Genomic DNA, 288,358 nt, shown 5'->3' on the forward strand with positions numbered 1-288,358 from the left:
GTATCAGTCAGGATCTAATCAGGAGATAGATACAATAATTTAAACAGAGAAAGTTCAAAGAGTTATCCATTGTAATGGAACTAGACTAATAGGGATTAATAGCCAGAAGGTAACTAGGGAAGAAAGAACTCTAAGGAATAAAGGAATTATGAATATAGGGAATCACCACAATCCCCAGGGCTGAGGAGGACAGGAGGGAGAGGGAGAGAGAGGGGTTTGGGTGAGTGGGGAGTACATGTGAGTGCAAGCACACAAGCACACAGCTGTGGTCCACTGGATTGTGGGAAGCTCGTTGCTGGGATGCCACACTTGCAGGACTAGCTAGAAATCTGGTTTCTGGAGAGCAAGGAGCGTCTTTCCACAGAAGATGGACAAAGAAAAGCAACTGAGAAAGTTGACTGAAACCAATAGCTGTCTCTTCAAAAATAAATAAGTAGAATTAGTAACTTTCTATCCACACTGATCAAGAAATACATGGCAAAGTCACAAGTTACCAATATCAAGAATGAAAAAGGGGATATTACTATAGATCCTCAGGACATTAAAAGAACAGAGAACATTATAAAAAAAAATCACATCATTCAACAATTTATATGAAATAATGCCTTAAAATATACAAGCTACAAAAATTTACTGAAGAAGTAGATAACCTGAACAGTCCTATAAGTATTAAAGAAACAACTTATAGTTTACAAGTTCCCTATTAAGAAAACTTATTGGTTTCATTGGCAATTCTCCCAAAATGTAAGTCAGAAATAACCCCAATTCTGTACATTCTTTTCCAGAAAATACAAGTATTCATTCCTCTTCTACTCACTTCATTTTATGAAGTTAGACTTACCCTGATTATCAAAACTAGACAAAAACATTACAAGACTACAAACCAATTTATATTCATACAAAAGTTTGCAGTTTGTTATAAAGTTAAATATAAACCAACCATACGACCCAGAATTCCACTCCTAGGTATTTCCCCAAGAAAAGTGCAAACCTTGTATGTTTCACATACAAGACTATACATCAATAGTAGCTTTGTAATTGCCCCAAACTGGAAATAAGCTTGTTTTATATTGCCTGATGGATAGTAAATTCCCCTTCCACAGAAGAGGAAACCTAAATCATGTATAAATGGTTTTAATCATGACCCTTAATTTGCTTATGGCTCCTTGTATGTACAGCCCTTTGCTTTATAACATTGTCACTTGTTGATTTGGGGTTTGGCCCTGTGATCTGCTTTGGTCAACAAGAAAAATAGCAAATGTGGCACTGCATTATGTAAAAACATGTTTTTGTACTGGGACTTTTGATGTAGTTGAAAACCCTCTATCACCATGTGAAGAAGCCTATTATAGGTAATGGGAGAGTGAGAGATCCTTTAGCCAACACCAAACCATCTCAGTTGAGTGGAGTCTCAACTGAGTTGACCCTTAATCCTCAGTCAACCCATAGATTCTTAAGAATATGTTTGCCATTTCAAGCAACTACTAATGGACACATTTGATATTAAGTTCATTCAAGTCTCTGATCTGGTGAACACAAAAGTAAATGCCTTGGGTCTCCTCTCTTCCAAAGAAGTCGTTCTCAAGTTTGGCTGCGTGATAGAATTACCTGGGAAACATTAAAAAATAACAATGTCTAGAACTTACCAGGAGTATTAGGTTTGGGGTGCAAATGGGGCCACTAGGATTTTTAAGACACACCAAAAATCTAAGGAACACAATCTAATATTATCCTACTCTGTAATGAATCTGGAATGATAAAATTTTCACTTTTCTGCTAGGTGTTTGTAATATATCTCCCTTTGAGAAGTAGCAAAAATACCCTACATAAAGCTAATCCCAAGATTTTCTATGAAATTCTGAGAAATTACAGTTTCACTGGTAGAGTCACCATTTATGACCCTTTTTAGATGTTAGTGTTGATCTACTCTTCACGGTCCTAACAATAAAAAATCCAAAATGTGACCTTCAGAGTCACCGAAACTACCCTCATTTGTTCACTGAATTGTTACATTGGCAATGTTTAATCCTGACTTTTACCACCAGCAATAATTTGAGAACTTGATAATTTGAGAATTTTTGGTGTAGAATGTTTATTTAGCAGAGTGAGGTACCTGATAAAACTGTTCTCATTTTTTCCCTACCTAAAATATATTAACTCTTTGAGAAAATATATATAACTTACATGTACAACTTATCCATAATAATTATGTACCTGAATAGCAAAATGAGATTTTATAATTAAATGTAGTGACTTAAAAACAAAGTGTTCAAAAATGAAAATCCACACCAAACCAAACCACCAAAAGACTCAGTTTCACAGGAACCTTAAAATCAAACTGAGTAATAATCCCTACCTTATAATTAAATAGTTTAAAGGGAACAAAACTTCTTCCTTAAAAAGAATGAAATAAGAATTATTGAACTGTTTACAGACTATACTCATAAATATATTAAGATTCATGGCTGCTCAGTGACGAGTAAAGACTGGAAAGTTCAGATATGTATCAAAAGGAATGTTTTTATTTGGCTGAATAACCTAACAATGCTTTATAATGAATACACAATTCTGTTCAGATGCTCTGCATTTTCCTTCCTGTTAGAATGAATAATTTAAATGTCTTCTTTTTCTCTTCCCTTTTAGAAACCATTTAAATTCTCTCATTACTTTGATATTGTTCCAATTTTTGCATCCTCTCACTCTTTAAAACATATGCTATATTAGTTAGTTTGAATTTTTATACCAAAAATGTTAAGACCATTAACCACATACCTGACCAAACTCCTACTGCCTTTTAGAAGGCACCATATTTATAATTTGCTCCAAGTGACTATTTTGGTTTTATTTCCACATACTTATATATAGCACATCTAATTTTCCTGTTCAAGTGGTCAGTTAATAATTTATAAAATTTAGCTCAGATGAGATCCAAGATTATTAAGGCCTTGAAGGTATGTTTTATTTTAATTTTAAAAAGAATTAGGGTTTCCTTAAACTCTATAGCAGCATATCCACCCTTATAAAGCATTCCAAAAATCTGAAGGACAGACAGAAGAATTTTCTACTGCTACAAATAGAAAAACCACCATAGACCTCATGAACATTTCAAAAGCAATTATAAGCAAGAAAACTTGGAACTGCCTTTTCATAGGAGTTGTCCTCTTAAAGAGTTAAAGCCACATTTTTAGATATTTTTCCAGAAAGCGGTTTACTTGAGGTATACAAAGTGAATCAGTTCTAACCAAAATGATAAAAATATTTTGTGCTTTTATTTATAAATTAATTCCATAAACAAATTACTAAGCATGACAAACAACAAAGTTAGTTCTTGACCTCCATCCTTTATAGCTATAAAAATAAATAATTTTAATAGCTATCTAAATTTGTCTCCTGCTTTCAGAAAAATAAATGTATTATTATATATCCTTATTTTTAATTTGTCACTAACCTTTACATGGACTTAAGAGTAGGTACCCTTCTATTTTTACATAGAATTGTAAATCTTTTAAAAGAAGCTAACTAACTTAGAGAAACTTTCTATTGGTAGCAACTGAACTTCATAAAATATAAAAATATTATAACTCCTATAATTAAAGTAATTTAAATCAGATTAATCTGTGGGAATATATGGTACAAATCTGTCTACCATCCACAATTAAGAAAACTTTTAGTATGGTCAGAAAAAGTTTTCATATTTTTGAAAGGCAGCTTTCTCAATATTCATTCTGTTTCTGTATACAGTCTCCATCCAAAAAGAAACAAGATCCAGTTATTTGACTTTTTGTTTTTTCTTGCTTGAAACTGTTCTGTTTTGTTTTTTACAGATTTAATCAGCATTGATAAGGCAGGATCAATGGACTTCTTCTGTGATGCCTGTTCAAACTCACTCTCTTTTTCCTTTATTGTCTGAGTGAGTTCTTGTTCTTTTTGTTCTCTTTGCCGGGCTTTCTCCTCAAGAATTTTTTCCATAGCTTTTGTTTTCTTGAAGTTAGGATCTGAAGGATCCAAATTGAACAAGTGGGAAGTATACATTGCCTGAAACCGTGTATCACTAACATTTACCTGCAAATTCAAAAGGAGTAAGAAAATAAGTAAAAATTAAAATCAGTAAAACAAAAGGTCCAGAAATGGGGCCAAATGTTAGAAAGGTGGTAAGCTTTGATCATATAAAATATAAATCTGAGTATTTTGCACTGATTCATTACAAGAATTTCAATGGAGTTTTAAAGCCTAACTCTGGGCCACAAGGTGATGGGCATACCTTTCTTATTGCATAATGATAATCTACTTAAAAGGGAACTACAGTGGTCCGTATATTGGCCTGTAACTACAATGACTACTTTGACTAAAGGAATAATACTTTAGGCAGGGAATTCCCCTTGCTTACAGAATGAAATAGATTTCTGGCCAGTATCAATTCGCCAATCAGGACAACTGCTGAGTTTTATACAAAGTCATTACACTCTGAGTACCTTTGAAGAAATTTTAAAACTTGGTGCCAAGATAAAGTAGCTACTAAAGGTGACTCATAAAACAAAACATTAAACAACCTTGCTTGGAAGGAATTCACCCGGGAGACAAAGATCTGGTCAGATATTAGTCCCAAAATTATCTTCTAACTTTCCATAAAAACATTGCAGTTCCACATGTAAGAGTGTATTCTTCACTCCAGTCAGGCTTTTGAATGTTGCCAGGAATAGGGGTGACCAGAAAGAGAAACATGAATCTGCTTAGAGGTGGATCATTGTGAGGTCAGATGTGATACCAAAAATAAAAAAGAAAATTTCATGAAAAATAATTTTTATGCATGATTATTAATGTGTAAAGGCAACACTTATTATAGGAGATATGACTACAAATCATTATTATTATTTTTTCATTAGAAAACCAATTCGCCAAAAACTTCAGTGAAACAGAAACGTGTGAAACTGACTCATACAAACTGGAGCCTGAAGAGGCCTCCAAGTACTTCTTCATGCTAATCAAAAATTATCTCTATACTACCTTCTAATCTTTGAACATTTAAAATTTCTCTATCTTCTGGGTCTTTTCTTCTATGTTAATTGTTGGAATAAGTAGTTAATCTTATTTGCTGTTTGTAAATTTTCTGTAGAGGACACAAACTCATGCATAGGGATTCTGTGGCCATTAGGATTATGTACTCAGCAAAGAAGGAAAAAGGAGTGATGGAAACAAAAGACACAATAATTTAAAAAGCATGGCCTGCTGTGTTGGTCACTATACACAGCCAGAGTGTAACCCAGTGTGACACAAACTTGTTATTCCTCTGCTGGGCTTAATAAAGCATGCCTTTCCTAGCACAAGCATCACTAAATGTGGATCTAACAATAAAAGCTACATATTTTATAGGTACAACATGGCTACCAAGACTAAATCAACTATTTCACCTAGTGCTTATTAACCAAAGAGTGATTTGATCTACCTTGGAGATGGCCTGTTTAGACCAAAAGATGGTAGCTTTGGCTCTATCATGAGCTCGTCTCAAGGTATTTTCAAGGGTAAATTTGACTACACTTAATTTCTACCTCCATGGCTGACTTTAGATTCAATTCCACCTTTAAGAAGCTAATAACTTGTATTCTTGGTTACCTCAAAGTCATCCTCTACTAATTCCTTCTTTTTCATAAGTTGCTTTTTCTTCTTTTTGCTCAGATTCTGGTGCTCCACAATCTTGTTATAATTGAAGTGTTTCTTGCTGTCCTCCTCCTCATCCATCATGAGCAAAGCCATTTCAGCCTATGGAGAGAAGAAAAAGTTCAAATGTAAAAACAGTGGCTTTCTTTTGCCGCTGTTATTTTAAGAGTATTATTTATATACTATAAATATAGAATACAAAAACTCATCAAGATGCATCATTTAAGTAACCAGTAAGACTTACAGTGATGTGAGTTATCAGTCACAGGGGTGGGAAAGATGTGATAGCTTACATTTAAAAATAAGACCTCAATTCACTTAAGAGTAACTGGTCAGCAGGCTACAGGAACAAGAATCCCCAAGTACCTCAAATAAAAATTTCCTTTTCACCTTGCCCTTTTTCTTCTGGTCCTGTGGGTTGAACCCACAGTTTTATACATGCTAAGCAAGTACTCTACCACTGAGTTATATTCCCAGCCTTCATCTTGCTCTTTTTAAGCAATAACACTAAATCTACCAAATGACACTAAATCTATTTTGTGATGCAAACTGTATTTTCCAGATGTGTACTTTAACAAGAAGAATTTCTTTTGCTTCTATTGCATTTACTTTTCCAACACTGACACTTTTGAGGGTAGAATCTTAACATTTGCTTCTGAAATCTAGTATGCCTTTTTTACTAAACAGATTTTATATACATATACACATATACCAACCATGGGATTAAAATGCAAAAGAATCAAGTAAACAAGCCAGACATGGGGACTGGACACCTATAATCCCTGAGGCAGGAGGATTGCAAATTTGAGGCTAGCCTCAGCAACTTAGTGAGATCCCATCTCAAAAAGTAAAAAGGGGTGAAGATGTGGCTCAGTGATAAAGAACCTATGGGTTCAATCCTCAGAGTCACCCCCACCAAAAATCAAGGAAACAACTACTAGAGAAAATAGAGTATGCTCCCTGACCTTTGCAAATCTTACATTTCCACTTTAGAGTGCTTTGATTTCCTTCATTTCTGTCACTGGCACTTACAGGTGAATTCTTTTTACAGCCATTTTCCACAAAGATTTTCTTTGTTTCTTTTTATTCTTTTAAATTTTTATTTATTTATTTTTTAGTTGTTGATGAACCTTAATCTTATTTATATGTGGTACTGAGAATTGAACCCAGTGCCTCACACATGCTAGGCAAATGCTCTACCACTGAGCTACAACCCCAGCCTACTTTGTTTCTCTTTAAATAACCTTGTGAGTACTACTTATAAACAATGGATGGAGAAGAGAAAAATGCATTCAGATGCAGGGTTTTGGTGGCTGGTGACTCACTTATAGACAATGATGTGAACACCAGCCATAGGGGCATACTGACTCCAATTCCTGCCTCAGCAAAGAATAAACTCTGGATCTTTGTAATCACTGAAGCATAAGATTCACTGCATTTCTAATGAAGCCCTATATAAAGAGAAATTAGCATTCCACAAGTCATAATACCAAAGTCTGTGTTACAGGGCAGATTCACACTGAATTAAAGCTAACGGTAATATTATTTTTAGGTTTCAATAGTAGAATTTTCTTTCTCAGTTATAGTAAAAATTTTTAATAGTGAGAAAATTTCCTCTTAATCATAAAGGTATATAACCTGGGCTGTAGCCATTATACTAGTTGAAATAGGTTTGATAAAGGTTTTATTTATTTATCAGGGATTAAACCACTGAGCAATATCCCCAGCCCTTTTTAATTTTTATTTTGAGACTAAGGTGCTGAGGCTGGCTTTGAACTTGCAATCTTTGTGATTTAGCCTCCCAAGAGGTTGGGATTAAAGGTGTGTGACACTGCTCTTGGCTAAAAGGTGATATTTAAAACTATGCTGCTAAAATATAATTACATGTAATTTATTTATAAATTTCATTACTAAAATCATTTATTTTTAAAATTAGGAACAATGAAAACTCACAGGGACAACTTCAATTAAATTGCACATTTCAATTTATCTACTAAATATGTAACAATGACCACTACTTTACCTTTTGTCTTTCTATTTCAGTTTCTTCCTCCAGAGATGTACCATCTTTTGTAGATTTCACTGATTTTTTCTTTATATCTGGCATAACAAACCAACATAAGAGGATTAAAAACTACAGAAATACCTACAACAATTTATTTATGCTATGAACAAAAATGCAAAACATCTAGGATTAATTTTAAAAACAAACATGTCACCTTCTCAAAAGAAGAAATGCAAATGACCAAAAATATATATGAAAAATGTTCAATAGCTCTAGCAATCAGGAAACGCAAACCAAAACTACACTAAGATTTCATCTCACTCCTGTCAGAATGGCAATTATCAAGAACACAAATGAATGCTGGCAATGAGGTGGGAAAAAGGTACAATTATCCATTGTTGGTGGGACTCAAATTAGTACAACCATTTTCAAAAGCAGTATGGTGATTCCTCAAAAAACACTAGGAATGGAACGACCACATGACCCAGCTATCCCAAACATCTAAAATCAGCATAATAAAGGGATGCAGCCACATCAATGATTATAGTAGCTCAATTCACAAAAGCCAACCTATGGAACCAGCCCAGGTGACTATCAACAGATGAATGAATAAAGAAAATATGAAAATATGATATATACGTACGCAATGTAGTTTTACTTATCCATAAATAAGAAGGAAGAAAAAAAAAAGGACTGGGGCCATAGCATGGTGTCAAGAGCGCTTGCCTAGCATGCATGAGGCACCAGGTTCAATTCTCAGCACCACATATAAATAAATATCCATTGACAACTAAAAAAAATCAAAAAAATTAAATTATGGCATTTGCTGGTAAGTGGATGGAATGGGAGAACATCACATGCTAAGTGAAATAAACAAGACCTAGAAAGTCAAGGGTCTATCTAATGGTTTTTCTTACACGTAGAAAGAAGCTAGACCAAAATAAAGAGGGGGCAGGGAGGAATTCCAAGCAAACACAAGAGAGATCAGTGGAGTAGAAGGGGACTGAGGGGGATGGAGGAGGGACAGGAAAAGGGAAGAATGGTGGAATGAAACTGACCAAACTATTCTATGTACATATATGAATATTACAGTGAATTTCACCTACAAGTATATCTATAATATACTAAATTTTAAAAACTATAAATAAATAGAATGCTTGCCTAGCAAGAGCAAGGCCCTGGGTTCAATCCCCACCACCACCACCAATAAATAAACAAATAAACAAAAAAGAACAGTGAAATAACCAAAACATTCCTATTCTACATAAGGAAGGTAATAGAACAATACTCTTTGTACTTTTCAGTGGAAAAAGAAGAGATTATTCAACAACTGGTGCTGGGCAATTTGTTTTATTTGTGAAAGAATCAGGTTATAGTCTTACCTCATGATATACAGGAAAATAAAATGCAGGTGTTTTTAGAAGTTAGACAATAAACACACACACACATCTACGGAAAAAACCCTATGGAACAGGGAATAGCTACTTGATTGTAAATAGAAGAAATATTTTCTTAGCATAAACATACTGAAGAGATCACAAAGCGGGGGGAAAAAACTCCAAGCAAACTGAATATACAAGCTCTTTAATACCACACATAAAAACTCACCTGCAAAATGAAAAGAACTTTATGATAACAACTTGACAGTTTCTACCTGTTAAGTAAAGTTTAACAAAACCCCTTTTTCTTTCTCTAAAGACAAATTTGCTCTTCAATTAGTTTTCTGGCTGTATTACATATGTTAAAAGTGGCTCTTGATTGAGCCAATGCTCAATGTTCATAGCTTTTGGCTTTCCTGGATACAGTGACTCTTTAAACTGGTATAAAGTCTGGTATGCAAAGATCTGGAAGTCATGTGTAAAGCCTGTTGAAAAGATATCACTTCCTTTTTTGAACATGGCAGAGGTGACTACTGAATATTGCATCTCCTTTTCCTATATCTGAGCTATTCTACTGAGTAGACTGCTGTGAAGACTGCACTGGAGAGAAACATGCAACACTGCCCTGATGTGCCTTCTGGTCTGAATTCCTGTGGGTGCCAAGTGTGACCCACTTGAGTCTTTTGAGTTTGTCTAGCAGAACCTAAGATACCCTGGTAGGTACTGTGCTACTTTCATCAAGTGGTCTATGGAACATCTGACATTTAATGCCTGCAGATGTGATATAAATTAAAGACAAAGCATTGCCTAAGATACATTCCTGCCAAAAATATTAAATATAAATCTAACCAAACAACTAGTCTAACTTCCAGTTTACTGCAGATACAGAGGACAGAGGGACAAGGAACTATTAGATAAACTTGAATTGAGACCTTCCAAAAGATCATTAGCCTGGGCTCTTGAAAAAGCAAATGTTATAAAGGAAAAATGCACATGGGTCTTTGACACTATAACCAACTAAAGAGATAAAACTAAATGCAATGTGTGAACCTTGACTGAGTCGGAGTATGAAAAAAAAAAAACTATGAAAGTCACCAGTATAACTGGAAATTCAAAAATTAGAGGCTAATAGTGTCTTTTTTTAATGTGATGAATGGTTCTGAAGAATATTTTTATTCTTAAGAAATATATGCAGAAATATTTTAAAATGTGCTGTCAAAATGTCTTCATTTTACTTAAAAAATTCAGTGAAAATCTTTTATTAAATAGGTCTGTTATATAGTAATATCTTTTTATTATATATCTTTATGATATATCATAAAAATATAGATAAAGCAAAAGGCAAAATATTAACAATTGCCAGTAAATGATATTCACTGTTAACTTTCAAATTTTCTGTTTATAAATTTTCATATTAAAAATAAATGGTTGCACAGATCCAAGATGGCGGACTAGAGGGAGGCTCTGTTCCTTGTCTCTCCGTAACTCCGGTTTCAAGCAGAGGATATCTGTTTCTCGGCAAGGCAGTTTTTGCTGCTTATCGACTCCCTGGTGTTTACCCCATTTGGCTGCTGTGATGACCTGCAGTCTGCCAGCATATTGACGCCTTTTTTGAGTGCAGATTGCTCACTGTCAGGCGCCTATTATCCGCCATTTGCCTGCCTCTGGCCAGTCCAACGCCTGCCTTACACCTATTCATCACCCAACGCACGAGGTTCACCGCCCGATCGTCCCACAACAGTCAGCAAACTGGTAGATCGCCCACCGCCAGTGGAGCACCAGCTGCCTGCTGTTGCCTGGAAGTTCTCTGCTATAGTACCTGCAGGTTTGATTACACGTGGCTGCCGCCATTTTGAGACAACAGCCAGGCCCCGTAGGACCCCTGGCCGGACTGACTGAGCCCTGCCTCCAGGAGCCCTCAGCCTGACCGATCACTCCCTGCCTCTGGGGCCCTTACATCGACTGACTGCTCCCTGCCGCCAGGACCCCCAGACCAACTGACTGTGCCCTATCACCGGGACCCCAGACGGACTGATTGCAACCGGCCTCCAGGATCCCACAATCACACCAAACACACCTGACCTCCAGGACCCCTGCCTGACCAACTGCACCCCACCTCCAGGACCTCCAGCCGACCATGTCCACACCCTGAGCTGCAGCTCCCCACTTGCCAACACATTTGAAGCCAGAGCGGCCATCTTGGATAATCCTGGAAGCCTTAGCTCCAATCTTTAGGATGGGCAAAACCCATCCTGCGATGCCTGCTGGAGGATAGAAGCTCATTGTCAGGTACCTCTCATGCATCAGGCTACTGAACTCTGGGAGGTTTCATTACTATATGACTGTTATACTGTAGATTTTCTTTTTTCTCCTTATTGAGAAAATTTAAATTTTTATTCTTTACTTTTCTTTCTCTCTTTTCCTTTTGTTTACCTGTTCCCTCAGAATCTCTCTCTCCCTTTTTTGCATGCTAACATCCAATTTCTTTTGATTACACTCTCACCCTTTCTATTATCTAGAACTTCTCTATATTCTTTTCTTATCCCATTTACAGCCATATTCTACATCCCTCTGCATCCTCTTTGACCTCCATTTGAAACTGCAGACATTATTGCAAATTTGTTTCTTTTACTGAAGATAATATTTGAACTCATTCTGTTTATTATGACAATTTTGTTATTGTCCCCATAGGGGCTATTTGGTCTAGGATTGCATAGTGTCTGAACTGGGCATTGCTAATATTGATCTTCCCTTAAAGAAAGGGTTTTGGAAACCTATAGGGCCACTCTAAGCCTATAGGGGGAAATCTGCAATACCCCAGATCTGCACTGCTAGAGGGGAAGATACATGAACAACATGAAAAAACAAGGGAAGAAAATGATCCAAACAAATCTAGATTCTATATTAATAGAATCCAGTAACAGTATGTTAGAAGAAATGTCAGAAAAGGACTTCAGATTATACATGATTAAGATGATTCGTGAAGCAAAGGATGAGATAAGAGAGCAAATGCAGGCAATGAATGATAATACCAATAAGCTGAAAGAGCAAGTGCAGGAAGCAAAAGATCATTTCAACAAAGAGATAGAGATTCTCAAAAAAACCCAAATGGAAACCCTTGAAATGAAGGAAACAATAAACCAAATAAAAAGCTCAATGGAAAGCATCACCAAAAGACTAGACCACTTGGAAGACAGTACCTCAGACAATGAAGACAAAATATTTAATCTTGAAAATAAAGTTGCCCAAACGGAGAACATGGTAAAGAAATCATGAACGGAATCTCCAAGAACTATGGGACATCATGAAAAGACCAAATTTAAGAATTATTGGGATTGAGGAAGGCACAGAGAAACAAACCAAAGGAATGAACAACCTATTCAATGAAATAATATCAGAAAATTTCCCAAACCCAAAGAATGAAATGGAAAATCAAATATGAGAGGGCTTACAGAACACCAAATGCACAAAATCACAACAGATCCACACCAAGGCACATTATAATGAAAATGCCTAACATTCAAAATAAAGATAGGATTTTGAAGGCTGCAAGAGAAAAGCATCAGATTACATATAGGGGGAGACCAATACAGATAGCAGCTGACTTCTCAACCCAGACTCTAAAAGCTAGAAGGGCCTGGAACAACATATTTCAAGCTCTGAAAGAACATGGTTGCCAACCAAGAATCCTATACCCAGCAAAACTAACCTTCAGATTTGAAGATGAAATAAAATCCTTCCATGATAAACAACAGTTAAAAGAATTTACAAATAGAAAACCTGCACTACAGAATGTTCTCAACAAAATATTCCATGAGGAGGAAATGAAAAACAACAATGTAGGTCAGCAAAGGGAGGAACTACCTTAGAGAAAAAACACTCAAAGGAGAAACCAAGCCAACTTAAAAACCAAAATAAGTCAAATGACTGGGAATACAAATCATATCTCAATAATAACCCCGAACGTTAATGGCCTAAACGCATCAATCAAAAGACATAGACTGGCAGAATGGATTAAAAAGAGAGACCCAACAATATGCTGCCTGCAAGAGACTCATCTCATACAAAAAGACATTCACAGACTAAAGGTGAAAGGATGGGAAAAAACCTACCACGCACATGGACTCAGTAAAAAAGCGGGGGTTTCCATCCTTATATCAGATAAAGTGGACTTCTAGCCAAAGTTAGTCAGAAGGGATAAAGAAGGACATTTCATACTGCTTAAGGGAACCATAAATCAGGAAGACATAATGATAGTAAATATTTATGCCCCAAACAATGGTGCATCCCTGTACATCAAACAAATCCTTCTCAATTTCAGGAATCACATAGACAACAACACAATAATTCTGGGTGACTTTAACGCACCGCTGTCACCACTAGATAGATCTTCCAAACAAAATCCAACCAAAGAAACCATAGAACTCAATAACACAATCAATAACCTAGACTTAATAGACTTATATAGAATATTCCATCCATCAACAAGCGGATTCACTTTCTTCTCAGCAGCACATGGAACCTTCTCGAATACAGACCATATGTTATGCCACAAAGCAGCCCTTAGAAAATGCAAAAAAATAGAGATACTGCCTTGTGTTCTATCACATCACAATGGACTGAGAATAGAAATCAATGACAAAATAAAAAACAGACATTACTCCAACACCTGGAGACTGAATAATATGCTATTGAATGAAACATGGATAACAAAAAACATCAGGGAGGAGATAAAAAAATTCTTAGAGGTCAATGAGAATGACGATACAACATATCAAAATCTCTGGGACACTATGAAAGCAGTACTAAGAGGAAAATTCATTGCATGGAGCGCCTTCCAGAAAAGAATGAAAAGTCAACAACTAAATGACCTACCATTACAGCTCAAAGCCCTAGAAAAAGAAGAACAGAATAACAGCAAAAGTAGTAGAAGACAGGAAATCATTAAAATCAGAGCTGAAATCAATGAAATTGAAACAAAAGAAACAATTCAAAAAATTGACAAAACAAAAAGTTGGTTCTTTGAGAAAGTAAACAAAATAGACAAACCCTTAGCCACACTAACAAAGAGAAAGAGAGAAAACTCAAATTACTAAAATTCGTGATGAAAAAGGAAATATCATGAGAGACACTACTGAGATACAGAACATAATGAGAAGCTCCTTTGAAAATCAGTATTCCAACAAAATAGAAACTACCAAAAACATTGACAAATTTCTAGAGACATATGCTCCTCCCAAACTGAACCAGGAGGACATACACAATTTAAACAGATCAATATCAAGCAATGAAATAGAAGAAGCCATTAAAAATCTACCATCCAAGAAAAGCCCAGGACCAGATGGATTCTCAGCCGAGTTCTATAAGACCTTCAAAGAAGAACTCATTCCAATACATCTCAAAGTATTCCAGGAAATAGAAAAGGAGGGTACCCTACCGAACTCCTTCTATGAAGCTAATATCACCCTCATACCCATGCCCAAACCAGGCAAAGACACATCAAGGAAAGAAAATTTTAGACCAATATCCTTGATGAACATAGATGCAAAGATCCTTAACAAAATATTGACAAACCGTATCCAAAAACATATTAAGAAAATTTTGCACCACAATCAAGTGGGGTTCATCCCTCGAATGCAAGTATGGTTTAACATCCGTAAATCAATAAACGTAATCCATCATGTCAATAGACTTAAGGATAAGAATCATATGGTTATTTCAATTGATGCAGAAAAAGCGTTCGACAAAATACAACACCCCTTCATGCTCAAAACACTAGAAAAAATAGGGATAGTAGGAACATACCTGAACATTGTAAAGGCTATTTACGCTAAGCCCATGGCCAACATCATTCTTAATGGAGAAAAACTGAAACCATTCCCTTTAAAAACGGGAACAAGACAGGGATGTCCTCTTTCACCACTTCTATTCAACACTGTCCTCGAAACTCTAGCCAGAGCAATTAGGCAGACCAAAGAAATTAAAGGGCTACGAATAGGAAAAGAGGAACTTAATCTGTCACTATTTGCGGATGACATGATTCTATATTTAGAGGATCCAAAAACCTCCTCCAGAATACTTCTAGACCTCTTCAATGAATTCAGCAAAATAGCAGGCTATAAAATCAACACGCATAAATCAAAAGCATTTTTATACGCAAGCGATGAAATAGCTGAAAGGGAAATGAGGAAAACAACACCATTTGCAATAGCCTCAAAAAAAAAAAAAATACTTGGGAATCAATCTCACAAAAGAGGTAAAAGATCTCTACAATGAAAACTACAAAACATTGAAGAAAGAAATTGAGGAGAACCTTAGAAGATGGAAAGATCTCTCATGTTCTTGGATAGGCAGAATTAATATTGTCAAAATGGCCATACTACCAAAAGTGCTATACAGATTCAATGCAATTCCAATTAAAATCCCAATAAAGTACCTTACAGAAATAGAGCAAGCAATCATGAAATTCATCTGGAAGAATAAGAACCCAGAATAGCTAAAGCAATCCTTAGCAGGAAGAATGAAACAGGGGGTATCACAATACCAGAACTTCAATTATACTACAAAGCAATAGTAACAAAAACGGCATGGTATTGCCACAAAAATAGACAGGTAGATCAATGGTACAGAATAGAGGACACGGACACAAACCCAAATAAATACCATTTTCTCATACTAGACAAAGTAGTCAAAATATGCAATGGAGAAAAGATAGCCTCTTCAACAAATGGTGCTGGGAAAACTGGAAATGCACATGCAACAGAATGAAACTAAACCCCTATCTCTCACCCTGCACAAAAATCAACTCACAATGGATCAAGGACCTTGAAATCAGACCAGAGACCCTGTATCTTATAGAAGAAAAAGTAGGTCCAAATCTTCAAGCTTCTTGGCTTATGATCAGACTTCCTTAACAGTACTCCCATAGCACAAGAAATAAAAGCAAGAATCAATAAGTGGGATAGATTCAAACTAAATAGCTTTCTCTCAGCAAAAGAAACTATCAGCAATGCGAAGAGAGAGCCTACAGAGTGGGAGAATATCTTTGCCACTCATACTTCAGATAGAGCACTCATTTCCAGAATATATAAAGAACTCAAAAAACTCTACACCAAGAATACAAATAACCCAAAATGGGTTAAGGATATGAACAGACACTTCATAGAAGAAGATCTACAAGCAATCGACAAACATATGAAAAAATGTTCACCATCTTTAGTTATAAGAGAAATGCAAATCAAAACCACCCTAAGATTCCATCTCACCCCAATTAGAATGGCGATTATCAAGAATACAAGCAACAATAGGTGTTGGAGAGGATGTGGGGAAAAAGGTACACTCATACACTGCTGGTGGGGCTGCAAATTAGTGCAGCCACTCTGGAAAGCAGTATGGAGATTCCTTAGAAAACATGGAATGGAACCACCATTTGACCCAGCTATCCCACTCCTTGGCCTATACCCAAAGGACTTAAAATCAGCATACTACAGAGATACAGCCACATCAATGTTCACAGCTGCTCAGTTCACAATAGCCAGACTGTGGAACCAACCTAGATGTCCTTCATTTGATGAATGGATAAAGAAACTGTGATATATATATATATATATATATTTATATATATATATATATATATATACACACACACACAATGGAATATTACTCAGCTATAAAGAATGATAAAATTATGGCATTTGCAGGCAAATGGATGAAATTGGAGAATATCATGTTAAGTGAGATAAGCTGATCTCAAAAAACCAAAGGACGAATGATCTCGCTGATAAGCGGATGATGATACATAATAGGGGGTGGGAGGGGGCAAGAATGGAGGAAGGAGGTACTGGATAGAGGGAAAAGAGAGGTGGGAGGGGTTGGGGTAATGAAAAAATAATGGAATGAATCAAACATCATTACCCTATGTATATGTATGATTACGCAAATGGTATGCTGTTACTCCATGTACAAACAGAGAAACAACATGTATCCCATTTGTTTACAATAAAAATAAATTAAAAAAATAAAAAAATAAATGGTTGCTATTACTATGACACTACTTGTCTTTCCAATATAAAGATGTCATGTAAACCATTAAGAATATTAACACTTAAAGGCTGACAAAAGAAAAATAAAAATGACTTTATGGCATTTGCTGGTAAATGGATGGAACTGGAGACTATCATGCTAAGTAAAATGAGGTAGACTTAGAAAGTCAAAGGTTGAATATTTTCTGATATGTGGAAGCCAAAATGGGGGGAGGGCATAAAAAAGAATAAAACTATAAGTAAACAGCAGAAAGATCAGTAGAGTAGAGGGAAGGAAATGGGGAGAGAGGAGGAGAGGGATAGAGGAAGTACTGGGGACTGACTCAGAACAAATTATATCCATGCTTTTGTAATTATGAATCCTATTGTTACATATAACTAAAAAGAACCAGTAAAAAAAGAATAACAACACTTAAAAACAGACCAGAAAATTGATGGACAAAAGGAAACTGTCAAAACACAGAAGAAATTTATTTTTTCCATCTCACAAATATTAACTAAATACCTATTATGTTATAAGCACTGCTCCAGGTGCTGGTGCTATAAGCAGAAAACAAGATGGTTAAACCTTCTATCTCACTGAGTTTACTTTCTAGTGTGGAGGATGTGGGTAAAGAAGAAGCAGTTTGGGGACCAAATGGGGAGGCTGGTTTTGTTAGGGTGATTAAAGGAAGCCCTCTCCAAAAGGATGACATATTAACAACGACCTGGATAAAATGAGGAGATAAGACATGACAATACTTGAAGAGTATTCAAGAGAAGGGAATGACCAAGATGTATTAGGAAGGCTACAGGGAGACGGGGGGGGGGGGGGGGGGGGGGGGGGGGGGGGATAGAAGGTGAGATCAGAGAGATAGGAAGTTGACACCCAAAACTCACACCACTCCTACCCTGATTTCACTCATGATCTTACTCCTATTTTTGCTGAGAAAAGAGAAGCAATAAAAAGTGAACTTTCAGAGGCTGCCACAACAAAACTCGTGAAGGATCATGGTGTTGGAGCTAAAGTGCCAGCATATGAAACCTAGTATTACTATTCAACTTCTCTGTAGTTCAATATAGTCATCTGAAACATGAAGATAACTGTTACCTACCACACAAGACTATTAGGAGCATTAAATGAATTAAAACAGGTAGAGAGCTTAGAACAGAGTCTGGTTCACAGTAATCACTCTGTAAGCATGGCTTGTTTTGATTATTATTATTTGCATGGATGAACTGTATTGCTCTAATATAAGTCAGTCACCTGCTTATATAATGGATCTTATCTCTTCTTGCCACTTCACAGACACCATTCTGGTAATTACTCGCCTTTTCTCTTCCCTTCTCTACTAGATTATTCATACTGTCACACAAACCTTTCAATATAAAAACCAACCACTATTTCTTGACACTTTTTTTCACCTGGCCTCTGGGTCACTTCCCTCTCCTTCCTCCTCCTCCACCATATTCTTGGAGTTCCTTTACTGGTTCTTCCATAACTTCTTGACCTGTAAATATTGTAAGACCTTAGAGCTTAGTCTAAGATTCCTAGTTTATTTATGTAACTCTTTTATGCAACCGTGTTAAAAGAAATAAAATAAAGGTACTGTGTCCATCTACAACTAAAAAAAAATTTTTTTTAAAGTTTTGTAAGGATTTAATGAATTAGTAAATTGGAAGAATGTACTTAATGCCTGCCTGGCTCATGGTGCTATATAGGTTCTTGCTATTATTTTCATTATATTCTGACTATACATAAATGTCTTGGATTCCCTGGTGATCATGCTGATGTTATGATTTTCTTCTTTTCACTTCTGTGTTTGTGTGAGAGGTAGGGGTTCAAAGGGAGTTGGAGCCAGGGTGCTAAAGTATGAAAGATTAGTCTGAAGAGCTGGAAGGCTCAGAAACGACAAAGCCATGCTCTACTACTCTTGAATGGTACAGTCCTGTCTAAACTGTTGGACACTGTCTTCTTTGGATAAACTGTGTTCTGCCTTCCATTGCAGAGAAACCAACAATCTCTACAAGTAGTAAATCACTTACATTGCGTTTACTGTATACCAGGTTGTCAACTTAATTTTCAGAATACTATGATATTTTATTATTCATTACAATCCTTATTTTGTGGATGAAGAAACTGAGGCACAGAGAGGTTAAGTGATTTGTCTCAGGTTTAGTAAGTGAAGGAATCTTTCTTTTTTTTCTTTTTTTGACCAGGATCTTGCTAAATTGCTGAGGTTAGCCTCAAATTTGCCATTCTCCTGCCTCAGCCTCTTGAATCATTGGAATTAGAGGCATAGGCCATTATGCCCATCAAGAGAAGGAATCTTGATTCAAACCCAATCACTGTGGCTCAGGCTCTCTACTGATAATCACAATATTACTTGGCTATCAAATGTCATTCTCCCTGTAACAGTCCTTTCAATTTAGATTGTGTTTTGATATTAAAGTAACAACATATAATGGTGGCTGAATAACTACAGCTAAGGGAGGATAGTAAGATAAAGAAAGCCTGAAGTCAAAATCACTTTAGAAACTGCTTCATGTGTATTAAGTGCCTCCTGTACTCATGCAGATCTGTCTGGTGGATATGCCCAGATGAGAGAACATTCCAGCATAAAAGTGCTGCCAGGCTCATCTTAGGGCTATTAAGGGATTCGTTTTGTACTTCTAAGAAAAAATATTTATTGTATGTATCCCTTCTCCCTAGAGTAAAAATCTTAATTAGTCCCATCTGAAATGTTTTTCTAGGAATGATTATAACATTTTCTCTTTGTGTATATATTTTTATATGTAAGAATCAAGTTTCTACTTTCTTAGGGTCTGAACTCCATCCCTTTTGCTCCTGTGCTCTTAAGAGTCCCTTCTAAAATGAATGGACACATGCCATATGCAGAAAATCACTGTGTGGCAGGGTAGAAAATCAGGCTGCATATGATTAATGCATAAAGGAGATAAAGATCTTCACATACAGCTGTGGAATATAATTTCAAAGAGCCCACAATGAACTGTTTTGGATTTTATAACAACCTGGTGAAAAGATATAAAAATAACATAAAAGGAAGATTGCAGCAAGGGAGGGGGAAAAAAAGAATTTAAGATTGTCAAGGCTAAGAATGATATCCAATTTTAGTGTGATGAAAATTTCTTTGCTCACAAAAATTTACTGTGTGCTAGACTGAACTGTTTAGTTGAAATAACGTGTAGAGATCCTTTCTGCACTTCTAACAAGGTCATATTAAAAGGGCATATCTTAATTTTTAAAAGTCTTTTGTCTCTCTGGAAAGTTCTCAGACTTAAATTAGATAGGAAGTACCAGGGAAATGAAAGTTCCTGTTCTAAAATATTATCTTTATCAGGGAATCTTTGGGAAATTAAGAAGTCATAACTCCTAGGACTGCTGCAAAAAATGCATATGGATCAATTATAATACCAACAGAGACTCCAAATCAGATTTTGAGTTTTATAATTAAATGGATGATTCTATCCCTTTACACATGAAAAAGAAAAAAAAGTCTATCAGAATACATTTATAGAAAGAGATATGTTGCAAACAAATCATCTGTGAAAAAAAATCTATAGAGGAAATTCCATCTTCAGTTACAGTGTCAGAGAACTTTTCCATAAAAAAACTCCAGAGCTTTTAGTTGAGCGTTTTGTGTGATAGGAAGTTAAAAGAGTTTACTAGAGGTGAGACACAGTATCAATACTGACCAGACCGGTCAGTGGTAAGCACCCAGTGATTCACTTTTTTGTATCAAGTTCTTACATTCAAGAATACTTGTCCTGTAGAAGAAGATGCAGTCTATTTATCTTCTAGGGTGATACATTCTGGCTTTGCTTGAAAATCAAGCAACTTCTCATGACTAGCTCTTCTTCATTGGGTCCTGGCTCTAGAACTGGCCCTCAGGCAATTCAACTGTGTTTTTGTTTTTGAGCTTCAGTTTATTCATCTATAAAGCAGGACTGAAATATGAACAGGATGAAAGAATGCAGAATAAAAGCATTTGTAAACTGCAGAACAACGTACAAGCAGTAAACTGAGAGCAGTCAAAATATTGATTAAATTAATTAAATGCATGTAAAATATTATTATATTCTTTTTTTGGGAGGGTACTGGGTACTAAACTTAGGGGCACTAACCGCTGAATAACATCCCCAGCCCTATTTTGTATTTTATTTAGAGACAGGGTCTTACTGAGTTCCTTAGCACCTCGCTTTTGCTGAGTTCGGCTTTGAACTCTCGATCCTCCTGCCTTAGATTCCCAAGAGTAAAGTGAGATTACAGGCATGCGCCACTGCACCCAGCTATAATTATATTCTTATGATGACTTATCAAATATCTTAAAATGTCAAGAGAAAAGATATATTTTAATAGTGATATATTTTATTTCAGCTCTACTTTTCAAAAACTAAATGTTGGGGCTGGGGATACAGCTCAGTTGGTAGAGCACTTGCCTTGCAAGGCCCTGGGTTCAATCCCCAGCAGAGCAAAAAAAAAAAAAAAGCAAAAAACAAAGGAGGGTTGGGTGTAGTTTATGAGTTCAATTCTGGGGGACACCAAAAAAAAAAAAAAAAGAAAGAAAGGAAGAATTTAAGTAATTAGATAGAAAACAAGCAACTTCCCTCAGTGTTTCATTTCAAAATGAAAAAAAAAAAAAAAACTTTTAACTTGCCATAGGAGTACATTATATTTTCAAAACTCTGATTTGATATCCAGTTTGAAGTTCAGGGGAAAAAAAATGAAGAAAAATTTATAGAAGATCTCTAGTATGCTGGCTCCAAACATCAGATCTGGCATCAATCAATGAACTCACTTCACTATCTCCATAGCTGAAAGGTGTGTTAAGTTTTGCTCTATGGGATTGCCTAGAGCAAGTGTGTTATAAATATACCCAACTCCACCTAGTTTACAACATCTTGTCCTGTTCAACTGTGGAATTTGAACTATATACCCTTCCAAACACTACTGAGCCAAACTCATTACATCTCAAATATTTTTGGAAAATAGCTCTGTATCCTCTGATATTTCATTTCTAAGGTGTCCACAACATGTCTTGATAAATTAATAATGAAGGCAATACTGCTGTGATAAATTAATACACATTTAGGTCATTTGAGTTATTTTATATCTATATATTTTTTAAAAAATCACAAAGTAGTGAATTTTGAACCAAAATCCAACTCTTCTACAACCTACTATAAAGGTTCTCTTAAGAAGGGCACTAGAGGACACCAAAGGAAAAACACAAGTTCTTTTTTACTTCTTTATAGGAATCTACTTCCCTAAAACGAAAAGTAAGTTTCTATCCATCCTCTACTCCCTCTTGGATCATGAATATAAAATGTAAACAACATTTATTCTCCTTATATCTTCCAGATACTGTGAAGAACAAATTTAGTTTATCCTGGGCAGAAAAAGATTAGAACTGGGCTGGGGAGATAGCTCAGCTGGTAGAGTGCTTGCCTTGCAAGCACAAGGCCCTGAGTTTGATCCCCAGTACCGCAAAAAAAAAAAAAAAAAAAAAAAAAAGATTAGAACTGAGTAAAAATTTCTCATAAAAATCCATCTCTTTGTGCATATACATGATATATATCTAACACAATTTCTTTTAAAGCCCACTTTTACCTTAGTCAGATTAAAATATAAAGAATGAGAAAAGATGACATAATTTTCCTATACAGACATAAGTTGCTTAATGACAAAGATTATGGTTACGTTGTTAGCCAATGACTTCTTTGTATGAACATCACAGAATGTACTTAACCAAACCAAGATGGTTACTATGTCATTAGGTTATATAATCTTATGACACCACCACCCTATATGCAGTCTGTTGTTGACTAAAACATCACTATGTGATGCATAACTTTCTGTAAATAAGTTCTAACAAATACTGAAAGTAATGTGGGAAGACTGGGTAATTCTGACAATAATTATTGGTTTACTGAATGGATACATAAATGAATAAGGGCATACAGCTTCGTGCCTATGAAAATGATATATGGCATTATTTACAAGGGACACCTTCTGTTGGATGTGGTGGCACACACTGGTAATCCCAGCTACTCAGGATGCTGAGGAAGAAGGATTTCAAGTTTGAGGCCAGTCTGAGTAACTTAGTAAGACCCTGTCAAAAAAGAAAAAAGAAAAAAGAAGAAGAAAAGAAGAAAGAAAGAAGGAGGGGCTAGGGTATAGTTCAGTAGTAAAGTATACACCTAGCATGAATGAGGTCCTGAGTTCAATTCCCAGTACCAACAACAACAACAACAAAAGGGACACATTCCTTTTGTGAACCACTCTGTGTGGCTCAGCTGGTTTTCTTCTTTGGTTAGGCTTTTCCAATAGCTGCCCTTGTTGCACATTCTATGGTTTTGTATTTGGATTGACCTTCAGATTTATATGACCCATCTTTGTCCATTTTCAGCCATCCTGACCAGAACATATCCTTTAAGTGTTATTTATTTAATGATAGTTCATTTAATCAACAGTCTCAGGCAGTAACCCTTCCTAGAATGGTCAGTTTCTAGGCCCCACCCACATTGTCTGTACTTCTGCAAATGAATGAACAAATAGGATAAATTCACAAACCAACCATGAAAATTTCTCATCTTCCTGTCCCCATATATATGTATATATCTGCATTAGTACTTACTTGTCTTCTCTCCTGTGAGAAAGAATGCATTCTGGCTCCTTCAAAGTCAAATCCCTTCAATTTTACTCTAGATTCTACACTTGTCTTCTCAAGGACTTCATCTGTGCATTTATCTCCCCAAGTTTCTGTATATTACCTACTAGAACAACCCCAAAGGAATTAAAGCAAGTCCTCAAAGCTTGTATCTTAAAAACAAACAAACAATAAACACCAAACCAAACCAAATAAAAACTCAATTTTTATTTACCCATAATTCAGCTCTGGAAAATGTTCTTCACTTTCAAAACTCCTGGAAAATGCCCTTCGCCCTCGATCTCTACTTCCTCAACTCTCACTTGTACTTTAATCCACATTTACCTATTGAAACTACATGTAAGGTGACCCAATGTTCTCTACACTTCACTAGGTTTCTGTAGAACACTTCTCTGTATGCATACTGGCATTTGACACATCAACCACATCTTTCCTTTTATGCACTTTTTCTACTCTCTTGGTTCACAAGAGGCTTGTGATAGTTTTTTCCTATTTCACAGATGTTCCTTCTCAGATTCTTAAGCTTTTCCCTACCTTCCAGGTAACACTTCCTCCAGAATGACTGAATAATCATACTTTTTGTAGGTTTCACCTGACCTTTGGTGAATCCTTTTATCAATGCTTTCTGTTTCAAGTCCCAATGGTTCAAGTGCTATTTATATGCTACTGGTTCACAAATAAATATTTGTACTCTGATCGCTCTGATTTCTCATACTTATATCTAAAGGTTAACCTCACACCGATGTTTGGATATCTACTTCACATCTCAAAGTGATTTTGCCCAAAATGAACCTATTTACTTTACTTCCCATCCAAACCTACTGTTCCTACATTCCTTTCTAACTCAGTAATTCTATGGCACTCTTCCAGAGACTCAAATTTAAACCCCAGGAGTTATGCTAAATTTCTTCTTAATTCAAATATATTAGCAAATCTATTTTCAAAATATATCTAGAGTTCCATTCTCTTTTTTTCCTTCCAGTTCTATTAATGTAATCCAATCTAAACCATCATCACTTTTTGTTTAGACCTCTCTACAAAACCCTGGTCTTCAAGTTCTCACCAATGCCTTTCTTTAACCTGTTCTCTTTGCAGGAACCAGAAAATATGTTTAAAAGTAACACCAGATCAGTCACTTTCTTGCTTAAAGACTGTTGGTGGCTTTCCATTGTCAGTAATAAAATTCAAATTTGTTGTCACAACAACAAAGGCCTTCAGGGTCAGTTCCTACTAGATCTCTATCCTGGTCCCATACTGAACTATCTCTCTGACCACAGTCTAACCCATCCATTTTTTTCAAATTCTCCAACACTATACAACACATTCTTTTTCACCTCCACCTTTATGCCCACTTTTCCCTCCTTTGCAATGCTCCTTCTCTAGTATTTATGCCTTACTCCTCATTCTACAAGTCTCAGCTCAAATATCATCACCTCAAAGAGGCTATCTTCACCTACCTAAGTAAACTCCTCTTTCCCTTTTTCCTCCTATGTATATCTCTATATTACTCTATTTCTTTTAAAACATTTACCATATTTTCACAATATGAGAATTTACTTAATTACAGACTCCTTGAGAGATTGCAATCTTGTTTGTATTATTTTTACTGCTATTTCTCACTAGCAGAGTACCCAGCACCTAGTGGGTAACCAAAATATTTCCTGATATAATGAATAAACATAGAAAGACACCTTTTTTTTTAATTTTTATTTTTTGGTGGAAATGGAATTTAAACCAGGAGTGCATCACAAGAATCATTTTCTAGATATAAATTTTGTGTAAAAGATTCTGTTTGTTTTTCCTTGGAAAAAACAAAAAACAAAAAACAAAAAAAACCCAACAACTTAAGCCCACAGAGGAAACAATTATTCCTTGGAAGCATTTTGAAATCAAAAGTTCACTGAAAGTGAAGCCAGAATTAAGGACAGGTAGTGTTGAGAACAAGGTGACATCTGTGCAGCCATGTTGTATGAACAAGCCATTTCGGGAACTGGTCCGTAAAACCTCCCCCCAGGAAAGGGTGCACAGGTACTACCCTCAAGAGCCAATACAGGACATACTGGGCCCCCCGAGTTTATCAAGGCTGTTAAGAGATATCTGTCTGAGAAATGGGCAGTGGCCGAAAACCTTATCTATCAAGGACAGGGGAGGGGGGCCTAGCCCTGACTCATCTCCTGCATAGTTCACCCCCTCCCTCCTCCCTTTTTCCTCCAGGACCATTCAGTTTTGGCAGGACCCAATGAGATTCAAATAAATTGGCAGGACCCAACCAAAAGAGAACAAATGTTTAGCTGTTCCAATGTTAACCAATAATGTACAGGTCTGTGTATGTGAATGATTGGAAATTTCTTAAGTAGAGTGCTTTCTCATCCCTCGGGGCCACTCCCCACTCAGCCTCTCAGTGGTCTGAGAGGCTGGTTCCGGTCCAGGCTCAAGCTTGCAATAAAACCTCATTGTGTGATTTGCATTGCCTTGTGTGCACTTTGACTTTCTGGGGATCGGTTGATATTGAACCCCAATAGTAGTTAGTGTAGAAATAGGGGACTGGGTCAAATGGAGGAAATGAAGCCCTGAAGCCATCTGCCTCTGGAAGTTGGAGACTGCCCCTGGAAGAATGGAATGTCAAGGATCTCCAGAGCTCATTGATTACCAAATTTACCTGCCTGTATCAAGGACTGCAAGCATGGAGCTGCTAATTAATGCCCCCTGGGCCCTTACCTGCTTGAATCACCTTGGACCTCCCCCTGCCCATGGCTTTTCACTTAATGCAAAACCAGGCCTAGTCAGTAGGCAGGAAGGAGAGATAAGGGGGGAGAGAACTGGAGAACAAAAGAGACTTTAACCTATAAAAGTTGTAGGGTGCTCTCACTTCTTTGGACTTTAGAACAACAGCCATGGCCCCCTTCTTCCTGCAGGGAGAAGTCTGTATTATTACCTTTAAATAAAACCTGCTTAATATGCTTGCCTTGGCGTGCTTCTCTAGTGTTCAATCTTCAACAAGAGAAGGAACAGAACTTGTCACCATTAAACGGTGGTATCAAAAGCAGCAAATTTTATCTATACTTTTCACTTGGAACTTTTGATACTGACTTTAGAGAAAGCTTATATACAATTTAAATGTGCTGATTCCAAAAATCTGGCTACTCCAAGAAATCAAACCATTTAACTTAACTTACTCTTTGAATTCTATTCTGACTTCTGCAATCTGACCAGATTTCACATGCCAAATGAAGCATTTTGGACAGAGAACAAGGAAACTAAATGCTTCACATTTCTCCATTATAAACTTTGTTTTAGCCACAGGATAAGGCTAAAATCCATCATCTTCTAGAAATGACTGTACAGGTATGATAAAAAGCAGAATATGCTAGGTTTCCACTTCCCTTTCCAATTCCCAAGAATCTCACATCCTATAACAGATTTTATTTATCTTGATCTCTTTTTCATCAATAAAATGTCAGTGCTAAAAGGCTATAACAACCAGGAAATAATTTTGAGCAATTTTGACTTTCCTGTTGAGAACCATTCTGGCCTACTTGTCAGGAGGATAAGAAACGGGAAACTTCATAAAATCTTTCTCTTACAATGCCAGCTTGGAGTTGCTCCAAAAGCGAGCTTTTTGGGGTTCATGTGTGTGGTATAAAAATTAGGGGAAGGTAAAATGCATGAGAGCAAATGGAAAATGTTTATTTCCAGTGTCTCTGTACTGACTTGTCCAAGTATGGTCTAAACCCTAACAAACACATTTACATATACCCAAAAGGTAAGAATGAAAGAATGAGTGGTACTTTTGGGATGGAAACAAGGCTCTTTGGATATAGGAAATGAGATACCAGTAGTTTCAGGATTCAAAGAAAAGGGGGAGTAAGAGAAAAGCTGTCTTTTATCTATAATCAAGCAGGATAAATGGAAAAGGTATAAAAAGGTATAAAACATAGATGTTTATTGCACAGAAAAAACTGTTATACCATTATTACATATATAAATTTAAAAACGCATACACAGATCAACACATACTTATTTCATACCTTTAATTCTTCATAGCCTTTGCAATGAGAGAACTAGAGTGAATATATTATAAAAATGCAGCAAAAACACACAAGATGATATAGAGTCCAACTGACTAGCTATAAGGATAATTTCTAGAAAGGAATACCCATTTTTGTGTTTAAATTAACCACATTACCAAAAGTCTCCTATAATGTAGTCATTCCTTATGTATAAGCGGGGCACGCGGACCCTTCACAATATGATCAATCGTTGGATCTCAAGGATGGAATTGCTTATAAGCCACTAAGAGAGTCATCCAAATTCTAGCAATTTAAATAGAAAGATCAGTTTATTGTTTCCATCCATGTCATTCTTTTTTTTCGATTCCAAATGAAAACTACAAATACAGCCTGGCTTACCTAATTTTTTACCTTCTTCAGTGAAGTATGGGTCACTCAAATCAACATCAGGGGGGAGTTCATCTTCACTGGTTTCTTCAGCAAGAGTCTTAAAGTTCAATATAAAAATATACAATTATATTTTTATAAGGACTATATATATGGAGAAAAATTATATACATTTCTTTTAAATGAAGTAGTTCAATCTAAAATTAAGTTTTTAGTTGGGTGTGGTGGCACATGCCTGTAATCCTAGCTACTCCAGAAGCCGAGGCAGGAGGATTGCAAGTTTGAGGCCAGCCTGAGCAATACAGTGAGATTCTGCCTCAAAAATAAAAAAACAACAAGGACTAGGGATATATCTTAGTGGTAGAGTGTTCCTGGATTCAATAAATCTCCTTGCTACATACATTTTTAAAAAATATTTTTAGTTGTATGTGGACATAATAACTTTATTTTCCATTCTTTTTTTTTTTTTTTTAATATGGTGGTGAGCAATGCCTTACACATGCTAGGTAAGTGCTAAATTTGTTTATAAAATAACTAAGTTAATTTTTTGTTTTCTCTTTTTTTCTTAAATTTTTTTTTTTTAGTTGTCAATGGACCTTTATTTATTTTAATTTATATGTGGTGCTGAGAATCAAACCCAGTGCCTCACATATGCTAGGCAAGTGCTCTACCACTGTGCTATGACCCCAACCCCTTTTGTTTTCTTAACACAAAATTAGGGAATACTTGATAAATATAGGAAGCTATATATGGATTTTGGAAGATATAAAAGTTCTTAAAAATGTTATAATCTATTAAAGGAAATAAGACATATAAGCAAGAAATAATAATTTAAGCTAGAAAGCACTGGAAGAGACATAAGGATACACACATTTAAAGACTTATCTGTAAAGAGAGGTAGGCTGATGTCCAATAATATTGAGAAATGGCAGTGACTATCAATGCTTAAAGTCATGCACTGTATTACCTCTTAGATAACTATTCAAAACAATGTATTTGCTGGTTAATTGAAGAAAATTATTTCTATTATGAAAAATTTAAATATATTAAAAAGGTAACAAGGACAGTGTAATGAAACCTTTGTTCTCACTACCCAATTTCAACAATTATCTTGTTTATCTACCCCTGTAAACTACTGGACTATTTTAAATTAAATCTGTGGGCCAAATTTTCCCTAATCAAATTTGAACAGACTACCTACTACATTAGTAAATTTAAATTAGGAAATCAAGACAAACCAGATTGCATTTATCTCCAGTAATCTTAAAAAAAAAACAATAAATAATTTTAATAAAAATGTTTAGAATGCATTGCTGCTAGGCATCATCCTGCATGCTAGAAGATTCACTAAGTAATAAAGAACATTCATTTGACATTAATAACCTTTTAAGAACAAGTGCTTGTAAGAAATTTTTTGCCAAACTATTATATAACAGGGCTGGGGAGATAGCTCAGTCGGTAGAGTGCTTGCCTTGCAAACACAAGGCCCTGGGTTCGATCCCCAGCACACAAAAAAAAACTATTATATAACAGATTCAGCAGTAATATGCTTTTAACTAAGATTAATTATGTAACACATATATCTACCAACATATATACTCATATATTTCTTTACTTATAGATCTGAACTACAGCTAGATCAAAATACTAATTACCATGGCACACAGCCTTGTATTGGTTTCTTTTTTTTTTTTTTTAATAACTTTATTTATTTTTATTTTTACGTGGTGCTGAGGATCAAACCCAGTGCCTCACATGTGCTAGGCAAGCATTGTACCACTGAGCCACAACCCTAGGACCCATTGGTTTCTTAAGAAATAATTTCTCAATAACAAAACTGAGATCACTGATGGAAAAATACTTTTAACTTTAAGAAAAATTCTATAAACTCTTCTATATACAGAGAACCTGCACAGTTGGAAGGGATCTGCTGTAGTCATAAATTTTAATAGAGAGCACTGAGTCTAGAATCCACAGGATACACAATAAATGTATTTTGAATTGTGGATGAAGCGAATCCAGACTTAGTCCAATAAAGGGAAAAAGCAAAAGTACAAGATAACCTCAAAGTTCTCACTAAATGAAACAGAATAGCTACTTACAGTCTTGTGTAACTACTTTACTGACCACATAAAGACCCAATTGGAAAACATTCCCATAAACTGAAAGCTTAATCGCTTGAAAAGCTATTCCATTTAAAAGAAATTTTAATGCCTAACTAATTTTAAAGGAAGTTCTAGGAAAGAGAGGTACCATATCAATGGGGTCAGGGCTTCAACCCCATTTCTTCATTTACTACCCATTCCACAAACACTGACACCAATAAAAGTATAAAAATTACTCCAGTACAACATTCAATTGGGTAGCTCTCTACCTTTGTGGCACTAGAAGTCACGGTATACCAAAAAAATCACAAGCTTACAAAGTACAGAGAACTAATTCAGTACAGTAGTAAGAGTACTTGGCTGAAAGATCATGAGTTTGGGGCTCGGCTTGGGCACTGGCAAACTGTGGAATAATCTTGGACAAATCACTTAATTTTCTATAATTTTAAAATAACAGGATTGGACCAGAACTAATCATTTAAAATTTCCCAAGTTTAAAATTTTGTGATTATCAGTGGTAACAGTGTAAAGCAATGACACAGCATTTCACTGACAAAACAATGTTTTTAGTGGCAAAAACCTAAGTGGGCTCTGCTATTAATCAGGACTCAAACTCTGGAAAATTATCTCTTGAATGATGGGAGTCAAATCACATTTTCTGTAGATACCACATTAGCACACAGAGAATTCTTTGATCAAGGGATTTATTGTCAATAACACTAAAGAAGTCATATAATATAGAAAAGAGAAAAATGCAGTTGAGAAATAGAAATGAATAGAATAATTTCATTTTGTTTAAAACTTCCATACCCACATATACTTAAGCAAGTAAGTCTATATACATCTCAGTTCTTCAAAAACACAGAATGGGCTGGGTGTGGTGGTTTACACCTGTAATCTTGTGACTCTGGGAGCCAAGGCAGCAGGACTGCAAGTTTGAGGCCAGACTGGGTAATTTAGCTAAAAAATAAAAAAGTGCTGGGATACATCTAGAGATGTCCGATCCTTGGCAAAGGTGCCAAAAACGTACCAATGGAGAAAAGACAGCTTCTTTTAACAAATGGTGCTGGGAAAACTGGTTATCCATATGTAGAAAAATGAAATTAGACCCTTATTGTACATTCTGCACAAAAGACAACTCAAAATGGATCAGACCTACGAATCAGACCAGAAGTTATGCAACTCCTAGAAGAAAACATAGGGTCAACACTTTAGCAAATCAGCACAGGCAACAACTTTCTCCATAGGACCCCCTAAAGCTCAGAAAAATAATACTTAAGAGTTAAAAAATGGGATAGCATCAAATGAAAAAGCTTCTGAATAGCAAAAGAAATGATTAGGAAGGTGAAAAGAGAACCTATGGAAAGGGAAAAAGTATCTGCTAGCTACTCTTCTGACAGAGGATCAGTATATAGAACACATAAAGAACTCAAAAAAACTTAACACCAAAAAACAAAACAACCCTCTTAATAAATAGTGAAATGAACTAAATACACTTCTCAACAGAAGAAACAGAAATGGCCAACAATACATGAAAAAATGTTCAGCATCATTAGCAATTAGGGAAATGCAAATCAAAACCACACTGAGATTTCATCTCATACGAGGATGGCCGTCATCAAGAACACAAAGAATAATAAATGCTGGAAAGGATATGGAGAAAAAGGAACACTTTTACACTCGTGGTGGAACTATAATTTAGTGCAGTCACTACGGAAATCAGTAAGGAGGTTCCTCAAGAGATAAGGCATGGAACCACCATATAGATAGATACCACTCCTCAGTATTTATCCTAAAGAACTAAAGTCATTATACTATAGTGATATATGTATACCCATGTTTAAAGAAGCACAAATCACAATAGCTAAACTATGGAACCAGCCTCGGTGTCCATCAACTGACAAATGGATAAAGAAAATGTGGTATCTATATATAATAGGGTTGTTATTCAGCCAAAAAGAAAAATGAAATTCTGTCATTTGTAGGAAAGGGGATGGAACTAGAGACCATTATGTTAAGTGAAATAAGCCAAACTCAGAAGGTCAAGGGTCATATGTTTCTCTCGTATATGGAAGCTAGAAAGGAAAAGGGCAAAGAAAATAGGGAGTGGAAATCTCATGAAAATCAAAAGGAGATCAGTAGAGGAAAGGGGCCAGGGAGTGTGAGAAGGGGAAGGAGAGATATTGTCAAAATTATATTGTTAGGTTGTGTGCATGTGTGAATATGTAACAACAAATATAATCATTATGTATAACTATAATGCACCAATAAAAAAAGGTAGAAGAGAAAAAAAATAATTTTTCAACTAATGCAAACTCAAAAATTAAAAATAAAAATGTGTTGGGGGATGTAGCTCAAAAAATCACCTCTGGGTTCAATTCCAACCAAACAAAACAGACCCACTGAATGGAATCTTACTGCTTTACATCTAGATATCAACTAAACAATGTGTTTGATTCAGGTAACATATAAATGTGAACTATTAAGAGTGCAGTATTTACAGGGGCTCTGCATTGTACAACATTGAGGCCTTGCAGAAAACACTTAACCTAGTGCAATCTTGCCTCTTCTTTCTTAAAAATGGAATGACAACAGGTCTACTCCAGTGGGTAGAGATAATGGATAACAAGCACTGGTTGACTTCTGGCACAGAGTTGGTATTCAATAAATATTTGGTCATAATTATTGCTAATACCTTCTGTTTCTTTTTCAGTCTTTTCTTCTCTTTCTTCTTCTCTAAAAATTGTTCCCAAGGAGTCAATTTATCCTTTCCTTCCAATTTGTTCTTGACCATCTCTTCTGCACTTTCTTTAAGACCTAAGGAAATTTCCAAACAGATTAGTTTAAAATGTTATCTTCAATTATTTCAAAGTTTACAAAAGCAAAGCAAATTAGGTTAAGCATATTTAATAAAGTAACAAGATAATATGGAACAGTGAACATTTGTAATACCTGAAGATCACAAATGACAGGGAACCAACAAACTATTTCCTCATAACAAACTTTTAATAAATCTAATAAGATTTGGAAACAAAACAAATCAATAAACTCAATAAAAAGTCAAACCAATAAGGAAAACCCCCTTTTTTTTAGGTTCAACCTTTATTTCTCGAAGTTGTTTTGTATCTCTAAGAAAAAATTTGGAGCAAAATCTCAGGAATTGACTACTAATTAATTGAACAAAATTATCTCTACTTGCTTCCATCACTCAAATGTGATCCTGTATTCCTGGGAACTACATGTGACTAATTAAAATACCCCAGGAGCAAAGAATTCTGACAATTTCTCTTCAAGTACTCTAGAAAGTCACATGGTTAAGATCAAAAGGATCATTAACTTCATACTCCACTTTGTATGATTCAGTTCTTTCAATGCTATAATTTGTTCTTGTTTTTAACAATCTTTTTCCTATATTTTATTGTTCTTGGTTCATGTTTCTAGGCATTTTATAAACTGCTTTATTCTGTAGGTCAAATTCATATTTTGGTATTATCTGGTAATCAATCATACAGAGGATAATCATGAGATGAAATTCTAGTTGTGCAATTTCCTAGCTGTGTGTTGGTAGGGAAGTGATTAAACGTTTTTAGGCTCTTTAGACTCATCAGTAAAAAAAGAGAATTATAATACTCTGGGTTGTTTTATTTTCACAGCATTTAGAATGTACCCAGAAGATGATCTGTATTAACCATATCTCAAATGAAATAATTTCAAATCATTTCATTTATTTAAAAAATGGATTTTATCATTTAAATATCTGAAGTCCCACTTTATCCCAACTAACCATGTCCTCCAAAAATTCTACCAAAAAAAAAAAAATCTATTATAAAAGGGGACAGCAGAGGAGTTAGATTTATTTTACTCTGGCAGTACTGAGGTCTTCCAGGATTGGTCAGTCCTGAGGCTGTCCCAACCCTTCTCACCCTACTCTAGTTTGGGCCTCAAGTTCCTGGTATGTAAATTTGAAGCTCAGAAGTATGCAATACCTCCCTCCCACATGCACCTTTTTTCTCCCTCAAAATATGTGGTAAAAGTCCAAATATACTTAAAAACTCACATCAGTACTTCTGGGCCTTCAGCCCCAACGAAGTTTGAAACAGCTGGAATAGATGATCTCTAAGGTCCCTTCCTTGGCTTCTAAGCCAAGATTTAATCTCTAAATTTCTATGACTTAGAAAAGTATTAAATTATATGCACACTCAAGGTTATGAAGATTTGTTCTTATGACATATTGTTGGTAGAATCTATGATTTATCGGGTGCCAAATCAGAAACACAACTTTCAATTCAAAAATATCTCTTATAAGGAAAAACAACTCATGTTATTAAATAGTTTTCAGGAGAAATGTGAAAGATACAAAACCAATGTCCAGATCTATGAAAGATTCAATAAACAGCACCTAGGAAATGTAAATTGAGAGCCTCATTTTAAAGAAAGTAGCAAATTCTGATAAAACAAGTTGATTTCAAATAACAAAATAATTTACTAAATTTAACACGAGAATCAGCACATAATCATCTTGATCTCAAATTTAAATGCACAGTACTGTATTGATATATGACATTTAAATAATAATCTATATTTTATTATTCCTCATATATTTAGATTTTATTACTTTAAAATATTAGAGATTTTTCTCTTTTTAAAATTTTGTTCTTTTTAGATACATAAGACAGAACACTGTATTTTGACCAGAGAGTTTTTTTTTCAACAAGAAAGCATTTCTTGATTAATTTTGATAACCAAAACTTAAACTACTTCTAGCTCAGAACAATGGTAGTTCTGTATCTTTTAGGTAATTACAGCACTGGAGCTATGGATACCTTGAGAATTTGATGAAAGCTACAGATCCTCTCCCTGGAAGACTGTGCTGGAAAAACTTGCATACTAAGTTTAACTTGTTTGCGGATATTCAGTGACCAACTCCGTGTAAGGATCCAAGGGCCTCGGCAAAAAAATATTTACAGGAGCAAAAGAGGTCTAGGGAAAGATGAAAATCCTTCAACTTCTAACCTAATTAGCAATGACTTTTGTAGGTTCTGCATCGGGGTTTGTCAATTTTAGCCCATTAGCCCATGGCTAATGTCATTAGCCATGACATTTTAAATTATCTGATGTGAAGGGCCAATCTGTCCACTCTAAGATATTTAGCAGTATATCTGGTGATGCAAGTAGCCCTAGTTACAACTATCAAAAATATCTTCAGATGTTGCCAATGTCTTCTAGAGGAACAAAAATCACCCATAGTTGAGAACCACTATTCTAGACAATGTTTAGAGACAATTCTAGACAATATTTAACATAGTGCCAGACACATAATAAGTACTTAATAAACAGATCAATTAAGATCTGTCTGGAAAGAAGGATTCTTATTTCAAGCCAAGTGTTTGATCTTTCATGTTTGAAAAATATGCCAATAAAAAATGAATCTCAAAACTTCAGGGGCAAAATAAATGGTCTTTATCCTTAAGTAGTTTGTTTGGAAAATATTCACTCCAACAAAAAAAAATGAATCTCAAAACTTTAGGGTCAAAAATAAATAGCCTTTGTCTTTAAGTGGGTTATGTGGTTTTTTTTTTTTTTTTAACCACTAGCTCTAGAATAATTTATGAAATATTTATTCCTAGGAAATAATATTTTCTGGTACTTAGTTTTTTTTATAACAATAAAGAAATAGTATCTCAAGTTAACTACAATCTGTAATTTTTTGCCTGGCTCTCACTTAACATACCCAAATATAGGAGAGAACGACAAACACATTGCAATGAATTAACACACCACCATGATAACTTAAAAATGCTTTGTTCTCATTGTCATCATGAGGTCATTTAAATCTTTTGCCACAGATCACAGTTGTTTATGTTCAAAGTCTTAAAAATATGCCTATCCCAGAAGCCTGTTGGCAAATGCACAAGAACATTCTTCAGGGTTTTAGTCTCATTTGAGAGAAGCCACTTTGTGACTGAAAAACAACTTCATAACTTCATTATAACTGTTTTTAGCTTGCACACATTTGTTCTAAAAAATTTAAAGGGGATATCCAAAGCTGTCAAATTAGTTAAAAATAACAATAATACTCTTACAAATAAAGGGCAAAAGTCCCTTTCAAAGTCAATCATGAATGTGGATGACTCAATTATGACAATAATAATTTCAGCATAATCCATTCTGAATTTGTTTGGCAGTTTGCATACATATTAAAAATACTTGTAAATATCCTTACAAATTCCACTAAAACAAAAGTATACACTTACTGACCTTACTTATATGAATGTTTGAAAAGTCTTCAAAGGACAGGGCATGAATAATTTAAAATAACTCAACTAGGTACTGTAACTGATTTTGCTTATAATAAGAACAAAGCTAAGGAGAGAGAAAATGGCAAAAGCAAGCTAGGTAACATGTCCACATCTCCTCACAACACAGAAAGGAGGCAGTGAAAAAAAGCAGATCCGAGAGGTAGGTAACAAAATAAATGCTCTAAGACTTGATATTACATAGTCTGAGACCTGGAGAGACTGGAAGATAGGTTACCATAGTAGAAAACAAACTCAGGAGTGCCCTAACCCCAAACCAGAACCTGTGGATGAGAAGCCAGGAGGAGCAACAAAGAAACAAAGAGAGGGGGTGGGGGAGTGAACATTCTCTTAAGCTCACCCACTTAAAAAGAGTTGAGAAGACTTAAAAGTACAATAGTAACAGAAGGATCCTTAAAACAGCGCAAACAGCTTAAAACCAAATCATGAAAAGAAAGCTGAGCTGGGGTCTACAGCCATCCTGTGTAGCCCTTGACTGACCACTCATGCCCTTAAATCTGCATGGTGTGTTCCCACTCCCAGAGAGCTGCAAATTAAAAGAGGGAAGTTCCCTGCAGTAGCACCTCTTAAAGAATCTGGTAAGAATGAACTTCTAGAAGGACTACTACTAGCCAAATCTACTTAAATCCCTTCTTCCTACCTCTCACCAAAAACAGGGGCAACAGGCTGGTGGGGACCTGTGTCAGAAAGTGTGCCTACCCCTGCTCAGCTTGACATAGGCAAGGGAAGAAAGGTCTGTACAGCATCTGATCACTTGACTCAGACAGAGACAGGAATGAAGCAGCTTTGTCCTGGAACAAAGGAACAAAATGGATTCATCAGGCTCTGATCACTGACATTTGGAGGGAAGACACCAAGGGAAGCCTATGGTATGGTCCCCAGAATTGTGGGGCCATACCAGAGGGAAGCTGCCCAAATATCCAGGGACAAAGAGATCTGGCAGAAAATTCCCAGAGTCTATGAAGCAGGTACAAACTGATCCCAACCTTAACTGGCTTACAGCCTAACCCATGATCACAAATGGCCAAGTGACAGGGCATTGTTCAGATGCTTGTGGGACCTTTTATCAGACTTAGTAAACAGAGGGAATCTACACTTGTCATTCAAACCTGGGGCAGTGGAAACTAGAGTCCAGGTGAACTCCCTAAGATCCTTTACTATAGCACCTCAGAGAGTAGTGTCAGCCAGGGACTACTGCACCACAGAACACCCATGGAAAACCTACAACCAGAGTTCCTGCACTCACAGATAGGTACCAGGATCTTCACTACCACAAAAAGGATCCAGTAGAGGGGAGCAGGTACACGGAAATCCATGGCAATCACATGGGCACCTCAGAGCATGTATCCTGAACTTTGCATACAATATAAACAGCCAAGTCACATGTCCAAACCCCAATAAAATCCAAACCAAGATTGAACAACAATTTTCTTCATCAAGACAGGGTTTACTATAAAGAACTCTAATGTCAACTTTGATCATATTAATAACTCTAACCTGAAAGACAATTGTTAACCCAATAGCCAGCATTGATCAACCCATTAGAACATATTTCATCTAATGGTGTAAAGTATTAATTGGGATAGATCTTCACATGGCTGTTTTCCTAGCTGTAGTTTATACTTGTTCCTCTTATGCCTTACTCATCCTTTTGCATTATCTACTACCACCTCAAATACCCACCATTCATCTATTTCTCTTTTCTAGCCTGGTGTAAATTATTCTTGTATATTTTTTCTCTCTCTCACTCTCAATTTTTTTTTCTGTTTTTTTTTTTTCCTCTCCTTTTTGCCCAATGTTTCTTTCTCCCTCCTTTTTGCCCTCACTTAAGGTTATATGTTTATTAAATTTGACATTTCATTTTTTTTACCTGTTCCAGAACCTTATTTTGGCTTTATACCTGAATTTGAGGAATCACAGAGAACAAATGCTGTAAGTTTTTGTTTCTTATAAGGTTGAATAGAAGAAAACTTGGCTCAGAAGTCATTATAATAAATAGGGCTCAGTGGCATCTCTTAAAGCGGTGCTGATATTAGAATCAGCAAAGGTCACACACTGAATTAAAATATCATTATTTGAATATTCACCCAGCCCAGGGCTCTTAAGAAAAAGAAATTCACAAAGATGGGTCAATGGGTAGACATATAAACAATACGAAAAAGCAAGGCAATGAACCACCCAAAATAACCCATAATGCTTCAACAACAGACTTCACTGACACCACAGTGGAGGAAATGTCAGTCAGAGAAGAAATTTAGAAAGTTCATAGTTAAACTGGTCTATGAACTAAAAGACGATGTAAGGAGTGAACTCAGAGAGAAAATGCAGGAAGTGAAAGACAACTTCAATAAAGAGATTTCTGAAAAAGAACCAAAGAGAAATTCTGGAAATGAAAGACTCAAGAAACTAAATTAGAAATTCAGTGGAAAGCATCACCAATAGATTCGATGACTTTGAAGACAGATTTTTCAGGCCTTGAATACAAAGTATATAATTTTCAAAATAAAGTCAACCACAAAGACTTTATTTTTAAGAGACCATGAACACAATATTCAAGAAATCTGGGATAACATTAAAGAGTCAAATTTAAGATTCACTGGGATAGAGGAAGGCTCTGAAATACAACCTAAAGGAATGCACAATCTTTTCAATAAAATAATATCAGAAAAATTTCCAAATCTTAAGAATGAGATGGAAATTCAAATACAGGAGGTACACAGGACTGCAAATGTACAAAATTATTATAGATCCATTCCAAGACATATTATAATGAAAATGCCTAACATATAGAATAAGGATAGAATTTTCACCTCTCTTAGCACTGGCTAGATCATCAAAACAAAAACTAAGAAAAGATTCTACAAAACTAAACAATGAAATTAATAAGATGGACCTAATAGACATCTACAAATACTTCATCCATCAATGACTGAATTCATTTTCTTCTCAGCAGCACATGGAACATTTTTCTAAAATAGAACACATTTTAGGTGACAAAGCAAGTATTAGCAAATATAAAAAACAGAGGTAATACCTTGTGTTCTATCAGATCATAATGAAAGAAAATTAGAAATCAACGACAAGATAAAAACATAAACCACACTTACACCTGAAGGTTAAATAATTTATTTTCAAATGATGAATGGATAGCAGAAGAAAACAGGGGAGAAATAAAAAAAAAATTCTTAGAAGTAAATGAAAATAGTGATACAACATATTTTGATATTAGGGACAGTATGAAGGCAATTCTAAGAGGAAAGTTCATAGCATTGAGCGCATATATTAAAAGAATAGACAGACACCAAATAAATAATCTATCATTACATCTCAAGGTCTTAGAAAAAGAAGAAATCAATACCAAAATAAGTAGAAGACAGGAAATAATTAAAATCAGTGCTGAAATCTATGAAACTGAGATAAAAAAAAAAAAAGATCAACAAAACAGAGTTGGTTTTTTGAATGGATAAACAAAATTGATAAACCCTCAGCAAAACTAACAAAGAGGGGAAAAAAACTCAAATTTTCAAAACCCAAGATGAAAAAGATCATATTGCAACACACTACTGAAATCCCAAAGATCATCAGAAACTATTTTGAAAATTTATACTCCAATAAGCTAGAAGATCTAGAAGATATGGACAAATTCCTAGAGACATAGGACCTACCCAAATTGAACCAGAAGGATATAGAAAACTTAGATCAATTTCAAGTAGTGAAATTGAAGCAACCATCAAAAGTGTTCCAACAAAGAAAAGCCCAGGACCAGATCGATTCTCAGCTGAGTTCTACCAGACCTTAAAGAACTAAAACCAATACTCAAATGATTCCATGCAATAGAAAAGGAGGGAACACTGCCAAACTCATTCTACGAACCCAGTATCACCCTGATACCAAAATCAGACAAAGACACATCAAAGAAAGAAAACTTCAGACTATTTATGTCATTACATAAATAGACTTAAAACACAAGAAACACATAATCAATACATGCAGAAAAAGCATTTGACTATGAACAGCTACCCATTCATGTTTAAAACACCAGAAATACTAGGGACAAAAGAAACATACCTCAACACTGTAAAGGCTGTGTATGACAAACCCAAGGCCAACATTATTATGAATAAAGAAAAACTGAAAGCATTTCCTCTAAAACTAGGAACAAGACAAGGATGGCCATTTTTACCACTCTTGTTCAACAGTTCTTGAAACTAGCCAGAGCAATCAGGCAAGAGAAAGAAATTAAAGGGATACGAGTAGGAAAAAAAGAGTTCAAATTATCTGTCAGTGGACAACAAGATCTTATATTTAGAAAATCCCAAAATTCCACCATAAATAAGTCTTCTAGAGCTCATAAATGAATTCAGCAGAGTATCAAGATAAAAAGTCAACATCCATAAATCAACTGCATTCCTATACCTCAAAGATGACTCTGCCAAAAATGAAATTAGGAAACTGTCCCATTCACAATAGCCTAAAAACAAAAACAAAACCAATAAACAAACAAACAAACTCCAACAACTTGGGAATCAGTTTAACAAAAAAGGTGAAGGACTTCTACAATGAAAACCATAGAACACTAAAGAAAGAAACTGAGGAAGATGGAAAGACCTCCCATGTTTCTTGGATAAGCAGAATTAATATTGTCAAATATAGATTTAATGTAATTCCCATAAAAATTCCAATGATGTTCTTCACAGTACTAGAAAACTGTTATGAAATTCATTTGGAAAAGTAAGAGAACCAGAGTAGCCAAAGCAATCTTTAGCATACTACAGAACTATATAACAAAATCAGCATGGTACTGATACCAAAACAAGCATGAAGACCAATGGAACAGAATAGAAGACACAGACAAATTCACATACAGTTATCTGATGCTAGACAAAGATGCCAAAAATGTTGGAGAAAAGATAGCCTTTTTAACGAATGGTGCTGGGAAAACTGGAAATTCATATGTAGAAGAGTGAAATTTAATCCCTATCTCCATTCCGCACAAAACTCAACTCAAAGGTGATAAAACCAGGAATTAGACCAGAAACCCGGCAAATGCTAGAAGAAAATATAGGCTCAGGAACTGACTTCCTTAACAAGACTCCTAAAGCACAAGAAGTAAAATAAAATTTAAAAAAATTAATGAGTGGGAGGGCATCAAGTTAAAAAGCTTCTTCACAGCAAAGGAAACAATCAATAGTGTGACTAAAGGGTCAACAGAATGGGATAAAATCTTTGCCGCCTGCTCCTCTGAGAGGGCATTAATATCTAGAATCTACAAAGAACTTAAACTAAACACCAAAAAATAATAATCATAATAGTAACCCAATTAATTAACATGCAAAGGAACTAAACAGACACTTCTCAAAAGAAAAAATACAAATGGTTAACAAATATATGAAAAAATGTTCAATATCTCTAGCCAATAGGAAAATGCAAATTAAAACTACATTGAGATTTCATCTCCCTACGGTCAGAACGGTAATTTTTCAAGAATACAAGTAATAAATGTTGGCAAAGATGTGGGGAAAAGGATATATTAATACATTGTTGTTGGGACTGCAAACTAGTGCATACAGTCCTCAAAAACCACCACATGACCCAGCTATCTCACTCCTTTGTATATATCCAAATGATTTAAAATCAGCATACATAGTGACACAGCCACATCAATGTTTACAGCAGCACAATCCACAACAGTCAAGCTATGGAGCCAACCTAGACACCCTTCAACAAATGAATGGATAAAGAAAATACAGTATATTTACACAATTGAGTATCCCCAATTTATACAAGGAAATTGAGGCGCATAAAAGTGAAGTGAGAGGTTTCAAGATGGCGGACTAGAGGGCGGCTGCATTTCATGTTGCTCCAGGACGCAGGACTCAAAAGAGGAGATAGTGAGAGACTTGGGACCAACTCAAAGCCGCCGGGTGAGTCTCTCCTGTTGGGGAGGCATCCCGGATGGGGCGGTAGTCCCGGAACACAGGGAACTTTGTGAAGTAGAGTTGCTCTGCAAGATGCCCCTCCCCCCACAGGAGCAGTAAACACGGACAACTGGGATCATCGTAGAGGAGGCAGCTCAGCACAGCGCTTGGACTCGGAGCAACCACTGGGGCTCCAGGCGGCTGCCTGAGGAGGAGCTGCGTGGTGAGCTGTTTGGACTCAGAACGACCGCTTCTGAACACCAGGATGTTGTCCGGATGAACAGGAGAAGCGCAACTGGTCACTTGGTCTAGGAGTGACTGCATCAGAGCTACAGGCAGTTGCCAGAGGAGGAGCTGCGTGGTGAGCTGTTTGGACTCAGAACGACCACTTCCGAACACCGGGGGGTTGCCCGAAGGAAGAGGAGGAATATGGTGGGTTGCTTAGTCTAGGAGTGACTGCATCGGAGCTACAGGCGACTGCCTGAGGAGGAGCTGCGTGGTGAGCTGATTGAACTCAGAACGACCGCTTCTGAACACCGGGGGGTTGCCCGGAGGAAGAGGAGAAGCGTGACAGATCGCTTGGTCTGGGAGTGACTGCATCAGAGCCACAGGTGGTTGCCAGAGGAGGAGGCGAGTGGTGAGTCGCTTGGACTGAAAGTGACCACTCCTGAACACCCGGGGGGCTACCCTGAGGAGGAGGAGGAACAGGGTGGGTCACTTGGACTTGGAGTGACTGCCTAGGGCTACGGGTGGTTGGCGGGAGGAGGAGACGCAAAGTGAGTTGCTTGAACTCCCAGTGACTGCGTCGGAAACCGGGCGGCTGTCTGGAGGAGGAGGTGTGTGGTGGGTCTCTGGGTCTCGGAGCTATTGTACGGGACTCTAGGTGGCGGCTCAGAGGATGGGCCGCATAGCCAGGTGATTAGGTGCAGAGCAGGGTCCCAGGACCAGCTTCTTGCTGGAAGAGCCGCACAGAGACACGCCTAGGGGCAGAGCGAAGTTTCCAGGACTGCGGGCAGATTCTCTTGAGGAGAAGCAGCCTAAGGAGACTCGTCTGCGAAGGGTGAGGCTCCCAGGCCCAGGAGGTAGGTCCGGGCCCATGGGAACATTGCAGAGGAAGACAGACCAGCCCAGGCGGTAGTTGTAGATTGAGGGGAACCTCCAGGAGGGGAACTGACCAGCGAGACCTCCCCACTAGGTGAGTCTTCCCTGCTGGGTGAGGTTTTCTCACAAGGACGGTAAAACCAGAGACACAGGCATAAACAGGCCTTGCTTCAGCCTGCAGCCTAGTTCCCCTTTGGATGACCATTGGTCAACAAGTGGAGGCACCTCTGCCCACTATTAGGGAATATACCCCACCTGAGGGTCACCATCCCTAGAGAGGCAGCTTTCTTGTGGAGCACCGCATTATCAACTTCCTCCAAGTCTGCAGGCTACTGAAGGATAAGAGGGGATATACTAGCAATCTTCAGGGACATTATAAGTCAATAGAGGAAATCTGCAATATCTTAAGGACCCACTGATTCCTGAACAATATGAGAAAACAAGGGAAGAAAATGCCCCAAACAAATCTAGATGTTACATCAATAAAATCCAACGACAGCATGGCAGAAGAAATGACAGAAAGGGAGTTCAGAATGTACATAATTAAAATGATCAGGGAAGCACACGATGAGATGAAAGAGCAAATGCAGGCATTGAAAGATGAGATGAAAGAGCAAATGCAGGCAATGAATGATCGCACCAATCGACAGTTAAAAGAGCAAATACAGGAAGCAAAAGATCATTTCAATAAAGAGTTAGAGATCTTGAAAAAAAACCAAACAGAAATCCTTGAAATGAAGGAAACAATAAACCAAATTAAGAACTCCATAGAAAGCACAACCAATAGGATAGAACACCTGGAAGACAGAACCTCAGATATTGAAGACAAAATATTTAACCTTGAAAACAAAGTTGAACAAACAGAGAAGATGGTAAGAAATCATGAACAGAATCTCCAAGAACTATGGGATATCATGAAAAGGCCAAATTTAAGAATTATTGGGATTGAGGAAGGCTTAGAGAAACAAACCAAAGGAATGAACAATCTAGTCAATGAAATAATATCAGAAAATTTCCCAAATCTGAAGAATGAAATGGAAAATCAAGTTCAAGAGGCTTATAGGACTCCAAATACACAAAATTACAACAGACTCACACCAAGGCACATTATAATGAAAATACCGAACATACAAAATAAAGACAGAATTTTAAAGGCTGTGAGAGAAAAGAACCAAATTACATTCAGGGGGAAACCAATACGGATATCAGCAGATTTTTCAATCCAGACCCTAAAAGCTAGAAGGGCCTGGAACAACATTTTTCAAGCTCTGAAAGAAAATGGATGCCAACCAAGAATCTTATACCCAGCAAAACTTACCTTCAAATTTGACGATGAAATAAAATCATTCCATGATAAACAAAAGCTAAAAGAATTTACAAAAAGAAAGCCAGCATTACAAAACATTCTCAGCAAAATATTCCATGAGGAAGAGATAAAACACAAAGAAGCAAATCAGCTAAGGGAGGAAATATCCTAAAGGAACAGTCAAATAAAGGAGGAACCAAGTTGTGTCAAAAAAATGAATAAATAAATAAAATTTAAAAAATGAACCAAATGACCGGGAATACAAATCATATCTCAATAATAACCCTGAATGTTAATGGCCTGAATTTATCAATCAAAAGATATAGACTGGCAGATTGGATTAAAAAGAAAGATCCAACAATATGTTGCCTGCAAGAGACTCACCTCATAGAAAGAGATACCCATAGACTAAAGGCGAAAGGATGGGGAAAAACATACCATGCACATGGACTCAGCAAAAAAGCTGGGGTATCCATCCTCATTTCAGATAATGTGAACTTCAAGCCAAAGTTAGTCAGAAGGGATAAAGAAGGACATTTCATAATGCTTAAGGGAAGCATAAATCAGCAAGATATAACAATCATAAACATCTATGCCCCAAACAGTGGCTCATCTATGTATGTCAAACAAATCCTTCTCAATTTTAGAAACCAAATAGACTGTAACACAATAATACTAGGTGATTTTAACATGCCTCTCTCACCACTGGACAGATCTTCCAAACAAAAATTGAACAAAGAAACCATAGATCTCAATAACACAATCAATAATTTAGACTTAACAGACATTTATAGAATATACCATCCAACCAAGAGTGAATACACTTTCTTCTCAGCAGCACATGGATCCTTCTCTAAAATAGACCATATTTTATGCCACAAAGCTAATGTTAGCAAATACAAGAAGATAGAGACACTACCTTGTATTCTATCAGATCATGATGGATTGAAGTTAGAAATAAATGAAAGAGTAAAAAACAGAAACTACTCCAACACATTGAGATTAAACAATATGCTATTATATGATGAATGGATAACAGAAGATATTAGGAAGGAAATTAAAAAATTCTTAGAGGTAAATGAGAACAAAGAAACATCATATCAAAATCTCTGGGACACTATGGAAGCAGTACTTAGAGGAAAATTTATTTCATGGAGCGCATTTAATAAAAGAAGTAAAACTCAACAAATAAGATTGGATGGAAACACCATTTGACCCAGCTATCCCACTCCTTGGCCTATACCCAAAGGACTAAAAAGCAGCATATTACAGAGATACAGCCACATCAATGTTCATAGCTGCTCAGTTCACAATAGCCAGACTGTGGAACCAACCTAGATGTCCTTCAATTGATGAATGGATAAAGAAACTGTGGTATATATATACAATGAAATATTACTCAGCCATAAAGAATGATAAATTATGGCATTTGCAGGAAAATGGATGAAACTGGAAAATATCATGCTAAGTGAGATAAGCCAATCTCAAAAAAACAAAGGACGAATGATATCGCTAATAAGTGGATGATGACACATAATGGAGGGTGGGAGGGGTTAGTGTTAGGGTTAGAGTTAGGGTTAGGGAGGGGGGCAAGAATGGAGGAAGCAAGGACTGTATAGAGGGAAAAGAGGGGTGGGAGGGGTGGGGGGAAGGGAAAAATAACTAAATGAATCAAACAGCATTACTCTATGTAAATTTATGATTACACAAATGGTATGCCTTTACGCCATGTACAAACAGAGAAACAACATGTATCCCATTTGTTTACAATTAAAAAAAAAAAAAAAAAAGTGAAGTGATCTGCTTAACACTATATACTCGGTTTTTAGAGCTGAGATTCAGATCCAGGTTTCAGTTTTAAATTGTTACTGGGCCAGGTTGCCTCTTCCTAGCAAAAGGGGTTTTTAAAAATATATACTGCTATTTGAGGAATGTTTCACAAATTAGGTGACCTTTTAAAGGGCCTCTTATTGATCATTACATGTTGAGAAGAATATCTACATTATCCCACCATAATTCTAGAAGTGGGTGCTACCCAGTCCTAATTTTCCAGGCTGGAAAACTGAATAACAGGGGAGGAAAACAGACATCTAATCCAGGGTCCTAGTCATCATCCCACTTATCAGGTTCAACCAGTGCCGTAGACACTTCTCAGTCTCATTTCCGGGTTTGAGGTTATGAGGATGGATGACTTAGCATTTCCTAAGATCTAAAACTGGGAGAGACAGTTCCTGGCATTGGGGGCACAGAGCTCTCCTAAACTCTCACTCTTCTATTCTCAATTTGTTACCTAGTCCTGTTGTTGTACTGCCTGCATGACCTTGCTGAATTTCTACTGTACCTTAATCTTGGTGGTTTCTGAGGACGGGATGCCTGCAGGCCAGAAGTTTCTCTTTAGGTGGTCTGGCTGAAACTGGTTGGATCCAAGATGACTGCCAGAGTGACTGCCGAACATGAATATTCTTCCCTTTTAGCCTATCTCTCACCCTCATTTTTTGTAACCTATTATTTATAAATTCCTGACTCCAAAGGGGTGAGAAGTTGTTTTGAAAGTTTATCTTCCACTACACCTGGCCAAGAATAAGTTTCCTTCACTACTTGGTTGGTGCTCAATCTTACTGCTCATTTCATAATTTCAAGAGGAAAAATGACCTCACCTTTTGGGCTCAAAATTGGTAACAAATTTATCACAGTTGCAATTTCATATTTATTTGAAGTTATTATTATTAGTGACTTTATTAGGTCAAAAGCCCCACCAGAGCAGAGGCCATAGTCTCTTATTTTCCTGTCATATAGCACATGTAGGCTGAATAAAAGAGCAAATGAAAGGAAAAACAAATCAAATTTGTTTCCAGCCAATGGATTGTGAGCAATAGTATGTGAAATTCTAAAGTAAAATAAAAACTAGCCTTAGGAGCAATAATAAACAACAAAAATCACCACTTGGTCATAGCCAAAAAATGCTCTTTAGCTGTACTTACTGAACTTACCATTCTAAGAATACTTTTATATCTATTATATGGAAACAACCCAGACAGCTAAAATTAGGACAATAAGAAGTTGTAGGTAAGATGCTCAGATTGGAAATTGCTTTCCGCAAATTCTGTGTCTCCCAAAATATTCAATGAAGTATCCACAGAAGACATCCCCAAAGTGCTCATTGAATGAATAAATATTAATACTTTTTGTTGTTGACTGTCTAAAAGCTATTTCTTTGGATAGAAACTGTTTTACATTTGTCTTGAATTTGAGTTTTCTTCACTCCAACCTCTTCCAAACCTCCTTTTACTCTTCCTTTAAAATAATACCTTCTGAACTGAAGACATGACTTAGTCATAATGTACTTGTCTAGTATGTGTGAGGCCCTGAGTTTAATCCCTATTGGTGGGGGGTATCTTCCACTGGCACATATATTCAGTTTTCTGTAAATCAAACTGTCCCTGCTTCTTAAAATCAAATGTTCAAATACAAGACAACATTTGGGTCTCATTAAGCAGCTATTATTTCCTGCACTGGCCTGCAGTTTATCTGTGTTTTCTTTGCCTTCCAAGTAGTTTGTAATTTAATAATGTATTTAAGTTTTCCTACTAACAGACTAAAATTCTGACCTCATTTGTCTGGTGAAGCCATTCTGCTAATTAATTTATGGCAAGGAGGAATGAAGAACTACTTGCTTATTCTACTGTTATTTTTACACATGCTTATGAACAAGGTAGCAAACAAATGAGAACTTTTTTAAATGAATGGTTAAACCATAAAGAAACAAATGGAATTTCTCAGACCCTATTCAAAACAAGAAGGCTCAGATACAACTACTGAACTAACTCAGAAGCAGGGAGTTTTCACTGGGGACACACACTAATCCACTATGGTCTAGTATGAATCTTGGGTTGTTCTGGGCTGCTGGCCAAGGAAGGAGACAAAGTTCAAAGTATGATGATCATGGTGGGAGGTCCCATCAGAGTCCACTAGAGCCAGGATCCTCAAGCTTGCCCTCAGTGAATGATGTACCTCCTTCTCCTACAATTCAGATGGGATACATGCCTGTTTGGGATTTGAATTGAGGCAGATCAAGGGAAGTAAAAATACATTTCCCTCCCAGAGACTTTATAACCACAAGCCCACAAATCCATGGGTTTGGAATTCACACTACTTGTGTGGGGCTCCAGATACTCCAATATAGTTCAGTTTGAATAGGTTTTAGATGAGAAATGCCCTAAGGAACCTGGCAAATATTCTCTAAAAGAAGCATTTTTGACCCAGCCCCTGAAATTCCTACAAGAGAGATCCAAGACAATGAAATACAATCAAAATTCACCGTGAACCAGAGTAAGGAGAAACAAAAAAATATAAGGAAGAACAATTAAGACTATGAATTTGGAATTATAGACACAGAATAAAAAAAATCAGCACTTAAAAATCACAAGAGGAAATCAAAAGATCATATTATGAAAAGAATGAGACAGGTTTTGGGGAAAATAACTGAAATGATAAAGTTAATGACTAAGTTCAATAGCACACTAGACAGCAGAAAAGAGAGAATTAATGGAGAGAACTGAAGAAATTACACAGCATGCTATATAGATTCAAAGGGAAAATATGACTTATCAGACAGATCAGATAACTGAGAAAATATCACAGATATCAAACAATTTCTAGAAAGAGAAAATAAATAAGATGAAGAAAACACAATACTTTCAGAAAAAAATGGTGGGAAAGTTTTCAGAATTGATGAAAGATACTAAATTCAGAATTCTGGGTATCCAACTAATGACAAGCAAGCATTAAAGCAAAAGAAACAAATCAAACTCAAAAAACCTAGATAAACCATATTTTACTCTGAAATCCCACACATAATAACTGTATTTTAAGAGCCAGGGACCCAAGACAGTACAATTGAATAAGTTCATGCCTTTTCTGACAGATTTCAAAAGTGGAAACTGGGGGATAAGATGTATGTTTAAGTTGAGTGCACTGGCATACACCTGTAATCCCAGACTTGGGAGGCTAAGGCAGGAAGATTGCAAGCTCAAGGTCAGCCTCAGTAATGCAGTGAAGCCCTAAGTAACTTAGTGAAACCCTGTCTCAAAATAAATAAATAAATAAATAATAAAAAATTAAAATTAAAATTAAAAAAAGGCTAGGGATGTGGTTTAGTGGTTAAGTGCCCCTGGTTAAGAGATAGTATGTTCATTAGTCACACTGGCTTCCTCACTTGCATCTCTTGGGAGCTCAAAGTAAATGTGTCCTTACCCAAAAAGAGGTTATCAGGGGGAACTGGCTCAGAGGATCCATAACAACAGATACTTTTCCATTTCTAATTGTCAACATTTGCAGCCTCATCGCCCCATCTAACTCCAGGAATAATTCCACACGAAATAATCTCATTTCTTATTTCTATTCATTTTGCCACCATAAAAAAACCTCTAATCATCAGTTTTCCCATAATATCCCATATCCATTCAAATCCCTATAAAGTTAACTATACATCTACACTATCCCTGTTTGCCCCACCAGCTCTCCCACTAAGTTCTATGGAATTTGCAATGTATCACCAACAGGAGTGCATTACATTTCTAAACACTATCTTCATCTTGCTCTAACTGAAACCTACAGCAAGGGACTGGAGGAGGAGAAGGGTAGGTATGGGGACATGTTCAACCAAGAGTACAAACTCAGTTATGTTGAACAAGTTCTGAGGATCTAATGAACAAACAGCATGAATGGTGGCAGATATGCTAATTAGGCCGTGGTAATCATTATATCACATCCATATGCTATATACCTTGAACATATTCAATCTTTAAGTTTCAATTAAATATTTTTAAAAACTATATACAAAGGAAAGCAAAGGAATGAACAGTGAAACATGGATGATGTTGGGAATGGAGAAACAGGGGAGGATCAAACAGGTTATTCTACAAGTCACTGCAAAGATCTACCTTTTGTGGTGGGCTCATTTATTAATTATTAGAACAAATAAATAAAAGAGGGTCACAATGAGTCAATGGGAAGAGTCTTAATCCAAGGATTGTGATTAACTTAATTATATATACCAGAGACCTAAGAATAAAAGGACGAGTTTAGTAAATTTGCCTATATCATTTTTGTTCTTTAAAAGATATAGACAGTAAAAAGAAAAACCAAAAACTAGCAAAAGATTATCTGCAAAATACATGACTGATAAAATATCAGCTCAGAATATATAAAGAACTCCTGTGCATCATTAAGATAAACTTAAGAAGACTATACAAAAGTGGTCAAAATACATAAAGACATTTTACAGAAAACACAAAGTGATGATCATCCTCATTAGTAGTGTAAGTAAATGTGTGAATAATTCTTTAAATACTAAAGGCAGGTCATGTGACTTCCATTTCCCATCTCACTTAAGAATAAAAGCCCAAGTCCATTCAGAGGTCTATAAAATCCTTCACTATTTGACTGTCTCTCTGACCTCATGTTCCATTCTCCACATCACGGTTCATTCTGGTTCTGGCCACATTTGTCTCCCCATTATTTCAAGACGTATCAAAAATGTTTCTCCTGGGAGAACTGTTGTATTTGTTGCTTCTTTGGCCAAAAATATTCTTTCCCAGGATAACAACCCAGTGAGCACATTATTTCAATTAGGTCTGTGTTCAAGTGTCACTTTCTTAATTAAGACTTTCCAGACTATCCTGTTTAAATGGATACCCACTCCTACCCCTCAACTCTTTAGTGCCCATTTAGGTTTTATGTTTTTGTTTCCATAGTTCTTGATCACCACTTGAGATAACAAATATTTTACTTATTTAATGTGTTTAATAAATCCTTTTGTTTCCTCTCACAATTCTCACTAGCATGTAGGGCCCAATGAAGGCCTGGAACTTAATTTTAATCAGCAATATATCTCCAATAATAAGAATGGAGTCCGGCACACAATAGGAACTCAATAAATATTTGAGAATACACAAATTAAAGCATAATAAAATACCATTAATTATATAACCAATTGGCAAAAATGAGAAAGTCTGACAATATCATTAATGGTGAGGATGAAGAGCTATAGGAACTCACATCACTGGTAAGGGTAAAAATGGTACAAGCATTTGGGAAAATAATTAGGCATAACCTAGTAAAGACAATTATGAGCATGATCCACTATCAAGAAATTCTACATATATCCAAGAAATCCCACATATATCCATATGACAAGCCTAAGAATATCAACAAATATAATATTCTCAAAGACAGTTAATAATAGCAATAAACTACAATAATTGGCAATAGACTAGAAATATTTTGATAGAAAATGGAATTCTATGTATCTACATACAGACAACAAACCAGAATGTTTAAATGTCAAAAACAAATGACACGAGAGTATGGAAGATGCTTTTATAAAGTTCAGAATTAACAAAAACACATACAGACTGTCAGGGAGACATGCATCTGTGGTAAAGTATATACAAAAGGATGGGAATGATTAACACAAAATGTAGGGAGGTGTAATTGGGGCATCACCTACAGGATTACAGAACTGGTAATGTCTATGGGAATATTAGAGATTTTAGAAATATTTTTCTTTAAATTGCATATATATGTACACACATATATTATCTCTAAGTCTATGATTGTTTTCACAATAAAATCTGAAAAATTAAAAAGGAAATGAATGAATATGTGATTTTTGACACACATTTTGAAAACTGTGCTAAACTAGCTTTCATCTGCCTGTTGTGATTTAATCCTTACCAAAATTAAGTATTTAAATCCAGATTTTCTGACTTCAAGTTCTTTAGGCCCTTTCCACCATCACATTAAACTGTTAATTCTATCCCAAATTTCATTATAAGAAGTTCTCACTTTATACACTGTATTAAAATACCCACTTGTAAGTTGTTGACCTGAAATACACAGGTACGTAATTGTTTTTCTATCTAGGAAAGTTTCTGACCACAGAAGTTATGAATATATGATATAATGTGGATGGGGTACAGCCAAAATGACATTTCTGAATCAATTTCAAAATACTTTATTATAAGGCTGGGGAGATAGCTCAGTTGGTAGAGTGCTTGCCTTGCAAGCACAAGGCCCTGGGTTCGATCCCCAGCACCACAAAAACAAAAAACAAAAAACAAAAAACAAAAAACTTTATTATAAAAGTAAAAAAATATATTTAATTCTCTCTAGCATTCCAGTATTTTAAAACTTCATAACAGCTAGTTATACCTGAAGTCAAACTATATTTTTCTTGCTGCAACCTAAGTACTTTCTTCCACATTTCTGCAGATGAGTTTATATCTGTTATTCATATTTTCTGACTATAGTGATTCCTCCTCATTCATGGAGAATATATACTTCACGACCCCTGGTGCATGCCTGAAACTTGTATAGAGCTGAACCCTATATTACAACCAGAATGTTACTGAAACAATAAATCTGGTAACTGAACTAGCTACTAAATGACTAAAGGACTGGTGGTGTATAAAGCATGGATATGCTAGACAAAGGGAAGACACATGCCATGTGCCAGATTGTATAAGATTTTATCACAATGCTTAGAATGATGTGCAATTTAAAACTTATGAATTGTTTATTTCTGAAATTTTCCATTTAAATATTTTTGAACTCTGACTATAAGTAACTGAAACTGCAGAAAGCAAAATTATAGATAAGAACTACTCTACTTCTAAAAAAGATTTCCCAAGTAACTACTCAAAAAGCAGCGTCTTCCCAACTTTTTTCCTATCATAGACATAGAAAATGATAATGTTTGTATAGTACAATGAAATAAATGGAGAAAGCAATCAGAGAAGGAAATAGTCTGGGGGCTCTGGTGGACTAAGGGTTAAAGGATGAATATTCTGACAAATTTGGCATCCACTAATGGTAAGATACTTGGAAATCTTTGAAAAAGAGTAATCCCTTAAGTGATTTTCTATAACTAATTGAGTCTATTGCACTGGCAATCTCTTACATACAACATGAAATAAGCTAGACTAATGTAGAATAAAAATAATATTAAAATTTAGGGCTTCAATATATCCGTGGCTTGTCTTATAAGCAAGCACTGTTGCTATTTTGATGAATTATTTTAATTATTTGGTGACATTACTAAGGAAATCTATGACAGATTAAGCATTCTGTGGGTCCAAAAAGACATCCAAATTTTAAATACAAACTAGCAATATAATGCCTAGAAGTCTGAGTATTCAAAAGCAAATATATTGAAGTCTCCCTTTGCCTTTTTAAAAAATCTTCAGAACAACTTATTAGTCAGAAGACAGGCTTCTTAGACATTGTCAAATGTGACCCTAGTTGTGGACTAAATGCTCTCACACTTAAGAGGTCTAATAGCACAAAGTAGGTTGTCTCAGGTAAACATTTATTACTATTAAAAAAAAAATCCCCCAAATTCTCAAGGAAGATTCTCTCAGGGTCTTATTTATCTTTGTGCACTAACCACATGCAGACTGGCAAGAACACTAAACGAAAGAGATTAGGCCTCAGATTTAATTAGCATCCCAGAGAAGTATCCCTTAAATTTTTTTAATGAATTCTGCAGATAGATGAAGATTTGAACTAGTTCTTGCTCACAGCTTTTTACCTTGAGCAAGTCATTGCCTCCATTTTCTCTTCTGCAAAATAAAGTACTAATCACTTTTAAAAATTTAATGTAAAATTATTTTAAAGCACCTAATAGTTCCTGATACATTGAAGACATGCAATAAGTGCACATTTCCTCTCTCTTCTATAAAGTATATTTTAAAATATAATTCTTCTGAATTGAAATAATGCATCCAAATAACTTAAAAAGCATTTTAATATCCTTGTATTCCTACAGAAAAATGAGCAATGGGGACATAAAATGAAATGTTTTATAACAATGGAAGCTGACAATGCATAGAAAAAGTTTGGTTAAGTCCATCACAGACTTCCCTAATCATGCAAGTCAATTCTTGGGAAAGCATATGCCTTCAAAGTACATGCTTCAATTTACTAGTAAGGCACATCATTCCAAATACCAAAGGAAATTCTGTCAAGTCAAATTAGTCATACTTATCTTTAGGCATACATAAGATCAAATTTTCAAGTTTATGCCAAATAATTTCACAGATAAAAGTTTTCCATGTTGCTGAATGAGTAGAATGAACTATATATCTTTTGATAACTCATTTGATGAAAGCTATTATGCTTACTCAACAAAGATTAAAGCAAGGAAGAAAGTACCTTCACATTCCCTTATTCTAGTAGATTATATCTGGTAAATGTTGTCAATGTGTAAGAAATCAAACAGGGCTTCTCCCACAGGAAACCAGCAAATTCAGCAAGTCCTAGGCACCATTTCAAACTACAGAAGTTTTTTTTTTTGCGGTGCTGGGGATTGAACCTAGGGCCTTTTGCTTGCAAAGCAAGCACTCTACCAACTAAGCTATCTCCCCAGCAAACTACAGACATTTTTACCAGCTTCACCTTGGACCTCAGAGATGCAAATTATTATTGCATTATAATCAGTGAACAACAGTCTATAAGGGCCTAACCAAAAAGACACTGAAAAAGACTGGCAAATCTTTGAGGACACAGGAATGTGGCAAATGCTCCCAGAGTGGAATTAAGTTTTGTGTCAAACCAAACATCTATAAAAAAGTACGTATGCCCAATCCTTTATACGGCTTCAAAATCTATTCCTACTATAGAAACTAGATTTAACTTTATGTATAGTTTTATCAGCATTTCTTAGTCTTCAAAAAATAAAAAATGAATCGTTCTCAGCTGGCACCCAAATTAATATAACTCTTTCAAAAAGCAATACATGATAAGAAGACATAGATGTTCTACTCTTAGGAATTTCTCTCTTACGAAAATTCAGTAAAAGGTTATCGTTATCCATAATAGCAAAACATTATAAAGAGCCTAAAGCCTAACCAGTAGGAGGGTGACTTATAGTTTATCAACCAGAAACACAATGGAATATGAGACAAACATGATTATAGAGATTATTTGGAAATACATAAAAATAAATATCATAAATGAAACAAAGTGAAATGTAAATCTGGTACTGTATAATCAATCAGTGACTTGTAGAAAATGTATAAAAATGAATGTGTTAAGGTAGGAAACTTACGGGTTATATGACTTTCATTTTAGAAAAAAAAAAGGACAGCAATAATGGAACTGTTGAAAGCAAGTAGTCTGAATTCTCTCAAAATAATATGTGGAACATGTGCAAAGAAAAATGGCAATTTGTTAGCCAGGCATTTGGTATATAGATAGAATGATGATGTGGGAAAACCAGAAATAGAATAGGCAAAAGTCCTGCTTTAAAGAATAAAGAATTCACAACTTCAAACATCAGCATAGCTGTGGGCTCTGGGAAAATAATATATGCAGCAAGTTCTAAGTTCTCTCTTTTGAACTGACTTCCAACAGATTGCAACTCTAAGGCAAAGTTAAAAAAAAGTACGATGGTCTGGAAATAGTGGCACAGAGGCAAACAGTACAACTGGTATGATACTTGGGTAGAGAAGGAAGGACTTCATTAAAGGACTCATCCTAGATACTTGCAACTAGAGGCCCTTATTGATTTACATATTTAACTGGGATTCTATGGAGGCAAAAAGAATAGCGAGACCAATTAACCTGAAACTTTTCAAGGTATGGAAATTTTAGCATTTTTAGAAACCACTAGTGTAAAAATAGCCTTAATTTTTACTTTGAATAGTCTTGGACGGCTTTAAAAAAAAAAAAAACCTAAATCTTAATATTAATGAGAAAAAAATAATCTTTCAATAATTCAGGAAACACTGAAAAATTTCCCAGCAACTCTATGGAGAAAATGTGCTAACAACATTTTTAGATAACCTTAGCAGCTTCTCATTTTTATTACACATTCCACACATGATTCAAATGTTTTTCACAGTATGAAGTTTCAGCTTATACCTTACAAAGCCTTTATAGGCAACCTGTTAACTGAATGATTCAAGGATTTAAGTTTTAAAATTCTAACCACTTACCAGCTGTGAGACTTTGTACAAGTTATGACAGTGCACTGTGACCTGGTATACTCCCAATCACAAAAATAGGATGTAAACTGCAAATTCTTTTTAGCTTATTTTTAAGTTCTGGTTTTCCATTTAATGTCCTCCTCTAAACTCAACTCAAAAATTTAAACATCTGTTTATTTTAAAACTTCTGATTAAAATCAAAAAACAAAAAATATTTTTTGTGTGAATATATTTCAAGTAATGAATACACTGGCAATAAATGGAAATAGAGATATAGCCAAAAGTAAACATTAAACAGGTTTTGAGATGTCTGAAAATTAAAATGTTTAGAACAGGGTTGCCTAACAAAAGGAATGTGAACTGATTCAAAACATTTTATTTCTGAATAAAGAATGAATAACACATACGTATATTCATGTACCTAATGTTTGTGTGTTTAAACTTCCCAATGGAAGACTGAATAGAGGAAGAGACAAAATATAGATTGGGGGGGGGAGAGACAAAGGATAGAGAGCACATACCAGAAAATGCAATTACAATTGTAGAGTGGAGGAAAGAATAAGTAGAACAAAGAAAGAGCTGCAGCTCTGCTCCATGCCACAAGGAATGGGAGTCAAGAAAGGAGGACTCCTCTTGGTGGGTCAGAGAGAGGAGTTCTTGTTTCTTTCCCTCTGGATTTACAACCTCCTTCCCAAGAGTACATATCCTAGAACTCTGGGAGTTCTTGACAAGATTCCCCACAGTCTCATCATTATTAAAAATTTAAGACCATTAGAACTAATTTCATATGCCCTTTATTCATACTTAAACCTATTTGACAAGAAGTTTCCAACTTTTAAATTATCTCTTCTCCAAAAACAGTACTAAATATTCCCAGTTCCCATTCTTCCTCAATGACTGAATCCCTTCTTCTCATTAGCAGTCACAGTCAGTCATGAATAGTTATTAACAAAAACCCTTTTATCCATTTGTCTATTAACCAAAAACTTGTTCTCGGGGAGATCCAAGATGGCAGACTACAGGGAGGCTGCATTCCTTGTTGCTCCGTAACTTGGGTTTCAAGCAGAGGAAAATCTGTATCTCTGTGAGGCAGTCTTTGCTGCTCATCAATCCCATTGTTTACCCCATTTGTCCACTGAGGTCACCGGCTGTCTGCCAGCACATCATCCATTTTTTGAGTGCAGACTGCTCACTGCCACCTATTATCTGCTATTTGCTGGTTTGTTTGCCTCTTGCCTACCCATTACCTGCCTTTCGCCTACCATCAACCACCACCCGAAGTCCACCTGCCAATCATCCACCGATAGTCTGCAAACCATCCACGGACCACCTGTGGATCACCTGCTGCCCACTGTTGCCCAATGCTGTCCATTGTCACAGTACCAGCAGCTTTGGTTACACATGACTGCCACCGTTTTGAGACAACAACCAGGACTGCAGGACCCCAACTCAACCCACCAAGCCACACGCAGACACAGCACCTATGCCCTGTGCTACAGTTCCCCATTTGCCAACACATTTGGAAGTCAATGCAGCCATCTTGGATTATCCTAGAAGTGGAAGTTGTGATCTTTAGGTGGGGCAAATCCCATCCTGATGCCTGCTGGAGACTGGAAGCTCACTGTCAGGTACCTCTCATGCTTCAGGCTACTGACGACTGTGAGGTTTGAATAGTTTATGACTGTTATAGTGCTGATTTTTTTTTCCTTTTTGAAAATTTTTAACATTTTTCTGTATTTTTCTCATTCTATTTTCCTTTGATTTATCTGTTTCCTCAGTCTCTTTCTCCCTTTTCACTTGCTAACAACCAACGTCTTTGGATTCCGCTTTCACACTCCCTAGATCTAGTACTTCTATATTGTCTTTTCTTATCTCATTATCAGTTACATTCTACACCCCTCCCCATTCTCTTTGTCCACCATTAGAAACTGTAGACCTCATTACAAATCTATTGGTTATTCTGTAGATAATAACTGAGCCCATCCTCTCTGTTTCTTACACCAATACTGTTGATGTCTTCATAGGTGCTATTTGGTTTTGAGCTGCATATTGTCTGTACTGGGTACTGCATATATTGATTTCCTCCTTAAAGAAGAGGTTTTGGAAACCTGCAGGGTCACTATAAGCCTATAAGGGGGAAAATGCAATACCCAGATCTGCATTGCTAGAGGGGAAGATACATGAACAACATGAAAAAACAAGGGAACAAAGTGTTTCAAAAAAAACAAGATTCTATATTAACAGAATCCAATGACAGCATGGTAGAAATGTCAGAAAAGGAGTTCAGAATAAACATAATTAAAATGATTCACGAAGCAAAGGATGAGATGAGAGAGCAAATGCAGATACCCCAAAAAGTAGTTAAAAGAGCAACTGCAGGAAGAAAAAGATCATTTCAATAAGGAGAAAACGATTCTGAAAAAACCCAAACAGAAATTCTTGAAATGAAGAAAACAATAAACCAAATAAAAAACTCAATACAAGCATCACCAACAGACTTGATCTCTTGGAAGACAGAACTTCAGACAATGAAGACAAAATATTTAATCGTGAAAAGAAAGTTGACCAAACAGAGAAGATGGTAAGAAATCATGAACGGAACCTCCAAGAACTATGGAATATCATGAAAAGACCAAATTTAAGAATTGTCGAGATTGACGAAGGCACAGAGATACAAACCAAAGGAATGAACAATCTATTCAATGAAATAACATTAGAAAATTTCCCAAACCTGAAGAATGAAATGGAAAATCAAATACAAGAGGCTTATAAAACACCAAATGCACAAAATTACAACTGATCCACACCAAGGCACATTATAACAAAAATGCCTAGCATACAAAATAAAGATAGAATTTTATAGGTCTTCGGAGAAAAGTGTCAGATTACATATAGGGGAAAACCCATACAGATATCAGCAGATTTCTCAGCCCAGACCCTAAAAGCTAGAAGAGCCTGGAACAACATATTTCAAACTCTGAAAGAACATGGTTGCCAAGAATCTTATACCCAGCAAAACTAAACCTTCAGATTCAATAAGGAAATAAAATCCTTCCACAATAAAAAAAAGTTAAAAGAATTTACAAGTAGAAAGACTGTGCTACAGAACATCCTCAGCAAAATATTCCATGAGGAGGAATTGAAAAACAACAATGTGAATCAGCAAAGGGAGGAACTACCCTAAAGGAAAAGTCAATCAAAGGAGAAATCAAGTCAAGTTAAAAACAAAAAGTAAGCCCAAATGACTGGGAATACAAATCATATCTCAATAATAACCCTGAAAAAAAAAATAATAATAACCCTGAATGTTAAGTCAAGTTAAAAACCAAAAATAAGCCCAAATGACTGGGAATACAAATCATATCTCAATAATAACCCTGAATGTTAATCACCTAAACTCATCAATCAAAAGACATAGACTGCCAGATTGGATTAAAAAGAAAGACCCAACAATATGCTTCCTTCAAGAGACTCATCTCATAGAAAAAGACATCCACAGACTAATGGTGAAATGGGAAAAAACCTACCAAGCACATGAACTAAGTAAAAAAGCAGGGGTTTCCATCCTTATATCAGATAAAGAGGACTTCAAGCCAAAGTTAGTCAGAAGGGATAAAGAAGGACATTTCATACTGCTTAAGGGAAGCATAAATCAGGAAGACATAATGTTCATAAATATTTATGCCCCGAACAACGGTATATCCATGTATGTCAAACAAATCCTTCTCAATTCCAGGAACCAAGTAGACTACAACACAATAATTCTGGGTGACTTTAACACACATCTCTCACCACTGGATAGATCTTCCAAACAAAACCTAAACAAAGAAACCATACAACTCAATAACACAATAAATTAGACTTAACAGACATATATAGAATATTTCATCTATCAACAAGTGAATATACTTTCTTCTCAAAAGCACATGAATCCTTCTCTAAAACAGATCATATGTTATGCCACAAAGCAGTTCTTAGTAAATACAAAAAAACCCAGATACTACCTTGCATTCTATCAGATCATAATGGAATGAAATTAGAAATCAATGATAAAATAAAAAACACAAACTACTCCAACACGAGGAGACTAAATAATATGCTACTGAACAAAGCAGGGATAACAGAAAACATCAGGGAGGAGATAAAAGAAGTCTTAGAGATAAATGAGAATGTCAATACAACATATCAAAATCACTATGAAAGCAGTACTAAGAGGAAAATTCATTGCATGGAGTGCATTCAAGAAAAGAACAAAAAGTCAACAAATAAATGACCTAACATTACATCTCAAAACCCTAGAAAAAGAAGAACAGAACAACAAAAGTAGTAAAAGAAAGGAAATAATTAAAATCAGAGCTGAAATCAATGAAATTGAAACAAAAGAAACAATTCAAAAAGTTGACAAAACAAAAAGTTGGTTCTTTGAAAAAGTGAACAAAATAGATAAACCCTTAGCCACACTAACAAAGAGAGAGAGAAAACTCAAATTTCTAAAATTCATGATGAAAAAGGAAATATCACAACAGACAAGACTGAAATACATAACATAATTAGAAGTTACTTTGAAAATCTATACTACAACAAAATAGAAAATCCTGAAGACATCTACAAATTTCTAAAGACATGATCCCCTTCCTGAATCAGGAGGACATACACAATTTAAACAGATCAATTTCAAGTAATGAAACAGAAGAAGCCATCGAAAGCCTATCAACCAAGAAAAGCCCTGGACCAGATGAATTATTAAGTTCTATAAGACCTTTAAAGAAGAACTTATACCTATACTCCTCAAAGTATTTCATGAAACAGAAAAGGTACAGAGTCCTTCCAAACTCATTTTATGAAGCTAGTATCACTATGATAGCAAAACCAGACAAAGAAGCATCAAGGAAAGAAAACTTTAGACCAATATCTCTGGTGAACATAGACGCAAAAATTCTTAACAAAATTTGAGCAAATCACATACAAAAAAATACTAAGAAGATAGTGCACCATGATCAAGTGGAGTTCATCCCGGGGATGCACAGTTGGTTCAATATCTGGAAATCAATAAATGTAATTCATCACATCAACAGACTTAAAGTTAAGAATCACATGATTATTTCAATAGATGCAGAAAAAGCATTTGATAAAATACAGCACCTCTTCATGCTTAAAGCACTAGAAAAAATAGGAATAGTAGGAACATACTGCAACATTGTAAAGGCTATCTATGCTAAGCCCACCGCCAACACTATTCTTAATGGAGAAAAATTGAAAGCATTCCCTTTAAAAACTGGAACAAGACAGGCATGCCCTCTTTCACCACTTTTATTCAACATTGTCCTTGAAACACTAGCCAGAGCAATTAGACAGACCAAAGAAATTAAAGGGATACAAATAGGAAAAGAACTCAAGTTGTCACTATTTGCTGATGACATGATTCTATAAAGGATCCAAAAAATTCCACCAGAAAACTTCTAGAACAAATAAATGAATTGAGCAAAACAGCAGGAAATAAAATCAACATACATAAATCTAATGCAATTCTATTCAAAAGTGATGAATCCTCTGATAGAGAAATTAGGAAAACTACTCCATTCACAATAGCTTAAAAAAAAATACTTGGGAATCAATCTAATAAAAGAGGTGAAAGACCTCTACAAAGAAAACTAAAGAAAGAAATTAAAGAAAACCTTAAAAGATGGAAAGATCTCCCATGTTCTTGGGTAGGCAGAATTAATACTATCAAAATGGTCATACTTCCAAAGGTGCTATACAGTTTCAATGCAACTCCATTTAAAAACCCAATGACATTCCTCACAGAAATAGAGAAAGTAATCATGAAATTAATCTGGAAGAACAAAAGACCCAGAATAGCCAAAGCAATCCTGGGCAGGAAGAGTGATGCAGGAGGCATCACAATAGAAGACTTTAAACTGTACTACAGAGCAATAGTAACAAAAACGGCATGGTATTGGCACCAAAATAGACAGTTAGACCAATGGTACAGAATAGAACACACACAGACAAACCTACAAAAGTACAGTTATCTCATGCTAGACAAAGGTGCCAAAAACATACAATGGAGAAAAGATAGCCTCTTCAACAATTGGTGCTGGGAAAACTGGAAATTCATATGCAATAAAATGAAATTAAATCCCTATCTCTTTGAGTGTACAAAACTCAACTCAAAATGGATCACGGATCTAGGAATTAGACCTGAGACCCTTCACCAAAGAGAAGAAAAATAGGTCTGAATCTTCATCATGTTGTTAAGGACCAGACTTCCTTAACAAGACCCCCAGAGAGCAAGAAATAAAGGCAAGAATCAATAAATGGGATGAATTCAAACTAAAAAGTTTTTTCTCAGCAACGGAAACAATCACTAATGTGAAAAGAAAGCCCACAGAGTGGGAGAAAATCTTTTCCATACAAACTTCAGACAGAGCACTAATCTCCAAAATTTATAAAGAACTTAAAAAACTTTATACCAAAAATACAAAGAACCCAATCAATTAATGGGCTAAGGAACTGGGCAGACACTTCACAGAAGACGATATACAGAATTGGGCAGACACTTCACAGAAGATATATAGGTGATCAATAAATATATGAAAAAGTGCTCATCATCTCTAGTAATTAGAGAACACAAATTAAAACCACCCTAAGATTTCATCTAACTCCAATTAGAATGGCTATTATCAAGAACAGAAGTAATAATAGGTGTTGGCATGAATGTGGGGAAAAAGGCACACTCATACATTGCTGGTGGAGTTGCAAATAGGTGCAGTCACTCTGGAAAGCAGCATGGAGATTCCTCAGAAAACTTGGAATGGATCTACCATTTGATCCAGCTATCCCACTCCTCGGTTTATACCCTAAAGGACTTAAAATCAGCATACTATAGTGATGCAGCCACATCAATGTTTATAGCTGCTCAATTCACAGTAGCTCAATTGTGCAACCAACCTAGATGCCCTTCCATTGATGAATGTATAAAGAAACTGTGGTATATATGTACAATGGAATATTATGCAGTCATAAAGAAGAATATAATTATGGCATGTGTTGGTAAATGGATGGAGTTGGAGAATATAATGCTAAGTGAAATAAGCCAAGTCCAAGAAACCAAAGGCTGAATGTTTTCTCTGGTAAGTGGACGATGATACACAACCAGTGGGGGTGGGGAGTAAGAGAAGAATGGAGGAACTTTGGATTGTGTAGAGGGAAATGGGGCAGAAGAGGGTGGTGGAAGGAAAGATGGTGGACTGAGACAGACATTATCACCCTATGTACATGTATGATTATACAAGTGGTTTGAATCTACATTGTGTACAACCATAGAAATGAAAAGTTGTACCCCATTTGTGTATAATGAATCAAAATGTAGTCCGTAAAAATAAAAATAATAATTTATAATGAATAGTGTCAAAAGAACCAAAAAATAATAATCTTGTTCTCCTTTGAGGACACAACCTCTGTTGTGTTCTTTTAAGGAGGTGAACTATTGTTCCTTCCCAGAGTCTAGACCACTTTGCTACTCACTGCCAATTCCAGTCTACTGGCTTGTCCTGTCCTTGAACCCCCAACATTGAATATTTGTTATCAGAGCATACCATCAACTATACCTTTTTATTATAGGTATCTAAGTACTACAGTCACTCCTATCATTTCTTGAAGATTTTAGTACCTGGCTAACTCCACTTTCTCCAATACTTCTGTCATTATTCTTGATGATTTCAATATCAACAGATAATCTTCCCAATATCCTGGACCTCAGAGTTCACTGACTTCTTATTTGGTTCTATACACTACCCTATCTCAGAAACTCTCCTGCAATATTGTAGCTAGATAGATCATGTCATTACCAAAAATAATAAACTCGCCATGATCATAATCTCAATCACCCTACTCTTCAAGCACCAGTTCCAATTTTTCAAGTTTACTCCCTCTAGTACCTAAAGTTTAACAATTCTTCAGTCTTATACTGGCATACAATCCATCCATTCTCTCACCTTTTTACTATCCTTTACTTTCCACATCACTTCATTTCATTTCTGACCCAACCATGATCATCATTACAATTGTCCTTTGCATGTAATTCTAAATCCCCTTGTCCCTCTCTAGCCTTGGTCATACTTGGTTGACAAAACTAGTCTGTTTTAGTCTATCACTTTCCTTATTCCATGTTTGTACCACACCATTACATATGGCTAAAGTACAGACCCCAAAAGTCAAAGGTTGAACGCGAAAGCTAGACTAAAATAAGGGGGTAAAAGAGGGGTGGGGGGGCGCAGAGGGAAGAAGGAAGAGTGGGGGAGAAAAGAGGAGAGATTCCATTAAAATAGAAGATTAGTGGACTAGGTGAAAGGAACTGAGGGGGAAGGAGGAGGAACTGGCAGGGGGAAGGAGGAGGAACTGGCAAAGGGAAGAACAATGCAATGAATCTGACCCAACTTTCCTACATACAGACATGAATACATCACAGTGAATTTCACCATGTTGAATATCCATAAGACATTAACTGGAAAAAAAAAGCCCTAAATAGTAGAAAGATCAGTACAGGAAAGAAAATGGGGGAGGGAGGAAGGAAGAGAAAAGGGAAGTACTGGGGACTGAATTAGAGCAAATTATATTCTATGCCTTTTTAAATTTTTAGTTGTAGATGAACACAATGTCTTTATTTTGTTTATTTAGTTTTATGTGGTGCTGAGAATTGAACCCAGTGCCTTACATGCGCTAGGCAAGTGCTCTACCACTGAGCCACAGTCCCAGACCCTATTCTATGCTTTTATAATTATGTCAAAATGAATCAATGTTATGAATAACTAAAAAGAATCAATAAAAAGGAAAAAATGCAGCTAAAGAAAAGCATACAATCATGCCAACTCATCTTACTTTAAATGACCATAAACTACAAGGGCATCCTTAATACCGCTCGGCAATCCTATTTACATACATTTCCTTCTGCATTCTTTCTCTCTCTTTTTTCTTTTTTTTGCAGTACCAGGGATTGAACCCAGAGATGGTCTACCATTGAGCTACATTCCTACCCCTTTTTATTTTGAGACAGGGTCTAAATTGCCAAGGCTGACCTTGACCTTACAATCCTCCTGCCTCAGCCTCCTGAAGAGCTGGGATTAAAGGCATGAGCCACCATGCCTGGCTTCCTGCATTCTCTTTAACAACTATTTCACATCTTCCCCTTTTTTCAGACCTCTAATTCCTCCTCCCTTATCCCTGCTCTCAGTTGATGCTACCTTTAAAATTTCACTAAGAAAATATAAATAAAAAAGAACTACAAGTTCTCTACACCATATCTACCCATTACCCTTTCTCTGACCATATTCTTTGCCTTTTTTTCTCCTGTTAAAAGGATGAACTGTATGCAAATCAACCAATAGCTATTTTCTCCACTTGTACAAAAATATCCCAACTCCTTTTACCTACTTTAGGACACAGTTCTCTGCATTATCTTTTTTTCCATCTCTAGATCATTCCCAGGAGCAAAGAGTATGCTGTTACTTTTCCCATTTTAAAGAAAATTCTCTCTTGCTTTCATTTTCCTCTCTGATTTCTTGTACATTCTGTGATCCATTACAGGAAAACTCTTTAAGAATCATCAAACAATGAGTAAAGTAACTAACAAAAGGGTTGGAGAAGGATCTCTACTACTTAGAATGCTAATTAACAAATGCAGAAGGAAAAAAAAATTAGTATTTTGCAACCAGCAATATACTCAAGCACAGATTATCAATGAATACTAAAGCTATCATGTAAAATGTTAGAAGACAAGATATTCACACAGTATTTCCCCAAAAACTACTTACCAATTACAAAGGAGAAAATGTGCCCTTACAATGAAGAAATCAGCCAGATACTACTTGGAGTGAGTAAAGTTAATAGCACAGATAACAGGGCAAACTGACATCATGTACCTTTTAATGTGGGGAAATGGGACATATATAGCCTCATTTATAGAGGATTCTTTCAAAAATTACTAAATGAATTATAAGGAAACCAGACAGTGGAATTCTATTAATCAACTATTGTGGATACTTTTTAAATGAAGAACTATAAAGATTACTGAAATAAGAAATTTGACTACTATTTTATTAATATTAAATTCCCTTAGTATGACAATGGCATTACACTTGCTGTAGAAGAATGTCTTTTTTCTACAAGTTACACTGTAGTTGTTTTTTGAGATGAAGTGTCATGATGCTTGCAACTTCCTCAGTAAAATATTTTAGAATAAGGACTTGCTTATACTTGCTGTTTCCAATTTCTCTCCTTCCAGTCTTCATTTAGTTTCTTTCATCCCTCACCATTCCACTAAAACCATTCCATATCACCAATGATCACTACTTTGCAAATCCAATGGTCATTCTTAGTCTTTATTTTATTGAGCTCTATTCTCATTAAAATTCTTTCTTTGCTGTATGTCCCACAACCCTGAGTTTCCTCCTGTGTAGCTCTGCCAGCTTCTTCTCAGCTACTTTGGATGGTCCCTCTTCATTTTCTCTGCCTCTAAATGCTAGAGGGTATGAGGATCTGTTTTTGAATCTCTTTTCTTTTCTACCCGTATTCACTACCTTGTTGTTCTTTTATTCTCAGAGGTCTAGATAATGAAGATTCTCACATTTATGTCTCTATCCCTGATCTATTCCCTGAACCTTTATCTGATTCCTTAGCATGTCTATTTGGTATCTGACAGAAATCATCAAATTAACATTTGAAAAAAGGGAGAATTCTTGATATTCTCTTGCAAACCTGTTCTACCCATCATCTTTATTATTTCACCATTAAAGCAACTACTCCCCAATTTTTTTTATCTCTGGCTTTAATCTACTAGTCAGAGCAGCCAGAGTGATCCCATTAATAAAAAAGTCATATCCTCCTCCTCAGCTCAAAATCCTACAATGGTTCCTCATCTCACTTACAGGAGAGGTTCATAAGCTTTTAATGACCTAGAAGACCTACAAATCTGATTCCAAGTTACCCCTTTCACCTCTATTTTTCACTTCTCCACTCTCTCCACTCCAGTTACAGTGTTATTTCTGCTAATCCGCAAAGAAAACAGATAAACTATAGCTTAAAAGCAACTCATTTGTTATTTCCTTTGCTTTCAGTCTTTCTACGCATGCCTCTTTACTTTCTTAAGTCTCTGCTCCATTTTTTCTTATTTGTTTGTCATCTGTCTGTCTTCCCTCACCAGAATAAAAGCTCTATGAGGTTAGTTGTTTGTGTATTCCTTTCACACAGGTGTCTAGAATAATTTCTGGTATACAATTGGAGCTCAATAAGTATTTGACATGTTAAAATATGAAAGTTGGGGGCACTGAAGGATGTGTTTAGTAGAAAAAAGATCAGATATCCTTTTTTTTACTAGTATCTATTAAATTAGTCTCAGCTAAGAGAAAGAGGACTTTTACCACATCTAATCTCTTTTAAGATTAGGAACATGTTGTTTGTGCATGTTCTAAATAAAATCCCACAGATATTATTTATATTCAGCTTGCATTATCTACAAAAAAGTATTACCATGCATATTAATTGAACTATTAATACAGATAAGGTTATGTAAGAGATAAAACTGATATATACTTTTTTATGGACATCACAAACTCACTGAGGTACATGCACTGATGAAAACCTAATATGTTAATTACATGCATAACCTTATCCACTAATTAAAGTAAGGATAACTTTAGCAGCACATGGAGACAGGCAATATTACTTTGCATACATCAAAATAACAAATTAATTTATAATTAACATTTTTGTTTATAATTTTAATTAATAAGGTTGTATTATTACAATTCTATAGGAGAATATATCAACAGAAAAAGTAATCCCCCTAATAAGTTATACTTAAGGAATTAAACTCATGTCACTATACCATATAATCCAAGGTAAAGAGAAAGTTTAAATAGTCTGAACTAAAATTTCTTTTAAAACTCAAATCAAATAATATTACAAGTGTTAATGATTAAAGGTACCTATTTTTCTGAAGAATTTAGTATTTTGGAGTCTCAAGTAACAGAAGGACCGATGAATGACATAATTTCATACTGACTCTCTGTGGTTTACTAAAGTACAACAGTACGAAAGTCAAACACACATTTCTTAAAACATACATCCATCAAAACACACAAATAGTATAAATAGTACTTTGCAGTTTATTCAGTACCTTATAAATATCTTAAATTAAGCAAGAAAGGAATTATTAGTCCCACTTTCCAAATGAGTAAACTCATGGTCAGAAAGATTAGCTTAAATCTCATAAGATGTAGAGTATGTAAAAGACCCTTTATATTTTTATATCCACAGGTACACATGTGTATGTATATAATGAGGGTTCAGGTAACACCATCCCATTAGGGGTCTTCAAAAATATTACAGTGTAGGATATTTAAAACATTACTGTAAATTGAGGTGTTCAGTTGTCTATTTGAGAAAGTTAATTTTCCTTTATTCAATTAAAAGAAAAAAATATATATATATACCCAAGAGTGATAATAATTCCATGAAACTGGCACTCATACTGATTGCTAATGGCATGTATAACACTTTTGGAAAGAAATCTGGCAGTAACCTCAAGATATAAAAAATATTCATGCCCTTTATTTCTATTTCTGGGAAGCTATCCTAAGAAAATAATTCAGGATATGGAAAAACTATAGATTATTTATAACATCCTAGACACTTGGCATGTGAGATTTAACATTTGAGGTTTTGACACTGGTAGTTTTAACAGCTTGTGAGAGAACCACAGGTTGATCCACAGCATATGTGTAGTTACTATGTGAGGGAGGAAGTCACATAACTAACTATAAGTTAGCTTGACTGCCAGCATCTGCTTCTCACTGTGGCCTGGTTGCTCTCTACTAGTCTTCACATACATAAAAGTAGTTCTTAAGCAAGGGAAAAAAGGAAAAACATCTGTGCAAAAAAATCAGTCTTTTAAATTAAAAGGACCTCCCCCTTCCAAAAAAAAAAAAAAAAAAGGGGGGGGGCAAGCCAATTACTTGGCTAGGGATGAAAGTGAAGAGATTTAAGAAAGGACTAATATTTGTGGGTCGAGCATCAACCTGTCATATTTCTTTTCAATGCCATAAATCTATTGTAGTGAAAAATTTCAAACAGGACTAAACAGAGAAATAGGAAATTCAACAGCAATCTAAGCACTTATTGAATAATAGCAGTGGAATTACAGATGATAATTCATTTTACATTTTCAAAGTATTTTATTAACATTACATTCACAAATGAAAAAGTTAAGATAAAAATGTATTACTAAATAGAAGAGGGAACAGTTCCCAATTTATTTCATGAGGTCAGCATTATCCTGATAGCAAGGACTTTTCAAGAAAACTACCAATCGAAATTTCTCATAAACATGGGCAAAAATTTGTACCCATGAAATCTGCATGACAGATTTAACCAACTGTGGATCAAAAATATTTTCTTTAAAAAACGTGTCTGTACTGAACATGAACAGACTTTGTTTCTCATCATTATTCCTTAAACAATACAGTATGATAACTATTATATAGCATTTACATTGTATTAGGTATTATAAGTAATTTAAAGGTTATTTAAAGTATGCAAGAGGATGTGTGTAGGTTACTTGCAAATAACAGACCATTTTCTATAAGGGACTTAAGCATCTGCAGATATGGGTATTAGTGAGGATTCTGGAACCAATTCTCCAAGGATACTAAGGGAACAACTGAATGTAAACAGCAGAAATCTGCAAAAACAGTATCAGTTGCAAAAGCACATGATGATTTGCCCAAGACTGTTGGGAAAAAAAATGTGAATGCTATAGAACAATTCCTGTTTATCCTAGCTTGGACATTGTTTTAATTAGCATTGTACTAGTATTGTACTACTCTAATGTGTCATATTCCTTTGTCTATTTACAGCATAATTGCGATGGAAGACTATATATTTAATACATATTATATGTTAGTGAAACCTCATGAATTAGAGACTAGGATGTGTTATGGGAGAAAAGACTACTTGAGAATTACATATCTTAAAAAGAAGTATAATGTAATAACCTCAGATCACATGGTAACTGGATTCAAGTTTCTATATTCTGAGAATACAAGAATCAGGCCTATCTAGGAAAGGATTATTTTCATAAATGGGCAGTAATAATTTATAGTTAGTAGATCCTAAGAGTATATTGGCATGAGTTTCTAAAATGCTAGTCCTGAAGTATTAAATATCATGTTAATTTCCCTTCAAAACAGTTCTGGAAAACAAGATTTTAAAATTCATATTTCCACAGAAGAGTTGGCTTCTTTACCTTTGTATCTAAAATGCACTCAAAATCCCCAAATGAAGAAAAACAAAAAAACATTTAGTATCTAATTCTTACCTGGAACCCACTTAATCTCCATTTCCATATCATTTTCTTTGCCTTTCTTTTCTTTTTCTTGAATAACTTGCAAGAGTTGCCTGTATTTAGCAATTTGTTCTTCATCATCCTTCTGACTTTTCTTTGTTTTGCCATCTTCCACACTGATTCCATCATTACCTAACAGAAAAATCAATATAATACACAGAAACAATTCAATTCTAATTCCAGTATTTAGATCTCAGTTATTCCAGCAATTTTCTAAAACAATGTTACCAGATATACTGCAACCACAGAATATTTTTTAAATGAAAAAAAAAATTTATAGTTGTAGATGGATACAATACCTTTATTTTTATTTTTTTATTTTTATGTGGTGCTGAGAATCAAACCCAGTACCTCACACATGCTAGGCAAGAATTCTACCACTGACCTATAAATCCAGCCTGGCAGCCACAGAATACTAAAATCAGACTTCAACTTCTGACAAGCAAATGAATTAAATGAAAGATTTAGGTCTTGTGTATAATAAAACTCAGCTGTAATATAAGTTAACACTGTTATAGTAGTACACACGGGGACTACCCTTCATATTGCTATATTTTAAAATAATTCTCTAGTCAATATGAGAGACTAGAGAATTGGACTTCTCTTCCTTATAAGCTATAAGATAATAAGAATTGTAGGCAAGGGACTTTCTGTCCCTTGACATCCAGTAGATTAAAAAAATGTTCTGATCAAAGGGGTTGAATATTGTTCAAGTAAATTTGGTAGATGAATTTAGCTTCTTGGGCTGAATAAAAGAGATAAAGTTGTTTATAATACAAACCTAAGAATACTAATTTCTTTCCATTTGACTGTAAGCAATCACACTTACTTTAAGGATCTTGTTAATTTAATATACCAATGATAAAAAATAAATTAGGAGATAATTCAATTAATTTCACTATGTGGAAAAACATTCACAATTCCATTTACTAATTTTCATAAAATAATTCTAATACAAAGAAACAGTATAAAATTCATCGGCAACAAATATCAAAGAAAACTAATACATGAAGTTTGTTTGTTCTACATTTCCACTATAATTCTCCAAGTCAAAAACATAAATTAGAACCTTGGGTTTTAATGCAAAACATAGACTTAATGAATTGACTAAATGTCCCGAGTAGAGGAAAATTTAGAAGCAGAATTATGAAATCCCTTCCTTTTACAACCTATGGCTTACTGGTCACCAAAAACGTTTGACATTACTAATCAGATACCTGTGAAACATCAGTGTGAGCATACTCCTTACATCTAAAAAAAAGTGATAAGGAAAAAAATTGAGTAATATATATATATATATATATTTTTTTTTTTTTTCTCTCTCTAAAAGAACAAAAAATGGCAGAGGACATTCTTTCCATCCTATCACACTTTAACAATTTCACTCAAACAGCTGAAGTTCATTTTTTTCCTGTTTGTGCCACAATAATAATGTTGGATGGAATTCTGTCATGTATCCTGTAATTCAATGGATAAAACATCAGGAACACATTAACAAAATGGCAATGTATTTCTTTCTATTAAAAGCTTACTTCTGAAAACATAATTACAAGCAACCTCCTTCCAGGTTGAAATTTTAGTGGTAAGTCTCTATGGCTTACTTTAAATTGATTTTTTCCAGCTCTAAAATGTGGAATAACTCATGTAGGTCTGATTTTTTTCCCCTAATTCAAGGACAATACTTTGTGAAAGTCTTAGTACTATATAAGTAGTTGAAAAAAAAATTTAACAATAAGTTACTCTCATAATAATAATTAGGAGCATCTAGTAACTCAAAAGCACTCAAGTATAGTAATGTAGCTATCAGAGGAAATAAATTACAGACTAAAGTAATTTTACACTCAATTGAAATATTGAAGAAAAAGGCACACTTTTTAAAAATTTAGTAAGTAGTACATTTCAAACAAATACACATTAATCTTTAAAGTTAACCTATGTTACTTCACTATGTGGTGAAACTGGGATTTGAAACCAGCAGAGCTCAAGTTCTTAAGGAGAATGTACTGACAAATTAATCTTTACTTATTCATAATATTATGTGTCCTAATGTTAATCACGTCACTTAAAAATTTAATTCAGTTTTCCCATACCAAAGAAACCTACTTGAAAAACTTCACAAATATACATGGAATATTATCTTTTCCCTGTATTTTAGAGCTAAGAAAAACTATCCAGAATTTTCAGAAAAGTGCTAAATGTCTAAAAGGCATATAAATAAAAAGGAAATGTAGATCAATAAATATCTCCACATTTATCAGGGGAAAGGAATAAAGGCTATTTTAAAAAGCATGGCTCTTCTGTGACACTAAGAAATAAAATGTTAACTCAGTTCTTTAGAATGCCAAAAAAATTAATAAGCAACAGCCACTGAGGACTTAGAAATATGTGCAGTCTTTTGTGCCCAACATAACTTCCATTGCAAATTATACATTTTCGAAGACTATTAAATACTTAAGCAATTATGTGGTTCTATTATATGATGTCTGGACAAATAAACTAGAATGATTAAACATAATTTTTCCATTCCATATATGGAATACTGTCCAAGAGTAGTATTTTATGAAAAACTTTTAAAAAATGAAGCAGTATATTCAGTAGTCTAAAAAAAATAAATAGTAATAGACCAATCACAGGATCTAAGAAAGTCAAGGCTTAATGGCCCTATGTTAAAACTAAAGAAGCATTTGTAGATTTATTTGTCATTAGTCCATAAAAATAATACGTTATGCAAAAGGAAAACCAAAAAGTATACTATAAATTACTAAGCTAAAATATACTCATTTTTGCTACTTTAAAATACTTATATACATGTTTAACATATGTGATGATTGTTCACTTTCTATCGGCACTAAGCCTCTTACTCATGATTTTTCATGGTTGGGAATTCTATTAGACAAAAAGATGAATATGTGATGGTATCAGGCAGACGTTATCAATCAAAAAAATCACATGAAATTATAACCAAGCAATCAAATTTTCAAAGATCTAGTATGGGGGAAAAATTATTTGGAATATTGGTCTTACAAAATGAGTTATTTTAAGCAAATGGCATTTATGATTTAAAAATACACCATTAACCATAATAATCATCAAACGAAAACTCTTACATGAATAAATGAGAATTTCTGTTTCTGTAAGGCAAATACTTTCACTGAAAACATCAAGTTGGATGAAATACTTTTCAAATCTTTTAAAAAGCTTCAGAAATTTAAAAAAGAAATATTTCAAGCAACTGACAAGTTAGTGAAGAATTGCCACGTCAAAATTAAGAAAGGAACACTGGAGAGATGATCCCAAGGTTAAAAAGACACACTTTATTCTGAAAGCATTTCCTACTCCCTGACCCAGAGAAGCTTTAAAACTTGGGAGTAATGTGATCCTACACTGACCAAAGTAAATGAATATTCTCTCTTATGAAAGACATCCTGAAAAAAAGAAAGACATCCTGGTCTCGGACATTAAACCAGCATGCAAAGATACCCAGGCACAAAGAGTAAATGAAGATAAACATCTTATAAAAAAAATAGTAGCCAACCCAAAATATATGAAATATTGAAAATGTCAGAGACTATAAATACATGCTTATTACTTATAGAAATAAAAGAACAAGTTGAAGCTATCAGTGCAGAGCAGTATAAAACTTTAAGTAATGCTGTTGACTTGAAAAATAGGGAAACAAGACTTCCAGAAGTTGAAATATATAGTAAATAAAATTAAGAACTCAACGGATAGATGTATTAGCAGATTCAACACTGCTGAAAAGACAATAATAAATTGTTAAGAAAAATATATCCAAAATACAACAAAAAATACATAAAAAATTTAATAGGGAGGGAAGACATAGTGTAAAGATCTAACACATATTTAATAGTTCCAAAAGGATAGTAGAAAAATCACCTGAAAATGGCTGAGAATTTTCCAATACTGATGAAAGATACCAACCATAGATTCAGAAAACCCTACAAACCCCAAGCTTGATAAACAAAAATCAGTCTACTTTAAGAAACATCATAGTGAAATTGTAGAAAGAAAAAAACTTTAAAAACAGTAGCAAAAAATGAAAACAAACAAATAAAAACCAAAAGCAACTAGACAAACTTCAAAAAGTTTAAAAAGATAGGTGATTTCTAAAAACAATGAAATCAGAAGCTAATAGAATATTATCAATGTGGAAGTGGAAAGGAATGCCAATTTAGAATTCTTTATGAGTGAAAGCAAAATAAAGCTGTTTTAAGACAAACTAAACCTCAACAGTTTGACACCTGCAGACACTACTGGAAATTCAGAAAATGTATTCAAAGCAGAAGGAAAATGATCCCAGACAGAGGTATGAGATTTAGAAAGGAATAAAGAGCAAGGAAAGAGGTGAAATTTAAACAAAGGCAGTATGAGACAGCAATATTACAACCTGTGGTACATAAAAATAAGTAGAATCAACACATGATAACAAGAAAGATGTTTAAAGATTACTGTATTATCTAGGAGGGTAAAATATTGCCTTTATTTATTTATTTGCTTTTTTCAGTACTGGGGTTTGAACCCAGGGGTGCTCTATCACTGAGCTACATCTCAAGTCCTTTTTCTTGTTTTGACACAAGGTTTCACTAAGTCACTGAGGCTGGCCCCAAACTTGCAATCCTACTCAGTTTCCCAAGTTGCTCAGATTATAATTGTGCACCACTGTGCCTGGCTTATTTTTGCCTTCGAACTTCAATAAGTTAAGGATGCAAGTCTTAATTTCTAGGACAATATCAGAAATGGACAGTCTGTTTTCTAAACTTATTGAGAAAAATGTAATGTAAAAAATATCCAATTAATCCAAAAGCTCTTTGTTTAAAAAGAGGGGACTAATACAGAATTTTACAAGTTCATTAAGATTGTGTACTATACAAACTATAGTAAGTCTAAAAAGCCAGGTTTTTTTGTAAGATCAGGGTTTTAAACAAAATGCTTATGGTTAAAGAAATACAGGTTAAAAAAGACACTAAAATTTTCAAACACTATCTAAAGATGTATCTAATATGCTTTGCAGATGGCTTAAGAATTAATTTGAGTCTCCCCTTTAAATTATTGACAAAGAGACATTTTCATGAAAATTACTAAAAGATCAACAAGTACCTTCTATCTCCTCTTCAATCTCATCCTCATCTTCACTGGAGGAAGCTAAATAGGCTTGAAAATCCATGTCCAAAAGTTCTTCCTTTTTAAACTTTCTGTTGAGTGTTGTAATTCTTTCATGATCAGTCTCATCCCAAGTTATCTCCACCTTTCACCAATGAAAAAGAAACAAATGGATATGAAAATGTCAACAACTCATACTTGTTAAAGAATGAGAATTTTGGGACTGGAGTTGTGGCTCAGTGGTGGAGCACTTGACTAGCATGTGTGAGGCACTGGGTTTGATTCTCAGCACCACATATAAATAAATGAATAAAATAAAGGTCTATCAACACCTAAAAAAATATTTTAAAAAAAGAATGAGAGTTTTGTTATCTTGGATGTTTAACAGTTATAAGTTAAACAAGTAAAGATGTGCTAAAACAAATATAGGAATGACATGATTAATAAACAGTGTCTTATCTGTGGCAAGTGAATCATTTTTAATGAACTTGTACCATTCCTCTCCTAGTTCTCTGCTACATGCAGGATACTCCATTATTTGAAGTAAAAATCAATGTTGCATATTAACTTTGATGGAAAAGAAAATAAGAAAATGTACTGGTGGAAAAGTTAATACTATTATGAATCAGTGATAACATGTTTTTCACCAGGAGTTCTAAACATTATAGGAGACCTCAAACTATATGAAATCTGTTGGTGAAGCAACAGTCTCAGTGGAGTTCATTTTCCAAAAAAAGATCAAGAGCCACTGATGAAAAAGGTAGCTACTGGTTGCAAATATAGTAAACCCTCATGACACACAAGTTCATCTATAACATGACTGGTGGGTGACTAGCTCCTCTCCTCTGCTCAGCACCTATTCCCATACAGGGACTTGCAAGAGGTTTTATATCCATCACAGTATGTGTCCCATGTCTTTGTTTTTTTTCTCTCACGCCATTTCCCCATATGAGGACAACAAAATGGCACCGAGTTTTAATTAACGGATCCTTAAAAATCATTGCCACAGTCTTAGACGTTCTAGATTCAGTTAGTCACAAGATTCAGAATTATCCCTACTCTAGTAATTATGTCTGTTGCTGGAACTAAGATAAATGTTAATGATACAGTCAGGACAAAAAAATCCAGACTAGATGGTTAGCTAAGGCCAATACATCAATTTTGAAAATAGTATGACCTTATATTTTACGTAACTGAATTTTTTACATTTCACTTACTACACAATAGTAGGGTTTTGCTATACTCAGTAATTAAATCATTACTATGTAGTGCCCACCATAGCACTGCAGGTGGCAGATACAGTATCTTCTTCTGCTACTAGCCCCTTTTTGGAGAACACAGGAAAGGCAAAGGGAAGCTAGTGTGGCTGCTGCAGAGTATAGCTGTGGGTAGAGGTTTAGGGTAAGGAACAGAAGAAAGAAGTCAGTCAGCTAAGCAACAAATTATTTTAACACACAGAAACAACCTGGTAGTTTCTTATTAAGTGTTAATGTGACAACTAGTAGTCCTACATTATTCTGCTTCTCTTGTTTTTTAAAATTTTCAATTACGCTAGAAGCAGTGGCACCTGCCTGTAATCCGTTACCCTGGAGGCTGGGGCAAAAGGATTCCAAGTTCAAGGCCAGCCTGCACAATGCAGTATGACCCTATCTCAAAATAAAATTTAAAAAGGCTCAGTGGTAGAGTATTTGGCTAGCATGCATGAGGCCCTGGGTTTAACTACCAGTATCAGGGGTGAGGGAGTGGTTTGATGTCAGCAGAAAAATGTGTTCCTGTAGTAAATTTTCACTGGTTTTACTCAATTGTCATTTGAGGAAATCTATTACTTTTTTCCCTCTATTCCCTAGGATATTAATAGCTAACATATTATTTATTAAAGAATTTAGTTGTTTGAGGGGGAGTATTTTTGGGTGCTGCTAGGGATCAAATCCAAGGCCTTGAGCATGCTAGGTAAGTGCTCTACCACTTAGCTATATTCCAGCCTCAAAGAAACTATTTGACTAAGAATGTGGGAAAGACAGAAGAGAAGAAATATTAGCTTAGAGGTATAACAAGAATCTGAAAACAAGTTCAAATAGATGTAGTAGATAATATAAGTATACTTATGTCTCATATTTACTTGTACTTGTGCATTAAAATGTTGAGAACTTTCCATTTTTCAAGATGCTCTAAATAAATAATACACAAATCTCTTCTTAAGGCAACAGAGTTTAGCTATGTGTTTTAAAAGCTAAGAAATACCGTTGATGTTCCCATTGCAGCAGATGTGAAATATTTTGGTTTATATGCTGTTAAATCCACTTCTGAGGCTACATCCTTAGGCTCATCATCAAAAGTAATATCATCTGGTATAAACCTAAGAAGCAAAAGTAAATAAATAAATTTATTTAAACATATGCTTCAGTGATAAGCAGCATTCAGATTCTACTAATTAGTTGTAGTTTATATATACAAACAGTATTAAGATTTCTATAGAACACTCATGGAGACAAACAAATGTTAGAAATAACCTAGGCACAAAATTTCTAAAATTCAAAAGTGAGAGAATGCTTATGCAGATAGAAACCTTACATTAGGAGTCAGTTACTATAATAAGGAAATAAATAAACAAATAAATAATGAAATATAGATAAATAAAAAATAATAAAATAAGGAAAAGTTTAAGGTTGATTCAAGACCAAAAACCTTAATAATATTATACTACAATTTTATTTCACAAATAAGCAGCTTTTATAGGTAAATTCGCCAGTGTAATTTGACAATTTTTAGGCTTAGGCTAGAGAATGGGGGAAAAAAATACAGAGCTAAGTAATCTATTATATTTAGGTTTCACAATTTATATAGGTGACTGTTTACACACACCTAGAAAAATGATGAACTATGCATTTTATCAAAAATTATGTTGGGGGGTAAATGGATAATTAAGATTTATTTGGTTTATATAAAGTGTACCTTGAGAAAGGTACACTTTAGCACAGCAACACCATTCATTCACTGAACTAGCATTTATAGCAGCTCTGTCCAACAGAACATTTCTGTGAAGACAGCAATGATCTGTATCTGCTCTGTTCAAAATGTGGCCCTTAATTACTTAAAATCTGTCTAGTGTGCCTTAAAATTTTTATTTTAATTAAACAAATTAAAATAACCAGATTTGACTAGGGGCTACTACATTGGACAGTGCAGATCTAGAGATAATAGTCTATTAGCAAACTCCTTTGCTCCCACTTCAATGCTTTTTTCGAGTTACTTCATCTGGTCCCTAGCTCTAAGAGTAGCAAAGAAATATCACTGCATAAATACGTCACCTTAAAACAGACATCCAATGTGTTTAAAAGTACATAAATGTGGGAATAATTTGTACATAATAGGTTAGCATTATCTTGTTCATCTGCTTCTTAGGAGTGAGATTCTATATGACAGTGCAACTAAAAGTAAATAATTCTTTTGGAATATTAACAACAGAAAGTACCACCAGTTCAAATATTTTACTTCTTATAATCATGTTGTGCTGTAAGATTTAGTTGGTAAGACACACACTAGATTACCTTAGATCTATGAAAGAACAGCTACTTTCAAATTCCAGGCCATCACAATCCTCATAAATTTTACTTGCTGTTTCAGGAGAATCACAGTCTACTACTGCATAATAGTACTTCAGTCGTTTGAACTGATAATCTCTCAGTTTTTCTCTAGAGGTCCTAAAAGGGAAAAAACTCATTAAACTTACTTATATTGAAACACAGAAATCTATCTCCCTTTAAAAAAAAAAGCTGTTTTAAGAACAATATATTACAAGCTAGCCTTCACTCAAGCCATCTCTCCTTTATAACTTCTCCTTTATGAACATTAAATATTTAAGCTCAATTTATTATTCTGACAAGAAACAGATTTTGATATTTGAACTGGAATTTATTATCTAGAAAAGGTGTGTAAATTACATACATTTTTCAACAATCTTAATTTTATTTCTAAAATAGATATTTTGTTTCTTTTGCTACAACCACACATATAACCTTTTCAAGTAAAACTACTGGACCAAATCACCACATTATAAAATATGCTTGGAAAGCATTAGCTCTATTACAAAGAAATTCCTGATTTTGCAAAATGTTTGCTCCAGATTCATCTGTCATCAAGTCTAAATGGCTGTAAGTTTAATTTCACTTAACTATAACATATTCTTTAAAGGTTTCATCTGCTTCTCTTGTCATCAATCTATTTAATCACCATTTTTATTAAGTGTACATAGAGCTCCACCTAGTGACTTTAAAGCTATCTTTAATTTTATACGGAACAGTGATAACCTTTTGAAACTTTTTAATTCTTCATTTAATCCTCAAGTAAGAAAACTTAAATAATTTGAAGATAAATAGTTTCAGTACCACTAATATGGAACGTAACATCTCAGAAAAAAAGCAAAACTTACTAATTCAAAACCATGAGGGTGGGGGAAACTTTAACTCAGTTTAATCATGAAATGTTTTTCAAGAATTGCAATATTTCTAAAGAATATATAAATATATGCACAAAATGCTGTCTGAATAGTGTGCCACTTCTTTTTTTCTTTTTTTTTTTTTCGGTACTGGGGATTGAACCCAGGGCCTTGTGCTTGAGAGGCAAACACTGTACCAACTGAGCTATATCCCCAGCCCAGTGTGCCACTTCTGACAGACTATAATCTGTTTTGCAAAACCTGTTTGAACCATAAATGGTGCAAGTGTAAACTTTAGTCCTATTAAGGTAACCAGAATTTTGAAATAGTGACATGAATTTGAGACTTATGTTCTATTGTGACTCAATACCAGTCTTTTTCAGGGGCATCTTCAGGAATACTTAATAACTCTACTGGTCCTTGAACTTGTTCTTCCTTCATTCTTTCTTTTCCAAATTCTGAAGGATATATCTAAACACAAAAAATAAGATGGATGTAATTTATACATTCCTTCCCATACAATATGCAGATCTGTCAAGGTCAGGAACTCTCAGAGTCACAACTTTACTCAATGAAAACAGCAATTCACTTTCAAACTCACTTTAGGAAGTTAAAGCAGCCCAAGGAATTTCCTTTAAATAAATCACCTTGGCTAAAGAGTAACAGACAAGGGGCTTGAACAAAAATTAAAAGTATCTCTTCCACACACCACCTAGGGCAAGGTGACTCTGGGATCCAAAGGAAAATTTAAGAATGGCAAAATAAGATTCTAAGCTCAAGGAACTCTGAATGAAACACACAAGAAAATGGACTGGCTTAAATAGTTTAAATAAAATATATAATAATTAAAGAAAGACATAAAATTTAACTAACAAAATCAACTTTATAATATCCAACTTACCTATCAGTCATACTGTTTATTCAATGCTTTCTTTTAAAAAACTTCTTCAAATACTGAAGAACAAAACTGCTGAGAATCTTACAATATAAGTTAGATATAATTTTAGTATAAGAAAAAGGATTCACTCTCACTGGGATTTAGTATTTTTTTAATCTTGGCTGCTTTCAGAGTCAAGAAATACATTAATTTACATTGTTTAATACTGCTGAGCTTAATAAACATTTGTTACCTAATGTTTTTTAAGTTGTCTGAAATACACAATTTATCAACAACATAATTTGAATTTTTCTTACTACTTTGAGTTTTATACAACAGGTTGATATAGAACTCTTACATATGTAGTCACATCTGCTAAATACTTTTTCTTTTCTAGGTCTAGAAATTCCTATTTACCCACCTCCTGGAACCCAAGAATTCACAAAGTACAATCCTTTTTTCTCTTGTTTCTGTGGTTTAATTTTTAATTTTTTTCCATTTGCTTGATGCTGGAGTTTAGCTTGGGTTACTATAAGGTGAAGATCTGAACTAAGTGTTCTATCCAATGCCTCGTCCATTCGTTCCAACGACATGTATTCAAATGTTATTTTGATCTAAATTATCATATGAACTTTCTATTCTGTTATATGGATTTTTCTCACTTTCTTCCAAATTTGTGAATTCTCAGCATAAAATACTTAGATATTAATACTGTTGGGTTTTTGGTATTGGCATGATTTTTCAAAAGTTTGTTAGCCACTCTTACTCATTTATCTTTTGGATGACTACTGGCATCCTTTTCTTAACTTGCCCTTGAACTGAGATTTTGATTGAAACTACAATAGAAGTGACATTTAAAAATATTTAAATAAGAGCTGGGTGTGGAGGTATACACACCTATAATTTCAGCAACTCTGGAGGCTGAGGCAGGAGGATCACAAATCCAAAGATAGCCTTAGCAACTTACCAAGACCCTGTCTCAAAATAAAAAATAAAAAGAGTCGAGGATGTGGCTCAGTGGTTAAGTGCCCCTGGTTTCAATCCTTGGTACCAATAAATAAATAAATAAATAAATAATAATTGTGAGCTATTTCAGAAACTGCACTAAAGAGTGAGCTGCATGTTAGCTCCCTGTTTCACCCAATCCTTACAACCACCACTTAAAGAAATACTGTTACATCCATTTGCTAATTGAGAAGACATATGAGCATTAATAAAGTGCCCAAGATCACATAGCACTATAAGAATCAATCTTTGACACAGGTCTGTCATAATGCAAAGTCTGGATATTTAATCATTATGCTGGCATGAAATATGATATCTCAAAATTTATACAAATTTTTAAAATTTATCACATTTTAGCTAACTTCACGTAGGCCTTAAAGTATTTATTAAGGTAATTCCCAAGAACTTTGTCTTTGTGGCTATGCAATTTAAATGATTTTTCCCCTTAACTGATTAATGTCAATAATGAGGAATGCAAATGATTTTTTATTATTTATCTTATATGATATCCCTTTACCAACCCTATATTTATTTGGGCTTTTAAAGTGTACACAATCATATAATCCATCAAGAAAATTTTATCTCTTCCTAACACTTCAACCTGTTTACATCAGTTTTATGCCCAGTAAGTACTGGACAATTTTCAGAATAATTATTTTCTATAAAAGAAGAACCAGTCATAGCATTTTAAGTTACTAAAAAAAAGTTGTTTTACTATAAAATAAAATTAATTCTCACCTTTACAGAAAATATAACACCTCCTTTAGGCTTAAAAGAATTGAACAGAGCCAGCAAATCTTTTGCCTTTAATCTATCCCAGTCCATGTTGCAAACTGCTAATCGATGTGTAATCTGAGAAAGGAAAATAATTAAATATTACATAATCAATATTATTTTCAATGGTTGAAAAATAAAAATTCAAAAATATGCTTTCTTTCCACCAAGTTCTGAAATATCAGTACAGTAGTTACCTAAGTGGTTTCAACATGTAAAAGAGAACTTCCAATGAGTTAAACAATAACAGATAAAAGAGTTTTTCTTAGTTACTTCTCAGTTCTTAAATCAGAACATGGTCATAAGATGATTTTTTTTTAACTACTAAATTTGTTAAATTATCTGTCACTCATACATGAGTGGGGACTGTGACCCAATAATATTTCCCTAAGGTACAGAAGGTACAGAAGACACATTACTAGCTAAAACAAGTATTTTGTAAAAATTTCAAGTGACTTTTAATTATTTATGTAGAATTTCTTCCTTATCTGCTGGGACGGACATCTTCTAATTTATGTAAACATATTCCATATCAATAAGTTTAAATCAGAATCATTAAGATTTTTACTACCAGTGGCTGGGGTTGGGAGAGGTGGCTTAGTGGTAGAGCACTTGCCTAGCATGCATAAAGTCCTGGGTTTGATTCCTAACACCAAAAAATACAAAACAAAACAAAACCAAAAACTCCAAAACACACAAAGAATACTATTACCAAAAAAGGTTTTCAACTTATTTTACTTTTTGTGATTCTGGGGATCAAACCCAGGGTTTCATGCATATTAGGTTCTACCACTGAGGAACACTGCCAGTTTCCTTTCCATTTAATTTCATGATGTCAATTCTACCAGCCATAAAAGTTAACTGTAACAAGTTATTCACAAATAATCTTATTCAAAAGGTTACCTCATCAGCCCGAGGAGCATCTTTATCTAATTCTCTCCAAGCATGCTCAAAACCAGGTTCTTCTGGAAATAAATCTGCCAAATCATCGTCATCTTCAGAACTAGTTTCTATATTTCCTTTACCCCTTGCAAGATCAGGGCCACTGTCACTTTCAGTATCATCTTTACTATCTTCATCTTCCTCTTCATCTTCTTCATCATCTTCATTTTCATCATCAGATGAAGCTCCACTACCATCTGTGATTTCATCTTCAGATTCTTCATCACTTCTTTTTTCACTAGCACTGTCTGAATCTTCCTCCATAGTATCTTTGTCAAACATTTTACCATCACTGTCTTTTACCACTATGAATGGAACTGTTGCAAAATGTTAAGGGAGAAGAAAAGTACACAGTGAATTAAATTGAATCCAAGTTATTGTGACATTTGATCCAGTAAAACTTCTATGAAAAAATTCAGTAAAATTCAAGCTTACCTAAGTTATTTAATAGAAATTTTAACATACATCCAGCTCACACAAATAGATTCATTTCATATATATGAAGGGTCTGCTATATCCTAGGCAATCACTGGCAAGATGAAGTAATTAATGTCCTCACTAAACTTTGAATGAAGAAGATAGATGAATAGGTATCAAACAAATAAAACCAATCAAACCAATAAACACAGACAACAAAAGAAATGACAACTCAGATAAATTCTAAATAGGAAAGTTATATCATGCTTTCCAAGAACATGTACCAGTGGTTCCTAAGTGAGAGATGACTAAGCTACTACCTGAAAAAACAGTTAAATAATCAAGTTAGATTAATAGATAAGGGAAATTTATTACAAGTAGCAAGAAAGCATCTAAAGACCTGCCAGTTGGAAAAAGTCAATAATCATGTCTGGATTGCAGATAGTATTCAGTGAAGAAACAGATGGAATTCAATATTCACATAGGAGCCATAATACGCAAAAACCAAAGCAATGGGAAACCATGGCTGTTTTCAAAAGGGCACTGTCAGATTTGTATATATAAGTCACCTTGACTTTAACATAGAAAACTGGCTGGAGAGAATGAAAAGTGGGCATGAATGGAGCAATCTGAAAGACAGACAGTACAGTACTCTAGCTACGAAATGAAGATAGCACTAGATTGGTGGCAGTAGAAATGTAGAGAAGTAAAAAGATTTCAGAGTCATTTAGGAGGTAAAAATCATAATCAGTGACAGGATTTTTGATACAAAGAACAGAAGTTTTGGAAGTATCAAAGGTAAGAGTTCTGGCTTCTTGGCTTGCAAATCCAGCTAATTAACTAGATAGTTAAATGAACAGAAACACTGGAAAGTAATTAGTTCTTTGATGAAGGAAGAGTATGGATTCAGTTTTGGATATGTTGAATTTGAAGTGCCTTTGAGTCATCTAAGAGAAAACATCAATAAGGCTGCTGGTTATTAAGAGATACAGCTCAGAGGAAAGTGAGTTAGAGAAAAAATTTATGACTCACGCAGCTAACAACAGAAACTGTGATTCGGATGAGATCACCTATAAAGAGAAAAATAATAAATTTTCTGCTAACTTTTGAACTTTGTAATTAACTGCTATTTAGAATTGGTAAAAAAAAAAAAAATCAAGATTTTTGTTTAGGAATTTTTTCAACCCTCAGGATTCTGAACAGGCTCATTTCTTCTAAAAGTAATCACTACTCTGTGTGTGTGTGTCTATATCCTATAGTTTATTATGTTTAAGTTGATGCTTACATTTCTGCTTACAGACTCTAAGTTTTAAGAGCAAATTTAAAAGTTTAAGACTTACATTGAAACTTGGTTTCTCTTAGTTCTATACTCTAACAGTATTTATTCATTATCTACTACATGCAAAGTATTGAACAAGGTGAGGGAAAATGAGATCATGTGTAACATGATTCCCATCCCTGATAGGTTCATAATAAAAGAAAATTTTTTATTGATTTATGAATCTATGTTCTAAAGTCCCAGAGACAGACATTTAAATTTGTCTGTAAAGACATATTTATAATAAGGAGGACTGCACAGATAGCATTTGACTTAAGACTAACTGAATGAAAGGCATTTTGTTAGAAGGGAAGGAAAAGAGCTTTCATTTTTAGTATCAAGAGTAGACAGTAATAAAAAATAACTGGCCAGCAATGTGAAAAAGAAGGTATTATCTTAAGTTCTGTATAAGGGAATCAGAAGAATATAAAAGTCAAAGTCTTTAAATTATTATGAGTTAAGCATAATTTGCTTTTAAGCAACACACTGAGAAATAGATTGTGGACCCAGCTCTTACCTAACACTGCAATATTTCTCAAGCATCAGTCATTATACCATTTTTATGATTTTTGCATATCACTGAAATTTTTCAGTAAATTAGCTTCTAAGAGTTAGCTTTATTCTAAATACTCTTGATGTCACAGACATGATGCAGTAGTTTGTTTTCTAAGATGTTGAAATAATACATAATTACACAGAAGCCCACAACATACAAAGCTTTATTTTAGATAAAGTGGGGTTACAAAAATAAGTGTCAGTCTCTGTTCTTCAATAAATGCTCTAGTAGTTATTGTAAACACTAGACTATTATCAAACTACTTTTTAAAAAGCTGATTTACCATTTTTCCCCTAATTATAATGAATGCACCCTGTAAAAATAAAATTAAGAAAATGTGGCTTAATGAAGAAAATTAAGATGGTCAGTAACTTCTCATTCAGAGATTATTCAATGGTTATTTTAGTACATAATCCTCGAAATTTTTCTTGAAGTAGCTGGTCCTATCATTTATATATTATATTTAACCTATTTTTCAAACTTTATACATCATAGATGTTTGGATGTACTACAACTTTTTAATCAATCCTTTAATGATTTAGGTTAACATTTTTAATTTTAAAAATAATGATGCAATCACATTCTTTGCACACATCTCCAATTATTTACTTAAAATAAATTCTTAAGACTACAAGTGCTGGTCATGAACATTTTATAATGACAAAAATGACTCATATTTTTTCCTTATTGTCCTTTAAAAATCCCTTGCATATAGCACTTGCTGCAATGATTACTGAATAAAAGAGGATTGTATATTCAATCATTTAATTCTAGACTATGGAACTAATATAAAAAATGCTAGAACATGGTGGGGTAGAAAGAGTCAGAAGACAAGAGTTGCAGTTCCAGCTGTGTGTTTCTTGCATAAAGCACTTTAACTTGGTTTCTTGATATATCTTCATTTCTCAAAGTTACTGATAAAATTAAATGAGGAGAATTTTAAGAAGATTCTGTTTAAACCAAACCAAAGGATTAAAAAGCTATTATATTAATCTAGTGCCTTAAACTAAATGCTAGAACATCTTACCTCACAAACTCAGCAACACATCAACCTTGCTGCTGGTCCCAGTCCAGTTTTACTCAATTTCAGTAATCAGTCTACTATCCCTTTTCTCCCTGTTCCTCATGAGGTTTGCTGGGAATGGGATCCCCATTTCCAACCCACTCACCTCTACTATTTAGAATTCTGCCCACTGCTTGATATCTCCTGCTTTCCCAATGTAATCCCTGTTTCTCAAGACCTTCCTGCCTTTTCCTAATGCCTATCCTCCGTGGGTACTATCATTACAATCAGTCTTTGGTTCATCTGTATCACCAATTTTCAGTTACACCATCAAATATGAGAAACATTAATATTTAAAATTGCCAGCTGTCAGAGGCAACACAAAATTTTATTAAACTTAGTTAACATGTAAACACAATTAGATACCAGGTATTTTCTTACCTAGTTCCAAACAGTCATTTCTATCTCTATTACCCATTTATCTCTTTAAGATCTTATCTAATCACAAACAGATCTCTTTTTGAACATGACCAATCACAATTTTGCTCAAATAGTTCTCAATATGTAGAACACTTTGATCCTCAAGCTTAAATCCTTTCCAAACCCCAATCAAAATAGTGCATCTTCTAGAAATTTTTCTCTGATTATTCTTGAGTGGCCCCTTCTTATGAACTTCCATAGCTCTCTGCTAAACGTCTTTTATGGCACTTACTGTTATTTTATTTTGTACTCTGGTTCTGATTTTCTTCCACTTCAGATTTAGGCTGTCCAAGGAGCCATATATGACAATTTTGCACTTGAAATATGGCTCATCTAATTTGAGATTAGTATAAAAAAAGGATGTAAAATGTCATTAACTTTTAAACTATTGATTATATACTGAAATAAATTTTTGATGTATTTATAAATATATTATTAAAATTAACTTCATCTGTTTCTTCTTTTTAACATGGCTATTAAAAATTTTTAAATTAGGCATTTCTGTTGAATAGTGATACTTTAGGACCACTTCATAGAGTTTAGCAGGCTGCTATCTTTACATGGGCATCTACGAAGGAAAAAGGGTTGAAATCAAAGCCATCTTCACTCATCAAATCATGTACCCTGCAGGGTGGTTGAGTCTCCTTCTCTCAAAAGTGTTATCTCCCACCAAACTGTGAGCACTGGAAAGCTACGTGTTCAGAGTATGCATTTTTCATATTTTTCCAAAGGTATCAAAAAAGTTAGCAAAAGCCTTGAAATGGGGGACCATGCCTTATTCGTTCTCTATCTGCCACATATTAGTCACAAAGTAGCTGAATTAATTAATAAATGAATACATGATTTTGCTTACCTTCAGACACATCTCTTCTTATGAAGTGATTACATATTAACACTATCGGGTTAGAGCATATAGCCTTAACTAATGCCCAACACAAATCAAAACTATTAGGAAAGGAATTTTACATCTGTCTTCTAGCACTAATCAAAAATAAATCATTGCATGTTTTTTCTTTCATAGCTTTACATTTACATATAAGCATTTAACTAATCCCAACATACCATGAAAATAATTATTGTTTACTTTTTTAAAAGATCAGTATAAAAATAAACATGTTTAACATCAAAGATTCCCTAATTCTTTCCAACCAACCTGATTGTTTTTCTCTTTTTGACTTAGAACAAATGATCTTGGGAGATTTCACAGTTTCAGAGGTGCTTGAGTAAACCGTCCTTAGTTTTCCTTTGGGAAAAGTGTCTGTACTACATTTGATGTTTTTTTTCACTTTTGTACTTTTATATGTAAATTCTTCACTATCCTTTTTGGGACTTATTTCTAAATCTATCTTCTTAAATCTACATGAGTTTTTCTTTTGCTGAATTCTTTCGGAATTATCTACATCATTTTTATTTTGACTAACTTTTTCAGTTTCTTTCTTTTTCTTCTCAGTCAGATTTTTTGAATCTATTTCTTTTTTGGTCTGGGGTTTTTTCTTCATTTTCTTTTGGTTCAGTGCTTTGTTATCTTCATCAGAGAGGTCAGAATCAGAATCTGAAAGGTCATAGAAACGTTTCAAGTCCTCCGTGGTACTGTGGCTGATGGGGCGTCCTCTTTTATCAACAGCATAGTTCAATTTGAACTTTTTGTCATGAAACATGGCTCGAAATCTCTTGTCAATTTTGACTTTTCGATCCTTTTCTGGCATTTCCCAAAATCTGGGATCCTTTGAAACCCGCCTAAACCGCTGGTCACTCATTATTTCTTGTTTGGATGACATTTTAAAATCTCTCACTGAAGAAATGTTTGAAGAAACCGAATACTAAAAAAATAAATAAAACAAATGTCACATGGATGAAGTGTAAATAATATTTGAATATTGCTAAATATTTAAATATTAACATCAAATATTTTTAATATTAAATATTAGTTTAATGTTAAATATTAAATATTTAAATATTTGATATAAATGTTTAAAAACATTAATTCACAATATATTCTAAGTTAAATGTACAAAAAAATAAAGGTAACCTAAGCCTTAATCTCTCCAAATTATTCTGGGCACATGCAAGAAAAGCAAAAACATCAAAATATCCTCTTGGCTATTACAATCATTTGGAGAAACAAATTTAAGGCAAACCAAGCAGAATCTCAAAGCTTTATGGAAAAGGGCAAATGTTTATTAGTCCATTTCACTCACTATAGGTTAAAAGCGGAAGTAATGAAAAGATCCCCAAGCCTCAAATGGTCTCATTTGTTTCTTCATATTCTAGTCCCATTTTTTCTATTATTCTATACCCACTGCTTCTCCCAACAGCATTTAGTTCAACAAAGTTAGCTTCCCAACTGAATAGACCAATCAAGTCAGGTTTACCTTACACACTTTAAATTCTACCATCCTTCAAGAATCAGGTAAAGTCTCACTTTAGTCAGTATATACCATTCCTTCCTATAATTAATTTAGTGTAGAAATGACTATGGCCCACAAGATCTGATTCCCCCTAAAACACATTAATATACGTGTGTGTGTGAGAGAGAACTAGCATTGGTCCCTTGTAAAGTGTGATGGTTCAGCTTATCCCGTTTTGAGTTTTGCAAAACACCAGAAGTCATTGATTGTTAAGAGCAAAAACGGACTGATCAAATTGGGCAGTACTGCTTTCTTTTAAAAACAAAGGCCGGAATCAAACAACATTACCCTATGTAAATTTATGATTACACAAATGGTATACCTTTACGCCATGTACAGACAGAGAAACAACATGTATCCCATTTGTTTACAATAAAAAAAAAAGGCCGATTCTAAAGCTATTGTTTTTCTTAAATTTGAAAAAAAAAAATCCTTTTTATGCATTACCAAGGAAAACTCAAATGTTCCACTGATTCATTTATAAATTGTAGATACATTATAGCCCCTAAGCCTCTGAACAGCCTTACGACGTAGGTATAGCCTCATCCAATTTAGCAGAGGTAATGTATGTAATGAAATCAAAGCACACGATAAACGTCCAATATTCAGAGACCGGAAGTCGACTTGATCTCACCTCTAGATGCCTGTCCTCATCCAGAGTCTACCCTACCCTCTAAGGCGGGTACCCCAGACTGGACCCAGAAGCAAGAACTCCTTCCCACCTCCCAATCCTCAGGCGGAACCAACTGGGATGAGGTTCCCAAGAAGCAGCCCTGAAGAGGACTAAGAAAGCCTGAACGGCAAGGACGCAGAAGGAAGAAGTGGAGCACCCCTCACAAATTGAAGAGGATCCTGTCAGAGACTGGTGCTGCCGCCCCACAGCCTTTTTTTTCTCTTTTCCATTCTTACTCACCGTGTCGTATCTTTCTACGAGCCTCACATGGGACCCACAATCCTCCGCGTGACGCTCCGCCGTAACGGCACGCGAACTGGGCCAAACTACTACATTTACTTCTTTCCCTCTAGCACTCTACACGCCGTAGCCGCGCAGGCGCAGTCGCAAGACAAAAACACGCAGGCAAGTTGTGTCGCAGCCAGAGATGCTGAGACAGAGTAGTCTCTGGCGCCTGTGGCCGCGGCCTCTGGGGGCCGGGGTCCTGGCAGCGAACCTTGGCGGCAGAGAAGTCTCTTCCGGTGTATCGCCTCATGGCAATACCTCGCCCGGAGTCCTGAATATCTTCGACCGGAATTTGAAGAGAAAACAGAAGAACTGGGCGGCCCAGCAGCCCGAACCAATGAAATTTGACTACCTGAGGGAGGAGGTAAGACTGAGGGACACCGCGGCGGTCCGTCCGTCCGGATCCTGTGGTCTTCCGATCCGGGAGCTCTAGTTCGGCCCGAACTGGCTCGACCTGGTTGTGTGACCTTGAGCAGCAACCTGGCTTTTCCCGGCCTCTACTGTTAACAAAGAAAGGCAGGACTCGGATGGTTTCTGTAACGTGCTTTTTCATTCATTCGTTTACTCAGCAAAATGTTGCTTGAGTTACAGCCACAGCTTTCATTTTAAGGGGAAAGGGCGAGACAGGCGTAGACAAGAAAGGTAATTCCAGTTAAAGAAGTAAGGTAAGGGAAATAAGTAGTAGCGCCTGCGATGATGGGGTCCGGCCGCTTAGGCAAACGACATGGTGAGGAATTAGCCAAGCAGCGACGGAGCAGGGGATTGGGGTCGGGTGGGATGAGCCTCAGAGGCAAAAGGAAAGACAAGTGTGAAGGCCCAAAGGACCTTATGGAAGCTTTCAATAAAGTTCCAGTGGCGGAGATAGTGGGAAAGGTTATCAGGAGGGCTCACATTATTAGAGGTTAAGGACTTCAGGTTTTCTTCTCTTTTGTGTTCCATCCAGTATGGTAACTCCTGGCCACTCGTGGCTACTGAGACTTGGAAATGTGGAAATATGGCTAGTCCAATTGAGATGTATTATAAGTGTAAAATACACACCGAATTTCAATGACCAAATATGGAAAAAAGGCAATAAAATATCTCAATAATTTTTGTGTTGAACACATGTTGGAATGATTGTTTTACATATTGGATTAAATAAAACATTAAGATTAACTTCTCTTATTTCTTTTTAACATAGCCTCTAAAATTTTTAAATTACTTGTGTGGTACTCATGACTTTTGGACAGCACTGCCCTAGAGGGGTGTGAGGCTCTTAAATGCTTTTAAGCAGTGGATTAACATTATATCTTTAGAAATTAAGTTTAGATCTCCTGATTTGTCTGTTCTAATCTAAGGGACCTCTTCTCCTTACTGCCCAGGAGGATTAGGCGTTTTTACTGAAACAGCACTGAACTCAGGGCTCAGAAGATATTTCTTCAGGGGCAGATCACAATTGGGGTCAAGTACAGTGAGCTCTTTGAAACTAATGCAACACACATTAATCAAGCCCCTACTTTGAACACAACTCTGTGCAAGCACTGGCTTGATCAGGTGATTGACAGTGTGTCACTTCTCAGGAAGCCTTACATGAGACAGCTGCGTAGAGATTGATAGATTCTATTACAGAGAAAGTCAACTGTCAATAAATTACATGTCTCTCATTTGTAAAGAACAGTGCACACACTACACTGATCCTGCAAGTTACTGGTCTGGTCCTGAAGAGTTCATGGTGGCATGAACTTAGAAGATGTGCATTCTTAATTCCTCTTCCCTTCAAAGAAAAGCACCTGGATTACATTTTGAAGCCTTATCAATGGCAGATCTATAATGAATAATATGCAATATGAGAGTGCTTTTATAATAAACAAATGTATTGTTATTATTATTAGGAATGATGTACAAATTGAACTTCTCCTCCCTTGTCCCCTCCCCCCCTACAATACAAATATACCTATGTTCCAAACTTGCAAATCTTAATTGTAGCTCTGGGATGTTTATGAGGGAGTGAGTAAAATGTGGGAATTATTAGACTCCTACATCTTTATTCCTGCCAGATAAATATAGCCCAGTACATGACCTATTTTAAATTGGAATGAGATGTGGGGGCAGGGGCATGCACTTTCTTCAGATTTGACTTTTTCTAATTTGCAAATATCTCTCAAAAAATTATTAACTCATTTAAGTATTCCATAAGATTTGTAAGTTTTCATTGTGTCCACTCTTTCTGTAATAAATCTTAGCTAATTTTTTCATTTTCATATACCTCATGCTAATCTATCTGGTTATTAATTTGCCTTTCGTGTTCCTGTTACTTTTCATTTTGGTGATCCATAATGTAAAGCTGTAAACACACATGCATTTTTAAGAAACTTTTGTCTCAATTTCATTAAGTTGACCTCCAAAGTGATTTGCCTGTTTCTTGGAAGAGTTTATTGTGTTTCTGTTCAGGATTTGAAATTGCCCTGTTAAAACAGGAAAAGGATAAAGGGAAGTACTTATGTTAAAGCATAAGTAACCTGTGGATTGTTACTTCTCTGTTAAACCTATTTGACATATATACATCGTTGCTTCTTGTGATTTTTCAGGTTGGAAATCGGATTGCGGACCGTATATATGACATAGCCAGGTAAATAATGGTTATAATAAAATACATTCAACTTTTATTTATTTATTTTTTTAATTGAGGTCTCACTGTGTTATCCAAGCCGGCTTCAAACTGTTATGCTCGAATGATCCTCCTACCTTAGTCTTCTGAATAGCTGGGACTACAGGCACTTTTGTTTAAAAGCCATCCATTAAGTTAGATGAAGGTTGGATGATTTTATTATATTTGTCTATAAAAAAGGGAATTTTGTAAAATCACAAATTCCAACTTTATTTTAGATAAATCCTTGCAACTGAAGTGTTTGGGGACAAATTAATTTTTTAATGTAAAAAAATGTTTCTTTGTTTTAAATAGGTCCCCATTTCATTTATTTCTTTAGTTCTATTATTTTAAAGAGCCAAAAGAAAAACAAAAAACTACTGTAATTATTTACCTGGATTATAGGTCATTTGTGATATAATAAAGGAAACATTAAATTTTGTACATCCTTTTGGATTTTGCAAACTTTTATGTCATGGCACTGAGCAAAACACAGTCAAGTCTATGAATAGACCTGTGATTATGGCTAATAGGTTTTAAACATTAAATATTTTGTTAAACATACTTGTCTAAACAACCTTTCATTAATATCTTATTTTTATAAAGAGTGATTTATATTCTCAATACTGATCTTTCGACTTAAAAACTAACTCAGCATTCAGTAGAGTGCTTGCCTTGCAAGCACAAGGCCCTGGGTTCGATCCCCAGTACCCAAAAAAAAAAAAAAAAAAAAAAACTAACTCAGCAAATCTGAGACTCACTTAAAGCTATATGATCAGTAATAATAATAACTAATTCAACTAATTTTTGTTGAATATTTGTACTGTGCTGAATATTTTAAATGCAGTATTTCATCCACTCTGATGAAATGCTATACCTTTCCCATTTTATAGAGGAGGAAAGTAAGATGCAGTAAAATTAAATCACTTGTCTATGATCACAGGGCTAGTAAATTACAGGCCTAAAATCTGAACTTTTGTCTTTCTAGTTCTAAAATTTGTGTACATAACTGTACCACATTGCCTATGTTTATAATCAAGAAATGGCATTAGGTTAAAAATAAAGAAAATGACTACCTGTAAACAAAACTTCTCTAACTATGTACTGGTGTTCTATAATTTTGACATACATTTTTAAGAAAAATTGAACAGGGACTCTTATTCTAGTTTTTAGGGGAAAAAATGTTACTAGTTGATACATTTTTAAGTTTTGTCACAAATTATCTTAAACATAATAGCCTATAATTAGATGTATTTGCAGATTTAGTCTGATATGATATCTTTAAAGGGAACAGTGTAGCATGGATAGTATTTTTGCTTCAGGATTCAAACTGACTAAATTAAAATATCGATTGTTCCTTATTAATTGAGGTATGTGTGTTGACCTGCTTAACTTTGGACGCCTAGAACTTTTAGTACTGTGAACCTGATAAGTTTTCAGCAAAAGTTACCTATTATTTAGGTGTTTTTATTTAATTTGGCGTATTAATACTCAAAAAATTTGAGAAATGGAATAATTACTAAGTCTTTCTTAAGTATGTCAATTCTTTTCATGTTAATTTACATTTAATCCCTTTTCTCTTTGGATGTATTGTTAAATGAAAATACTGTCATGAAATCTGTTCTTTTAATCCATATCATGGAACCACCTTGTAGAAAACTGGTTCTTCATGAGGTTGTGAAGAGTGACTGGATCAGATAAACTTTCTCTATACACAGCTTGCAAGGCAAGACAGAAAAAGACAGACAATGTAATTTTCTAAGAGTTGCATTCAATAAAATGTTTTTACTAAAGAAAAAATTAGATCTTAATTATTTTTTGGACTATATTACAAAGCATAACTTCTGTGTCTTTTTTTTAGAGATTTCACCCTGGCTTTGGATGTTGGTTGTGGAAGAGGTTACATAGCACAGCATTTGAGTAAGGTATATTTATTCAACAACTTAATTTACTTTTGAAAATGAATTGGCTATGGATTGAAGTTGTGGCTCAGTGACAGAGCATTTGCCTAGCACATGCAAGGCACTGGATTCAATTCTCAGCACCACATATAAATAAATAAAATAAAGGTCCATTGCCAACTAAAAAAATATTTTAAAAAAATGAATTGGCTAATCAATTCAGTTGAATCATATTTAGGTTTAGATTTTGTGTATATCAGAATTGCTAATTCATTTTATCCATTGTTTCTACTGATAACTTTTTTAATAACCTGTATATATTTCTCTTTGTTTTTAGTTTATTCAAACATTTTTGATAATTCACAATAAAAATCAGGGGCTGGGGTATGGATCAGTGGTAGAACACCTTTCTAGAATGCATGAGTCCCTGAGTTCAATCCCTGGCACTGTTAAAAAAAAAAAAAATTAGATTGACATTTTTTATAGAAAATGTGACTAAGCTGAGATTTTTAGCTAGAAAAATATTAATCTAATCAGTCACATAAGACTTTATTAATATTGATGACATTTTATTTTGTATTTTCTAATTCAGAGTATAAAGACATTCATTTATTCTTTTAGCAGCTGTGTATAGGACACTGTGCTAGACACAAAGGTTGGGGGGGTTTTCTATGTAAAATCTATTTAGATAAAAACACACTTGGGCCAAGGTGGGATGGGAGGGGGTATTTATGAGGCTTCACTGTTTTTTTTGTTTTTTTTTTTTTTATTGTAAACAAATGGGATACATGTTGTTTCTCTGCCTGTACATGGCGCAAGAGGCTTCACTGTTTTTGATCATAGTACATGCCATAGAATTAGTACAGTCGTTCAGATGCAACAGGAATTAAAGGAAAGGAAAAAATTGGCAGGAATCATGTAGTCTAGGCTTCTCAGAGGCACAGAATCTGATATGGTATTTTAAAGAATTTTTGATTGATAGTTCATCCATTAGAAGTCAGAGCATAGCAGAAGGAAAGTTAGAATGCTGTGGGATGTGATACAGTAATGTTTAAGGAAGATTAATTTGGGGGTGGCATGCAGGAAGAAAATGAAGGGAGAGGATAGAAAGACCAATTAAGAGACTTTGTTAAAGATGGTACAGATATGGGAAATAAAGACCCACCAGCTATTTGGAGGCAGCAGATATAAAAGATGGGATATATGAGACCTAGTAAAACTAACGGAACTTGATGACTCATTATCAGGAAATCTTACTTGGATTTCAAAATATATCTGTAGCCCTAGTACCACCTGTACTATCTGTACCTCCCTCACCATTACCTGTGAGTCTTAGCTACCATAATCTCTTGCCTAGATTTTTGCAGTAGCTTCCTTATTGGAAACTTAATCTATTCGCACAGCAAAGTAATCCTTTTAAAACGTAGGTTATATCATTCTTAGTCCACTGCTCAGGAACAGTTAATTTCTCATCTAATTTAGTCATAATCTAGAGTCCTAATCCATAAGTCCCTCAGTGGTTTGGCTCTTCAACATGACTCTGATATTTCCTTTGTCTCACTTTCTTCTTTTAGCAATCCTAGCCACCTTGCTTTGTCTTGTAATAGACCAGAGCTTTGTAGTGCACTTGTTCTCTATGCTCTCCCCAAGATACTTGTGTGGCTTACTTATCTGTTTAGTCTTTGCTCAAAGGACCCCTCATCAGAGATCCTTTCCCTGAGTACTTTCTAAAGTAGTGCCCCCACTCTCTAGTTGCTTGTTGCTTTGTTTCCATAGCATCTATTAATCCTCATGTACGTTTGTTCATTTGGTGTCTGTCTTTTCATAGTGGATTTGTTTGTTTTTGTTCATTACTAAATTCTCAGTACCTGTATCATACCCTGAAGGTATGTTAAAGGATAAATGCATGAACAAATGTAAGATAATCTTAAATATGATCGCCCACCGCCCACAGGCGGTGGGCAATCACAACGCGTATGCTCTTCTTGATCACAGGAACCAAAATGGGGTTTATTCCACAAGTCTCCGACTTATATTGAGAACATCAGCCTATCAGAGAGTAGACTACCAGGAAAGTCAGCCTATCAAGGAACAGTCTCCAGGCAGATACCAGGATCGCCTCATGTACAACAGCCAACCAGAGTTACTTCCTAAAACTTGTTTATGAGTGCAGCTATGTCTGGCAAGCTGCCAGGCGCCATCTTAGAGATCAGGCCACGGTGCGGCTCTGGGGCCCTCAGAGCCCGCCCCTGACACTTAAAGTTAAGACTTTTGAGATTGGGAAAAGTCAGAATGAAATGGGCAAGGAACATCATATCTTGAATATGTTGAGTTTAAAGTATCAGAGGATTACTTTAGTGTTGAGATCTGGCAAGTAGATGGAAATGGTGACTGAAATTGGGGTGTTGAGGTTAAGAACACTGACTTGAAGTTGGACAGGTGAGGATTCAAAATTTCAGCTCTGCCACTTGCTGTCTGTGTGGTCTTGGAGCAGTTACCCATTCTCTCTAGACTGCAGTTTCTATAAAATGTGAGCAGTAATAACTATCTCAAAAGAATAGCAAAAGGATTGAGACAAGGTAATTCTGGCAAAGTAGAGGCTATGGTACTTATTTGGAAGTCTCTGTCAAAGATAACAAACAAAGCCATAGGAATAGGTAAGCTCTCTGGGGCAAGAATGTAGAAAAGAACCATCCATGATGTATTTAGTGGTGGAAAAATGAGGAGGAGCCAAGAAAGATGCCAGGAGTAATAAGAAAGATGAAAAGTATTTGAGGAGGATGTTGAGGGGGAGTGATAGTGCTGGGAATTGAACCTATGGCCCCATACTTCTAGGCAAGTGCTCTATCACTGACTTATATTCCTAGCCCATCTCTTATTTATTTATTTATTTATGTATTTTGATTCATTGTACACAAATGGGGTACAACTGTTCTTTCTCTGGTTGTATATGAGGTAGACTTGCACCATTTGTGTAATCATACATGTACATAGGGTAATGATGTTTGTCTCAGTCTGTTATTTTTCCTTCCCCCCCACCCCTCTTGTTCCGCTATACAATTCATCCTTCCTCCATTCTTGCCTCTTTCCCACCCCTCGTTATATATCATCATCCACTTATGAGAGAGATCATTCAGCCTTTGGTTTTGGGGGATTGACTTATCTCACTTAGCATGATATTCTCCAACTGCATCCATTTACCTGCGAATGCCACGATTTTATTATTTTTTATGGCTGTGTAATATTCCATTGTGTATATATACCTAGCCCATCTCTTGATTGGGCAGAAATCCACCCAAACCAGTTGTTACACAGAGTTCGTAATGTAATTCAGGGATCTGGAAACAGCCAGGCCTTACAAGGGATAGGGACTTTGAAATGTCTGTATGGAGGCCTTTTTGTTCACGTGCTTTCTGAGATTACATGGATGCTACAGAGCTTCATTCTTCTTCCCCTTTCCCCCCATAGACTACCCCTAGCGTTCATTAGTGTGTGGGACCCCAATATAAAGTACCCTACACTCAGTGGAGTTCTAAAGATGGCTCATACCAGCTCAGAAAAACCTTTTTTCTCTTCCCCAACTCTGTTCAGTTATGTAGGGGAATCTGCCATGGTAGGAGTATTTACACCATGGAAATTGGTAAATGCTTCAAATAAGTACCCTGCCAAGAGTCAGGTAATAAGTGTTTATTAGCACACCACTACTTGAACCCTGAAGTCTGTGTGCTTTTCCAACTCTGGGACCTCTGCCTTTCTTCCTAAATCTCTTGGTTCAGATTTTCAAGTGAAATAGTTTGATTGGTCTAATTCTTCACTCCTCACAGAATTGTGCTGGACCTGACTCTCGAAAGTCAATTATATCTACTTTCCCAGCTCTACACCTAGCAACACTGTGTTGTTAGCATGAAATCCACCCTTGTTGGAGTCATTACACCATGGAAATCAGCAAACAGTACAACTCAGAGTGCCTTTTTCCCCTTTTTCTTTTGTGAGAGTCTGTCTCTAAGCATTTATCTGCACACTATTTACCTTCAGGTAATCAGCAGTGACCCAGTAATAGTAGGGTTTTGTAGTACACTTGCTTCACTGTGAGCATGGGAAAGCAGATGTGGGAGAATTGAAAGGGACCTGCTTTTCTTATAAAGGAGGGGAGCCTGAAGAGAAAGCACTTAAGTTTCTAGGAGATGCTCAACAGTATTGAACTTAAAAGAGATCAAGTGAAGCAGGACTGAGAGCAGTAACAGTGCTGTGTCAGTGCTTAAGCCATTACCTCTAGAAATAGGTTTAGTAGAGCAGTGAAAGAGAAGATAGAGTCCCACAAATTATAAAGAAAGACTTTAGTAAGTCAAGTACTAGGTTATAAACCAAATATAAACCAAATAATTAGAAGATACTTTGAAGTGAGTTTTTTTTTTTTTTTTTTTTTTTTTTTTTTTTTTTTTTTTTTTAAAGAATGGATGTGGATGGCTTCTGCCTGTCATAAGGTGTGGGAAAAGACCAGAAAACAGAGATTAAAGATTGGTAGAGGAGAAAATGGAGGGAGCAGGATCCTGGAGAAAAGAGCTGAGTGGAAAGTTTTAATGTGGAACAGATATAGCACAGTACCCTTTCCTTTTGGAGGGAAGAGAGGTTAGGTGAAATAGGGAAAATGAAACCCTTTAATCCCTACCACTAAGTCTTTATGTGTAAGCCCCTCTTTGTCCTTTGTAAATTCTTTGAGTAACTATAAGCAGGAAGCTCATCTAGGTGCTTTCTGGCACAAGATTATGGAAACTAGCATGTTAAACCATGGAAAAATTAACACAGAACCCTAACCCAGTGGAGTAAAGTAGGGATGTGGGTATTCGCACCTGTGTTCTCAATTTTATTAAATAAAGTTAAATGTACTTAATATAGTAAGCTGCTTATGTTTAAATGTGTTTTTTAATATGTTATTAAAGGTATTTGTACCATACTGGTGTTATGCAGAGAAATACCTTTACAAAGCTGAAAATGAATTTCTTAACAGTTTTCAACAATTATTTTATTTGTTACTGCTTTTATGTATCTGCTTGTTTTTGATCATCTGATCAGCTTTATTCCATTGCAGGAAACTATTGGAAAATTTTTCCAGACAGATATTGCAGAAAATGCTTTGGTAGGTAGCTTTTAACACTGTTGGTTTCTGATTTCCTGGTAATAGTTTTAATTATTTATTTCCTTCAAAATGTAAAATAGCTAGCTTTTTTTTCTGCCCCCAATCATAAATATGTCACACATGAAGAAGAATTAAACAGTATAGGAAAAACACAAAGAAAAATCACCCCTAGTTCTACCCCTCAGAGGCAACCACTGGTGACATTTAGTCTTTGCAGACATGTAACTGTTCCCCTCCACCAATTTTATATGAACTGTTACGATAACATTCCATGTTTTTCACAGAATCTCATACATTTTTGTTAATAAAATTATGTCTGTACTATCTTTTTAAATGGGTACATAGTCTTTTAATGTATGAATATCCCATGGTATATTTAGCTTAATTTCTATTGAAAAGCAGTTATATTTCTAGTTTCTCAATAACTAGCAGTGCAATGAACATTTTTATGTGAAACAACTATATGTGTTCAATTTATTTTTCTGTCTGGGAATAAATTCATGGTAATGGAATTTGTGGATTCATTGATGTTAACTTTTTTGTAATACTTCTCCAGGCTGTCCTTTAGGAAGATTGAATGATAATACTATTTGAAAGTATGTTTTACTCCTTCTCTTTTTCAACACTGGTTTAGTTCTTTCTGTCAATCTGATAAGCAAAAATTGGAAATCTTTTTTTTTTCAAAAAAAAAATTGGGGGAGTGCATTTCTTTGAATACTGAGTCAGCCAAATAGCTGTTTATATCTTTTGCCTATTGGTATTTCTTAGCTTGTGAATTTCACAAGTAGTTTTGTGACATGCCTTCACCTTGTCCTTCATGGGTTCTTATTTAGGTTATTGTAAGAACTTGTTTTTTAGGGATATTAATCCTTCATCTTTTATATTGTAAATAGTTTCCAGTTTGTCTACATTGTCTTTTAGAAGTTTTAAATAAGCTTATCATCAAATATATCAGTCTTCATTTATAGTGTCTAACTTTTGAGTCATATTTAGACTTTTTTTTAAATCTAAGAGTATGAAAGTATTCACCCACGTTTCAAACTTTTTTGTCATTAATTATTTCACTGGAAGATACAGCTTTCTGAGATTTTTTTTGGTGTGAAATGTGTATCCTGTTTATGTTTTTCCAACCAGCTAGTCAGTTTTTCTGGTTAATCTTAAATGTGATTTAGGATGTATTTTTGAATACCTTCTATGTACTACTCTTTTTCCTAGAGAAACTGCCAGGAAACATAACATTAACTTTATTTAACTATAATTGTGGTAGTAATTGAGACTATATAAAAATGCTTTCATCTTTTATTGTTTTTTACCTTTAGAAAAATTCCTTAGAAACAGAAATTCCTACTGTCAGTGTTTTAGCTGATGAAGAATTCCTTCCCTTCCGAGAAAATACATTTGACCTGGTGGTAAGCAGTTTAAGGTTGGTAACCCATTTTTACTTTTAAAAAATATGTTACAAATAGATAATTTATGCCATAATTTTACCCTTATGGGGTGGAAAAAATAGATAATGGAGTAAATTCTTAATAACTTATTTTTAAAATCACAAACCAGGTAGTTTAATGTATAAACTTAAGATTTCTATGATAAGGGATTATGGATTCAGTACTCCCTAGTAGAGATAATATGAGTTCATTCTTCAGCTTTCTCTTTATCCTAACTTTCTACAACTGGGTGAAACTTACCTGTGATAGAGGAGATTCCTTCCCAATTTAACTTAGTATTCTGGAATTGGTTATTGATGGGGGCAGGAGTTTGAAAGAGTATTCTGGCTCTAGTATTCAAGTATTAAAGCATCCTTATAGTCTTTTGGCAAATAAGGAAAAACTGGTGTTAACTTCAACTTTAATTCTTCCCTACAGAAATGTAGTCCTCAAGGTTATTTTTTTCCTTTGTGTTGTCTACCATGTACCTTTACACTTACTACAAAAAAAAAAGTACTTTAAGTATTTTTTCAATATTTGAGGCACTAAGTTAGATGCTTTGGGGAATACAAATATGAACTCAGACAAGATCCTATCCTCAAAGAACTTAGAGTTCAATAGAGAAAATAAAATATTTTCAGTGGCATCTTATTTCTCCTGTCTTCTTATAGTCAAATAAATTTTCTTTCAAAGGGCTGTTGTGCTTGCCATATCCAATTCAGATCTTTTTTTTTTTTTTTTTTTTTTTCTTGCGGTACTGGGGATCAAACTCAGGGCCTTCTGCTTGGGAGGCAAGCACTCTACCAGCTGAGCTATCTCCCAGCCCTCCAATTCAGACCTTTTGATAACTGTTTTTATGGTGACCAGCCATCACAGTCTGCCCAGGACTTTGCTAGTTTTAGCACTGATAATCCTACATTCTGTAAAACCCCTTAGTCACAGGCAAGCTGGGAAAGTTGATGACCTTTGCTATTTTCTTTAGTGTGTTGTAATTTCTTCCTTGCTTTTTTATACATACTGAGCAAATTTAGAAATGTACTCACATGCTATTAGAAAATGAAAACATAGTGTCTTTGTCTATGAAAAGAGCCCTGGACAGAGTCAGGACCCAAGTTTCAGCATTAGCTGATCTGTTTGCTATTTACAAGTAACTAATTCTGTTGCTTTCAGTTTCCCCATAAGGATGATAAAATTTATAATAGGCCTTAGTTTTTAAAGTAGTAATTGTTAGAAAGCATCATGAAAGATAAATGTGAGCTTAGCACAGTATGGTTTGAAATAGTGATTTCCTATAAACCTAAACACACTTTTACAATATAATTTAGCAATTATGCTCCTTGTTATTTACCCGTAGAGATGAAAACTGCTATCCATACAAAAACTTGCACACAAATGTTTTGTAGCCACTTTATTCATAATTCCCAAAACTTGGACCAATAAAGATATTCTTGGTAGATGAATGGTTGAACTGGTGCATCCAGATAATGGAAAATTATTCAGCCCTAAAAACAAAAACAAGCTGCCTGGCCAGAAAAAAGCATGCAAGAATTTTTTTATTATATTTTTGAATTTATTAGAGCATGATAGTTATACATAGTAGTTGGGTTCATTTTTGACAAAATCATACTGGCATAGAATTTGATTTCAGTCCCTGTTCCTCCCTTTTCTTTCCCTCTATTCATCTTCCTCTACTGATCTTCCTTTTTTTGCTCATTTATTTATCTTTGATTCATTCTTTCTGTTTATACGAAAAGGTGAAATTCCCTGTGTTATATTTATATATGCATATAAGGTGATTTTGTTAAATTCATTCTGCATTTCTTCTTTCTCCCCTTTCAATCTCCTCCTCCTATTCCGCTGATCTTCTCTATATCTTTATGACATCTGATCCTTTCCTCCTTTCCCTTATTTTCCTTTAGCTTCCACATATGAGAGAAAACATTTGACCATTGATTTTCTGAGACTGACTTGTTTTACTTATCATGATATTCTCCATTTCTATCCATTTACCAACAAACCATAATTTTATTCTTCTTTATGGCTGAACAAAACTCCATTGTGGGGCTGGGGTTGTGGCTCAGTGGTAGAGCACTTGCCTAGCACGTGTGAGATACTGGTTTCAGTCCTCAGCACCACGTTATAAGTAAGTAAGTAAGTAAATAAATAAATAAAATTTTTAAAGCTCCATCATGTATATGTAGCACATTTTCTTTCTTTTTTTTATAGCACATTTTCTTAATCCATTAATCTATTAATGGGCATCTGGGCTGATTCCATAATTTGGCTATTTTGAATTGTTTTGCTTATAAATATTGAGGTGACTGTATTGCTATAGTATGCTGATTTTAGTTCTTTTGGACAAACATCAAGGAGTGAGATAGCTGGGTCATATGGTGGTTTCATTTCTAGTTTTTTGAGAAATCTCCATATTCTTTCCATAGTGGTTGTACTAACCCAAGCATGCAGGAAATTTAAACATATTACTAAGTGAGAGAAGCTAATCGGAAAAGCCTACATACTCCATGAGCCAACTAAATGACATTCTAGAAAAGGAAGAACTATGGAGACAGTTAAAAAAAGATCAGTAGTTGCTAGGGCTTATGGGAGAAGAAGAGATGAGTAGACAAAGCACAGGATTTTTAGGGGATTGAAAAAATTCTGTATAATATGGTAATGGAGATACACATCATATATTTGTCTAAACCCATAGATGTACACCCAGACTGAATCCTATGGACTTTGGGTAATAATGATTTGTCAGTGTAGATCCATCAGTTGTAAGCAAATGTGCTATGCTGGTAGGAATGTTGATAATGGGGGAGACTGTGTGTGTCAGGATGGGGGTATATGGAAAATCTCTGTTTTCTTCTCAATTTTGCCATGAACTTAAAACTGCTCTAAAAAATTGTAATAAAACCTTAGAATGCAGAAAGAAGTAGGATGATATGTATCAGAAAACTCACTAAATTAAGCTTTGGCTGAATAATGCTATTTGCCTAGGGAACATTTTAGATTTGCTGATAATTTTTTATTTTTAGGGTAATAGAAAATAACTTGATTGATTAATTGACGAACTTCTTTGAACATCTCATTGGGTACTTACTTTTGCACTTTCTTCAAATAAAGTCTCAGAATACTACTATTTGGATGAAATACCAAGTAGGAATTACTTTTACTTTATTAAGAGGTGAAGACTAATTAGATAATCGTATCAGATTTTTTACTTAAGTATAATTATACACTGACAATGGGGGAATTCTATAGTGTGAGAGAAAGATTTTGCCCTAGAAATGTTGATTATTTAAAGATTGTATGAAAACAGTCAGCAAATACTGATATGTAATTTCAGACTTCATAATTAATACCTCTTTTGGTTTATCATACTAATGATAATTATACTAATTAAGATAAAGCAAGTATGTATTTCTACATTTTAGTTTGCACTGGGTGAATGACCTTCCTAGAGCACTTGAACAGGTGAGTAAACTTACACTCATTCTACTATTCTGTTATTTATCACTAGAAACTTAGAGATGTTTTCATCATGGTGTGTTAATTGGAGAATGGAATCAACTCAACTATAATCTTCTGTGGGCTGGGTATGCTTGGTGCTCTTTGGCATGTAAACATGTACATTGAAAAAAGTTTCATTGAGGTGAAGATAAATTTTGAATATATGTGAAAACCTTAATAACTGCAAAATGATATTGACATAAAGACATTTTCTGTTGGGTTCCTTCTCTCCCTTAATTGCCTAAAAATATTTTAGGGGTAAGATCCTATTTATTTATGTTATATCTTCCCCATGCCTTATATGTAGAGAGTGCTAAGGAAATGCTTGTCAGTTGACATTTATCAGTGAAAAAGAGAGGGGTAGGTTAAAAAAAAAAAATGTGTTCAAAGGAGGGAAAGAGATTACTGTTGCTTGGAGTTGACTAGAAAAGCTCTAAGAAAAGAATACTTGAGTAATAGAGGTTAGGTGAGATTGAGATTAAGAGGGCTTTTCAGGAAGGCGGAATCAGCATAGTTGGGGAGGTACAAGAGCCTCAGCAGCATAAAGGAACAATGAAGAAAGCTGTTGGAGGATTAGTATCATGCTGGGAGATGAAGTATATTGGGACCACATGGTTGCCAGATTAGGATTTGTGTGTGTGTGTGTGTGTGTGTATGTGTGTGTGTGTGTGTTTGGTGCTGGAATTGAACCCAGGGCCTTGTGCTTGGGAGGCAAGCACTCTACCAACAGAGCTATCTCCCCATCCCCCAGATCAGGAATTTGAAGTTTACTTTTTATATGCAATTTAGGGCCATTTGAGGAGAAAGTGACATGTTTGAAAACCTTGGTAGGCAGGATAATAAATCCCATAGCTAGGCACATACTGTTTGCTGGCTGTGGTGTTCTGTTTTATGTGGGAATTAAATAACCCTACACAATAATATCATCATCTCATTTCTTAGAAAACTGATGTGGGGAGAAGTTTGTTAAACTGAAGGGAGATTGTTTCAGTGGTCCAGACTTGAGGAAACTAAACCTAAGTGGCAATGGTAAGAGTTTAAAGGATGGGAGAGGTTTATAGGATTCTGCAAAGGAAAAGTCAATAGTATGGTTGCTTGTTAGCTCTGAAGATGAAAGTGAGGAAAGAGTCAAAGTTCATCTTAAAGTTTTATTTTGTTTGGTACCAGGGATTGAACCCAGAGGCACTTAACCACAGAACCACATCCCCAGTCCTTTTTATGTTCTATTTCTTAGGGGCTAGCTAAGTTGCTGATGCTGGCCTTAAACTTGTAAACCTCTTGCCTCCTTCTCCCATGCTGCTTGGATCATCTTAAAGTTTTGAAATAGGATGTCTGGGGGAATAATTAGCAAAAGTAAGGGGATAATAATGATTAGGTAAAGAAAATGGAAATTAACCAACATATAACAATTTGGTTGGTTTGAGAATAAGTGTTTCGCTTGTGTGGAGTGGGAGCAGTGACAGTGATAAGTTTGCTAAGACAAATATCCCCGAAGATGAGTTTAGAGTTCTGGGAAGATGTCCAGGCTGAAGATAGAGATTGGAAAGTCATCTTTGTGAAATCATAGTTGATAAGCCCTGTGAGGCGGAGAGGTATGGCAAAGAACTGAAGCCTAAATCATAGATACAGATAATAAAGTTTTAGTGACCAGAGAAAGAAGTAATACTGAAGAGGTATAAAGCAAGAAGACAAAGATTTTGGTTTGTTTACTGCTTTGTAATTACTTTATGATATATTAAATATAAATTTAAGATAATACTTAGTGTGATTTTAGTCCTTATTAACTTTAAAATTCCTCCTTGTCCTCATTGTTGAATAGTCAAATCTAGTTACAAGTTATAGTCTTAAGAGAATCACTGCACTGGTTAAACATTTATGATTCTGGAGTTCAGTCTGGCCAGTATTTTGCTTAAGTTTTTCAATTTAAAATTGTTTTTGTTTTAAACCTGGAAAATAATTACATCTTAAAGAAAACCAATATGTTAGTGGTTTCATGCTGTGAATTGTGATTTCCCTATTGATTAACTTTTTCTACATAATAAGCCATCCTTATTTAATTGCTTAACACAACTATTTATTTAGTAATTTGGTAATTTGGGCTGGATTTAGTTAGGAAATTCTTCTGGACCTGGCTTGGTTCACTCATGTGTCTGTGATCACCTGCCTTTGGAAGCTATCTTTTTTAAGCTGGCCTCAGCTGAAACAGCTGAGGCTGATCTCTGCTTCCTATGTCTCTTATCCTCCATCCAACTACCTCAGGCGTTTCACAACATGGTAGCTGGACAGGACTCCACAAGAACAGGTGGAAGCATGCAAGGCCGTTTGAGAACTAGACTAGCCTAAATTCAAGGGAAAGGGAAATAGACTCCATCTCTTCTTACACATTATTACAGAATATCATTTCAAAGGGGACAGACACTGGGAGAAGATTGTGATTTTTGCAATCACCCATGCTTAATTCTTTTTCTTTCAATATTTTTCTGACTATAAAAGTAAGTTGTTTCTCTTATAAAATTTGAAGACATGCAATATACTCTTACAGATATTAATGTTTTTTGAATAAAAGACCCAGAAAAGCCAAACCAATTCTAATCCACAAAGCAGTGCTGGAGGCATCACAGTAGATTTTAGTATTATAAATGACTGTATTATCTGTCTTTATAACTTCATCATATAGCAGTAACTTTTTGAAATTTCTGATCATATTAGATGTTATTTATCTTATTGTTAATTTGACAAAATAAGATTGGCAGTCATAAGATACTGATTTAGACATCATATACTTATTCTAAGCATTTCTACATGTAAAATTTTGAATCGTTTTTTTGTCTTGCATTTATTACAGATTCATTATGTTTTAAAACCAAATGGAGTTTTTGTTGGTGCAATGTTTGGAGGTGACACACTGTATGAACTTCGGTGTTCATTGCAGTTAGCCGAAACAGAAAGGGAAGGAGGATTTTCTCCACACATTTCTCCTTTCACTGCTGTCAATGACCTGGGACATCTGCTTGGGAGAGCTGGCTTTAATACCCTGACTGTGGTAACTATCAAGAGAATCAAGTAACCCATTAATTGCTAATTCAGGAAAAGTTCTTATTGATCATTCTTACTGGGCATAAATACAAAATTGATAGATATGTCAGGAATGTAAAATTTTCAGTATTTGTTACCAGAATTAGTAGCTCCAAAAAGTATGCCATAATTAATGAGGAGACTATTTTCTAAAAATACTACTTCATCAGAATCTTTAAATCTATAGTTAAGTATAATATGGGAGTTAGAGCATTACAAATAATAGAGTAAAAGGTACCTACAGAACAATATTATCCCTCCATTGAAACAGTACTATATGAGACAGCAATGAGAAACTCTGCAGAATCCAGAACTAGACTTATATCAAGTTAGAGAAAGTAGGACATTCTACTCCATTAGGACTGAAGAGTTTTAGAAAGAGGACCCACAGGCAGTCAGTGCAGAAGAAACGTGGAGTCAACATGGTATAGTGATGGGACACAGCATTGGTATCCAGTGGGTATAACTTGAATCCTTACCCTGCCCTTTTACTAGTGAGGGGAATTTGAGTGATTTGGTTAATTATTTTCATTCCTCTGAGAGCATTTATTTCTTTTTTTTATCTATTTTTGTGTGTGTGTGCATTATATTTGCACATATGATGGAATTTGCTATTACATATTTGCACATGCACACAGTATAACAGTAATTTGGCCAATATCACTCCCTGGGCATTCATTTCTTTAAAAATGAAAATGTATTTTTCTAATTGCTAAAAATGATGAACATTCTTTCATATATTTGTTTCCCATTCGTATTTCTTCTGTGAAGTACCTGTTCAGTTCCCCTCAAGTAGCTGTTAGTATTAAATAAAATTAAAAATGTAAAGTGGCTGAACCATGACAAATGCTCAATAAATATTAAGTCCTTCCTTCCTTCTTTCCATATTATTCTACTCCTAGCACTTTCCAGAAATAGGCTTTCAAGAGGAAGTCATCTAGAAAGACAATGACTGGCCCCTTTCATCTCCCTCCAATAGCAAAATCTTTCTAAAGAACTCATTACTCTCTTCAGAGATGAGTTGAATAGCTTTACTATGATTTTCCAAATCTTTCCGGCCTAGAAACATCTCTAAACCTGATTAGAAAAAAATGGAATTTCTTTAAGAAAGCTTCTCATTGCATAATTAGAGATGATAGGCTTAAAATTAAAATTAAAATGACTATCTAAGATAATTTACTGTGAATGTGTTTCCTAAAATTAGCCAACAAAAAAATAGATTGTCATATCCTTCCTTATATTGATAGAAAGCAAGCAGTGTAAACCAGCACATCCCTAATACTAGAAAGAAACTTCCAGGAAATGGAAGAAACAGCAGGCTGAAAGACTAGGCTAGAAACTGAAGATAACCCTCAAGACTTCCCAGCTCTATCTAGTGTTGACATTTTAAAAACTTTTAAATGACCTGAGTCAGTAGAAACTTTGCTAAGATGTTGAACAACTAGAAATCACACACACACACACACATAAATTACTTCACATGAGTTTGTAAAGAAAGCCAACATTATTGATACAGGCAAATGTACATTGAAATCATTATACTTTTAAATATATCTTAATTACATATTGTATATATGTGTGTGTGTTATAAGTGTTAAGCTATATAGACAAAATAAAAGTCTATCATTTTTCCTTAATTCCCCTAATCTTGGCTTTCTTCCAAGGGCAGCTTTCTCGTTAGTCTGGGAATGCCTCTACAAACTTAAATATTATTTAGGACCTTAAAGGATTTTTGCTAATGTGAATACATATTAGAAATTAAAATTAAATTCATTTGGTATTTATTGATTCATTTAAAACTAACAATTATATATGAATTACTTATTAATACAAAAACCTTTTTTCTTTATATATATATATATATTTGTTTGTTTTAGTTATAGGTGGATACAATACCTTTATTTTATTTTTATGTGCTGATAAGGATCAAACCCAGGGCCTCATGCATGCTAGGCGAGCACTGTACCGCTGAGCCACAACCCCAGCCCCCTATTTTTATATGAAAAAAGGATTGTATTTTCCAAAAGGAAAATTGAGAGTTAAGAATGTTATTACTTCACATTTTTATAAATTTCTCTAATGCTTGCCTTAATAAAAGAGGGCTAGATTCTCATTCTGCTTCTGCATTTACATTTTGCTATTCTACCTGTCATATAGCTTCTGAAAGAATCTACATCTTCATAGAATGAGAAATTAAAAAGGCAAATAATCTTAGTATTATTATGAAAGTAGTTTTGACTTCGTAGGCCCCCCAAAGGGTTCTTGAGATCCCAAGATTCACCAAACTACACTCACACTTTGAGAACTACTGCTCTAGAAGTAGCTTACTATTATCAGTTTGGTGTATAATATTCCAGATTTTTTTTCATGAACTACTTTACTATATATAGGCAATTATACATATGTATATATTTCTGAAACATATTTTTCATTCTTAGTATGTTTTAGAGTTTTCTAAATCAATATAGATATATTTGCCCTTCTCAACTTCTACATTTTATTCCCTATTACGAATATACCATGGTTTTATTTATTTCCCTCTGAACAATATTTATGTTTTTTCTATTTTTTTTTTACCAGTAGAAAGAACACAACAATGAATGTTCTTCTATTCCATTTCTTTTATTTATTTAATCTTCCAACAAACATTGAGTACTTTCTATACACCAGACATTATTCTAGTTTTTTAATATAGCAGTGAACAAAATAAAGATTCCTGCCTGATGTTTTTGGATTCATAATGAACCTCTCAGTAGAGTTTAAAGGGTCCAGCAATCCTGGGACATTAAGTGCAAAATTGCTTTTCATTGTTCAGATTTGGAGGAAAGTACCTATGTATGGTTTTTGTCAGATCTTGAGAGATATAATGGGACTAAAAATAAATCAGAAACCACTGGCATAAAGCTTTAATCTCTAATATTTATTTTACTTATAATATTTAAGAGATTACCTTCATATTCTGTCCTCTTAAGAATTATCCCCCATATTGCTATTACAAATCTATAATTGAAGTGAAAAGATAATCTAGAGTAATGTAAAGCCTCTAAAACATCAGGAGAGAGTGTAAGGTTGGGGTGACTGCAGATTAATTTGAATAAGGCCTTTGGTAAAGCTGTGGTGATATGCTTTTTATTGAAATAGAGTAATATTTTTACTTGGCTTTATTGAAAAATTGTTTTTAAAGGGTACTGCTTAATAACTAAGTATCAGCCTAGTAGGAATTTTATTTTTAATCTTGAGACCTCTTACCCTCATCTTATGCACCCACCACTATCCAGGGTCTCTTTTATAGTTTGTTAGTGTAGAAATGTGTATAGATGAAATATTCATAGTCCTACTATTCAGAAGTGGTCTTAATAAAAGCCCTGCACACAACCTGGTCCATGTAATTGTTTTTAAAAAAAATGAATAAAGAAGTGTATTCTTTTGCTTTCTTTTTCATACATATTGGAGACCTTCTCCTGCAGACATATCTACCTCATTCTTTGTAACTGCTATATGGCATTTGATTGGTATTCTTTATTTAGTCAGTCTTCTGTTAATGATATTTATTTAGGACTAGTTTCCAGTAGAGATAAACTCCTTCATCTTAGTTCGTAACATAGTAAAATTTTATCACATCACAGCTTTATGCTGATTGTACAGCACATCTTATTTTGGAGCTCTGTATATTTCCAGTGCTGGGTAATGAACCCAGAGCTTCACTGCTAGGCAGTACCCTACCACTGAATTACACTCCCAGCCTCCCATCTCCATATAGCTATGCCATTTGGCCCTTGTATCCTCTAAGGTCACCACAGCAAAAGAGACAGATAAGGAAAGGCTCACAAGCCCTTTAGTACCTGGCACCTCCCTTTTTTGGCCTTAGAAGAATGTCTGTTTGAGGCTAAGAAGTATCACAGAGACCTGGATATTTGGGGAGCATCAGTGGTCTCTGCCACTGTACCAACAATAAACTCTGGCATCAAACTTCATGAATAAGGGGGAGACCCAGTAATTCATTTGAGAAATAAACTGTCCATGAACCAGCAATGTGCCCATTTCCTAAACAAGCCAGTATACTATTGGCTGAATTATTAGAAGTAGAATAAAAACATTGGAACAAGACTGTATTTGGCTCAGTTGTAGTACAGCATTTTAAGAAAGATTGATATTGACCATGTCCATGGAAATGTAGTCAGAAAATATAAGGATCTATAAGTTTTGTCTACAAGACTAGCTTCCCTGCCTGACAAAACAAAACAATTTTGTCCTGGAAGAATTTTCAAAGACTTGGAGAAGAGGGTTATGGTTTGTAGAGTACAGAATAGGGTTATTTCATGTTCCCAAGGAGAGAACTAGAACCAGTTGATGGAGTTTTAGGAACAATGCTCTCACAGTGGGGACTATTTATTCAACATTTTGAGATATTAAGTCAAGCATAAACCAGATAATAACTGTAAAGAATATTATAAAGAAAATTTCCTGTTTCCCATGAATATTTATCTGGGAATTCTCTACAGCCCTTTCTCAAATCCGGATTTGTGTGTGTGTGTGTGTGTGTGTGTGATGAATGTCAAATGAATATTCTTTTTCCTTTTTAAATAGGACACTGATGAAATTCAAGTTAACTATCCTGGGATGTTTGAATTGATGGAAGACTTACAAGGTAATGCATTTTTAAAGAATTTTGAGACCCCCTTTTGAGGGGCATATTTTGAGAGTTCACTCTATGGCAGGCATTGGGGTAAGCACTAGGAATCCATTGGTGAGGAGAAAGCAAATTTTCATGTAGCTTATGATATCAAATGGAGGAGGCAGACACTTGACAATTGTCATGAACAAGAATGTTAAATTACTTCTATGAAGTAAAGGTATATAGGACTGTGGCTGCTTCTAGAAGGATGGCAGCACTTTTCTACTGATGGCAGAACATATCAGTGACTTTCTCCAGCAGTAATTAGCATCTTAGGTCCAAGGAAGCAGGCACTTGGGTAAGTTTACAATTAGTATTTTAATCAAGGACAGATCCTGGTCTGAGAGACTCAAAGGAGTCTTATTTGAGGAAGATGCAATTGGGCTGGACTTTACAAAAAAAATTAAGGTGGAAAGGACAGGGAAATGAGTCCTAGGTAGGGAGAACAGCATATGCAAAGGCCCTGTTGCAAGAAAGAATATGGCAAGAACTGAAAGAAGGGCATTTTGACTATACTACAGGGAATAAGAAGGAGAGAGTTGTATGATAAAAATAGTAGATAAATAGGGATCACAGGTCTTAGGGCCTTATTAAGGTTGTTGGTCCTTAAAATGCCCTATGAAGTGTTTTAATAGGGGGAAGGGAAGAGGTCATGACATCAGATTTATATGTTGAAAGAAAGAATTGTTAGGTAAACTAGTAGTGAGACTTAACTGCAGTAAAGCTTACCAAGAGGTAAGTTCTAATAGGGTAGTGGCAATGGAGATGGGGAAAAGAAAATGCATTCTACAGATATTTAGGAAGGAAATTTGACAGTTCTTCCTACTGAATTTGATGTGGATGAAGGACAGAGTGTTTCAAACATAATTGCTGAGTTTTTAGCTCATAAACTGTGCCTTTTACAGACAAACAGTAGAAGCCGACTGTGGGTGAGCAGAGACAGTTCTGACAGTTCTTATATTCACATTTTATGTTCATGTTTGACTACATCAGGTGTGGAGTGCTTTTGAAATATGAGAGATGTCAGTATGCAGATAGTTATATGAGCAGGTAACTCAGGAGGCCACTGACATGGTTAAAAAGTTGTGAGTCTTTTGTGAATGGGCGGTATTTGAAGGTTGCCTGGGATGAGAGCATGGAATGAATAGGGAAAGTGCGTTGGTACTGACCCCTAGGAGCCTTATATACCAGCTGGGTAGGATGAGCCTGCAGAACGACTGAAAAGGAATAGCCAACAGAAATGCCAGAAAAAAGTTTTGGAATTGCTTTAACCAAGGGAAAGGGTTGCAAAACAATAGGAGCACTCAACAGCATCAAAAGTAAAACACAAACTGAAACAAAAATTCACTAGCTTTAAAAACAAGAAGGTTATTGGTGACTTTGGTGAGAGCTCCTTTTTTGGAGTTAGGGTAATAGAGTAGTAGTGGTATTGGGAGTAGGTTCAGATGTAAGTGGAAGGTAAGGAGCAAGAGAGAGCAGATGCCTACTGCTCAAGCAAAGATGAGGAGCCAGAGAGAGCAGATACCTACTGCTCAAGAAATCTGACTGTGAAGAAGTAAGATATGAAAAGGTTATGACTTTTGGAAGGAGAGAAATGTGGGATGGGATGAGTTTTTGTTGTTGTTGTTCATTTTTGTTTTGTCCTGAGACTCAAATTTATTTAACTGCTGACTGTAAGAATCCACATTCTTCCATAGAAGAGATGACTCCAAAAGAGAGATGATAATGAGGATGTCAGTTTCCAGAGAAGGTAGAATGAGATACAAAGACCAGAGGGTTCAAGTGACCTTGGATAAGGGGAGAGAGAGATTTATAGAAGGGAAGAGGGTTGGTCCTAATGGATGTAGGTATTTATGTTTGATAACAGGAAGTTCTAATTTCATGGGTTTATCTTTTTCAAACAGAGAGTAATACCATATGTTAAGAATGAGTCAAAAATTAGAGATTTGTGTAGAAATGATTCAAAATAGTCATTGGAGAGAAAGGGGAGGTGATTTGACCATAATGAGTTACAGAGTTTGAAGGGTGCATTTGAATTTGGCCAAACCCATTCAACAATTGTTGGCAACTCAAAATTAGGCACAGAGAAGCAGAGTTGGGTTAGTTTGGGTTGGGGTTTTACTAGTTGAGAGTGACAAAAAGACAAAAGCAAAAGATAAAGCAGTAGTGTCACTGAAATGATAAGCCAAAGAATCTAGACTGGAAAATAAAGGAAATGGGGACAGGGGGGAGATGAGCTAACAAATTGGGTGAAAGGAGCTATGCAGTGGCAATCCCAAAAGTTAGAGAATGTTAATGGTTGAAGTGCCTGAACATGCTGGAGGAATAGAAGGATGTGGTGGAAAAATGGGATGTTTGATTTTGGAAGTAAAGCAGTTACAAGTGATAACTCAGGCTAGGACATGTCCCAGATGCAGAGACAGAGGTGGGGTGATAGGGAATTTCACTAAAAATGAGTAGATTAAAAAATCTTAGAAGCCATGGAACTTCATAATTAACAACACTGAAGTCATCCAGGATGGTGGCAGGACTGGGGTGCAGGGGAATACTGAGGCAGGTGTTAAACCCTTTGATGAAGCAAGGAAGGGACGTACCTCATTTTGACAGGAAACACGAGTGGGAGATGGTTATGGCCAAATGGAATGGACCTCAGCAGGGTATTTCATAAGATGGAGGAAGTAATAGCCTGGAAGAAGCTCTGGGAGCAGCAAGGGCAGAGACCCTACCTCCCAACTCCTAAAGAGGTGAGGTATGCAAGCCACTTGAGAAGGCTGCTAGAGAAGTGATTTTTCTTAAAAGTGACCATCAGGGTCTAGCTGAGTTGTCCAAACTGACCCAGAACTCAAGATTCTCTTGTTTCAGCCTCCTGAGGAGCTGGGATTACAGATGTGCACCATGGCATCTGGCACACTTGGGTCTCTTATGTCTCTTACTCATAGGATTAAGAGAAATCAACTGATACATATTATATTCATTCACTTACCATTTATTGAGCATGTACCATGTGCCATACACTGAGCCAGTGGTAAAAATACATAGCTCCTGACCTCCAAGGAACCGACATTCTAGGAGAGAGAGAGAGAGAGAGACCCACAGAGAGAGAGAGAGAAAGAAAGAGACAGACCCACAGAAACAGATAAGCCTTCAGCTGTAAAATGAGAGAAATATAAGGAAAAGGCCCCTAAATATGTCTAGGGAACCTTTTTGCAGAAAAGGCAGCACCTAAGTTATAATGATTTTACTAGACGAATGAAGGGGTGGTGGGTTGCTTTAGTGGGGTTGGGGGGGCATTGCATTCTACACAGAGGATACAACTTGCTCATATAAAATGATGGAGTCATAAGAGAATATGCAGATCCTTCACTCTCCCAGTGAAAACACCGTACAATAACTCAGTATTGCTTGAGTACATACAATGGGAAGATGATAGGAAATGATAGAGGGTCAGAGATTTCTGTAATTTTTCAGCTGAACCTTGTAGTATCTTGGAAGAATATTGCATAGAGGAGAAATAGTCAGATTAGCATGTTAGAAAGCTCACCATTTGGCCAGACACAGTGGTACACACCTATAATTCCAGCAACTCGGGAGGCTGAGGCAGGAGGATTGCAAATTCAAAGGCAGCTCAGCAAAAGCAAGGCACTAAGCCTGAGACCCTGTCTCTAAATGAAATGCAAAATAGGGCTAGGGATGTTGCTCAGTAGTCAGTGCCCGTGAGTTCAATCCCTGGTACCCACCTCCCGCCCCATCCAAAAAAAAAAAAAATTCGTTCACCATCCAGCATCATTTATGAAAAAGGTAAGACTATGAATAAGGGAACCAAGGCACAGAGAGAAGTCACTTATTCAAGATAATGTAGTTAGTAAGTAGTAGAGTCAGGAATTATACAGCCTGATTCACATACCATTAAATCTCAACCACTCTGCCATGAAAAATGTCAGAGGCAGATAGGATGGAGAAAATGTTTATGGCAAATAGAAGGAGCCTGGGAGACATCAAGTATGCTCCTTTGCCAACTAGAAGATATCGTTACCTTCAAATTGGTTTTTGTGTCTTATATTTGTGTTACACTTTTTTTCTTAATGGTTGCAGTGTGTCTCACTTAAGCTGGCATTATTGTTAATTCACAGAAAAAAAAGTCCAGAATGTTGACTAATTTTACAAAACATGTTGCGTATCAACTGATGAATGCGTGAGAAATTTTCGAGGCTTTCACAGTGATTTTAAGGTAAGTTCACTTTTTGTTATTTTAGGCAATACATAGTATTGTCCCTGATAAATCATCATAAGGTTTTTAAAATTTTAATAAGCAGTTGAACTTTACCTTAAAAACACTGTGAGAGTTTTAAACAGTTATGTGCTGGCCTGATTTTTGTGTTATCCCAAAGCCAGAATACTTCCAAAGACATAAATATTTTTCCTAGGTGGTCTTCAGTAAAACTTCACCATAATATATTATGAAGTATCATTCCATTTTAAAGAAGTTAAAATTGGACCTAAGAGATGTTAAATCACTTTGTCCCCAGTTATAAAGCATTATGATCCCAAAGTACGTATTCTTTCCACCACTCTATGCTGCTTCAACAAGGAGAGTGTGGCAATGTATTTCTCTTGTGAGGGAAGGGTAGACTACTATAGCAGCAGTTATCACCAATAAATGTGGCAGTGCTCTTTGCATTTCTCCATGGCTTATCTGGGTCAGACCTGCAGAGATAGCATATGCCTAGTAAAGTTAATTAGTATATCCAAGTATTGGTTGTTTAGAAGGCATTTTAGAATGTCTGGGGCATCACATGTTTTTACATTTAAAAAACACATTTAATCTGACTCCCCCTGTTGTCTGTATCTACTGTGTAAGTAAGCCAGGCAAATGGGAAGTTAAACAGAAATAAAAAAAAATCTTTTGTCAGCAATGAACTCTTCCAGTGTAAGTCCCAGTTTACATTTGCTTACTGTGCAAGAGAATGTTTTTAAATTAGATTATGTAGAAACCTTTAGAGAGGTCATCTAGTGTGGCCACTCTGAAGACCCAGGGTAATAGATCCAGTTGCCTCATGACAGCAAGAATAAGCTCCACATTTTTCTTAATGATTAACCTACTAGTCTGTTGTTCTTCATGAATTGATGCTACTAAACTAAAAGGATACAGGATGAGTTCAGAATCATATTTTATTATTTTAGAGAATAACAGGAATCTTAAAAGAAGAAAAAGGTTTTAGTTATCGCAGCTAATTTGATTTTTAATAAAGTTGTTGAAAACTTAGATGATTATTATTTTTAAACTATCGAAGAATACTGATGTTGAGAAGTTTATTCATTTCAATTTGTGAAAGTAGAAAAACAAAAATAAGAAACTGACATTTGCTGGGTGCAGTGGTACACACCTGTAATCCCAGTGACTGCAGAGGCTGAGGCAGGAGGATCACGAGTTCAAAACCAGCAAAATCAAGGCACTGAGGAACTCAGTAAGACCCTATCTCTAAATAAAATACAAAATAGGACTGGGGATATGGCTCAGTAGTCAAGTGCTGCTGCGTTCATTCCCTGGTAGTCCCACATGCCCCCAAAAAAAGAGAAAAGAAAAGAAAGTAACATTTGGTTCTGTAGTAAAGTTTAATTATAAATAACAAATAGAGTCAGGAACGATGGTGCATGCAACTTGGGAGGCTGAGATAGGAGGATCACAAGTACTGAAACCAGCCTCAGTAACTTAGTGAGGCCCTAAGCAACACAGTGAGACCCTGTCTCAAAAGTTTTTTAAAAAAGGGCTGAGAATATGGCTCATTAAGTATCCCTGGGTTCAAACTCCAGTACCAAAAAGAGAGAGAGAGAATAAAAAATAAACAGAATTTTCATTTTTTTAAAATTCTTTTAATTTTGAAGACTGGCTTAAAATGTGGTCTTTTATAGTAATTTTGTTTACGTATAAAGAAAAATCAAGGGCTGGGGCTGTAGCTCAGTGGTAGAGTGCTTGCCTCACACATGCGAGGCACTGGGTTTTATTCTCAGCACCACATAAAAATAAATAAAGATTTTGTGTCCATCTACTACTAATAAATACTAAAAAAAAAAAAAAGAAGAAGAAGAAGAAAGAAAAGAATCACATATACATTAACTTTTAACAGATAGCAGAATAATACCATAGCTTCTAACCATCAAATTAATAGAAGAAGTCTAAAAATAAATTTTAAGATATGAAGAGAAATGCCTCTGAAAAGAATGCTTACGTTTCTGGCTTAGAAGGAGTGAGGAATTGTGACACTGCCCTGTCCTTTTTCAAAGAATATAACCAAAAGAGGCATGAGATGTGACATTCTTAGAAAGGCACTTATCAATCCTGATTATTTGCCTCATGGGCCAGTCACCTTGCTTTTGTTCAGCTAACTCATTTTTAGACTATTGCTAGTAAGAAAAGCATTGTGGAACTTCCCTCCTAAAATTTGATTTCTTTACCTGTCTTAATATTCAAGAGGTTTCAAAGAGTTTTGCTTCAGAATCAGGCAGCTATTTTCTGAAAGTGAAATGAGATTTAGGTTATTGTACTATACATGACTATCAGAGACTGAGGATAGAGACAGTCTTGGATGAGATGTGTTAGGTCAGTGATATGGAGCTGCTCTGGGTATTTGCTATTTTCTCTAAAATTGCCTGTGGCATATTTTTAGGTATGGGTGAGAGTAACTGTTCATGGAATAGGAAAGCCCTGCTACACAGAAACACAATGCTGGCAGCTGCAGCAGTTTACAGAGGTAAGGAATTGACCTCTTTTTCCACCTGGTCATATCATGTTGATTTCCTTAACTGTTAAGCACCATCAGACTTCATGTTCTTCCTGTTGTATACACAGATGCAGTAACTCTGTATCTTTTTCCAGACAACCCTTATCTACTTATTGTCAGCCTCTCCATGTTAGGAATTTTTTGTCTGAGGCATTCTGAGAGTCCTACAATTGCCATATTTCACTACATAACCATCTCAGATTTTGTGCCAAATTTTTCTTGGCAAAAAGTGGGGTGTGACCATTATGTGAATCCTTTAAAAAAAAAAAAAAGTGCCAGTATAACTTAAAAATTATTTATTACTAAAACTGTCTTTGGTGCAAGATTAGGATGCACAAAATACTCGAGAGTATACATTATGTGGTGGCAATGATTGTGCAGTGAAATATAGTATCCTAGTACCCATTTCTCTTTGCATGAGGTGACTTTCATTGAGCAATTTTTTCCCCACTTGCATTTTTTCAGACTTTATAACTATTACTTGTCTTTATAGAAATGTACAAAAATGAAGATGGTTCAGTACCTGCCACATACCAGATCTATTACATGATAGGATGGAAATATCATGATTCTCAGGTAACATTATTAAAGGCATTACCTGGTGGGTTCATGTTTCTGTTTATTTTTTCATTGTTTATTAACTTAGGGTGGGTTTTCTTATATGACAAGATTAAGGGAATAAGGACTGTGTACATGTATTTCTAATATCTTTAATCTTTTTCATTATTTACAGGCAAGACCAGCTGAAAGAGGTTCTGCAACTGTTTCATTTGGAGAACTAGGAAAATTAAACAATCTTATGTCTCAGGGGGAAAAGTCACAATAAGCATTCTATTCAATGTTATATATAGTCCAGAATTTTCATCAGAAATCGATTATTTTCACATAGAAAATTATTACATTTTGAAACAAGGAGCAATCTATAAATCATTTACTAGCAGACTTTTCAAGTAATTAGAATAACTTAATACCACATCTATATTTATTAAGCATTGCAGGATCACATTGTTTCTATTTTCATAAGGATGCCAGTATAATGATCTGGGTGTCCTTTTTGCATATTCAACCTAACAGAAAGAAAATGTTTTCCTTGAAAACCCCCAAATATATTCCTATATATAAATGTCTGACTTGATAGGAAAACATTGCTCATGCTGACTTTTTATACCTTGTTCTCCTCTGGTCTTTTGTTATTTCTGTGGGAGGACCATACCCATGGAAATGAGAGGAAGAACATGAGAGGCCCTTTAAAGTTCTAGCCCATGTAGAATGAAAACAGACTTTTGTCATGACTGCTATAAAATACTTAAGCCAAAATTATTTATCAGACTATTTTCTTTGCCTCAAAGAGAAACAGGATTATGTTCCCTCTTAAGACCTGCTGTATAATATTGAACTTTAGCAGAGCATGTATTTTTCTTGAGTCCCTCCTCGCCCTTTTCCCCCTTTTTAAAAGCATGTGAATTCTAATCTTTCTTCATTTTCACCTCCATGGTCTGGGTTGAACCACCATGATTTTATACCCCACCCTACCTTAGGAAAGAAGAAAACATCTTAAAAAGTTATAGAGGCTAAAACACTTATATAAAAGTCTCTTCACAGGGCTGGAGTTGTGGCTCAGTGTAGAACACTCACCTAGCATGCACGAGGCCCTGGGTTCAATCCTCAGTACCACATAAAAAATAAAAAATAAAGGTGTTGTGTCTACCTACAACTAAAAAACAATTTTTTTAAAAAAGTTTGTACATAGTGATTAAATGAGCTGTTATCGTTAGACTCTTCCTTTGTAATTTCAGTCCTTTAGTACTACCATGCTAATTCAAGTTCACTGACCATTGTCATTTAAGGTTCAGAAATATTTGGAAACAGTCAAGCTCCACATCTTACAATTAGTGGGAAGAAGATAGCGATAAAAAGAGGAAACAAGGGGGAAGCTGGGGAATAAACGAGTGAGTGCCAAGTCTATTTTCTCTAGTCAGTGACAAGCTATATTGCTGGTCCCAGTCTTCTCTTCAGCCTTAGGTAATTTATTATACCGTTTACTTCTTTCTTTCAGTCTCTCTCCCACTTGCTTACCCTCTCTCTGCCAATGAAGTGCCAGGCTCTTCATGAGTGTACAAAATTACTAATTTGCACATAGTAGATATTCACATTTTGAATTGAATTAAATTACATGAAAAACATGCTTTTCCAAAGCCTAAATTATAGTTAAAAGCCAAAGTTTTGTAGGAGAAAAATTTGAGGGAAATGAGTGATATTTAGAATTGTCATGTTTTTGATAGCTCATTTTATATATTTATTTTTTAACCCAAAATGAAAGAAAGTACTTAAGAAGTAGAATTTGGGTTTTTTTGTTTTTTTGTATTATTTGTTTTTTTAGCTTAATTTTTGGAATTTGAAGAAAACAACAACAAAAACCCAGGTATTAAAATGAAACTGAAGATTGAAAGATACATACATTCTAGACACTTATGTTTCCAAAAGTACACAAGTTGACATACTTTAATTTTTGTTTTTGAAGAATGCATACAAAACTGTTAAGTCATTATTTCTGAGGAACTAGATTGTCTGTGTCAGTCATTCTGTTTGAATGTTTGTCAGGGCTGTCAGGGGTGGGCAAAACTAGGAGCAACACTTATATCTGTTATAGTTTTATCTTTCTGTAAATTTGGGTTTTTTTGTTCTTTTGTTTTTCACCAGGGATATTAGTTTTGTTTGTTTAATAGCAATAGGGTATATGTGGACCGTGAGGTGCGACTAGGGAGGAATCTACTCTAGGCTGTCTCAAAAGTAAGCTCCATTAGTTTGGAAAAATAAAATAATTAACTAACTGAGGACTCTTATTGTTTAATGTGAGTGGCTCTGATGAAATTATTTTAATGTGAGTGACAGGTAAAATTTTTTTACTTAATAGCTACTTAAAGTATTTGATCAAGCTTTAATTGTTTGGAACTTGAGGAAATCGATTTTTCTGAATAGGGATTTTTTTCCCAAATAATTAAGAGTTCTTCCTTTTAAGCAACAAAATATCTTTTCAAAAACTTTTCTAAAACTTGTTACATTTTTATATGGCATATGGAAAATAAACTTTTCTTAATAACCCCACAATTATTATCATAAACTCAAGTTGTATTTTATTGCTTTTTTCCCAAACTGTCTGGCCCTAATAATAATTTGGTTTGTTTTGTGTGTCTGTTCCATATACTTCTTATTTGCTGTCAGTTGTCAAATCTTAGCAGTTTAAACAATGAACTTAATTGAATCAGTTTTTGCCCCTTCTGATCTGTTTTAAGATTAGATAATTCAGGCTGGGCATGGTCATGCACACCTGTAATCTCAGTGACTCAAGAGCAGCCTGGGCAACTTAGCAAGATGCTTTCTCAAAAAAAAAAAAAAAAAGAAAAGAAAAAGAAAGAAAGAAAGGAAAAGAAAATGGAAATGAATTGGTGGTAGAGCACCCTTGGGTTCAATCCCCAGTGCCACAAAAAGAAGAAAAAAATAGAATTCATGTTGGAATGTTTCTAGGACTTGTGTTTATGGTTTTCACTCTAACTACAGAAGGACTACAGTATATGGTAACTATGATATCTGTTGAATGCTAGGAGGCTTTCTGGATTGTTTCCTGGTTCTTAGCAGCATTCTGGGTTGTTGGCCTAGAGAATTCCAGATGTAGCAATATATATGAAAATTAAATTTGTAAAACAGATTGTTTGCTTTATGGAAAGAATATAGGAATTGCTGAGATAGAAGCTACCCTTATACATCAAGTATGTATTATGATTATAAGAAGTTACAAGTGTGTTATTCATAAAGCATCTGTGAAGTAAGTTTGTTTTTTTTCCAAACCCGTTTAGTACCATTTTTATCCACTAGGTGGAAACAACTACAGTATGGACTGTAATGAAGACTTTGTGTTACAATTTTTATACTGATTTATGTAGGACTAGAATGAAAGTATTTACCATGGATTGGCTTCTGTTTAGGAAAGAAATGAATACGCATGTTTGTAAAAGAGAAAGATATTTGAAACAGTATTATTTTATTCCTTTGTAAATTATTAGTAGCTTCTCTTGCCTAAAAAATGTTTCGAACTCTTGAGGGGCCAAGGAAGAATTTTCTTCTTGTTGTTAATGAAGTTTAGTTTCAGGAAACCCATCATAAGTGAAGCTGAACTTCCATAAATTGGTATATTTTTAATTCTCTTCTTAGATACTTTATAGATAAATCTTGGTAGTTTAAAAAAACATTAATTTGAAAATAAGGGGCCCTGGACCCTGGTAAGTTTATTAACAAATGAGAAAATAATGCTTTGCTATCTCTGGTGTTTAAAAATCTATCCACAAATCTTTTGATGTGCTTCTCTTTTGAAAAAGAAAAAGTGGGGCTTTGTTCCTGTCCCTTTGAGTTTAGGAATCTAGTGACTCTCTTCTAGTGACTAGATTATGGAAGTAAGAATGCATCACTTTCAAGACTCAGTAATAAAAGGCATTGCTTCCTCCTTGCTCTCTCTTGGATCATTCACTCTGAGAAAAGTTGGCTGCCATATTGTAGGTCAGTCAAGCAGCTTTGTGGAGAGATCCAAAGAGTAAGAAGCAGAGGCCTCCTGCCAAAAGCCATGTGTGGGAGCCATCTTGGAAACAGATCCTCCAGTTGGAGGGAAAATTCAGATGATTGTGATCAGAATTGATGTTTTGACCTCAGCCTCATGAAAAGACCCTGAGCCTGAACCACCCAAGCAGAACCAGAACTATACAAGGGGAGCCAGAACCACCCCAGCAAACCTGTCCCCAAATTTCTTACCCAAGAAACTGAGATAATTAGTGTGTGTAAGTGTGTGTGTGTGTGTGTGTGTTAAGCTATTATATTTTAAAGTAATTTGTAACAGCGTTGGATGACTAATATACTCTCTGGGAAAAGTTGGGTATTGAGGGTCAGCTCTTGTTACTTTAAGTATAAAATACCCCACTTATTTAAAATTAAGTAAAATTAATATAAACTGCCTTACTACATTTGTTCTCAAAGAACACAGGCCTGAGATATTCTTGCCTGGAGGTTTGATTCCAGTGGTATCTTGAAATAGAACTAACCTGATCAGTGTATGGGTAGTAGACCTCGAAGTCATTTGCTAGGACGTTTAGGATCAATTCTCTTGAAGTATGATTGGAGCAATTTCTAAAATAAAAGCAAAGAAAATTTGGAAACATTCTGATCTTAAGAATACAATGAACTACACAGCTAAATATGGATTCCTTAGTCTGTTTTCCTTTTCCCTCAGCTGTTGAGTTGCTGACAGCTCGTTACCAGGATGATCTGTTGACACTGCACACTTATCAGGCTCTCAAACAAGCACAGTGCTACGGAAATAGTACAGACTTTTTAAAAGCCAGACTTAATCCTGTCTTCATTGCTAAAATCAGACAAAGGTTAACTGCCTGTCCTTTCAAAGTGGTCGGTCTGTCTCCAGACTGCACATACAGGAATCCCGTATGTTCAGTATGCCCATTGCATACTGGAGGATTTGTCAACTTTTGCTACAAAAGACTGAAAATAGAAGAAGGGCAGGGTGCCTGGGGGTTGGGTAGCCTGGGTGCAGTCGTGGCCCTGCTTAATAAAATTCAGATCTCTCTGACCCATCTCTAAACTTCATCTCTCAGAACTTAGTATTTTCATCTATAAAATTACACTTTTGGTACTCAATCCAAGAGAAGGCTGCCAACCTTCTTCCAAGTTCTTGTGTGACTTTTTCAAACAAAACTTTTACCTTCCTCTCCTTGGTTGACAATTCACAACTTCAGTTAGCTCTTGTCACTGAAGTGGGAAAAGGGTTGTGAGCCATTGGACAAGATGATCTGAGAGGAGCTTTCAACCTGACCCTAAGACCTGAGTCCCAAGACAAAGTAGGCACCATTGTCTTCCCATCGTTACAATTTCTCAGACTCCCTGTTGACTTGAGGCCTTCCTTTTCCCTTTGAAGTTAACTTTGATTTCATCCAAACACAAGGTTTAAGAAAGGAGTAGTGTGATTTACCTTGAGTTCTCTAATTTTAAAAGTGGGCCAGAATGCATTTTTATTTTAATTTTCTGAGCCACAAAGAAGGGCTCCAGATTCTTACATATCCAGCTTGGATGGTACATTTTCTATGGAAGGTAACATTTTCTCATAGTCACCAAGCAGTAAGTGGGGCCAGATGGAAGTTAAATCACTGAGGTCATGACCTTGAAAGGAATATTAAGACTCCAGCCTCTTCCTTTTTCTTTTTGTTTGATGACCCCCATAAGTTAAATAGCTTTGTCTGCCATTCACTCCCTGCCATGTGGTGTTACCTTGCCACAGGCCCAAAGGCAATGTGACCATAGACTGAAATATTTGAAACCATGAGCTAAAATGAACCTTTCCTCCTTATAAGTTGATTCTCTCAGGTATTTTGTCACAGCTACAAAACTAACACACCACCATACCAGCAGCATATTAGAATCATTGAGATGATTGCATCCACTGTCTCTAACACTTATTCCTGTCCCTAAATCTTTGTCACTGCATAACTGCCCATCCTCCAAATTCTGGTTCCCTTGCATTGTAAGCTCAATTATCTTTCAAATCCAGCTCAAGTTAATTTCACTTGTCCCAGGCCATCTTGAACTTTTGTTTGTTCTATCTCATTCAGCACTTTATACATTGTTTCCTATCCATGAATTCTGCTGCTTTAGCTAAAGCTCGTTGAGCATTGACTCTGCTATAACCAGGATTCCTTAGCCACAGAAAAAACCCAGGTGGAGTCATTTGTGATCCCTGTGAGTGCAGCAAATGGGACACTGGCAGGAGAGGCTTTAGTAGCACATTCAACTGCAAATTCTAAGAATCAGTCACTCATTTAGAAATCTGAGTAACAAGTTGGACATAGACAATATGTCCCAGAAATACAATTGCTGGGCCTGGGAAATGTGGCAGGGCCTGGTCCTAGAGAACCATGATGTGAGGTCAAAGCAGGGCTGACTGGGCATGATACTATGGCACGGGGGCTAATTCCCAAATCCAGACAAGGTGTGTAACTATCATTAGATACTAGAGCAGCCTGAGTTCTGAAATCGTACCTCCCCATCAAATCCCGTTTCTACTACTAAGTAACCTATCGTTAGTTTTTCAACTGCTCTGAAATGGGAATCTTTCTTAGAAGCAGTGTACAACACTTGACAGAAAATAAGCTCAGTCATTATTTCTCAGGTCTAGAAAACCAACTAATTGAATGCTTTATATGTCTGATGTAATAAATTATAAAATGTTAATAGATGTCAAAAAGAAGATGGGTGTTGGAACATGGGAGAAAGTTTCCAGAGGTAAATATGGTTGGCAAAACTGAATTAAGTGGGTCTCTTTTTTGTAAAACTTGTAAGAACATAAATTTCCCAAAGAAACCTATTTTTTATGGCATCTTCCAGACTTAAATGACCCAGTAACCCTTTTATCAAGGAGCATTTTGGGATGTGAGGGCGATCTGGCTGCGACATCTGTCACCCGATTGATCGCCAGGGTTGATTCGGCTGATCTGGCTGGCTAGGCGGGTGTCCCCTTCCTCCCTCACGGCTCCATGTGCGTCCCTCCCGAAGCTGCGCGCTCGGTCGAAGAGGACGACCTTCCCGGATAGAGGAGGACCGTTCTTCGGTCAAGGGTATACGAGTAGCTGCGCTCCCCTGCTAGAACCTCCAAACAAGCTCTCAAGGAGCATTTTGTAAGACCTTGAATCTGTTTGGGGAATTATTAGCCTAACACAATGCTAGGAATTGTAGAAACTTATTAAATTGTTTGAATAGTTCTGGAAAACTTGACAATCAGTTATCAGAATCTGTTTACCTGCAGAATTGTTTCTGAACTTTTTGAAGGCAGTCCGCACAGTGTTTTTAAGTCCTGGGACCTTATATATGTTACTTGACCCAGTTTCCTCTTCTGAAAGAGGGATGATGGTATAATATTCTCCCAGAAAGGGAGAATGAGTTAATAATATCACTTGGTTAGAACATAATAAGCATGATAATGTTGGCTATTATTCTAAATAGAATGAATTTTAGAATAGCATTCAAGAGTAAATTATTGACTGCTGTTATGCTAGTTTATCATTTGTACTACATAAAATTGTCTCTTGCTCACACTGAATGACTGCTTAAAGTTACTGTCCCTTTATAAAAAAAAAAAAAAAAAAAAAAAAAAGAATAAATCCACAGCCTCACAGCTATTTTGCTTCTATGGCAAAATCCAAATAGAACTCAAATATAAGAAATGTGATGCTCTATTAGGTGAAGATTGAACTTTTCTTATTTTAGAGGCACTTTATCTTCACCTAGACATTATTTTCTGATTAATGAAATACAAGTTAGAATGACTCATTTTACACAAGCACCCCACAAAAATAGGAAATAATTGCTTTTGTATCAAAACATAGGTACAAAATACCAGATGAAATTCACTGGGTGGCAAAGGAAAAAAAAAAAAAAAAAAACTAAGATTTCAAATAAGACAGCTTGAAAAATAGTTCTATTCTTGCCACACGTGGGAAGATTTTAAAACGTGTTTTGTTGTAGACCTTAATTTCTCTCCTGAGAGGCTAGACTTCAATTTTAAATTTTTTAAGTTGTAAGACAATAGAGCAGTCTTGGTTTGCAGTTGAAGAAACTAAATCCCATGGAGAGGGACTGATTTGCCTGCTATCAACGAACTTGTTGTAGACAGAACTGGAATGTAGGTGTTCCAACAGGCTTGCCCAGCAACTCTGGCAGCCTTGGCATTACTGATGCAACCCCAGCAGAGCTACAGGCCCAACGTGCTACTGCCCTGCCCAGGAGGTAAGTGGAGAAAGGTGTGGCAAGTGAATAGTATAGAGGTCCCTAGGGGAGCTGTCCATTCCAAAGGCTTTTAGGGTTGAGTACTTCACAGATTTGCCCCTCATTTTGCATTTGTTTAGAGCTCATTTCTGTGTTGCAGGTTGCAATGGACCTCAACCTGGCTTGCATGTTGAGAGGGGTGGATCTTTCTGGTTCTTGTTCCCAGAGATTCTGGTTAACTTTGGAATCAGGGGTTTAAAAAGCTATACACCCTGCTCCAGAACAAGAGTCTTCTGAGGAAAGAAAACTTCTATGTAGATCACAAATAGACCCTGTAATAGTTGGGAATCTTGAAGGATGTCTGTTGTTACTGTGTTGTATGTAAAAACACCATGTGGCTAGGGTTGTATAGGTCAGTGGTGGAGCACTTGCCTTACATGTGTGAGGCACTGAGTTTGATCCTCAGCATCACATAAAAATTTAAAAATAAAGGTGTTGTGTCCATCTACAACTAAATATATATATTTAAAAAAAAAAACACGTTTCATGTACTTCCTGATGAGGTTGTATTAGGAAGAGTGTTTCAGGCTCGGTTGGCAGTAAAGAAAGGTGGGTACATACAAGTCTTCATCATTCAGTACCTGCTATAATTTGAGTCTTGAATGTCTTCCAGAGACCCAAGAAGGCCTGGTCCCCTGCCTGTGGTGATACTGGGAGATGGAGTCTAGTAAGAGGAAGTTAGGTCATAGGAGGTATGGCCTTGAAAGGAGTTATGGGACTCTGGCTCTTCCTGTCTCTTTTTTGTTTCCTGGTGGCCATGAGAAAAGCAGCTTCCTCTGATACTTGTTCCTCCTGTGATGTACTGCCTCATCATAGGCTTAAAGGAAATAGGGCCAACCAGCTATCAACAAATTTCTTAAACCATGGTTGAATATCTCCTTTTTATAAGTTGATTATCTCAGGTATTTTGTTATAGTAACAGAAAGCTAAGAATACTTATTGAGCACCTACTATATATACCAGGCCCTGGACACCTAAAGATGTGAAGGAATTTCTGCCTTCACAGAGCCCAGAGCCCTGCTGACTAGAGATCATGGTAAAGCTGATGTGCATTTTTTTTTATATAATCAACAGTATTTTGATTGAGGCACCTATGTGGAAGACACTATGTAAGGTAGTACATGGCAAACCTCAGATAAATAAAACAAGATCCCTGTCTTCATTCATTGTATAGGTCAGCATAAAATTTCAACTATAGTTAAGGTAGAATATGAGAAATGGCAGAAAAAGTCTGACAAATCACCTTGGAAGTTCAGAGGAGAGAGAGTATTGTTCAGTGGGTGTATGATGGAGGGGTGGTATCAGGGAAAGCTTTGTACTTTCTTTGTACATTTCTGTGCAATCCACTGAACACTGCTATACCTCAGGCATTGTGCCAGGTACTAGGGCATAATGAAGAAGGAACCCCAGCCATAAAGGGTCCTCCTGTCAAATGTAGTAAAACAACAAATACACAGTATTTCTTTAATTCTAAGTGACTTTGATTGTGAGTTGTATCCTGATATTGTAGATGCCAAAATTTGGGGGGAAATGTATTTTAGAATTAATGAAATAAAGAGTAATAGTTCAGGTAATAATTTATTTGTTATTCAATGTCCTAAGAGCATGCATGTATCAAATTTTAATTAATAAAAGGCAATTATATGCAGTGAAAAGTAGCTGGCACTACGTAGGCTCTTGGAAAATATGGTGAATAAATAAGAAAATGAATGAATCCTAATGCTCTGTCCTCTACCCTTAGACCATCTGGAGCAGTTCTTTATGTAAGAACTTTGATCCTTACAAATGGTAACTTCAAAACCTTAGTGTTGTCAAGGAAGCCATCTGAGATGGATACCTCTGTGAAGGACTCATTTTGTATTTCTAACAAGTCCAAAAGAAGCAGGATTTTAAAAGATATGTATGTGTAGTGGGGGTAGAAGAGAGAAGACACAAAGGTTCTTGTGTTGAAAGTTTGGTCCCAGCTGATGACACTCTTGGGAGACGGTGGAACTTTTAGGAGGTAGGGCCTAGTGGGAGGAAATTATTGGGGATGTGCCCTTGAATGGGATACTGAGACCCTATCCCCTTCCTGTCTCACTCTGCTTCCTGGCCACCATGAGATGCGCAGCTTTGTTCCACAACGAAAACGATGTCTGCCTTGTTACAGGCCTTGAACATTGGAGCCAACCAACCATGGACTGAAACTCTGAAACTGAGACAGAATAAATCTTTTCACTTTATAAGTTGTTTATTTCAGGTATTTTGATGCAAAACTACTGTCAAAAACTGCTGAACATTCAGAACTTGTGAACAAATGAAGAGCAAGTGAATGAATGTCTGACCATGCCCTTACTATACTCATTATAATTATTAGATCTTTATTGTTATTGCTGTTTTCCTTAATTTCATTTGATTGTTTTCCTGTGGAAAGACAGTAGCTAACTTTGACATTTGATTAAGAACCAAGGGCTGGGGGGATAGCTCAGTCGGTAGCGTGCTTGCCTTGCAAGCACAAGGCACTGGGTTTGATCCCCAGCACCACCAAAAAAAAAAAAACAAGAATCAAGATCATATATACATACTAGTTGTATTATTTTGAGTCTTGCATAGTACTTCACTAAGGCTCAATTACCTGTTTGTAAAATGAACATGAAAATAGTATCTCCCTTAAAAAACTTCTGTGAGGATGAGTAATATAATGCATAGTACGAATCACCATGTCTATAAATAGTAGCAAAAATAAATGTTGTTTTACATTGATTATTTAGATGTTCAAATACTTTGTGCCATTTTTCTATGTTGTAGTTTATTTTAAATAGTATAGACCTTAACTCTAACACACTTATAGACATTTTCCCTCATTTCTGTTATTTTGTATATAGTGGCTTTCTTAAGTTACCATAATTGTATTTCATTCTTCTTTTATCTGTATAGCTTTTTCTTTGTGATAACTTTCATTGCTTTTATGCTTAAAAATTATTTCCCCATTTTTGTTATCAAATGTAATGTTTAGGTTGTTTTTATTTTTCTTCATTGCTTTTTTCTTTTTCTTCTTCTTGGTACTGCATATTGAACCCAGGGGTCACTCTACCACTAAGCTGCTTCCCCACCCCTCTTTACTTTTTATTTTTTTTATTTTTTTTAATCTTTCCTTTTTTTGTTTGTTTATTTATTTTTAACGTTTACATAGGGTAATGATGTTTATTTTTTTTCCCTTCCCCTCCACCCCTCCCACCCCTCTTTTCCCTCTATACAGTCCTTCTTTCCTTCATTCTTACCACTCTCCTTAGCCTAACACTAAACCTAACCCTAAACCTAATGCTAACCCCTCCCAACCCCCATTATATGTCCTCATCCGCTTATCAGCGAGATCATTCGTCCTTTAGTTTTTTGAGATTGGCTTATCTCACTTAGCATGATATTCTCCAATTTCGTCCATTTGCCTACAAATGTCATAATTTTATCATTCTTCATTGCGGAGTAAAATTCCATTGTATAAATATGCCACAGTTTCTTTATCCATTCATCAACTGAAGGGCATCTAGGTTGGTTCCACAATCTGGCTATGGTGAATTGAGCAGCAATGAACATTGATGTGGCTGTATCTCTGTAGTATGCTGATTTTAAGTCCTTTGGGTATAGGCCAAGGAGTGGGATAGCTGGGTCAAATGGTGTTTCCATTCCAAGCTTTCTGAGGAATCTCCACACTGCTTTCCAGAGTGGCTGCACTAATTTGCAACGCCACCAGCAATGTATGAGTGTTCCTTTTTCCCCACATCCTCTCCAACACCTATTGTTGCTTGTGTTCTTGATAATCGCCATTCTAATTGGGGTGAGATGAAATCTTAGGGTAGTTTTGATTTGCATTTCCCTTATTACTAGAGATGTTGAACATTTTTCATATATCTGTTGATTACTTGTACATCTTCTTCTGTGAAGTGTCTGTTCATTTCCTTAGCCCATTTGTTGATTGGATTATTTGTATTCTTCGTGTAGAGTTTTTTGAGTTCTTTATAGATTCTGGAAATTAGCGCTCTATCTGAGGTATGGTGGCAAAAATATTCTCCCACTCTGTAGGCTCTCTCTTCACATTTCTCTTCAAGTTTCCTTTGCTGAGAGAAAGCTTTTTAGTTTGAATCTATCCCAGTTGTTGATTCTTGCTTTTATTTCTTGTGCTATGGGAGTCCTGTAAGGAAGTCTGATCCTAAGCCAACAAGTTGAAGATTTGGACCTACTTTTTCTTCTATAAGATGCAGGGTCTCTGGTCTGATTCCGAGGTCCTTGATCCATTTTGAGTTGAGTTTTGTGTAGGGTGAGAGATAGGGGTTTAATTTCATTCTGTTGCATATGGTTTTCCAGTTTTCCCAGCACCATTTGTTGAAGAGGCTATCTTTTCTCCATTGCATATTTTTGGCCCCTTTGTCTAGTATGAGAAAATTGTATTTATTTGGGTTTGTGTCCATGTCCTCTATTCTGTACCATTGATCTACCTGTCTATTTTGGTACCAATACCATGCCGTTTTTGTTACTATTGCTTTGTAGTAGAGTTGAAGATCTGGTATTGCAATACCCCCTGCTTCGCTCTTGCTACTGAGGATTGCTTTAGCTATTCTAGGTTTTTTATTCTTCCAGATGAATTTCATAATTGCTTGCTCTATTTCTGCAAGGTACATCATTGGGATTTTAATTGGAATTGCATTGAATCTGTATAGCACTTTAGGTAGTATAGCCATTTTGACAATATTAATTCTGCCTATCCAGGAACATGGGAGATCTTTCCATCTTCTAAGGTTTTCTTTAATTTCTTTCTTTAGTGTTCTGTAGTTCTCATTGTAGAGGTCTTTCACCTCTTTTGTGAGATTGATTCCCCAGTATTTTATTTTTTTCGATGCTATTGTGAATGGGGTAGTTTTCCTAATTTCTCTTTCTGAAGATTCATCACTTATGTATAAAAATGCATTGGATTTATGAGCATTGATCTTGTAACCTGCTACTTTACTGAATTCACTTATGAGTTCTAAAAGTTTTCTGGTGGAATTTCCAGGTTCCTCTAAATATATAATCATGTCATCAGCGAACAGGGATAGTTTGAGTTCTTCTTTTCCTATTCGTATCCCTTTAATTTCTTTGGTTTGTCTAATTGCTCTGGCTAGAGTCTCAAGGACGATGTTGAATAGAAGTGGTGAAAGAGGGCATCCCTGCCTTGTTCCGGTTTTTAGGGGGAACGCTTTCAGTTTTTCACCATTTAGAATGATATTAGCCATGGGCTTAGCGTAGATTGCCTTTATAATGTTTAGGAATGTTCCCACTACCCCAATTTTTTCTAGTGTTTTTAGCATGAAGGGATGCTGTATTTTATCGAATGCTTTTTCTGCATCTATTGAAATAATCATGTGATTCTTAACTTTAAGTCTGTTGATATGGTGAATCACATTTATTGATTTCCGAATGTTGAACCAAACTTGCATCCCTGGGATAAAACCCACTTGATCGTGGTGCACTATCTTTTTAATATATATTTGTATGCGATTTGCTAAAATTTTGTTGAGAATTTTTGTGTCGATGTTCATTAAGCATATTGGTCTGAAATTTTCTTTCCTCGATGTGTCTCTGTCTGGTTTAGGTATCAGGGTGATATTGGCTTCATAGAACGAGTTTGGGAGGGTTCCCTCCTCTTCTATTTCCTGGAATACTTTGAGGAGTATTGGAATGAGCTCTTCTTTAAAGGTTTTGTAGAACTCGGCTGAGAACCCATCTGGTCCTGGACTTTTCTTTGTTGGTAGGCTTTTGATGACCTCTTCTATTTCATTGCTTGAAATTGGTTTATTTAAATTGTGTATGTCCTCCTCGTTCAGTTTAGGTAATTCATATGTCTCTAGAAATTTGTTGATGTCTTCGAGGTTCTCTTTTTTGTTGGAGTATAGATTTTCGAAATAGCTTCTAATTATGTTTTGTATTTCACTCGTGTCTGTTGTGATGTTTCCTTGTTCATTCCGAATTTTAGTAATTTGAGTTTTCTCCCTCTTTCTCTTTGTTAGTGTGGCTAAGGGTTTATCAATTTTATTTTTTTTTTCAAAGAACCAACTATTTATTTTGTTAATTTTTCCAATTGTTTCTTTTGTTTCGATTTCGTTGATTTCGGCTCTGATTTTAACTATTTCCTGTCTTCTACTACTTTTGGTATTGGTGTGCTCTTTTTCTAGCGCTTTGAGCTGTAGTGTTAAGTCGTTTATTTGTTGATTTCTACTTCTTTTTTTGAATGCACCCCATGAAATAAATCTTCCTCTAAGTACTGCTTTCATAGTGTACCAGAGATTTTGATATGATGTGTCTTTGTTCTCGTTTACTTCTAAGAATTTTTTTATTTCCCTCCTGATGTCTTCTGTGATCCATTCATCATATAATAGTGTATTATTTAATCTCCAGGTATTGGAGAAGTTTCTGTTTTTTATTCTGTCATTTATTTCTAATTTCAATCCATTATGATCTGATAGAGTACAAGGTAGTATCTCTATCTTCTTGTATTTGCTAACAGTATCTTTGTGGCATAAAATATGGTCTATTTTAGAGAAGGATCCATGTGCTGCTGAGAAGAAAGTGTATTCGTTCTTTGTTGGATGGTATATTCTATACATGTCCGTTAAGTCTAAATTGCTGATTGTGTTGTTGAGATCTATGGTTTCTTTATTCAATTTTTGTTTGGACGATCTATCCAGTGGTGAGAGAGGTGTGTTAAAATCGCCTAGTATTATTGTGTTGTGGTCTATTTGATTTCTGGAATTGAGAAGAATTTGTTTGACGTACGTGGATGAGCCAACGTTCGGGGCATAGATATTTATGATTGTTATGTCTTGCTGATTTATGCTTCCCTTAAGCAGCATGTAATGTCCTTCTTTATCCCTTCTGACTAGTTTTGGTTTGAAGTCCACATTATCTGAGATGAGGATGGATACTCCAGCTTTTTTGCTGTGTCCGTGTGCATGGTATGTTTTTCCCCATCCTTTCGCCTTTAGTCTATGGGTGTCTCTTTCTATGAGATGAGTCTCTTGCAGGCAGCATATTGTTGGATTTTTCTTTTTAATCCAATCTGCCAGTCTGTGTCTTTTGATTGATGAATTCAGGCCATTAACATTCAGGGTTATTGTGATATGATTTGTATTCCCAGTCAATTGACTCATATTTGTTTTTGACATGATTTGGTTTCTCCTTTACTTGGCTATTCCTTTAGGCTAGCGCCTCCTGTTGCTGATTTGCTTCGTTGTTTTTCATCTCTTCCTCATGGAATATTTTGCTGAGAATGTTCTGTAATGCCGGCTTTCTTTTTGTAAATTCCTTTAGCTTTTGTTTATCATGGAAGGATCTTATTTCATCGTCAAATTTGAAGGTAAGTTTTGCTGGGTATAAGATTCTTGGTTGGCATCCGTTTTCTTTCAGGGCTTGGTATATGTTGTTGCAGGCCCTTCTGGCTTTTAGGGTCTGGATTGAAAAATCTGCTGATATTCTTATTGGTTTCCCTCTGAATGTAATTTGATTCTTTTCTCTCGCGGCCTTTAAAATTCTGTCTTTATTTTGTATGTTAGGTATTTTCATAATAATGTGCCTTGGTGTGGGTCTGTTGTAATTTTGTATGTTTGGAGTTCTATAAGCCTCTTGTACTTGGTTTTCCATTTCATTCTTCAGATTTGGGAAATTTTCTGTTATTATTTCATTGAATAGATTGTTCATTCCTTTGGTTTGTTTCTCTAACCCTTCCTCAATCCCAATAATTCTTAAATTTGGCCTTTTCATGATATCCCATAATTCTTGTAGCTTCTGTTCATGATTTCTTACCATCTTTTCTGTTTGGCCAACTTTGCTTTCAAGATTAAGTAATTTGTCTTCAATGTCTGAGGTTCTGTCTTCCAGGTGTTCTATCCTATTGGTTATGCTTTCTATGGAGTTTTTAACTTGGTTTATTGTTTCCTTCATTTCAAGGATTCCAGTTTGCTTTTTTTTCAGTATCTCTAACTCTTTATTGAAATGATCTCTTGCTTCCCGTATTTGGTCTTTTAACTGTTGATTGGTGCGATCATGTAATGCCTGCATTTGCTCTTTCATCTCCTCCTTCAATGCCTGCATTTGCTCTTTCATCTCCTCATTAGCTTCCCTGATCGTTTTAATTACGTACATTCTGAACTCCCTTTCTGACATTTCTTCTGCTGTGCTGTCATTGGGTTTTATTGATGTAGTATCTAGGTTTATTTGGGACATTTTCTTCCCTTGTTTTCTCATATTGGTCAGTTGTCAGTGGGACCCTGAGATATTGCAGTTTTCCGCTATTGGCTTATAGTGTCCCTGTAGATTTCCAGTGTATCACCTCCCAGCCTTCAGTAGCCTGATGTCTTGGAGGAATCTGATAAAGCAGCGCATCCGAAGAAAACTGCCCCTAGCCCCCTACTGGTTCCACAATTTGGAACTGGCTCTGTGCTGAAATGCTCTCACTGTGGGCCTGCACCGTGCAGCTGGCCGTGTGGGAGGAGCCCACTGCCGGAGTGTGGAAGGCTACCTTGGGAAGACTCTAGCTGCCCTGCCCGGCTCCAATAAGCCACCTCTATCTGGGCCTGCCACCCCGGCCGAGCTTTACCCAGTGGGCAGACTCACCCGTGGCTCTATTTCAGTCCGAGTCTCTCAATGCCTCCCCTTCTTAACTCCTGGGTTCTGGAGCAACAGGGGGTGCAGTCTCCCTCTAGGCCGCCATCTTGGATCGCCCCGTAAAGAGAGCCTGCAGCCGGAGTGGGCAGAGCCGCCTGAAGAGGTCTCTGGCTGCCCTGCCCTGATCCCAGAGGCTGCTTGCGGATCAAGGCTCTCCGTTGGTTCGGAGGCTTGTGGCTGGTTCTATGTAGAAAGTCTCTCACTGGGCGGTCAGCTCTGAAAAACTAGCCTTAAAGGCACCTCCCACCACAGGGGTCCAGACTACTTGGGGAAGTCTCTGGCTGCCCTATCTGGTCCCTGAATCTGCTTGCGTGCCGGAGTACGCTGCGATGCGCTGGCTCCGGGACTCGCTTGTTCTGGTCAGAAAGGCTCTCACTAGCGGGCCAGTTCCGTTCAGAGAACCTGGAGAAGCTGGCTGTGTGGGCGGGGCCCATCGCCGGAGTGCGCAGGGCTGCCTGTGGATGACTCTAGCTGCCCTGCCCGGCTCCGATAAGCCACCTCTATCTGGGCCTGCCACCCGGGCTGCGCTTTACCCAGTGGGCAGACTCACCCGTGGCTCTATTTCAGTCCGAGTCTCTCAATGCCTCCCCTTCTTAACTCCTGGGTTCTGGAGCAACTGGGGGTGCAGTCTCCCTCTAGGCCGCCATCTTGGATCGCCCTTCTACTTTTTATTTTGAGACAGGGTCTTGTTAAGTTGCTGAGGCTGACCTCTAACTTGAGATTCTCTGCCTCAGCCTCCTGAGTCACTGGATATACAGATGTGTGCCACTGCACCTAGCTTTGAGACTATTTTTAATAACTATATGAAATGGTTTAATCTGTCTAATCAAGGTAATTAGCATTGTTTATTTTTGTTTGTGTTGCCACAGTTACAAGTAAACTGGCAGCAGTTACAAATAAACTGAAATATTAATTGTTTAGTGCAAAAAAAGTTTTTGTTTGGCTGGGGTTGTGGTTCAGTGGCAGCGTGCTCACCTAGCATGTGTGAGATCCTGGGTTTGATCCTCAGACCACATAAAAATAAAATAAAGGTATTGTGTTCACCTACAACTAAAAAATATTTTTTTAAAAAAAGTTTTGTTTTTTCCTCATTCAAGTACATTGGGGGAGGAGGCCACTATCTTGATAGTAAGGGATCCACACTCCCTCCATCTCATCCTGTGGTTTCTAAGGTTGACAGAAAAAAAGAGGATAGAGGAAGCACAAACAGCTTTTGAATTGTCTTCCTTATGATCCTTTGAGCACTTATTCTGCCTCCTAAAGAACATGTAGTATTTTCTATTTTTTCTTTCAGTTCTATCAGTTTTTGCTCCAGGTATTTTGGTATTTTGTTGTTATGTGTACATATATATGTCTTCCTCATAAATTACCCCTTTATCAGATAATATCCTTTTTCTCTAATAATAATTTTTGTTTTGTCTGATATTAGCATAGCTACTTTTGCTTTTATGGTTACTGTTTGCATAGTGTATTTTAACCTTTTGGCTTTAAACCTATGTGTCTTTGAATCTAAGGTGTTTCCTTATTAAATAAATTTTATTTGTCACATTTAAATCTTTGCCTCTCTAAAATTTATTTTAGTATAAATTTGAGGTAGGGATTTGAATTTATTTTTTTAAGCAGGCTACCCCATACTGTGATACAAACCAAATAACTTACCATTTCTCCATTGCAATGCCAATTTTTCTTTATGTATTTGGATCATTTCTAGTGCTTTATTCTATTATAACTTATTCAAATGGCTTAATTGTCATACCTTCATGTTTTACTGGCTTATTTATCTATTTTCCCCACATTATTCTCCTTTGCCAGGACTGTTTACTAGTAATTTATTTTTCCTTACAAATTTTAGAAACAACATCATAGTCTTACAAGTATTCTGGTATTTTTATTAACAATGTTGTCTTAGTCCATTTCATGTTGCTATAATAAAAAAATACTGAGGCTAGGTAATTTTTGTAAATAATAGAGTATTATTTAGGTCACACTTAAATAATCCATGGCACCAGCTTCTGCTCAGCTCTGGTGAGGGCATCACGATGGCAGGAGGGCATGCAAGAGCAATCACATGACAAGACATGAGGCCAGAAAGATTCAGGGGCCAGACTTGCTCTTTTTTTTTTTTTTTTTTTTTTTAACAATCCACTCATAGGAACTATCCTGTGTCCTGTGGGAACTACATTAATCTCTTGCAAGGGTGACGCCCTCATCACCTAATTCCCTTCCACTAGGCCCCACCTCTTAAAAATTCCACCACCAATTAATACTGCCATAATGGGAACCAAGCTTCCAACGCATCAACCCCTACAAATTTTGCTACAGCAAATGTACATATAATTTAGTAAAAATTAACCTATGTTTTGGCGTTTTCCTTTTCAAACTCAATATATATGTTTGCATTTATTCTAATCTTATAGATGATGGTTTAAATTATCATTTTATGTGATATTGTTATGTAATAAGAAATACATATTTGGCTTTCATCCCCAGTTCCTGGTACACTTAGAATATGGACTTTAGACCATATTCTAAGTGATAGCGATGCTAGAAACATTTTTTGTTCTACTATTTGGTCTTTGAGCTCAGTTCTGGTTCCTGATATGGGTCTCCTAAACCCCTTAGAATTTCCTGAGTGATAGGAGGGTCTTTCTTCCATTGAGGTGACTCATAATGGGCTTCTTGGATAGCTTTAGGATGGGTGCTAGTTGCCAGAAAGATCAAATCATGAGTAGAAACTAGAAACTTTTTTTAAGTGCCACCTCCATCTTCCAGGAAGGGCAAAGGGGCTAGAAATTATGTTAATAATCACACCTCTGTGAAGAAGCTTCCATATAAATCCCTAAGAGATGGAGTCCAGAGATCTTTTGGATTGTGAACACATCCACATCCTGGGAGGGTGGCAAACAAGAAAAATTCAAGAGGACAGAAGCTTTTGCACTAAGAACCCTACCAGATCTTGCCCTGTATACCCACTCTCTGGCCAATTCTTTAATGATATTCTTTTAAAAATGAATGTTTCCCTGAGTTTTGTGAGCCTTTATTGTGGGTGGAGGGAGGTTTGTGCAAACCCCTGCTTTGTAGCCACGTTGGAGAGAACTATGGATAACCTGAAGATATACCTCTGATTGGCATCAGAAGTGTGGAGCAGTCTTGTGGAACTAAGCCCTTCAACTTGTGGGTTCTAAAGTTCACTAATACCAGGTGTTAGGGCTGTGTGAGGCAGCAGGATGGGGGCCCGGCATCAGGCAGCCCGCGTGCCGAAGAACCACCAATCAGACACCCACAGATAAACCCGAGTGGCGTCTGGCAACTCACCTATCCAGGACTACAAAATGCCGCCTCATCGGGGCCGCTGGTGAGGATTCCCCGGCCCTCCACCCTGGCCTTCACCCTGGAGGACTGGTGAATCTCGTGGAGAGCCAATCCCAATAAAGCTTTTTCAACCGCTTTTGGTCTGACTCCTTTTTGGCTACCCGCGTCCGATCTTACACCAGGCACTAGTGTCAGAACTGGATTGAATTGCAGGACACCCAATTAGTGTCCAGAGAGAATTTGTTGCTGTGGGAAAACCTTCCACATATTTGCTATCAGGAGCGTTCTGTGGGAATAAAGGAAAACATTTCGTTTTCCTCATATGGTTTCACATTTCTCTTTGATACTCCCGACCCTTTCTTTGGCATTAATTAGGACAACTTGACATCTTAATGTTAGGAGAGAGTAAGAAATCCTCCTCTATTAATTCACTTTTTTATTCATTCATTTACCCATTTAAAAAGTGTTTGAGACCAGGGTTGAATGTAACTCAGTGGTAAAGTGCTTGCTTTGCATACATGAAACCTGGGTTCGATCCCCAGTTCCAGACCAAAAAAAAGGGGGTAGAGGATTGAGACCTTATGTACAAGTAATATTATGTACGAGTACCCTACAGTGTTAGGTGCTGAAGATAAAATGTGGAACAAATCAAAAACTGTCCCCTTCTCCCACCTAGTATACAATTAAGAGTTCACATTTCATTCTGAGTTATTAAAGAATTATATGACAAAATTATTGATGCCTTTCATCTTTTCATATATTAGGTTTTCTCTATATTTTGAAACATGTGGCTTGTAAATGTTGCTTTTACTCCCAATGTGGTTATTAGCTCTGGGTCCTCTGGTATTTTAGCATGATCTTTCCTTAAATTCTTGGTTTGAGTTCCCCCCAAATCACACCCTGGGACAAGGATTTGAGTGCAAGTTAATTTATTTGGATAGGGAATTTATTTGGAATATGAAGGAATGGGAAAGTGGGAGGGAAGAAAGTCATTAATAGTGTGTTAGTGAGCAGCCTTCCACAGTGTACAACTGGAGCTCACCCTGCTGGACACCTCCTGAGAAACTCTACAGAACACACTCCTACTGAGGAGCAAGGAGATTGGGGAATCTCTGTCCCTCCTTTGTTGAGAGTTGCTCCTGGGAATATTAACTCCATGGTACTTATGGTCTGCTTTTCTTGTGGCCAACAGTGATCCTGCAGCCAGAAGGCCTCTGCACCTAAAATCAGGCAGGTGTTGGAGGTAAGAAGCCAAAGATTGCAGGGAAATGACCTCATGTCATTATTTCAGAACTGTGCTAAGGGACAAGGGTAGAATATTGATGATACCTGCCTCAGACACCATCCATCTGGAGAGGGAATTGTATCTGCAAAGCACATTTACATAGAGTAGCAAGAAGGAAGAAAATGGGAGGAAAGTCTGTGTAGCTTACAGGATAATCACAATAGTATTAGTCAATATTGTTCATTGTTCACAACCAAGATTTCACATTTCATTGTACTCATTAATGAATTACATGAGAAAATTAATGATGCCTTTCATGTTTTACTTGTTGGTCAAGTTTTCTACATGATGCTTTGAAACATTATTTTAAAAAAGATTTTCCAAAAGAGGCCTGTAAACTTTAATTTTTGTCATTAAAATATTTTTAATGAAAAAGTTAAAAAAAAAAAAAGATATGACCGTGAAAACCATTTTTGACAATGAAATAAGCAGCTAATAATTTGGGGGTAGATAGAATGGAAGAAAGAGTACTAGTCTGGGGGTTGGTCCTGAGTTTGAATCCTACATTTGCTAACTGGCAATGTGACCTTCAATAAATTGCTGCTCTGCAGTCTGAGCCAGGATGTCCTTATCTGGAAAAATATAACAATACTCTTCAGTAGGTTTCCCCAGAAGCAGAACTTGAGAAGATCAGTTTGAAATTTTTAAAACTTCAGGTATAGTGTATCTCTGGAAATGCAAAATTAGCACACAACTATTGCCTCTAGTGGAATCACTAGTTTAGTTTTATGAGTTTTCTTGTTAATAACAAACTACTGTTAGAATGGCACATTTATTTTTTCTGCAGATTCGTGCCTTTTCTTATAAAAAGACTGTGTCTTAGAGGTGGTGAATATTTTCCTATTTTAATCATATGAAAACAAAATACTAAAGTATTCTGGCCTTTCCCTTCTTAAGTGAAGGGAAGACAGAAGCAGTGGGAAAAACAGTAACCCCTCATGGAGTAAAATTTATTGTGAAATCCAAGGCTCTCCCTTTTTCACTTCCTGTCTTCTTTCTTTCCATCTGCCCCTTTTTCCTTACCTCACTCTTTTGATAACAATTCTAAATTTTTTTAAAAAGTGAATTCCCGAGTGAGAGTCTTTCTGATCAAAACAAGCTCCAAGTCCCGGAGCCAGCGCGGCATGCTCCAGCCCACAAGAGACTTCAGGGACCAGGACAGGGTAGCCAGGGACTTCCCCAAGCAGCCCGGCCCCCTGCGGTGGGAGGCGCCTTTCAAGGCTAGCTTCTCGGAGCAGACTGCCCAGTGAGAGCCTTTCTACATGTAGCCAGCCACAAGTCCCCGAGCCAACGGAGAGCTTCGATCCGCAAGCAGCCTCTGGGATCAGGGCAGGGCAGCCAGAGACTTCTCCAGGCGGCTCTGCCCACTCCGGCCGCAGGCTCTTTCCATGGGGTGATCCAAGATGGCGGCCTAGAGGGTGACTGCATCTCCAGTCGCTCCAGAACCCAGGACTCAAGAAGGGGAGGCAATGAGAGACTCAGACTAAAATAGAGCCACGGGGTGAGTCTCCCCCACCAGGTGAAGCTCAGCCTGGGCGGCAGGCCCGGATAGAGGTGGCTTATCAGAGTAGGGCAGGGCAGCTAGAGTCTTCCCCAGGTAGCCCTGCTCACTCCAGCGGTGGACTTCTCCCACATGGCCAGCTTCTTGGCGCAGGCCCCCTAGTGAGAGCCTTTCCGCACAGAGCCAGCTGCAAGCCCTGGAACCAGTAGCGGTCTAGGGGCAGCTTTCTTTGGAAGCACTGCATTATCAAGTTCCTCCAAGACTTCAGGCTACTGAAGGCTGGGAGGTGATACACTGGAAATCTACAGGGACACTATAAGTCAATAGAGGAAATCTGCAATATCTCAGAGTCCCACTGACATCTGACCAATATGAGAAAACAAGGGAAGAAAATGTCCCAAACAAACCTAGATACTATATCAATAAAACCCAATGACAGCATAGCAGAAGAAATGTCAGAAAGGGAGTTCAGAATGTACATAATTAAAATAATCAGGGAAGCAAACCAGGAGATGAAAGAGCAAATGCAGGCATTGAAGGAGGAGATGAAAGAGCAAATGCAGGCATTAAATGATCGCACCAATCAACAGTTAAAAGACCAAATATGGGAAGCAAGAGATCATTTCAATAAAGAGTTAGAGATACTGAAATAAAAGCAAACTGAAATCCTTGAAATGAAGGAAACAATAAACCAAGTTAAAAACTCCATAGAAAGCATAACCAATAGGATAGAACACCTGGAAGACAGAACCTCAGACATTGAAGACAAATATTTAATCTTGAAAACAAAGTTGGACAAACAGAAAAGATGGTAAGAAATCATGAACAGAATCTACAAGAATTATGGGATATCATGAAAAGGCCAAACTTAAGAATTATTGGGATTGAGGAAGGCTTAGAGAAATAAACCAAAGGAATGAACAATCTATTCAATGAAATAATATTAGAAAATTTCCCAAATCTGAAGAATGAAATGGAAAACCAAGTACAAGAGGCTTATAGGACTCCAAATATACAAAATTACAACAGACCCACAGCAAGGCACATTATTATGAAAATACCTAACATACAAAATAAAGACAGAATTTTAAAGGCCGCGAGAGAAAAGAATCAAATTACATTCAGAGGGAAACCAATAAGAATATCAGCAGATTTTTCAATCCAGACCCTAAAAGCTAGAAGGGCCTGGAACAACATTTACCAAGCCCTGAAAGAAAACGGATGCCAACCAAGAATCTTATACTCAGCAAAACTTACCTTCAAATTTGACGATGAAATAAGATCCTTCCATGATAAACAAAAGCTAAAGGAATTTACAAAAAGAAAGCCGACATTACAGAACATTCTCAGCAAAATATTCCATGAGGAAGAGATGAAAAACAACGATGCAAATCAGCAACAGGAGGCGCTAGCCTAAAGGAATAGCCAAGTAAAGGAGAAACCAAATCATGTCAAAAACAAATATGAGTCAAATGACTGGGAATACAAATTATATCACAATAATAACCCTGAGCCAGAGCAATTAGAAAGACCAAAGAAATTAAAGGGATATGCATAGGAAAAGAAGAACTCAAACTATCCCTATTTGCTGATGATATGATTGTATACTTTGAGGAACCAGGAAATTCCACCAGAAAACTGTTAGATCTCATAAGTGAATTCAGTAAAGTAGCGGGATATAAGATCAATGCACATAAATATAAGGCATTTCTATACATAAGCGATGAATCTTCAGAAAGAGAAATTAGGAAAACTACCCCATTCACAATAGCTTCGAAAAAAAATAAAATACTTGGGAATCAATCTCACAAAAGAGGTGAAAGATCTCTACAATGAGAACTACAGAACACTAAAGAAAGAAATTAAAGAAAACCTTAGAAGATGGAAAGATCTCCCATGTTCTTGGATAGGAAGAATTAATATTGTCAAAATGGCCATACTACCTAAAGTGCTATACAGATTCAATGCAATTCCAATTAAAATCCCAATGATGTACCTTGCAGAAATAGAGCAAGCAATTATGAAATTCATCTGGAAGAATAAAAAACCCAGAATAGCTAAAGCAATCCTTGGCAGAAAGAGTGAAGCAGGGGGTATCGCAATACCAGATCTTCAACTCTACTACAAAGCAATAGTAACAAAAACGGCATGGTATTGGTACCAAAATAGACACGTAGATCAATGGTACAGAATAGAGGACACGGACACAAACCCAAATAAATACAATTTTCTCATACTAGACAAAGGGGCCAAAAATATGCAATGGAGAAAAGATAGCCTCTTCAACAAATGGTGCTGGGAGAATTGGAAAACCATATGCAACAGAATGAAACTAAACCCATATCTCTCACCATGCACAAAACTAAACTCAAAATGGATTAAGGATCTCGGAATCAGACCAGAGACCTTGCATCTTATAGAAGAAAAAGTAGGTCCAGAGCTTCAACATGTCGACTTAGGACCAGATTCCTCAACAGGACTCCAATAGCACAAGAAATAAAAGCAAGAATTAATAACTGGGATAGATTCAAACTAAAAAGCTTTCTCTCAGCAAAGGAAACTATCAGCAATGCGAAGAAAGAGCCTACAGAGTGGGAGAAAATCTTTGCCAATCATACTTCAGATAGAGCACTAATCTCCAGAATCTATAAAGAACTCAAAAAACTCTACACCAAGAATGCAAGTAATCCAATCGACAAATGCGCTAAGGAAATGAATAGACACTTCACAGAAGAAGATCTACAAGCAATCAACAAACATATGGAAAAATGTTCAACATCTCTAGTAATAAGAGAAATGCAAATCAAAACCACCCTAAGATTCCATCTCACCCCAATTAGAATGGCGATTATCAAGAATACAAGCAACAGGTGTTGGCGAGGATGTGGGGAGAAAGGTACACTCATACATTGCTGGTGGGGCTGCAAATTAGTGCAGTCACTCTGGAAAGCAGTATGGAGACTCCTCAGAAAACTTGGAATGGAACCACCATTTGACCCAGCTCTCCCACTCCTTGGCCTATACCCAAAGGATTTAAACTCAGCATATTACAGAGATACAGCCACATCAATGTTCATAGCTGCTCAGTTCACAATAGCCAGATTGTGGAACCAACCTAGATGTCCTTCAATTGATGAATGGATAAAGAAACTGTGGTATATATATATATACAATGGAATATTACTCTGCCATAAAGAATGATAAAATTATGGCATTTGCAGGCAAATGGATGAAACTGGAGAATATCGTGCTAAGTGAGATAAGCCAATCTCAAAAAACCAAAGGAAGAATGATATCGCTAATAAGTGGATGAGGACACATAATGGGGGGTGGGAAGAGTTAGTGTTAGGGTTAGAGTTAGGTTTAGGGAGGGGGGCAAGAATGGAGGAAGGAAGGACTGTATAGAGGGAAAAGAGGGGTGGGAGGGGTGGGGGGAAGAGAAAAAAATAACAGAATGAATCAAACATTACCCTATGTAAATTTATGATTACACAAATGGTATGCCTTTACGCCATGTACAAATAGAGAAATGACATGTATCCCATTTGTGTACAATAATAAAAAAAATAAAGAAAAAATAATAATAATAATAGTAACCCTGAATGTTAATGGCCTGAACTCATCAATCAAAAGACATATACTGGCAGATTGGATTAAAAAGAAAAATCCAACAATATGCTGCCTGCAAGAGACTCATCTCATAGAAGGAGATACCCATAGACTAAAGGTGAAAGGATGGGAAAAAACATACCATGCACACGGACACAGCAAAAAAAGCTGGAGTATCCATCCTCATTTCAGATAATGTGGACTTCAAGCCAAATTTAGTCAGAAGGGATAAAGAAGGACATTACATGCTGCTTAAGGGAAGCATAAATCAGCAAGACATAACAATCATAAATATCTATGCCCCGAACATTGGCTCATCCACGTGCGTCAAACAAATCCTTCTCAATTTCAGAAATCAAATAGACCACAACACAATAATACTAGGCGATTTTAACACACCTCTCTCACCACTGGATAGATCTTCCAAACAAAAATTGAATAAAGAAACCATAGATCTCAATAACACAATCAGCAATTTAGACTTAACGGACATATATAGAATGTACCATCCAACCAAGAGCGAATACACTTTCTTCTCAGCAGCACATGGATCCTTCTCTAAAATAGACCATATTTTATGCCACAAAGCTACTGTTAGCAAATACAAGAAGATAGAGATACTACCTTGTACTCTATCAGATCATAATGGATTGAAATTAGAAATAAATGACAGAATAAAAAACAGAAATTTCTCCAATACCTGGAGATTAAATAATACACTATTATATGATGAATGGATCACAGAAGACATCAGGAGGGAAATAAAAAAATTCTTAGAAGTAAACGAGACCAAAGACACATCATATCAAAATCTCTGGGACACTATGAAAGCATACTTAGAGGAAGATTTATCTCATGGAGCGCATTCAACAAAAGAAGAAGAAATCAACAAATAAACGACAACAGCTCAAAGTCCTAGAAAAAGAAGAGCAGACCAACACCAAAAGTAGTAGAAGACATGAAATAGTTAAAATCAGAGCCAAAATCAACGAAATTGAAACAAAAGAAACAATCGGAAAAATTAACAAAATAAATAGTTGGTTCTTTGAAAAAATAAACAAAATCGATAAACCCTTAGCCACACTAACAAAGAGAAAGAGGGAGAAAACTCAAATTACTAAAATTCGGAATGAACAAGGAAACATCACAACAGACACAAGTGAAATACAAAACATAATTAGAAGCTATTTTGAAAATCTATATTCCAACAAAACAGAAAACCTCGAAGACATCAACAAATTTCTAGAGACATATGAATTACCTAAACTGAACGAGGAGGACATACACAACTTAAATAAATCAATTTCAAGCAATGAAATAGAAGAGGTCATCAAAAGCCTACCAACAAAGAAAAGTCCAGGACCAGATGGGTTCTCAGCCGAGTTCTACAAAACCTTTAAAGAAGAGCTCATTCCAATACTCCTCAAAGTATTCCAGGAAATAGAAGAGGAGGGAACCCTCCCAAACTCGTTCTATGAAGCCAATATCACCCTGATACCTAAACCAGACAGAGACACATCGAGGAAAGAAAATTTCAGACCAATATCCTTAATGAACATCGACACAAAAATTCTCAACAAAATTTTAGCAAATCGCATACAAATATATATTAAAAAGATAGTGCACCACGATCAAGTGGGTTTTATCCCAGGGATGCAAGGTTGGTTCAACATTTGGAAATCAATAAATGTGATTCACCATATCAACAGACTTAAAGTTAAGAATCACATGATTATTTCAATAGATGCAGAAAAAGCATTCAATAAAATACAGCATCCCTTCATGCTAAAAACACTAGAAAAAATTGGGGTAGTGGGAACATTCCTTAACATTATAAAGGCCATCTACGCTAAGCCCATGGCCAATATCATTCTAAATGGTGAAAAACTGAAAGCGTTCCCCCTAAAAACCGGAACAAGGCAGGGATGCCCTCTTTCACCACTTCTATTCAACATTGTCCTTGAGACTCTAGCCAGAGCAATTAGACAAACCAAAGAAATTAAAGGGATACAAATTGGAAAAGAAGAACTCAAACTATCCCTGTTCGCTGATGACATGATTATATATTTAGAGGAACCTGGAAATTCCACCAGAAAACTGTTAGATCTCATAAGTGAATTCAGTAAAGTAGCGGGATATAAGATCAATGCACATAAATCTAAGGCATTTCTATACATAAGCGATGAATCTTCAGAAAGAGAAATTAGGAAAACTACCCCATTCACAATAGCTTCGAAAAAAAAATAAAATACTTGGGAATCAATCTCACAAAAGAGGTGAAAGATCTCTACAATGAGAACTACAGAACACTAAAGAAAGAAATTAAAGAAACCTTAGAAGATGGAAAGATCTCCCATGTTCCTGGATAGGAAGAATTAATATTGTCAAAATGGCCATACTACCTAAAGTGCTATACAGATTCAATGCAATTCCAATTAAAATCCCAATGATGTACCTTGCAGAAATAGAGCAAGCAATTATGAAATTCATCTGGAAGAATAAAAAACCCAGAATAGCTAAAGCAATCCTCAGTAGCAAGAGTGAAGCAGGGGGTATTGCAATACCAGATCTTCAACTCTACTACAAAGCAATAGTAACAAAAACGGCATGGTATTGGTATCAAAATAGACACGTAGATCAATGGTACAGAATAGAGGACATGGACACAAACCCAAATAAATACAATTTTCTCATACTAGACAAAGGGGCCAAAAATATGCAATGGAGAAAAGATAGCTTCTTCAACAAATGGTGCTGGGAAAATTGGAAAACCATATGCAACAGAATGAAACTAAACCCCTATCTCTCACCCTGCACAAAACTCAACTCAAAATGGATCAAGGACCTCGGAATCAGACCAGAGACCCTGCATCTTATAGAAGAAAAAGTAGGTCCAAACCTTCAACTTGTTGGCTTAGGATCAGACTTCCTTAACAGGAATCCAATAGCACAAGAAATAAAAGCAAGAATCAATAACTGGGATAGATTCAAACTAAAAAGCTTTCTCTCAGCAAAGGAAACTATCAGCAATGTGAAGAGAGAGCCTACAGAGTGGGAGAATATCTTTGCCACTCATACTTCAGATAGAGCGCTAATTTCCAGAATCTATAAAGAACTCAAAAAACTCTACACCAAGAATACAAATAATCCAATCAACAAATGGGCTAAGGAAATGAACAGACACTTCACAGAAGATGTACAAGCAATCAACAGATATATGAAAAAAAATGTTCAACATCTCTAGTAATAAGGGAAATGCAAATCAAAACTACCCTAAGATTTCATCTCACTCCAATTAGAATGGCGATTATCAAGAATACAAGCAACAATAGGTGTTGGCGAGGATGTGGTAAAAAAAGGAACACTCATACATTGCTGGTGGCGTTGCAAATTAGTGCAGCCACTCTGGAAAGCAGTGTGGAGATTCCTCAGAAAGCTTGAAATGGAAACACCATTTGACCCAGCTATCCCACTCCTTGGCCTATACCCAAAGGACTTAAAATCAGCATATTACAGAGATACAGCTACATCATTGTTCATTGCTGCTCAGTTCACCATAGCCAGATTGTGGAACCAACCTAGATGCCCTTCAGTTGATGAATGGATAAAGAAACTGTGGCATATATATACAATGGAATATTACTTTGCAATGAAGAATGATAAAATTATGGCATTTGCAGGCAAATGGATGAAATTGGAGAATATCATGCTAAGTGAGATAAGCCAATCTCAAAAAACTAAAGGACGAATGATCTCGCTGATAAGCGGATGAGGACATATAATGGGGGGTGGGAGGGGTTAGCATTAGGGTTAGGTTTAGGGTTAGGGATAAGGAGTGTGGTAAGAATGAAGGAAAGAAGGACTGTATAGAGGGAAAAGAGGGGTGGGAGAGGTGGGGGGGAAGGGAAAAAATAATGAATCAAACATCATTGACCTATGTAAACATATGAGTACACAAATGGTATGCCTTGACTCCATGTATAAATAGAGAAACAACATGTATCCCATTTGTATACAATAATAATAAAAAAAAGTGAATTCCCTTTCTGATGCCTCAGATTTTTCTGTGTGACTATAATATTTAGTTGGCAAAGACTACTTTTATGTACCCATTACAAACTTACAGGGTTTTAGCTGGTGTGCGAACATCAATTGTTTGGGCTTACGCAGATTTTTATTTCCAACCTACCACAAGTCGGAGTCCTTAATTCTGAAGTTGAATATGTGCACATTGTTTGTTTTGTGGTGTTGGAATTATAAACTCTCCCAATACTCTTATTTACCTGAGAAGAAAACTGGCAAGCTGGATAGGTAAAGTGACAGAGCATTGTTCCTGGTATATCTAGGGTTGGAGCAATTCACTGCTTCTCAGTCCAGGACACACATCTCAATAAAGAAATTAAGGATTTCTGGGCAATAAAACAGAATTCTTTCAGCCTTGGTTTGTACTGATGCTCAAATTCTAAGAGTTAACAAAGGAGCCAAGTGGTGCCAATTTTATAAAAAGAGAGACTGGATATCCCAGCTGGACTTGTCAGTGCGTGGACGTGGAAGGTGGGTGTTAAAGGGTTAAAGTAAGAAGATACAGGCAATTTTTCTCTTGAAAGTTTCTGATTGCTGTTGCATTTCCTACTGAGAAAAGGAAAACAGAGATCTCCCCTCAATTTTAGCCAAAGGAGAAGGGTTTTAAGGCAGCCACTTAGAGAACTTGATCTGTGGTCGCTGGAGTTTGGGGGTCATAATGGACTGGAGTGTGATGCATGCCTAATGGGAAGAGATTGAGGCTATCTAACTTAGCATGACAGCAAGATAGAGCAAGACACTGGACTGCCCTTAGAGGTAGCTGCACATCCAACAGCAGCTGGGGCAAGAATGTGTGTTTCTCAGAGATCAGATAATGGACATAAAGAAACCAGCCTAGAGATACCAACAGAAGAGATAGTGTATTAGTTTCCTATTACTGCTGTAAAAAAAATACTACCACAAAAATTAAAAACTTAAAACAACAGATATTTATTCTCTTATAGTTCTGGAGGACAGAAGTCTTAATTCAAGGTGTCAGTAGGATCATAGAGGCTATAGGAGAGAGTCCATCCCTTGCCTCTTCCAGCTTCTGGTGGCTGCTGGTGTTCCTTGCCTTGTGGCCACATCACTTCTATCTCTGCCTCTGTGATCACTGCCTCTTCATCTCTTCTGTCTTTGCTCTCTGCCCCTCTCTTTTGTAAGGACACTTGTGATTGCATTAAAGTCCTACCTGAACAATTTGGAATAATCTCCTCATCTAAAAATTCTTGATCACTTAGCATATTAAGTTTACAATAGACTATATCAAAGAGGGTCTGTTAGCTAGAACAATGCATGATCAGGGCCTTGGGACTCAGGAAGCCTCAAACATGAAGCAGATGCTTATTCTGCCATCTCTGATTTCAGCTGCAGCTGTGCAGGACTTGTCCCTGATAACTCACTATTACCTAACACTAAGGGAAGGTATGGATCTTTTTTTCTGTCTTAGAGACTTCCCCAAAGCTTCTCTTAAACAGTCTAGAAGGGGTGAGGGGTTGTAAATATATTCTGGGAGCAATCCTCAAATGATGGAGAGGATGTTGGGGGATAATGGTTTCAGTGGTCTTTCTTTCAACCAAACAATTTTGGGAGGTATTCTGTTAACTGTTCAGATCCTGGTAGAATAGAGCCCACTTTGCCTGCAGTAGTGATCTTAATAATGCATCTGTTTTTTATGACTTTTCCACTTTCCCACTTTCTCACTTCTGAGTCCTGGAATCACCTTTCAAATGAGCCACCAGTATTCAAATTCTTGCCTCAGTCTCTGCTTCTGGGAGATCCCAAATAAAAACAGAAGGTTCCCAGGAGGGAATCCCCAAGAAAGTCACAGAAGTGCTCCACAGGAGTGAACGTCCACACTCAGCAGGCCCCTTCACAGAATGACCTCTGAGTCAGTTTAGTAAAATCCTTCCTGTCCCTTAAATGACCCTCTCACCACGCCCACTCTCTTCAACCATGAAGGAGCCAGAGACAGGTAGGGTGGGAAACGGGAAAGAAACAGAGCAGAACTGACCATTTCAACACTCCCAACCACCCAGAGTTCCAAACTGCAGCCTACTTACTGCATTTAGTTCTTTTGACACACAGTTTACATTTGCCATCCCATTTACTACATTAGCATCTGCATTTTTTCTAGAGGCAAAGAACTGTTAATCGGCTGGTATCACAATACTATAATTCTGCTTTTAAATATCCTCTGTTAAGGGTGATACTGTCTGAAGAAGTAATCAGATCATTACAGTACATGTTACAGTACATGTCTATAAAACAGGAAGAAGAATCCCACCTCACGAAGTGTCTAGGAGGATGAAGCAAGGTAACCCTAAAAAAGTGCCTGACACGTATGATGCCCTAATAAAAGGGTTTTCTCCCTTCTACACCACACATTGCAAGCTTCCTGAGGACAGGGATTGGCAGTGTGAGAAGCTGTCCTTATTTAGCAGAATCACACTAGGTTGAGCAATGGTTCGCAGAGGCCTGGCTTCTAGGAACTGCCCGGAAGCATGTGGCGCTGTGTGGGAGTGGTTCCCTGTCTCCTTCTGGAATTTTCCCCCTAAGAGAATGACTTCCCTAACTCCACTCTATCCTGTCCATCACAGAAGCAGCTCCTCCCAGTCCTGGCCCCCTTTACCTGTTTATTATAAATAAAGGAGAGTTGGGCGAGCCGTTGTTGTAAGAGGCCAGAGCTGGTATGGCCATGCCCGTCATGCTCCCTCTCTCATGAAAAGAGTATTGGCTCTTGCGTGTTCATTGAGTAGATGTTTTATCAGTAATAGATAGAAAAACCTCCAACATCCTCCTCTGGCAGTTAACCCTTTTCTCCACCACATAGGACATGGCAGAGAGGACCCCCACAGCACAGGGCTCATTTTGTTTCCCAAGTTCTTGGCAAAGCACTTGAGACACAATGAGTGCTCTGTGAATTGTCGGTAAGAGTGCGAGGGTCCCAAAGCGGTAGTTAAACACTGTAGCAGACATCGTTGGTGCCCTGCCCCAATCCTTCAGCCCTTCCCACTGTTATTGGTAGGCAAAGGCTAACGGTTAGCACTTGCATAAGTTTGCTCAAAGGCTTTTTCTCCTGGTTCCACCTGTCCATCTAGCAGGCTAGAAGAGGAGAGAATTAATCTCGCACCCCCATAAAGTACTTGTCAACCAACCACTGCTAGGAGTTGTGAATAAATGCCTGGTTTTCTTATCCCATGGGTGGGATAACTACGAGGTACATTTTCTACCCAAACTACCAGAGATCCCAGTGAGGCTGAGTTCCAGTGACCGTGGTGGTGATCATCTTGATGATCACTCTGTTCTGCTTTGTTCCTATCTGTGTTTCTTAAGATACTTACCAAATAGACTACTCACAATCTAATCTGTCTCATGGTCAGCTTCTAGGGGAATCTAAACTAAGAAAATCACATCACTTAGATTTGACACGTAGGTGAAGCTGTCTAAAGTGTGGCCCTTTCCTTCTCTCAGCATCCATCATCCCTCTTCCTTTGTCCTATGTGTAATGTGTCAATTACTTAGTGTAACTCGCATGCCAAGTCACAGCAGCCTCTGTGTGACTGAGGCAGTAATCTACTTTGGTTGACTGGTTGGCAAAACCAAGACAGCAGTGGCCCCACAGCTATTGTAGGAACACAAATCTCCCTGTTTTCTTGACACAAAGATAGCCTCTGCTTGAAGAGTCATTGGCCTCCTCTGATTTGCTTGCTATGGTGAAGATAGCGGCTGAATGTTGTTACTTTTCTCTGGAACCTCTACATTTGATGTGATCAGTATGCTTTCTCTGCTAAAAGTACAAGATGGTGAGAGAAACTGGAAGAACCTGGAGGAATTTTCAGGCTTTGAAAGCAGGAAGCGATTAAGAGACTTAAGTTCATTAAAATGTCCATTTCTGTGCCTCTTCTCTGGTACCACCAACTGTAGATGTTCCTACCACCATGGGGACAGCTTCAAGATGACTGACAAAGGAGAATCTCCCACCATATTTCCTGGTTATTGCAAAATAACACCACCTTGTACTGTTCGCCACATCATTTTTAAAAACTTAACTCTTCTTGTCCCTAGATTGCATTTTTAAGTAGTTAAGTAGGGTCTCTTCCTACCAAAGCACCCAGTATTTTAACTGGAGGACTAATGGAAGGACACAGAAGCCACACAGATTAGCTACCATTTGTGGAGCCCTTTCTAGGTGCAAGGCCCTGTTTTACTCACTTTGTCTACATTATTTCATTTAATTCTCATAGTAGCTTTTTTTTTTTTTTTTTTTTTGGAGGTCCCAGGGATTGAACTCAGGGGCACTGGATCACTGAACCACATCCCCAGCCCTATTTTATATTTTATTTAGAGACAGGGTCTCACTGAGTTGCTTACTGCCTCGCTTTTGCTGAGGCTGACTTTGAACTCTTGATCCTCCTGCCTCAGCCTCCTGAGCTGAGCTGCTGAGATTACAGGCATGCCCACCACACCTGGCTCACACTAGCTTTTTAAGGTATTATTCTTTCCATTTTGCAGATCAGAAAATGGAGGCTTGAGAGGTCAAGTAGCTAGAGAGGTGTGGAGCTGAAGTTCAACTGGTCCTGGACATTCATCAAGGGCCTCCTATACTCTCTTTGCCTATCCACGCCCCTTGCCTGGGCCTCTGCTTTACCTGTTAGAAGAGCCAGAGAATCTAGACTTTCTAGTTTCTTTCCAAGGGGGCTGGTATCATCTCCGTCTATGGTTGCTGCAGGGAGATTCTTTAGGAAGAACAGGGTTCCAATGAGGGGTGGGGCGGAGGTATGATGCTGTATAGACCTCCGAATGGTTTTGTTCATTACCCAACAACTAATGGAACTTTGGTAGAAAGCCACTTGGTGAGGAGTCAGGTCAGTGACACGCCTTTCTTTTTAGGCACAACATGCCATGAGAGGTGCCATTTGTTCATTAGGGCTGCAATTTGAAATCATCATCCTTATTACCTTCTGAGTTATCTGTATTCCCACCCTCCCTGAACACCCCCTTCTCAGTATGCCTGTAGGAGCCGACAAATCCATCTCAAAAGGGCAGGACGACTTTGTGAGGAAACCACCTTTATTACAATCACCTTGAAGATGGTGCTCTTTATCCCTAACTCAGGACTAGATCACCAAGATGATAAGTTTGTAGCAAGGTCTTAGGTGACCAGTCCCGAGCATCCCCCACGTGGCTCCCTCAACTAAGCAGGAAGTCTGAAGTTGTTTCACTAGATGGGTCTCAGGCCTTGTCCACTTTCCATCGCAGGTCTGTGTGGGAAATCAGCAGGCTCTTGATTTGGACGAGGAAATTCTTTATTTGGTAAGGATACCTTGGCGTGAAACCATGAGCAGGTGTTCCTATGATCCAGACCCTACCTATGGCGGTTTCTAATCAAGAAGATCAGCATGACAATAATTAGGCCAATCATAAATAAATCCCAGTATGGTCCAAGCATGTTGTCCAATTTCATCCATTTCCACCTCAAAGTAAACTGCACGCAAGAGACAGTCAGTCAAAACAAATCAAAGGCCCCACTTCACTCAGAACCATCATGCCCTCTCAAATCTACCACCATCACCCTGCCCCGCATCTGTTCCCCTACTTCCTTAAGCCTTGGAAGACATGATCTGTACTGGCTTAGGGCTCTCACATGGGGCTTAACTAACACTTTTGGAATAATCTCTAAGATTTATACAATTTCATTTTTACTTTTTTCAAATTGTAGTTCTTTGTGGTACCACTTGCCACCTGCCATCTGCTTACCAGTCTCAGATTTTGATGGCAAGAGCTATGTTTTGAATAAGTATATATAGCACATGTTACTTTGCTTAAGGCTTTGAACATAGTATGTGCTGGAAAGAATATCTGCCAAATGAATATATTGGTTGTACTATGCAGTGTCAACACATATTCAATATAACAGCAGAATTGCTTGGCAGGGTATGTATAAGACTTTGAATTCTACTTATCAAAGAAATTCTAGTCCAAGAAAAAAAAAACATACTCTTTTCATAGACCTCAGTACTTTGTCCCTAAGAGTTGCTCCCTGGAGTGTGAATCTAGAGATTCAGGACCTATTTGAGGCAAACTTACATTAAAAAACAGGATATCGCGGAGCAAATGCATAGTTTCCAGTTTCATAAGGGCAAAGAACACAGGTATGTGAGCATCTGGACTTGTTTGAGCAGCCATGTCATATAATCTCCTGGCCAAGTGAATGTCCTAGAAATAGAAGAACAGCCCATTCTCATTAGGTACAGATTCTTGAGCAATGAATAAACAGAAACAAATCTTAGAAATATGATTTATACTTGGTAGGCAGATTGCACCCACAAAGCTATCCATGATCTTATCCCTAGAGCCTGTGAATAAATCATGTTATGTGACCTGACTAAGCGGAATTTGCAAATGTAATTAAAGTTACAGACTTAAAATAGATTGTCCTGGATTACTTAGGTGGACCCCATGTCACTGTATAAACCTTTTTTATTTTATTTATTTAGTTAGTTAGTTTATTTTTGGTACCAGGGATTGAACCCTGGGGCATTTAAACACTGAGTCACATCCCCAGCCATTTCTTTATATTTTATTTGGAGACAGGGTCTTGCTAAGTTGCTTAGGGCCTCGCTAAATTGCTAAGACTGACTTTGAACTTGTGATCCTCCCACCTCAGCCTTTTGAGTCACTGGGATTACAGGAGTATGCCACCATGCCTGGTTATATGAACTTTTAAACAGAGTTACCACAGAACTAATAGTAGAAGAAATTCAGAGATGTGGCAAAAGAAGTGGAGTATCAACTTGACATTTCTGGAAAAGGTCACATTGAATAGAATGAGAAGGAATTCAAACAGCCAGAAAGGAAGTTGGGACTTCTGTCCTACAACTTCAAGGAGACTAGATCAGCCAACAACCTGAATGAACTTGGAGGCAAATTCTTCTCCAGAGCCTCCAGGAAAGAACATAGCCTTGATTTTAGTCATGTGAGACCCTAAGTAGAGGACCCAATCAAGCTGACTAAACTTTTAACCTACAAAAACCATAAGATAATAAATGTGTGTTGTTTTAAACCACTAAATTTGTGATAATTTGTTACAGCAGCTGTAGAAAACTAGCACAATCTCCAAATGCTTTCTTAGATACCCCTAGACAGCTTCTACTTGTGATTCCAATGAAAGGGGCAGAGAACACTCAGTACTAAGAGTAGAGTTCCCTAAAACAAATACAAATATAGATAATAAATAATAATCATTTATTATTTATAATTATCTTTACAGTACTTATTATACCTGAAATTATGGAATTTGTTTATTCATTTGATGTTCCCAGGTCCTTGAAAGACCAGATCTTGGCTTATTTGTTCACTCCTAATTCCCAGTTCTTAATAAAATATCTCCTACATAGTAGGGCTTCAATAATACTTACATAATAAATGAGTAAGTGTTTTTTTGGCTTTCAAGTTGGCATTTGGTTCCTCACATGCTATACTACTATATTTTCAGGGACTTTTTTTTTTTTCATTAAATTATGCCATAGCAGATACATATTTTTTAAATTTTCTACCTACTTGTGGCTTATTTTGTTTGCTTTGCTTTTGTTTTGTTTGATCAAATAGTAATGAAAAGGTAAGAAGCATTACTTTTAAAGGATGACATATCCTGGCCATGTCCCAGAATTGTGTTTTGCTTGGTTGCCCGTCGATTATTTTCAAAAGCAAGGGAAGAAGAGGAAAGGTTCTTCAGAAATTGCCATCCAAATGTCTTCTTTATCTTTCCTGCTCCATCACCTTGGCTTCAATAGTTCTGAACCTATGGACCTTTGCTAAACCTGTTTCTTGAGCAGTTCTTCTCTCAGCTGTGTTCTGCTTATCATTTCTTAAACTTTTCCAAAGCTTTAAGGTCTGGTAAATAGATTTGTTAGAGAAAGAGGAATGTTCTTGTTTCAAATACTTAAAATTCAGGAGATTGTTTGGAACAAGTCTTCCTGGCAACAGAGAAAATAGATGTTGCAAAAACTCTTAATCTGTGTGTCTGATTCCAGCATCCTCAGTGAGTGTCCATATGACAGAAGCTTGCAAATTATAACAGCTGTGGCAGCCCCACATGTGCAAAGCATATCGACTCAAATTCGAAGTTCAGGGAAAGGCAGCTTTTGTCAATATCTCATGCAGTCATTCTTAAATTAATGATTATTAACATTTCTTGAAGCACAAACATCACCATTCACTCATTCACTTCATAATATAAAAAAGCAAGAAGTACCCTGAAGGTGGAATGAACTTACTCCTTACTGAGGACCACAATGTTTGCAGCGTGTTGACAATCTTTCTTTAAAATTTCCAGAGAAAGAAATTCCTGATTGTTTCAGGATAATTTAGAACTTATGCAAAATAATTTTTATTGCTGAGCTATAGAAAAGACTCCTCATTCTTTGACCCGATTCATTAAAAATCCAAATTGTTGAAACAAAAAAAAATCTTCCCTTAATTTGTGTTTTGAAGGTGGCCAGCATGTAGTAAATGGGAAGTCCACTGTATATCTAATCATTTAGATTTAACCTGTGATACATTTGAATTTATTTTGCTTTACATTGGTTATTTAAGAGGTTATGTAAACCAATCTGCAGACTTTTCTTAAATAACCTATTTCTAACTAAATGTCAGGTATGCCACAGTATGCTTAATGTTCAAATGTTCAAAATAACTTCTTAAAATCCAAAGATGTAGAATGCACCAGCAATAAAGTAGTTGATTTATGAAAATTGTTCATTTTCACCATGGAGGGGTTCTCTAGACCCAACTTTTTGGATGTTATCAAATATTGGTGGTTGCGAATATACAATATGTTAATTACAGGAAACTTTGGAAGTATAGAACTGAACAAATGGAAAAAATGCACATAATCCCCTGCTACAGAGACAACTACTGATTATATTTATAAACATTATTCCAGCATTTCTATATGTTCATATATGCATCCTTTAATTTCAGGATTTTTTTTTACTCCAGCTCTTTGTTTTTGGTTGTGCTGGGGATTGAACTCAGGGCCTTGTGCATGCAAAGCAAGCACTCTACTACCTGAGCTGTATCCCCATTCAATTTTTTTACTCTGCATAATATTTTGTCTTCTCCTTTTTAGTCCAACAATATTTTATACACAAGACTATGTCTTAAAATATTTTTTCTAGGGGCTGGGGTTGTACCTGAGTGGTAAAGCCCTTGTCTGGCATGTGTGAAGCATTGGGTTCAGTACTCAGTACCACATAAAAATAAATAAATAAAATAAAGGTACTGTATCCATCTACAACTAAATATATGTATATATATAAAAAGAAAAAATATTTTTTCTGAAAAATAATTTACAATTGTGTACTATACTATAATAATGACTAATATTTAATACTGAGTGCTAGTCTTCGTTGTCATTTAATTATCACACTGATTCTATAGGGCAGGTGGCATTTTTCTTTTCTTTTTTTTTTTTTGGTGGGGGGCTACTGGGTACAGTGGTAGAGCCACGGACACTTCTAAAACTGAACTGCATTCTAACCCTAATTTTGAGTCATGGTCTTGCTAAATTGCCAAGGCTGACCTTGATCTTGCAATTATCCTGCCTCAGTCTTGTGAGTAGCTGGGATTACAGGTATGTACCACTGCACCCAGCTGGACAGATGATATTTTGAAGACGAAGATCCTGGGGCACAGAGAGGTTAAGTCACTTGTCCAACTTCCTATGGCATCTAAATAGTGGATCTAGGATTCAAAAACAAATAGTTGTCTTCTGGCCTGTTCACTGAAGCACTAAGTATAAAAGATATAACACTGTACGATAATTCATATAACATGTCTTCTACTTCAGAGCATTTTGGGGTTTTATAAATAAAGCTACACACACTTTTTTTTTGCATATTTCTGATTATTTTGTTAGTTAATAGATATTTATTTCATGAAAGGTTAAGACTTTTTTTTTTTTGGTGGTACTGGGGATTGAACCCAAGGGTGCTCTACCATTGAACTTTGTCTCCAGCCCTTTTAATTTTGACACAGAGTCTTGCTATTTTATACCTAGTGCTTGAGTGAGCAGGCTAGAAGAGAACTATTTAGATTTGAATCCTAAGTCTACCACCTAGAAGTCAAAGGAATTTGGACAAATGACTTAACCTCTATTGCCAAGGTTGGCCTCGAACTTGGGATCCCCCTACTTCATCCTCCTCAGTCGCTGGGATTATAGTCATGTACCACTGTGAAAAGAGATTGTGACCATTTCTTTGCACCAGGGATTGAACCCACTCTCAACCACTGAGTCACATCCCCAGCCCTTTTTATTTATTTTTGTTTTGAGACAGAGTCTCACGAAGTTGCTTAGGACCTTATCAAGTTGCTGAGGCCAGCTTTGAACTCAAGATCCTCCTGCCTCCGCCTTCAGAGCCGCTGGAATTACAGGCATGCAGCACTGTGCCCAGCTGTCCTACCATATTTCTGAAAGGACCATTTTAACTATTTAACTTTAACTTATCCTTTCTCGATAATAATTTTATTCTGGTGTCTAAAAATTCAACTGTAACACTCCATAGGTGGTCAGAACAGACAAATGAGAAATAAAAATGCTTTATGCCATAATTACTTTTATTTTTGACAGGTCTATCTATAATTTATTCAGAAGATGTGGTTTTGTTTTCTCTGCAGGATTCCTTAAAATATATTATGTAGTAGATCTCAATATATATGTTTGAAATTCATCTCCAAATGATAATTTCCCTTCACCTTTTGTTTTATTTTAAGATAGCTTTCCTAGTCATTTTCTTTTTTTTTCTTTTTTTTTTTTTTTTGGCACTGGGGATTGAACTCAAGGGCATGAACCACTGAACCACATCGTGTGTTTCTCATACATATTACATGTAACAAAACATTTTAGAACAGGACTTGAGAGTCCTAATACCCTCTTCCCATGAAATTAATTGTCCCTCCTTAACATGTTTATAATGCTTTACTTCTAATTCTTTTCAGGTGAGCACACACATATACACGAACACACACACCATTTTGGTCTTTACCTATACTTGTGAGCATATCCTTGTTTCTTCCACGGGATACTATAAGCTCTTTGAAGACTGTTATTTTGCTCCTGTCTCCAGAACCAAGCACAGTGCTTCCTGACACAAAACAAGCACTTCACAAATATTGTTGTGAATAAATGAATGAATGAAAAGCAGAGCACAGTTCCATGGACGTTTAGAAGTAGGTGTATTTTATATTTGTTGGAACATTGGAAGTTTCATGGAAATGATGACTTTGGAGCTATTCTTTGAAAAGTGTGTTAGTGGAGAAGGGAAAAAAAATAACAGAATGAATCAAACAACATTACCCTATGTAAATTTATGATTACACAAATGGTATGCCTTGACTCCATGCACAAACAGAGAAACAACATGTATCCCATTTGTTTACAATTTTAAAAAAAAGAAAAGTGTGTTAGTCTTTAATGTTCTCCCAGTCCAGCAAAAGGGGTAATATGATCAAGAGTCAGGAGAGTTCAATTTAAGGTCTTTGGGGGAAAAGAATAAGTAGCCTACAATTTGGGGAGGGGGGAGTGGCATATCAAGTCATTATTATCAAGGTAGGTTAGGTCAAGGAAGGTTATGAATTTAGGGTAAGAAGTCTGGACTTCATTAGGCAAAAGAAAGCCAAAAAAAATTCTTTTGTGTGTTTGCATTTTTTTCCTGAGAGGTCACAATACCAGAGTTATACTTTATCAAGTAAAACATGGTAGTGCTCTGCTAGATGAATTATCTGTTAATTAAGGTAAAATAACATCTATAACAAACTCTAAATTTCAGTGGCCTAGCACCACAGAAATTTGTTTCTCTCATTCAGCATTCCAAAGTGGGATGTTCCTGGTTGCTGCTGAATCTACATCACATGGTAACTTGTGCCCATCAAGTGGTTCTGCAATTCCCAGAAACCTTTGTACCTTCTGTTGCATTCAGTCAATGGAAGGGGAAAGAGACCTAATTCTTAGTTCCTTTAGTTCACTAATGGTATCCTCCTTTTTTACTTCCATACCACTGCTAAGAACTATTCATGTGGATGCAAGAAGTGCTGGGAAAGATAGTCTATGACTAGAGAGGCAAACCCTAACAACTCTGCTATGTAAGGACTGGTGATTACAAACAAGTCTTTGTGGGCAGAGCCATGTCTGTTTAAAAGAAAAACACTAGAATGGGAGACTGCCAAGTAGCCTTTGCAACAAACCTACCTGAGCAGAAATTCAGACCCAAATCAGAGTAAAGATATTAGGAATGGTCAGGAGGGAGAATTACTGAAGCAACTCCAGATCAAATATAAATTGAAAGAATTTCATAATAATCTGTAAACTGAATGCTTATATTTCTGAACTAGTTCAGGTCCTCTCCTAATTCCTCTCTGGGTATTATTTTGTGTTCTCAAAACAATGAGGCAGTTAGTCCTTGTCCTCATTTAGGTCAAGCAGCTCACTGAGCTGATGGTTCTCCCTGAAGCTATTAGGATAACTCACCTGCATCACCTAGTCCCACCTTCCTTTCCTAAAGAAAGATGAGAACAATAGTGACCCACATGTTTATACTGATTTACCAAGAGTTGATTTATATGTCATTTCTTCCTCAGAGATCTTAAATGCAGGGTTTACAAAAACATGATTCCACGAACCTTTGATTCTCAGAGAAACGCTGGTAATATTATACTCGTCTTTCTCACTGATTTGCAAGAGGATTAACTAATAAGGATTTTGAGGCATTTTGCTTAATTTCATGATAACAAATAATAGGAAGACCTATTCTCCTAACCTCTTTGCTTTCACTGGAAAAGTTCTGGGCTTTTAATTTTCACAACATTTATTTTAAGAATTATAATTTTCATATTAATTTGACTGTGAGATGGCAAGATTAATGAACTTTGCCCCTGGGTACTCGGTGATTATTTTTCTAATTTCTAAACAAAGAAATAAATAAAGATAAAGAGCAATGGTCCCTCATTAGCTAACTCTAAAATTCCTTATCCAAATCTGAGGTTAAGAGCAGCCTCTGTTTTGTTTTGTTTAATGTAGACACTTTCTATAGGAATAAACAGATCTCAGCTGAGTGAGCCTGATCAAAATGAACTACCCACAATTTAACAGGAAAACTGGCAGAAAAGAGCAGAGAAGGGACCAGAAGGAAACGTCAAAGGGTTTTTCTGAATGTATGAAATAGTTATCTCAATAGCTGCTATTTGATATTGGGAAGAAAGTGCCTAGCAGAGAGGTCCATTCATGGTGACTCCAAGGAGGAAAACCAAAGTCTCCACTATGATCAGCCAGCTGGGCCTCAGCAAACAGCATGTCCTCTCCTGCACCATTGGTCTTGTGCATAGGATGCCCCACCTCACCCACCAGGGACTCCAGGCAAAATGGCCTCACTGTGGTGGGAAAGAGACTGTCAGGGAAACAAAGTCCTTTTTGAAGCATAAGGGGTGGGAGAGCTAATGAATTTAACACATGGAGTGGGGTCATTTGTAGCCTTTCTATAAACAATGTTTCTCTCAGATTATTATATTTTGAATGGGAAAGGATGAATACAAGCTTTAATCTTATTGAAGACTTACTTAGCAATTGCTTAAATTCCCTTCTGATCTAAATAACAGTCATTCCACACACTGTTTAACTACAAAGCCCTTTCACAAAGGCTTATCCATTTTATCCTCAAAGTCAGAAGCAGGCCAGGTATCATTAGTTCTGTTTTACTGATGTGGATGGCAGTGGGGGGTGAAGGGTGGCTAAGTAACATCCAAAGAATCATCTGATTTAGCTATTTGGTCTAGTCCATTCTCTTCAAAATTTTCCACAGGTAGCTCAAAACTGCTAGGCATGGGGGAAATAGGCTGGATTTGGATTTGACATTTTTCTACTGCTTTGGATCCTGACACTGGTGAAAAATGATCAGGTAAAAGGCAGGCTGCAGGGGAGGACAAGACAGCAGGAATCTGTACTGCTGGATAATCAGTGCCTGAATCAGAAGCATTTGGTTGCAGTGTGCACTGTTTCAGTAGTTCTCAGATAGGAAATTCCCTACTATTCAATTATTAGCACACTGGAAGAAAGAAGTAAAAAAGCCACTACTCTCCACATTATTTGGTTCTAGAAATGTATCCAGGAATATAAACCCTGAAGAGAAATATATGCTTGAACACTAAGAATGACTCAGTGTAGGACCCAAAAAACTTGGGGTCATACAGGTCTGGGTTGAAATTGTGGCTCCACTAATGAACTCTGCTAGGTTGGCCAAATGATTTAACCTCTGCACTGTGGTTACCTCATTCATATATTGAGGACAATTATAGGGCTTACCTCATCAAGTGACTGTGTGTTTAAAAGACAGAGTGCACATAACACACCTAACTCAATACCTGGCTATTATTATCATTACTGACATTTAACATACCTTTCTCACCCTGTCAACACCAGTGTCATCTTCTTCTTAATTATACTTGCTGACTAAAGGATTTGCCATGTAGTGTTAACTCCCTTCCCTTATGAATATGCCTCAAATCAAATGTAGTCTTTCTTTGGAAGATGGAGAGCCATTCTCTTGGGACTTTCTAAAGTGCCCAGTGCTGTATCATGGAACTGCGGGTGCTTCAAAAGACATTTCTGGATTAATGCCACCTCGGTCTGTAGCTCTTGTCTCATTTTACTTTGTTACTGAGAGGTTCAGTGTTATTGGAAATTTCAGTGGAAAATGGCCTAAAAGTGGAAAGAAATGGAGGAAGGGGTCCCACTGGAAAAAGTAGGAACCTATGAATCAAACTGGCCTATTCTGGATTTCTCCTATTCATTCATTATGTCCTTAGCATAAATGGAGAAAACAAAATAATTTTCATAGAGTTCGCGTAGTATAGGTTGGCATATGAGAGAAACGCAGCAAACGCTGTCTCTGCCTTTCTTCCTCTAGACTGATGACATGAATGAAAATCAAAACTTTTTTGCAGGGAGGTTACTGGGGATTGAACGAGGGGCACTCAACCACTGAGTCACCTCCCCAACCCTATTTTGTATTTTATTTAGAGACAGGGTCTCACTGAGTTGCTTAGTGCCTCGTTTTTGCTGAGGCAGGTTTTGAACTCATGATTCTCTTGCTTCAGCCTCCTGAGCCACTGGGATTAGAGGCTTGCACCACTGCACCCGGTTCCTCAAAACATTTTTAAATGTTCCTTTCCCATACAGCTGTCATTACTAGACTTGAACCAATGCAATTACCTTTGCGATACCTAAGCCATGTTCATACATATAGGCCAGATTGAACATGGCTTGAGCACTCTGATATTTGTCAGCTGCAATGCTGTAATGTGTGGCTGCTGTTTCGTAATCTTTCTTAGTTCCGTAGCCATAGTAATGGTAATCTCCAATTTTTACTCTAGCAAATGCATTGCCTGGTAGAAATATAAGAAAGAGAACAATCATAACTCAGATGGTTCACTTGTAAATTCCCAGTAAGTCAACCTAACGATCCTTGAAAATACAAACACACACACACACACACACATTCAAAAACACAGAATCAGAATTAGATATACTTTATAAAATAAAAAAATATACCACTTGATGCTAGTTGTCTTCATTGTAGGTAACATTCATGGTGCAATATAAATGATCGTAAAGAATATTATAAATTTTACCTTTTAAATTCATTTTTTGGGAGGCAGGTCAACTCTTGGGAAACTGGAACTCACCCCTTCCATTCCTAGACTCCACTCCTGGAGACCTGCTTTTCTATATCACTGATTTCTCCCTCTGTACCTGATTAACCCTGCTGGCCATTCAAACATGCTCTGGTATCTTCTAGAAATAAAAATAAATGCTCTCTTTATCCCATGGTATCTCCTAGCTACTACCACTTTTCTCTGCTCCCCTTTATGATTGACCTTTTCAAAAGTGTGTTCTATGCTCACTATCTCCAGACCTTCACCTCCCATGTATTCTTCAACACATTTCAATCTTACCTCACTTCCCATGTATTCTTCAACACACTTCAATCTTACCTCTGCCCCTTACCCCATGAAAGGGTTATTTTCAAGATGGTTGATGACTCCCATGGAACCAAATCTCTGTCCTCATCTTACTGTACCTCCAAGCAGCACTGGAGTCACAGAACACATCTGCCTAAGAACTTTCCTTTCTTGGCATCAATAGTATGGCCTTCACTTAATTACCCTCTAATAGATATAGAAAATGAAAACTCCCCAAGATAATGTGGACAGGGAAAATAAGGCCATGCACTGACAGCCTTCATCTCCCAAGACAAATGTTTTCCAGGTGCCGACTACAGACAAGGAGAAGGTGTTTTATCATCCCTAAAGTAACCATCTCTAGGAGGTGTTAATCTCCTTCAAAGCAAATCCTCTCCAAACACTGCCCACAGACTCTTGACCCAAAGAATCTCAAATTCCTCAGTACCCAATGAAACTAATATGTTTACCAGATCATCCCTCAAAATAACCTATATAAAATTTTTTTAATAAAAAATAATAATAAACATATAAACTCAGTCTCTTTCTTTGTTCAGTGACTCACAGTGGATCCACAGACACCATTTCATCCCTGCATCCCCTGTTCCATTGTGAAACTGTTCCTAAATAAATAGCTGAGATGATTCATGAGGTTTGTGTCTTTCTGTGCTAATACCCTTCATCCCTTTTCAAACTCTTGCCCAACTCCTTCTCTACCCAGTTTCTAAATGTTGGCATGTCAAGAACTTCCTCCTAACAACTTATTTCTCTTTCTTCTTTTCTCTCCCCCACCCACTCTCCTTTATCTCAACTCTTTCTCTAAGACACCTTATCTAGTCCCATGGTCATCTATATGTTAACTATTTCTGAATTTTTATCTACAGTCCTATCTATTTCCAGGGCACAGACTTTTATATATAATTCCTTCTTGATTGCTTGGATTTCAAACTTAAGATATCCAACAGAGATTCCTAAAATTTTGTACGCTTTCCCCCAATCAAAACCATCAGTTTCTTCCCTAAATACTAGCCCATCACTGTCCACACTATAAATCTAGGGAAATCATTCATACTTTCTCCTTTTACCTCAACTCCATCATCTAATTCCCAAGTCCTGTTGGTTCCACTTTTAAAACACACATCTCTTGACATCTCCTCCACCATCTAGTTCAAGGCTGGAATACTAGAGTAGACTTCAAACTTTTCTGTGTTTTTTTATCTCCATTTTCAATCCATTCTCTACACAGAAGATCTTTCTAGGGTGATCTTTTTATATTGCAAAATAAAGTCATCTTATTCTCCTGTTTAAAATCCCCACTTGCTTCACTTTGTATTTGGAATAATATCCAGTTCTTTACCTGATCTACGAATCATACTTAACATGTCTCTTACCTCCCTGACTAACCTCACTGCATGTCACTAGGAGTCTAGAAAATTCTAGACTCCTGGCCTTCTTAATAGTCATTCAAACACAATAAACTCATCCACCTCAAGGTCCCTGCACAGGATTCTTACATTCAGATTCCTCAAGTCTCTCTGCCTACTATACCTGAAATTCTTCCAATTCTTTACAGGGCTGGTTTTTTATCATTTGGTTCTCAGCACAAGCGGCACTTTCCTTCCCAGAGCCTTTCTCTGACTACCTCGCTTAATGCAACCCCTAAGCTCCTGCCTCAATAGTAATCCATCCCATCTCCATGCTTTTATATCCTTCACAATACATATCATTGTTATCATATTTATTCCCTAGTTTATTTTCTCCCTCATGAGGGCAAAACTCTTAGTCACTGAAGTCATCTCAGAACCTAGAATGGTATAAATATTCATGGAATGAATGGATAGACATGGCAGAAAATGTTTTAGAAAATGCTTTCCTCAGGGGTTAAGAAATTTAGGATATTGTTCTCCAACAAACATGAATATGTCAAGGAGAAAAAAGCCACTTGACCTTTTCAGAAATGTGATATCAGTCTTTTGAAGGCCACTTAGGGATGACTCCTAAGTAGAATTGGGTCCTTATATCTATTCTTTGGAAGAATATTAACTGAAAAGATGAAGGAAAACACATCTGTGACATTGATCTCAGCTGCGGCAACCCTTCGCATAGTCTAGATTTACTTGGAAAAAAAGAGGAAGTATCCTATATGGTATGGTCTGAGGTAGATCATTAAATGACATATGGGACTCCTTTCAAAGATTTCTCCCCATTGGGCCTAGAGCAGTGCCTAATTCCTTTGGGGAATAAAGTTCTTTTAATCTTGTAGAATCCCATTAAAATGTAAATATCATTAGAAAAGTCATTTTTAGTTCTCTCAGAGTAGAGCTAATGTTATAAAATTCCTTAAAGTGACAAATGAGTTATCAGGGTTTGTTTGCCATATGCTTCAAAATGTATAGGCAACTGGGAGCATTTCTTTTGGGAATGGTACTGGGAATGGTACCAGGAAATAGTCCTGGAAAGGCCTGGAGAGGTAAGAGGTCCATGGAATCCTAAAAAAAAAAAATGCAATCCATCTCTAACGCTGTCCTAAACTGCCTTCCTTTGCCATAACCACAAAGGGAGCGGACTCTCCTGGGCATTTTCAAGCTTTACAAGCTCTAAGCAGAATCCCAGAAGTCTCTGAGATTGGAAGACAGTGAACAAGCTGATTCTCAAAGGATTCAGCTCCAACTTAATGAGCGGGACCTACTAGGGGCATGTGGCGATTCTAACAGGCTCCCGGGAGTGATCTGTTGACAATAGAGGGATTTCTATTTCAGTTTCATGGTTACAAGGTGGTGACTGAGTCCTGATGGCTCACTGCCCTCTTCACATGAAACAACTGCTAAACGAAGCACCACCAGTGACTAATTGGAAAATTTCATTATTAGATTTCCAAGCCCCCAAGCGAGCCACTCAGAGTCATATCTGGGGACATTTAATGCCTGACCTCTCTGTGACACATAATTAGTTTTAGAGGCCTGACTTTTTTATATTAGGGAATTTGTTTAATATTAATGTCCCCTCATTTTCAGTGCCTCTTTTCCTTGGTCCGGTTCACACCATTTCCTGTCTTGAAATAAACCTGTATTTGTTGCAACTGAGCTGATTTGCCATGGCTGAGCAGTTGCTAGTGTTGTTTTCCCACTCCAAATAAGGTCTTTATTGCATTTTAGAAAGCAGAGGCTTTTTAAGAAGGGAATTTCTCTCTAAAATTGCACTGATGGCTTGCTGCTGTTCTACTGGCTCAACCAGATCTGAGAAGGCACCACTGTGACTTTTTCCTCTGCCTCATATTAACATCAGCTGAAAATTATTTTTTAACCCATTCATTTCCTGTTAAAAGGGATGATCTGGTCTTAGCATGATGGGATTTTAAGAAACTTAATTGGAAGCAAAATTGCTCTCTTATTGTAAGAGTTCTTCCCATATGTAAATGCCAATTGTGACAGTTTTAAAATATTGCTCTACTTTTAATAATATAATTTTAGGAGAAAAATGCCACAGTGATGCAAATGCCTCCTGTCAATGCGGTTCCCACCAATGGTATTTTACATTTTACTGCATGTAAAACCAATAAGTGGGAGGGATAGGAGAACTCCAGGTAAGAGAAAAGGATCTTCCCACTCATTTCTGCTTTGTTTTTGTTTCCTTTGGTTTTGTTTTCAGTTCAAACAAGTTAATGGTTATAGTACATATCTGAGGTTTGTAGTAATCATCAATGTGATATTTTAGAAGAGAAATCAAATGAGTCTTAGATACATATTAATTTTGCCTATAAACTCATAGAGGCATAGGTTACATCTCTGATGAGTTCAGTAAACAATTCAGCAAATGAGTGACTGAAGCCAGACTAAGAAAACTGTTCTTAAGTAAAATTATCATGTTTCAAACAACTGTTCTGGTGCCATGGAGACAGAGCTATAAAAAAAAAAATTCCTAGGGTTTGCAAAACCAAGGGACTTTGAGAATAATGAAGAAAATAAATTCCTGAAAATGACCTCTAACATCAGTATAGTTCATATGATAATCTATGTGCCCAAAAACATTGCTGAAGCAAATAAGATGAATAATAGTGGACAGAGACCAGGTATTTTCTTATTTTTATCTAGGTTTTATACCTTGAATGGCAGCTCGATTCCATAGAAGAAGTGCCATTGGATACATCTTCTCTTTTTCAAAAATTTTAGCCTTTTCTAAAAGAAAAAAAAAAAAAAAAGACATTCCATTAAGAAGGTTTAAAATGCCTCTGTAGTAAAGTCATACATGCATATGTATGATTAGAGAATTTTTAACTTATCTTACTAGATTCCAAAATGAATGCTGAATTGCTTTGAGCTACTTCATACCCCATTTCTGCAAGCAGTGCATACTGAACAAGAGAAGAATCTATATCACCATCCTTATACGCAAAATAAGCTGTCAGGAATTTCTCAGCCCAGTGGCCTAGTTCACAGACACCTTTATAAAGCTGTATGTGGGAAAAGAAATCAAGCAGACTAGTTAGCCAGTATATTTCATCCCAGGAAAATGATAATGAAATCTATGTTCAGCACCCACTGGCTGATCAGGCAAGAATTTTAAGCCGAATGCATGGCTTTTGCAAATTATTTAGAGAGAAGAGTTAATGCTTTTTATAGGCACAGAAGTTACAAGTGTGTGTGTGTGTGTGTGTGTGTGTGTGTGTGTGTGTGTTTGTTTTTGTGTTTTGTCTTGAGAGAAACTTCCTCAAGCTTACTTTAACTTTGCATAATAAACTTTCTTGACATGGAGGATATTTGGCAGGACAAGAATGCATTGAGTTCAGGGTTGTTTGTTTGTTTGTTATTTAAAGGGCCTTTGTGGGTACTGCTGCTCTGCATGGGCAAGTTACAAGGCCACAGCTGATGTGAAAAGGAGAGAATGAAGGGAAGACAGTGCCTCAGGGTATAGGTGACATAACTGCGAGGGAGGTGTGCAAAGCTCTGCAGGGACAAATGTCAGCTTAGCTGAATAGCCCTTATGTAACCAAAAGAGGTTAGCCATACATAATTCATTAGGAAGTTGGCAAAGGAGCAAATCTAAAGATAGATTATTAGCTGGCAGCTTTTGAAATGAGTTTCAGAGGGACCAGATTGCAACATGGAGGTATTTATACTGTTGCAGCGGACATATTTAATAAATCAATGAAGGGCAATAGGTCCTAAAAGCATTTGAAAAGTACATTATTGGCTCAGGCTTAAAGAATCCACTTTTTCAATTGTCATCCAAATCACCAAAAACCTAAGGACTTGGCTTTCTGGGAAGAAGTGGGCTACGTTTTCTAGGCTAAATCAAGCCTTTCGTTTCCCAAGTAGCAACTTCCAATCCCACTAGAAGTGCCAAATTGCCCTGGTGATTTGATTGAAGGCTGAAACAGAGCTCCTTAACCGAATTCTGAGGCAAGTTCTGAACGTGATGAAAAGCCAAATGCAAGAGAGAGGGGATCATTGCTTTTTCTCCCTTTCCCAGTCCAAGTTACATCACTATTTTTCCTCTCTGGTAAATGTCAGTGTTCACATTGTCAATGGGAAAGAAAGAGGTAAAAACCATAAAATAAAAGGCACCAACAATTTAAGGACAGTATCACCTCTCCTCTGTGTAAGAGATGATAAGAGCTTTAAAAACAGCCCAGTATTTACCTCCACAGCAGTCCTGCAGGATCTTAACACTCCTGTTCCTGTTGCATACATCTCAGCCAGATAATAAATGGCAAGGGGCTGCCCACTCTGGGATGCCAAGTAAAATATTTGAAGGCAAGTTTGTAATCCTTCCATACTCCAGAGCCAGCTGAAAATGAAAATTGTTTTGAGATATTCCCTCTCTATTTTTTTACATTATAATCTATGAATGTAATAGTCATAGTGACACCTGTTAGTTTAAATAGGATAGGAAAGGCCAACCAAAAGTCAAATCCACTATTTAGGGGTGGTGGGGGAAGCTGAGTTAGGGTGTAAGTAAAAATTCAGAAATGTGTGAACTTGACCTATTCAGAAAATTAAGAAAAAGAAGTTCAATTTCATTAAAATATTTCCTCAATATTGTATAACTCGTTAATGAAAAGGAGACCAAGTGGTGGTCTCTAAGGACCAGGAGTTTCACCATGATGTGCTCACCATCCTTGTCACCTTTCCATGCCAGGATACCGGTATAGCTTATCCAGTCACAACCATGGAGCATGGAGAAGGAAATTCCCAGCTCCAAGAAACCCATCTCTGACCCAACTCAGGCTTGGAGCGAGGAGAGGCGTTTGGCACTGGAGCAAATGAATCAGAGGATTCCCAGCATTAGGAAATCTTGTCCTGACTCTCTTATCCCTCCTCTTTCTGAGTTGGACACATCTGGCACTTCACTTGCAAAAGGAGGGGGCTTTCCCTAAATGGTCCTTAAATTTCCTCCCAGCTCTAATATTTCTTGACCTTTAGAGACAATGCCATATGGTGATTAAAAGTAAAAGCTCTGGAGGCACATTGCTTGAATTTGAATCCCAGTTCCACGAACTGTGTAGTCCTGGACAACATGTCTGACTCAGTTTGTTCACCTATGAACAGAGTGGTACCCTGCCGCCAGGTATATTTTGAGAGGATTAAATGAGTGAAAGCATACAAAGATTTAATATACATTAGGCATTACTATTACTCTTCCTCTAGAAGCGTTAGGAATGATAGATCCTGAGCTGAGGACTTGGAATGAACCACAAGAAAATGTTCTCAACACTCTCCCCCAATATAGTGTAAAAAGAGACTTTCTATGAGCCACTTTGGAAAATGCCAACTGACCTGTTGACCAGATTTGACTTTTATGATATGCTCAGTTGCAGTCCTGGCTCCACCTCTGATATGAAGGACTTGGTGGGGAAATGTTCAGTTCTCCTAGTATTTGTCCTGACCACTCCACCTCTCAGTTTCCACGGAGATTAATACAAACACTGTACCCCAAACTCTCTGCCTCTGCTCTCAGAAGGCAAATTTTTGCCTATGAAATTATTGACGAAAACTTCATATTGTCTCCTCACTCGCCTCTCTCCTCATCCTCCTGCCCCATATTTACATTGCACCATCTTTTCTTCCCTACTTCCAGTCTTCAAGGATGAGAAATCCCACTTCTTTATCAAGGTTAATGAGGTGTCCACCTACACAGGCCCAATCAGATTCTGAAACCATCAACTTTTTCCAGAACAGTTTCCATCAATTATAATTATGTTAGGTCTCTCATGCAAAAACAACTCACTTTTGGTTCCCATCCCCTTCATTCTGTAATTCCATCTCTCTCCTTCGCTTTTTGTAAGAATATTTTTATTCACATATTTTCTCACCTTCCATTCACACTCTAACCCATTGTCATCTGGCTTCCATCCCAACCAGTCTAATAATCTCACCCAGATTCTCCATGTTGCCAAGACCCAGGGATATTCAGCCCTGACTTCTTTTTTAAAACCAGCCTTCTCACTGCATTTACAGTTATGCTGTCATTCACTGATTCTCTCTCTGGAAGTTCTGTCCCTTTGGCTCCTTTTTAGATCATTTTTCCCCTGTCGCTCTGACCATGCCTTTTCATTCTTCCTGATGCTCAGTCTTTCTCTGCCTATCCTCTAAAAATGACAGGGACAATCCCCAGATTTCTGACCAGACCCCACTGCTGCTTTCCTCCACTCTCTATTCCCTTTGCCATCGCAGATGCTTTTAACTCACACCTATATGTTGATGCCTCCTAAATCTTTCTCTTCAACTTTGACTTCTTGTGAGTTTCATACTTGCCTTTGGATATGCGCATTGGCTAAAACAAGAACCTCAAACTTAACCTTGTCAAAGTTGAGCTTTCTGACTGCCCTTCCTTACTCCTCCCACTCCTGCCTTTTCTTCAGTCTTCTTCAAATCCCACTTTAAATTGCCGCCTGACTGTTCCTTCTGAACCACTCACACCAACCCTTTGATTTTTGTTGTAAAAGGAGCAGACTTACTAATGCATATTCATTCTAAATAAAGCAGCTGTATTTGTAGTACCTACAGTAGTACATGAAGCCTAACTGGAACTGTGCATTGGGCCATCCTTTTTCTGCAGCTTTCTGAAAGTATTTAAGTGCTTCGGCATAATTCTGCAAGATAATTACACTCTATTACTCAAAGCTGTATGTATAACTCCATGGTAACAATTGCCTTCCACTTTCTTAAAGAGTGCCATATGGGCTAATTAAAATAGCATCAGAAATAAAATACATTTTATTTTATTATTACATTAGATTCTATTAGGAAATAATTATCTCATTTTCAGTGTAAATTATGTATTTTTCTACATTGACAGTAGGTTTTGTTAGATGTCAGGAGAAGGTCATTCAAAAGACATGTTAAACTAAGAAGATAAATTTCTCTATCAATAAAATCCTCAGGGGATAGATATTTTCAAGGCTACTTAGAATCTATGATTCTAAGATATAATTAGAGTTGCTATTCTTGTCACAAGCTTGTTCTCCTATGTCTCTTTGGCAAAGATTCTACTGAATTTTTTTCCTCTATTATCAGATATAATAATTTGACCAACTAGGTAATAGAGACTAATTCCCATAAATTAATGAATGATGATGAATTTTATCTTATGAATTGCTAGAAATATGTTGAAAATATAAAAAAATTATTTAACTTACCACAGGAACTCCTTTTCCATAAAAGTAAAGGAGACCAAGTCCATGAAGACCAATTGCATTGCCCTAGAAGAGTTACAAAAATCTAAGTAAAGTCCCAGAAGAATTCATGATAAGGAAAATTACTGCAAAGTCATTCAAAATGTTTGAAATGTACTCTGTAAGAGATTAATCAAGGCAGGCTAATCAGGCAGCTGGCAAGTTATTCTTACCCTCTCTAGTTTATCTTTTTACACCTTCATAACCCCCTCTGACTAGAAAATAGAAGAGGGAAAAGAATGTCAAATTCTTACTCCATTTTTTCATTTTTTCATTCAATGCTTATTTAGGATTTGCTATGTGTGTGATTCCACAATAAGCATTGGGCAAAGGTAAGAAGTAAGAGGTGAAAAATGAATGAACCATGATCCTTGCCTTGGAGAGCTTATAGACTCATGGGCTCTGAGCCATATCAGAGGGGTGGGTCAGATTTCTTAAAGTCATGACAAATGTACTAACTTCTAAAGTGAAATCAATTGAGAATGTTGTGCTCACCTAGAAGAAGGACATTTAAATGCCTGGAAAGGCTAGGAATTGAAGAGGATTAAATTGTCAGGGTGGAGACATTTGAGTTGTATCTTGAAGGACATGTAGGAGCTTTCCAAAAGGGGAAAGTGTATCCAGAGAGTTGTTACCTACTTTGGTCAAAGGAGGTTGACATAAACAACCAAATAACATTTTACAGACTCTGCGGATTTCAATTCAGCCATTACAGATAGTAAAGCATTGTTGCTATATACTTCTTTATTCAAATTTGACTACTTATAACATTGACAGTGTTTTCTTTTTCACTTGATGCTAAATTAATTATCATTTATTTTCCAATTAATGTCCTGAATACTCTGAGAGCATTTAGCACATTTAGTACTAGAAGACAGTGTTCCAATAGCAAGTATTCAAATATATTGGTATCTAGCACATTGATTCCAGGTGAAGAGTGAACTTTGAAAGTAACTTCACCAACTAGAAAACTCACATTTTCTTTCTATCTCCCCTCACATGCTTCTCTCTCGGGTAACTGTGTAAGGAGCCATGACTTGGCCACTTGACTTTCTTTCAGCATATTGATATGTACGTTTGACAGGTTTATATTTCCTCAGGAACTTAAGTTCTAATACAAAGCTCTCGGAATTTCTTCTTACCATCTAAATTTGTTTAGTATGGACCCAGTGTTCTTTCTTTGTATAGGCATAGCATATATGTAGAAAGAAGGCATATTTCAAAACTGTTTCAAGAATCCAGACTTTGAGCCTATGCATGTATCAAAGGACCCAGTATTGTAAGCGCTCTTAAGGACAATCCATCTGTATTTAAAATAAGTGGCATCTCTGCTCTGTTCTTCCCTTTTCTCTCCTGATCATGTCTACCTGTGACTTATTTCTAGGAATCAAGGGTTATGCTGCTTTGGGAGTAGTAAGAGTTGTGTGAAAGATTTGCAAAGTCTAGGGAACCTGTCTTCTTCTAATTAGCTTCATTTAGAAGTTATGAAAAATGGAAGGGAAGGGAAGAGGATGAAAATGAGAGAAGGTAAGGAAAAAGGGAAAGAAGAAAGTTAGAATAGCTGGAACGAATACTTTAGGAGAGTCCCTGGGAAACTAGACTCTCTTTGGGTTACTCATCAACTATTTAATGCCCAGAATACTTGTTCAGAACTTTCAGGTCAAGAGTAGCCAATTCAGGCATCTGCAGGAGCCATTCTGGTGATGTAAGAAGTATATTAAGCCAGGTAATGGAGAGAGTGGTGGTGACCAAGGCAAACCAGAGTGTGCCTCCCCTGTCCAAAGACAGCAGCAGCTACTCAACCACTCTGCTCCAGCCAGTCACTGACACACAAAATAGCACTCCTGTACAGTCACTCTTGCCATTTTCCAAGAAAATCTGAATGTCCAAGACAATTCTTTTCTCACAGCAGATGAGTAATGTGCTGGCATCATAACAAATTTTGAGGAAGGCCCATCTCACACAATGGTATGAACGCTCAATCATCATGCTTATAAATCACAAAAGGATCTGTGTTCAAATTTCAATGTGAAATTTACTTGTTTTTCAAATCCTTTCTGGGCCAAATAAAATATATGTGTAGCCAAGACCCCAGTATGTACACCTTCCACATTAGGGCTTAGGTTAACAGAAGATAGTTCCTTTATATAATGAAACCTGGCTATGGTTCATTGGACATATGAACCTGGCATATGGTTCATATGGATGACCCTTGTCATCCTTAAGTTGAGGAGATATGACCTTCAGACAGTAGGACCGAAACCAGAAGGTAGAAAGCTGCAGAATCTCAGGAGTAGAGAGTGATTGCGGGGTAAATTCAGAAGGGAAAGATGACGTGAGCCTGTGGGGGTGGGGAGGCTTTATGAAGGGAAAGAGGATTGAGCTCTGCTCTGGGGATGCGTAGAACTTGGAATGGGGAACTCCAGCAAGGGAATAGGTATGATAAAAGTATGGAGATGGGGTTGGGCCAGACGTGTTCAGAAGTATGAGATAGAATCAAAGGCATATGATCCCATGTAGATTTAATGTCACATAATTTTTAAATTTTAAATTGTTTTCTACATACATTGCTTTTTACATTGTCCGGAGCCGGCAGGCCACGCCCCCGCCTCGCCACATGTTGAGCTTAGATGGCGCCTGCCAGATGCTGGCGGGGCTGCCTCTCCTGCAGGCGTAACTGTCAGACAGTACCAGGTGTGTATCAGGCTAGATTGCGTGGTGCTTCATGACTGGCCAAGTATACTTCCTTGTTCGAGCTCTGGCGCACCGACAAGTTTTGCCTTCGCGCTTTCCCCTGATTGGCTTTTGTACCTGGTATTAACTGGGTTTATTCCCCCAATAAACGAGACTTGATCAGGCTTTTGTCTTGTCTCCATTTCGGGTGTCTCTTGTCTCTCCCAATCCCCGCTCCCCCCTCCAGGTTCTTGTTGCAGTCCTGCGGGTCGGGACATTACATTAGTGTTTAAAGTAAATTATACAAAAGTGGGTATAAAGTCTGTAACTTTGTGTCCTGGTACAAACAAAATTAAGTAGTAGTATGTTTTTTAAAGTAGTAAGAGGAAAATATGCATTAGAAATTTGACACATTGTTCAAACAATGACCAAGGATTATATGTCTGTGCCTACTGAATGTCTTTCAGAATAATTACCTTAAGTGCAACTTTATATTTATTTCATAAAGAAAGGAAGTTCAGTTTTATAATAGAGTAGCACAGATCACTGCTAGTTACAAAGTCCTGAATAGTTAGGGAGCTGACTTAATTTACACACCTAACTTCCTGGCATCATTCCTTTGGACTGACAAATCAGCATCATTTAGCAGTTTATAGGAGATCTTCCTCAGCCTCCTTCTTTTCAGTCTGCTGTCCCTTGTCCTCCTAATGTAATGGTGCTCCAGATGACTGTCTTGCTGAGCAACAATTTCATATAAATTACAAGGGAGAGGAACAGAGTACTAGCTTTCCCAGTAATTTACACCACAAGAGCAGCAGCTAGAGGTGCTAGTCATGTATAAATAGGCTCCTAAGCAGTGTGTAGGCTTTTAAAAACTGAGAACAGTTGAAAATACTCCTCAATTTGAAGACATCTTTATTGCCAGTGTTGCACTATGAAATTCTCAGACAAATAAAAGATTCCTACTGTGTGGTGGATAGAAAGTTTATAAAGGCCATTTGCCAAAATAAGGTTGATGGTTGTTGGAATGAGGACATTCTTTATGCATTAAGGGGATTCAGAATCATTTACTAATTTTTATCTGGCAGATAACAGCTTCCTGGTGCTAAGAACCAGGACAAAGGTTTTGGCAGCAAGAGACATATCACAGTCATCCCTAAGTACCTGTAATGGTTTGGTTCCAGGACCCCCAGAGATAAAGATAACAAGATCCACAGATGTTCAAGTCCCTTATGTAAAATGGCATAGTATTTGTATATAACCTATGCATATTCTCCTGTATACTTTAAATCATCTCTAAATTATTTTTAACATCAAATATAATATAAATGCTATATAAATAGTTGTTGCACTGTATTATTAAGGAATGACAAGAAAAAAATTTTTGTACAAGTTCATTCAGTATAGATACAATTTGTTATGGTTTGGGCATTAGAAGACCCCCAAAACTCCTGTTAACAAAGGAATATTCAGAGGTGAAGTGATTTGATTATGAGAGCTATAAACGAATCACTTCATACTAGTTTGGATTTACTGACTGGGTGGTAATTGTGGGTAGTGGGGGTTAGGCAGGTGTGGCATGGCTAGAGGTGGTGGGTCTCTGGGGAGTGCCCTGGAAGGATTCATTTCCCTTGTGATCCCTTCCTCCTCTCCCATCTCTCTCCTTCCTGACTCCCCCACCCCATCATGAGCTGAGCAGCTTTCCTCCTTTGGGTCTTTCCCCCATGATGTACTGCCTCACCTTGGGACCAGAGCAGTAAAATCAGACATCTATGAGCTGAGACCTCTGATACCGTGAGCCAAAACTTTTTCATCTCTTAAATTGTTCTTGTCAGGTATTTTGGTCACAGGAACGTAAAAGCTAACTAAAACTCAATTTTTTTTTTTTTTTTTAATCCATGGTAGTTTGAATTCATGTATACACAACCCAGGACACAGAGGGCCAACTGTTATACCATTTCTGTATTCCCTCATAGTTCCAATCCATTCAGCCCTGGATATATTTCTAAGTTCACTCAACCTAACTGGTACCAGATTTCAAAAGATAATAACTGATACACAGCACTTATTATGTGTCAGGCACTGCTTTAAGTATTTTATGATATGGGGCATATGTGTGTATATGTGTGTGTGTGTGTGTGTGTGTGTGTCTTAAATTCTGATGATGATAGCATCAGGCAAATTTTCTTATTTCACATTTTTGAGTTAGCAAGGCACAAAAAGGTTAAATAACTTAGTCATAGTCACAAAGTGAGTTGTAGGGCTGACATTCAAGCCAAGAATTCTGTCTCCAGAACCATGTTCTTGATCACCTTGCCCTGACCACCTTCCTGACAACCTCCTGCCTGAGCCAGGAAGAGCTCTGGTCTTTGGATAAGATATGACAGGAAAAAACTGGACATTCCCTGTTTGTCTTTGTCCTAAACTTAGTGCAGTTATTGACTGAGCTACCTCTTCCTCTGTCCTCATTTCTCTCGTTTCCTATTCTTGAGCTAGAAAGCATCACCTACTACAGAGGAGAGAAGAAAGCAGAAGTTCTGTTTGGATTTTTGCTAGCCACTCCCCTTAGGCCAGCACAAGTCACTGTCCTTTTTTGTTTACCAAGAAGACAAGTTGTATCTTCCCCACCCAACCCATCTTTTTTTTTTTTTTTTTTTTTTTTTTTTTTTTTTTTTTTTTTTTTTTTTTTTTTTATCAAATACACTCATTTCTCCAGGACACAAAACTCCTTCCAGGTTCATTATCTGGATTTGGGACTTTGAAGTCAACTCTTGAGCATCAGTGTGTACATTCAAAAAAGTCAATTGATTTTTAGGTAGTTGAGGACCTACCTTATTGGCTGCCATGGAAAAGTATTTAAAGGCAGTAGCATTATTTTGAGGTGCAGCAGCATTCCCCTCTAAGTACATCTAGAAAAAAAAAATAGAAGAGGGTATAAAAAAACAAAAGAATTTAAGGGTGATACAAATATTTTTTAACTAAATAAAGGTAATGATTGCACAACATTGTGAATACAGTAAATACACTAAATTGTACATTTTGAAAGTTGATTTTAAGCTACTTGAATTTTTCCTCAATTTAAAAAAAAATTCAAAGACTAAGGCTACAATCTACTATATATATCCTGAAGTAATCTTGCCCAAGGACAAAGAAATGGACCTTATTTGTGTTTTCTCATGTTTCTTGCATCTAAATTACTGTAGGTAGCCATTCTGGAAGAAGGACACTTATCCCCATGGTTACTAATGCAAATTGGCTGCAGGGAGCCAAGGGCAGCACTGGGGAGGGGGGAGGGAGTGGTCTTTGAAAGAGAGAAAACACTTCTCTCTAGAAAAATCTCTACAAAGCCTGCTCAGCAGTCATAGGGGACACTCAGCAGACATAGGGGTCTCCCAGCAGAGGTGGCATAAGGATAGACGTTGGTCAGTGTAGAACTGGGTCTCTTTCCAGGGGTGGTGGAAAAAGACACCTGACATGGCTGAAGCTGGGGAGTGTTCATGGTCTCCGAGCCACACTCAATGGAGGATCCCACGTCAGGTGCAGTTTCAAGGTTGTTCCAACTGCCTCAGATAAAGGTTGGTGTATGGAGCTTTTTCCCAACCTGTCAACTCAAGAAAACCATCCTCATATTGCAGCTGAATGTCCCTCAGTTGTTTCTATGAAAGAGGTGGCTGTTCTATCACCCCACATTAAGTTCATTTAGCTGGTACCTTTCATTTCTTAGGGTATTTGTTTGTTTGTTTGTTTGTTTTTTCCATACTAGGGATCAAATCCAGGGTCCTATGAATGCTAGGTAAGCTCTCTACCACTGAACTACACCTTCAATCCTTTTAAAAATTTATCTTGAGACAAGTTCTCCCTAAGTTGCTCAGGCTCGCCTCAAACTTACGATTATCCTGCCTCAGCTTCCCAAGTAGCTGGAATTACAGGTGGGTGCCACCATACCTGTCCATTTCTTAGGTTTTTAAGAAATGAATTGAGCAACTTGAAGTATGTACCTTTCCTATAAAAGCCATGGCATTTGCACTTCCGGCCTTTGCTGCCTTTAAGAAGTAGTATAATGCTTTCTGGAGAGAAAAGGAACAGTATTATTTCCAGTCACAAAAAAATGTTATGCAGTGGCCTTTTGAACGAAACTTTATTTATTCAATATGCATTCAAAAATATCTATAAAATGCCCACTTTTTTCAAGGCACTATTCCAAGTGCTATTTCAGTCATAAACAGAAGCAGGAGAATATTTATATATCAGAATATTTATATATATACACATATATATTCTGAAGAGTGGGAGATATATCACATATATATGTGTGATTATATATATTTATCTCACATATATAATTTTAGAAGATGAAGATTCATTTCTCACATTTGGGAAGGCATGATAGGCATGTGGCTTTGTAGAGAAGAGATAAATTCCAGTTATAGAGCTAAATAGTTCATTATTTTTAGAAATATAGGCTTTTATGTTAACATTGTGTACTTATTTTATAAGACAATTTGTACTACAGTGAGCAGAATCCTAATGTTTATGAGACAAAATAAGACCAGACATACCTGGTTACCTGATGAAACTAGGTCTTTCTACAGAGGTAAGCTTCAAGGCAATCTCTTCCAAATCAAATTAAAGGAGGCAAGCAAAGCCTCGGATTTTTGTCTAGGTCATAACATTAAATGAAACACTCAGTTTGGAACAGATAATGCTGAACTTCTCCCTTGCTACCATATTTCCTTGGCCTCATCCTGACCTTCTAGAAAATCCTTTCAGAAGGAACCACATGAAATAATAAAAGAGATCAGCCCCAGGAATGAGAAATAGACACTCTCCAAAGTGACTTATTAGAACACAATTCTTCTATTCTTTAATGGGTCTTGACTGGGTTGATGTGTAATGATCCACTCCTTCCCACAGAGAAGAGAAGATTTGAGGAAGAAATGCAGGCAGAATTTTATATGGAAATTTGCTCTAAACATATTGCTAAGTTATTTGAGAGCCACACCCTTGTTACTAAAGTCAATCTTCCTTGTGAACATATATACAAATGCCACTTTTGTTGAACCTCATTGTACCATGGGTTCATTCATTCATTCATCTCCATTTATACATCTTCATTTACACTTTCCAAAACTTGATTGAAATCTGATATATGCCTGGTGGTTGGTATGTTATGTACTATGTATTATAGGTGATTCATACAGCAATACAAGGATCATGTTTTCTCCCTAACAATGATGCTGAAAAGAAAAAAAATACATGTTAATAGCAATAAGGGTGTAGGTGATAGATGAGATCAAAGGAATGCCAACAAGAATTAGAAGGGTGTAGAATAACAGATAATAGAAATTATATTTAGTTTTCTAATACAAATTCACAAACCTTTTCTTTCCTGATATTTGCAATATCACCATGAGGTAGGTTATTAATATCTGATACTATTTGACGACACTCAGAATTATGTGGCTAGTGCTAGAGTCCCATAAGCTGCCTGAATACCATTCCCATTACTTGGAACCCAGCCTCCATGGTATAAAGCAGAAAGCAAAAATGATAAAGTTGGAGATGAGTCACCAATACAGAAATCATCACAGGTAGGGAAATGTCATGGGCAAGGGAATGGTGATGGGAATGTCCAAGCTGTGTCCAGGAAATAGAATAGTAGGAAAATAGAAATAGTAGGGAAAATATAAAAATAGGAAATAGAAATAGTATAGCTGAAATAGAATATCCAAATCTAAAACTTGCAAAAGTGAAGCGGGGGCCTTAGTCTTGAATACCAGCCTTTAATTTTATTTTGCAGAATATAGGAATTATTGGAAATTTATGAGCATTAGGGAATCCTAAAGCTAAAATGTCTGTTATAATCTAAGTGTCAATTGGATGGGAGGAAGTTATAGTAATACACGGTTCGCCAAATTAGAGAACATTAATATAAAAATAAAGATATTTCTTATTACTATCTTTATGGGTCAGACCTAAATATGTCCCCAGATAAGTGTATACTTTATGCAAGTCACATTATCTAAAGGTTTTGATTTCCTCATTTAGATTCTGCTCCTCTATACTCTCAGGGCACCCTGTCCTGTCTCTACCATGACATTCATCTACTGATTTAATGTCTATTTGTCTTGCCCAACATTGGATCCTCCATACTTAGGATAGTGTCTGCAATATGTTAAGCTGTCAGAAAATATTTTCAGAATGTGTGCATGAATGAATGTTTATGAATTTCTAAAACAAGGGAGCTGGACTTTAATCTTTATGGGTTCTTCCGGTTCAAGTATTTATGATTCTATGAAATCATTTTCCAAGTCCAGTTTAGTAATTTGGCTTTCAATTGCCTTACAATAGACAGCGCTGAAGAAAAGTTTTGTTCTGGGAAAAGAATTTGAACTGTAAAAAAAAAATAATAATAATATAGCTTCCAGAAGCAGACAAAACTGGGATTTCCTCCACCCTTCAATATTGTGTTACCATAAAGATCAAAAGTTGAAGTTTTCTCACATACTGCTCCACTGTCATGGTTTTCTTGGAATTTCAATTATCTGTTCTTTTAAAATTCACTTGCCCTTAATGCTGCCACTTCAATTGTGTAAAAATGTATTAGACACCATGTCAAAGTACCATGCAAGCAACTTTGATGGGTATACATGTGTCAATCTGAGTTCTTGATCTCAAAGAGTTTAGATCAGGTACATATCCATCCGTCCATCCATCCATCCTTCAAATATTCACTGAACACCTATCATCATATTTTAGTAATTCTAAGATATACCTCTCACCCTATCTCATTTTAATCAGGATACTTCTGTCAGTAGCATATTATAATTTATATTGGCAAGTTTTTTCTTTCTCAGTAGAACATAAAATAATGGTGTGTCTTACAATTGATGGTACCTTAGATTGAAAGATAATTATGTTAAGTGAAATTTTATTATTTGAACTCATGTCTTTATGTATTTATTTTATTGGTGCATTGTAATTATACATATGAGTATGATTCATTATATTATATTTGTACATGCATATAACATAATTTGATCAATCTCATTCTTCAGCACCTTTGCGTCTCTCCTTCCTCCCCAATTCACTTGCTCTATTCCACTGAACACCCATCTATTATTGTTGTTATTTTAATTAGTGTATTATAACTAAGTCTATCTATCTACGATTCACTGTGGCATATTTATACAGGGACATAGTATAATTTGGTAGATTTCATATCCCTCTACTTCCCAATGCCCTCCCTTCCTCCCACTCATGTCTTTTTAAAAAATGAGTATGAGTTTTCATTTTCTCTAAGAAAATCCCTAATTTAATCAGTTTATAACATTTCCCCTAGAATGAAGTGCCAAGAAAATGTATTGTTCTAAAACATTCTGAACACTTCTTTTATCCCAACCTCTGTAAACCATCCTGAAAAGGGATGATATTAGATCTTTTTTTTTTAGTGAATAGCAGGGTAGATAAAACATTTGCCCTTACATGTTTGACATTATTCCTTTGCTAAGTTTAATTTAATTATGCTTTATCTTCTTTAATAATATGCACCCCAAAACCCTGATTTTCTAATCCAATTTGTTCTAAACCTGAGTATATTTAGGAATGCAAATGACATTAAAATTTATGTGTAGAAAAATTCAAGATAATGTAATCAAGAATTTCATATACAATACTTCCCAATAATGAAGAATTTGGTTGGGGAGGGTAAAAATGTTGCCTACAATGACCACTCATGAGAGAGATTTATTTAAACAAAGTGTGAAGGGTGGGGCAGGGAAGGCAAGATAGTTATTTCCAGGTATTTTGATACTGACTGAGCAGTAAGCTTGGGTGTTGCATTTAAAAAAAGAGTCTTTAATCAATAATTTCTTTAGTGAACTATAACAGTATACTGGCTCAAGTGGTGGTCTTCAGGTGAAAAGCAACATATAATGTTTAGGATTTAAGCATCTTATGTGTAGCAGGCACTATTCTAAGGACAGGGTGTATACATAGTTAAAAAGACAAGAATGTTTATTGCAAGTGTAAGATAAGTGATAGAAAAATAGTGTCAATCAAAATTTCCTCTGAGGAGATGAAACTTGAGGATGAGAATTCTGGCATAGTTAAAAGCTGCATTTCAGAAATGAGGTTTATACTTTTATCTTCCCTCTCCTCTCTGAATCTCCCTTGCCCATCCAAGTTGACTCTGGTGCAACTAAGTTATAGGAAGTTGCAAAAATGACCACAATTCTTTGCCACTCTTCCCTCTTAGAGAAGTCCACTTCCTTGGGCTGGGGAGATAGCTCAGTTGGTAGAGTGCTTGCCTTGCAAGCACAAGGCCCTGAGTTCAATCCCCAGCACCACAAAAAAAAAAAAAAAAAAAAAAAAGAGAAGTCCACTTCCCTGTCCCTTCAATCTAGCTGGTCTTATGGCCAAAAGAATGTGGCAGAAGTGACATGTGAGTTCTCAGCTGAGGTCTCAGGAGACTTCTGCTCTTGGGTTTTAGAACCTTTGACTGCCATGTGAAAAGTTAGGGTCAGAAGGCTGGAGGAAGAAACCACTTGGAGAGAGGTCCTAGCTATCCTAGCTGTCACAGTTAAAACCATTATAAACCAGGTAGCTCTGGCTAGTACTCCAGCTAACTGCAGATACACGAGCAAGTTCAGCTAAGATTAGCTGAGTCTGGCCCAGACAAGTATTGCTAAACTGATCCTAGTCAAAATTATTGATCTGCCCAAATCACGAATTAATTAAATTATTGTTGTTTTAAGCCACCTAATTTTGGAAGTGTTTTTTTCATGTATACTATGATGACTGAGACATAAGCGATTTGTCTTAAGGTTTGAGATTTTGACTGCAGCCTCCCATCAAGTTCAAATTTATTAGGTTGAGGAAAGAAGAAAATACCAGACTGAGCTTGACCCAGAAAGTGCCTGAGCCACTAGAATGGTTCTTGAATTTAATTTGCCTTCTTGGGATGTCTGAATTGGAAGCAAGAAGCCCAACCCAAGATGAAGGAACTTTTGAGACCATGTTATTCCTTCTTGCTTTTTAAACAGAGAAACAGATGATAAAGGCTCCTCCCCACCCACCCGCCACCCCCAGGCCCAGGTCACAAGATTATAAAGTTTAATAAAAAGAGTACAGATTTGGAATGCTTAAGGCCTGAGTTCAAATTCTGCATAAACAACGTTACTTTCCAGCTGTGAACCTTGAAGTAATTACCTCTACAACCTCAGGTACTCATTGGTAAAACAGATAAAATATCCTCTGTGAAAGAGCCTTACTTGGCTCCTGGTGATGAACAGCTGCTGGCTGCTGGCACTACAGCCCTGGAATCCTTCCATGATGGCCCTGGGTTTGCACTTCATCTCACCTGAGGCGGCTCCAGCTCCCATCTGATGTTCATAGTGGGCTAGGGTTGACTGTAAGTGCATAACTTTATGGGGGTTTATTGTGCTGTACAAAATTGGCGTGACATCCTTATGGTTGAGGTATGGGTGACTTGACACCCATAGTTCATGTTTACGGAAAATGAGGAACTCTTCCCAGTTATGCAGACTGTGATTAACATGAGAAACTCATTGCAGGTTGAAATCTGATATTGGAGTAATATTATGAATTCAAAACTTTCCATCTAAGAAGCTAAAACCTTGCTTATGATTAGGATTTTAAAAATCTGAAAACCTTCAATTGAACTATCTTAGAATTTATATGCTTATTTAAATTGCTACCTATGGTATCACATTTTATGAAATTAATTTTGACATTTACCTGATGTTTATTGTACCTCATATAAAACACAGACTATAGTACCAAAAATAGTCATAAAATATCAACATAAAGTGAAATGGAAAATAATAACCGATCCCTTTTTTTATGTAGCAGCTTTATAAAGGAGTAATTTCCATCACTTAGACATTGAGATTATGTTGAATAGTTTGCATTCCTTTGAGACAATGGATGTATAGCTCCTATAAAATGACAAGGGCTACAAAATCATCTTTTCACAAGAATTCAAATTATTTTCCCAGGTCTTTGATATGATTAGGGTTTTGAAATCACAATCAGAATACAGACAAGAACTTACCCTGCACTCTGGCTTCTTACTGAGGAGAATCCTGTGCAGGTCAAGTTTATTGCTTCCCCCCACCCGACCCCCAGTATAAATCTGAGTGGTTAATTAATCCTCTAACCTCATTAGGCAAGGTTAAGCAAAATGATTAAAAGGAGTTTTGCAAATTTATAAATGTTTAATATATTTTTAATTACATTAAAAGCAGTAAGTCCTCTGATTAAATCAAAGAGGGATGAACGTGGTCCTCAGGTTTTCCAGTAGGAACTTCCTAGGTGGACTGAGTGGGGAGATTCTCCTTGCCTAACCATAGCCTAACTGCTCTGTCATAGCTTGAATACCTCCCCAAATGCTCCTCAGAAGTTCCTTCCTCTTTGTACTTCAAAGCAGGTAGGAAAGCGTTCCCTGTGGTGAACTTTGTTCTTCCTGGGAAGCTAGCCAGTAGATCCGACTGAGGAAACAGCAGGGGTGCTTTCCTTAGCAACTCTTCCACCTCTTTCTCCCCCTTTCACTGGTGCCCCAACCTCCTTTACCACTATCCTCCCTACCTCATACGACTGAATTTTAAGATTGACTTACATAGTAATCTTGATCTAGACCTTTCCTCCCAATTAGGTGTAATTGTCCAAGAGATACCTAGGAATAATGAGTTTTGAAAATGATTAAGCAGTAATATTAATTTAGAAAAAGAAAAGAAAACATTTAATTGGTGGTATTACTACAGCATGTTGATTCAGTTTGATGCAGTTGACATGTTTTGAAAGAAACAGGGAAACATTCCAGACTCTATCTTTTACTGGGTAATTGGTTGCTCTTGGGCAATGGCAGGAAGCCTGGCAGTTGGTGTACAGCAATGCCCAGGTATATGCACCTAGGTGCCTTTACTCTTGGATCACAAAGGTCACGCAAATACTGTTCCATTCCCAGAAACTGAATGCACCTGAATCTGTGTAGGAGTTCATTTGTATTAAAACCAACATTGTATGGTGCTTTTTATTTTTTTTCTATAACTAAAACCTAGGGTTTTTTTTTTTTTTAATGAATTTTTTTAGGAAGAAATGAAAGAAAAAAATTCTTGCTATTACTATGGCAACTAGTTCTTCAATAGACCAAAGGAACTGCAAGTGACAAGGGACAAAACAGGAGTAGGGCAAAAAGGGGGGGGGTGTCTCCTTCCATTCCCATTTAGGGTGGGGCATTGAGAACTCCCCTAGCACTCAGTGGAAACAAAATCCCTCTCATTTGCATGATCTAAGAATTCAATCTCATCTGTATACATTACTTGTATCTGAACATCTCCTCTTTCTGCCAAAAATTTATAGTATTGGTATATGTCCCAATCCAATATCTCACTGTTAGAACTCAGATTTTCAGGTCTCTCAGTTAGTCTCACTTTTTCCACTGGAATTCCTTCACTTTTTTCCAAATTGTCAGCAACTGTGAATAGAAACAAGCCAGAGAACAGCTAGAAAACGTGGGCTGCAAAAGATAACAATCAATCAACTTAGAGGAGACACTATCAGGCTTATTCTGCTTAAATTGTACAGAAATCTGATCTTTTGACAGAGAGGAAAGATCCATTGGAAACAGAAATTTGCTGATTTTTATTTGGTTCTGAGAAATGTAAAAAAAAACTAGTTTCTCTTTGCAACCCTATAAATATTGTTAACATATATCCAATGTTCCTGAATATGTTGGCCAAGGGTATCAAGTAAGAGATTTTAGAAGCAGACAACTGACCCCATCTACAGCTCTGATATTTCTAGGACTAAAAAATATAGAAATAATAACTGCTCCTTAATTATTTCTTACAGATAGTCTGAAAATAATATAAACGTTTGAATACACCTAAGAAATTGTGCAGTTCAAAATATATACACAGGGATTCCCATATCATAAAGCATATGAAATGATCTTGTTATACATAGCATCTTGAATTTAAAATTTTTTTTTCTCTTTTTTTTTTCAGATCACAAAAGTGCCAAAGGTATATATTTAGATGTCATTCTGATTACAGAAATTAACTAAATGGACTTCACATTATTCATTTCTTGGAAGACTTCTATTTAAAAACTCTATTATTTAAGCGACTTCGTGATGTTGCAAGGTGAAATGTTACATACAACTTCGAAAGTGATTCTAGGAATATTGTTAGCCTCATGCTCTATTTTTTGTAGACAAAAGGGCAAGAATAATGATTAACTGAATTGTTCTCAAAGGCAATGATAGATATCTCTAATGTATGCATCTTACATTCATTTCATTAAGAAATTTCAACAAAGCCATTCCATATTTTAAATGTTAGATTTAGGGGAACTGCTTAATATTTATTAATGCTACATTCAAATTCTTGTTTTAAGAAATGAACATCACATTAACAAGACAGAAATTTTGGGGATACTAACAAAAATAAAAGAGGAATACAATCATTTAAATTTTTTGAAAAATATTAAGGAGAACAGAAACTCTATATCGGATTACAAGAATTGCATTATAGCAGATGTTAAAAGTATAGACCTTTAATATTTTCATGTTAATGTCAGCTGGTATTTATTTATTAATCTAGTTTTAATTCCCTGGCAAGTATGATTTGGTTTGTTGTTTGGTTTTTTTATAGTGTTGGGGATTGAACCCAGGTTTTTGTGCAAGCTAGGCAAACACTCTATGAACCACACTGAGTTACAGCCCCCAGTCCGAAGTCTGTTTATCTTCAAATAAATTATAAAAAGTACTCACTGTAATCTGCCACTTTCTTGTAATGATTTAGGGCAACTTCACAATTCTGTAGAACATTGATTCCTGACAAATATCTGTACCCCTAAAATACAAGCATGTATATTCCTAATTAATGCTGTCTTTATAATACACCTACTTTGACCCAAGAATATTTCATTTACAAACCAAAATCATCTGGGACATCATGCTTCCTCCAGCACTTCCAAATGTATAATATATCAGAGCCTAAAATAAAAAATAAAATATATTAGTTTTCTAAATTTGAAACTCAAACCAACCATTGCTTTTTAACTCCTACTCGTAATGAACCTTGAACTATTTCAAAATAAATTCCAATTCTTCACTCTGTTTTATTGAAATGTTTGCCATCTATTGGGGAATTATCAGGTTGTGGAGTCTTTGATAAGGACATTACATATGATATTTCACCAACATAAAATCCCTATAGATATTTAAATCTAAAGTAGATATTACCTACCTACAAGGAAGAACCCCAAATATAAGACTTTAAGAAACTTGTGGTAGAAGAATGCTATATTTCCATTGAGCTGGGGCTTTTAGCCATCACAGTTGAGTGGGTCCCTTCATTTAAAGAACAGATTTTATTCAGTGTCTCTTTTAAAGAAATCAGTTTTGTTTTAGAAAAAAAGTAACTTTACCTTAGCTTGATCATATTCCATTCCTATTCCATAAGAAGACAAAAATCCTAATGCCTAAAGTGCAAAAGAAAAAATGAAATTCAACAAATCAATTTATGTCACAGTTCTTATCTATATTGATAAGGAACACTTAAAACACCTCCTCCATAAGAATTTGTGTATTTCTTTCTTATGCCATAACAAAGAGTAAGGTGTAAGATTTTGGGAAAGGTTGCAGTAATGAGAGGGTTGTATAATATATAAGTTAATTCTTACTGTACTTTAGAAAAGATCATGATAATCAAACATTATAAACCAATGGTCTTGCCCGGTGCAGTGACACACAACTACAATCCCACCAGCTTGGGCAGCTGAAACAGGAGGATCACAGGTTCAGAGTCAACCTCAGCAATTTGGCAAGGCCCTGAGCAACTTAACAAGACAGTGTCTCAAAATGAAGTATAAAACAGGGATAGGGATGTGACTCAGTGATTAAATGCCCCTGGGTACAGTCTCTATTACAGGGGTGGGGGGAACCCCAACAGTGGTCTTTATGTGTTTTTCTTTCTTGGAAGTAAGTTTTTTCTTTCAATATTTTAAAAATCATATTTGGATATTTATAATTCATATTTTAAAAACAAAATGGGACTGATATAAAATATTAAAACAGTAAGAAGCATATTGATTAAAAAGTGAAAGCCCAGTCTCAGAGCAAGATGGCAGAATAGGAAGCCCCAGGCTATGTTCCACAAGAGAGATATAATATGTGATCCAAAAGCCTTTATGAGAACTTCAGAATCCAGCTAAGAAGTCGTCAAGCATCAGGATGGAGCACCAAACTGAGCGGGGATATTTAAGTCTAGGGTAGATGTTTCCCAACTTATGATGATTTGGTCAATGATTTTTCAGATTTACACTGATGCAAAGCAATATGCATTCAGTAGAAACTATACTTGAAATTTTGAATTTTGGTCTTTTCCTTAGCAAGTGATATAGAACACGATACTCTCTTGGGATGTTGGGCTGAACAGTAGCAGTGAACCACACCTCCCAGTCAGTCATGTAATCATGGGGGTAAACAACCTTCTAAGTGTACTGTGTTTCTGAGCTATGATGTTTGGCAGGTGATGTGTACTAAATGCGTTTTCAATTTAAAATGGATTGACTGGAATGTAATGTCTCTCAACTTCATTTCTTCCAGCACCTTTCTACTGTGAGCTCTTCTTAGTTCCTACCTGAACTAGTACAAATCTCCAGGTTTCTTCTCCTCCTGTCCATTCTTCCAACTATCACTATAACCTCTTTCCATTTACCATTATCAAGCCCACATTTATATTTCTTCATCCAAGTTTGTGAGAATATCATGTGAGACTTTGTCAAATGTCTAAAATCAAGATGTATCAAAGTCTAATAATTCAATCAAGTCAAAAAACGAGCAATTTCTTAAACTTTTTACTGCAATTTCAAGGATAAAGAGCTGTTACTTTTTAAATTAGGAAATTGACTGCAGAGTTCACTTTCCAAAAGGATAACAGCTCTAACATGTAGAAGTCATTTATATAAACATACTGAAAATGAAAAATATCTTCTATGATGTCTTTAGTCTTAAAGATTCCCTTTTTAGGAAAACTGATCTAAAGGCTGTTGTTACAAAACATCTGCAATCCTTGTACTCCTTTAACCCTTGTAATGTATATTTTAAAATGGCTAAATTGACTCTTTTTAAGGACATCTCTAGCCAATATTAGATTTTTAATTTTTCTTGTAACTCTTGGCAACTTTTTATTTTGCTCAATTTTGAATCTGGTTCAGTTATTCAAAAACTTTGACAGTAAACAAATACACTGACCTTTATATAGGAAAATGAAGGCACAGTTCTATTCAGTAAACTTGTATTTTAAGACTCTTTCACCAACAGTGTATCATTTTGTGCACAGCCTAGCACAGAATTTGGTCTGATCCCCCTGGAAAAATATGTAAGCTCATGAAGTTGTGAAGTGCATTGTGTGGAGTTAAAATTCCATTGTGATTTGGGGGTTGGGGGGTGGTTTCCTCTGTATTAAGTTTACTATAAAAAATAGGGACTAAAATCATGATAATCAAACCTGGATCATACTTCCTCTCTTGTCAATAGAAAAATAACACTGAATAATTTTGAATTAATTCTCTGGGGGATTCAACTTTCATTTCATTTCATTTTTTTACTGTTGTTTTTATGCCAGGGAACTAGAGGAAATCAAAAGATGTGAACTGTCAAGTAGTAAAATATACTGATCATTGTCAGCATGGTCTTACTCTTTACACTTGGGCATAGTTACCTCACAACTTCACAATCACCACTTTTTAGTATTCAGTCTTTTCCTGAGGTAAGGGTGAGATAAAATAAGATGGATTATGGAATGATTAAATCTTAATCCAGTAAAGAGAAAGGTCTCAGTGGAAAGGGAAGTTACAACATAGGCACTTTCAGTGGTTTGTTTTTTTTTTTTTTGGGGGGTGGGGTGCTGGGGATCAAACCCAGGGCCTTATGCTTACAAAGCAAGCACTCTACCGACTGAGCTATCTCCCCAGCCCCGCTTTCAGTGGTTTTAAAAGGTCAAGCTCTGCAAATTGAATTGTTTATAGGACTTGATTCTGAACTCAACCCTTTTGCCATGGTTTTTAAGGAAGCGTTACAGTAGCTGGGATTTAAATGTACAGAGTTAAGTGTAAAGGATATTTTATTGTACTTCAAAACAAATTACTCAGGTTCCATAATAATGATATGAAATTTAAATATTCCTTCTTTTACTTTTTATATAAGAATTTACTAAAGGAGAAAAAAAGATTAGACAACTTTTCTTTAATTACTGTATGAGGCTTGAAAGCACATGTGATCATTAGTTTTTGCTCAAATTGCATATTAAAGAAAAATGTGAATAAACCCAAATGAGTAACTCAGATACTGTCTGTACTCTTTTTTTTTAAATATTTTTTTTTGTTGTCAATGAACCCTTATTTTATTTATTTATTTATTTGTTTGTTTGTTTGTTTGTTTATATGTGGTGTTGAAAGGATCAAACCCAGGGCCTCACACATGCCAGGCAAGTGATCTGAGCCACAACCCCAGTCCTGTCTGTATTCTTAATACAAAAGGAGCATTAACATCAAGGAGAAATACCCTACACAGGTAATCCTAGAATTATCAAACAGATCATTAGGTTGATACTAAAGTGACTTTTTTTTCAGTAGTAGCGTAGTTCTAATAACTACAGCCCTTCCAAGTAACACTTCAAGAAGTGCCGGGCTCAGAAAAGTACTTTTTAAAATGAAAAATAAGTAATAATAGTCATACATAATACTACCACTTAGAGATCACCATCATGAACTTAATGTTAAGAGTATTAAAATGTGAATTATCCATTTCTTGATTCCTAAAACAAAAGAGGTTTAATTCTACTTTCCTGTTTGGAAAATTAACAGATGAATTTCCTGTTGAGCACAAAAATTCATCGATATGAAGAAATGAGAGTCTTTCTAATTCTGAAGTAAAAAATAAATAACTTATCTACCTCTAGCCTTATAAGACACAATATCTTCTAGGACATCCTCTAGGATCTGACTGTTGGAAAAATCCTCCATTTCCTCTATTTTCATGAAGATTATGAATTAATAGTTCTCATTATTATTATAGATCCTTTGAAAACCAATCAATGGGTTATCTTTACAATCTTAACTACTTTTATTGCTCTTATCAGGTTTCCTTCAATTTATTTGGATTTTTACTAGGGGAATGGAAAGAAATAAGTATGCCACTTTTCCTCCATCCAGTTTCCCTTTGTACAATAGCCTGAAATTGCATAGTCCCCTACGCCCTCAATGCTACTTTACAATAGGAATTCTTATCTTTTTCCAGTTTTTTCTTTGTTAATTTGTGTCTGTACTAGATCTCTAACACTCTAGGCTCCTGTAGTTATTTTATTTCAGTATTTCTGATTTCCCCTCCCTTTCTTCCATTTTCCATTTTCTTCCCACAACTCTCTCATTATTTTTCATTATCATTCTGTCACATTGCAGTCTCTTTAGCCACATTTTTGTTGCAACCTTGTCCTCACAGTTCCCTGAAATACTTTCAAAAGTGCAGGCAGGATTCCTATATCAGGTTGGCACAAATACTAGAAGAAAGGTAGTCACCTGGCCAGTCCCATTTGAGAGCTGTGATCCGTATGGATGGCCTGTAGCAAGCTCAATCGAGCCAGCAGTCGTCAAATTAAGCGTGTTTGTGGCACAAAATCTTTTAAGTAGTTGTTCTTTGTACAAAAAGATAAATCAAATGCAAGAGGAATTGCTACTGGAAACAGATTTTCCTATAATGACAAAGGACTGATAGTGAAAATATAGTCAAATTCAGCAAGGCAATAGAATTGAATACAACTGCTGTGCTCAAGCAGAGTCCTGGAGTCCTCCTGGTCATACAGATGTTAGTACTATGTTTGTTAAATCATGGGAAGTTTTGGAGGAAGAGAGTCTGAGTGAGGAACAAGGGTGTCCAAAATGTCAGGGAGGGCAAAAGAGGGGCTGGGGCAGAAGCTTTTTACTAATCAAAATTGTAACATTTCAGTATTTCAGCAAACAATATGGTTGAATTTTGCACATCAGGTCTTTTGGATCACAGGTTTTTTTCTTCTCACCCCATCCTCCTTGAGATCATATACACAGATACTAGACAAATATCCCCATTTTACAGATGAGGAAATTGAGACTCAGGACAAGTCACGAGGAGCCAGTGTTGAGGCTGAGATGCAAAGTGAGTACTGACTAACCCCAAAGACAAAGCTGTTGAGACTAAAATTGTTATATAGTAGCATTCATTAATGTTCTTTAACATTTACTAAGGGCTTTGTAGATATTGTTTAGTTCTTAGAGCAACCTTGTGAAATACTATGAATATTATTAGCAATCCCTTTTTTAGGCTTGGGAAATTTGAGGTTTTGACATCAGGGATACCAAAAGAATAAACAAAAGATGTGAGTGATACCAGGTTGTAGAATCTGGAGTCATCAATGCTTAGACCTTCTGGCTTGGGAACCCCTGCTCTGCTATCTACACCATGATACCCTGAAGACTGTAATTGTACATTTCCTGGAACACTGTCCCTACAATGCCTGTTTTTCTCTAAAAAAGATGACTATAATAATACATGGCCAGTGGTCTTACATGTAGAGCTGTTCCTTCTGGCCTTGTTAGCACTCAGTCAATATTCTCCCATCAAATTCTCCTTCAAGCCAATGGCAAGCAATTGGATTAGAGAATGGTCTGTGGATGTGCAATAGCCACACTAACTAGAGTAACACTAACTAGATATAACTGACTAGAGGTGACCACATTAACTAAAGGAACTAACTGGGTGCAGCTAGAGAGAAACTTTGCCTTCAGCTCTAAATCCATGTGGGTTTTCTTGCCTTTTTACTGGTTCTTTGTAGTTCACATAACATTGGGATTCATTTTGACATAATTATAAAGGCATGGAATAAAATTTGCTCTAATTCAGTTCCCAGCAATTCTTTCCCTTCTTCCTCCCCCTGTTCCCTTTCTTCTACTCTACTAATCTTTCCACTATTTACTACTACTTCTTTTTTTTTTTTTTTTTTAAGTTAGTGTCTTGTGGACACACATAATGGTCAGATTCACTGTGGTATATTCATATATGTTCATAGGAAAGTTAGATTAGATTCATTTCACTGTCCTTCCCTTAAACCATCCCTTCTCCCTTCCCCTGAACCCCCTTCCATCTAGTCCTCCAAATTTTCTCTATTTTGATGGAACCCCCATTTTCCCTTTCTCTCTCTTTCCCCCATTTTTTAGACTAACTTCCACATATCAGAGAAAACATTCAACCTTTGACTTTTGGGGACTGGCTTATTTAATTTATCATGATAGTCTCCAGTTCTACCACTTAACAGCAAATGCTATAATTTCATTCTTCTTTATGGCTGAGCAATACTCCACTATGTATATGTAGCAAATTTTCTTTATCCATTCTTTTGTTGAAGGGCACCTGGATTGGCTCCATAGCTTGGCTATTGTGAATTGTGCTGCTATAAACATTGATGTAGCTGTATCCCTATAGTATGCTGATTTTAGATCTTTGGAATATATACCAAGGAGTGGAACAGCTTGATCATGTGGTGGTTCCATTTCTGTTTTTTTTTTTTTTTTTTTTTTTTTGAGGAATCTCCATACTACTTTCCAGGGTGGTTGCATTAATTTGCAGTCCTACCAAAAATGTATGAGTATTCCTTTTCCCAAAATCCTTGCCAACACTTATTATTATTTGTATTCTTGAAAATTGCCATTTTGACTGGAGTGAGATGAAATATCAATGTAGTTCTGATTTGTATTTCCCTAATGTTGAACATTTTTAAAAATACATTTATTGGTCATTTTTATTTCTCCTTTTGAGAAGTGTCTGTTTAGTTCTTTTGCCCATTTATTAATTTGGTATTTGTTTTCTTTTTTTTTTTTTTTAAGTTTTTTGAGTTAATACCCTATCTGAGAAACAGATGGCAAAGATCTTCCCCATGAAGGCTCTATCTTCATGTTCTTATTTCCTTTGCTATAAAGATTTTTAATTTGATGCCATCCCACCTATTGATTTTTGCTTTTATTTCTAATGCTATGGTAGTCTTGTTAAGGAAGTTGATTCCTATGCCAACATGTTGGAGTGTTGGGCCTACATTTTTTTCTAGCAGTTGCAGAGTTTCTGATCTAATTCCTTGGTCTTTGATCTACTTTGAGTTCACTTTTGTGCAGGTTGAGAAATAGGGATAAAGTTGCATTCTTCTATATATGGATTTCCAGTTTTCCCAGCACCATTTGTTGAAAAGGCTATCTTTTCCCCAATGTATGTTTTTAGCACTTTTGTCTAGTATCAGATAACTGTATTTATGTGGGTTTGTCTCTGTGTCTTCTCTTCTATTCCATTGGTCTTCATGTCTGTTTTGGTGCCAGTACCATCCTGTTTTTGTTACTCTATCTCTATAGTATAATTTGAGATCTGTTATTGCAATGCCTCCAACATCACTGTTTTTGCTCAGGATTGCTTTGGCTCTTCTGGATCCTTGTTATTCCAAATGAATTTCATAACTGCTTTTTGTTCTAGTCCTATGAAGAATATCATTGGTATTTTGATTGGGACTGCACTGAGTCTGTATACTGTTTTTGGTAGTGGGGCCATTTTAACAATATTAATTCTGCCTATCCAAGAACATGAAAGGTCTTTCCATCTTGTGTCTTCTTCAATTTTTTTTCACAGTTCTATACTTTTCATTGTAGAAGTCATTCACATCCTTCATTAGATTAATTCCTAAGTTGTTGTTGTTGTTAGTTTTTGAGGTTATTGTGAATGGGATAATGTTCTGAATTTCTTTTTCAGCAGATTCATTATTGGAATATAGGAAAGGGATTGATTTATATATGTTGGGTTTTTTTATCCCACTACTTTACTAAATTTGTTTTTCAACCCTAGAAGACTTCTGGTGGAGATTTTTGGGTCTTCTAAATATAGAATTGTATCATTGACAGATCATTGGAGCTCTTCTTTTCCTATTTGTATCCCTTTAATTTCCTTCTCTAAATCCATGTCTTTTATGTATGATTTATATTAATGCAGAATTTTTGGCAGGGAGTCATATTTTGGCCTCGTATCGAATACTTTTTTAAAATACCGACAAGTAATATCTTTGATATTGCCTTGATCCAGCATCTAGACTCAAGGCAAATATTACTTCCTTTACCTGCTTCAGGCAGAACTAGTCTGACTCTCTTCTATGCCTAAAGAACTTTATATATATGCCTTATCTGTAGTCCCCTTAAATTGTGCTAAAATTATTTGTTTCTATTTCAGATTGACCCAGAAGAACTTTAACCTATTTACCTTTTTCTCTCCATCAACTGGATTATGTTAGGCACATAGTGGGTATCCAAGAAATAATTGTCGACCTAATTAATTTATTTATATACCCTCTATAAAACCAAATACATGTTCATTAGTTTGAAAAGGAATTAGGTAACATCATTTTTAGTGGTGAAAATGATGGTAATATTTGCTTTGTCTTGGAAATTTATAGGGGATAATCAAATATGGGAAGTGAAGGCTTAATAATTTTCACATTTTATTATAACACTTACAGGTCTGTTAATGGAATTATTTTATGTCAATGTGCAAGAAAAATTCCCTGCATTAAAAATAGTATTCAACAACATAAATTAATTTAGATTATATGAATCTCTACAATAATGCTGCTGTTTGTATTTATATGGGAAAAAATCGATATATTAAGTGAATAAAGAACAGATTATAAAAATATAACTTTAAATAAAAAAAGAACAGATTATGGGAGCAGGGAATAAGTATGATCTCCTTTCCTTTTTGTAAAATAGTAGTTCTATATAATCATGGGGAAAATTCGAGAATAATAACAGTGAGAGCAATCATATTTATATCCTCTTCTCTAAAACTTTGTATCCTTTCCCACTATCTCTGTATTCTTTTTTTTTTTTTTTTGACATGCTGGTGATTGAACCAGGACCTCACACACGCTAAGCAGCCACTCTACCACTGAGCTACACCCAGCCCTTTTAAGTTTTTCATTTTGAGACAGTGCCTCACTAAGTTTCTGAGGCTGGGCTCCAACTTGTGATCCTTCTGCCTCAGCCTCTGAAGTTGCTGGAATTACAGGCATGCACCACCTCACCCATTTTATCTCCTTTTTTAGATTATGAATGATTAGAGTGTTCCCAGTATAGAACTGAATGCCTTCACACATTATTTTAATTCTCACAATAACTCCATTAAGTCATTCATTATTGATTAATAACTCATTCAACTTATATTTCTTGTCCCAGACACCATGCTAAATGTTAGCGATACACCAGTGAACCAGACATAGTACCCAAATTTTTATCATTAACTTAACTTTATGGATGAAGATTAGAGAGTTTGCCCCGCCCTCCAGGGGCCTTCTGATCCAACTTCTTTTGGTTCAACTAAACACAGACTCAAAGTATCCCATAGGCTACATTTGTTGCCAGTTATTCAGGTGGATGAGGTACAGGTGCCACAGTGTGCCAGCAGGGCAGCATCATGCCTTGTTCTCTGTGGAAGTCCGTGTAGCAATTCACACAATCCTCCAGGAGCCATCATCTTTGATCCCTCAGAAGATGATGCCCATGTGAGGAGGTAAGACCCACAGTGGGTGGTTATGAAAGCCACCCTGATATAAAAGCCTCTTTCTCCATAGGCATAGTACACAACGTCCCCACAGGAATTACTACAACTACCAGGTTTAATGGTTCATTACAGTTTCTCCCACTCCTAAGGCAGTTTGCTAATCAGAGGCCATTTCTATCAAAAGCAATGCTAACTAAAAATAGCATTTTATTTCTATCAGATTACCTGGGAAACAGAATAAGAGAGTGAACCAAAGGTCAAATTCTCATGCAGAAGAAGGGGAAAGGGTTTTGTTAAGTAGATTATCCAATAAGCAAGTGTCACAGTGGATTAAAATTTAGGTCAGTCTGACTCCAAAGTTTAGTTTCTGGATCTTACTGAATGATAATGAAAAGAAAAAAATAAAATAAAGACTCTGGGTGGGGGCTTTTAGATTGCTTCCTTCTTTCTAAAGTCTGGTTTTTGTTTTTGTTTTAACAGGCATGAATTTCTTTTGTATTCAGAAAAAAGACTATAGCGATAAGAAAATGTGCTTTTGCTACAGCATTAAGTGAAAGTAGCCAAAAATAAAATGATATATGCACTTGCATTATAATTAGGATTATGTAAAAAGAGAGATGCATTGAGAAAGAAGCCAAGTGAAAGTATAAAGCAGTTCTAACAGTAGTTGATTCAGGATGGTTGGCTTGTGAAGGGCTTACTTTTTTAATTTTAATTTGTCTTCCAGATCTTCTATCAAATGGTTATGTTATTCTTGGAATAAAATGAAATATATTCATTAAAAGAGAAAAGTAAACATATTAGCTTGTAAAATATTTGAAAAGTAAAACCAGGCAAACATACCACCCTAAGATAAAAGATTCAGTATATATTTCTTCATGTAGGTGAATACATTTTATATAAAATTTAACTATGTTAGGGGTTTGGAGGTCTCAAGTGATGTCAAAACACACACATGGATGTGAAAGATAGGAATGTAGATTAGAGAGCAGTGCTGTTTGGTTGCTGGAAGTCACCAATGGAGCCAGAACAATTTACCCAGGGTTCCTGCCGGGTTTCTGCCTTGACACTACTTTTTCAGTGCATTCCAGTGGTAACCTCCCTATGTCTGGGTTCATGCAGTTGAGTGGAAATACGTTGCTCGACTCCTTTTTATGTGATTCGTCTGTAGTTATTTCAGGATGTGGCTATTTAAGGTTTCATTTTCTTTCAAAACTCACGTTTTGGGCTTTGTATGATCCTTCTTTAGCCAAGGACTCATATAATTGGATCGCTGCTGTTATGTTTTGCATGCCAAAATTTCCAAATAGCAAAGCATCAGCCATTTTCTCCATAGCTTTCAAATTTCCCATGTCAGCTGCTTTGGCAAAAAGCACATAGGCTCTGGTTCAAGAATATAAAGTCAGAGGGTTGATTTATAAAAACGAAATTTTCTGCTCCTTCCATCATATGATTTCTCCCTAACAAGTAAGACCCAGTTGTCATTGCTACTAATAATGCAGTTTAGCTGAAGTCTGTTACATCTCTAGCTAGACGAGAAGGTTTCTTTTATCTCTAGATAAATCTAGGTTTATAATTTCAAATATATCTTACAAATAATAAAGCCAGTAAAAAGGTACATTGTATAGGATATTCCATGTTCAAGCTTATATACCAAGTGAAGTGAAAAACTGAGGTACTTATTCTAAGATAGTAAACTACCCTAATACCACCCCTATTATTGGTAAATATTTATTTTGTAAAATGAAATATAAGAATAATCAAAATTGCCATGTCACATCTAAGAAATTTATATCATGAAAATGATGATTTATTCATGTTCCAAAATAATTTTCTAAAACAAAACTATTTTTCAATATAACAAAACCAGACTGGAAAAACAACAGCCAAACAAAATTTTAATGACTAGGGCTCTAGAGTCTGATTGCCTGGGTTCAAATCCTGGCTCTACCACTTATTAGCTGGACAACTTCAGTCAAGATACTTAATCTTCAGCTTTGCAATGGGGATACTTAACTTCATAGGGTCACTGTAAAGATTCAATGAGATAATCCATGTGAAATGCTTGGCATAGTGCCTGGTTCAGAGTTATCACTGAATACATTTAGCTATTACCATTAGGACATTTACATTGATCCTAAAGTTTTATAGCATAATAATTGTTCTGTAATTAGGTGATAAATGGTATGAAAAATTAGCGATTAAAAATATAAATGTCATAGCATTACCTTATAGAATCAAAAGTCACCTGGACTTGATGTGTATATTAAGTAGTGATGGAGAGTCTCACAAGGTTAAAGCATATGTCAGAGACAAAGAGTACTTTGGGATTTTATTTTGACTTTCCTAACTTTCATTTTTTGGTAGATGCAATACCAGAAAGCATTAACTTCTATCCATGACCTTGACTCAAATATAGGAAAATACACACACACACACACACACACACACACACACACACACACCTACCATTCTTTCCCTTTCAGAATGATCAGTAGACTCAATTGTGTGTACAGCCTATCCACACTAATGCTAAAAATGGGCTGCCCTTGGGCAAAGGCTGGAGTATAATAGGCCAGGCAAGAAGCAACTCAGACAGAGAGACATCCAGTTGGACATCAGAGTGCTAGATGTTAAAATAGTTAATACTCTAGTAGAATGAAAATAGGTGGAAAGCCAGAAGCTAGGAGATCAAGAAAGAAATTAACCATGGTTAAAGCAGGCTGAGATTCTGGAGGCTGAAAGACAAACAAGGAGGAAGGCAAATGTCTGACAGCCAGCTTAGGTATCAGAAAAAGAGCCCGATATCAGTATACAGACCCTCTTGTACTCTTCTGTCACATGACTTGCTGCTGCAACTACATAACCTACTGGAACAAAAAGGGCACCAACAGACAACAGGGCACAGAAACCTGAGACGGGCTATAGGGGGATTCCATAGCGTATCCAGTGTGGTCCCAGGAGGCAACAATAGTTTATAAAACAAGTCCTTATGAGATGTCTTTGATGCAATGGTCAGAGTGGGCATTGGCTTCCCTGTCAGAAAAATCCAAGGTGATATAAGGGATACCAGAAACAGAATACAGGGACAGGGAAAGTTGCTTCTGGTTAGATAAGATTAAAATGTGGGCTGCAATCCCTAAAAAGGAAAAAGTGGGAGAGAGTGGGCAGTAGAGACAGATTTCAACAATAAAATTTGGTTAGCTGTCTGTATCACCTATCAAGAATCTGGGTTTGAATTCTAATGTGGTGATGGGAGAGGTGAGGTCAAATGATTCGCCAATGCACACCAATAAGTTGGTGTGGAGTTGCATCTTATCCCTGAACATTCTTTGCTGATGGGGAGTGATTATTAATGATGGACCAATGCTGACTGTCACTAAGGTTTCCTGACTTCCTCAGTCAAGTTTGTGTCTCTCTGACATATGCTTGCATAATGTGGATTTTGTTGTTGTTGTTGTTATGATACCAGGAATTGAGCCCAGGGGTGCTTAACCACTGAGCCACAACCCCAGTCCTTTTTAAAATATTTTATTTAGAGGCAGAGTCTTGCTAAATTGCTTAGGTTCTTGCTAAGTTGCTAAGGTTGACTTTGAACTTGAAATCCTCCTACCTCAGCCTTCTGAGCCGCTGGGATTAAAGGCATGAACCACCAACCCCAGCAAATCTCTATATTTTTAACAGCGCTGACTTATTCAACAATGTTCCCTATTCATATATATATATATATATATAAAACTGAATGAATGAACAAATACATTGGTTCAGAATATGGATATGAATGAGCCAAAAGAACTAGTATCATTTCTATCTATGCCACCTCCATCTTGGGAAGTTACAAATCAAGGAAGAGGCTGAGGAGATAGCTCAACTGGTAGAGAGCTTGCCTCGCAAGCACAAGGACCCGAGTTTGATCCCCAGTACTGCAAAAAAAAAAAAAAAAAAAAAAAAAAAGGAAGAGGTAGGATACCTTTATCTATATGGGAATGAAATGATCCCTCTTTAGCCGGTAGGGTATGCATTCATTTTTCTTTCCATCTTCCTAAATCTTAGACATGATTATACTGGCTTAAGGAGAGAATGGGCTATCCTGAAAACACAAGGGGGTTTACCTGAGTTTCCCACAAACTCCTGGGATCTCTTGCTATGAACAGATTTGATTTCAGTTTTCCATTGCTACCTACTCAGAATGGTCAGGAGATTCAACTTTAGGTATACCCTGTACCCATAAATGCCATCTATGCTACTCTGAAAATAAGCTGCTCTTCTGTCACTTTTGGGAAAGGACTGGATTAGGACAATCTGGGTAAGAATAGCCTGCATAAAGTGTCCCATACTGATGGATAGTTTACTAATAAAACTGTATTTGTCCCTATTATTTAAGCCAAAGAGGAAGGCTCCCTGAAATGCTAAATGGATAGTTACTTAGTACATTCTAAGAGTGATTTAACCACAAGGTTTCCCTGGGGTTAAAAATTTGCTATTTTCACTCATCTACTCAGTGGATGCCTTAGTGAAATGACTTCCCTATTAGGCTAGATCTTCCTTTGGGGGCCTGATTTTACCCTGTCCTCATCATGTTAGCCCCAGGGATGTTCAGCATGATGCCCAGATTTTGTCGGGGGTGTTTCCTTTGCTCTTGTACGAGCTTCTAAGTTGATTTCCTCTAGAGAGAAGAAAAATTCCCTCATTTCTTTCTTCTTATCATTTGGGAAGAATTATAGAAGCTTTTAAACTCTTCATTTCCTCTACCCTAATTTGGGAATAATAATCTAGGCCTCACAGTATCATTGTGAGCAATGAATAACATTACACATGCAACAGTAACTAGCACAAAGTAGGCGCTTGATAAATGTACACTGATGATGTTATAGCTGGGTTGATAGTTGACTGCCCCTCATCCTCTATACTCTTGCACTCTCCTCAGAGACTGGGTTTTAAGAGTGGATTCATGGATTCTGCTTTTGCTCTGTCTAGGGCTGGCTACCACAGATCTAGGATTCTTCTTCAGGACTAGTGTGCCTAGTAAGTGTGAGAATGAGAAGTCTTCTTATTAAGGGTTTGGGCTATTCCTTCTATTGTTGGTTCAAAACACTCTTGCTTTCCTTGCCTCCATACCTTCCATTTACCAATTAGAGGACTAGAAATAACAATAGCACTTGTCTACTGATGACTATGTGCCAGGTACTGTTCAAAGAGCTTGATTGTATTATCCAGGGAACAAAGAAGTTTAGTAACTTGCTCAGGACCACACAGCCAGTAAATGATAGAGCTGGGATTTTATCCCAAGGTCTTAGTTAGAGCCTTCAACAGTGACCTCAAGTTGTACCCTTCCACTGGGAGAGAAGAGAGAGAAGATATTTCTGTCTCTCTTTAGACAAGTAAAAAGAAAAAGAAAGGATATGAAGTAAAACCATGTAGCCACAGCCTGATCTTCTCCCAGCTGTGTATCTGTAGTCACCTCATTTTAAAATTGTTGAATCTCTGTTCCCAACTTTTTAAATGGGAAAAATGAAGCACTTCTTGTCTCCTAAGACTGATCTAGGGATAAAAGAGAATCACATACATGGAAATGCTTTAAAACCATAAGGTGCTGTGCAAATGCTCAGTTAGGCAGAATAAAACATGCTACAACAGCAACTGCTCTAATTCAAATAACACATTTTATTTCATTTGAAATATCCAGTGAATTAAAGCCAAAACAGTTTTTGGTTGAACATTCAGATCAGTGTCTAAATTCTGTACTTAATGTAAAGGGACCCCAATCTCATACACAATTCTCCTAGTTGTTTAGGGTGATAATGTCTGGGATTCTTTAAATACCAGTGGATCCCTTTAAAAACAAAAGTTTATGAGCAAATAAATGTATTGTCCCAATAAGCTTTTAATGACAAACTAGAGTTTCAACTTTTTTCCCCTTAACTTGGAAATTGAACTTGACTAAGGTAACTATATAAAAACTTACTCTGTTTTTTGTTTTTGGCTTTTGGACTCCTGGAGAATCTTGATGCCCATATTAAATAGATCATCTCCTTCATCTGTGAAATTTTTCTTTGCTTGCTCTTTTACTGCATGTGGACAAACAAGGAAATGAAAACAGTATTATTTCTGTTTTATATTTTTTTAAAATAATGTGCTGACATTGTAAAGGCACTATTAGTTGAACTTTGCTCTACTTTTTTTTTTTTTTTTAACATCTGCTTTTCTGAAAGATCATTTGGCACTATTCCCTAGCTCAGAGCATTGGTAGGGCAGAGGGCAGATTAAAAAGGTAACTTCTCACTGTGTTTTGTGTAAGGGTTTGTGGGGTGGACAGGTTCAGAGAAATGCTTGATGTCAGGAGGGAGAGAGTTGGTCTCAGTCTAGGAAAGCAGGCTCCAAGCAGAAGTCTGGGGTTGCCTAGCATACTCTAGAGGCAGGATCCTAGGCACCAGCTTCTCAACCCCAGCTGTCAATGCTTTCTTTGTTTGATTACGGCCCATAAGCCTCAGAGCCATAAGATTCCAAAGCAATCTGGGGACAGGCAATAGGCATTTCCAAGATGACCAATATGTACTAAAAGCAGAGGAGGCACTCTCCTTGAAAATTCTGCTCTGGCCAGAGCTTCTTTTCCTCCTTAGAACCTTCCTAAGACCTTGGGGAAGATACACAGTCTACCCATAATAGTTTGCCTTGCAGGGTGGGAATTCAGAGTCATTTTTATGGGATTTAAGGAAAAATTTTAACGGATGTGTGTGTGTGTGTGTGTGTGTGTGTATGTGTGTGTGCTTGTTCTGGAGATCACACACTGGCCCTCATACATGCTAGGCAAGCACTCAATCAATGAGCTTCATGCCCAGGCACAGAATCAGAATTTTATATGCTGTAATAATGGTATTTCAAACATTTATGTAACCCTTCACAATTTTTAAAACATTGTCACCAGTTTATCAATAAGGAAAGTTGGCTGGAGGAAGATTTACACTTCCTCCCCACCCTCGCTCTCTCTCTCTCTCTCTCTCTCTCTCTCTCTCTCTCTCTCTCTCACACACACACACACACACACACACACACTCACACACACAGACACACACACACACAAGCACACAGAGCCTTTCAGAACATCACAATGCCTCTTGAAGTCCATTACAGCACTCAGAGAAATCTCTGATTAGGAGAACAGCGCCTGAAGTCATTTCAAAGGAAAGGCAATCGGGATTCATGCTTCATTAACAAGACCACAAAGAACTTTAAGTGGCTCTTATTTTTCATCTTCCTGACAAGCTATCAGGGTTGTCCTTTTTCTTTTTCTTAAATTAAAAATAAATGAACTTAAAAGCCAACTTAAACTTATTTTGAATTCTAAGTTATTCTATCAATTTCAAAACACCAAGATATTTTAGCATCTAATCTGTGTGTGAACTAGCATTTGCTCCCATTAATATGTTTTCAAAGAGTGTGAATAAATTTTAAAAGTTTTACTCTTCAGTTAAATGCATTTGAGAAATTATTTACATCATGAATTTCTACCAGTGACTTTTACTTTTATTTGCAATTCTGTTTTGGTGTCCCAAATGTATTGAAATACAAATTTTCCTTATTACAAGAGTACTTAATTGTCAGATAAAGCTATTTGGATATTACTTTAATTTCCTCCCCTTTTTGTTTATTTTGTACTGGGGATTGAATCCAGGGGTGCTTTATCACTGAGCTACAATTCCAATCTTTTTATTTTTATTTTGAGGTAGAGGCTTCCTAAGTTGCCCAGGCTGATCTTGAACTCACAATCTTCCTGCCTCAGACTCCAGAGAAAGTGGGATTACAGGGCATGCATCACCACACCCAGCTAATTTCTTTCTGTAGTTTTACAATTTCCAGATTTGGGAAAAGCACAATCAGGAAGTGATTTGAGGACTTGATGTAAAGGGTCTTCCTGAGTCTGGAGTTCTTGAATAGCCAACCGGTAGATGCCCATTCTGCTCTGATAGAAGCACTAGTACTATTTAAGAAAAGTGCTGCTGATAAGCCTCAGGAAAGAAAAGAGTGAGGAGTAGGTGTGCCAGATCTTTATTTAAGATGGCAGCAAGTACGGAAAATGTTCCAACTAGATGGAATTTATATTTCAGTGTTTGTCAAAGGCATAATTTGTAGAAAGTTTTTGACATTCATGACTCTGCTTTTATTATCGTTGTCTTACTTAGATGTTGTTATAGCCTGAATTGCATTCCTCCAAAAATTCATGTTTGGGAAGTCCCAACTCCCAGTATCTCAGAATTTAACCTTATGTGGAAGTAAGGTCTTTAAAGAGGTGATAAGTTAAATGTGACCTTTAGAGAGGGACCCTAACCCAATACAACTGAGTCCTTATAAAAAGAGTCATGAGGGATACAAGTGCACAGAGAAAAGAAATGCAAGAACATAGCAAGAAGGTGGCCATGCACAAGCCAGGAGAGAGGCCTTCAAATGAAACCAACCTTGCCAACATCTTCATCTTAGACTTCCGGCCTTCCACAGGGTGAGACAATACATAATTTTTTTGTTGCTTAAGTCACTCAGTGTATGATATTATGTTATGATAGTTCTAAGAAACTAATAGAGCCAGGCACGGTGGCACATATCTATAATCCCAATTTGAGAGACTGAGACATGAGGATGACAAGTCTGAGGGCAGTTCTGGCAACTTAGTGAGACCCTGTCTCAAAATAGAAAAAATAACAAGGACTGGACATGTACATGGTAGATCGCCCATAGGTTCAATTCCTGGTACCCTCCCGCCTACACACACACAAAAGGGACCTGATGGAGATGCTAACTTTGGATCCCATGGAAAACAAATCACCTCTTCTCTAGTCTCCCTGTGGGAAGGGATGCCCCAAACTCAATCTCCCATCAGAATAGGGGCTACCTTCTAATCCTTCTTCTAAGGAGGGATATTTATTTTCCACAGGCCCCCAAGGTCTCCAGGTCCCAGATCTCCATCTGATTTTGCTAGATAGCTGGTTGCCCAAATATCCCACTTCTGACAAGTCTTCTTTTTCATAATTATACTCTAAGTAGGTAGTGTAGCAAATAGACATCCCATAAGTCCAGTGATCCCTGGACCCAGAACACCTTTCTATGGGATGGTGGGAGCATTGGGAATCTATGATTTCTTTGCCAGCCTTTCAATTTTAAGTTTTCCTAATCAAGTGTATTCCTTAATCATGCCACTGTCACTGGAATTCAGGAAGAATCCTCTTGTTCAATAAAATCTAGAAGTAAATCCTTAGAACAAAATGGATCCAATTGCTTGTTTCAGATATTAATGAGAGAGAAGAAAGCTAGGGACAACTTGTTTTATGTCATTCATTCATTTATTAATTTTATCAGTTATGTATTGAACACCTACAATGTGTTAGACACAATGCTAGATACCGTGAATAGCAAGATCCAGACACTGTCTCAGTCTGTCAGTGAACACAGACTTGTTTACATAAAGTTACCATGCAGGGTGGTAGACACTACATAATAAGGCACTGTGGGAGCACAAAAAGATTCTTTGTTTGTAAAGAACAGAAACCTAATCCAATTGACTTAAGAAAAAGGAACTTATCGGGAAGCTGTTAAATGTTTATAGAATCAATGGAGAGAGGCAGGATCCAAGGCATTTGTAGAGGGAAGAGGCAGATGCTGGTACTGGGATGGACTAGACTCAGTCCTTGTAGGATGTTCCCTCTCTACCAGAGACTCCATGAAAAATGAGTCTGAAAGACTTGGTTAAGGATGACAGGACTTCTCAAAACATTCCTGTAAAAATGAATAAATGGGGAGGACCCAGTTCCTCCAAAGGAAATTTGGGTGGTGAGAAAGGCAAAAGAGATGAGAAACCCCAAATAGCAAAATTCCACTGTAGACACTGTCCCAAGTCTACATGAAACAAGACTTCTAGATGAAATGACATTTTAGATAGCTCTTCAAAAGGAAGTAGGAATTTGTCAAGCCTAGAAAGTGAAATTGTCTTCAAAGGAACCATGGGTATAAAAGGATGGGGGCAAAGTGCCTTAAATGAAGAGTAAAGATTGAAAGACATGGTTGATTATGTGGTCCAGGCTGGCTGTAAAAGTGATAGTGAGAAGAATAAATTAAGGCACGGAGAAAGAGAGAGAGTAGAAGGGAGGACTAGTGGTCATTATGAAAATGAAGGTCAGTCTGGTATGAGAGAAGGAGGAAACAGAGTGGTAAGAAGTTGTTTCTGATCAGAGACATTTATTTTAGAGTTTAGAGTCTGAAATCACATTGGTTAGCTCTGCATGTGGCCAAGAAGAAATGGGAGACAAAGATGACTGGAATTGAGAAGATCTAGGAATTAAGGCAAGGTCTTCAACAGGCTGCTTAACCCCCAGTGTGGCTGGCAGTGACCAGTTGCCACTCAGTAACTGATGTGGGGGTTATAACAGCCTAACTCCCGTGCTATGGGATGAAGCATTTCTCCAGTATAATCCACTCTTCAAAGGTCTAACTTCTCCTGAAACCCTAGCTTTGGTCCCCTCTTTTTTTTGCTCTATTCTGTGTTCCTCAGTCCTTTTTTATGTTTCTCTACAGAATCTAAAAGTTTAACACTGAAAGAAAATAAAAATAAATAAATAGCCTCTAACTCTGCTAGAAAAATAAAATGAAGAAAAACAAATTAATTATTTTGAATTTCAAGTTATATTTACATCATGAACTTAATAAAGGATCATTAGCAACTAAAGGAACTAACAAATGAGCTAAAGGATGAATATCTGAGTCTGACTAAAAATCAAGAGCATTTACAAAATGAAACAAAGAGACTAAAATAAGAAATTCTTGCCCCCCGCCCCGCCTCCCAGCAAGCAAGTCTTGTCTACACAGACTACTGTAGCCTTCTCACCTAATTTCAATTGTATTTAATTAAACAAACAAACAAACAAACAAACAAAAAGCACTTCAGTTTCTGATTTTCAGAATACTGCATTAGAAGAGCTCTTCACATTTGCCCTTATGTGTGCCTGGAAGCTATAATACTGGATAAGGAGGCAGAATAATGATCCATTACTAAAAATAACATTCCATCCAAGAAAGAATGACTCAGCAAAGGATAGTCAGATAGAGATGCAATCAACTCAAATACACTTGAATAAAAGCCCAAATATTTACAATAACAACGTTTATTCACACTGTCTCCAGATCATTATTGTCAAAGATAAAGACCTCCAGTGATATTGCTGGGAAATGGTAGACTACTTGTATTATAAATAGAAAAAAAATATTCCTTTTCAAATACCTACTAAGAAAAACTTGAAATAACAGGCATTGGGACTTATAAAGATTTAACTGTTATAAATCTCTTAATTTAGCAAAAAGAAATATGTTTTATATAACAAATGAAGAATCAAATATAATACGACATCATATATAACATAAGTTAATACTTGCAAAATACTTAGGTACCAGTAGTTGGCATACAGTAGATGGTGATTTGAATCTAGGTAGTATGTACATGTACCATTTCTACTTAAAAAAAAAAAAAAAAAAAAAGCTTTCGTAGACATTAGGCTTCATTTTTAGATATTTGTAACAGGAGTTTCATATTGGATTAAGCCCACTATTTTGCTATAATGGAAGATGTTTAGTAGTTTTCTTTCAAAATCAATTCATTTACATGTAACTGTCTGTTGATTTGAAGAAAAACGTTCACTAAATAATAGGAAAGGAATAAGGTGAGCAAGTTGGATCCCTGATGAGAGTGTAGGCATTTAATAAGTGCTCTTGGGAGACTTGAATCTAGTTACTCTTTCTCAGAATTGGGTCCACCTTGCACCTTGGTGCAGGGCAGGTGAGAAGCCCTGACATGGAGAAATTTGAAATTAACACTCTCTGGAGAGCTTGATCTGTAACCCTGAGGTCCAGCCCCCTCAACTCTCAAACCCTATCCCCCTATCCCTCACCTCATTCTCCTGTACCATAAAAAATCTTGATAGTTTTCCCCTTTTGTTTTCCCTCCCTGATCCTTCCCCCGCCACAGAGGATTGACACCTTCCAGAAACACTCTTACTATTCATGCTGTATCCCCCTAAGCCTGACTGATATCTTTGGGGCTGACCCCTCAAGCTCAAGAGGGTGCTCCAAGAGGGAAGCTGCTCATCCTTAGCTCCCAATTTCTACCACCACCTCCCACTGAAGTGTCTTAGGGAACCGCATCTGGGAAGAAGTTGACTAAGAAGAGGAAGAAACTGATGAGGGTTCAGCAAAACACTGGCTGACCCTCCAGAGTGCTCTGGAGCTAAAATGGCCCTGCAACAGTCTCTCAGGTAGGGTGAGATGATCAGGCCTTTGCAGCCTGCATTGATCAGCCCTTGGAAGAGGCAGCTTTAGGGAGGAGTAATCTTGGGTGTGCAATTCTCTGCATCTGGATACAGTCCCTTTGCCAACTGGTGACTGAAGCTCTCTGCAGACTGCACTCCCAGCATTTGGGCAGGGAGTCCCTTATTGAAGAAGGGTCTGCATAGCACTTGACAGTGTCTGCTGTGAATATTAAAAAAGAAAAAAATCAATACAGTGGAATGCAAATGATAAACAGCCTAGTCCATCATAGATCTTTTAATAGTGGTCCACTTCTCCTTTTGAATATAGCCCTCAGTGCTTATTTTAAAAAAGGACATGTTTTTCTTTTCCATTTCTCCCTCTTCCCCTCCCTAAAAAGGTAATAAGATTACATTTTCTCATTCTAGGCAGAGTTATCTGTCCTTGAGCACACACCCACCACAGAAAGGAGAGGTCACCAGAAGATCTAGGAAGTGACTGTCTCCCAAATTAACAAGTGAATTTCAACATACCATCAGGGTGCACTTGGGATCCCTCCATCAGAACCCGCCTGGAATGCAGCCTTTGAAGAGCTTCTTTAAAAGCCCTCTGTTCTTCCTGATGGTCAGAAATACAGCCTCTGGAACTGGAGTCCCCTGTGCTTCTCCTTTGCTAGCAAAGCAATAAACCTTCTTTTCCCTTTTTCTCACAACTGTGTCCTCCTTATTAAATTAGCATAGGGGACAAGACAAAGTTTTCAGTAACAATCTTAGAAGTGAGAAAAACGAATACTGAGACTGACTTAAAACAAGGATCCAAAACACCCGCCTCAAACCAAGGACGCAATAGTGACTGGACATGATCGCTAAAATCAATGATGATAAATTCCCAGGGATGCTGGAAAGGACCCAGTTAGAAAGGAATGGAAAATAAGTGTTCCAAAGGCCTACAGGAATAGGTTCCATGGTTTCTACTGCATGATTGGTTATTGATTTGTCTTGCTAACAATTTATTAAGGATAATTACTTTTTAAGACTTAATTCTGACTCAAAACAAAAGAAATTAGTTGTTAAATTCACAATGTTAAAATACCCTGAAGGAAAAGGATGGGAAAGCATCATGTTCAACTATAAAACATCATTTAAGTGTACTTTAAAAATATGAGGCTTTATTACTTTTATGTAGCAAGTATACTATAGTATATTACACAGAGAATGCTGAGCATGGAGTCAGAGGATTTATTTACACCCTACCTCCATACAGGAAGAATTCAACTCAATTTAATTCAGCAAATATCTAGTCATTCTAACTATATGACAGATATAGCACCAGAGACAGATCTTAATTTTAAGTAATGGAGGTACAAAAGCTATTTGTTATATTTGAAAAATTCATGGTAAAGGAACAATTGGCAAAGGACTGAAAATTGGTAAATAATTCCTGTTTTCAAGATGTGGAAATATAACAGTGGTGCACTTTATGCTTTGAATATAGCCCTTGCTTCTCTGCCACTGCAACTAATCTTACCCTTCCCTAATCTCAGGGGAAACGGGCAGAGTTTCCTGCCTGTTTCCTGCCATCCTAGGCAGAGTTATTTGTCTTTTAGTACACATGCACCATAGGAATGAACAAAACCAGACTTTGGGGATATTACCAGAAGATCTCAGAAATGACTATCTCCCAAATTAACAAGTGAATTACTACTCCAACAGAGAACACGTTTGAATCACCTCTTTAAAAGCCCCTGTTCCAGGGGTGGGGGTGGGGGGAGGAAAGAGTGGACTGAGACAGACATCATTACCCTAGGTACATGTATGATTACATGAATGGTGTGAATCTACATCATGTACAACCATAGAAGTAAAGAGTTTTACCCCATTTGTGTACAATGAATCAAAATGCAATCTGTAAAAATTAAAAAAAAAAAAAATTTTAAAGCCCCAGAATCACAACCTTTGGGACAGGAGTCTCCTGTGTTTCTTCTTTGTTAACAAAGCAGTAAACCTTTTTCCTTTTTCTCAAAACTGTGTCCTCATTATTGGTTTGGTATCGGAGATGAGGACAGAGATTTTGGCAACAAATTTGGTGACCCAGATGGGACCTGAGAGCTCCAGCTTTCTTGGGCAGGCCTAGCTCTCCAAGGAACCCCACTTCCATGCTAAGGACTCATGGTGCTGGTGAGCTTGTTGAGAATCAACTGCAAGAGACTTAGGAGATAGGTGAGTTTGCCTTGGGTTGAACCAGAGGAGTTGTTCCTGTGAGTAAAGGGAGGGACTAGGAGACCATCGCAGCAGCTACTGAAGCTCCTTTTGCTTCAGGGAACTCCCACCTTCTCTTCCTGAACAGTACAGGTTGCTCCATCATGGTCCACTTTGAGAAAAAGGAAACTGAACTCAGGAAATTCACAAGAACTTTGGCCATTTGATAAGTTCCCCAGTGTGCACGCCAAGACCCTTGAGGACATCTGTGTCACCATCAGTGTAGGAGTCACAGTTAAGTAGGACTTGAGAACCTAGGAATATATATTCCCTTCTGATCTGTTCTAGGTTCTCATCTGTTTGTTGACCCTGGGCTTGAAAATTACCTGTGGTTGTCTGTTTTGTTTGTATCTGCTACTGTGCCTTTTAAGACATGACTAGTACTGCATTGATTGTATAGGTAGTCTCTTGGGAAAGATCATGACTGATCAATTTAAAGGTTCTCATATGTCAGCCATGGTTTTGAGGTTCCTCTGGTTGTCTCTCTCTGTTTCTTTTTTGTAATATCTTGCAATTGAAGTTGGTCTGTCAGAGGTAAAGTGAGTTAAAGAAAGGGCCACCTCTAAGTTTGTCTAAGATAATGTTTTAGTGTAATGATCTGACTTTTAAATAGCTTTCTAGATGATTGTACAATCTTGCATTTGGAGTTGGTCTGCCAAAGGTAAAGGTAAAGGAAGTGGAAAAAAATTTTTTTTTTTTCATGCAGGTCTGCTGTTTTCAAGGTTCTCCTCTGTCAGTCCTGGTTTTGGTGATCCTCTCTTTTTTTTTGTTTTTTGTTTTTTGTTTTTGTTTTTGTTTTGTTTTGTTCTTTTTTGTCTTTTACTGACCCTTTAAGACATGGGCCATGCTGCATTGATCTTACTGGTAAGCACTTGAGCTGGTAGATCATGGCTGCATGGGCCACCTATCGGGATAAGCTTAAGAGAAAGAGTGCTTTCTGGACATGATCTGGTCTTTAAATTTTTTTTCTGGATTATTATACAATCTTGATATTCAGGGGTGAAGTATGTGAAAGTTATTCTGTATGTACAGGCATTTATGCAGTTGCATGATATGGGGTCTGAACAGTTAGGAACTAAATCAAAGGTGCAAAAAGGTACTGCCTCTGGTGTGCAAGGATAGCAGGACACCAGAAAAAAAAAGAGTTTAAAAAGATTTAAATCTCTTAAGCCCAGTGCTGGCACTCTCAGCACTGTTTCTTAGCCTGGTCCCAGGCATCAACAGATCATCTCACTGTGGGTCAAGGATAGTAGCCCTAAGCTAGAAAAAAAAAAAAAAAAAAAAAAAAAAAAAAAAAAAAAAAAAAAAAAAATCTCAGAAAAGTTCCTGGGCTGTAGAAAAGTAGTTAAAGAGAACCTGATCTCAGCCCTGCCTTCTAGCTCCTTTTTCCCATGGGGTGGTGGTGGAGGCTGCTGACCACAAAGAATGTGGTAGTAGGTTCCAGCACTGTTAGTTTATGACCTGGGGACAGGAATAGTCTCCCCTTTTAAGATCTCACAGGCCACCTACTTGACCAGGGGATATTCATCACTGGGGCAAAGCAATTGTTGCTATGACAGAATCCCATCAAACTAAATGCATGGGAATACTGGCAGGATAAACAACTGCACCCAGAAAAGAAAAAGAGAAAAACTAAGGCCAACCCATATTTTGAAGGTACCCTCTGCAAAGGAATCTTCAAGGAAGCCTAAAGAAAAGAATGGAAAGGGCCACCTCCATTGCATATCAATATGCCTAGTATAAGAAAAAGGTCCAAAAGGAGACTCTGGGTACAACTGACAGTGGGGAACTCAATTAAGGTTGATGGCATTGTGTTAATGATAATGGAAACAGGTCAGACTCAAAAATGTCCTGTGCTCCAACCCCTTGAATGAAACCTGGGAGAAAAAAGATTAAGCCACAGTTTTTGTAAATGCTGGATTGTCCAACCCTCCCCTGGGATGAAATTAGTTATGTAAATTAATGCACAGATAACATTCATAAGGACTCTTTCAGAATATGAATTCAAGAAAGGGTTCAAAACTAGAAAAAATTTTAAAAATTATAGGTATGGAATATATTTTAGTATGGAAAATTAAAAGGTAAAAGAAATATTTCTGGATGAGAAAGTGTCTTGTCTGGTAAAATAATATTCTTGGGTTAAAGTCCAAGATGAAAAGGGCAAAAGTAAGGATGTAAAGAAGTTGTGTATTTTTAAGTAAGTTACAGATGGTTTGTGGAAGGTAACTCTCAAAAAGTTTACGTTTGATTAAATTGGCTATAATTAGCACAGCAAAGTTATTTGAACTTTAATGTACTGCTATGAAACAAAGTTTGAAACACTGCTCTTATATCAAGATAATTTTCTTGTATTTGTTAGGTTTTATTACTTGGGGAAACTAAGTCTTAAAGGAATTGGGGTTTGTATCTGGTTTTTTTTGGCGAGGGGTGCTGGGGATCGAACTCAGGGCCTTGTGCTTACAAGGCAAACACTCTACCTATTAAGCTATCTCCCCAGCCCCTTGTATCTGTTTTAAAGTCTTAAATGATTACTTTGTAACTGGTTAAACAAACAACTGTTATTTCAGTCATAACAATATTATCGACACCCAAAATATATGTGACTAGGTATATGTATGCATCTGAGAACTATCTGTCTAAGCCTTGTCTAAGTATTCTATAAAAGTTTATTAAGGGAAAGTTCATATAAGTTTACTGGCAAGATAACCAATAAGTGCTCTATATCATACATTGTATCTGACATAGAAGGGCCACACTGTCATTTGAAGACCAGTCTTATATCTGTTTGCTTTGACTTAATCAACTTCTAATTATTAACACTGGTTCCTAAATGTTTAAGAGATTTAGGGCTATCCTTTGATTTTTGTTAACCCATGCAGACCTTTGATTATTGTTACCAATCACTCTGGATTCCAAATTGTACTTTAAAATTTTAACTTAGCTAAATGTAAAGCTTAGGAGAGCACTTTGCCAAGTTGATGTTCTCCAAACTAAAATTATGTGTAGCAAAAGTCTCAGATTTGTATAAAAATAACAAATTTGGTTGGCATTTATTCATGTCATTTGATATTTTATAGCTGAATAAAGTAACCTGTTGTCAATAAGTTATATATACAATTTTGTGTTAGTCTTCATACTGGGATCAGAATTGAAATGCATTTTTGGAAGATAATAAGAAGAGCTTGATTTATTTAAAGGTAACATTGTAAAACATAGAAGCATTCTGCCACTTTTTCCACAAAAAGAAAGTTAAAAACTCTCTTACCCTTTCTTTGATTCATGTTTCAGATGTAATGTTGTATTGTGTCATTTCTGAAGAGCCTGCTCACCTGAGATAAGCATCTGCCTCCCACCTTACTCCATGTTATAATGGTTCTGAAATAGGCTAGACTTCAGCTTATTTGAAGTTGCATCTAAAAGATTGATTTTTGTTGTAAAGATTGCTGTGATCTCAAACAGAGAATACAATATTTAAGTAAAGTTTCAAGATTATAAAAGTCATTTTTCTTGGTTCATAGCTATTACACAAACTGAATTTGTTTTTGTTCAGTTAATTTCATTTTGTATTTTCTATGTAAACTTCATAACTTTTGCCTGTTAGTGTTTTGCAGAGGTACTGCTTAAAAAACAACAACAATAACAACAACAAAAAACCTGGGTTAATTTGAGATAATAAGCCATAACCTACAGGACAGATAGTATATAATGCTGACTTCCAGTACTAAAACCAACCCCAATTAAATGAAAGAGGTATCTGTAAAATTATAGATACTGAAATTATAACCTGTTACTCCCTCTTTAAGACCAGTGAAACTGGCTTGTGGTGTGTTTAAAACCAAAAACTTGGAGAACAAAGACAAGGAAGTAAAAGGGCCAAGGAAAAAGCAGCCCTTGCCCTCTAAGGTCAGCCAGGATGTAGAGAACCATGGGACACCTCCATGGGTCCTGCAACTCTGGTGAGTCACCCAATCTGCTGATCAGTTAGAGCGAGAGGACCCTAGGATTACCTTTCTTCCCCATCCTAGGCAGAGTTATTTATCCTGTAGTACACATGCACCATAGAAATGAAGTAATCCAGACTTTGGGGATGGTACCAGAAGATCTCAGAAATGACTATCTCCCAAATTAACAAGTGAATTACAAATCCAACAGAGAACACGTGGAATGCAGCCTTTGCTTTTGACTCACCTCTTTAAAAGCCCATGTTCCTGCTGATGAGCAGAATCACAGCCTTTGGGACAGGAGTCCCCTGTGTTTCTCCTTTGCTAGCAAAGCAATAAACCTTCTTTTTCCTTTTTCTCAAAACCACGTCCTTGTTATTAGATTGGTCTTGGGAACAAGGATGGAGCTTTTGGCAACAGAAATACATATCCTATATTCTACAAACTTCAGTTTAATGTTAACCTCTTTATTTCTAGAACACATTATCTGTGATTTATGAGTTTTCATTTAAGACAATGTGGTCACTAAGTATTCAGAAAGGTTTTTGAGAACAAATTAGATTAAATCTCATTTGTTTTTTTCTGAAGAACCATAGGCCTGGGGAGTAGGATTTATATTGAACACCTATATCCCATATTTTAAATGATATCCTGCGTACAAAATGTTAAAATGGGAACTGAATGAGAATAAAGTTCAATAAGATTTTTAGTCAGCTTGGTAGTCATGTATAAAACCCACATTCCTGTTTTAACCCACAGTTTGTGAAGTTTGAATTCTCTAGGGATGGTCATTTTTTTATGGTGCCCTTTACTTTTTAAACGCCTAATTCCACAGGTATTATTCCTGGACTGTATTGTTGTCGAAAGCTCAGTCCTAATACCTGATGCCAATCCAATAAGGAGGATATGGTTTTGAGAAAAGAGGGGAAAACAAGGTTTATTGCTTTGTTGTCAAAGGAGAAACACAGGGAACTCCTGTCCCAAAGACTGGGATTCTGCCTATCAGCAGGATCAGGGGGCTTTTAAAAAGGTGATTCAAAGGTTACTTTCCATGTGTTCTCTGTTGCAGTTGTCATTCATTTGTTAATTTGGGAGATAGTCATTTCTGAAATCTTCTGGTACCATCCCCAATGTCTGAACTACTTTGTTCCTATAGCGGGTATGTACTCAGGGACAGATAGCTGCCTAGGATGGGGAAGAAAGGGAATCCTGTTTCCCCACAGATTAGGGAGGGGTGAGATTAGGGAGGAGCAAGGAGAAAGGAAGAGAAAGAAACATGTCCATTAAAAAAAAATAATAAGTTGCAGTGGCAGAGCAGCAAGAGTTATATTCAGTACACAAATTAAACCACTGTTACAATATCACACAGGTCCACAGTGAAACTCAACATCTCTTTGAATTGTTCTAAAAGAATATTCTTTCTTACAAAGCATTTATGAAGAATGCAGACTTAAGATTTCATAGAACAGAAAGAGAAGGTGATTTATTTCAGGAACAAAAACAGCTATGATGCTCATGGCATGGCTGATTTTAAAATATTAGTTGGGACTCCCCAACTTTGGCACAGTTACCATCTTTCAGACTCCTTATATCTCTTCATATTTCTTGTCCCATTCTTTTCTTCTCACTTTTTCGAAAGCAAAATGAATAAATTCCTTTCTGTGACTCTGCAGGGTGATTTTTTTCTATCTTTGAAGACTTAGCATCACCTGATGTGAGGCTTCTGTGTGGGAGGGAGGTGGGAGATCAAGAGTGGGTGCTTGTCTCCTTCTGTCTACAAATGGTTATTAAGGCAACTTTCCAAACAAAGGCATGCATGCTATTCAATGCATTCTGATAAACAATTTTTTTCCAACTTCATCACATGTAGATTTCTATCTGGTTAATCAGTAGGTAAGTATAATTCGAGAGATGTATGGTGAATTATTATGGTCTCTTAGGCTCTAAATTTGGCCCCATCTTGCTAACTTCTCTAACAGAAACATAGTCAAAGATTAGAAGGCAATGAATTGATGGACATAATAAAAAGCCCAAAGATTAGTCCAGTGAAAGTTTTGTTCTTATTTTTGTGGTGTTAGGTGTTGAACCCAAGGCCTTGATTATACTAAGTACATGCTGTATCACTGAGCCACATTCCCCATCACTGTGAAATTTAATAGTCATAAACCTTGCATTTAAATTCAAAAACCTAAATGGGGACTGGAAGTATAGTTCAGTGGTAGAGCACTTGCCTAGCATGCATAAATCCCTGGGTTTAATCCCCAAGATCACGGGGGCGGGGGAGGGGGATGGAAAGTATTAGATGAACACATAAAGATTAGGAAATATGTAGCTCGATGGTCAATTTTATTTGTCTCCTAGCCTTGGCTACAGTCCCCGGTTGTTCAATCAGACACTAATCTAGATGTTGCTGTGGGAAAGTATTTTGTAAATCTGATTAAAATCTGTAATCAAAGGGAGATTATCCTGGAGAAACTCAGTTGGCCTGATTCAATCAGTTGCAAAACTTTAAAAATGGAACCGAGGATTTCGTAGTGGGTGAGGGTGGGAATTGCACATGTAGACAATGTCTTTAGCTCATACCTGAGGGTCCCAGCCTACTTTTCTTGACAACCCACCATGCAGTTTTTTGACTTGCATGGCCATCCTGCATGATCATAGAAGCCAATCTCCTATAGTAAATCCATTAATATCTCTCTATTTCTCCCCTGGGACTGGTTGAACCCTGATTGATACACTGGCTTAGTACTCTTAAGTAAGAAAAGATTTCAGTAGACCCTGAATTCATTATACCTCATTGCTGTGAGTTGGTACCAGAAATAACTAACAGGATCTTACAATCAATATGCACGAGCCACAGTGCTCAGTGAGATAGGCACCACTCCATTGTATTCTATTGTATTCCACATGGGCCAGTCTATATCAGGATTGCTATATCCAGCTCCATCGGCCATAATTTAACGCTGATCAAGATCACTGTTGGGAATTGATTTTAGTTCAATGTAAGCTAAGAACTTTATAAGAAAGAAGTATTAAAGAATATCACAAGCTGCCTTCTATGAAATGGTGAGATCACAGGTAAAATAGAACTGGTGTCATAATGCCAGGAGTAACTGATAAAAGATGTCAGACTAGATGACCTCTGGAGTTTCCTTTTTACTCTAAATGTCTGTAATTTTGTTTTTAAGAATTATTCTTCTCCTCAGTAATTTAGCAAGGTCCTAAGCAACTCACTGAGACCCTGTCTCTAAAAAAATATATAAAAAAGAACTGGGGATGTGACTCAATGGTTAAGCACTCCTGGGTTCAATCCCAAGTAACAACAACAACAAAGAATTATACCTCTGTTGTGTGCCAATAAAAGTCCTTTATCCTTTTAGTTTGTGATATTAAATCTATCCTATCTGGTAAGCTAGCGTGTTAGATATCTTCCAATTCCCTTCATAAATCCACTCCATCCTGTTCTGTGCCTGTATTTTTTTTTTTTTTTTTTTTTTTGCGGTGCTGGGAATTGAACCCAGGGGCTTGTGCTTGCAAGGCAAGCACTCTACCAACTGAGCTATATCCCCAGCCCCTGTGCCTGTATGGACCACACCAATTGACTCCCTTCCCTTCCCACTTCTGGATAGGTTTGGTCAAAAGGCACCAGCAAAGGTTGGTTCAACATCAGGAAATCAATAAATGTAATTCACCATATCAATAGACTTAAAGTCGGGGCTGGGGAGATAGCTCAGTTGGTAGAGTGCTGGCCTTGCAAGCACAAGGCCCTGGGTTCGATCCCCAGAAACCCCCACCCCCAAAAAAATAGACTTGAAGTCAAGAATCACATGATTATTTCAATAGATGCAGAAAAGGCATTTGATAAAATACAGCACCCCTTCATGCTCAAAACACTAAAAAAAATAGGGATTGTGGGAACATTCCTTAACATTGTAAAGGCCATCTATGCTAAGACCATGGCTAATATCATTCTAAATGGTGAAAAACTGAAAGCATTCCCCCTAAAAACTGGAACAAGGCAGGGATGCCCTCTTTCACCACTTCTATTCAATATCGTCCTTGAAACTCTAGCTAGAGCAATTACACAGACCAAAGAAATTAAAGGGATACGAATAGGAAAAGAAGAACTCAAACTACCCGTATTTGCTGATCATATGATTATATACTTAGAGTAACCAGGAAATTCCACCAGAAAATTTTTAGAACTCATAAGTGAATTCAGTAAAGTAGCGGGATATAAGATCAATGCACATAAATCTAATGCATTTGTATACATAAGTGATGAATCTTTGGAAAGAATAATTAGGAAAACTATCCCATTCACAATAGCCTCAAAAAAAAATAAATACTTGGGAATCAATCTCACAAAAGAGGTGAAAGACCTCTACAATGAGAACTACAGAACACTAAAGAAAGAAATTAAAGAAAACCTTAGAAGATGGAAAGATCTCCCATGTTCTTGGATAGGAAGAATTAATATTGTCAAAATGGCCATACTACCAAAAGTGCTTACAGATTCAATGCAATTCCAATTAAAATCCCAATGACGTACCTTACAGAAATAGAGCAAGAAATTATGAAATTCATCTGAAAGAATAAGAAACCCAGAATAGCTAAAGCAATCCTTAGCAGGAAGAGTGAAGCAGGGAGTATCGCAATACCAGATCTTCAACTCTACTACAAAGCAATAGTAACAACAACAGCATGGTATTGGTACCAAAATAGAAAGGTGGATCAATGGTACAGAATAGAGGACACGGACACAAACCCAAATAAATACAATTTTCTCATACTAGACAAAGGGGCCAAAAATATGCAATGGAGAAAAGATAGCCTCTTCAACAAATGGTACTGGGAGAATTGGAAATCCATATGCAACAGAATGAAACTAAACCCATATCTCTCACCATGCACAAAACTAAACTTAAAATGGATTAAGGACCTTGGAATCAGACCAGAGAACTTGCAGATTATAGAAGAAAAAGTAGGTCCAGATCTTCAACATGTCGGCTTAGGACCAGACTTCCTCAACAGGACTCCCATAGCACAAGAAATAAAAGCAAGAATCAATAACTGGGATAGATTCAAACTAAAAAGCTTTCTCTCAGCAAAGGAAACTATCAGCAATGCAAAGAAAGAGCCTACAGAGTGGGAGAAAATCTTTGCCAATCATACTTCAGATAGATCACTAATCTCCAGAATCTATAAAGAACTCAAAAAACTCTACACCAAGAATGCAAATAATCCAATCAACAAATGGGCTAAGGAAATGAACAGACACTTCACAGAAGAAGATCTACAAGCGATCAACCAACATATGGAAAAATGTTCAACATCTCTAGTAATAAGAGAAGTGCAAATCAAAACCACCCTAAGATTCCGTCTCACCCCAATTAGAATGGTGATTATCAAGAATACAAGCAACAACAGGTGTTGGCAAGGATGTGGGGAGAAAGGTACACTCATATATTGCTGGTGGGGATGCAAATTAGTGCAGCTACTCTGGAAAGTAGTGTGGAGATTCCTTAGAAAACTTGGAATGGAACCACCATTTGACCCAGCTCTCCCACTCCTTGGCCTATACCCAAAGGACTTAAAATCAGCATACTACAGAGATACAGCCACATCAATGTTCATAGTTGCTCAGTTTACAATAGCCAGATTGTGGAACCAACCTAGATGTCCTTCAATTGATGAATGGATAAAGAAACTGTGGTATATATATATACAATGGAATATTACTCAGCCATAAAGAATGATAAAATTATGGCATTTGCAGGCAAATGGATGAAATTGGAGAATATCATGCTAAGTGAAATAAGCCAATCTCAAAAAACCAAAGGATGAATGATATCACTAATAAGTGGATGATGACACATAATGGGGGGTGGAGGGGTTAGTGTTAGGGTTAGAGTTAGGGTTAGGGAGGGGGGCAAGAATGGAGGAAGGAAGGACTGTTTAGAGGGAAAAGAGGGGTGGGAGGAGTGGGGGGAAGGGAAAAAATAACAGAATGAATCAAACAACATTACCCTATGTAAATTTATGATTACACAAATGGTATGCCTTTACGCCATGTACAAACAGAGAAACATCATGTATCCCATTTGTTTACAATAAAAAAAAAAAAAAAAAAAGTCACCAGCAAGGAGGTATGAAGGGTAGGCGGAGAGTGAGGGAGGGATGTTTATTCCCTGACTTCCCAAGGTGGTCTCTACAGTCTGGCTTTGTCTTCTGACCCAAGGGCATGGTTCTGTCAGAAAGGCTTGTCCACATATTTTTGCTTTCTTTTTCAGCATTCCAGTAACCATTACTGTCCTGTGGTCCTTCAGGACCTATGTAGAGGTTGTGATACTATTTCTGTTACTAGCCCAGGGAAACTGTGGTTTCCCTAAATCCTGTAAACAACTTTGGAAAAAAATCCCTTTATTATACTTTTCTCAAGTGACTTCATCTAAATTTAATAGTGGTCCCCTTTGTGCCTTGAATATGACCCTTGCTGCTCTACCACTGCAACTTATTTTTTAAATGGTCATGTTTCTTTCTTTTCCTCTCTCCCTGTTCCTCCCTAATCTCTCCCCCTCCCTAATCTATGGGGAAACAGGATTCCCTTTCTTCCCCATCCCAGGCAGTTATCTGTCCCTGAGTACATACCCATCATAGAAACAAAGTAATCCAGACTTTGGGGATGGTACCAGAAGATCGCAGAAATGACTAACTCCCAAATTAACAAGTGAATGACAACTCCAACAGAGAACATATGGAATGTAGCCTTTGAATCACCTTTATAAAAGCCCCCTGTTCCTGCTGATAGGAAGAATCACCGCCTTTGGGACAGGAGTCCCCTGTGTTTCTCCTTTGCTAGCAAAGTAATAAACCTTCTTTTTCCTTTTTCTCAAGACCGTGTCCTTGTTATTGAATTGGCATTGGGGACAAGAACAGAGCTTTTGACAACAAATGGTGTCATTTGTTTGCTGTAAAATCCCTATTCACACTTGAAGTAGCTAAATATGTAAATAATTCTAGATTCTAGCTGGATCCAAATCTTCAATTAAGCAGTAAACCAGCCTTTTGGGGTAAATGCCCTTAAATACACGAAGATTTAGAAAATTTAAAAATCCTTGTCAAAGCAGGACTCTCAGAAAAAAGAGAGACTAGGATTGATAAATCTAGAAGCCTCTAAACTAATCTCTCCCTCTGGAATCCCATGTTTTTCAATTTGTCTATTGCTCTTATTAGCAGCAATCACTTTTCTGTATTTATTTCTGTCAGAACAATATATCTACTAATTCATGTAAATCTTGATGAGTGGATATTATGACTTATAAGACAGAGTTCCTCACAAGTTCTTGGAAGTAATTTTAATAGGCAGCAGTGATTAATGCATTCCCTGAAGGCCTGCAGGACAAGGTATTTGCTTAAAGTCTTAGGTTTGACAATTCAAGATGTGAATTTTAAATCTATTGCATGTACCATAGCTATTAGTTTTAAAATAAAAATACCTTCAATTATTTGCCATTATTTATTTTTCTTTAAAATCTGCAAATCAATTAAGAAGTTGCAGCATGTTTATCACATCACTGAATGTTTCCCCAAAATCATTTTGAGAAGTTTGGGATTAACATTTCTTGATATTCTAGGCTACTTTTGTGAAAGGCCTATAGCACAGTGGCTAAGAGCTGGAAGACTTTGGCACCATACCATCCAAGTAAAAATCCTAGTTCCCCTATGAAATATTTTTATAGTGCTAAACAAATTACTCTCTTTTCTGTGCTTCTTGTTTCATGTCTAAAGAATGGAGACAGGGCCGGGGAGATAGCTCAGTCAGTGGAGTGCTTGCCTTGCAAGCACTAGGCCCTGGGTTCAATCCCCCCAGCACCACAAAAAAGAAAAAAAGAATGGAGACTTAAAACAATTTAGAAAATGGTCAGTTAGTGTTAATTTATTATGTATTGTTATTAGACATAAGATAACCACTTTTGTGTATGGCAATAGGCTCTCATTTGAATGACGACATTATTCTTTAAACAACAATCTCTCTTAAACAACTTCTACTTACCTTATTTGCCAACTTAATCAATGTTTTACATTTCTTCTCTCCAACGTATTTACTGACATCCATGGGACACTGAATGTTTGCAGCTAGTGAGATACTCTTTAGTACCTGTGCATACTCTGTTCCCACCCCTTGTGGTTTACAAAAAGTACTTGTTCCCAAACCTGCGTGTACCAGTTATACTATTATAATTACAGATTTTAAGTAAACAATATGTAAACTGATTAAATATAAGTACAAAAAGAATATATAATGTATCAATGTAAAGTTAATGGAGAGTCACTAGAAATTATCCAATTTAACTATATAGTTGAGGCAACTTTAAATGACTAGGGGAAAGTCTGCAAACATCTGCTAGAATTCTGTATGAGATTGCTCCATATGTCTTCAGTTCCTTATTTTATAAGAAACCTGAGATGGGAAAATTTAGATGAAGTAGTTTTATAGTTGTTTATATTAGAAAGGTCAAGGTCAACCAGTAGAACTATGCTAAATAAAAGGCACACTTCCCCGCCCCCCACTACTGGGGATTGAACCCAGGGCCTCGTGCTTGCAAGGCAAGCACTCTACCAACTGAGCTATATCCCCAGCCCCAGGCCATGTTTTTATGTCAAAAAATGTCAAATAAATATTTTAGTGTATGTGATTTAGATTTCAAATAAATTTAGATGTGTACACATTTTATATATTAAAAACATATATTCTTAATTTCTTTCTCAAAGAAATTTTTCTCTCTTTAAAAAAGCTATTAATAAAATAGAAATTCATAAAGCCTCTTAGAAAAGAGAAAGTTTTCCTGCATTACACTTAAATCAAATGTTGAAACTGATTCATAAGCTTTCTAATTATTCACCAATTAAATTCTGCATATAGACTCTATGGAGACATTGTTTATGTTTTACATGCAGAGAAATCTAACTAAGCAAGTGTGTTGTTACTAGGGCAAGTTTTAGATTGCTATCCTAGAAATAAAAAACACTATATTAATTTTCATTTTCCTTAAAGTATGAGGGTTTCTATTAGCAGAATAAATGATAATGTTTTATCCACCTAATTTTGGAGATTTTTTGTCTCATGAGAAATAATTAGCAACCTTTTTCATCAGTAGTATAAATTCTAATCTAAGATGGAACAGAATCTGACAAAATATAATGCTTTTGTGTGTATACATATTTATGATGCTATCCTAAGACTTCTCAGAAAGCAGCTCTAAAATTTGATTTTTGATTACCTGAAATCTTTTTAAGTTATATGTCAGAGGGTATTCTACTTACAATGATTTTTGTTTCTTTCCAACAGGTCTTTATTTAGAATTCCCTTCATTTTTAATTTATGTTGCTTCTTTTTCTTTCCTAAAAGGTTTTCTCTTTTATTGATTACTTTGCTTGATCTTCTTCGTTCCAATATATGTGACAAAAATTGTTTAACTTCGTTCACTGATACCTACAAAGAAAAGGATTTTTGTTCATTTCAAACTTTTATAAATGAAACAAGAAAGTAAAAAATTATTTATGACAAAAATCCGTGCTTAATGTAATTGCTCTAATTCTTTTTTTTTTTTTTTCAAGTCAAAATAACATGTGGCTTACTTCACTTTTGGAATCCATGTTTTATAAATAAAAACTTTTCATACCTATTACATTGTCATCTGAACTGCAGAGCCAAGAATTATAAGCTAAAGCTATAAATGAAAGAGTAGGAGAATTTAACAAATTTACTCTTCTACTGGTAAGTTGCCATGGTATATTAGTTGTGTGATCTAGAAAAAAAAAAATGAAGATGTTGATATCGACTTATGCATTTTAAGAAATATATAAAGAATTATGACTATTAAAAATTTTTTTAAGCACCTACAATCCCAGAGCTTGGGAGGCCGAGGCAGGAGGATTGTAAATTTAAGACTAGTTTCAACATTTAGTGACACCCTAAGCAACTTAGCAAGATCCTGCCTCATAATAAATGATAAAAAGGAACTAGAGAGGTGGTTTAATGGTTAATTCCCCCTGGGTTCAATCTCTGGTACCAAAATAAATAAATAAATAAATACATTAATTAATTTAAAAAATTAAAAACTCCATGTTTTCCCAATGTACATTTAAGAAGTTACATAATGAACCTATTTTAATTAGGGTGATGAGTTTGGGGCTGTTTTTGTGTAGTAGAAAATAATGCTAATTTTAAGAGAAAATTTAAAAGCTTTTTGGAGATAAATATTCATGATTTACATGTGTACATTTTCAGGATAAATTATATTAAAAAGTTTAAAATTTCTATCCATTAGTACTTCTAAGAAGAGTCAATGTTTTCTTTTTGCTCCCTGTCACAATGTCTTATAATCTAATCTCTCTCTACCTAAAATCACTTTCTGCAATACTTAAATATTTTCTGTGTGGTAGCAAAGACAGCAGAGCAGTGACCCAGGGACCAGAACATGCAAAGATATGGAGCCATGTAAGGATTAAAAAAAAAAAAAACTTCATTGAATATAATTTACATACCATGAATTAGCCAATTTAAAGTATACAATTCAGTGGTTTTTGGAAAATCCATGGATATGTGCATCTATCACCACAATTTTAGAACATTGTTATTACCTTAAGAAGAAACCATAAATATATTAACTATCACCTTCCTATTCCACCATCCTTTCTATTCCCATTCTATGCAAACACTAATTTATGTTCTGTTGTTCTGTCTCTAAAGATTTCCCTATTCTGGAATTTCATGTGAATGGAATAATACAGTTTCTCTCTCTCTCTCTCCTCTCTCTCTCTCCCCCTCTCCCCCCAGCTTTTCTTCACTTTGAATAATGTTTTCAAGATTAGTACATGTTATAGCATGTATTAGCATTGCATTCCTTCTTAGGATTAAACAATATTCCCTATATAGATTAATATTTTATTTATCCATTCATCCAATGATAGACATTTGGATTGTTTTTACCTTTTGGCTATTATGAGTTGTTATTAATATCCATGTACAAGTTTCTATGTGGATATGTAAGAATTTTGCGTGAGTCTTCTTATTGTAGAGTGGATCACTTCAGCAAATAAAAATATAAGAAGACCAGTTTTATTTGTACTTTGAATAAGCAAGGACTTTTTTTTTTTTTTTTTTAGTGTAAGTATGTCCCAAATATGGCATGCTAACAAATAAAACCACAATATATAATGTCTCAAAAAACAGGCAGGTGTTCAAGTCAATGATAGCTCAGAATCTCAGGCAGGTAGATGCTATGTCAGCTTCAAGATGTGAATTCCAATATCTCCCTGAGTCCCAATATTTAGCAGACAGAAAAGGAAAGAGCCCAGAAGGACCTGCTCAGAAAGGATTTTTGTTTTGCTTCATTTGGTGCTCTCAACCACTTTCCATTGGATGAAACTTAGTCATATGGACTCATATAACTTCAAAGAGGGCTGGGAAGCATAATCCACCAGATATTGGGAAGGAGAGAACATGAACTTTGATAAGACTCCTGCATTCTCTGGTGTAATGGAATTATCATGTTATTGCCATTAAAAGGAGGGCATTTAACTTTTCAATTTAAAAATAAGCATCAAAGCTTGGCAAATGCCTATGGTCTTCTAATATCTCTATCTCCTTTTTTTTTTTTTTTTAACAGAGGCCAGCTTCCTGATTGGTTTTTCTGTCAGTTAGGAGTGGGACAAATAGCCATCTGGAGCAAGTATTAGGGACCCTTGGAAGATGAAGAGGCTTTCTCTGACTTTCAAAAGCATCCAAAGATTTACAATTCAATAACAAGTATTTGTTGAGCATCTAATTCAGGCCCTGTTCTAAGATCTGAGGATACAGCCATGGATAAAATGTCTCTGCCCTCATGAAGTTGATATTCTGGTGGGGAAGATTATAACTGACTGATAAAATGAGATTAAAAAAAATGTTTAAGGAGATGGAAGTGATAAAAGTTGGTGTTATTTGATACAGGATGGTTAGGGACCAGGTCTCCCACAACATTTGAGTAGACTCCTGTGAAAAGGGAGAGAGTTATTCATGTAAGAAATCCAGTTCTGGCAGAGGGAACAGTGAATGCAAAATCCTAAAAAGCACATGGATGTGCAAGGAAAATGGTGCAGGTGCAGCTGAGTGAGTTAAGGGAGGAAAATGATGAGCATGAGGCAGAGAGTCAACTCTGAGGGCAGGTTCAGGGTTGTGATTGGAGGATTCTTTGGCTACTGTGTGGAAAATACTATATGATGCAAAAAGCATAGGAAAGAGAGGAGCAACTGAAATAAACCAGGTGAGAGTTGTTGATGATGACATAAGATGATGACTAGAGGAGGGAGTGGTGATAGTGGTTGGTTTCTGCATATATTTCAGAAGTATTACTGGCAGAATTTTCTGATAAAGGATTTGCATATTTCAGTTTTTAAACAGCAAACCCAAAGGTAGTTTTTTAAAGCATGATTTTAAACTCTTAAGACCCATTAATCAAAGACTGAAGCTGTATTTTATAAGTCTCTTACTTCATCATTAACCCTACCTGCCTCTTCACTCCCCTGTATCTTCCAGATTCATGCTGAATGAGTGTTTTTCAAACATCCCATTTGAACATGTCTTTCCCAACTTAGAAGCCCTCAGTCCTCAGTGATTACAGGATAAACTCAATCTCCTTTGCACAAAAGCTAAGATTCTTCACAATCTACCCTAAAAATATCAGTGACCTTATTTCTTACTACTCCTACACCTACAGAACATCCCTGACAGCCAAGCTCTTCTATTCACTGTTCCTTGAATAGTATATGTTATTTCCTACTTCCTTGCTCTCACGTATACAGTTTTCATTGCTCTTCTTACCTATTATGCCAAATATTACTCCCGTACCAAGGTCCAACTCAAGGTCCTTCTCTCCAAGTCCCTCCCAAATCCTTGCAACCCACACCAATTTCCTTCCTTCTGAACTTGTGGTTTCTTTCCTTCTTGGTTAGCAGAACCTCACTGCACTACAATCTCTAAAGCAACATTATTTTATATCACTGAGTTCATGTTTTATCTACTCAATTCATTTTGGACACTTTGCACACTTTTAATTCTATTTATCATTTAAAGTAGAGTGTGCCAGGTGTGGTGCACACATGTAATCCCCGCAACTCAGGACACTAAAGCAAGAAGATCACAAATTCAAGGTCAATCTGGACGATTTAGCAAGACTGTGCTTTGCAATAAAAGCAAAGAACTGGGGATGTAGCTCAGTGGTGGAGCACCCCTGTGTTCATTCCCCAGTGCCAAAAACAATCCCCCCCTACAAAAACATCCCCCAAAGCAAAAAGAAAACAATATAGTGCCTTGAGAAGAGGGGAACCTAATTAACATGTGAATTTCTTTATTGGGGGGAAATTTCTCATTTCCTTAAGGGTTAGGAATGGTAGGAACATCCTCTCACTAAAAGATCAGTGAGTTTTGAGGAAAGGAGGTTAGAATTCATCTTGCTCTACATTTAATATTAACTTATTTGTGGCTAACTCATGTTTTTTGTTTTTGTGCCTAAAGATATTCCTAAAGGCCAATCTCAAAAAACCAAAGGAAGAATGATATCGCTAATAAGTGGATGAGGACACATAATGGGGGGTGGGAAGAGTTAGAGTTAGGGTTAGAGTTAGGTTTAGGGAGGGGGACAAGAATGGAGGAAGGAAGGACTGTATAGAGGGAAAAGAGGGGTGGGAGGGGTGGGGGGGAGGGGAAAAAATAACAGAATGAATCAAACAACATTACCCTATGTAAATTTATGATTACACAAATGGTATGCCTTTACGCCATGTACAAATAGAGAAACAACATGTATCCCATTTGTGTACAATAATAAAAATAAATAAATAAATAATAAAAAAAGAGAAAAAAAAAAAAAAAAGATATTCCTAAAGTAGGAACCAGTCCTATAAACTTTGCCTGAAGGCAAAAACAATAAAAACTGTATTAGTATGCAGAAAACTTTTAGTTTGAGTCAGTCAGTCTAATGCTAGACATTGGACTTAGGGTTTTTTACATTGTTTTGTCTGGATGATAATTAACTATATTCTGAAAACAACATGCAGTTGTACTTTATAAAGATAAGAAATCGGAGTATTTGTTAATACATAAATAGACATCCATAATCATCCATTCTAATTGCTCAAAATAAATGTATTATAGATTTTTTGAAATTTCACTTACATTCTCTTCATAGTATTGGCTGTTCACCACATATTAGCTGTGTTTAACTATGGGCAAGTTAACCCCTGTGACTCAGTTTACCCCCTGTAAAATGGGAGTTATAAGATCTCATCATTAGGCTATTGTAAGGACCAAGTAAGCTAATCTATGTGAAGAACCTTGTACACAGTAAGCACTTAATTAACATTAGCTATTATTATCATTATATGGACTGTATATATTTTCTACGTAAATAAATATTTCTGAGTTTCTGTTTCAGATTCTAAACAACTAGAACATCAATCCTCTGTTCCTTTTCCTCAGTGAACTAAGATGTATGAAGTCTAGTAAATCAGTTAACACTTCTTTTGAAATAGTTTTTTTTTAATCTTTCAAGAATATCTAAAACCCTTTTTACTAGTAGAAAATACTTACATGCCATATCTTTTTTGATTAATTTTATTGAAAGACACTAAACAGCAATTTTAGCCTATCTTAACCTCCTTTTGGCTGCCTGAACTGCATTTGATGCTGAATTTTAGTTAGCACCCAAACTACCTACTTTTTCTTTAATAGAATTTCATAACAACAACATGAGTGATGGTAAGGGGATTTTAATAGTCTCTTCAAATAGTTTTTGAGAAGTAACAAATGTGAAATAATCAAGTAATGAAGCAAACTTCAACAGCTATATGGAAACAGTGATTCATTTATCAACATATTCATGTTAGGCACCCACTAGTAATTGAAGTGATAGTGACAAACAGCACAGAAACATTTTCAGGTGTTATGGAGTTTCCGTTTGTCTGTCAGAAGATAGACAATAACCAGTAAACAAAGAATTAATCAAGTTAGTATTAGGCATCAATACTTGCTAGGAAGGGATTAAAACAAGGATATGTAAAGAGTGAAATTCAGGGAGAAGAGGGGCTGGTTCTAGCTAATTTAGATTGGGTGCCTAATAAAAGTTTCACTGAGATGACTTTGCAGCCAAAAATTTAAAGACAAGAAAGTAATACCACATAGATGTGGAGGAAGAGCATGTCCAAAAGTAACAGTGGTCCACTTTGTATTTTGAATATAGCCCTTGCTGCTCTGCCACTGCAACTTATTTTTAAAGTGGAAATGTTTCTTTCTCTTCCTCTCTCCCTGCTCCTTCCTAATCTCTCCCCTTCCCTAATTTCAGGGGAAATGTGATTACCTTTCTTCCCCATCCTAGGCAGAGTTATCTATCCTTGAGTACATACCCACCATAGAAACAAAGTAGTCCAGACTTTGGGGATGGTACCAGATCTCAGAAAAGACTACCTTCCAAATTACAACAGAGAACATGTGGAAGGTAGCCTTTGAACCACCTCTCTAAAAGCTCCTGTTCTAGCTGATGGGCAGAAACATAGCCTCTAGGACAGGAGTCCCCTGTGTTTCTCCTTTGCTAGCAAAGCAATAAAATTTCTTTTTCCTTTTTCTCAAAACCATGTCCTTGTTATTGGATTGGTATCAGGGATAAGGAATGAGCTTTCCAGAATGCTAATAAAGGAACAAACTTGTTTTTCCAGGAATATAAATAAGAAATGTAAGTGACTGAAGGAGTATGAACTGAGACAATTATAAAAGACAGACACAGAGAAAGGTAGGGGGTCATATCAAACAGAAACACAGTAAGGAGTTGGTGTTTTATTCAAAGCATAAGAGGAAGCCACTGAAACATTTTAAGTGACACTCTGATTTACATTTTAGAAAGAAAGACCATTCTGGCTGACATGTGAGGAACAGATTGCACAGCATTAAGAGTGGGAGCAGGAAGAACAGTTTGGAGACTATTGCTGTCAACTACTAGGTGAGGGATGATGTGACTCAAATGAGTGCAGAAACAATGGAGATAAACTTAGGGTATGCTTTAGAAGTAGCCAAATAGGAATTGGAGGTGGATTGGATATAGGGGTAAGAAAAATGATCAAGTCAAAAATGACTTCTTGGTTTTTTGACTGGATGAGCCAGTTACAGAGATGGACAAGAATGGAGGCAGGAGAGAATTTTAGAGGGAATCAAAAGTCTCCTCCCACTCACCTACATACCTGTATTGCCTCCAAATTATACAACTATACTGTATATAGAAAATAGAAAGCATTTGTTTAAGAGTGGAGTAAAAATGAGTTGTGTTTGGTATGGATCAGGAAGTGAGTTTCATTCTTTGCAAATGATAAATAGGTGAGAAGGTAAAGATTCTTTGCCTGCCAGTTCCTTACTTTTTCTAGGGTTCAATGATCAAAGGCATTGCTTGCTTTCCTTAATTGTCTGAGTCCTTTTACTTTTCCTGGCTCACATACCCCCAAATATTTACTGTTCCTTGGCACTGTGAAACCCACTAAATTTTCTAAATAAAAATATTTCCTGAAAAACCAGCAAATTAAAAAGATAGATTATTTAAGTCACCAGTGAGGACCACAGAAGCAGCAAACCAAGGAAAGATCATCACCTCCCCACTGGTGGCCCCTCATCTAAGTGAATGAGCAGATTCTACAAGGCAGTGATGTGGCAGAGTTCTAGAACATAGTCTGCTGCCATTGGTTTGCTAATTGGTTAATTGTGTATTTGCACATCTACCTTCTAATGTCCTCAAACAACAATATTAGAGATATCCAAGGATAACTTTGAAATGTGAGAAGTGGTGGAGTAGCCAGGAAAAAGAGAAACAAAATAGTGCAAGTGATACTAATAATATAACGTCAATGTAAAATTTCTAATTCCTAAATGCATTAAATTATGAGGGTAGCTTTCAGTAAAGTCAGACAACATTAAGACTTAGTACATATTGGAATCTGTACTTATATTCTGCATTTAAATGCAAGAAGCAGAAAATTATAATTAAATATATAACCATGTTAAGTATTCATGGCATAGTGCATAAATGGATTATAAAAACCCCAGAAATCTGTTTTTAAAATTAATTTCAGCCTCTTTTTCTTAACTTTTACTAGAGCTACTGATAGTTTCTATCATTCCATAATACAAGTATTGCCAAGTAAAAAAAGTACAAGAATTAATAAGTGGGGTTTTTCAAGATGGCGGACTAGAGGGCGGCTGCATTTCACGTTGCTCCAGGACGCAAGATTCAAAAGAGGAGATAGTGAGAGACTTGGGACCAAGTCAAAGCCACCGGTTGAGTCTCTCCCGTTGGGGAGGCGTCCTGGATGGGGCGGTAGCCCCGGAACACAGGGAACTTTGTGAAGTAGAGTTGCTCGGCGAGACGCCCCTCCCCCCGCTGGAGCGGTAAACACGGACAACTGGGATCCCCTGAGGAGGCGGCTCAGCACAGCGCTTGGACTCGGAGCAACCACTGGGGCTCCGGACGGCTGCCTGAGGAGGAGCTGCTTGGAGAGCTGTTTAGACTCAGAGTGACCGCTTCTGAACACCGGGGGGTTGCCCGGAGAAAGAGGAGGAGCACTGCGGGTTGCTTGGTCTAGGAGTGACTGCATTAGAGCCACAGGCAGTTGCCAGAGAAGGAGCTGCGTGGCGAACTGTTTGAACTCAGAACGACCGCTCCTGAACACCGGTGGCCTGCATGGAGGAGGAACGTGGTGGGTCGCTTGCTCTAGGAGTGACTGCATCAGAGCCACAGGCGGTTGCCAGAGGAGGAGGCGAGTGGTGAGTTGATGGACTAAAAGCAACCGCTCCTAAACACCGGTGGCCTGCCTGGAGGAGGAGCGCGGTGGGTCACTTGGTCTCGGAGCCACCGCTCCTGAACACCCGGGGGGCTACCCCGAGAAGGAGGAGGAGGAACAGGGCGGGTCACTTGGACTTGGAGTGACTGCCTAGGGCTACGGGTGGTTGGCGGGAGGAGGAGACTCGAAGTGAGTTGCTTGGACTCCTAGTGACTGCGTCGGAAACCAGGCGGCTGTCCGGAGGAGGAGGTGTGTGGCGGGTCTCTGGGTCTCGGAACTATTGTACGGGGCTCCAGGTGGCAGCTCAGAGGAGGGGCCACATGGCCAGGCAATTAGGTGCAAAGCAGGGTCCCGGGAGCTATGCGGCTTCTTGCTGGAAGAGCTGCACAGAGACACGCCTAGGGGCGGAGCGAAGTTTCCAGGACTGCTGGCAGAGTCTCTGGGAGGGGCAGCCTAAGGAGACTCGCCTGCGAGGGGTGAGGCTCCCAGGCCCAGGAGGTGGGTCCGGGCCCCTGGGAACATTGTAGAGGAAGACAGCCCAGCCCAGGCGGTAGTTGTAGATTGAGGGGAACCTCTAGGAGGGGAACTGACCAGCGAGATCTCCCCACTGGGTGAGTCTTCCCTGCTGGGTGAGGATTTCCCACAAGGACAGTAAAACCAGAGACACAGGCACAAACAGGCCTTGCCTCAGCCTGCAGCCTAGTTCCCCTTTGGATGACCATTGGTCAACAAGTGGAGGCACCTCTGCCCACTATTAGGGAATATACCCCACCTGAGGGTCACCACCCCTAGAGAGGCAGCTTCTTCGTGGAGCACCGCATTATCAACTTCCTCCAAGACTTCAGGCTACTGAAGGATAAGAGGGGATATACTAGCAATCTTCAGGGACATTATAAGTCGATAGAGGAAATCTGCAATATCTTAATGACCCACTGATTCCTGAACAATATGAGAAAACAAGGGAAGAAAATGCCCCAAACAAATCTAGATGTTACATCAATAAAATCCAGTGACAGCATGGCAGAAGAAATGACAGAAAGGGAGTTCAGAATGTACATAATTAAAATGATCAGGGAAGCAAACGATGAGATGAAAGAGCAAATGCAAGCATTGAATGATGAGATGAAAGAGCAAATGCAGGCATTGAATGATCGCACCAATCGACAGTTAACAGAGCAAATTCAGGAAGCAAAAGATCATTTCAATAAAGAGTTAGAGATCTTGAAAAAAAACCAAACAGAAATCCTTGAAATGAAGTAAACAATAAACCAAATTAAGAACTCCATAGAAAGCATAACCAATAGGATAGAACACCTGGAAGACAGAACCTCAGACATTGAAGACAAAATATTTAACCTCGAAAACAAAGTTGAACAAACAGAGAAGATGGTAAGACATCATGAACAGAATCTGCAAGAACTATGGGATATCATGAAAAGGCCAAATTTGAGAATTATTGGGATTGAGGAAGGCTTAGAGAAACAAACCAAAGGAATGAACAATCTATTCAATGAAATAATATCGGAAAATTTCCCACATCTGAAGAATGAAATGGAAAATCAAGTCCAAGAGGCTTATAGGACTCCAAATACACAAAATTACAACAGACCCACACCAAGGCACATTATAATGAAAATACCTAACATACAAAATAAAGACAGAATTTTAAAGACTGTGAGAGAAAAGAACCAAATTACATTCAGGGGGAAACCAATACGGATATCAGCAGATTTTTCAATCCAGACCCTAAAAGCTAGAAGGGCCTGGAACAACATTTTTCAAGCTCTGAAAGAAAATGGATGCCAACCAAGAATATTATACCCAGCAAAACTTACCTTCAAATTTGACGATGAAATAAAATCATTCCATGATAAACAAAAGCTAAAAGAATTTACAAAAAGAAAGCCAGCATTACAGAATATTCTCAGCAAAATATTTCATGAGGAAGAGATAAAAAACAAAGAAGCAAATCAGCAAAGGGAGGAATTATCCTAAAGGAACTGTCAAATAAAGGAGGAACCAAGATGTGTCAAAAAATAAATAAATAAATAAATAAAATTTTAAATATGAACCAAATGACCGGGAATACAAATCATATCTCAATAATAACCCTGAATGTTAATGGCCTGAATTCATCAATCAAAAGACATAGACTGGCAGATTGGATTAAAAAGAAAGATCCAACAATATGTTGCCTGCAAGAGACTCACCTCATAGAAAGAGATACCCATAGACTAAAGGTGAAAGGATGGGGAAAAACATACCATGCACATGGACTCAGCAAAAAAGCTGGAGTATCCATCCTCATTTCAGATAATGTGGACTTCAAGCCAATGTTAGTCAGAAGGGATAAAGAAGGACATTTCATACTGCTTAAGGGAAGCATAAATCAGCAAGATATAACAATCATAAATATCTATGCCCCAAACAGTGGCTCATCCATGTATGTTAAACAAATCCTTCTCAATTTTAGAAACCAAATAGACCATAACACAATAATACTAGGTGATTTTAACACGCTTCTCTCACCACTGGACAGATCTTCCAAACAAAAATTGAACAAAGAAACCATAGATCTCAATAACACAATCAATAATTTAGACTTAACAGACATTTATAGAATATACCATCCAACCAGGAGCGAATACACTTTCTTCTCAGCAGCACATGGATCCTTCTCTAAAATAGACCATATATTATGCCACAAAGCTAATGTCAGCAAATACAAGAAGATAGAGACACTACCCTGTATTCTATCAGATCATAATGGATTGAAGTTAGAAATAAATGAAAGAGTAAAAAACAGAAACTACTCCAACACCTGGAGATTAAACAATATGCTATTATATGATGAATGGATAACAGAAGATATTAGGAAGGAAATTAAAAAATTCTTAGAGGTAAATGAGAACAAAGAAACATCATATCAAAATCTCTGGGACACTATGAAAGCAGTACTTAGAGGAAAATTTATTTCATGGAGCGCATTTAATAAAAGAAGTAAAACTCAACAAATAAATGACCTAACACTACAGCTCAAAGCCCTAGAAAAAGAAGAACAGACCAACACCAAAAGTAGTAGAAGACAGGAAATGGTTAAACTCAGAACTGAAATCAACGAAATTGAAACAAAAGAAACAATACAAAAAATTGACAAAATAAATAGTTGGTTCTTCGAAAAAATAAACAAAATTGATAAACCTTTAGCCACACTAACAAAGAGAAGACGAGAGAAAACCCAAATCACTAAAATTCGGAATGAACAAGGAAATATCACAACAGACACGACTGAAATACAAAACATAATTAGAAGCTATTTTGAAAATCTATACTCCAACAAAATAGAAAATTTCAAAGACATCAACAGGTTTCTAGAGACATATGAATTGCCTAAACTGAACGAGGAGGACATACACAATTTAAATAGACCAATTTCAAGTAATGAAATAGAAGAAGTCATCAAAAGCCTACCAAGAAAGAAAAGTCCAGGACCAGATGGGTTCTCAGCCAAGTTCTACAAAACCTTTAAAGAAGAGTTCATTCCAATACTTTTCAAAGTATTCCATAAAATAGAAGAGGAGGGAACCCTCCCAAACTCATTCTATGAAGCCAATATCACCCTGATACCTAAACCAGACAGAGACACATCGAGGAAAGAAAATTTCAGACCAATATCCTTAATGAACATCGACACAAAAATTCTCAACAAAATTTTAGCAAATCGCATACAAAAACATATTAAAAAGATAGTGCACCATGATCAAGTGTGTTTCATCCCAGGGATGCAAGGTTGGTTCAACATCAGGAAATCAATAAATGTAATTCACCATATCAATAGACTTAAAGTCAAGAATCACATGATTATTTCAATAGATGCAGAGAAAGCATTTGATAAAATACAGCACCCCTTCATGCTCAAAACACAATAGGGATAGTGGGAACATTCCTTAACATTGTAAAGGCCATCTATGCTAAACCCATGGCTAATATCATTCTAAATGGTGAAAAACTGAAAGCATTCCCCCTAAAAACTGGAACAAGGCAGGGATGCCCTCTTTCACCACTTCTTTTCAATATCATCCTTGAAACTCTAGCCAGAGCAATCAGACAGACCAAAGAAATTAAAGGGATACGAATAGGAAAAGAAGAACTCAAACTATCCCTATTTGCTGATGATATGATTGTATACTTAGAGGAACCAGGAAATTCCACCAGAAAACTTTTAGATCTCATAAGTGAATTCAGTAAAGTAGCGGGATATAAGATCAATGCTCATAAATCTAAGGCATTTTTATACATAAGTGATGAATCTTCAGAAAGAGAAATTAGGAAAACTACCCCATTCACAATAGCATAGAAAAAAATAAAATACTTGGGAATCAATCTCACAAAAGAGGTGAAAGACCTCTACAATGAGAACTACAGAACACTAAAGAAAGAAATTAAAGAAAACCTCAGAAGATGGAAAGATCTCCCATGTTCCTGGATAGGAAGAATTAATATTGTCAAAATGGCTATACTACCTAAAGTGCTATACAGATTCAATGCAATTCCAATTAAAATCCCAATGATGTACCTTACAGAAATAGAGCAAGCAATTATGAAATTCATCTGGAAGAATAAAAAACCCAGAATAGCTAAAGCAATCCTTGGCAGAAAGAGTGAAGCAGGGGGTATTGCAATACCAGATCTTCAACTCTACTACAAAGTAATAGTAACAACAACGGCTTGGTATTGGTACCAAAATAGAAAGGTGGATCAATGGTACAGAATAGAGGACATGGATACAAACCTGAATAAATACAATTTTCTCATACTAGACAAAGGGGCCAAAAATATGCAATGGAGAAAAGATAGCCTCTTCAACAAATGGTGCTGGGAGAATTGGAAATCCATATGCAACAGAATGAAACTAAACCCATATCTCTCACCATGCACAAAACTAAACTCAAAATGGATTAAGGACCTTGGAATCAGACCAGAGACCTTGCAGATTATAGAAGAAAAAGTAGGTCCAGAGCTTCAACATGTCGGCTTAGGACCAGACTCCTCAACAGGACTCCCATAGCACAAGAAATGAAAGCAAGAATCAATAACTGGGATAGATTCAAACTAAAAAGCTTTCTCTCAGCAAAGGAAACTATCAGCAATGCGAAGAAAGAGCCTACAGAGTGGGAGAAAATCTTTGGCAATCATACTTCAGATAGAGCGCTAATCTCCAGAATCTATAAAGAACTCAAAAAACTCTACACGAAGAATACAAATAATCCAATTGACAAATGGGCTAAGGAAATGAATAGACACTTCACAGAAGAAGATCTACAAGCGATCAACCAACATATGGAAAAATGTTCAACATCTCTAGTAATAAGAGAAATGCAGATCAAAACCACCCTAAGATTCCATCTCACCCCAATTAGAATGGCGATTATCAAGAATACAAGCAACAACAGGTGTTGGTGAGGATGTGGGGAGAAAGGTACACTCATACATTGCTGGTGGGGATGCAAATTAGTGCAGCCACTCTGGAAAGTAGTGTGGAGACTCCTTAGAAAACTTGGAATGGAACCACCATTTGACCCAGCTATCTCACTCCTTGGCCTATACCCAAAGGACTTAAAATCAGCATATTACAGAGATACAGCCACATCAATGTTCATAGCTGCTCAGTTCACAATAGCCAGATTGTGGAACCAACCTAGATGTCCTTCAATTGATGAATGGATAAAGAAAATGTGGTATATATACACAATGGAATATTACTCAGCCATAAAGAATGATAAAATTATGGTATTTGCAGGCAAATGGATGAAACTGGAGAATATCATGCTAAATGAGATAAGCCAATCTCAAAAAACCAAAGGACGAATGATCTCGCTAATAAGTGGATGATGACACATAATGGGGGGGTGGGAGGGGTTAGTGTTAGGGTTAGAGTTAGGGTTAGGGAGGGGGGCAAGAATGGAGGAAGCAAGGACTGTATAGAGGGAAAAGAGGGGTGGGAGGGGTGGGGGGGAAGGGGAAAAATAACAGAATGAATCAAACATTACCGTATGTAAATTTATGCCTTTACGCCATGTACAAACAGAGAAACAACATGTATCCCATTTGTTTACAATAATAAAAAAAAGAAAAAAAAGAATTAATAAGTATAGCTAATTATTCAATTCGCCAATATTTATCAAACCTTTATTAGATATGGAGGCTAATCAAGAGATATCTACATCTCTGAGACAAACAAAAAATTAAACTGCATAGATTCATGGAGTTTAGCTTCCAGTATGAGTCAAATAATTAACAATTATATAGATAGATAATTATATGAGGTGATAAAATACATGAGGACCCAATCAGGATAAGAAATTCAAAAGTAATGTTTTATTTTAGACAATCTACCAGATCATCCCGGGCAGAGGGAACCATAGGTACCAAAGTCCTGAAATAGGGGATATATTTGAGTATTCCCCAAGAGGCAGCATGGAGGCCCAAGTGATTGAAATGTGGTGAGCAAAGGAAAGAATGGTCAAAGTTCAGATAAACAGCAAATACCAGATCATATGAGGTCCTGTGGGGCATTGCAGAGTTTGGATTTTAAGTATATTAGAATGTATACTGTGGGCTTCACAGACTGCAGTAAGGCAAAAGTGATGGCAGAAGATCAGGGAATTGACTACCACAGAGTCCAGATGGGTAATGCTAGTTGCTGGCAATAGAGTAGTTTAAAATGATTAGATTCAAGATATATTTTAAAGACCAAGCTCACTGGCATGTTGGGTACGAGATAAAGAAGTGGAAGGTGACTTTTAAGAATATTTCCCCCAAGTGTATGATGGATGAAGGAACTATTTACTGGAATGGGAGACACTAGGGGAGAAACAGGATAAGGGTAAGGAAAATTAAGAGTTTAAGTATTTAAAAAAATTATTAATATGTCAAGTTTTAGATGCTTTTTAGATGTTCTAATGGAGAGTATTTGGCAGTTTGTGTCTGGGTTTGTATCAGTGCCCATGGTTAGATATGCTGGTAGGTTGAAAGAGTTACTAGTGGTGGAGGTAGTCTTGCTCTTTAGACTGTTTCAATTCTTTTCAATGAGAAAAATAAAAATAAAACCCAGCAAAGTCATCAGCTGAAAGTGAGGGACAGATATGTCATAAGTTTAAGAAGAAAAGAGAAGGTATGAAATAGTAATCGTAGAAGTGTGGGATAATATATTTGAATAGGGAGATGTTCAAATTTGCTGGGAAACACAGAAGTCCTACTTGAGGCTTGTAGTCATGAAATTAAAATGAGACTGGTTGTATAATCGTGTGTATTCCAGTCATGTTCAGTTACTCAGCAGCAAGAATGAAGTAGACAGAGAATTGCATTTCATGAAGATTGAGATTTTACTATTAAATTGAATGGAGCACAAGAGAAGCAACTAAATTGAGGGTCTATACAAAAGTGATTTAATAGTACCCAAAACCTGTCTGCAATTCCCCAATCCAAGAAATATCTGAACACTGAAAACTTTTTTGTTAATTTAGTGCTCAAAGTTAGTTGGTATGAAACCTTGATACTAACTTCATGTGAGGTTAGTTCCATTCTTTATTTCACTTAATGTGAATATTCATATATTTTGCTGATAGGTTCAAAAACAACACATTTCCCTAGTCCTTTCTGGGATATTCTATAATACGTGAGGTATATGTGTATTTCTCTCTATATATATATCTCTCACATGTGTGCATTTGTGCACACACACCAATTTATAGTTTTCACATTTTATTTTATATTATATACATAGATTGTTTCACATTTTTACATGTTTACATTTTAATATATATTTATTTTTACATTTCTAAACTTTAAAAAGACCCTGAACTTTGCCTCAAACTCCCTCCAAAAAACTGAAGAGGAGGGAAACTTCCAAACTCATTCTGAGGTCAGCATTACCCTGATACAAAGTGAGACAAGAACATTACAAGGAAAGAAAACTGCAGACCAACATCTCTAATGTTGATGGAAAAAATTCTCAACAATACTAGAAGATTGAGTGAGTTCAGCAGCATATTAAAAGAATTATGTATCCTGGTCAAGAGGGAATAATCTTGGAAGGCAAGGATAGTTTAATATCCTTGAAAATTAACATATTATATCATATTGACAATGAATGGGGAAAACTTCATATGATATGTCAAATGGTGTAGACAAGTAATTCAATAAAATTAAATATACTTTCATGATAAAAACACTTAACAAATAAGAATTAGAAAGAAATCATCTCAGATATGAAAAACCCACAGCTAAAATCATGATCATGGTTAAAAAATGAAAACTTTTCCTCTAAGATCAGGCAAAGATGCCCAATTTCCCCACTTCTATTTAACATATTACTGAAATTCTTATCCAGAGAAATTAGGCAAGAAAAAGAAATAAAATTCACTCAAATTGAAATGAAGGAAGTAAAATTACCTGATTACAGATGACAGATCTTATATGTAGAACTCCTTTAATTTCTTTCAGAAACATTTTGTAATTTTCTATGTATAAGTCTTTCACCTTCTTGGTTATGTTTATTTCTAAGTACTTTATTTTTTGATCCTATTATAAGTGGAATTGTTTTCTTGATACCCTTTTTGGGTTGTTCGTTATAGTATATAAAAATGCAACTACATGTTTGCTGATTTTGTTTTCTGATATTTTGCTGAATTGTGTCTAGCAATTTTTGTGAAGTTTTTAAGAAGACAAAAATAAATGGAAGAACATCCCATGTTCATGTATTAGAAGTTTTAATACTGTTGAGATGTCAGTACTACCCAAAGTGATCTACAGATTTAATGCAATTCTTATACCGACACAAGGACAGACATATAAACCAGTGGAAAAGAAGAGAGCTTAGAAATAAACCTTCTCATCTATGGTCAAGTGATATTCAACAAGGGAGCCAAACGTTCAATGAGAAAGGGCAATGTTTTCAATAACATTGTGCTGGGGAAATTGGATACCTAGCAGCAAAAAGAATGAAATTAGACCTTACCTTAAACCATATTAAAAATTTAACTCAAATTGGATCAAAGACCTAACTGTATGACTTAACACTATAACATTCTTCGAAGAAAACATAGGGGAAAGTTTCATGACATTGGATTTGGTGATGATCTTGGATAGGACCCCAAAAGCATGATCAACAAAAGTAAGGGGAGATTACTTGGAGAACATCAAAATTAAAAACTCCCCTGGGTTAAAGAAAACTACTGACAAAGTGAAAAGGCAAATCATAGAATGGAAGAAAATATTTGCAAATCAGTCAAGGAGTTAATATTCAGAATACATAAAGAACTATTACAACTCAACAATAAAAGACACATAACCTGATTTTAAAATGAGTAAAGGACCTGAATAGATAGTTATACAAATGGACAACAAGCCACATGAAAATAAGGTCAGCATCACTGATCATTAGAGAAATATGAATCAAAATCACATTAAGATACCATCACCTCCTACTCATTAGGATAGCTACTATAAAAAACAAAACAAAGGGGGGAAATGTTGGGAAATGATATTGATCAAATTATATTGTTATTGTGTGCTTGTATGAATATGTAACAAAGAAATCCCATTATTATGTACAACTATAATGCACTCTAAAAAATGTGGAAAGAGAAAACAAACAAACAAAAATCCAGAACAAAACAAAGCCAGGTGCAGTGGCACACAACTATAATCCAGCAACTTGGGAAGGTGAGGCAAGAGGATGGCAAGTTCAAGGCCAGCCTGGGCAACTTAGAAAGATCCTGTCTCAAAATAAAAAATAAAAAATAAAAGCTGAAGAGGTGACTCAGTGGTAGAGTGCCTCTGAGTTCAATCTAACAAAACAAAACAAAACAAAACAAAACAAAAATCAAATAAATGAACAAAAACCCAAAAAAGAAGAGACATTGAAGAAATTAGGTGTCTTGTTCACTGTTGGTAGAAATGATATAACCACTATGGAAAATGAATAGCAGTTGCACAAAAACTTCAGAAATGGAATTGCCATATGAATTAGCAAGTCCACTTTGGGATATATACTCAAAAAAATTGAAAGCCAGATCTGGAGGTGATATTTTTTATCCATGTTCATAACAGCATCCACAATATCCAAAATATGCAAGCAGCTCAGTATCACTTGATGGGAGAATGAATAAAGAAATGTGGTATGTACAAGTGTTTCAGCCTTAAAAGCAAGGAGATTATGACACATGGATAAATACGAAGAAATTATGCTAAATGAAATAAGTCAATCACTAAGAGAAAAATACTGTATGTTTTCACTTATATAAAGTGCCTAGAATAGTCAAATTCATAGAGACAGAAAGTAGAATGTTGGTTGCCAGGAGCTGGGGAGAGAGGAAGTGGAGTTATTTAACTGGTTTAGAGTTTCAGTTTGACAAGTTAAAAAGAGTCCGGGAGATTAGCTGCCAAAGAATGTGACTGTAATTAACACTACCAGAACTCTACACTTAAAAATGATTAAGATGTAAATTTTTTTTACAATTAAAACTGTTTGTATAAATATGTCAGATATATTCTACTGTCATGAGTAACTAAAAAGAACAAATTTGAAAAATGCTTCAAGTTGAAAAAAAAAAAAAAAAACATACAAACCTGAATTCTGAAATACATTTGTTCCTACAGGTTTTGGAAAATGGACCGTGGTCCTATAGAGATGAAGGAAAATGAGGACATAAGGCAGGCAAAGAGCAGTTCAAAAAGTAAATGGATCTGAGGCCCTGATGAAAGTAAAGCATTGGAGCAACCCAGGAAGATACCAGTAGTCATCAGAAACTTGGACACTTGAAATTTTAATTTGGAAATAACAGTCTAGAATGTGACCATAGAAGGGGAGAGAAGATGAGATTATGAAAGGTAAGAAGACTTAAGTAATGTAAGTGAGAAGCTAGGATTTATGAATATTGAAATCTCTAAGAATGAAGCAAGAGTAGAAAAGGAGAGGACCACAAGCTACTTTTCTATCCACATCACTTATTACTTTCTAATGAGGATGTAACAGTAAGGAGGGAAGATACACCCCAACCCATCCTGGACCAATGTAAGTGGGTTCTGGGAGAAAATGCTTAAAAGGGCTTCAGAAGTTCTCAGAAGACAAATGGGTTTCAGTTAAAATAAAGGTAAAACTAACATTTGGGGAAGTATGACCATAAGGGTAAGAAAGAAAATAAATATCCAGGGGATGAAGTCCTGAATACGTGGTAGCATATTTAATCAAATCTGGAAACCCTTATTATATCTACTACACAAAATGCATCTCATTAAAAGAAATTATAAAGATACTGTTTTAAACATCAGAAACTCACAAACAGGTGTAAGCAATGTCAAGTAGAGGTTTCATAAAGATTAAACAACATTTATAATATTTAAAAAATTCTAAATTCTAGTAACTATAATGACACATAATAGGCATTGTATTGCATGAATGAATATACTGAAATTTTGCAATACTAAAATCTCTTAAATTTTAATGAGCTTGACTATTCTAATTTGCTAAATGTAAATAAAAACTAACCAATAAATAACCAATTATCCTTCATGAAGATGTTAGAAGGAATTAATAGCATATGTGAAAGGGTTTTATAAAGTTTGAAATGTTGCTTAACCACAAGGACATAATTCTGAATATAAATTCTGAATATAATGTCATAAATCATGATACTAGAATTTTCATTTGAAAAAGTGAAATTATTGAACTAAGATGTTAATCTCAGAACAAGAACAGGTCTGTTTGGATGAAGTAGAGAATTGAATTGAGCAAGGCTCAATGAAAACCACTCAATGCTGAGAACAAGGCTACCTTTTTCTTATTTTCGGTTTTCATTGTTCTTCGAGTGATGGTTGTCAAAATGGCCCATCAGCCATGCATTGGAATTGCTCCATTAGAGAACCTCAGTTATTCCCTCATAGCACATTAAATACCCAGAAGGGTTATTATCTCTATGATCATGGTCATTCTTTTTTTTTTTTTTTTTTTTATGGTCATTCTTTAATACTGAAGGAAATGCATGCACTTCCTGAAACATTAGATCTTTAACACAAGACAAAGTGACTTCAAACATTTTTATTTAAAGTGTGTATTTTTAAAAGTGCATTGGGGATGGTGTAGTAGATGGTGTGCGTGTGTGTGTGTGTGTGTGTGTGTGTGTGTGTGAGAAAGAGAGAGAGAGAGAGAGAGAGAGAGAGAGAGAGAGAGCATTGTAGAGTTTTATGGAGGAAAGGGTTTTTTTGGTTTGTTTGTCAGATGCTAGTCAGACACTTTACCACTGAGCTACATCCCCAGGGCTGAAATTTACAGTTTTAAAGCCAGAAAGAGGAAAAACTAGGGAAAGAGTAAGTTCTATGTAGGTGGGTTTTAAAATTTTATTTAAATTATAATGTAAATGGTAAGTATTATGAAAGATAACCAGAATTGTCTAGGTCTACAATACGGGGAGAGTTGGGGGAAAGAATATTTTCAGTCATACAGTGCCCTTTTCATTGCCAAGGAGTCATGAAACACTAGGGCAAGTTCAGTGAACTGAGGGTACTTTATTTTGGATGTGATATAGCTTGGATGTAAAGGAACTTTGCATTAGAGCCATTTGTAGTCTTTTCACTTGTGTACTCTATGCTCTATGGGGTCAATACCAAGGAAGTTTTAAAAGGCAGATACTCCAAGGGGTTGGGTGAGAGATACAGCCTACAAGCAGGCTATCTTGGCCACTACTCCCTTGCCTTTGACACAAAGTAGTTTAGATAGTTTGTTAGATAGTAGTTTAGATAGTAGTTAGATAGTAGTTTTAGATACTTTGTTAATTTCCAATATTTCTAGGATCTCTTGGAGTAGTTCTTAACTTTCCTTTGTGCCTAGGATATTCATAGAGAGAGTGTGCCCTCTCCATATTTACTCTGTGGGCTGCATCTACTAATGCTGGGCATTGAGAGGACATTTATGGGTCTGAGCAGCATCTTGGATCTCAAGTAGTAACGATTCCAAAGAGGGATTCCAAGTGTTATTGGGCAGTCACTGCATATCATAGATAGCAAGAGCCAATAAGAGAAAACAAAATGGCTGTGATAAAACTAATGTCCCTTCCACCTCCACCTGCCCAAAGGCAAACAGACCAAGGCAAAGCTTATTATGGAGTACTGGAAAATTACAAAGCACCACGCATACTGAGCCAAATTGAAAGAGAAAAAGTGTTTTTTAATGAGTATACCAGTCCCTGAACTTTGGAAGTACAGAATTTATAAAGGCAAAATTCACCAAAAACCACAAGGACAATAGAGGCACATGTAGATCAGAAAAGACCTTGTTGAGACAGATATTTTGATTACATGAGAGAATAGTTTTGATTACATATTTCAGAGTCATTTTTGTTAGATATCAGTGTCATAGTCAGGGATACCAGAAGATCCCACTGTACTGTCAACCTAGATACAGATGTCAGGGGGCTGGAAAGAAAACATTGCAAGCAAGCATACAATGGAGTCAGATCAGAACAAAATAACATTACTTTGGTTCCCTTCCATTTCAAGCTCTTTCTGCTTTTGCTGATAATACTACTGTTGATTATGGCATGGGATAGTTATAGTAAAGGGAGAAGAGCTAAATTTGGAGGGGTTTCAAAAATGTTGCAAAGTAAAGAGATGTTTTTAATTTACATAAACATTTTTCACATTTTATTCCTTCAATTTGGAGTTAAGTTTTATTCATTAATTCAATAAACATTTATTTGGTATCTGTATGTGCCAGGCATTGTTCTAGTTGCTGGGTACAATATCAGTGGACAACAGACAAAAATGCCTGTTCTCATGGTGTTATATTCTAGTGGAGGGAAAGTGCTAACAAACATAAAAAATACTGTGTTTTATATGGTGATTATTCTGAGGGGGGAAATACAGCACGGAAGGAAAACAGAAGGAAGCGTTGTGATAGGTTTGCAATTTTAGATGGAGTAATTGTGAATTCAGCATGTAGGGAAAGACTCTGAAAACATGACTTTGAACAAAGGCCTGAATGAAAGGGGAAGAAGCCATGTGGAGATCCAGGTGCAAAGGCATTGCAATCAGAGAGAAAGTTGACTGATAGATGTCTGGGGTTTCTGAGGAGCAGCACAGAGCTCAACATGTCTAGAATAGTGTAAAGGATACAAAGGCAGTAGATGATATCAGAAAACAAATCAAAACAAACAAACACTGGAACCAGAACTCTGAGTCCAGTAAGTAAGACTGTGTGTGAGATAGGAAGATTTTCAAGTAAAAGAGTAACTTGAAATGACTTTTTTTAAAAAAAAATTAACACTGGTTGATAGATTGAAAATAGACTGAAAATTTGACTCCCTTGCTTCCAAGATGTCAGAAGACATCACGAGGTTTATAAAGTTTACTATGCATCTGTAAAGTTTACTATGCATCCCTGCCCTTTTTGCCTTAATATTTAGGACTTCAGGCAAGTTGTGACTTAACAAAAAAAAGCTCAGGCCTGAGAATAGTATTATGCTTCTTATGAAGGACTGAGAAAATGTTTATTGAATGCATGACATTGTTTGAAAATTTAAAAAATTACAGAAGCAATAATTAATATTGATTGTTTAAGAAATTCTTAGCATGCTGAATAAATACTAACTGAACCTATAGCATAAATTTTCTGTTGAAAAATATGATTTAACAATATTTACCTGTGTGGTGACATTTGTTTCTTTTTGTCTTTTATTATGTTTTTCTGCTTCAATATCTGTAATACATAAAATATTTCTATAAAATTTGGAAACATTTTATTTTTAAAATTTCATTAAATACAATTTAAAAAATTTCTAGAAAACTTAAAATTCTCATAATAATAGTTGAAAATGATTTACAATTTAGAGTTACTAATGTGTTAAAATAATTCCTTCAGTGATCATTTTTACTTATTTATTTATTTATTTTTTTGGTTGTCGGGGTCTTAAGCCCCCTTGCTCTTCTCGACCAGCGACAAGGAAAGGGGACACTCCCCAACAAGGTCAGACAGGGATAGGTAGGACTGACTGACTGCCCGCTCCCAGCCCTACGGGCAGAGGACGATCAGACGTGTCAGGGAGACCAGTCACAGCAGGAACTCGTTTATTGAGGAAGCCACACAGCTTTTATGTAGGGTGGGGGCTAGGCGGGAACCAGTCAGCTTACAGGTCAGCAAGGCATGGGGGGGTTCACGCAGGTGAGAGTCCTATGGGACTATATGGCAAGTATGAGCTGATCACGTTGGCAGAACTGTTGTTAACCAATCCCTAAAGGTGTCCGATTTATCGTCATTAACCTTTGAAACCACCTCTGAGGCCTTGATCTTGCTCACTCGCCAGGGAGTAAGGAGTCAGCCTGAGTTAGTTAACGTGTCATTAGTCCCAACATTTGGTGATATTGGGGATTGTACCCAGGGCCTTGTACACGCTAGCAAGTGCTCTACCACTGAGCTATATACCCAACCCAGTGATAATTTTTAAAGATATAACTTGACAGCAGAAAAAATCTGAAAACTTTAATGAAACATCCTGAAATTGAGTTAACATGCAAGAGTTCTACAAATAAGAGTTAATTACAATAGTGAAAAACTGTCTGATCTGAAATGTAATTAATATGTATCTATGTAAATAAATATCACTTATTAATAGAGAATATTAAAACATAGAAGGGAGAATATGATTTTTATATTCTTAGACTCATGCATATGTCAGAGAGATACTAAAAATTATTAATATCAAATGACAAAGTAATCAGACTAGTACATTTACATCACTTTGAAGAGGTCTTTTTTTTTTTTTTTTTTGATGGTGCTGGGGATTGAACCCCATATTTCAAAAAACTCATGAGATTTTACTTTAACAGCAGGTCATGAATTTTCTACTGTTATCTCCAATATTATATTTATTAATTTGATATGTTTATTCTTTTTCTCACTGATAAACTTTACTTTTAAATTTTCCCCAGTATAAACCATTAAAAATTTTAAAAAATTTACTTATTTCTTGACTGATGCATAGTAATTTATACATAATAATTTATACAATACTTATGAGGTAAGATGTTATGTTTTGGTCTTGGCAGCATTTTCTCAACATTGTTATATTCTTTTTGCTTTGTGAGACAAATCTTATAGAAACTGGTCCCAGGTTGTTTGATATGTAGTCCTCTGTCAAATTAGACAAGTAATTGGCACATTCTAAATTAAAATTCAATAACTTGTGTTGGGGTTGTGGCTCAGTGGTAGAGTGCTCGCCTAGCATGTATGAGGCCCTGGGTTCAATTCTCAGCATCATATAAAAATAAAATAAAGGTATTATGTCCACCTACAACTAAAAAAATTTTTTTTAATTTAATAACTACATGGTGATGAATGCATTAATAAAACATATCAAATTCTTTCAAAGATTATATATAGTCAATACAGTTATGTACAGAATTGCTCCTTAGGTTCAAGATGTGATATAAATTATACCAGAATAAAAATATTGTGGATGAAATTTCTTTATACCAAGTTTGTCAAGTGATATTTCTGGGACCATGAATACTTATTATTGAAGACAATATTGCATTATGGTCCACCTGTAGCCTTTAAGTCAAACATGCCTATGGTCTAGCCCTGATTTTTTATCTAATTCATTAATTTGCTATGAGAATCAAATGAGATAATTCATGTATTTTGCATAGAACTTAATACACATTCAGTGTTCAATAAATCTTAGCTATATAGTAATAATAATGCCTACTTCTTTAAAGGATTTAGGATGACTTCAAGATAATATTATGTGTAAATCAATAGTTTAAAAGGACTATTGCAATAAAACAGTATTAGAAACTTCATGTTATGAGCTTATTAATGGTTTGCCTATATGACTTCTCTCTCAATTACAGATTTTTCTTCAAAACAAATTACTTAACCAGTTATATTTGTGTTTTAGAAATCATATACTGTGACTGATATAGTCACAGTAAATGACGAGTAATTTTTAAACTCCATTATAACAACTAAAAAAAATAAAGTAGAAAAAGCAATGTTATTTGTTAGATTTCCATTATCATCTTCCTCAAAGTACACAGAATAAAATTAGAGCTGGTATGTAAAGACAGTATAGACACAGAATAAAAAGTACAAGGTGTCATGTGTATTTAAGCGAGAGGAGAAAATTATGGATATTAAATGGAATAAAATTTGTATTATACTCTGGACCAGAAAATCAAACTGTCAGTGGTTAAAGATTAACATGAAAATTATAGGGCTAAAAGCAGTTATCAAAGGTAGAACAAGTATAGAATAAAGAATTAATGAAATGGGAGGAGGTATGAAAGTAAAACAGATGGAACCAAATATTTAGTAGCTTAAAATATAAAAAGAATCTAAGTACAATTGGATATGATTCCCAGCAGAAGATGCACAATACAAAACACTACAAAATTTATCAAAAATGTGATTCTACATCTCAGGCTTTTAGGTTTTCACCTAAGAAAATAAAGCTTTGACTACTGGGGAAAACATTCTATTGCCAATGATATAGCCTGCAATATTTTATAATAGGTTATTTTATATCAAGTGCAGAACATTCCTAATTGCTAGAGATCTGTACCACTGTTTCATCACTTCCCCCCACAAGAATGCTGACCTTACCAGAAATCCAGAACTCCCTGTGAAAAATACAATCTACTAGTTGTGACTTTTAAATTTCTATTTGGGGAATATATTTTGCCATAGATATACTGTAATGGTCAGTACTACATCATCATCATCATCATCATCATAAATATATAATATAAATATTTATTTATATAAACATATATAAATATAATATAAATCCTGGTGCAGAACTTTTGATACAGAGAAAGCATCTTTTTTATGCCCTATCAAGTTTGGACCAGTTTCTAGGATATTATCTTTCATGCTTTCAATGTCCCTCACAAAATTTGAAGCTAAGTTCTGACTATTCCATGACCATTACAATGACTGGGTGTATCTTCAGTGTGGAGATTCACCACAGTCATTTCCTTTGGGACACATTTTTCCTGTCAATTTTCTTCATCATGCTTCTATGGGAAGTTGGAGGATATTAGCCTGGATCTGAGTGGGTTTGGTTCTGAATATGAAGGAGTAAAAACAATTCCATATGTTTGGTAGAACTTAAAAAGTTACTAGAGTCTTTCATTTTTCTGGTCTCATTAGTTCCTCTCTGAAGACATGTAACTTCAGCAGTGGCCTTAGGTCAATTTTTCCTTTCCATGTGCAGGAAATGATGCATGTGTATCTGAGTCACACCGTGGGCCACTGGAGGGTCACACAACTAGGCTCCAAGTGTGAGCCTACTAGGGGTGTGTCTGAAGACGTTGAGTTAGAAAAGTGACATTCCACTGTATGTGTACAGCAGCCATGGGCAAAATCATGGATGAGAGTAGCCGCCTCCATTTGGGTGATATCCTTCATCACAATCGGGGTGCAGCAGATGTGCAAGACGGCTCCTGATGACGTCTTCTGCACACTGGCACAGCTCAGACTGGCCTCAGGTCCTCAAATACTTCATTTTCCAGATGTCCTACTGTGTCAGTCACCCGTTTCCAAACAAGTCTGAAAGTAACAATCAAAATGCCTTTCTTCCAGGCAGCATGCCTCACCACGGGGCCTTCTCTCCTCACGCAGCTGTTGGAAAGTCAATCTACAGAATTTTGAGGAGTAACCAATCTTTGTTTCAACTCTCCATGTTTTGAGTTGTTCATTAATGTAGCAACGGATAACTGAAATGACTCTGTTTCTTCAGCCTACTAGGACTCTTTAGATAGAATTCTCAGTTCTCAGAGGCTAAGGTAGGTCAATAAGTGATGCCAAAATAAATCATATAGAATATATTCACAGCATTAAGAAAAAGGATTAGAGAAAAATGAAATCTAAAAACATTATCTTGATCACAGGTCCTTATAGATCTGCTTTTTCATGAAAGGCTCATAATACACATTAAATCCTGGCTTAGCCATTCATTTCCAAATTGTAGATTCACCTCTTTTTTGTTGAGGGTATTGTCTAAATCTAACTTCTCTATCTTACTTCACTTTCAAGAATTATTATTCCATCCATCACTCCTTGCTAGCCTATATCTTGTCTTTCTCATTCTCCCTTGAATTCTCCCCTTTCTTCAAACATTTGCCAGTTTTCTCAATCTAAACAAACAATCTAGAACAACTCCAGATTCAGTCCTAACATTTGTAAGGCCTACAGTAGGTGATATGTCTAAAATCTATACGCCTAAATATTTAAATGTAATCAAGGAGTTAACAAACTGCTATTAAATAAAATTCTTTTTTTTAATCTCCCTATCTTGTCAAACATATGTTGATTAAAATCTGAAAATCCAGCTTCAAATTTAGAGATTTTGCAATGCTTGGTTTTGTTTAAGAATTTGACAGTAAGAAAAGCCTCAGACATCTTTAATGCAACCTATCTTCAATGAGCACTTTCTAAATGTGTGGTATGGTCAGCTACTTCTACTTCTTAATCTCCCTCTCTCCTCTTTTTACTTTAAAATTTTGAAATCTAGCTCTGAACCTTTCTGACTACAGAATTGCTTTCTCAAGGACCCATAATGACCTCTTTACTGGTCTCATCCAATGCTACAATTGCCCTCAACATATCTGCTTTCTTTGCAGACTTTGTGTTGTACACTGGCTTCTGTGACTTTATATTGTCCTAGACATCCTTCTTCCTTTCGCTTTTTTTTTTTTTTTTTTTTTTTATGGTGCTGGGGATTGAACCCAGGGCCTTGTGCTTGTAAGGCAAGTACTCTACCGACTGAGCTATCTCTCCAGTCCCCTTTTTTTGTTTTATGTCTCTTTATAATTGTGTATTTCTTAACACTCAGCCCTCACTTCTTCTCTTGGCCATGATCTACAGGTTGAGCTGGGTCATCAAGGAGTTTGGAATGGATAGCTGGTAAGTGCAAGAGTTCAGGAACTAGGAAGGGATAATGCGCTATTTCCAGGACAGGCAGACATTTAAGAGGTAAAGCCTGGGAATCAAACTCTAATAACCAAAAAGCAAAAAACCACAAGTCACAGGTGAATCCAGAGAAGGAATCCAGGTTGATGGAGGTGAGACAAATAGAAACCAACCTGTCAATAAGGGGACAGTTCTAAAACCTGAAACTAAGTCCTGAGAGCAAGTTAGACTGGAAATAAATAAATGCAGAAAAAGTTAAGTTACTAGAAATGTGTAGACAACTGGTAAAATGTAGAAGGCAATAAGAAAAGTAAGGATTTTCACTATGAAAGTCCAGAAAAAATTCTCCCAAAGTGATTTTTATGCATGGAGTTTGAGTATTCAACTTTCTGAGGAAGTGTGGCATAAATCAGACCTTTATCACTTTGTATCTGCATGTATATAATAGCTTCCTAAAGGAGTTAAGCATGATTGCTTTGATTATTGTCTCACTTACATCCACCCTCAGAATAACTTTCTCCAAGTCTATCAAGACACACACATGATTAAAAATCCATAAGGCCTGTTTATTGTATAAAAATGAAATCCCTCTATTTTCAACTTCCTCATAATCAAGTTTAACTCCACATTCACAACCACTTTTCAAATCCAAGTAATCTCTACTTCATTAGTTATGGATTACTTTGAAAGTTTTTTTCTTCACTTTATATAATCCTAATAAATTCCTACTAAATTCCTACTAAATGGACTAAACATTACTAAAATTTCCAATGAAACACAAATATGAGTCCATTTCCTTAATTGGTTTGATTTGTGAGAGGCTTAGATTTGTATATCACCAGAAATGATGTTTAGAAAGAACAAATCATATTTCTTACTTAACTGTGGGTAAGTTATTAACTTGGGTAAGTTATTTAGCCTCTTTAAGTCTTGTTTTTTTGCAGACTGGAAATGGCAATATCGTACCTACCCCTTAGAGTACCTGCAAAGACAGAGCAGAATTAAAGTGTAAAGTGTTTGGTGGAGGTGAATATCGAATATAGAGCAACTAAATAACTAATATCAGTTCTCTCTCCTTTCCCAAAGACCTATCATTTGAAAGCAACTATCATTAGCATCTGTGAAGAAAGCATTTCCCTTCTTGAAACAAACAATAAAGAAACTAGATGTTGAAAGTACTGGAAGAAACAGTTACAACTGAATTTTACTTTCTCTTTGGTTTTTACTTGTTCTGATCACTGCTGCTTCCACCTTTCCCTTCAATTCATTACTCTTACCACATCTAAAACTGGTTGGCATTTTCAAAATAAACTTAATAATCTCAAGGAAGAACAAAAAAATGTAAAAGGCAGACACACAGTCCATTATATGCCTAAGATATCTGGTTATAATATCTCAACTGCCTCCTCTCTGGTCCCAGGTCATTCCTTTCCCTGGCTGTATTTCTTAAAGTACCTTTCTTCCTCTCCCTAGTGGGAGGAAGTGTCTTCTCACTTTCCATCACAAGGGGTGATTCTCCTTAACACTCCCCCCCCCCCCCGCCCCCCCACCGCCCAATGGTGATTGAACCGCAGGACCTTGGCCATGCTAGGCAAGCACTCTACCACGGAGCTATATTTCCAGCCTCACACCTTGTTCTCTTTGGTATCAAGGTCAGGAACACAAATTATACTCTACTACCTACCTCAAGCCCTACCATTCTGAAAACAGAGCTTTTCTCTTCTCCAGGTCCCTGGCAGGATTAGCACATTATCACCCCTTAGGAGACTCCATACTCTAGAGACTCACCTCCATTTTCTAATGATTGTAACATCTATACTGCTGGAGTTGCACATGTATGGAGCTATTCCATTCCTCTCTCAACAGGAGTGATTTACAATCATTATTTCTACATAACTAGACCAGACTTGGATATAAACAAGTTCTATAAATACAAATATAAAAGAAACTGAGATCTGTAATAAAAGAACTGTAATAAGGCTGGGGATATGGCTCAGTTGGTAGAGTGCCTGCCTCGCATGCTCAAGGCCCTGGGTTCAATCCCCAGCACTGCAAAAAAAAAAAAAAAAAAAAAGAACTGTAATAAAGAAAATTTTAGTATACTATAGTAATTTAATCAACCAATACATATCTATGTATTATTATATTTTGGTAATAAACTACTAATACAGTTATATAAGTTAATATAATGATATAGTAGATGTTTTGGAACTGACTACTATCAACACTAGTGTCAGTGTTTGGAAAAGGTAAGTTTTTTTTATAACTTTCTGTTCTCTCTTCCATGACTGCCGTCTTTAAGTATAAAGATAGTAAAACTTTGATCTTTGGAAAATAACTAAAGTTACTGGGGCACTAGAATAATGGTGAGTGAAGAGTTCCGAATTCGTTTTAATTTGTATGAGTTTTAATTAAACAGAGAAGGCTGAATGACCCTTAGAATTGGTGAGAATTTTCCTTCCAGAATTCCAATTACTTCCTGTAGATTGAAGTAAAGAGCTTAACAGCAAACCTGAAAGATAGTTGGATGATTTATACAATGTGCCTGGCATAGTACCTGGCCTACAATAAGTGCTTAGTAAATATTATTTCTATTATTAATTTTTGATTAGATGAGAAATAATTTGGGAGGAATGCATCAGAAAATATGGTAGAACATGTTTGACAATGTTAACTGATGGTTTTTCCTTATACCTGTGGCCTTTTCTTCACTACTCATTGCTTTAAAAGGATAGAAGAAAAGAAAAGCAATGACTAGAAGTGGTGGAAAGAAAGGAATAAGTCTTTTTCTGGCTGTAAAGGGGTGGCAGTAGAAAGGATTTGCAACCTGAACGACAGAATGTATATAGAATACCTGGTGTATAACATCAAGGTAAAAACAAAGATTTCTGGGCCCCATTCCCCAAATGAGAAATCATTCTCTAGACCAGGAGTGTGGAGAAAGCTGGAGGGGTAGCAAAGAGAAGTTTATACTGTGATAGCCTGATACAGAAATTAAATTCCACTATTAAAAGATTAAATTGTATATCTTGCATTCATGAGTTTACACACTAAAATTTGAGATAAATGTGCTAATTATTTAATTATGTGTACAAAGTAGGAAGGCCTTGTTAATGGTTGAGTATATAATATGATTTGCCCTCTAAAACAGAGCAATAAAGTTTTTTAAGTTTAGAGAGAGTGGCTTTCCTTGAAAAGCTGAAACTACAATTGATAGGAGTTTCTGGTGAGGGTTTTCATAAAGAATGGAAACACCTAAACTACCTGTTCACCTGTCACCAGTACTGAAGTTTCTAAGACATGCCTATTTAATTAATTAATTTGTTTGTTTATTCATTTATTTGGGTAACAGGGATTGAATCCAGGGGCACTCAACCCATTTTTAAAATTTTCTAGTTTGAGTCAGGGTCTCACTAAGTTGCTTAGGGTCTCACTAAGTTGCTGAGACTGGTTTTGATCTAGCAATCCTCCTACCTCAGTCTCCCAGGCTGCTGGGAACATGCCTATTTAAATAGGTAGAAAGGGGACCTGGATAGATTCCCATTGCCTCTAAGTTCCAATGTCCTCAAACCCAAATCATTATTTCTCATGGGCCTCCTCCCTAAGTCGACTTCTGCTCTCAAATTTTCAGTCACTGTCAACGGGATCATCACTTATCCAAGTTTAAAAGCTTGGATAATTTTTTATGCATTCCATGCACATCCCTTGGCCATGCAAAGTTTTGGTGTTTTCTTTGAATTGTACAGTTAAGGGTGGGGTGTGAGAGGAGTTGTTCCAAGAACTAAGTGAGATCGTGAATGTAAAAGTGCTTGACACAGGCTAGGCACTCAGTAATGTTTTCTTTAAATTTCTTGTCTGATAAATCTCTCAAAAATCTGACCTTAGTTTTCTTAACTATATTATTTCCCATGACACAGTTCTTACTGAAGTGGTAGTATCCTCTACCCCTATACTTTGCTAATAACGCAGCATATAATTCTTCTCTTCCATCTAAAATTCAACTAACTGCCTTTTAAGTTAATACTGAAACTTAGAATCAATGAACCTCCAGTATGGAATTATGATATTAAATTAAAAAAAGGTCTTTTTTTTTTGTTTGTACCAGGAATTGAACCCGGGGCACTTAACCACCAAGTCACATTCCCAGTCCCTTTTTTTATTTTATTAGAGACAGGACCTCACTAAGTTGCTGAGGCTGGTTTTGAACTCACAATCCTACTGCCTCAGCTTCCTGAGTCACTGGGATTATAGGTATACACCATTGTCGAGCCCAAAAATGTTTTTAATGTCACTATCCTTTATCACCTAGACAATCTTGAACAGAACTACTCTACCTTGAAGTTGAATTAGTTTTTTCATCTTTTATGTAATATGCTCTTTTTCAAAAATTAAAATGACACATGAGTACAAATGATCAGTTTCCCTTTTTTCTTTCCCAGATGCACTAATAGACTTTTATCCACAGAACTTCAACATTAGAGCACTACAAATTTGGGAATGGAATTAGATTTAGAGTGCAGGAACCTCTGTGCAGGGACATGCATGCACGCACATACAAAGGCACACACATACACACATACCCTTTGTGGTGTTCCTCTTTTGAAATTTAAGAATTCTAACATGATTTATTTTCTAGATGAATTTTAGAATAAATTTCTCAAAATAAATTAGAAATCTGTAGACATTTTGACTAGGATTTCATTGGATTAACATTAGTGTACAAAGATCTGGCATATTGATATTAAGATTCATTCAGGTATATAGCCTTAATTTATTCCATTTTCTGTTTAATGATGATTTTTTCCTCATATGTATATCATTCCACCTTCATTCAAGTCATTTTTAGCTATTTTATAATATCTACTACTACTACTGTAAAAGGGATATTTTAAATGACATTTGGGGATGTTTATATTTTAAAAAATTAAAATGACCATTTATTTAGACTTATAACTCCTCAAGATTTCTTAGCTTACTATCAACATTTGGTCTTCCTCTTGGATTCATGTTACTTTGCTGGAGCATTTTTCTAGTCATTATTTCAGCTAGGGTTATGGGTAATAAATTTTCTGAATTCATTCATGTCTGAAAATGTCTTATTTTATCATTATATTTGTGTGAGAGTTTACCAGGTTATAGAATGCAAAGTTCAAAATCATTTTGTCTTCAGTACTTAGAAAATATTTCTCCAGTGTACTTTTATGTTCAATTTGCTTAATACATTTGAAGTCAATATGATGCTTTTTAGTTTGTTATTTCCTGTAGAAGCTGTTAGGATTTTCTTATTGTCCATGGCATACTAAAATTTTATCACTATTTTCTAGGAGTAAGTCTTTTCTCATTCTTGCTTGGTACTCAGTGGAAATCAATCTAAAAAACTGAGTCTTTTTCAGATCTGGGGAACGTTATTTGATTTCTTTATTTTTCTCTCAGTTCTATTTTTTTCTTCTGGAAATCCTATTACATGGATATTATAATTTGTGGACAGACCCCTCTAAGTTCCTTAACCTTTATTTCATACCTATCATCTCCCTATTCATTTGCATTATACTCAGAATTCCTTAGTTTGATCTTTGAAGCTTCATGTTGTTCTTCAGCTATGTCAATATTGCTATTCATTCTTGGAGTTTTTATTTTTATTATCAGATATTCCATCTGATAGTAAAATACCAGAATATCTCATTTTTCTTTCATTTAAGTTTGCTTTTGTTTCGTGGATTCAAACCTCTTTAAATACACAGTATGTAATTATTTTATGTTTTAAAGTCTTCAAAAATTGTGCTCTAATTACTCTGTTTTCTCAAGTATTATTGATGTGTGTACATGTGTAGGCTGATGCTTTTCTTTCATGGTATTAGCTTTCCTCAAATTATGGACGCATTATTGCACTCAGGCTTACAGCTTCCCTTTAATCTGTCTGAGAGTGTTCTAACTGACTACCTCAGTTTTCTACCAGTGTCTTTGTGAGTACTGTAGAATGTGCTACCTGGGTGTAACAGGAGTTAGTCTGGGAATAGGGGCTTGCTGAATGTCATTATCCGTTGGTAGAAATACCTTGTATCTTTGTTCCAAATACCCACTCCAAAAGCTCCCAAATAATGGTGCTTTGTCCCTTTTTCTACAATCTTCCCTCCGTATCTGTGGAAGATTACTACTAGGACCACTGTGGTACAGTATTTACATATATCCTATGTACATCCTCTCATGTACTCTAAATTATATCCCTAATACAATGTAAATGCTGTGCCTGGGAATACCCAGGCAAGGTAAGCTCAGGCTGCACATGGAGGGTTAGCCCATGACTACAATTTCTTTTTTTTAATATTTTTTTTTTAGTTGTAAATGGACCTTTTAATTTTATTTATATGCAGTGCTGAGAAGTGAACCCACAGCCTCACACATGCCGGCAAGTGTTCTACCACTGAGCTACAATCCCAGCCCGATACAATTTCTCAGAGATAAATTTTTCCTTTTTCTTTCTCTCTGCTCTACTAAGAGTCATGTCTGGCAGATCCCTGTATTTGGGAATGAATTTGCCCTTGTTCTAAGAGCATAACATTTTATGGTTAGACTAATGTTGAAAAGGTCTTATATTAACCTCTTCACCTTGGACAGGTCTTGAACATTAGATTCTGTCTTTCTCCTTGTGAAACTATTAAAGCCAGAGTTGCTGGCATGGTGGCACAGGACTGTAATCCTAGCAGCTTGGAAGGCTAAGGCAGGAGGATTTCAAGTTCAAAGCCAGCTTCAGCAACTTATCGAGGCTCTAAGCAACTCGGTGAGACCCTGTCTAAATAAAACATAAAAAGGGCTAGAGATGTGGATCAGTGGTAAAGTGACCCAGGGTTCAATCCCTTGTACAAAAAAAAAAAAAAAAGAAAAAGAAAAAAAGAAAGCCAGAGCTACATTTGTGTGGCTGAGGGTAAAAAGTTCTTTGATATTTGGGTGCTGGGCTAACCCGAGGAGGAGGCAATACTAGGTCTGATCAGGTGCTTTGTGCTTACTTCCTTTTGAGTCTAGCTAGCTTTCCCTTAGCTTTTTTAAATTTTTTTTTTTTTTAGTTGTCAATTGATATTTTATTTATTTACATGTGGTGCTGAGTATCGAACCCAGGACTTCATACGTGCCAGGTAAGCACTCTATCACTGAGCCACAACTCCAGCCCCAGATTTTTTTTTTTTTTTTAATCTGTAGTTCTTTACTATCTTCTCAACTCTTTGATGCTTTTAAGAAATTTGTTTCTAGGTGTAGTGGCATTGACCTGTAGTCCCAGCTACTTGGGAGCAGGGGGCTGAGGCTGAGTCCAGGAGTTCATGGTCCAGCCTAAGCAATTTGCTTAAAAAAAAAAAATTAAGTTTTTTATTTTTTATTTTTTTATTTTATCTCACCTTCGTTTTCAGTGGGAGGGTTGGTCCAAATAACCCACTTACCTAGCACCCCATTATTAGAAATGGAAGTCCTGCCCTCTCTTCTGCATATGAAGGTGGTGGTGGTAGAATATGGATCAAAACTGCTAGGCTCCTCTTACTGTTAATTCCAACTAATCACCCTCCTCTTTCATCCTAGTCTCCTTCATTTTTCCTGTGACCCACTAGTACATCTTTTCTAGCAGCATTCTTTGCACATTTTGGGCAAATTTTTTTCTTTCAATCCAATTCCATCTCCTATTTATTTAAGGTATCTTAATGTTTCTTTTATTTCCCCCATCAAGGGATCCCATACTTCTTTCCAGAGTTACAGATTTAAAAAAAAAAAAAAAAATCTCTTCATTGGGGAGCTGCAGGATATAAATCATTTTATACAATCTGGGAATATTTTCTTCAATCCTAGCACTGTGAACTGTTCCAAAATTGTGGAGACAGGCTCAAAGAAGTCTTAAGAAACTAAGTTTTCATACCTATCATAACTCATTGGCTAATAAACAAAACAACTAAGACTAGATAACTATAGTAAATAAATGTAAGACACAGAAAGAAATACCACATGTAACTCATATGGAATATAAAAAGTCAAACTCAAAGGTCATAGCGAGTAGAATGACGAGTAGGATGGTAGTTATCAGAAACTGGGGAAGGGAATAGGAATGGGAAGATATTTGTCAAAGGGTACAAAGTTTCAGTTAGAAAGGGGGAAGAAGTTCAAGGTACCAATTGCACAACATGGTGAACATAGTAAACAATAATTTATTTTATATTACAAAATTGCTAAAAGAGTACATTTAAATGTTCTTAGTACATAAAAATGGTAGGTGAAGTGATGGATATGTTAATTAGCTTGATTTAATCATTTCTTGATGTATATGTATATTGGAACATTGCTGGGAATATAGCTTAATGGTAGAGTGCTTGCCTAGCATGTACAAGGCCTACGTTCAATTCCCAGTACCGTAAAAATAAATCACATGGGGTTCCATAAATACACAATTATTATTTGTCAGTTAAAAGTAACGAAAGTATAAAATCACAAAGTTAATTTAAAAATGGATATAATGCCACTGTTGGAGTTTATGTAATCATTTTACTGCCAGAACAACTTGTTGTAAAGCAAATAATCAATCATCTGATTGTTCTATATGAAGACAAATATATGCATACTACATTTTAAGATATTTGGGTGATTGATTGAATTTTTTTCTTTTTCATCTAGCTTTTTGGTAGGATTTAGTAACAGCCTGAAGCAACTAAATATGATAATAAGGCAAATACTCAGAACCTTCCTTTGGAGAATATAGACTTAGAATAACAAATAGGTAATATGGAGTAAAAACACTTGTTTCCATTATAGTATTTGTATCTTACTAAACTCTATACTTCAGGGTTTAAAAATATCTGTAAACTTGTGTAATAAAAATATTGGCATGACCATTGTGAGTTTGGGAAGGCATTTTACCAATTCCAGTTACATGGATTATAATTATTATTTAATTTTACAGGTGTTTTTGAGCATTCACTAATTGTCAAGTGAACCACAGAAGACATAAAAGTCAGGTAAAACACAACTCTGAATTCAGGTAGTTGACAGTCCAAGTTAAAAGGTAACTCAGTTATGGTGTTCTGATGCATAGGATGATGAAGGCACAATCTATTATAAGAAAGGAATTGGTGCATTTTGTTGTTGTTGCTGCTGAGGGCTTTTTGTTCATTTTTGTTTTTTCTTTTTGGAAGAAGAACTTCAGATGGACCTTAGAAGATGAACAAGATATTATGTTGTAGATTTATTGTGGTGACAGTTAAGAAGATAGGTTGGCAGTCCATCTCTGCAGACAGTCTATTTGCAGAATAGATTGAGAAAGACTTGGGAGTGAGAGAGTTAGATAAGTTTAATGAGTAGTTAATAATTTGAATTGGTTGAAATAAAATAAGTTGTGTAGTAGAGACAAAATAGAAAGGAAGCTAAAATCTAATTGTAGAGGATTTTGACTACTGGGCAAGATGTTGAACTTAATTTGCATAAAATAGGTATTTGAACATGGGGAAACCATGACTATATTGGGGTTTTAAGAATACTATTTTGGGCAGTAAGTGTACTGTAGATAAGAGAGAGAAGAGTTGGAACTGCAATATTGCAGTTAAAAGATACTAAAATGAGATTTAAATTGAGACAGTAAAAATGCATAAAAGAGAAGCATTAGAAATGTAGAATGGATAAGATTTGGTGAAGAAATAAAGGAATGAATTCATGTGAAGGTTTAGGAGATTCTGTTTCCACACTGGCTTTGTAGAATGACTTGGGAAGCAATTTCACCATTCTGGGCCTAAGTCTTATTATCTGTAAAGATATTGAATTAGATGATATTTAGGGGATTATAACCATAATATCATAAAATTTTGATGATTTGCACTTGAGAACTAGGGGAGCAGGGAATGATAGTAGGTGCCATTAACAAGAGAAAAGACAAAAGAGAGGAATTAACTTGGAGAAGAAATATGGAGCTTAAGACATATGCAAATGTTGTTTGCCACCATCATGTAGTTGGACATGGAGGTCTAGAGATCAGTAGGAAGGTCTAAGATTTATATACATAAGCAAATGAAGTTGTGGGGCCTATGAGAGAGCACCAGAGGCATAGAATATAAAGAGCAAGAGAGAAAAGCACTGAACTTTGAGGACAGCATTTAAAAGGAGAGTTGAGAAAGACAAAACAATGAAAGACAATGAGAATGTTTTAGAGGGGGAGAAGAAAAAAGAAGGTGGTAAATAGTGTCAAAGGGTCAAGTGCACAGAGGTCAAGTTTTAAGAACAGTGAAAGACCACTAGATTGGTAAGTAATGAGCAATTGGCATTGAGAAAGCAATTCCTATAGATGTGAAGTAGATCTTAGAATCTTTTAGGAGCAGGTATAAGGCTATCATTGGCAGAGAATATTCTTGGGGTATATATGTGGTAAGAGATATATGAGCCTCTGTATGTAGAAAATGGAGTAGGTGTGGGAATAGTGATTCCTGTAATGACCAAAAAACAAGTCAGGGAGGGAAGTTCCTCAATGCATGAACACTTATGGACTCAACAGGGGTGGGGTCTGTTCTCCTGCCTCTCCCTAGGTGGAGGACTGTCTTCTCTGCAATGATCTTTTCCCACTGGATGGATCCAAAAAACAGTGGTAAGTGATTCATATAGAAACCTTTATGACTTGTATACCTTTATGATGAAAGAAATTGAAGATGATACAAATAAATGGAAAGATAGACCATGTTCATGGAATGGAAAGATTAACATTACTAAAAATGTTCACACTACCCAAAGTGAGCTACAGATTCAACACAATCTCTATGAGAATTCCAATGTCATTTTCATAATAGAAGAAAAAATCCTAAAATTTATGTGGAACTGCAAAAGATCCTGAATAATTAAAACAACTTTCAGCAAAAAGAACAAAGCCATAAAAACTATTCTTCATGATTTCAAAATATATTACAAAGCTATAATAATCAAAAGCAGCATGGTACTAGCATAAAAACAGACATATTAACCAATGGAATGGGATAGAGAGCCCCCAAAATAAACCTACACGTTTACAGTCAATTGATTTTTTTTTGTTTGAGGTACTACGGATTGAACCCAGGAGCTCTCTACTGCTGAAGTATATTCTCCAGTCTTTTTTTTGAGACAGGGTCTCACTCAGTTGCTGAAGCTGACCTTGAACTTGTGATTTTCCTGCCTCAGCCTCCCAAGTTGCTTTGATTACAGTGCTGTACCACCTATAATCAACTGATTTTTGACAAAGGTGCCAAAAACATAGAATGGGGGAAAGGACAACCTCTTCAAAAAATTACTTTTAGAAAACTGGACATCAACATGCAGGAGAATAAAATTGGACTTATTTTTAAATATATTCAAAAATCAACTAAAATGCATTAAAGACTTAAATTTAGACCTGAAACTGTAAAACTACTGGAATAAAACAATACAGGGAAAGTTTTATGAAACTGGATAATGATTTCTTAGATATAGCGTCAAAAGCACAGGTCATGAAAACAAAAGTAGACAAAGGGATTGAATCAAACTAAAAAGTTTCAGCACAGAAAAGGAAGCAATTAATGGAAGAGAAAACTCATGAATTGAGAGAAAATACTTTCAAACTATAAAAGTTGGTCCTCAACTTATAGTGATTCAACTTAAAAATTTTCAACTTTATGATGGTGTGAAAGCTATTTCCAATTTATGATGGGTTTATTGGGATGTAACTTGCTAATTGAGAAGCAGCTGTATATCTAATAAAGGGTTAGTATTCAAAATATGAGAGGAACTCAAACAACTCATTATAAATAAAAAAGTCCTGATTTAAAAATGGGCAAAGGTCCTAAGTAGTTATTTTCAAAACAAGATAAACAAATGGTAAAAAATATATGAAAAATTCTAAACACCATTAATCATCACGGGCATACAAATTAAATGCTTACTACAATATAACTTCACATTTGTTAGAATGGCTATGATCTAAAAGATGAAAGATAACAGTGCCTGTAATTATATGAAGAAAAAATAAAACGTGTACACTTTTGGTGGGAATGTAAATTGGCACATCCTTTATGGAATACAATTTGGAGATTACTCAAAAAACTAAAAATGGAATTACCATATAATTCAGCAATCCCTCTTCTGGATATATCTCCTAGGGAATTGAAATATGTATGTTGAAGAGATATTTGTACTCCCAGGTTCATTACAACATTATTCATAATAACCAAGATTTGAAAACAACCTAAATGTATAGGTGAATAGATAAAAAAATGTGGCATATATATACAGAATAGAACAACATTCATCCTTAAAAAATAAAGAAGTTCTTTCTGCCACTTGCAATAATATGCATGGCCCTGGAAGACATCATACTAAGTGAAATAAAGCAGACACAGAAAGAAATACCACATGTAACTCATATGGAATATAAAAAGTCAAACTCAAAGGTCATAGCGAGTAGAATGACGAGTAGGATGGTAGTTATCAGAAACTGGGGAAGGGAATAGGAATGGGAAGATATTTGTCAAAGGGTACAAAGTTTCAGTTAGAAAGGGGGAAGAAGTTCAAGGTACCAATTGCACAACATGGTGAACATAGTAAACAATAATTTATTTTATATTACAAAATTGCTAAAAGAGTACATTTAAATGTTCTTAGTACATAAAAATGGTAGGTGAAGTGATGGATATGTTAATTAGCTTGATTTAATCATTTCTTGATGTATATGTATATTGGAACATTGCTGGGAATATAGCTTAATGGTAGAGTGCTTGCCTAGCATGTACAAGGCCTACGTTCAATTCCCAGTACCGTAAAAATAAATCACATGGGGTTCCATAAATACACAATTATTATTTGTCAGTTAAAAGTAACGAAAGTATAAAATCTTTTAGATCAATCTAAGAGAAGAATGCAAGAAAAACCATACCCTTCAGGAAACTCACAAATGTACTTTTATTTATTTATTTTTTTACTGAGTCCTAACATAACATAGCAATCAAACTTTTCTCTTGAAATTTTCAACCCCACCATAACACCTGCTCTTTCCTGCTTCTCTTCAAGGAATGATGCTCCAGATACTTGGCATTTATTCTTCCCATTTAGAGGTGTAACATAAAAGAACCTAATGCAAGAAAAGGTAACTTGCAACTCCTCAATTTCATATTATTCACAGCAGTACAGATAATAGCAAGAGTATTTCTGAAGGAGAATATTGCTCACTGGTTCTGCTTAGTTAGGCTCAGCCTCTTCTGAAACATCTTCAGGATTTGGTTTTTATGTGTCACTTTCTGGAGAGAGGGACTTAGATAGGACTGCTGGGCTACTGCTTGTTGACTTCATTAGATTTGTGAGATAGCTGCCCTTTTCAACTGGGACAGAGTTGCTGGATGGGTAGTGCAGGGAAGAGAGTTGCTATGAATTTTGGGGTTTATTTGTTCTGTTTTTCTAATCAGAGAAGTACACAATATTGAGGAATTACTATTAGAAAGAGATAGACAAGATAAAGGAAATCTTGGATTGTGGATGCTCTGGAGTCAGAAATACTAATAATGCCTTTTCTCTGTCTCTGTTATATATCTTTATACTACTTTAAATCAGCACCTGGTTTTGTGAATTTCTAATTCATCCATTTTGGGATAGACTGCTCATTCTTTCCAAACATCAATTATTTTATTCTTCTGAGGATTCACCAAAAGGGAAAAACAATTTCAACAATTGTTTTACAAGTTTTCTTAGGTGATGTAGAGAAAAGGAGAATCACATAGTTATGACCCTCCTCTCAACATTTTCATATAGGTGAAATCAGAGTCCAATGAATATCAAGTGAAAATGTATAAAAAGGCAATTTATAAGCTTACAAAGTGTATATGAGTGGGGGGAAAAAAGGACAGACTTGTTTGTTTTGCCTTGAGAATGCGGGTAGAATGGCAGAGAAGAGAAAAAAGAGAGATGATTTTGTGGGTGAATTCTTGGGTCTTTTAGAATTAGCTTGAAAAGTAAATGCCTCCTCCCCTACTTATGACTCCTCTGGGTCTTTACACCTGCAATCAATAAATAATCTGTTGAAAACGCTACAAAATGCCTTAAAACAGAAAGGTTTCTGTAATCATCCTGTCTCTATATTCCATCTATTCTCTCCAACCAACCAAAATCAAGTTTCTGTCCCTGCTGCTCCACTAAAACTGTCCTGGAACCTTAACAGTTTTCCAGACACTAAATTCAGTGATCACTTATTGACCCTTACCTTATCTCCTCATTTTCTCTGGCATTTGTCACTATTGGTGATGTTTTTCTTCTTGGCACTCTCTCACCCTGGACTTCTGTGCCACTGTTCTCTTTCATTTGGTTATCTGTGTCCCCCTCTTGGTGTCCACTGTGATTGCTCTAGTTTAAGCTCTCTTTGTTTCATTTTTTGGACCATACTATAATCTCTTACTGGTTACTTTGCCATCAGAGTTATATGGCTAGAATCATCCACCCCTCTACTGCCAATGTCATTTTTCTAAGGCATAATTCTATTAGTAAATCCTTACATGACTCCCCATTGGTCACAGGATCCAACTCAAACTTCATGAACTGTCACAGAGAGTCCCTGCCTATTAACTACTTAAGTTTCATTGGTTTCTTGTTCCTTCTTACATCCTATACCACAGTAAACTGACATACTTCATAGAACATTCTTGTTTATTTCTCTGTGTCTTTGTTCCGTTTTTACCCTGAAATGTTCTTGTTCTCACTTGCCTGCTTGGGGATCACTCACTTTATGCCATTTCTGGTCACTCCACACAGTAGAAGTGTAATTGACATCTCCCACATCCATGCCCTACTGTACCCTGTAAAAACTTCTGTTTTAAGATCTACAACACCTTATAATTAATTAATTTATTTGTTTACCTTTACTTTTTCCTTCTAGACTCTAAGATTCTCAAGGACAATATCTATATCTTAGGTATTTTTCTGACCCCAGGCCTCCTGGAAAATAACTTGCATTTCTTCTTTTCCCTATAATCCAGTGGTCTCTAGGCTATTTGTGCCTAAATTTGTGCAATCATTACCACAGTGAATTTAGAACATTTCCATTACCCGTAAAGAAGTCCTGTACCCCTTAACCACTATCTTCCCAATTTCCTCTTATCTTATAGCCCTCGGCAATCAGTAATATACTTTGTTTTTTTTTTTTAAATATATTTTTTATTTGTCAATGGATTTTTTACTTATTTATATGTGGTGCTGAGGATCGAACCCAGGGCTTCACACATGCCAGTCTAGCACTCTACCACTGAGCCACAACCCCAGCCCAGTAACATACTTTCAATCTCTGCATTTGCCTATTCTGGATAATTCATATACATGGAATTGCATAAAATGAGGTCTTTTGTGTCTAGCTTCTTTTGTTTAACAGAATACTTTCAAGGGTTTTGTGATTTGGAGACTCTCATTCCATTGTATGGATATAACACATTTTATTTGTATATTCATCAATTAATAGAACCTTGGAATATTTCCTCTGGCTATTATGAATAATGTTACCATTTGTATGTTAGTTTTTGTGTAGAAATGTTTTCAGTTCTCCAGAGAATATACCTAAGAGTGGAACTGCTGGATCACACAATAACTGTATGTTTAGTCTTTTGAAGAATTACCAGACTGTTTTTCAAATGTTGTACCATTTTAAAAAAACTGAATTGAAATTCATATAACATATAATTACCCATTTAAAATGTAAAATTTAGTGACATTTAGTATATTAACAATGTTGTGCCACCACCACCTCTATTGTTTCAAAAATTTTCTATCACCCCAAAGTATATTCTGTACTCATTAAATAGTCATTCATTATTCTTCCCTCTCCCAGTCCCTCGTAACCACAAATCTGCTTTCTGTCTCTATGATTTGTCTACTTTAGATATTTGATATAATAGGAATTGTTCAGTAGGTAGTCTTTTGTGTCTGGTTTCTTTCATATAGCATAAAATTTTTTTAATATATCAGTACTTCATTTCTTTTTTATGGCCAAATAATTTTTCATTGTATCTATGTACCATATTTTGTTTATCCATTCCTCCAATCCATATTTGGATTCTTTTTACCTTTTAGCTATAATGAATAATGCTTCTATAAACATTAATTGTACATATCTGCATGGATATGTTTTCCTGTCTCTTGAGTATTGATATCTCCTTTGGTTTTCCTAGTAATGGAATTAATGTATAATATTATAAATCTATATAGCTTTTTGAGGAACCACCCCACTATTTTTCATAGCAACTAGACCATTTTATATTTCCATCATTTTGTATACCCACATTCTTGCTGAAACTATATTTTCCTTTTTTTTTTTTCTTTTTCAGTGCTAGAGATGGAACCCAGGGCTTCATGCAGGCTAGCAGGTGCTCTACCACTGAGCTAATCTCCAGTCCTCCATTTTTTTTGTTTGTTTTGTTATGAAGTTTTTCTTAAGTTTCATTATATGTACAAAGAGCTAGTGTAGTTTTTTTCATTGGGTAGATTTCATGGATAATCTACTCATGAAGACCAGTTAGTCCTACTCAAAGAAGCCTGTATCCTTCATGTACAGATGGAAACGCTGGCAGCACATGTTGAGGCTGGATTTCTGGATCACCCTGTGCAGGTTTGGAGCACATTTGGCAAGAGTGAGAACACTGGCTGTATTTTTACAGGTGGTTCCAGTAGGGATGCTGGTGATCTACTTTGCTGTCAGGAGTGTAAAAGACTCCTTTTCTTTTCTTTTCTCTCTCTCTTTTTTTTTTTTTTTTTTTGTGGTGCTGGGGATTGAACCCAGGGCCTTGCGCTTGCGAGGCAAACACTCTACCAACTGAGCTATATCCCCAGCCCCCCATTTCTTAATTATAGATAGTCTGATGGGTGTGATGTGGTTTCTCATTGTGGCTTTGGTTTTCATTTCAGTGACCAATGATGTTGAACATCTTTTGTGTGTTCGACCACTTGTACATCTTCTTTGCAGAAATGTCTATTCAATTCCTTTGGTCATTTTATTTTATTTTATTTTGTTGTTGTTCTTATTAGTTATATATGGCAGTAGAATATATTTTGACATATTATACATATATGGAGTAAAACTTCCCATTTTTCTGATTGTACATGATGTGGAATAACATTTGTTGTGTATTCATATATGCACATGGGAAAGATATATCTGATTCATTCTACTGTCTTTCCTATTCCCATTCCCCCTCCCTTCCCTTCATTCTCCTTTGTCTAATCTAAAGTACTTCTATTCTTCCCTCCCCCACCTCCCACTTATTGTGAGTTAGCATCTGCATATCAGAGAGAACATTGGCATCTGGTTTTTGGGGGTTGGCTTATTTCACTTAGTATGATAGTCACCAGTTCCATCCATTTACCAGTAAATGCCTGTGGTCATTTAAAAACTGGGTTGTTTGTCATTTTGTTGATGAATTGTAAGACTTCTTTGTATATTCTGCTTGTTTTTGTTTTTTGGTACTAGGGATTGAACCCCGGGCCTCATACATGCTAAACAAGCACTCTACCACTGAGCTACACCCCCAGCCCTTCTTTACATATTCTGAATCTTAAACGCATCCTGGATATATGAGTTGCAGTTTTTTTCCTCCCATTTTGATGAGAAATTAAACATAGAAGTTTTAAATGTTTATGTCCAGATTATCTCTTTGGTGATACATCTAAGAAATCATTGCCTAATTCAAGGTCAGGACAATATATTCCTGCATTTATAAAAGAGTTTTAAAACTTTGGCTTATGTTTAAGTCTTTGTTCCAATTTGAATTAATTTCTGTATATGATGTGAGGTAGAAATTCAAATTTTCTTTTGCATATAGCTATCAGTTATCCCAACACCATTTATTGAAAAGATTATTCTCTCCCCGCCTCAACATTGAGTTTTCTTGGCACCTTTGCTGAAATAGATAAATATGAAGGTTTACTTGTGAACTCTCAGTTATATTCCATTGATCTACATATTTTCCTCTGCCAGTACAACACTGTCTTGATTACTGTAGTTTTACAGTAAGTTATGAGATTCAGAAGTTTGGATCTTCCAATCTTGTCCTTTGTTTCTTCTTCTACAAGAGGACTTTTTTTTTTTTTTTTAAACTGGAGATTGAACGTAGGGGCACTTAACCACTGAGCCACATCCTCAGCCCTTTTCTGTATTTATTTAGAGCTCTGGCGAGTTGCTCAATTACAGGTGGGTACCACTGTGCACGGTGCAAGAGGGACAATTTGTTTTTATATGAACTTTAAGATTCCTTTATATATATCTGCAGTCAGTCACAGTTTTGAATGAGATAGAATTGAATCTACAGATTGATTTGGAAAGTATTGACATTTTAAGTTTTCAACTCATGAATGTAGGAAATCTTTTCATCTATTGAAGTTTTCTTTAACTTCTTTATACAATTGTTATAAATTTTAGAGCATGAGTTTTATATTTCTTTTGTAATATTGATTCCTAAGCACTTTATTCTTTTTGATACTATTATAAATGGGGTTTTCCTTTAAATTTCAGTTTTGGTTTGCTCATTAGTAACCTACAGAAATATAATTAATTTTTTCTTGATCTTTTATCCTCCAGTCTTACTGAACTTGTTTATTATTTTCAATATTTTTGTAATGAATTCCTTAGGACTTTCTGCATGAAAGGACATGTCATTTGTGAATAGAGACAATTGTACTTCTTTTCCAAACTTGATATTTATTACCTACTTTTCTTCTCTAATTGTATGGGTAGAACTTCCAATATAATGGAAAAAGTGGACATTCTTATCTTACTTCTGGTCTTTCATCATTAAATGTATTAGTTGTGGGTTTTTTGAGGATATTAGGTTTTTACCATGTTCATAAAGTTTCTTTTTAAGTTTTTTGAGTGCTTTAATCACAAACATATTAGGTTTGTCGAATGTTTTTTATGCATTGATTGGGATGATCATGTGGTCTTCTTTTCTATTACACTAATTATTTTTCAGATAATAAACCAACCTTTCATTCTTGGGTCAAAGTCAAACAAATATTCCTTAAAATGAATCCACACTGTATAGATTATATGAGAACTGGGTAAAGTTAACTCAAGAAATGGGCAGGGAAATAAGATTGGAAAATACTTTTCTTTTTCAGATAATAACTACTTAAAAACATTGGAACTTTGGAAGTTCATAAAGTTTTTAAGAGAATATAAGTTTATAGCATTTTCCTACTCTTTAAGTCCTATAATTTTCCTTTAAATTCCTAGAAGATTTAACAACACTTAATAACCTGCCCCCAATAGCCCTACTTTATAAAAATTACTGTAATGCTTCCCTCTAGATTTGCGCTCTCTCTCTCTCTTCCACACACACACACACACACACACACACACACACACACATACTTCTACAGCATTATTCAAAGTAAGTACTTACACAAAAATGGTGATAATTGGGAATATGGTGAAGTTACATTTGATTTTCTGTTTGTCTTAAGCCCTTAGTGCTGTTAGAAGAGAAAAGACACTTATAGAGAGCTACAAGGGCAGAAAAACTTACTTTTAATTGTGACCCCAAGAATTATCCATATCTCTATTAACAAGTTCAATGGCTTCATCTCCTAAGCAGATCTTCTTCACTGTAACACAGGCAGAACTAGATGACTGGCCCACAAGCTTCCTCTTCTCAGGTTTGTGGGGTTCAGGACTCAGTTGCTAAGTAACCATTTCCTTACCTTTGGGCCAATGGGCTTCCAGGAAGTTCCTTCCAAGCCGGAATGAAGACAACTATTAAAGAAAGCAGACTGTGAGAAGGAACCATATCTAGTCTGCTAGTCCTCTTGCTGGAGGTAAAAGTTAGGTCTGAAATAGGTAGGGGTTACTTATTCTCTAATACAAAAGGAAAGGACCAGAAATCTAATCTTTATATGTCCACACTAATGTCCAAAGTTAATTTTATGTTCCCTTGAGACATATGCATTATCCATTTTTTTGTGACTACAGTGAGATACCTGAAACTAGGTAACTTTGTAAAAATATACAAAAGAGGTTTATTTTGGCTCACAGTCCTGGAGGTACAAGGCTTAGGGGCCACCTCAGGTGATGAGCTTCTGGTTGGCAGACTCCAGAAGTAGAGCATGGTAACAAGTGGTAGCAAGAGAGGAAGTGCATTTGTGTACATGTGCCTCTTCTGGTCTCTCTCCCTCCTCTTACAAAGTCACTAGGTTTCATTCATGGGGCCTCCACCCTACGGATTTTAATCCTAATCAAGTATTCCAGGTGTACACCTCTAAACTGCATAGTCAGATGAAATTTCTACCCTCTTAATTTCCTATAAGAAGTGGGGGTTGTGAAATTTGAAATTTCACTACCTGAAGGCACATGCAAACCATATCTAAACAATAGTAAGTGTAAACTGTACTTATGTGAAAACATAAAGTTCTTCAGCGGACCTGGCATTATCTCTTAATTTAGTATCTCTAGGTTCTGGCAGACAGAAAACACAGGGACCAAGTCTGCTTTGTTCCAAATCTGATGACAATCTTTATCCTCTGTTCAAGTTGAGAAATGCTCAGGTTTCACTGGAATAAATGCAAAATTGCTTAAAACTGCACTCTTTACTACTTTAAAAAACATGGGCATTTCACAGGTATCTTTAAGGGTACCAGAAATCAAAATGAATACTTAGGGAAAAGCGTGGAAATATTACAAATACACAAGGAATGGAGCGAATTGAGAAATTATATCCAAGTTTCACAGTGTTTCCAGGAAATTACTTTAGAAACAGACATTTTACTCTCATGAAGTTATGGGTTTATACCCTTCATTAGTTTCCCATTGCTGTGCTAACAAATTACTACAGATTTAGTGGTTTAAAACAATAGAAAATTCAGTCTTAACATTTATCCTTCTTTGTTCTTTGTGTGTCAATATATTTTTTAAATCTTTCTTCTCCTTAATTTAAAAACTCATATCACCTCTCTCAGAAAATCTTTTCCTTGACTCTGGATCCTTTTACCTACTACCCTCCATTTTTTCTTTGGTCCTATCTGAAAAGAATTGTATATAATCATTGCTTCTGGTCTGTTGCTTCCAACTTATTCTTTAATGACTTAGTTTTATTTTCACTAATTGACCTAGAGTAGAAGTCCAATGATCATTTCTCAGTTTTCACCTTACTTGCTTTCTGTCAGACATCCAACATTTCATACCACAAAACACCCTGAAAATATATTATTGGATTCCCTGGAAATTGAATTACAATTATTTTTTTCCAGTATTGAGTTCAATGTCTCATCCTTCTATTGCTCTCTCACTCATTTATTCATGTGTTGAATACCTACTACATGCTAAAAATGAATTATAACTCTCTTTGAGGTATTCACTAATTTCATGTTTTTTAAATTTACTTTTATTTTTTGAGTGTTCATATTAAAATTAAGACCTCTCAAGGTACTCCCTTCTGTTCAAGTGTGCTCTTTCCTAGATTTGCTAACCACTCTCTATGGGTGCTCACTTCACATTAATTTACTTTTTATCCATTTAATAAATATCTATTAAGAGTCTATTATGTGCTAGATGTCCTATCACTCTCTGGGAATGGTGAGCATAACATATATTTCCTGTCCTAAGGTAGTTATAAGTTCAGAGTAAAACACAGGTATTAATAAAAATAACCTCCAAAACAAATGTAATTATAATCAAACAAATTATAATCTTTAAAAAGTGCTTTAGCTGGGTGCAGTGGTGCATGCCTGTAATCTCAGTGGCTTAGGAGACTGAGGCAGGAGTATCGACAGTTCAAAGCCAGTCTCAGCAACTTAATGAGGCCCTAAGCAACCCAGTGAGACCCTGTCTCTAAATAAAATACAAAAAAGGGCTGGGATATGGCTCAGTGGTTAAGTGCCTCTGAGTTAAATTCCTGGTACCTGCTCCCACCCTGAAAAAAAAGTGCTTTATAGGAAAAAAAATGAGCACTGACAGCATGGAAAGGGAAACGGAGGGTAGAGGTCAAGTGGGAGTTAAGACTTTTTGAGTGAATGATGGTTAAGCTGAAATTTGAAGAATGAGAATGAATCAACTAAACAAATCAAGTCCCAAGTATAGTAATAAACATGGGGAAGGGCCACATGGTGAGAACAAGGTGTGTTCAAGGAAATAAAAAGCTCTACGGGTTAGTGTGGTTGGAACCAGAGGATGGGGTGGGGGTAGAAGTAAGGGTGGCAAATGGTATAGATTGTACTGATAAGTGATGTTTGTTGCATTCTTCACGATATTGTTATGAGAGAAAACTGTATTCCTCACCTTAGGCTACCACAACAAAATACCGTAGACTAGGTGACTTAAAAAACACATTTATTTTCTCACAATTCTGGAAGCTGAAAGTCTGAGATCAGTGTGCCAGCATGGTAATGTTCTTTTGAGAACCCTCTTCCTGGCTTGCAGATGGCTGCCTTCTCTGTGTTCTCATATGGCAGAGAAAAAGTGGGGGAGATAAGGAAGCAAGATCTCCCTCCATTTATAAAGTCAACTCCTATCATATTAGGGTCCCACCTTATGATGTCATTTTAAAAAATTTTTATTTGTACTTTTTAGTTATACATGACAGTAGGATGTAATTTGATATATACATGATGTGATTATACATGATGTGGAATAACACTGGTTGTGTATTCATATATGAACATAGGAAAGTCATGTTTGATTCGTTCTACTGCCTTTCCTATTCTAGTTCCCCCCTCCCTCCCTTCCCTTCATTTTCCCCCTTGTCTAATCCCGTGAATTCGTATCCCCCACATCACTTATTGTGAATAGTATCCCCGTATCAGAACATTCAGCCTATTTTTTGTGTGTTTTTGTCCCCATCTTCATTTAGTTTAATTTTTAAATTTTTTTATTTGTTCTAAGTAGTTGTACATGACAGTAGAATGCATTTATACATTTTGATAGATCATACATAAATGGAGTGTAATTTCTCCTTTTTCTGATTGTACATATTGTAGGATCACATTGGTCATGCAGTCATATATGTACATGAGGTAATAATGTTTGTTTTACTCTAATTCCTACCCCCATACCCCTTTCCCTTCCTTCACTCCCCTCTACCTAATATAAAGTAACTCTATTCTTCCCTATCCCTCTGCCTTATTGTGAATTAGCATCCACATATCAGAGAAAACATTTGGCTTTTGGCTTTTAGGTTGGCTTATTTTGCTTAGTATGATGTATGATATTCTCCAACTCCCACCATTTACCAGCAAATGCCATAATTTTCTTCTTTAAAGCTGAGTAGTGTTCCACCATATATATGTATGTGTGTGTGTGTGTGTGTACACATTTTCTTTATCCATTCATCTGTTGAAGGGCACTTAGTTTGGTGCCATAGTTTAGCTATTGTGAGTTGAGTTACTGTAAACATTGATGCGGCTGCATCACTGTAGAATGCTGATTTTAAGTCCTTTAGGTATAAACCAAGGAGTGGGATCACTGGGTAAATGGTGGTTTTATTCCAAGTTTTCTGAGGCATCTCCTTTCCATACTGCTTTCCATAATGGTTGCACCAATTTCTATTCCCACCAGCAATGTATGAGTGTACCTTTTCTCCATATTGCCACCAACATTTATTATTGATTGTATTCTTCTGATAATTGCCATTCCAATCGGAGTGAGATGAAATCTTAGAGCAGTTTTGATTTGCATTTCTCTGGGTAGAGATGTTGAACATTTTTTCATCTATTTGTTGATAGATTGTATATCTTCTACTGTGAAGTGTCTGTTCAGTTCCTTAGTCCATTTATTGACTGGGTTATTTGTTTTTTTGGTGTTGTTTTTTGAGCTCTTTATATATCTTATAGATCAATGCTTTATCTGAGATGCATGTGGTAAAGATTTTCTCCCAATATGAAGGCTCTCTCTTCACATTATTTGTTTCTTTTGCTGGGAAGAAGCTTTTCACTTTGATACCATCCCATTTATTGATTCTTGATTTTACTTCTTGTGCTTTAGGAGTCTTGTTAAGGAAGTCAGATCCTAGGCTGACATGGTAAAGATCTGGGCCTACTTTTTCTTCGAGTAGTTGCAGTCTCTGTTCTAGTGCCTAAGTCTCTGATCCACTGTGAGTTGAGTTTCATGCAGGGTGAGAGATAAAGATTTAATTTCATTTTGTTACATGACTTCCCTGTCACCATTTGTTGAATAGGCTATCTTTTCTCCACTGAATGTTTTTGGCACCTTTCTCTAGTATGAGATACCTGTATTTATGTGGGTTTGTCTCTGTGTCTTCTAGTCTGTACTATTGATCTACATGTCTGTTTTGGTACCAATATCATGCTGTTTTTATTACTATAGCTCTGTAGTATAGTTTGAGGTCTGGTAGTGTGATGCTTCCTTCTTCACTTTCTTTCTAAGGATTGCTTTGGCTGTTCTGGGTCTTTTATTTTTCCAAATAAATTTTAAGATTGCTTTTTATAGTTCTGTGAAGAATGTCATTGGAATTTTAATACGAATTGCATTAAATTTGTATAATGTTTTTGGTTGTATGGCCATTTTGACAACAATATTAATTCAGCCTATCCAGGAGCATGGGAGGTCTTTCCAACTCCTAAGGTCTTCTTCAATTTCTTTTTTTAGTCTTCTTTAGTTTTCATTGTGGAGGTTTTTCACCTCTTTTGTTAGATTGATTCTCAAGTATTTTATTATTATTTTTTGAGGCTATTGTGGTGAATGGAGTAGTTTTCCTAACTTCTTTTGCAGTGAATTCATCACTTATGTATAGGAATGCATTTGATTTATGGGTATTGATTTTATATTCTACTACTTTGCTGAATTCATTTATGAGTTCTAGAAGTTTTCTGGTGGAATTTTTTGGCTCTTCTAAATAAAGAATAATGTCAAATGCAAATAGTGATAGTTTGAGTTCTTCTTTTCCTATTTGTATTCCTTTAATTTCTTTAGTCTGTCTGATTGCTCTAGCTAGTGTTTCAAGGATGATGCTGAATAGAAGTGGTGAAAGAGGGCATCCCTGTCTTGTTCCAGTTTTTAGAGGGAATGCTTTCAATTTTTCTCCATTTAGAATGATGCTGGTCTTGGGTTTTGCATATATAACTTTAATAATGCTTGTTTATGTGATCCATGTGAGTGATATTTTTTTCCTCATAATTTCACCTTCAGTCTGTGGATGCCTTTACCTATGAGGTCAGTTTCTTGGAAACAATATATTGTTGGGTCTTATTTTCTAAAGATGTATCTCAAGATATAATCATATTGAAGGTTAGGGATTCAACATGTGAATTTTTGTGAGGACACAATTCAACACATAGCAAAGGCCACCAGAAAGTCATTGAATGATTTAGAACAGTGAGATGACATGATTACATTTCACAAGATAACCCCAGATGTAGAGAGTGAATAGAAGTGCAAAAGTGGATATAAAGACTAATTAGGAAATCTTTGCAGTGGTCCAGTTAAATTCAGACTGAGATTTCTGTAGTGCTATTGGATAGTAGAGTCATTCTAGATTCATATAGGAGGTAAAATTTATCAGAGTTAGCAATTCACTTGATGTAATTGTGAAGTTATAAGAGACATGAGGGATGGTGCTTAGGTTTCTAGATTATTCAACTGAATGGGTGATGAAGCCATTCAGAGATGGTAAAATGGAAGAGGGAAAAGTGTTTTGGGGAAGGTACATGAGCTCCATTTGATATATTTCAGGTACTTTTGAGACAATAAATATTTAATAATTAAATATTTAATACTTTTTAATGACAATGACATTTTGAAATACATACTGTCTCAATACCAGTACCTTAATTTACAATAAAAGTTCCTGTTCTTTGACTTGGTATGAGAGAAGGGATTTTCAATAGTGTATTATTCCTACTTATTACACAGAAAGCACAAGTGGAAGGATAAGCCCTAGGCAGGAGTACTCACAGCTAATCTTTTGAAGGGAAACTTCCTATTATGATGTACTTTCTTGCAGACCTTGCATTTAACATTTCTAAATAAGAACTAAATATCTTCAGTGATGCATGCCTGTAATCCCAGTGTCTTAGGAGGCTGAGGCAGAAGGATTGCATGTTTGAAGCCAGCCTTAGCAACTCAGTGAGGCCGTACGCAACTTAGCAAGACCCTATCTCTAAATAAAAATAAAATAAGGTCTGAAAACACAGTCCAATGGTTGAGCACCCCTGGGTATAATCTCTGGTAAAAACAAAAAACAAAAAACAAAAACAAACAAACAAACACAGAAACAAAAGAACCCAAACCAATTAAATATCCTTCTTGCAACATATACTTTTTATTACTGTGTTAGTCAGCTTTACATTACTACTATGAAATACTTGAGACAGGTTACATATGAATAAAAGAGAAGTTTATTTTGACTAATGGTTCAGGAAGTTCAAGTCCAAGATCAGGTGGTCCTTTTCGTAGGGCTTTACCTGTAAATGTGTTTGTTTGTTTGTGTGTGTGTGTGTGTGTGTGTGGTGTGTTAGGCAGGTGGCATTATTACTCTTATTTCACTGTTAGGAGATTGAAAATCTGAGAAATTATGTAATATCTGGGCCTTTGTTGATGGTGCACATCATGGTGTGAGTGTGTGGTGGAGCAAACTATTTACATCTAAAGCTGGGCAGCAGAGACCAAGAGACAGGAGTCCCACAGTCCCCTTTGAAGGCATATTCCCAATGATCTTAAGACCTCCCACTAGGCTCCACCTTTTAAAGTTCTTATAACCTCTATACGGTGTCACCCTGGGACCAATCCTTTAACATATGGAGTTTGCAGGGACACTACCCATATTTAAACCATAACATTTGCCTAATATTAATATTGCTTTTATCTTTCTTAATCATCCTATTGAAACTCTCATCTTTTCTTCCTCCCCCTTCTCCTCAAATCTATTCAATTGCCATTTTTCATTGATTCCTCCTTAGAAAAACTTAAGTTAAAGCCCTCCTTCTATTTTCATTGTCAATAAGTGAGCATATTTTTATTACTATTTCAAATTTCACTTTCTTATTGAAGCCTTCCCTATTTCTCCCAGCCAAATAAATTTTTATGTATTCCACAGCATTAAAAAAATAGAATTGGAATCAAAATAAAATTATTACTTTTAGTGTCATGGATCATTCTTAGGAGGGTGTCCCATTACTTAAAACATTCCTTTCTTTACAATTCTTAATAAAGCCTCTCTCATTATTTTTTAAAAACCTGTGTTCCACATATTATTCCCCCACTTTATATAACACAGAACCTGAATTGCTCAACAAGTGTGGATTTACCACATCTGTCAATTCAGTCTTGTGGATTGTCTGATATTTGGAAATGCAATAAATTTGAGGGGAGAAGAGTACCAAACTTTTCTTAAATTCTAGGTCACTCTACTCTTGTGGATGACTTTCCTGGAATTGAATTTTCTGAACCTTGACAGACTAGCATTATTTAGAATCAAGTCAGCTCTTTGGACCAGCGCCTTGCTCTGAAGCAATTGGTGGAGAAATAAAATAAGACAACCAGGCTTTGGTTAATAGTCATTTGAATGTGCTATGATGTAATATTTGTTTTTTTTTTTTTTCTAACTTGTTTCTAATGCAGTATTTTGGTTGCCGACAACTTCTCAGTTCTTAAAATTCTTGAGTAGCCCAGTTTACCTCTCTGTCTTTGTAGACTTCACTGAATTCCAATGAAATTTGTAACTTTTACCTCGCGGTTGAGCAGCTGATTGCATAGTTCTTGAACCATTTCCACAATCCTTTCACTTGTTTTGGTCTTATTTGCCCACCAGGAGGAAAGCTTCAGATTAGCTGATAAAATTCGCCCAGGCAGGGCAGTGACAGTGAGCATGGACAATTCGTTTGTACTTACTTTCTTCTCCCACTTGCACGTACTCCACCTGCAAAGGAAGCTTTTGCCCACTGGCACCCCAGTCACCTGGAGCATTTAGCTCTACAGGCCACGCCCTCTGGTTCTCTCAGCTTGAAGAAGCCAACTGGAAGCACCGCCCACCTCCCACGCTTCCTAGGCTCTGCTCCACGCCCCGCCCCCGTCGAGAGGTACTTCCAGCCCCCTCGCGCCCTTGCTCCGCCTCCTCCAGCTCCCCAACGTCCTCCGCGTCGGGCCCGAGCCTGCGCCTGCGCCTGCGCCCTGGGTCTGAAGTCGGGGCGCGCCTTGGCTAGAACGCGGAGAGCGGCGGGCGGTGCAGCCAATGGGAGGCGGCGCTGCCTAGCGGCTGAGAGGCGGGGCCTGCGCGGGTGTTAGGTTAGCGCGAGGCGTGACCTAGTTGACAGGCTCTGAGGTGCTGCTGTGGTGGCGGCCGCCGAGCTGAGGCGGGTGGGAGCCAGAGCCGAGCGCGGGCTGAGGGAGGAGGGCGGCAACTGGAGAGCGGCGAGCGGCGCGGGACGCAGAGCCTTTTTCACTTTTTCCTTCCCGAGTGCCCCCTTCAAACCCTCCCACTCCACACACACCCTGTTTGCCCGTGAGCCTGGGGAACTTGCAGCTTAAAGCCAGCCACCCCCACGGCAACATGTACCCCAGCAACAAGAAGAAAAAGGTGTGGAGAGAGGAGAAAGGTAACCAACCCGTCGAGTCCTGGGGGTGCGGGCGGTGGGGGTTGGGGTGGGGGCGGGGGTCAGGCAGTGTGTGCCGCGGCGCCCTCCGCCCGAGCTCCCGCCTCGCGCCCTCCGGCCGGTGCCGCCTCCCTCTGGTGTCGGTGTGTACACACGCGCACACTCGCGCGCGCCTCGCCGTGCACGCGCCGCCCCCAGGCACCTGCCGCTCGCGCACGTGTGGGCGCACGCCCCTTTCTACCTCCCGCCCCGCCCGGTCACCTTCTGCCTAGATGGGGCTGACTGGCCTCGCAGGCGGCGTGGAATCCTGCGGGGAGCCCCTTGCAGCGGTACAAGTTTCTGTGAATCCCAGCTGGGACTTTGGCACCCCTGACTGGGGTGTCCCATGGACAAGTGTCCGCTGGCGGGCACTCAGGCTGCAGCTGCTGCTGCGCCTAGGCTCCTCTGAACCCTCGTTCATTCCTTCCTCTCCTCATTCCTCCCTCCACTCCAGACTGGTAAAGTGTCCCCATTTTCAGGTGTTTGCCCCCTTTTTAGGTCCCCTTCCCCAGCTGCAGTGTGACTTTTGAAATCTGAAACTCTAGGGAAACCTGAAAGGAGCATCTTGTCGGTGAGGATAAGTGCCTTTAGAGTAGTCTGAATGTGCCTTTCTCTCAGCAATATATTTCTGTGTTTTACATCCTCATTCATAGTCTGAAGTTATTCAGTGGATTGTATGTCACTCAGTGGATGAACCCATCCCTGAATTTTGTGCACATCAAGGCTTAGCCAAATCGGTTAAATTGACAGCGCATTAATTCCGTTAAGACTTACAAGTGTCTGACATTCAGTCCCATCCCTTCGTTTCTCTTTCTTTTCTCTTTTATCACTGATTATATTCTGATGTAAAACTCGAGACTGGCATTTTTTTCCCTCCCCTTTTTCACCTCATTTCTTTATTCTTTACCTTTCTTTGAGATAAGGAACAAAAGGACTTGTATTGATACTGTTAGCATACACTAAGCCTGTATGTTTGGGTGACCATGTTGAAAATTAATTTTCTTGCTAGTAGCTGTTTAAAATTTGTAGATTTTTATTGCAAGTCCTGATCTTTGAACATGATGGCCATACAGTGGAGGTAAGAACAGGAGTCAAAAGAATCCTCTATGTAGGGCCTGCTTCCAACAGTATATAAGAAAAGGGATGATCAGGAGGGCCCCCCCCCCACACACACACCAAATTAACTATCAGGAAGTAATGTAACTGTACAACACAAAGTGGCTTTTAAAATATTGAAAGATTAGAGTTTGTCATTTAATTATGTTTTAATGATCATGAACACGGAGGGCTAAAAATTCTGGTGTTACAGAATGAATGCTGTTGGGAATAAGAGCCTGATATGTAAAGTGGTATAAAATGATTTGATTTTGCAGTAGTATTTAATATAACTTCCACATATTTTGAACAAGGATACCTTGTGAGCATTGAAAAACCATTTCTACCCATTTTTACTGAT

The 288,358-nt window shown here is 36.4% G+C and overlaps 4 protein-coding genes and 1 non-coding gene across 11 annotated transcripts in view; 2 read left to right on the forward strand and 3 right to left on the reverse strand.

Moving 5' to 3' along the window:
* Positions 1 to 624: 624 nt before the first annotated feature.
* On the reverse strand, positions 625 to 91,843 carry Esf1 (ESF1 nucleolar pre-rRNA processing protein homolog). 3 transcript variants are annotated; one of them, XM_047538616.1, is made up of 14 exons: positions 91,537 to 91,843; positions 89,369 to 90,035; positions 84,403 to 84,758; positions 83,464 to 83,577; positions 81,214 to 81,314; positions 79,957 to 80,109; positions 78,650 to 78,764; positions 76,406 to 76,553; positions 71,261 to 71,419; positions 32,950 to 33,071; positions 28,174 to 28,249; positions 7,679 to 7,755; positions 5,611 to 5,757; positions 625 to 4,062 (listed from the first exon to the last, which is right to left on the reverse strand). In XM_047538616.1, exons 2-14 carry the CDS (start codon positions 89,991 to 89,993, stop codon positions 3,721 to 3,723), a joined length of 2,535 nt encoding a protein of 844 aa, XP_047394572.1. In that variant the 5' UTR covers positions 89,994 to 90,035; positions 91,537 to 91,843; the 3' UTR covers positions 625 to 3,720. The 3 variants fall into 3 exon arrangements, with proteins under 3 accessions (XP_047394572.1, XP_047394570.1, XP_047394571.1); XM_047538614.1 differs by having other exon boundaries at positions 626 to 4,062; positions 28,162 to 28,249; positions 91,537 to 91,842; XM_047538615.1 differs by lacking the exon at positions 91,537 to 91,843 and adding an exon at positions 91,258 to 91,489 and having other exon boundaries at positions 626 to 4,062; positions 28,162 to 28,249.
* On the forward strand, positions 91,660 to 125,219 carry Ndufaf5 (NADH:ubiquinone oxidoreductase complex assembly factor 5). Of its 3 annotated transcripts, none has more exons than XR_007106968.1 (11): positions 91,660 to 91,945; positions 94,149 to 94,189; positions 96,069 to 96,132; positions 101,198 to 101,245; positions 102,565 to 102,668; positions 106,110 to 106,149; positions 109,031 to 109,228; positions 113,848 to 113,908; positions 118,066 to 118,163; positions 120,601 to 120,684; positions 121,208 to 121,254. XR_007106968.1 is itself a non-coding variant. In XM_047538617.1 (11 exons), exons 1-11 carry the CDS (start codon positions 91,724 to 91,726, stop codon positions 121,538 to 121,540), a joined length of 1,038 nt encoding a protein of 345 aa, XP_047394573.1. In that variant the 5' UTR covers positions 91,661 to 91,723; the 3' UTR covers positions 121,541 to 125,218. The 3 variants fall into 3 exon arrangements, 2 of the variants coding, with proteins under 2 accessions (XP_047394573.1, XP_047394575.1); XM_047538617.1 differs by lacking the exon at positions 118,066 to 118,163 and adding an exon at positions 121,448 to 125,218 and having other exon boundaries at positions 91,661 to 91,945; positions 121,208 to 121,290; XM_047538619.1 differs by lacking the exons at positions 91,660 to 91,945; positions 94,149 to 94,189; positions 96,069 to 96,132; ... (1 more) ...; positions 106,110 to 106,149; positions 118,066 to 118,163 and adding an exon at positions 121,448 to 125,219 and having other exon boundaries at positions 121,208 to 121,290.
* Positions 125,220 to 157,398: 32,179 nt separating this feature from the next.
* Sel1l2 (SEL1L2 adaptor subunit of ERAD E3 ligase) lies at positions 157,399 to 229,974 on the reverse strand. Its single transcript, XM_047541794.1, is given in 19 exon segments — positions 157,399 to 157,518; positions 158,121 to 158,249; positions 167,296 to 167,468; positions 172,145 to 172,219; positions 172,329 to 172,494; positions 173,684 to 173,787; positions 173,790 to 173,831; positions 176,049 to 176,136; positions 176,683 to 176,745; positions 182,223 to 182,300; positions 183,390 to 183,458; positions 190,031 to 190,087; positions 190,734 to 190,888; positions 192,188 to 192,269; positions 192,353 to 192,412; positions 192,847 to 192,900; positions 203,257 to 203,419; positions 208,002 to 208,104; positions 229,845 to 229,974. Coding segments are annotated over 19 exon segments (1,830 nt in total). The 5' UTR covers positions 229,894 to 229,974.
* Positions 178,625 to 178,728, reverse strand: LOC124978549 (small nucleolar RNA U13). The gene has a single exon (XR_007107525.1). It is a non-coding gene; the product is annotated as a small nucleolar RNA U13 (small nucleolar RNA).
* Positions 229,975 to 286,574: 56,600 nt separating the features above from the next.
* Macrod2 (mono-ADP ribosylhydrolase 2) overlaps positions 286,575 to 288,358 on the forward strand; it is a 2,075,735-nt gene continuing 2,073,951 nt past the window's right edge. For all 3 annotated transcript variants that reach the window (XM_047537628.1, XM_047537632.1, XM_047537630.1), the window contains exon 1: positions 286,575 to 286,866. In XM_047537628.1, coding sequence (XP_047393584.1) covers positions 286,821 to 286,866 — 46 coding nt within the window. In that variant the 5' untranslated portion in view covers positions 286,575 to 286,820. The remainder of the gene's footprint in view (positions 286,867 to 288,358) is intronic.

This window comes from Sciurus carolinensis, chromosome 2 (genome assembly GCF_902686445.1).
Source record: "Sciurus carolinensis chromosome 2, mSciCar1.2, whole genome shotgun sequence".
NCBI lineage: Eukaryota > Metazoa > Chordata > Mammalia > Rodentia > Sciuridae > Sciurus > Sciurus carolinensis.

What these genes read in the sequence shown, in the direction of transcription:
- Esf1 (XM_047538614.1), bottom strand. Translation starts at nt 89,993, where the DNA reads ATGTCATCCAAACAAGAAATAATGAGTGACCAGCGGTTTAGGCGGGTT. An exon ending in AAAAAGAGAAAAACAATCAG is followed by an intron (nt 84,759 to 89,368) that starts GTTGGTTGGAAA and finishes ATTTTGCAACAG; the next exon opens with TTCCATTCATAGTGGTAAAA. An exon ending in CTGCAATGGGAACATCAACG is followed by an intron (nt 76,554 to 78,649) that starts GTATTTCTTAGC and finishes CATTGGTGAAAG; the next exon opens with GTGGAGATAACTTGGGATGA.
- Ndufaf5 (XM_047538617.1), top strand. Translation starts at nt 91,724, where the DNA reads ATGCTGAGACAGAGTAGTCTCTGGCGCCTGTGGCCGCGGCCTCTGGGG. An exon ending in TTCCTAGAGCACTTGAACAG is followed by an intron (nt 106,150 to 109,030) that starts GTGAGTAAACTT and finishes CATTTATTACAG; the next exon opens with ATTCATTATGTTTTAAAACC. An exon ending in AGCTGCAGCAGTTTACAGAG is followed by an intron (nt 120,685 to 121,207) that starts GTAAGGAATTGA and finishes TTGTCTTTATAG; the next exon opens with AAATGTACAAAAATGAAGAT.